This window comes from Pyrus communis, chromosome 13 (assembly GCF_041283825.1).
Source record: "Pyrus communis isolate YQ-2024b chromosome 13, ASM4128382v1, whole genome shotgun sequence".
NCBI classification, from domain to species: domain Eukaryota; kingdom Viridiplantae; phylum Streptophyta; class Magnoliopsida; order Rosales; family Rosaceae; genus Pyrus; species Pyrus communis.
In genome coordinates, this window is record NC_142577.1 from 23,824,922 (window position 1) to 24,082,858 (window position 257,937).

A 257,937-nucleotide genomic window follows, 5' to 3' on the forward strand; every position below is an offset into this window, starting at 1 on the left:
AGAATAAAATTAATTGAACCAGTCACATCCATAAAAGTTCGAAAACTTAAATCCATTCAATTAATTTTTTCGAGAAAAATTTATGAACTTCAGGTTCATAGTACCTACAAACAAACGCACATATATATATATATATATAGAGAGAGAGAGAGAGAGAGAGAAATATGTAACAAGAAAATATGCAAATAGAACTTCAGGTCTAGGATTATAATTGAATTAATTATTTGAACTTCGGGCCAAAATTAAAGTGCGGGGGAAAAATATAAAACCTATATTGTCCATAAAAATAAAAAAACAATTAAGCTCGGGGCCCAAAAACAAGGACCAAAAACCCATGAGTGGGCTTATCAAATTTGTGCCGTGGTCCAGGCCCAAAAACTGGGTTGAATAAGAAGTGGGTCGAGCCAAGGCAATAAGCCCATATGCATAGAGTTGGGCTACAGGCGCAGGCCCAAATGGCAGAGCCCTAAATATAAGGCCAATCGTGTGCATTGCTTACACTGATGCATTAGCACAGAAGCTGGGATCCAGTGTGGTGCAATGCAGGGAAACGGGTTGGTTCCGCTGCAGCATGAGACATGGGAACACCAAAGCCCATTTAAGCTAGTGTCGCGAGTGGGCCGAAAGGAGAGGGTTGCAGTGGGCTACTACATGCAAGCCTAAAAACTAAGTCTAGGTTTTTGGTTGGGCCGAGAAGAACCAAAGCCCAGAAGGGCTGGGTCTTGGACCAGAAAAACGTCTCAATCGTGTGCTCGGTGTGCTCGCTGAAGAAGAACACTGGACCCATCGCTTCTGGCGGCAATCTTTGGTTATGGTTCATCGTAGAACCTCTTCCCAAATGACGGAGAGTGGAATCTCGACGTCGACGAACCAAGAAACCTTCGTGTTCGAGTTAGGGGTTTCAAACTTCGATGAGATTACGAAAAATCTTGGCCATGATTTTGACAGAGACGATTTCAGGTCATCAAGAATGGCAGCCGTGGTGGCTGGGAATGACTGCAGGCCATACTTTTGTCAGAAAATCAGTGGTGACGCTGATGATGGCGTCGCATTCTGGGTTTAGAGTCTAAGGGGGCTCTATGGTCTCGGCTTGCTCGAGGGTTTAGGTTCGAAGAACCTAAAAAAAATAGTTAAATTCAATTCAATTGCATGTATATTCATATAATTCAATGCATGAGTAGATATATGATGCAATTCATGGCAATTTCAATTCAGATAATTCAACAATTATGGATATAATGCATACATAATTTAAGTAGAATCTAAAATTCGGAAAACGTAAAGTTGGGTCATGCATTATGGTGAATGTTCATGCTATCAGGGCTGCAAAAATATCGAGATAAAAACCATTGTTTTGAAAGAACCTGATTGTGTGATGATATTGATTAATTGGTTTGATGCAAAAAAAAATTTCTTCGATTTGGGCTTTCCATCTCCAAAGCTTGTATCACGCTCAACACAAAAAATTGAAATTGAATCAATAAAATCAAAATTTAATCAATTAAAAATAATTGAAATGTAATACTCCCCTGATTGAAGACGAATAATTTTTTACATCAGATTCCTAAGCGTAATTGTAGGAGTGTTGATAACGTGTTGTGGCCTATATTTAACTGACAGGGGATAGGGGGCCGGCAGCATAAAGAGAATATAGAGAGAGATGTGTTTGTATGGTTGTGTAGAGGATGTTGTTATTCCCCCTATGCAGTACCTTTATTTATAGTAATAAGAAAGAAAGAGAGAAGAAATCCTTCTCCTCCAAGGAATACAAGTCCTAATAGAGAAGAATAACTAGAATCAAATCTAATCCAGAATTTGCATGATCACACTTAAATAAGAAGTTTATAACACTAAAATATATATAGCTGACAACAATGCAACATTCTTCGATCGACTCCTCTTACATTTTTATGATCTTCTCCCGCTAGTAGAGTCAACTATCTAAAGAATTTTAGGTGTGATATGAAACTTGTAAATTAGGTTATGTTAGAAAAACCATTTTTTTTTAACTCATCAAAATTAAGTAGGAAGAACAACAAATGAACTCATCAAAGGGTGGGCAAGCCCAATGGACCTTTATTCGTATCCATGTCTAGTTGTAGTTTGGAGAGCCACACAATGTCACATAACCCAACATATGATCATATAAACTAAATTGGAAATTGGAGGGAGTCTCTAAGCTTAGGAACAGGTTTGAATGTTGGATTATGCGTCTAAGTTTGAGAGTTTTTGAAGCTGAAACTACTTTCGAAGTTAATTTAGGTCTAGTTACAAAGAAATTAAAATAAATGCATGATGTACGGTGAATAATGATAGGATTTTTATCATTTTTGTGAAAAGATTAAATACACCTAAAATACTTGCAAGATAAATAAGGTTATCATTGTATAGCAGCTTATGCTATGCCGTTCTCCACAAGAATTATCAAACTAATTTATATTTAAAACTTATTCTTAATTAATTATTGAAAACAAAGTTTAGAAGTAGAATTGAAAATGTGAATTTAAATAATGAAAGGAATTAAGTAAAAAGCAAGTATAAAAATCGGCAAAAGTAGAGAATAATGTAAAACCATAGTTTTGAAAAATCAAGTTTTAAAGACACTAGAGTTTTGCCGTCACCTTAATAGTCTTATGTAGTTTTACCAATTACTTATGAAGTACATATGCAACTTTGAAGGTTAGGTTTTCCTTATGCATATTATCCTCATGATATTCAAGTAAAAATGTATATCTAACATGCAACCTATCTGTGATATTCAGATCAAATATAAACATGCAAGACTCATAAAACTTTGTGAAAGCTTTTTGAAAAACAATGCAACCCTTAAGAGCGGGATTCGCCTTAAGTGAATTACAATTATCAATCACAAGAAGCCATACTTCTCTTACTATAGGACGCTTACCCAGCCAACATCTAGATCCGGCTTCACCCAAAACTTTTATGGTTCACCCCAACATTCCCCACATCTTTTACATACCCACCCAGTTCAGCAACTTTTTTTTTAAATGCATAATATCAGAAGTAATTCAATAAAGACTATATATTCATACTGAAGTTCATAATCTTGCCCTAACAACGAAAGTTAGTAACACATATTCATAATTAAACCCAAAGACATTATTATTAAGAAGAAAAAAAGGATTGAAAACACCTTGTCTCAAAAAAGCAATCTCCAAAGCCTAGCCAAGTTCTCTAAAATAGTGCGCAGATAACTCTAATACACGGCTACACTATATTTATAGTTTCTTATTCCTTGTCCTACATAAACAAAGTCGTCTAATAAATATGGAAATCTAATTAAAATAATAAATAATGATTTTTTTATTCAATGTCAAATTCGGATTGTAGAGAAAATCACACTTTTGTCTCTTTTTAAAGCTTGGCACTTCTTCTTTAAATCCTCAAACGGAACCTTCCTCAAAATATGTCATTTTGACTTTCAAAATGCTCAAAACGTCTATAAAGGTTAATCTGGAAGAACTGAACGGTTAACACTTATTTCTTCAGTCAAACAGCTTGAACTTAAAATCTGAAATTTGTATACAATCATTCTGAAAAAATCACAAATCTACTCCAGTTAGAATTACTCTAAAATTCATCAACTGCATTGCTTTATGTCCAAAACATCAAAATTCTATCAAAATAATAAGTCAATTATAATTACAAATGGAGTAAAATACATAATGTAATATCGACTCACAAATATATTTAAATGATGTGTATAAAATACAGTGAGCAGTGGAGAGGAAGTATTAGTAATTGAGGAGTGGGAAAAGATGCAAAATGGAAGAAAACAAGTGCTGGGGGACAGGAAAAGAGAAAGGGACAGATTGACAGAGATTCCATTTATGCAGAGAAACGTCTGAAACACAAAGGAAAAGATATACAGAGACGGTAAATAAAGAGTAATGCTGAATTTACTTTTGAACAAGACTTGCTGCTGAACAATTCAGCAGCCCTGTTTATATCCAATCCTGTATGGATACGTATCCAAATTTTAATTAAAAAAATAAAAAAATAAAAAATTGGACACGTATTCACATAGGATTAGGTATAAACAGGAGTGTTGAATCTTTAGCTGCACATTGAACGCCTCATTCAAATGATGCATGTCATACACTATAGAATGATAGAATTTTCAACCGAGTTAAAGGGTCCTCGTCATATTGCCTGCAGTGCTAGGAGGACAGATCTTCTCCGGATAAAAAAAAACTGTAAAGATCAAATGATCTGGGCCGTTAAAATTTGATTTAACAGCTACAATTATTATAACTTTTAGAGGGATCTCATGTTTGTAACCGTTGAATCAAATTTTAATGGTCCGAATTATTTAATTCTTAAGCTCAGCTTTTTTTTAGATTCGAAGAGAAGCGGTACTCCATTACTAGCTAGTATCAGTCGGTCCCTTTGTCTTTGATCAACTCATCACCACCAAGACGCAAATAACGATATACATACATACATACATACATACATACATACATACATACATATATATATATATATATATATATTTATAGGCCTTCTCTTTCCTCTAATATCACCTTTCATCTGCTAGCTGCATAATAATTCATCTCTTTCTTCCTATCTACAGAGTCCACAGACCAGAGTTCACTGCATTCTTTGATCGATGCATAGATTCCTTTCTGGTTTCTGGCAACCAAAACCTGCAGGAAAGGTTCCTTTGTTTTCTCCATACAAGCTAGTCCAGCTATGCCCTATATATAATTGACCCCAGCCACCCTCCAGTCTTCAGACCCCATATATGTACTATAGCTGTAGTACTGCTCCTCACTCTTGGACCATATGCATCCGTCTCACATACTTGATCTCTTTCAGTTGGAGAAGAGATCATCTCCGGATCTCATCCATTAAGGTCACCGGATCAAGTGATCCGGATCTTTGAAATTTCATCTAACGGCCCACCTATTTTGACCTCTTAAAAGCTATAATAATTTTTTGTCGTTTGATGAAATTTCATAAGTTCAAATCACTTAATCCGATGATCTTAGTAGGAGACATCCATCTTCTCTTTCAGTTGTACATTTTTTTATTAAGCATCTCTCTCTCTCTCTCTCTGAAATTCGAATCTTTTAGGACGGAGAACCTTACATCCACACACTCAACTGCTAGCTGCACCACCTTGTCACTTGTCACGGCCTCTTCCTTCTACTCCAATACACCATATATTCTACATTTTTATTCAGTTCAACTTCCAACATGCATGCACGATATCTATCGGTTTTTACATAGATAAAATCAACATAACACCCACATATATGAGTCACGTAACTAGTATTTGCTATTACTAAGATTGTGAACCATATGTAGCATATATCCATTAAATTACTTTTTAATTTTGATGGAGCGGGCGAGGTTGCTTTTCAAGACTGGTTGTTATTTTTAATAGAAATATCTTAGATACAATGGATATATTCGCCTTCAGATGTGTATATACCTATAAAGTTAACCTAATAGAGGTGAGTTATAGATTTCGTTTTCTTTGTAACCATACCCTTACCATTTCAGAATTGGTGAGTTCCCCAACAATGTTGCATGTATACGTTGCGTACTTATATATGGTTAATTTGCAATCACTATTACTGTGACATGGTAGTATGCTTGCTGAGTGAGCCTTCTGTTTAATTAGAGTCGGTAATTAACAATGGTTTCTCTCCAACCCAAAACATTAGGCCTGATAAACGATATGCTTGGGCTTAATTTCATCGTTTTGTGCTTGCCAAATTTCATGGGTCAACACAAGCGTTTTAACTTTTATGATATGATTTTTGCAATTTTTTAATATTTCTACACACATATATTTAGGTCATTTGATTTCTCTTTGATTCATATAAAATTAAGGGTTAACTACATTTTACAATTCAATGTTTGAGGTGATTTTTAAAATGAGTCATAGGTTTAAATTTTCTCACATTGCCCCTAAGGTTTTAAAAATTTGTATCAATTAACACAATTTGTATATTTGAATGTCTAATTATTCATTAAATTGATGAGCTTTCTAGTTAATATGATGTAAATGTGGCGTAAATATCAACCTAGTTAAAGGTTTCATGCTCACTTTGACTATGTAATCAATTTAACTATAATTCCAATAATTCATTAGACAAAAAGTAAAATTGCTATAATTTCAAAATTTTAGGAAGCAATGTGGGAAACTAGAAACCTCATAGCCTATTTTGAAAAACACCGAAACATGAAAAGTATAAAATTAACTAAGAGTACGCAGGTGTGCAAAGATGAAAACAGACGTACGAAAACCTCTACCTAACAAATTTGATATATTATTTCCAATCTTGTAGATAAAAATTCTATTGTAGTCTTGTAGGAATCTACATCAAGACGTAGGATAAGAAGCATCCCTCAAATCATCGACCGACACTACAATATAAAAGAAATAAAATGAAGAGTTTTTATCACAAATTGATCAATTTCATCCAGATGATTCTTGAAATTAAAAATTGATCAATGAAGTCTATAAAAATAAGTGTCACAAATTCATATGGTCATTTTGTCATAAATCTATATATGTCCTGATGTGACGTATATCAAAGTCCCACAAGTCTTATAAAATATCGTCACGTGAATTGAAAATAAAAAAATCAGTTAATTTTAAATTCTAAAATAACAACAAAGAAACAAAAATTAACAATAAACAAAGAAAGCTTCGCCATGAACAGAGAAATCAACTACACCTATAATAAAAGGAGTAGGATTTTCTCCTCTCTTTTTTTCTCTTCACTTCTCTCCCCTTCTATTAGAACAGTCACGGTTCAGCCACGTCAACATATTATATTAATTTTACATAGAAAGAGAAAGACAAAATAGAGAATGTGAGAGGAGGGAATGGAAGGAGATAGAAAGAGAAGTGGAGATAATCTTAGTTTATAATAAAAACCCAAAAATGAATTATCCATATGACTTAGGGAGTTTTAACGAAACATTTTCAGTACTGTTCATTTTAATGAAAAATAACATTTTTACTCTAAAAAGTCACTCATGATATTATTCATTTACAACACATTTTTATCATTTTGATTAAAACTTAAAGTTTTCAATATTTTTTCATTAATTTTTCTTATAACTGACTTAGAGGCAAAGTGTACCACATTTTTCTATTAAAGTATTCTCTCCGTTGATTACAGGGTGGATTAAAATTTAAAACATGATTGACAATTTGACATCATAGACTCTAAACTCGGTAATGTTGACTCATGGAGAGGTTGGGGAGAAATTTTTCATAGTTACGGGAACACGGATAATATATTACGTGTTTTTATATAAATGATGGAAAATTTTATTTTTTAAATTCTTAATTTTTTAACACATAAATCTCATTATTTATATAATAACACGTGATGTATCACCTTATGTGCCGATTACATTGAAAAACCTTTCAAAGTTGAGATCCTCGAACTAGTCACCTTTTGACACTGAAAATAAATAAAAAAGGCAAAGATTTTATCTGACGAAGAATTTTATGTCGTCAGGGTTTGTCTTGCATGCTTATTATAATCTCTTCGCACTTGTTTCTCCCTCCAACAAATACCAAATCTTAAATACATTTAAATAATTTTCGATCAATGTGAGGTTCTTCAATCTTACTAGATCTTTCATAGTAGCTTGCGTGTGTGATATTTATATATAATACATGAGTATAATAAAACAAATAATATGATGACCCATCCTTAAATTTTTTATGTAATTTTCTCTCTAAGTGTGTAAATTGACGTTTATGCCTTTTTTTAGCAAAAGTGGAACCTAACGTGGACGTAATTATTTGGCTTTTAATTTATTTTTCTCGTTATCATAATTAAATAGTACTCGTTGTTACGATCGCATGAGCGCAAGTTAGATCTGAATTGGATTTGTAACGAACAAATTACGTTTAGTTAAAGTGTGTTAACAACAGGTAAAATTGTACACGAGTGTGTAAATTATCCAGTGTTAGAAACACTATTTTTGATAAGGGGATAGATTTTGTGTAATTTGGAATTGTACAAATTCTATCCCTTTTTCTCTTTAAAATCTGTCCCGTGATCCATACCTCACCACCAATTATTTCTTTTCCCACACTTTTTCACCCAATCAAACATCTCTCCTGCCTGCTTAATCAGAAATTGTCTTCTCTTTCTCTCTTCTTATTCTTCTTCTTCTATCCTTACCCGTAACTTTCTTTTCTCTAGAACAACAAGGATCACCTTCAAAACTTCACAGATCAAGACTCAAACCACCATCATCATGCTCTTCTCATTCTCGCGAACCCAACCGTACAAACCGATCACGAAATGGACAAGTTTTGAGTGTCTAACTCGAAGCTCCGACTTGGGTAGAGTTTTCCCTGACATTTTTCTGTTCGAGTTACAAGATTTTGGGAGTTTTGGAAGCATCTAGGCAACTCCCCTAGGCCATTAGCTTAGTTTTGAAGTGTAGCCGACGAGGAAAACACACAGTTTTGAGACGACGAGTTTGGGTCCGAGGCTATCGAGTCTATTTTGATCTATTTATGTCCACCTTTTGGACTTTTAAGAGGTACAATCTTGTTCTCCTCCTCCCCAACTTCATTTCCATATAAAGTACATGGAAAATGGTTGAGAAATGAGGAAGATATGAAGATTTGAAATTTGTCTAGAAACTAGTGACTTTTTCTAGAATTCGACGAACCAAACGGTGACGCCGGCGTCGCCAGACATCGGAGGACCATCCAAGAAGAAGGAGAACATTCCGTCAAAGTTAAAGGAATATTTTGACGCCGTCAGGTAACACTATGAACTAACGCCGTTACCGTTAGCGGAATATTCTGTCAAGTCTGATGGAATATTCCCTGGGTCTGTCATCATGTGGCCTGCGCGTGGGAGCTTATGTGGTCGTGGGTTAGGCAGCGCATGAGGGCGTGTCCGGCCTTCAGCCAACGTGTACGGGTCCGTGACTTCATGTAGAACGTTTTCGTATATTTAAACCCTTCGTTTGAGCTAACTATGAGGGATTTTCCTAGCCTTTTTGTGTAGGTCCTAATTAATTAATTAGTAAAGTTATTTCACATATAGGTGAGACTTACCCCGAGGAGGTACGAGGACAAACAAGGCTAGGAGGCTACGACCCATTGACGTATCAGTGAGTAGGCATTTGTTTATATATATATATATATATATATATATATATATATATATATAAGTTTTATAGTTTCCGTATGTGCTTTTGTATTGATTTATGCTTATCATGCCATGTTTTATTTAATTTTAGAAATATTATTACATGGTTGAGATTTATATACTGTCGTGGCATGTTCATATACATTTTACCTGCTCATCATACATTGTTGCACCTGGTGTTAATGCTCACCCAGGGTCAGGGTCAGTCTTTCACGTGTATGTTCACATCTGTACCGCATGCTCACCTTGAATCCAAGTAGGTGCCAGTCCTGTTGTACAAGTTGCAATAGGCAACTCCGACTTGTATGTGACTGCGAATAACGCTAGTTTTCACGTGATTGTAGCACTATAGCATATATTATGATTACACCCGGTCTTGTTCATGCCAGAAATCCTCTGCATGAACTCGTGTGTCAACATAGATTGATGAGCACCTGATTTTACTTATACTACTGTTGAGATATTATGATTGGCGTAATTATGGATTTATTGTTGATTTGCACTTGATTTCATACTTATATGTAGTATGATTTTCTAGAAACTATACATGTTTTACGATGAGGGGTTAGTATGTTCAGAAAATAAATGTGTTTTATAAACCTTTGTTTTTGCCCACTCACCCTTTTATTTTTCGCCTCTATAGGTCCTAGCTAGCTGATTACTCTGTGGCATACGAGGAATATCCGGCGGTTCTAACATACCCTTAAATAAATGTAGGAGTTTTCCCGGTTGTGTATTAAGCACTTTAACTAGTTTTGACTGCACATTTTTATGTCATCTATGCTCTAAACACTTGTGTTTTATGGGTTCTTCCCACTACTGCGCACTCTCTACTTTAAATTAAATAAATGTTAGCTTTGGTTTTAATTTACCCATATTTTTATGCTTCACTTTCCATTTTGGTTACATCACCTTCGGGTGACGGCCAGCATGCCTGGACTCTGGTCGGGGTGTGTTAAATAATGTTAAATATAGGAACAACCTCCCTATAGCTATAAAAGTTTTTTGTCCCAATTTGGACAGATTATGTATAAGAATAAACTCCATATTATAATAAGTTACTATTATTTTAGATGTTGTATTAAGAAAATTTGTCTCCCTATAGTAATAATTGTCCATAGAATTTATACCACACCTTTGAGCTGGCCGATACGTAATACCTCGTCAACATGGATTTCTTCTTGATGAAGCTATATTGTTTCTAGCTTCGCAAACGTGTTTACATGCCATAGATTTTAAAAATTGGGTTTCTTTTTTTTTTTCATGTTACATCTTGGAATTTGACGTGTTCCACTATTAGTTTTTTTGTATACATATAATTTTCATTAAAGATACCTAAAGTTAAAAAAAAAATAATAATAATAAAAATAAAAAACAAAAGAAAAAAAAAATAGCTACACCTCTATTAAGTAATAACCTCTCTAAAGTTATAAAATGATTTGGTCCCAATATTATAACTAGGGGTGCAACTTAGGTTGGGTCAATCTGAACCCGCCCATGTCCAATTCGACTTTAAACCCGAACGAGTGGGTTTTTTTTTTTAGTTATAACCCGTCCAAACCCAATCCAATTTCAATCCGTTTATTAATTGGGTTGAGTTGGATTGATCATTTGCCGGTCCATCCCCAACCCAATCTAACCCGACTAACCAAACCCAATCTAACCAGATTGTAACCCATATCTCAATTAATATTCTTACTACACCCAAGTGAGCTAAGTCCAAAAACCAATGCCCTTTCTAACATTTTTTATTTATTTAATAAATTACCCTTTATAATTACTTAAGCTTTTAGGAAATAAGAGGCTTTGATTAATCAGCCCATATTCGTAGTCTCTAAATCCTAAAGCTTTATAGTAGATTAATTTATAAAATTAAAGTTAGCTAGCTTTGAAGTTACTTGGCTTAATTTTTTTAGGAATTCTTAGAAACTAAGTTGTCATAAAATTAAACTTGAAAAAGTTGGGCAACCCGAACCTAACCTAAGTAAACCCTAACCCAATTAAACCCGAGCCCAAATGAACCCGAATGAAACCCAACCTGAACTCGAGCCCGAATTGTAAAAGTTAGGTTAGGATTGAGTTGACCTTCCAACCCAGCCAACCCTTTTGAATTGCACCCCTAATTATAATTATATAGAGGTTTTATTATATATCACACTTGTGAGTTTAATACATTGAACTCATGTTACTCTAAAATTTTCTAGCTTACTTTAGAAGTGTAAATTTCTTATATAAGCTTAATATATTGATATCACACTTACTTTTTCCAACCTATTATAAAAGTTCTTAATGATACATGAAAGAGAGCCCACTATTACAACATTATATTGTGTTGTTCACAATATGGAACAACAATTTTGTGACTTATTTGTTATTTCATAGGTCATACCTCAGCCATCGGGACTAGACTGATTTAAATAATATTAATTTACAAAATTATTTATCAGTAAACTTTACATATATATAGACTTTACTCAAACGGTTTTTGAGGCCTACTTTACATTGAACTTCAACAATCCAAACAATTTATCTATTTTTTTTTTTGGTCAAATGAACTTTAACGATCCGAACTGTTTATCCTTGCAAAAAATTAATTCAAGTCAAAATCAAAATCAGTTACCGATTTGATTTTATTTTTTTTTGGTCAAACTATTTACCTATTTGATTGTCATGATGAAATTTTAATTTTTTTTTTTTTTAAACATAGTGTTCATCAATTTGCTTGAACTCAATTTGATGCCTCAAACAATTCTGATTTGGCTAATATTTTGTAAAAATAGTTTATAAAATGCAACGTGAAAAATAAACAATTCGAATTATTGAAGTTTGATGCGGCATCCCTACAACTAATCTTTCTTTTTATCAGATGGTTTTCTCCTATATAAAGCAGTTGACCAAACTAATCAAACACACCTCAGATCGGTATAGGCACGGCCAAGGGACGTTAATTTCTAGGCTATATGGCTGGCTAACGGTTTCCATTTATTTATTTGGACAGGACAGCCTAAGTTTTGACTTTTATTTTAATTTGTTAAATTATTGTTGACCAAAACTCGGAAAGCTTTTGGTTATGCCAATGCCATCGTTTCATCCACCTACCTGGCCACCAAGCCGAACTCACTCCGCCCCATCCGGTATTTTCACGCGTGCAAATTCAATCAACAACTTAGGAACTGTTGGCACTACATATTTATGTATGAGTTAGGATTCGATGACACATATTTTGACACAGTTTTATTTTCGTGTCTTTGACTAATTGAAAAACAAAACATTAACCAATAATTCAAACTAAAGAATTTTGAGAAAAAAAGAGGGAAAGTATTTGAACTTTTGAGTTTGGATATATGGTGTGGACATAAGTGCTTTGTAAGTTTGTGTGACAACCAGCATTCTTCGGTCTGTCGTGAAAAAAAGGGGTTATTTATTTATTTTATTTTTTAAATCTCGGTGGTATGCACGAGGAAATTTTATTAATATGAAAAAAAAAATTATATCTAGTCAGGGGATATAAATCTTACCACAGTTATCCTTTAAAAATAAGAAAACCAAAATACATGAAAAGAGGGGGATATAAACCTTACCCTTCTTGAAAAAGAAAATACAAGAAGAGAGGGGAGGATCATAAACCTTACTCCTCTTGGAAGGGGTTAAAAAGTGATAGCTTATACCAGGAAATTATTTACTAGTATACTTAAGGCTAGAGGGAATTTGGATCCTCTTCGGACCTTAATGTCCGGAGCTTAAGCACTAGGAAACCTAGACCCTTGGTTTGTGTGAAAGAGAAGTCGGATTCCTTAGTTTGTGTGAGATGACCAACAAAATGAGTTAATAGGGACTATTGAATTTAATTTGAGTGGTCCGGATTGTCTGATCGTTGGGCTCTAGATAGTGAGATACGGAGTGGATCTCTATCTGGCTAGAGCTAGCTTAATAATCTCCTCTCTTTCTTTCATTGTTTGAATTTTTTGATTGATAGCTTGCACCTCTGGGAATATAAAATCTCACTCAAGTCAAGAGCTAATTGGTATGAATTTTCATTATAAAGAAAATGATGTGAATTTTCTTATGCTTGACAATACATTTAAATCTTGCTTTATTTTTTCGAATCAATCTAGCATTTTTTTTTTTGTTATAGAAAGTTGAAAATATATATTATTGAAGAAATAATCAAATCAGTACAAGAGATGAAAATTGGAAACCTAATAAACAAAAGGAAAGATGTTGAAGAATTAGGGTAACTGAGCTACTCATTAGACTACGTCGTTGGACATACTATTTGTAGCGTCTCTCTTTATCCGCACAAGGCGGCCAGAAATAACCAGTACCTCAGCATCAGTATATAAGATGTACCAATATATATAATGATTGAATTTGCATGATTTAGTTTTTCACAATCTCAATCTAGTCGTTTAGACACCATTGTATTATAGGAAAAAACCCTTGTTTTGACTGCATAACAAGATGCTCATGACTCTGTTAGACGAAGTCAACAGTTGGTTACCACCAACGTTTCTTGAGGAGTTGTGATGTGTTTAGGAGTCTTATCTTCTTATTTGTAGGACTTCATTTTGAATTATTCCTATAACTAAAGCTGCATGTACTCTTTGTATATTTCAGTTTGTACTTTTAAATTTTGAACTTTCGCGTAAGTAGGGTTACCCTGATTGTAATCTGTAAGTGGTTATAAATACATGCATCCCACAATTGAATGGACATGCAATTGAAGTGAAAGCCTTGTGTTCTTAAGTTTTAATGGTATTGAGTCCTACTGTCTAACGACAACGATCCCTATTTTTTTTTCCTCGCTTCCAATGGCTGAAAACAACAGTGCTTCTCCTCAACCTTCCATCCCTATCCCCCCAAACAATCACACCCATCCATTTTCCTTCATGACCACCGTGGTAAACATGAAGCTAAACAGGATGAACTACCCACTGTGGTTGGCCCAGGTACTTCTTATTCTCAAGAGTCGAGATTTAATGGGGTATGTTGATGGCACTCTGGCGTGTCCTCCTAAGAACCTGCCTGGTGTGGCAACTGTCAATCCTACCTATACTTCCTGGATGCAGCAGGATCAAATGATCCTCAGTTAGATCAATGGCTCTCTTACTGCGTCGGTTTTATCTGTTGTGGCCAGCAAGAGAAGTGCTCGAGCGACCTGGGAAGCTCTCGAGTAGAAATACGCATCTTCTTCACACAATAGAATTTTGTTTCTAAGCAATGAATTGTTACAGACAAAGAATGCGATTGCTGAAAACCTTGCCCTAGCTGGGCAACCTGTGAGTGATGATGAGTTAGTGCAAATTGTGTTGAACAATCTTGGTCCAACTTTCGAGATGACAGTTAGTGCTGCTCAAGCCCGTGATGCACCCATCACGTATCTGACTCTTGAGGCGTTATTGCTAACCACTAAAAGAAGAATGATGGAGCACGTTGCTCCTGTGGTGGAATCGGCTCCTATTAACGCCTTTGTTGCTGCAAGAGGTCGAGGTGGAGAACGCACTATTGGTGTTGGGCGCGGGGCTTCTTCCTCAAATCATGGTGGTCCGTCAAATTAACAAAGCTTCAAACCTCATCCCAACAACAGTCAACGCCATGCTTCTGGAAATAAGGAACGTTGTGCTTCCACTGGTGAGCGCATTATCTGTCAGATATGTGGCAAACCTAGTCATCCAGCTCTTGATTGTTATCAACAAATGAACGCTGCTTTTGAAGGCCGCATTTTTGCCAAACACCTCTCTGCAATGGCATCGTCTTCTATCACCCTCAACAAACAATAAAATGGCAATTGGTTGTTGGACACAGAAGCTAATGCTCACATTACTCCAGATCTACAAAACTTGGTAAATCCGAAGGAGTATAACGATAATAATGGTGTTGGTGGTGTAGGTAATGATTATGGTATTTTGATTTCCCATTATGGTTCTACTAAAATTCACATTGATGCTTGCTTATTTGATCAACAAGACATTCTTCACTGCCTTAAAGGCTCAACTAGTATCATTTTGCCCATAAGTTTACATTAGACAATGACTGCTACTTACTAATCTTCCTACACTTCTTGTTAAGGACCTCAAGACCTAGATGACGCTTTTTCGAGGGAGATGTGAGAACGGCTTATACCCATTTTCTAGTGGCGGTGGACAACTTCCAAATCCAGTTACAACCTTTGTAGGGGTTCGAGTTTCTATTCAAAAATGGCATGCTCGTCTTGGTCATCCTGCCCATTCTACAATAAAGTTTTTAATTTCAAATAAATTGGTCCTGGTTCATGGTACCTCCAATGTAACCTTTTGTCAGTCATGTCCTTTAGGAAAGAGTACGAAGTTACCTTTCAAAGTGTCCGAGTCTATTTCCCATTGTCCTTTGCAACTTTTACATTATGATGTTTGGTGTTCTCCAATTATTTCCAATGAAGGTTTTCGTTACTATGTATTGTTCATTGATGATTACTCAAGATATTCCTGAATTTTTCCCATGAAAAATAAATTTCAAGTCTTTGAAATATTTATGCAGTTTAAAATCAAAGTTGAAAATATGTTCAATTTAAAAACTAAAGCCCTTCAAAGTGATGAAGGTGGTGAATACAAAAGCATTGCCTTTCAAAAGTTTTTAGCAGTTCATGGAATTTCTCAAAGATTTTCATGCCTTAAACATCCAGAACAAAATGGAATTGCGGAGCGTAAACACCGACACATTGTTGAAACCAGCATTGTGATGCTTTCTCGGTCATACATGCCTAATAAATTTTGGCTTGATGCGTGTTCTACAGCAACGCATCTTATCAATAGGTTGCCAACCCGAGTGTTGTCTAACAAATCACCTTATGAGAAAATATTCCATAAACCAGCAAACTATGATACACTAAAAATTTTTGGTTGTCAATGTTTTCAGTGGTTGATGCCATATACACAAAATAAACTTCAACAAAAATCAAAATCATGCGTGTTCTTAGGTTATTCATTGAATTATCAAGGCTATAAATGTATGGATTTGTCCACGAGACGAGTTTATTTGTCTCGCCATGTTCTATTCAATGAGGACTGTTATCATTTTCAAGGACTCACATATTCCTCCGAAAGCGTTCAAACACAAGGTAATCCTCTTTCACCAAATCTCTTATTCACTTTTCCTTTAATCACTAGTCTTTCTATGACTGAGATACCTAATCTTATACAAACTCTCACTACCACACCACCACAAATCTCATCCACACTTGCCAATGCATGCCAAACAGTGACCCAACCTAATCCTACTTCTTCACCAATTCCAACAGAAACCACAAATGTGACTTTGTAGCCTAGTTCTATTGTAGGTTCCCCTCCCGTGTATCTACATGTATTATAGCTTATTTGTTTTTAATAAAAAAAGGTGTATATCTCATCCTGTTAATCTATGTAGATGATATTCTACTGATTGGGAATAGTCCAGACAAATGGCACATTTGATCACCAAGTTACGGACCTTGTTTTCCATGAAGGATTTGGGACCTTTCCACTATTTTTTGGGTGTTGAAGTCAAATATTTTTGGAATTGCATGCATCTCAATTAGTATAAATGTGCTTTGGACCTACTCACACGTACAAAGTTCGCTGATGCTAAGCCTATATTGATTCCAGTCTCCTGTGGACAAAAACTGAGTGTGTATGATGGTGAGGTGTATGAGAATCCAGTACAATATCACAATGTTGTTGGAGCTTGCAGTATATTATTATTACTCATCCTGATTTATCCTACGCGATTAATCAAGTATGCCAGTTTATGCATGCACCAAAACATACTCACTAGAAGCAGTGAAACGTATCCTCCGTTACTTGAAAGCCACGCATACACATGGGTTTCTCTACAAACCTAGAAACACTAAGTTGATTGCGTTTTCTGATGCTGATTATGTTGGTAATCCTGATACCAGACATTCCACAGGTGGCTACTGCATTTATTTTGGTGCCAATCTTGTATCATGGAGTTCAAAGAAACAGAAGACATTTTGAGGTCTAGTGCGGAGGTTGAGTACAGACAGTTGGCTTATACTGCAACTGATTATCGTGGCTTTGATCTCTTTTTAAAGACCTACATTTGCATCTTAGTCAACCAACGATTTGGTGTGACTATTTCTTCCATTACACTTGCCTCCAATCCTGTCTTCCATTCACGCATGAAACATCTAGAGGTTCATTATCATTACGTGCGGGAAAAGGTTGTTCGTGTTGAATTATTATTCAATTACATTTGTTCTCCAGATCAACAAGCTCATTTGTTTACAAAAGGATTGTCGACATCGCGCTTCAAGTTGCTGGTATCCAACCTTCCTGTTGTTCCACAACCAGTTAGCTTACAGGGGGCTGTTAGACGAAGTCAACAGTTTGTTACCACCGTCTCTTAAGGAGTTGTGTTGTGCTTAGGAGTATTATCTCCTTGTTTGTAGGACTTCATTTTGAATTATTCTTGTAACTAAAGCTATGTGTTATCTTAATATATTTCAGTTTGTACTTTTGAATTTTGAACTTCCGGGGTTATTTCAAACCCTGAATGTAATTTGTAAGTGGTTATAAATACATGCATCCCACGATTGAATGACCATACAATTGAAGTGGAAGCTTTGTGTTCTTAAGTTTTACAGACTCATGATCCTGATCTAGTATGATAAATTGGCATATCAAATGAATCGATTAAGAAAGTAAGATTACCAAGTACAAGCGTATGACAAACAATGACATTGATTAAAACCTGTCCTCTTCGAAAAAGAAAATGCAGAGATATAATTGTAATAAAGAGAAATTCTGACCGGAATTATTGGCATGATGATTGACGAGTACTTTGATTAATAACAACGAATAATTTGGGCAGAATAAATATAGAAAAATAAGAAGATAAAAAAATAAAAATAAAAGAGAGATCATCATGGATTCATCATTATCTATCATGGAACAAAAGAGAAGGAAACCTACACGTCGCAATCATTACCAAATATTATTCCTGTTCCTCCCTCTAATAGGCTCTACCATTGACCTTGTTGTGGTGCTATGCTGGCACTGTAGGACTCCTCTCTTCCTCCACTCCCCATGGCCTCCCTCAAAATTCCAAAATAATTAACAAGGAAAAAAAAAAAATTAAAGAAAAGGAGCTAAGCAATCAACAAAATAAACTACCAAATTACTAAATACTAAAAACTAGAAACCCTTTTATGATTTGTCTATAGTTTCATAATCTTAGAGCACAAAGGGGTTTGTTCTAAGTTTGAAAAAACCAGAACATGATTAAGAACAAATTAAAATTAACTAAGAAATTAAGGAGAAAATGAATGTGAGTGAGTGGTGATCATGGGGAGCCATTTTCGGATCGATCGAAGTGGAGAAGTTGACCGGAGCATTTGGGGCAGTCCTCGAGCTGTTTCGGGACCATGAAGTACATGAGACAAGCTTTGCAGCCACCCACTACTAACACATTATTGTTGTTGTTGTGATTCTCTACCTGCTGCTGCTGCTGCTCGTATCTGCACCAAGATGGCGACGAGTCGGTCGAAGACTCTTCGTTGTCATAGGAGCTGTTTTCATCTTCTTCTGAGTAGTAGAAGTCGCCACTGTACTCTGCTCTTGTCCTCGGATCTTCTTTCACTTTCATCCCGTTCCTCCAGTTTATGTAGTAAATCTCCCCTGTCTGCAAATTATTAAATCAAGTAATAAATTAAAAACAACGCCCCGACAATTATAAATTTTATAGAAAAACACTTCAAGAGCTCAGTTATTTTCTTTGAAGGAATTAATTCAAAGATATATAAATTTTGTTAATGAAAACATTGAAAACGAATATGGATTGGTTTGGTATTGCTGTGTTTTGAGGAAAAAAAAAAGTGTTTTTGCAATGATGTGAGAATAAACTCATTTTTACAGCTTTACGTTTTCAGTTTTTTTTTCATCTAAAACTGTGAAAATAAACTGTTTTTAAGTATTTACCAAACACCTTTACTTTTCAAACAAAAAAAAGGTTTACCTTTACTCTTCAAAGAAAATGCACTAACTTACCAAGAGAGGAAAATCTGTGAGAAAACATTAAAAAGTAAAAAGTTTCCATCCTTTTATTGCCGCACCGCTAGAGGTTCAAACCCAGTAAAGCTTTTCTCTTTTTGCTTGTCTCCTAAAGTAAAAACTTGAAGAGGATTGAAAGTAAAACAATAAAATAATAAATAATAAAAAACAAATTTTTTCCCCTTTCTGTAGATTTTTGGTATGAAGTGTGTGAAAGGATTTTTGGTATGAAAAGTTCTTGATTCTGAATTTTATAACAAAAGGGCATGAAGCAGTAAATGCAACAAGAAATTAATGAAATTAATGAAATTACAGAGAGCACAATGCATTAAATACAGCAAGGAATTTTAATGAAGAAGTTGCAAGATCTGCTGTGTTTTCTGCATTTATTGAAGCTTCAAAAAATGGAAAAAAATCCTAAACAAAATAATTAATGGCTTCTGTTTTTTTTCCAGCAATCAAGAGGAAAAAGGAGATAAAATTATAAATATAATAAATAAATAAAACCAACCTTTAAATCGAGGCATTGTTCCCAATGGTATGGAAGGGAGACATGGGAGTTGAGCTCTAAAGTGGCGTCCGAGGTTGATGAGGTTGAAGACGATGACCTGCCCTGCATCCCCATGGCGGCCAATACGCCGTCAGTGACGCTCGAGCCTTGACCTTCGCCGTCGACTGTGACGTTGCCGCTGCTCCGGTTGTGGTGGTCACTCTGGTGGTTGTTTAGGGAGCAGTTTTGGAGAGACCTCTCCAGAGAAGCAGCGATTGTCGCCATGTTTGGAGCTGTCATTTGACTCAGCAAAAAAAAATCCCAGAATATGATTGCAAAATGGGCTTCAACAATCAAAACATAACCACCGGTCACAAACGAGAGAGAGAGAGAGAGAGAGAGAGAGAGAGAGACTAAAGGTATGATTTTGGAAAGGGCAATATAACAAGGGTGGGGGCGGGGTAGTCACAAACAGATATATGAGTTGGGTAGAAGGATGGTACTCAAGCCCTGTAAATGCGCGTCAGATTTTTTAGGGAGTACCAGGTGGGACCCAGCTAGAGAACTACGTTTTGCAATGGACCAAGACTATTATGAATCCAGGACTTACATAGCTGAAGCCCATCTTCATAGTGACGTTTTGTATTAATGAAATAAAGGTATAAATTTTTATCAAAGTTTTTTGTTTAATTGGCATAATGTCACGTGCTTGTTAACATGTAAGTTGTTTTCTTTTGAAACAAATTCATTGCAATCATATTTATGAAACATGAATACAATATCATGCAAAGAAACTCGTACAAATGACTTTGTATTAGTAGTCCAAAGATCACAGTTGTTAAAGGCCTTCTAAGCATTTTTTATTGCGTTTATATTAAAAATGCTTCTGAATCAGATAAGCACTTCTTGGAGAATGACAAGTAAATCTTTGAATTATTGTTTATTATTATTAGTAAAAATACTTATAAAAGAAAACACTTAGGCTTTTAACAGTAAGCTAGAAAATTTGAGTTTGATTCCTATTTTATAGAAATCAAACTCCCAACATAGGTTAAAAAGGTTGAGTTATATGAGAATGCTTCACATTCTTGACTTCAATATATTAAATTAATGGGTTTGGGATAGGGAATAACAAATATTATGATAGAAGTTGAATTAGAGTCAGAATTAGTAGACAAAACTCACCAATGTAAAACTCATATTGCAATTTTTGTTTTTGAATAAACGATATTATCTAGAGTAGGGGTGGGCTTATGCCTGGTTTGGTACTGAGGTGATTCTGAAAAAAACTGGTATAAAAAAAAGCTAGGAGTTGTTTTTGTGTTTGGTAAACATTCAACTTCAGTTTTTTTTCACAGTTTTGGGTGAAAAAAGCCAAAAACAAGAAGCTGCAAAACCCAGCTTTGAAAAACCGGCTTTTTTCACATCTGTTTTACATAAAAGTTTACCAAACACTATAATACTGCTTTTTTTTTTTTTCTTTTTCAAAAGCACTTTTACAAAAAAGTTTACCAAACACTCTGCTGCTTTATTTCACAGCTACTTATTCTCACAGCACAACAGAAGCAGCTTTTTTTTCAAGACACAGCAATACCAAATCAACCTTTAGTCTCATAATCGGTTAGCAATAATGTGGTTCAAACTCGCTTTTGACGAAAACTAAACCTATAACCTCTTACTTACAAGTAAAAAGGAATACAATAGATTGTAGTACCAAATGACCTTGTATTGCAATTGTGTTATAGCAATTAAGCTCACATAAACCAATCTAAAATACCTTGTAAAAATAAATACTTGTTCAGATAGCATTCTCTAATGAAGCGCGTGATTATAATTACTGAAAAAAGTATATAAGTAAAGCTGAAGCAATAATCTCGGGAGGCTTAAAATTAATAAAAGCAAAGAAGGCCCAGTAAAAGCGCGATCACCGAAACTGAATGCCGGAACTTTCTATAAAATTCACAGTTTGTGTATTTTGACTATTTTCTCTGCTGCAACAAAACGGAACGGGGAAAAGAAAAAGATGAAGAAGTAGGTAGTGGGGTTTTGAAATGGCGGGACGTGGGCTCTGGCAGCCGTGTCTGACCACGCGCGGACTGCCCATTAATGCAAAGTCCACATAAAACAGAATTGAGAATAGTATGTGGAACTGAACCTAACATATATATGTGTATCTATTTCTATTCTTATTCATATAGAGAAGATCCCTTTTCAACTTTTTATTCTCCAATTTTTCTAATTTTACCCTTCATTTTTTAATACACAATGTTGACATATGAAGGGTAAAATAATAAGTTTGTACATTTTGACAAAATGACAATCAAATCTCTATTTTTCCTATTTTACCTTTTTTTATACTTATTTTTCCAATTTTACCTTCATTTTTGATACACAATATTTACATAAGAAAGATAAAACAATAATTATGTAATATTAAAAAAATATGCACTTATTAAGAGAAATTGTTTACATACACACAAAATGTGTGCTCTCTACTAGTAGATATTTATATACACATGCAAGCAAGGGTTTTCGTCAATTTTTATACAAACAATAAATTATATTTACATGATTTTATTCATAACAAATTATCCACCCACTACCGAGCAACCTCATTAAAATATGTTTGTCTGACAATTTTTTATACGACATGTTAATACAATATGAATAATACAAAAATAAAATATTTCGGGTCAATCTTTTAACAAGTCATGTCATTACCAGGTCATCTATTAACGAGTTAGGTCGTTATCGGGTTAGTTATTAAAAAACTTGACAATGTATCGTTTGTGAGATCCAAACATTAATTATGACAATTTCTTGCATGATTCATTAATCCAACACGAAACGACATGACCCGTAAACAAATCAAGTCGTTATCGGGTCACTTATTAAAATAACGGATTTGACACGACAAGACCCATTAAGATAACGAATATGATACGAAGACGACAAACACAACTTGTTTACCAAGCATAATAATATGTCAGTCACAATTATGTATCAATTCACACAAATATATATATATATATATATATATATATATATATGTTTGCATATTTTTTTTCTCTCGCTTTTGTATGATTCGAAGACTAGATAACACATTCAAACAACTGATACAAGTTGGCTAATTGACCCCCAAAAAATACAAACAAGTTGATTATTAAATATATTATTCATGTACACATATATATCAGTAATGTTAGGATGAGGCCACGAATTAGACTAAATTAGTCTTTATATACACAATGTATTTATGACATATGACAGCAATTGAAGACTAATGAAGAGCAATTCGGTGGGTATGGTTACACATGAAGTTTATAAAGTTCAATGATTTTAAAAGTCAAACCATAATAATTAATATCATTATTCATGATCATTACAACCAAACCATGAAATTTTTCATTAATAAAACGGCAAAAGCACGCTTGATTAGGCTTAATTATGATATTTTTTCAACGTAATCACCTACATATCACTGTTGTACCATGTGGTAATTAATCAATAGGGGATTATAATATAAACCATATATCATGAATTCATGAGTGTAGGGCCATAGATATTATTTGAGAATTGATAGTCAAATTAATGAAAATTTCCAACTCTTACTATTAGTGTTGATTTTAATGTAGAAAAATGCTAAGGAGACTCTCTTAAAGTTGGATTCTTTAAGGATTTTCTGTCACTTCATAATTTAACGTCAATTCACGTACTAACGTTATAAAACATTGTGCAAAAAACATAAAGTAAAAAAGTATTCATTAGGCTATATGATGTTAGCTCTAGGTATGGATTCTTATCAAGCTACTTTATTTCATTTTATTACTCATGCTTATTCGAAGACATTGTTATTCTTAGGATATGGATCTATTATCCATGCAAAGGAAGCTATTGTTAGATATTCTTCAAATAAAAGCCAAAATATGGTTCTTATGGGCGGTTTAAGAAAATAGGTACCGATACAAAAATTGCTTTTTTATTAGGTACACTTTCTAAAAATTTCAATTTTGAAAGAGCACCATTGACATTTCCCTTTAATATAATATAATATTAAGAATCAAATATCAACTCTTACAAAATTTAGACCCCAAGATGGATATAAATATAATTGAAGGTTTCAATTCTTTGAACTAAGAGAGAATGTTCAGAGTTTATTATTTTACTTCAAAACATAAATTAATTGTAATAAATTCTTACGAAATCCGATGAGAAGGTGAAATAGTGGACACAAACAAAAGGACGAGTTCGCATATAAGTAAGAGATCAGAGGACAGAGCGAATGTATTGGGGGAGCTGCATGCCTGTTCCTCTACATTACTAAGCTACTATTAATAAATAAATCTAGTTAAACTGATTATGTACGTGTGTTATATGTTGAAAAATGATTTTTGCGCATTATTATTCTATGTTTATACACTAAGGTTATTTTTTATGTTTGATTTTTATTTGTTTTATTTAATTTAAAAGTTAAAAACAAACGAGACAGCGTGATAAGGAAATTAATGTGTGTGAAATTAATTTTTTTCATGATGTTGGAAGAAAGGTAGCAATGTTATTGGTGCAAGGTAGCAATTAGGGTTTTGTGTTGTATATTATTGGTGTAAGGTAGAAGCGAGTTCACGAGATGGCTCAGGCCCTCAGACTCAAGGGTTTTGGGGGGCCGTTGGGGATATTGCAAGGTAGATCTGGTCACTCACTGGTGGGAGCTTTGACACCCAATATCGCTCGGATTTTTCCTGATTGTGGAATCTATTCTCTCAACTTTACCAGTCCTCCCTCCTCCTCCTGTCTCTGACACCATCTCAGAAGCAGCAATTCACCCCCCTCTCTCTCTCTCTCTCTCTCTCTCTCGCTCTCTGTGCATTAATATTCCCTCTGCTGCTGCGACCAGCGAAGGAGTCCTTGGGATGTTCCACTGCTTTTGTTTTTGTATGCAAATTCAGAAATCCATCACGGATATCATCGCTATCCAGTTTTCAAATTCATCCTTTTTAAAATAAAACAAGTTCTACATAATTCGTTTCAAATTTCTCCAAGTAAGATGAACATGACTTCACAGTTTTTGTGACAAAACGCATATCAAACTAAAGAAAGATAAATAACCCTAAAAAATCCAACTGATCCAAGCTCGATCTGGATTGGACAAACCTATATACACACATGTACATATACATATATATATGAAGTATTATTTCAGACTCATTGCATACAACTGAGTGTCAATTATCATACTGCATCTGCATGTGGTACGTATATATACGGTCAAACATGGTTTGGTTGTGTTGACCATGTGAGTACTTTAGCAAGGCAACGGCTAAATGCGTACAACACATGCAGTCACTCTCCCTGCTGCAACATCACATGATTTTAATATGGTAAACGTAACTAGTTAATCGAGTGAAAAATGTTATTAATCAAGGTTAATTGCTTGGTTAAGTTCTTTAGGGTTTTATTTAACATTTCTAGCAACATGTATGTATGGAAGCCAAAGGGAAGATTATAAAATGATGATGGTATGTTTTATTGAGATTTCCAATTCATTCTCTGCACATATAGCGATGAGTTTTTGATCATGGGTAGTTGAGGGTGAAGGGAACATGCCCTAGTGCTACTGGCCTTGGCCCATGGGCGTGCCCCTCGCTGGTGGTGGTGGTGGTGTTGGTGGGTGCACACGCACGACACAGTTTATTTATATATATTGTGGAACAGACCTTGTTTATTGGAACGGAAGCTCCATAAAGGTTCTTGCACGGCTCCTAAACTCCTCTTCTCTATAAATATGCTTTCTTAATCAATTTATATCTGACTACATTTGTATTACTATGAATTATTTTTAGTCTTTAGGCGGGTTTTAGGAATCATGGTTGAATCCAAAGTTGAACACGACGTACAATGGTGATAAAACATCAACAAATATTGAAAGAGTCATGCTAGAGAGACGAGAGAGATATATATATATATATCTACGTCGTCTTCTTCCTCCTCCTCCCTCTCTCTTATCCCCAACACATCTTCACCCTTCTCTTTTTTGCTTAGCTCTTGTTTCATTTGTCTAGAACCTCGTATCAATAGACAAAAATACAAAAAACATGCTTGACAAGGAGAATCCTTAAGGTCAAACTCATCTCCTCCAAAACTTCCATCATGTTTGACTCTAAAACCGACATTTGCACACCATAAAAACATCAATCAATGTTTGATGGCATGTGACCTTAATTAGTGTAGTATTTCTTAGTACGCAGTACATAATCTCACATTGCTTGGGCATTTGCCATTTTCGAATATTATACATTGACTCAATGACTGAGGTTTTATGCCCGAGGCGGGGAATGCAAGATAGCCGTTCATGGCCGTTGGATTAAATCAAAGGACCAACCTAAATCTCCTCGTACATTACAATCAGGTTGCCATAACCCGTTTACTAAAACAAGGACTCTCGAATCTCGATCGACCCTTTCTTCTTTCTCCCTTCTATGCCATTCATGATGTCGGTCGGAGTTCATTGCCTAGACCAGGGCTCTCTCTCATGTTGGTGGTCGTGACTGTTGGTGGAAACCATTAGATCTGTAAACAGTAGAAAGATTTGGTGGAATTCATCATGAACAGAGATATTGATACAGTTGAGAGAATGGGGACTAGGGACGAAGAGAGTCACAAAGCGTGGAATATGAAAAGAAAAAGAACAAATAACTTGCAATTGTTATAAATAGGTAAAAGTTAGAGAAATAATCTTTGCTAGAGACAAGAGCGAAATAAGTGCAAAATATCACACTATAACTTTAGTAGCTATAACACAAAAGGATGACAGATAAAAGAGGGAGGGAGATATGTTGATGTTATTGATCTTTTCTTTTCACATGTGTTTTGATTATAAATAGGCAAAAGTTAGAGAAATAATCTTTGCTAGGGACAAGAGCGAAATGAGTGCAAAATATCACACTATAACTTTAGTAGCTATAACACAAAAGGATGATAGATAAAAGAGGGAGGGAGAGATGTTGATGTTATTGATCTTTTATTTTCACAGTGTGTTTTGATAACACACGGAGCGCTCTATTTATAGAGCAGCTCCAAACAAACATAATAATTACATCTTGAAAAGCATAGCACACTTTTTTTGAAAGTATCACACAAATACAATCATCATTCTTTTCCCAAGTCCACACTACTGTGTGGGCATTCATTCATCTACCAATATTTACAACACTCCCCCTTGGATGCCCACATATCAACATCAGTTGCCTCATTTAAACCTTGCTCGGAAAAACCAAGTGGGAAAAAACCATAGCAAAGGAAAAAGAGTACAACTTTATCTGGATTGTTGATATAGTGTTATGTATGCTTATGTTGCCTCGTTAAAACCTTGATAGGAAAAACCCAGTGGGAAAAATCCTAACCGAAGGAAAAAGAGTACAACATACATGTATCATGCTCCCCCTGATATGTATCTCCCTATTATTCCGCATTCTTCAAATTTAGCTGATTGGTAAGTCGACGTAATCTGATACTCAGCACTAACTTCTGAAATGCGTACTTTGGTAGAGATTTGGTGAATAAGTCTGCCAGATTTTCATTGGAACGGATTTGTCTGACTTCAATAACTTTAGCCTTCTGAAGCTCATGTACACTAAAAAACTTTGAAGATATATGTTTAGTCTTATCACCCTTGATGAATCGTTCTTTCATTTAGGCAACACAGGCTGCATTATCTTGGATGACAGTTGGAGTGTCTGTCTTTGAAGGTAAACCACATGAATTCTGGATATGATGGATCATTGATCTTAACCAAGAACATTCACGACTTGCTTCATATAAAGCAAGTATTTCTGAATGATTTGAAGATGTAGCAACTAATGTTTGCTTTGTTGAGCGCCATGAGATTGTTGTATCTCTATTAATGAACACGTATCCAGTTTGTGAGCGGGTTTTATGCGAATCAAAGAGAAAACCAGCATCTACATATCCAACAAGGATATGATCATTTGTGGATTTCTTTGAGTAGAAAAGACCCATATATGTTGTCCCACGAAGGTATCGCAAAACATCTTTGACTCATTTCCAATGACGAATTGTTGAAGCAGAGCTATACCTTGCTAACAAGTTAACTGAAAGAGTTATATTTGGTCTAGTACATTGTGCTAAATACAATAAAGCACCATTGCACTCAAATATGGTACTTCTGGACCAAGGACCATTTCATCATCTTCTTTTGGACAGAATGGATCTTTCTTAATGTCCAAAGAATGAATGACCATTGGCGTGCTGAGTGGATAAGCCTTATCCATGCCAAATCGCTTCAGGATTTTTTCAATGTAAGCTAATTGGTGGACCAAAATTCCACTAGAACAATGCTTGATATGTAGGCCGAGACAATATTTTGCTTTTTCAAGATCTTTCATTTCAAATTCGTTTTTCATATATTCAGCAGTTTTATTGAGCTCTTCAGGAGTTCCAACTAGGTTCATGTCATCGACAAATACTGCCATTATAGCAAATCCAAAATTGGATTTCTTAATGAACACATAAAGGCAAATAACATTGTTGGTATATCATTCTTTGATCAAATACTCACTGAGACGATTATACCATATTCGTCCAAATTGTTTCAACCCATACAATGATCGCCTTAATTTGATTGAGAGTATATCTTGTGGTTTGTTAGTTGTTTCAGGCAACTTAAGTCATTATGGGACTTTCATATATATATATATATATATATATATATATATATATATATATATCAGTATCTAATTCTCCATATAAATACGCAGTGATAACATCCATAAGTCACATGTCAAGTTTTTCTGAAACCACTAAACTTATTAAGTAATGGAACGTAATTACGTCCATTACAAGAGAGTATGTCTCCTCATAATCAATTCTAGTTCTTTGTGAAAAGCCTTGTGCAATGACTCGTGCTTTATATCTCGCAATCTCGTTTTTCTCATTACTCTTTCTTGTGAATACCCATTTGTAACCCACAGGGTTTACATCAGGCGGGGTTTGGACTACTAGTCCAAAAATATTTCGCCTTTCCAAGGAATTTAATTCTGCCTGGATTGCATCTTTTCACTTAGGCCAATACTGTCTCTGTTTGCATTCATCAACAGAGCAGGGCTCAATGTCATCGCTTAATATGATTTCAGTGACTACTGTGAATGCGAACATGTCATCAATAATTATTTCACTTCGATCCCACAATTCATTAATACAAGCATAATTTATGAAGATTTCTTTGCTTTTATATACCTTTGTCTCTTCAGGGACATGTGTTTCATCAAGGAAATTTTCTTTTTTTAAAAGTACAGAATCATGAATTGTGGATTTGTCATTCATTTTCTCTTCCTGAATGATTTCATTTGGATTCAGTTGTGCCTTCATCTTTCTCTTTCGAGGGGCTAAATCTTTTGAACCTGGGGTCTACCACACTTCAAGTGTTCAACAGATGAATCATTCGATGCCACTTTATTTTGTCCAACGAGGACATCAATTCTTGCAGGTGCATTTGCGGCTGGTATATGTGATTTTGTCACTTTCATAGCATCATTAAATGCATCTGGCATTTGATTAGCAATACTTTGAAGATGAACGATCATTTTCACTTCATTTTCACATTGAGTGCTACGTGGATCAAAATGAGACAAGGTGGGTACAACCCATGTTAGATATTGCCGTTCTTCTGGAACGGTTTTTTCTCCCTCTAATGACGGGAAGATTGTCTCATCAAAGTGACAATCAACAAAACGAGTTGTAAACATATCAACTGTCAAGGGTTCCAAATATCTAATGATAGATGGTGAATCAAAACCCACATAGATTCCCAGTCTGCACTAAAGTCCCATTTTAGTGCGTTGTGGCGGTTTAATAGGCACATAAACAGCACAACCAAAAACTCGTAAATGTGAAATGTTTGGTTGATGCCCAAACACGAGTTGTATTAATGAGTATTGATGGTTGGCTATATGTCTCAATCAAACCAATAATGCAGCATGCAAGATGGCATGTCCCCATGCAGAAATTGACAATTTTGTTTTCATAAGCAGAGTGCGAGCTATCAATTGAAGTCGCTTGATAAATGTTTCTGCTAGACCATTTTGAGTATGGACATGAGGAACAAGGTGTTTAACATCAATGCCCAATGTCATGTAATAATCATCAAAGATTTGAGACGTAAATTTACCAGTGTTATCAAGTTAGATTTACTTAATGGGGGTAATCTAGGAACTGTGCTCGCAACTTAATTATCTGAGCAAGAAGTCTCACAAAAGCTACATTTCTAGTAAACAAGAGACAAACATGTGATCGTCGGGTAAATGTATCAACCAAAACCATAAAATATCGAAATGGTCCACAAGATGGTTGAATGGGCCCACAAATATCCCTTTGAATTCTTTGCAGAAATGATGGGGATTCAGCATCAACCTTTAGTTGTGATGGTTTAATTACCAACTTCCCTTGAGAACAAGCCTTGCAAGGGTTATCATTTGAGATAGCAATGTGTCTGCTCAATAATGGATCTCCATTAGAGTTGGTAATGATCCTATGCATCATGGTGGATCCTAGATAACCCAGACGATCATGCCAAAACATGTAAATTTTTGAATCAATGAACTTCTGGTTCATGACAGTATGTGATTCAATTGTCTTTGTATATGTATAAAACAATCCACTCGACAAACCACGCAACTTCTCCAATATACGCTTCTGGGTATCATTCGAGGTAATGCATAGTTACTCTACATTTTCTGCACTTTTAGTTTCAATGTGGTATCCATTTAAACGTATGTTTTTAAAACTCAACAAATTTCGAGTAGATCGAGTAGCGTACAACGCATTCTGTAAGGACAATATTGTTCCATTTGGTAATATGATCTAGGCTTTCCATGAGCCTTCAATTACATCGGATTGGCCTGATATTGTTGTTACCTTTACTTTTGTAAGCATCAAGCTTGAGAAAAACTTTTGATCTTGAAGTATTATATGCGTGGTTACGCTGTCTGCAAGACAAATATCTCCATCATTGCTCTTGTTTTGAGAATGACAATAGTTTTTATCCATGCTTTCTAAGTAAGGAAATCTTAGTTAATTTATGTATAATAAAAGGAAATTGACATGCCACTTTTATTGATGCAAGCATTTAGACTAAAAGTTCAAAATAATAAGAGTATATTAAACAGAAATGATTCAATTGGACCGATACACTTCATTCCTTCTTTCCACAGTGAAGTCCAAGACATCTAGGTATGTTGTGTTCAACTGCCCTTATAAGTCGCACACTGGATTAGGTATATCCATTGGTTTAACCTGGTCGAGGAAATTGGTCTCGACACCCTTCTCCTTGAGGGAGGCTTGATATTGATCCACCAGATGTTTTAGGGTACGACAGGTACACGCCTAATGCCCATTGCCACCACACCTATGGCAAGCTCTTTCAGAGTTTCTAGGAGCATTGTTCATATGAGCTTTGCCTTTGTGGCGATTTAAATTTTTGAAGTTCGGGCCTGAATTATGCCTTGGAATCTGGTTGTGAAACTGAACACCATGATTCTTGCCTTTCCCGTTCTACCAACCTCGCATGTGGCCAAGTCCTCGTTTGTAATTATTGCCACGAGAAGATGTGTTGTTCATTTCAAGGGAAACAGCATTTACTTTTGGGAATGATGCAAATCTAGTAGGTCAGAACTAATGATTCTTCATCAGATGCTCATTATTTTGTTCAGCTACAGGAGCACAGATATCAGTTGGTTGTATATAGTGAAGCCTCGTTCTCTATACTGCTACTGCATGAGCACATTGGAGGCATAAAAGGTTCTGAAAGTCTTTTCTAGCATATCTTCCTTAGTGATGTTTTCCTCACAGAGTTTCATCTGGGAGCTAACTCTGAACATTACAGAATTGTACTCAGCCACTGACTTGAAATCCTGGATCCTCATGTGAGTCTACTTATAACGAGCCCTTGGAAGAATCACCGTTTTGTGGTGATTATATCTATTTCTCAGTGCCTTCTATGGGGTTAATGGATCTTCAACCGTCAGGTATTCGCTCTATAGTCCTTCATCAAGGTGGCAATGGATAAAGATCATGGCCTTCGCCCGATCTTGAGAAGATGCATTGTTCTCCTCCTTAATTGTTTCTCCAAGATTCCCTACCTCCAGATAGATCTTGGTTGTAACATCCCATATCGCCCAGGGGTGTGGATCTTATAAGCCTTATATATATATATATATATATATATATATTCCCATCTCTATCTAGCACGAGGCCTTTTGAGAGTTTACTAGCTTCGGGTTCCATTGGAACTCCGAAGTTAAGCGAGTAGCGCGTGAGGTCAATCCCATGATGGGTGACCCACTGGGAAATTCTCATGTGACTTCCTAGAAACAAAATCGTGAGGGCGTGGTTGAGGCCCAAAGCCGACAATATCGTGCTGCGGTAGAATCGAGTCCGGTATGTGGTGAGGGTCTGAGCCGAGATGTGACATTGGCATCCACTACCCAGGTAAGGTAGTTTTTCCCAGTAATGTCCAGAGCAACAAAATCAAGTTTTGCTAAGTTCGCCATTTTCTTTTCTAAAAGAAACATGAGATGTGTAAAAACTTCTAATAATATGTATGCTGGAGGGATGTAGTGTTAGAACTTCTAATTCTTACAAATTTTTTGTTTTGATCTTCAGGCCAAAATGATAAGCACTCGAAACTTCAGGCTCGAGATTTACATGATTAATGAGGAGGGCGATTGTACCACACCATTCTCATTGAAGCAAGCATAGGATGGGTGATTATTCCGCACCACTCAAACAACAGGAAAATTTAAATATACAGAGTAGGGTAGGCAACTATACCACACCACCTAAAATTGTAATAAAATTAAATCTATAGCTCAAGATAAGCGATGATACTGCACCATCTTGGATTGCAGTAAGATTAAATTTGCAATTCAATATAGGCGATTGTACCGCACCATCTTTGATTGCAGTAAAATTAACATAAATAAACACTTGGTTAGTAATAAGGAACTACACCAAACAAGAAATCAAAGATATATGTAATCGTTATATTGAGAACTAGAAGTATGCATGGTGCTAGCAGATCTTCACAAGGGTATATCAGGAAGATGAGGCAGAGGAGGAAGAAAAACAGTAAAATCCTTGGAGGAAGCATTTTTCGGTGAACGGAGATGAGAACTGGTTAGAGAGTCATGCTGATAACGTGTTATAAATAAGCAAAAGTTAGAGAAATAACCTTTGCTAGGGACAGGAGCGAAACTGGTGCAAAATATCACATTATAACTTTAGTAGCTATAACATAAAAGGATGACAGATAAAAGAGGGAGGGAGAGATGTTGATGTTATTGATCTTTTCTTTTCGCAGTGTGTTTTGATAGCACACGAAGCACTCTATTTATAGAGCAACTCTAAACAAACATAATATTACATCTTGAAAAGCATAGCACACACTTTTTGAAAGTATCACACAAATACAATCATCATTCTTTTCCCAAATCCACATTACTGTGTGGGCATTCATTCATCTACCAATATTTAAAACATCAATCATATTTTGTGGATGTTATTGCTATGTCATCCATATTTGATAGATATTGATGATATGACGTTGATGTGGTACCAATACATCAATATAACATTGTAATTATGAGATTGTTCAAAGGGAGTTTTAACGAAAAGCCTACGATACTGTTTTCTTTAACGAAAAACCACATTTTTACACTAAAAAGTCAATCCTGGTACTATTCACTTTACCCTTTATTTTGTCCTTATCATTAAAACTCAAAGTTTTCAAGCCCTTTTCATTAGTTTTCCTTTGTTCAAATAGCTCCGTATGTAACTATTTTTATTTGATGTTTGAGCTTTTTAATTTCAATTAAATAACACTTGCACAACCCGCATCTTACCTCCCCACAAAATTCACTTCTGTGAGATTATGTTTGGGCCTTCCTTTTTTCAGACTGGCATTGTCCTTCTGCAATTACTCTTGGGCTTGCATACTGTAAAGCCTGCATTCACATAAATTTCCTATATCTAAGAACGTCATCCAGAAAATAAGTTAATAAAACATAAAGATATTACGTTCCAATCTCTCATTTTCATATTACATTGATTAAAATTTTATTAAAAAATCTGACCCTAAAAATTAAACTTTGATGGAAACCTATTCGGGCCTAACATGACAACTTGGGCCGAAAGTAACAAAATGGGCCAAGACTCTTGTTCCAACGATCTTCTGGGGGTATCATGGGCCGCCTAGGTTCCAGGAGTTGTCTAGTCAGTTTTTCGATCAAGTCCTTTTACAAGAATGATTGATTCGGATAAGGGCAAAGGTTGAATCCTTGTACCACCAGGGGTGTTAAAAGCTGAAGGCATTGAAAATCAGGGAATGAATCTGGTTCATTATGGAGGTGGGTTTAAAGTCCCAATTGAATTAGGACTAGCCGAGTCTTAGTTAGATCAGGATAATGAGTCCGAGTCTGGGTATGGTTCTAACTCGGTTAGGAGCAAGTTCATTACTATAAATAGAAAAAGGATCGCACCATTCAAAGCCTTTCTAATTCAACACACAAACTGCCCTGCGCAAACTCTCGCTCTACGCAAAACCTCTCAACAACCTTGAGATTTTTATTTTCCTTTTTCGCCAACACATCTTCAGTTTGGATAAACAGCGCTGTGAAGGCAACCGATGACATCTTCAGTTTGGATAAACAGCACTGTTGCCGTAGAATCAGCCGACCACGGAGTACCTTCAGTTTGGATAAACAACATTGCATCGAGGCCGACTAATTATCTATCCAAGTCTCGATCGAAAAGGATTTTCGAATCCTTATTGGCATAGGTCATCTCATTAGCCTTCTCGGTGAAGTGAGGTGTTACAAGTTACTACATTCAGCACATTGAAAGTCGAATTTGATATTGAACTTCGCAAAACTAGCAGCCTTGTCTTCAGGCTCTAGAACCTGAAGACCGAGACGTGTTCCTTCTTCGGCCGTAGTCGCAAGATCAAGAAGTCAATATCGCACTCAACGCAACATCAACACATTTTACTCCTTGGCCGACGAGTTGGCACGCCCCACACACAACCAAAGGACGTAGTTAGCTTATTAATTACTCGACATATGCGCCACGTAGGCTTGATAGTTTTTAGGGTCAACAAAACCTAATTTCTCTATTTTATAAAATTTTAATCTAACAATTAAGTTAACTAAAGGCCGAACCAAATTGACCCTAAAAACTATATTCAAGGTTATGTGATTGGAAGGTAATTTAGATACGTCTGATAAGATTCCTAAGTGTAGACACATTAGTAAGAGCGAATTTCTTATGCAGCGACTTTGAATTTTCTTTTTGTAATTCAAATTATTTTATTAATCAATAAAGAAAAGAAGAAGACAAAAATAATAAAACTTTCATAATGTCAAGATTGTCTTCCTCTCATTCGAATTTCAAAAGAAAACGCGTGATGTCACGTAGAGGCAAGGCAATCAATGGAAAAAAACTTGGAAATTCATGTTTGGTGTCTACCTTCTAGAAGATATAAAAGTAATCCCTTTCGATAAAACAGCCCAATGGACATCCTGGTCTCGACACAGCTTTCCCTTGATTCCCTTCTCTTATAAGATCAGCCCGTTCCTATTCCAATCACCAGACCAGACCACTCACAAGATCGCGGGATTTCATCGCGCTCAAAACTCACCTGCAGAAGCAGAGATGTCGAAGGTCGAAGAACCGGCTATGGGAGTTCCAGTATACACGGTACAGAATCCGTACCAAGCCGGAATGATCCCGCCAAACGCTGTCTACGGCGACCCCAAGGGCGTCCCTATCCACCAGACCATTTACAGAGACACTCCCGCTCCCTTCAACTGCGCTTACTGCGGCGATACCGGACTAACCCATGTCAAGTAAATTACAAATTTTGATCCTTTTGGTGATTTGGGATTTTGGGATTGATGTTATTATTCTTGATTGTTTGAAGTTTGGAACTTGAGATTGGTTTGTTGAATTGACAGATCAAAGCCGAGTGTGGCAGCTGTTGTGGCTTGTATGATGCCTATGATGCTTGGATGTTGTTTTCTTCTGCCTTCCTGTGACTGCCTCTGGCATAAGTATCATTACTGCCCAAACTGCCAAGAGAAGGTAACATCACTCTCTATATTCAGGAGAATCAGAAACCGTTTTGGGAAATGCTTCTGTAGGAATCACTTTTGCTAGACGTGCTTTTATTAGATTCTGTAGGAATCACTTTTGCTAGACGTGCTTTTATTAGAAACATGTTAGAATATTTTACTCATAAGGACCTCTGCTAGGTGAGATTTTCTGGTAGAGCAGTGGCGCTTCTCCTGAAAACGCTTCTATGACCCATAAGCACTTTTACTTTTTGTACCAAACACAGTTGAAAACTCTTTTGGCCTATTTAGAAGCAGTTGTAAACAGGCCCTATGACTACTCTGTGTACACTCAATTATTTTTGTTTTCCTTATCATTGTTGCTTAGACATTTAACATGGATTTGTATTGTAGGTTGCTGATTTTGAGAAGTCGGACCTTTGTCTTGTTGTGGATCCTCCAAGCTGGACAGAGCGTAGCTATGCACTGCCTGCGTGATGATCTGTATTTCACACTTTGTATGCGGCTTCTTCTCTGTTTATTATACATTTTAAGATTTGTTAGTACATATATATTAGGTTTAAGATGTTGTGTTGAACCATATACGAGTTTGGAAAAATGGTGGCTTGGCTGCATAATAATACGGAGTGATAGTATTTTTCAGTATGTTCAAGCTTTTAATAAAATGCATTTACCAATCTCAAACGTGCATTTGATTGTATTGCAAGTACCTACGCTTTAGATGTTGCAAATGCACCTATATACACTATGTGAGAGTTGTGAGCTGTTTGAGGGGCCATGCTATACTGGGTTGATCAAATAAGGAATCAGTATTTAGTTATCTGGTTCCTAACCAAAGCATGGACACCTTTTAAAGTGTGGAATTACTTTTAACATTGGGCACCCTTTAGACGTGCATATGCTAATTTCATACGTATGTGCGATTGTACTGCAAATGTTTTTGTGGGAGTTGTGAGTTGTTTGAGGGGGCATGCTAGGTTCATCAATAAGGTTCCAAAATTTCAGTCATTAGGTTCCTAATCAAAAGTTTGGATGAAAACCCTTTTCCAGTGTGGTGCTTGTTTTGGTCTAGAACCAGGCCTCTGAGGTCTACTGTTGAGGGTCTAGTTCTCAGCAAGGTTCTGTTACACTTTTTGTTCAACCGTGTTGGCTCTCATTTTTCAAAATGGTTAGGTTCCTCTTCGTATGAACTCTTTCAAACTGTTCTCTAGATTGGACGAGAAAATTTTAGTTGGGACTTATAGAATTGTTTGAAATTAGGCATCCATGAAAAGCAATATTGTTTTTGGGATTTAGATTGCAATCATCATGAGTAGTGTCTAGTTCACGTTTGGATGCAATTTGTGATGCTGGATTATGTGAAACTTCCTGCCTCGTTCTGATGATTTGACTGCTGGATAAGCTATATTACCAAATTATGCAGCACCTTGTGCCAAAAAGATTCTCAATCATCAAAAGATATGTCTTGTTATGGCGTGAGTTCTGAATGTACATCAGTTGTGATTCAAGTGTTTATCATTTTTGCCCATGAATGTCTTGTTGAAACTTGCGTTTCATATCTTCATTGCAAACCGCCTGACAAAAGGATTGCACTTGCAGGCTTGCAGTGTAGGTGCTTAAACCCAATGAAATGTGTGGATGAACTTAGGGGCCGATAACATTTCGTTTTCAGTTAAAAAAAAAAAATGAAAATTCAAAACAAAATGGTTATCAAACGGTCCCTTAGAGTTTTAGGAAATATGACACACCTCGACCCGGGATGTCTAATAGGACTCCGAATCGAGCTGTGCTGGCCGATACTTGGAAGGTGATGAAGCCATAAAGTGTAGTGATGTGGAGAATATGAATAAATTTAATCCTAAAGTGCCTAAATACCAGAGTGCATTGTGAGTGGGAATGAGCCCAATTCACATGTGATGTCATAGCATAAGTACAGTACAGTAAAGTAGGTTAAGAATTATACTATCGATGGTAATCATCTACACCAAGATTTGCCAATAGTCCTCGTCGGTACAAAAACTCTGCTACTAGAACCTAGAGGAGCGCAAAAACAAGGGTGAGTGGGCCTGAAAATAAAGTTTTAATGAAAACCTTTTGAAAACGTTATAACCCCTCGCCGTAAAACTCGTATAGTTTCCAGAAAATAATACTATGTATATACATACGAAAACCAATGCACAAGGTCAGTAAAAACTGAAGTATGCCATGTCATACATTTCAGCACTAAAAGATGTAAGTCAGGTGAAATCAATATAAAATAATATGCCAGTCGGAGCCACCTAATATGACCTGTATGGCTGGACCTATAGCTCATCAATACATGCTAGCACACCAGTCGGAACCACCTATTGTGGTCTATACGACAGGGCTGGGTGTAAATATATATGCTCAAGTGCTACGATCATGTGAAGGTTGTACGAATAATCGCGGGTCACCAACGAGTCGGAATCACCTATTGTGGTTTGTACGACAAGGCTGGCACCAAACTTGGATCCAAGGTGAGCGTGCGGTGCGGGAGGTGAAGATCATGTGAAGGATTGTGCCCTGGCTTCGGGCAGGAGCACTAACACCAGGGTGCAGCAATGATGAGCTCTAAATGCATCCATGCATAACAATGTGCAGTGCAACCAATATCATCACAATATACTCACCTAGAGCTTACCTGAACCTTCGCAGCATCGTTCAATATAAACATAATTCCTACTAATGCAACATTTAAAGTATCACACATTTTAGACATGAAGTGCATAAATCAATTCAAGAACATTTGTGGAAGCTATCATTTATGCGCGCGCACACACACACATACTAACTATAAAAAGGAAAAAACCCACTCACCTGGAGTCCGGGCTACAACTCTCTAGCACGAATATCGAGGCGTCATAAACGATCGGCGCCTAGAACAATGATCAAATCACGTCTCAGACTTCTTATCAATAAAACACGTGACTTACATATCCTATTCGGGAAGATCCTTACATCAAATTCCTGATCCGTGAGTTTCTTATATCCTTAAATATTACGTACTATAACGTATCAAGGTTTGGTGACGATCCAACAGTCAGATCGTCGATTACTATAATAATCAAGTGGCAGACCTTAATGGAACTAGGTTCAAACGACGAAAATTCATCTATCAGACTTCACATACGGAATTGGAGAATCAAATTTAGCCTAGGAAGGTCAAGGGATGCCTCGGCCCACATGCCGCCGTACACGGCGGTCGGCCGCCCCAACTCGTCGGAAAAATCAACTATTTCTAAAAATTACCAAATTTTACAGGAATGTATCTCAATGAGGGGAGTAATTTTCATACCTGTGACTAAGGCCAATTTGGCCGGGAAAAACTCCAATTTCCCTCAAACCCGCCGGATCCCTAGAATTTGGGTGTTCTTCAATCCGTCCTCAAGTCGAACTCCGACGCCTCAACCAATGCATGGGCTTTGTTCTCGACCTCAAGTAGAATCGACCCATGATTGTGATCGACTGAATTTGATTCAGGAACAGCGGAATTGCCGTTGTATACACCGGAAACCCTACAAGCTCACTCTCAGATAAACCAAAACCAAAACCCATCAAATTTGGGTGAAGATACAAGCCGGAAGGTTACCGAGCTGTATGCAAATGATAGATGGAGGTGGTTCACCGAAAAAACACTGTGAAAGGCGTCGGAAAGGTTGCGGAAAACCGGGTCAGAGAACGAGTCTCAGTTGTGAACGGGTTAGGGTCCGGGTTAACTAAACCTTCCATCCCTCTTTTCTCTTCCTTCTCTTCCTTCTGATTGCCCAGTCTCTTCTTTCTCTTCTTCTGAATGGGCGTCCCGCCCCTCATTTCTCTCCTTTATCTCTTCTCCCCAACCGTCCATTTCTTCTTTCTTTAAATCTGGGCCACACACATGGCTTTCCAGATTAAGCTCCAAAAATCTAGAGCTTTTTAGAAAATAACCAATTTACTAAAATGCCCCCAACTTTAAATGTTAATATCTCATTCGCTATAACTTCAAAACACATTCTGTTTGCACCCACGCGTTCGTAGCGACGAGTACTACTAGGATATGCCAAGAAAACAAGTCTTACGTGACACAACACGGCAGTCAGCAAAATTCAACACTTTGCCTCAAAGGGCATTTTCGTAAATTCACTTATTAAAATTATATAAACAGTAAAATTGGGAACGGGTTGTTACAAAATATTTTACGTGGGAACTACGAAAATGTTGCAAGACCTTTGGATGTGATTGTACTGTTTATTAGGTCTCGGAACAATTTTTTTTTTATTGATTTTTAAATTTGAAAAAATAGAAAAATAATATAAATCAATAGTGTGGCCCTCAAAGATATTTGTAGGTGTTGAAAGCCTTTGGAACGTCCTCAATTAATTTTAGAAAACATGTGGTGCGACTAAAATGACTCAAATTTTGGCTTATAATGAATCTTGTAAAAGAACTCAATATCGATTGGAAAACGTGGGTTATACAGTTTTTATGAAAATTTTGAAATTTTTAGTTTTAGGAAATATTTTGTGATGGAATTAACGTAAACGTTGCAAAAGCTTTTGGATATGATTTTATCCTTTATTAGGTCCCAAAACTATTTTTCATAGATTTTTAAAGTTGAAAAATAGAAAAATAATATAAACTAATAGCGAGGCCCCTAAAGAGATTTGTAAGTGTCGAAAATCTTTGGAATGTCCTAAATTAATTTTAGAAAGCATGTGATGCAACTAGAATGACTCAAATTTTGGCTTATAATGAATATTGTATAAGTTCTCAAAATCGATTAGAAAACGTGGGTTACTCACAATTTTTGTGAAAATTTTGAAATTTTTAGTTTTAGAAAATATTTTGTTTGGGAATTAACGAAAACGCTGCAAGATCTTGGATGTGATTTTATCCTTTTTTAGGTCTCGAAACTATTTTCATTGATTTTTAAAGTTGAAAAATAGAAAAAAAATAAGGAAAACTAATAGCGGAGCCCCCAAAGAGATTTGTAGGTGTCTGAAATTTTGAGAATATCCTAAATTAATGTTAGGAAACATGTGGCGCGAATAGAATGACTCTAACTTTGACTTATACAAATGCTGTAAAGTTCTCAAAATCGATTGGAAAACTGTGGGTTTATAACTCACAACTTTTCTGAAAAATTTTGAGTTTTTAGCTTTAGGAAAAATTTTGTGTCGGAGTTAAGACAAATGTTGCAAGACCCTTGGACATGATTCTAATGTTTATTAGGTCTCGAAACTATTTTTTATTGATTTTTAAAATTGAAAAATAGAAAAAAAAATCTTTAAATTTGGGTTTTAAATCGTTGATTTCACGTATTTAAATATGAATTATAGTTGAACTCAAAAAAAAAAAAAAAAAAAGAATTATAATAGATTTTGCAGGGAAAAATATATGTTGAAGAATATGATTATGATAGTTTGTTGTTATGGTAAGAAAAATTAACAAAAAATAAAAAAAAATCGAACAGGGGTGGATCAGTATAAAGCTAGCGACTCCCCCGAGAGGATTGCTATCAAAGTATCGATCGTATAATTTTCTATTGTTTTTCCTTTTTTCTTTTTCCATTGATTTTTTTTTTCTACTTACTTTATTTAGTTTCAAATACCCTTAGATTTAGATTTATATCCTTGTTTTCGAATTTTTTGACATATATTATAATAAGGTTTTCGCCAAAAATGCATTTTGTAGAACATGAAGATGATAGTTTGGTCTGTACAGGAAAAATGAAAATTTAACAAAATAAATAAAACATAAAATTAATAAAATTAATGGTTTAAGTAGAGGGAGACGCACCCCAAACTCATGCCCTTGGGAAAGCCTTGTGGATGTGATCCTAATTTTTAGTATTAGGAAATATTTGTGGAGGAATTAAAGAAAATGTTGCAAGACATTTGAATGTGATCCTACCATTTATTAGATCTCGAAACTATTTTTTATTAATTTTAAATTTGAAAAAAATAGAAAAATAATATAAACTAATAGTGAGACCCCCAAAGAAATTTGTAGGCGTCGAAAATCTTTGGAATGTCCTTAATTCGTTTTAGAAAACATGTAGTGCGACAACAATGACTCAAATTTTGGATTATAATGAATCTTGTAAAAGTTCTCAAAATCGATTGGAAAACGTGGGTTATATAATTCATATTTTTTGTGAAAAAAAATTGAAATTTTTAGTTTTAAAAAATATTTTACGTGGGAATTAACGAAATTGTTGCAAGACCTTTGGATATGATTTTATTCTTTGTTAGGTTCCTAAACTATTTTTGTGACATCCCACATCGCCCAGGGGAGTGATCCTTAAATGTATATTCCCATCCCTACCTAGCACGAGGCCTTTTGGGAGCTCATTGGCTTCGAGTTCTGTAGGAACTCCGAAGTTAAGCGAGCAGGGGGCTAGAGCAATCCCATGATGGGTGACCCACTGGGAAGTCGCTTATGAGTTCCCAAAAACAAAACCGCGAGGGAATGGTAAGCCCAAAGCGGACAATATCGTGCTACGGTAGTGGAGTCGGGTCCGGGAAGTGGTCCCGCCTGGGCCGGGATGTGACAATTTGGTATCAGAGCCTAACCCTGACCACGTGTGTGTCGACGAGGACGTCGGGCCCCTAAGGGGGGTAGATTGTGACATCCCACATCGCCCAGGGGAGTGATCCTTAAATGTATATTCTCATCCCTACCTAGCACGAGGCCTTTTGGGAGTTCACTGGCTTTGAGTTCTGTAGGAACTCCGAAGTTAAGCGAGAAGGGGGCTAGAACAATCCCATAATGGGTAACCCACTGGGAAGTCGCTTGTGAGTTCCCAAAAACAAAACCGTGAGGAAATGGTAAGCCCAAAGTGGACAATATCGTGCTACGGTAGTAGAGCCGGGCCCGGGAAGTGGTCCCGCCCGAGACGGAATGTGACAATTTTTCATTGATTTTTAAAATTAAAAAATAGAAAAAATAATGAAAACTAATAGCGTGGCCCTTAAATAGATTTGTAGGTGTCCAAAACCTTAGGAATGTCCTAAATTAATTTTAGGAAACATGTGGTGCGAGTAGAATGGCTCTAACATTGGCTTATAATAAATGTTATAAAAGTTCTAAAAACCAATTGGAAAACTGTGGATTATAAATCACAATTTTTGTAAAAAAAAAAATAAAAATTGAATTTTTAGCTTTAGGAAAAATTTTGCATCGGAGTTCAGAAAAGTATTGTAAGACCTTTAAACGTGATTCCTAATCAAGTTACAAACTCTTTACATAAGTTCTTCGCACTCAAAGCTTATTCATTTATATTTATCTTGAACCAAGAATTTTGGAATCAAAGAGTTCTTTGACACATGACGGATGTAATTAGGCCATGGGCGTTGTTGAAGGCCGTCAACTTCTGATGATGGAGTTCCAATGGACTTTCATAAACTTCACGTGAATTCTTAATCAATTTCTTCTTGCAGGGAGAGAGGCTGGATTTGTTAGGACCTAAAATGCACTATCAAATCTTCCGAACTCACCAAACTTCATGACTTTTTAAAAGCCTCCAAAATCATGCGTTGAATACATATATGAACTTGAATCCTTTAAATTTCTGATTAAAACCTATTAACTTTTTTTTTATGTACAATAAGATATTTACACTAAGGAGTAGGATAACAAATTGGTTATGAACTTATCATCTACGAGATTCGAACTTGAGACCCCTCTCTTATAAATAAAGAGAAATATTACTGGACTGTAGTATTAAGTAATCATATAAACTTTTAATATATGATATTGAGGTTTATATTTTAGTTCATCATATAAAGAATATTCTTTTAATAAATGGACAAATGTGAAACCAGTAGTAAGACATCTAGTTTTAGCAAAAATCTAACATGGTATTTCAAAAAAACTTTAAAATGACAACCATTGAATTTAGTGGTTAAATGGTTTTGTATTAGAGTGTTTTTGCAACAATAATCTATGAAGGAAGACCTAAAAACTTGTTATTTTGAATAATTGAAATATGATGGACTTGATCCGACAAAAGTGTCCCTCAAATAAGCTTATTTACAGGAGGAGATGCTCAGTTGAAGCTTCCTCTAAGTTCGGCCTCTTAAATGAAGAAGGGGCATAGTTTAGTTTTTCCAAGGATCCATTTGGATGGAGTAATTTCCAATTGTAAGGAGCTCGATAACATTACATGGTAAATTTTTTATTTAAATCATTACAATTCATGTTTATCAAGATCTAGACTATAAGAAAAGGAAGTAAATAAATGAATTTCAAATGATCCCGAGTTTGACTACAAGATCTTAAGAAGAGTAAGCCTTCCCTCTTGTCTTCACTGACTCTGATCGGCTCTTCGCCATCTAGGGTTGTACCGTTGTAGTATGTTCCGCCGGTTGGATTGTTTGGCCATCATGACTTTTCATATACGTTGAACACAATGTTTTCAAGGTTTTTTTTAGACAATTTAATTAGACCTTTGATCAGATTCAAATCCTTTCTTTCAAATATCTCCAGTCAAAAGGAACACAGCTGAAGTAGAACAAAACTTGGATTTCTCAAAATTTAGTTTTTTGTATACCACCTCGAATCTATAATCTATGCAAAATGGACCATATATCGGATACCACATTGCTGCTGTGGGTCAAAAAACCACAAAACATTCGATAAGTCACCACACAAACAAAACAAGAATTTAAGCAATTTCTTTCTGAAAAATACTGGGAAATTAAGGTTGTGTTGCAGATTACAGTGACCCATGCTCACCATGGCTGTAGGAATGCAACGAATCTGTACGACCTGACCGAGTCTTAAACACAAAACAGTGATTAGAAACATAAATTCCTCCTACATTAGTTTTCAATAAATCAACAAAAATGTTCTCATTAATGTAAGAGTTTGAAATATTATAGAGACAAATTATTAAGAGAACTCGTTTTGAATTAAGAGGTGGTTAAAACCTCTTAGGACTCTATAATAGGAGGAGTTTGCGTGTACGATAGTTCTATTGAGAACAAGAACTGTAAGGAACTGAGAGAAGTGAAGATTGAAACAACACCTCATTCATGATGAGTTCTTCAGCAGGTACGAACTGACATTAATTAGGATTTACTTCTGATCAGACGTTCTGATAGTAATTAAAGTATAGTTTAATGGCCTTATTGATTTCGATAGTTGCTTAGTGACATCTATATATATAACGCTTTTAATAATTGTCACAAAAATATTAAGAAAAACAATCAAATATGTACCTTCTTCTTCCTGGAGAGTTCCTTAATTAAGAACCTCTTATCCTGGTGGAAAATGGCGTGAGATCCCATGGAAGAAAAGGTCCAGCGTGAGAGAAAAGAACCTGTCTCGATAGCCAAGGAGACTGCCTGTATACCACACAAGGATTCTTAATTAAACCTTAGGACGCTAGCTAGGTTGGCTAACCAAGCACCAGGATTCTTAAACCCTAGCTATCCTAGCAAGCTTGCTAGCTCTGCCTGTATATATATGTTGCATAGGCCTTTGGGAGGCTGCAGGCAAGTCATCCTTGGCTACAAAACACGGCTCTTTATCCTCATGTAGGACCTTTCTTCCCTCATCAGTCATCATATTATATAATTAAGCATATATCTATTCGTCTTGTCCAGTGCAAATGCTCCTGAGTGATGAGCCCTCTATTTATAGCCAATGAGCGTCTACTGCGGGATTCTCTTTTTTTTTTTTTTTTTTTTATTTATTATTTTTTTTTTTATAGAAACACTGCAGGATTCATACATCACTATATCTACAGGTAAAAGTAGTATTCTGCATGATCCAACCTTCAAAGTTATACTGTCGTGGAATATATTCTCGTGGGGGGAAGGGGATTTGCATGGCCCAACGTAGGCCGCCCATGATGGGTCACATATATCTCTCTATCTGTTGATGATATGCAGATAATGGGATTCATCATTATTTCATGCCTCCTAAAAATGCTCTCCCCATCAAGTTCCACTCATTATCTCCGAAATAAAAAAGCACGGCTCACATGTCACTCTGCTATTGCTGAGACTACGCACTCTGCCTGCCTCTTGGCCATTTCCAAAGGCGCATGGGAAATTGATGTCATGTAATTTTGTGTTTAGTTGTACATCTTAATTTTTTTATATAAACGATATTTTATATTGAATTTATCTAAATTATAATGAAGAAAACTTAAATTTACGTGTACAAGAGGAACGATGTACTCTAATCAACTTAACTAATTAACATGAGTCTGCCACAAATTAATTTTAGATAATTTTAACGAAAAGCTCTCGATACTGTTCATTTTAACAAAAAACTACATTTTTACACTAAAAAGTCAATCATGTTACTATTCACTTGACCATTTATTTTGTCCTTATCATTAAAACTCAAAGTTTTCAAACTATTTTCATTAATTTTCCTTTAATTTTATGCATGCATATTTAACACTTTCTTTACCTTTTTAAATCTTCATTGTTCATGGTTGGAGCTTTTGAGTGAGAATGGCTTTGACCTTACTTTGAAGGGTTGGACTTAGGAGACGGGAATTTGAGATTATGAGGAACAAAATCTCGTTTTTTGGGGTTGCCAAGTTGATTCAAGTCCTAACATAAAATGTTGTTGGACTGAGTTACTTCTTCTTCCATTCTTTTTCTCTTCCACTATTTGGTCACATTATTCCAAATTCCGACATTTAGTGTCAACCCAAAGCACGAAGCCACATGTCCACCCCATGAAAATTCAACCAGTCCATGTCTTTCCACCAAAGCAAACATGAAAGCACATCTCAATACCCTAATCTTTTGTGGGGTTGCAGCAAAGGGGCATGTGCAATGTTGTGATTGGTTTTGAGGCATGAGAAGCTTTTTGACTTGTATAGGTGTCACCGTCACATATTTGATATACGAATCCTTTTTGAAGTTCTTCGGGATTTCAACGCTTAAAGCTGGAACACAAGCTAAGTATATATATACCAAGCTTCCTCTATAAAGAAAGAACCCCATAATTCACATGATGTTCGTCTTTTAATCTTTCTGGCAGTCCTTTCCATGGAATAAAAGAAAAGTACAGTTCATGGAGCCTTGACGTGTCAAGCATATATCTTGTTGGCGTTTACAAGGCCAACTTGATTAGTTGCATTTTGGTTTTTTTTTATTTTTTTTTATTTTAATAATACTTGCATTCTCCTTAGGGAGGAATGTTTACAAATAATATATCTTTACTGCTGAAATTTCATAATCTTTATTTGAAGGTCATACTTACAAAAAAATTATTTAAAACAAAAATCGTTTAATCATCCAAATGTATCAAATAAATAGAAGGTTCATTACTAATATGTTTTTGGGTACCCACCAGTTAATTTATTTGATACATTTCACTAAGTAAATGATTTATGTTTCGAATAATCTTTCGTAAGGATGATCTTCAAACAAAGCTTAAAAAAGTGAACGGTCCATGCTATTAAATTTTTACGGTGATGAATGTTATTTACAAACGGAGAAACAGAGAAACACTTGTATGAGGCTTGACTTGCCACTGAACTTTTCTGAGTGGCATTATAATTCACTCAAAAATCATCACGTGGCAAGTCCTAAATATAATCTTTTTCTATTCTTTTATATTTAAGATTCTCATAATCATTTTCCCTAATGATTAATATACATCAATCTAATGGCTATTTTTTTGTTCGTTTCCCCTTTTCTTCCCAAATATTCCCTCTAGTAGTCCCCTTTATGTTTTGCTGGACTCTTCACTTTCTTCTCAGTAAGGCGGCTTAAAGTGTACAGATACGCACACTTTGTTCAGTTGCTAATCATATCTCAACATATCAGGCTATCTGCTGCTATTGCTTTAAAATGTGCGGGCATGCCTGCCTTCTTTAACGTGCAGAGCTCTTGATCCAACCAAGAAAGAGGGAGGTTGGGACTAATGCGTAAGAACTATAGACAATACTATTAGACTAACATAATAATCCTAATACGCCTATATACATGGGTTATTCATGTTAAGGTCACATGATTAAATCAACTACTGTATAAAAAACGAAAAACGGTTCCAGTTCTTGATTGCTTCTCATTACAAAAGTTGGAGAAAGTGATTTTGTTTAGGGTGTAGAATTTTTTTTTTTTTTGGAAGAAAAGCAGGAGAAAAAAAACATTGGAGAGAGAAAGAAGTGGGAGAGAGAAGAAAGTGAAAGAGTCCGGTGAAACAGAAACTGGAGGGAATATTTGGGAATTAAAAAGGGGGGAAATAAACAAAAAAAATAGCCATTAGATTATATTAATTAGGAGAAAAAATAATTATGAGAATTTTAAATATAACAGAATAGAAAAAGATTATATTTAAGACTTTTTACATGGTAATTTTTGAGTGGATTGTAGTGCCACTCAGCAAAATTCAGTGTCAAGTCAAGCTCGCACAATTTTTACTCGAAGAGATGAGCTTAACGTTTCATAAAAAGAATGCAAGTATTATTATTATTTTTTCTCTCCTGGATTTCCTTTTTGAGCCGAAGAATGGTGGGAGAAAAGCCATCGGTCACTATACATTTGGAATTACAAGTAAAACAATTAGCCGCTTATCAAGATCTATGGTGGGAGAAAAACCATCGTGATACTCACACTTCACTTAGAAGCTTCTTCTTTCCTTCTAAACTTTCTTTGATTGCGGCTTATCAAGATCTATTTTGTCGCCTAAATCATTTATGCCACATTTATGAAATTCGCCCAAAACTAGATTTTCTTCACTAACAAGCAAGTCTTCTCTACTTTCAAAATCTCCTGAGTACTACGACAATTGACATGATCACTAGACAAATCTCGTTAAATTTTGATTTCTTGAACCGATTTACCATAACATGTTCTTCAATCACAATTCACAATCACTTTCTCCTCCTTTGATTTTTTGTCTAAGGGCACTTGTTGCCTCATTGATTGCTAAAACAACCCAATTGACACTTGGGAGCGTTTCATGAAAAAGTACATAGCATATGTTTCTTCTCACAAAAAACTTCAAGTGCCTTTTAATTTATTAGTATTTTAACTTTTTATTATTATTAAATATTGTCAAAAGTGTTGGAAATTTTGAGTAGAAATTTCATTGTCCCACATTGGCCATTCCCAAAAGGTTTCCTCACTTTATAAGGCTTTGTCCCTTATAAATAGTGATTGGAGTCAGTGGCGAAGCCACGTAGGAGCAAGGAGGGGTGGCCGCCCCTCCGGTCGCCGAAAATCAACACTAAAATTGAGGAACCGCCCCTTTGGTTCGTCTTTGCTCGTCAGAGAATCTGGTTCTGCAGCGGCTGCACTACTCTGTGCGGGGCTGCTAGGGTTCTTTTTTTTTTTTAAGGTTTAAAATTAATTTGAAACGATGTCGTTTTACTGAATAAAAGCCTGAGACTTCGCTTCCTTCTTGGGTTGCAAACTTGGAAGCGTTTCCGTATCTTTCTATTTCTCAGACATTCCCTACCTTCTTTCCTCTCTCTCTAGGATTGTTTACTTAGTCTATGACATTCTTTCTGCATCCTAAATCAGTTGTGATCAAGCAGATCAGAATCCATTGGGGGCGGTGCAGACATTGCTTATTTTGTATTTTGTAATTTATGTTTTATTAATTTTTCCTTCAATTTGAATGAATACCAGACCCTTTCGTCTTCTTCTCTGTAATCTAGTGTAATGAGAACTATCATGGAGTTTTAATTGTTTTGTGTTTTCGCATTATACACTGTCACATAAGTAATGGATAAGGAACCTGAAAGTTGTATGGATCCTACTAATTCTTGTTCATTGTTTTGGCTAAAATGCAGTACATAATACATAATTAAAATGAAAAACATTTACTCTTTTATATTTCGCCCCTCCTCCTGGTAATTTCTGGCTTCACCACTGATTGGAGTGATGGACCATAGAGAATGAAATTGGGTAATTAATATATAATTAATTATTAAAAGATGGGCCTTGGGCTCTGAAAATTAAATTCTTTAATTATTTATTTTTAATTAATTTTGAATTTAATTAATTAATTAATTTTTTATCAACAGACTCATCTTTTCAGATGAAGTCTGTTGAGATGAAAGAACGCAAAGCAAAGCACCCCTCTGTGAAAGATGACTTCCAACAGACGTACCTCATTCTCATACCTGTTGAGAACAGGTATAAACTTATTATATATACATTCATCTGCATGGTATTTAGAACACATAAAATATCAAATTCTTCTTATACAATCCTAAACCTTCTTATTGAGAGAACCACATAGAAACTCGCCAGAAGTCAGTTTTCCAATGCTGGAATTCTAACTTAGATCGTTGAATCCTGGTGAGGCAAACATTCGTAGAACTACAAGCACTGAGTATGGACGAAATATCTGTTTCAAGAATATTGCGGTACGCAAGCCTCAATCTTTAATCTGTTTGTTCAATATTATTTCGCATTGTTAATACTCTGTTATTTATTTATTCGCATTTATTATTTATTAGCATATATAAAATTATCATTGATTGTTGATATTTATCCAACAAAAAAAACGTTCTTAATTACTTTAAAAGTACTTCTAAACAGAAGGGACGAGCTTTGGGCAAAACTTGTTGCATGCACCCCGTCAATGTAAGGTCATCTGTGTCTCTCACAAGCAATCATAGCACCAACACCTTTTTGCAGCATCGCTACTGGTTTGAGATTTCTTGATTTTGTATTTTTTCTCTAGCTTTCCAAGATAAACCCTTTCCTACGACCATCATCGACGATATTGTTACCATTTGTGTATTTCTCATCGTTGCTTGTTATTAAGCGAGGAGGAAAATCGGAACAAGCTGCGATCTTGAATACCACTTGACGCAGCACAAAGGAAAGGATTGTCAAATACAATAACATACACCACGAAAAGTGAGAAAATCTCAATTATTGTTTAATAATATGTAAATTGTCAAATACAATAACATAACTTTTGCTTATATAGCAATCAACTCCTATTCCAACCTAACGATTCTAAAACACACCAAACATTGTACCGAATTCTTACTAGGACACTACAAAAAATTTGGGCACTGCACGTAATAAATTATTTGTGCCCTTTGAGGCTAAAAGGCACCAACATATGTGCCCATAGACCAATGACAACAGTGCAACAACTATTATATTATGTGTGCCCTCTATAGGTGTGGCCTTTGACCATTGGGCACAATATGCAACAACCAGCCAAATTGAGTAAAAGAGCAAAGAATAAGTAAAAAAAACAAATAACCAGACAAGCACAAGCTAATAAATAAGTTTTTTGAAATCTAACCTGCTTATAATCAAGTAGTTTTCAGCTTTGATAATGTCTTTCGTGCTTCCACTCAGTAGGGAACTATACAACAATATGAAAAATCATTATAATTTATCAATTTATTATAAGTCAGAAGAGGAAAGGTAACTTATCAATTCTAATACAAAAAATAAAATAAAATAAAATCAAATTTGTCGTTACTCTCCAATGATTTGAATAAATTCATAATATCACCTAAACAAAAGGAATCACCAAAGGGAAATAATAATGCACTTAGTGTAGCATATACAGAAAAAATAAACTTTTATAATCCAATGCAACAGAGGAGAAAACATATGCCCTTAAAAGAATAAAATTTATCGGAAGATGAAAACCTAACCTGTTCTGGGATGGAAAAATCTGAATCTCAGCGTAGTCTCAAGGTGCACTGGCATCAATTTCCCCTCCATTTTCAATGCGCTTAAAATTGAACCCAAGTAGAGCAACCTGTATGGGAAAAGAGGGAAACAGAGTTTAGGTTAAAAAAAATTCAGCATTTGAAAATGCAGATTTACAAAAATTCAGCACCTAAACAAACTAAAAGCATGCGAATTCAATGTAGTAGATACACATACATACATACATACTTATACATATAAATATAAATATAAATTCAAAGATAAAGAAAAACCAAACAATTTACAAGAGCAAAGAAAATGAAGGGATAAAGAATGAAAGACATATCTATGTCATCTGTGGGAAGACTCATATTTGCTTTAGGGGCCTTTCCAACACCTACTTAAAGATGATTCTTATATAACAACTCCACCGTCCAAAACAACCAACAATGGAAACATACGATTAATAGGGGAAACAACAAGTACTCCTCAAAAAAAAAAATACATTTACAAGTGTTCAAGATACAAAACAAACAAAATTTCTAAGATTTTCCATAACACAATTCACACAACCAACAAGAGGGAAACTACCACATATTTCCGGTGATATTCAAGGACCAAAAAACTTAAAAATGCATTACTAGGTTGTTCAATCTCATAAGACTGCACAAGGTTACATGGCTAGTTGCTCAAGGTTCAGATTCGTTATAGATAAATATTATCATCTTCATTTTGATTCCAATATTCAAGCACACAGTGTGAAATCCCGTCCCCGAAATTTCACTATTCATTACGTATCTCATTATTTAAATTCGTATTTCATGTTTACATTTTCTTTATTAGTTAATATTAATTCCGTTAAATTTAAATTAAATCATCGGATTTGAATTTTCGTAATTAATCTTTAAAATTCGTTGACCTTTCGAGATCACAATCAATGTTTTCAATTAGATCTCGAAACCATAAGCGCATAGGCGAAAGCTGTTTGCAAGTCCGGATTATAACAGTATAGTTACAAACATTTGGAATCGTTTTACTAAACTTTTTAAATTAAATAAACTCCCACCTTGTGGGAATGAGGCCCAATCAGGTAAGAGTAATTGTGGACCAATCAGACTAAAGGCAAGGGACCAATTAGATAAAGGAAGGAGAACCAATCATGAGAGGAGAGAGAGAAGGACCCTTCCCGTCTACCTATTCCCGCGCAGCAACCCGGTTTCGACCCAGAGTGAATTCCGGCCACTTCCACCATTTTTCCAGGTGATTTTGCCCCAGCCTTCACCTGCTAACAACACCCGACCTCTATGAAACCCTTTTCCCTTCCAAAAACAGAGCATTTTGGCTCCTAAATCGTGAGGACGACGCACGGCGTCGTGGGGGTTCTCGACGGCAATTCGCCAATCCGGCGAGTTACACCACCCAAAACCACCCTTAATCAACTCTCCTTGGACCCAGGAACAAGACCCAACCAGTTGTAGGGGCGTCGGAACACCGAGGAAGGAGAATCGAAGCTCACCCATTCTAAGGTTTTCGATGGGTGCGAGCCAATTTGGGGCCTTTCCTAGGAAAATTGGACTTGGTCACAGATATAAAACTTGCTCTACTTACTGAGATCTACTTGCCTATAAAATTTGGTAATTTTTTGAAATAGTTGAATTTTCCAATGAGTTGAGATGGCCGACCGCCACCAACGGTGGCGGATGGGCCGAGACCCCACCTGCTCTTCCTAAATTAATTTGGATACCCTGATTCTATATGTGACGTCTGATTGACGAAATCTCGTCGTATGACTATAATTTTGATAACGACTGCCACTTGGTCATTTATACAAATTGACAATCCGATCGTTAGATCGACACCAAACTTTGATATGTTATAGTACGTAATTTTTGATACGCTCTAAGTTTGTAAAACCAAACGTTGACCGCCACTTCAATTTGTGATTGGCAGAGATCTGACTGTCAAATCACGATGAGATTTTAGTATGTTGTTCTATGAGCATAATGGGGACTTGGGAAGTTACGGATCCAAAATCCAATATGCGGATCTTCTGAATTGGATTAGAAGGGTTGTGGACTCGACAGTTGACTTTTGATCAATGGATCCCAAAATCCATCTAGCATGTCCTAGATGACGTGTACAAGCTACGATTACATGTTCTATTGATATAAATTCTGAGATGTGATATGATATTTGTTCTAGACGACGATCGTTCGTGACGCCTCGATATTCGAGCTAGGGATTCATAGTGCGAGCTTCAGGTGGGTGACTTTAATATATGTGATATTGATGCTTACCCTGTTTTCATAACTATTATCTTGTGTGGATATGAGTTGGTTTTATAATTATCTCTGTCAAAATCAACTAAAACTAAGATAGTTTATTCAATTAACTATAGCAAATAGATAAATAGTTTGTAATGCTTACAAAGTAATTTATAATATGAATGATTCTGACCATAAGCACAAAGTTTTATAAATTGATTACAAAATTTTAAGTTAGAATTTCTATTCATATTTGGGTAACCAGATATATTCTTATTTATTTCGCAACCCCTCGATATTTGATCTGGACGGTGAAGATTAGTCTTCGTAGAATTGGACTGGTCAGCGAGAAGGCAAAATCGTTGTTATTACGATTTGAGATGGAAAAGCACGTGACTACGTTGTGTGCAGAACGAGGGACCAGGGTCCTCTCCTAATCTAAGGATGAGGATCCTTATGACCAAGAGATGTAGACCGTTGGATAAAAATTCAACGGTTATAATTATTATAACTTTAAAGGGACCCCCCTATTTGTAGCCGTTGGATTTTTATCCAACGACCCACATCCCTTGGTCATGAGGATCCTCATCCTTAGATTAGGAGAGGATCCTAGTCCCAGAACGAGGACCCCCCCTCTTAATTTAAGATTATTTCCCCTTTAATATAGGGTGCTTTTCCTATATGAGATTTTTTTTTTTCGATAATTATTTTTTTGGAACCAATTCGATAATTATAAGTTTGATATAAACAATTTAAGAGTTAGTTTTTTTTTTTTTTTTTTAACTGTGATTTATTTTTTTGTGTGTACCCTATTTCCATTACAAAGTCACCTGAGTAACTTTTTTCTAAAATATTGGTTTTGATGTGTTTTATTTTTTGAATTACTAATACAATACAAATACTTATTAAGCTGCTCATGTAAGACATGTAAAAAGAGTTTATAACTCACTGATTAAGACAATTTCTCTTATACGTAATGTCTCGGGTTTGCATTCTCTCACCTCACTATCTCTTATAACTAGAAACTCATGTCATGCATGATGGACATTTTATGTATTGTCAGCCATATGGGATAGAAAATTATTATTAACACTCCAAAAATCTCATTTTACACTCCAAACTTTCTATATTAGAAAAGAAAATTACACATGTGAGGAGTGTAGAATGAGATTTTTAGAATGCCAATAACACTTCCCTATGGGATATGGCCATTATTTCAAACATGAAAAATGCTACTAAAACTTTCTCAAAGTGAGACTCTTCATGAACTTTCTAACATCTTACTGTTTAACGTTAATTTTCGAAACAACTTTATAAAACTTTGTGCTCAAAACATAAGATAACAGAAAGTCTATAAAAAATCGTACTTATGAAAAATCTCCTTAGCATTTCTCTTCCAAACATACACAAAATGATTATGTAATATCAACATTTTAACGTTCTTTCCAATTGTATTGCATGTAAGTTTTATATACCGATCAAATCATGATGACGATGATTGAGGATTCGAATTTGGATCCTCTCCTGAGCTAATGGAGAAGATCCTCCTCATCAATCATCGTGGGCCGTTAGATTTTTATCCAACTGCTACAAACAGGAAGGTCCTTTTAAAGTTATAATGATTGTAGCCGTTGGATAAAAATCCAACAACCCACGATAATTGATGAGGAGGATCCTCTCTACCAAATCCTTCTCTTGAGTCACTCTGCGGCGGTCATCACATCAACCCCACTGTCTTTGAGTCGCCACGTTGCAGTGCTACCTCGGAAAATTCACTTCGTTTGTAATTATCTTTGCTCCAAATATTATCACTTGCTTTTTAATTTATGAAGATAACATCGATTACATCATTTTTGGGTGACGATGTTCAACTTCACTCTTCAATTTAAGATTTGGACCCCTTTTTTTTTTTTTTTTTTTTAATATTCTTTTATATGAATTGAAAGTCCCCAAGTTTTTTTTTTCTTCTCTTGAATAGAAGTCCCGAGTATTTGTAAAAGGATAATATTTCCCCATGTGGGGATTCACATTTTTTTGGGTCTATTAGCGAATAATGTATCTTGGTCGCATAAAATTAACGATGAAAAGCATTCGATTTATTAATCTTTGTTGGAGATATATCAACAATTTATAATAAATTTATTTATGCTAATAGATAATAAATGTGAATAAATAAATTAACAGAGTATGATCAAATGAAATAATATTAAACAGACAAATTGAAGATTGAGGCTTGCATACCGCAATGTCTTTGAAACAGAAATTTCGTCCCTACTCAGTGCTTGTAATTCTACAGATGTCTGCTTCACCAGGATTCAACTACGTAAGTTAGAATTCCAGCACTTGAAAACTTTACTTCTGGCAAATTTCTTTGCGGTTATCTCAGTAAGAATGTTTGGGATTGTAGAAGAAGAATTTGATTTTTTTTGTATTCTAAATGTCATACAAATGACTATATATATATATATATATATATATATATATATATATATATAATAGGTTTATGCATGTTCGCAACAGGTATGAGAATGGGATGCGTCTATTGGGAGACATGTTCTTAGAGGGGTGCTTTGCTCTCTAGCGTTCTTTCATTACTTCAAAGATGAGTCTGTTGTTATAAAAAATAATTAATTAATTAAATTCAAAATTAATTAAAAATAATTATTAAAGAATTTAATTATTAGAGCCCGAGCCCCAAGGCTCATCTTTTGATAATTAATTATATATTAATTATCAATTAATTAGTACATCCCAAAGCCCAACCCCAAGGTTGAGCCCAATTTTATTCTCTATGGTCCATCACTCTAATCACTTTTTATGAGGGACAAAGCCTTACAAAGTGAGGGAACTTTTTGGTAATGACTAATGTGGGACAATGAAATTTCTACTCAAAATTTCCAACAATCTTCATTTGAAGATCATTCCTACAAAAAATCGTTCGAATTGAAAATCATTTAATTGTCCAAACCTATCAAATAAAGAGATGGTTAATAATAAATATGTTACTTGATACCTATGTCGTCAGTTTATTCTATACATTTGTATGCATGATGATCTCTGACTAATATGATTTTTTATGAGTGATCTTCAAGTAGAAATTAAGAAGTTAAACGCTCCTGATTATGAAATTTGTATGATCAAGATACGTTATTACTTATTTAAAGGAGAAAATGAGTTCATCCAAAAAAAAAAAATGCAAGTATTATTTTGTTTTTCGTGTTTTAAAATTGGTGAATGACACACCCCAATCTAGATCAGGGCATGCTGGCCGTCACGTGGGAGTGACATAACCATGTGCACAATGCGGAAGCTAAAAGAATAGTAATGTAAATAGTACGAATAACTAAAACTAGCATACATAAGGTAATAGAAACAAGTGCTAGCGTAAGTGAGACACAAGTTCAGAGCAATAAGCCTAAAGCAGTCCAAAAGAAAACGACGCAAAAACAGTACACCCGAAGGTGGCCCTACGCTGGTGATCGTCTGTCAGATGTGCCGGAAAAGCCCTCTGGGAAACCACCAAACCTGCTAGTCAACTAGAACTTGGAGGGGCGCAAAACAAAAGCGTGAGTGGGCAAAAACAAAGCTTTTCGAAAACCATTTAATAAATACATTCTAACCCCTCGCCGTAAAACCTGTATACTTCCCAGAAAATAGATATACGTATATATATATATATATATATATATATATATATATATATATATATATACACACACACCAATCATGCTCGAGAATATGCCATGCCAAACCTCAAAATGAAATGCAAGTGCTCAGGTATAAATCGTATCAATAACACAAAAGCTGGCAGCCGGAGTCACCTAACGTGACCTGTATAGCTGCATCTAGAGCTCAAATCTCAATCTCACTAACTAGACCTGCACACGAGTCGGAACCACCTAAAGTGGTCTGTACGACAGGCCTGGGTGTAATACATACGAACGCTCTAGTGCTACGATCACGTGAAGGCTGGGCGAGTAATCGCAGGTCACCTACGAGTCGGAACCACCTAAAGTGGTCTGTACGACAGGATTGTGCACCTAACTTGGATCCAAGCTGAGCGTGTGGTGCGGGAGGTGAACATCACGTGAAGGACTGTGCCCTACTCTGGGCGGGAGCACTAACACCGGGGGTGCAGGTTATGAGCTCTCTAAGTAACTCGAATCACTACTGAATGTAAACATAAATAACACTTACCTGGCACTTACCTGTGCGTCCACAGCACCAAATATGCATATATATATATGCATATATATATATATATATACGGCTAATAATGCAACTAACGACACATAAACAACGATAATATAATGCATGGCATAAGACAAATAAACATTTCAATCAATTTCTGGGAAAATATATGTACATAGGTATATACGGAAAACCAAAAGCCCACTCACTGGTATGTGGAAGGGTCGTAACCCCCCTGCCTCGAGTGACCACGCCCGTCCTCGGGATAGGTATCACCTATATGCGAAACAACTACAAAAACGTTAATTTTAAAGCACATAACCAACCTTTAGAAATAACTTCTCATACAATGCTCAAATGGGGTGTATGAATACACCAACGTGATCTACTCAACCTCAGGAACATCCCCATATTTTTAAAATAATTTTTCACCGCCACACGCGCCCCCACGCACCGGCCACGCGCAAGCACGTGCCTGGCACGCTGACGGCGTCAACTGACGCCGTTAGGAATATTCCGTCAGATTTAACAGATTCCGTCAACGGCGTCAGGAATATTCCGTCAGACTTGACGGAATATTCCGTCGTCTTCTCCGGCGCCGTTGCCGGCGCTGGAAAATCGAGAATTTTTCAAACTTTGATATCTTCTTCGTTTTTCATCCAAATTTCATAAAATTGGTACCAAAATGAAGCTTAGAACTAGAGGAACACAAACATACTACTTTCAAGTGCTAAAATCCACAAAATCTCACCTGAAAAATCACACCAACTCCGGCCAACTTCGAATCTAGTGATCCCGACGTCCAAAACCTTCAAATGAACCACCCCGAGCCTCCTAGGGACGTCACCAAGCTACCTACAAGCTTGAAATTCCCTAAAACGTGAGAAATCACGTGTGTATGAACAGTACCCAAAATCGGGCATCGTGGGTTCGACGTGAAAACGAAGGTGTTCTTACCTGAAATGGGTATGGTTGGACTCCTACAAGTCTCACGAGTCTGAATATATGCTTGGATTCTTCGATCTGTGAAGGTTTGATGGGTGTGTGGGTGTGTCTGTACGTTTCAAAGGAAATGGGAAGGGAATGGGGACTCGGGACAGATGCAGGGAAAGGGAGAAAACAGTGAGGGAAATGTGTGGTCCACCATTAGCCAGCAACCAACCAAAAATAACCACAAAACGTAAAGAAATCGAACTAGGGGCAATTTTGTCTTTTCACACGTACGTTGTAATATTTTTGGGACAGGCTGTCACAGTGAAGGTAACATTCACATGTGTAATTATTACAATGTTAACCTCTCGATCAATCTCTCAAACTATCCAATTTACGGAGAACAAAGGGGACATATATATATATATATATATATATATATATATATATATATATATATGTTTTTTTTTTTTTTTCTTATAAGGCCTACCACAATGGTTTATCGAAAAATTTGTTTGCCATTGGAGTGTGAGAATAATAAGGGTAAGCTTTATAATTACCCGAATCAAAGTCATGGTACTTAATTCTTATATATAAACATCAAACCACATAAATCACCGTGGAAGGCTGAAAGACCTCAATTCATGTATGCAAGCCTGCCCTCTGTATAATTACAACTCCAAATAACAAGAGCTAAGATTTTATTAGGCAAACGCACTGATATGTTTGGATAAGGAACTTCCAACTTTAAGATAGTCATTTGCAAATCCCTCTCACATGCTGTTTATAATGCTCATATGGTGCATTTTCTAATTACTCAAATCTCAATTTCTTCATCACCATTTACGTAAATCCTTTGAAATTTAGAAGTTTCTTTGCCAAACATACCTTCAGTTACACGAGTGAAGAGAAAATGAAAAAAATGTTCAGCATTATTGAGCACTCTCTATATGGTTAAGAGAAAAATTACATTAGTATATAAACAGGTGTGCCTCTGAATCTGTTGGAGTACTGAGTTTGTTTTATGTGTTTACATGTTTGGCGTTAGAAAATCTTGAATAGGTACGTATATGAGAACTCGGCAAGTGAGAATGCAGATGTTACTTAACATTAGAAGAAAAAAGCTCATCTATCACAGTGGATGCCCGTGATAAATTGCAGTCTACCACGGGCATTGTGCCCGTTAGTATTCTAGATGTGATAGAAAGTCTTTGTTTCTACTACGGACTATGCACGTTGTTAAATGCAATGTAACCACGGATTGTGCCCGTAGTAGATTGAGATCTAACACCACATGCTATGGCCATTGTGAATTACAAATTGATCACGGCTAATGCTCATTATAAAAAAAAATCCAAAAGTAAAAAAAAAAAAAATATATATATATATATAAAGATATTTATATACAAAATTACAAATTTGACTTTATTAAAATTCATATATTCAAATATTACACTAAAATTAACAACAAAATGAGTAGTTATATTAAGAAATATACCAAATCACCAAAATATGTAGAGACTTTACTTAACACTCTAAAACAAAACTCAAGTCTTAGTTCCAACCTTAGTCCTCCAATGATATTCGTCTTCTCTGCAATCGTTTCTTCAAGAAGACACACATCTCCTGCAAGCCAATCACACTTTAAATTTGTAGGTGGCTGTAAATGTAGTTGATATTTGAGTTATAAACCCTCATGAATTAGACCCACCAACCACCTATGAGACAAACAAGGAAAAATATAAAGCTTAGAAATCAAGACCACCTACACCAAATGAGGACATTTTAATTCCTTCAAATTGTTCATGTAAAAAAAACACAAAATTAAATGAGGGGATCCATACCATAAGACAACGGAAAAACAAAGGGAAAGACTCTTTGTCAATTACTGCAGATCTCCCCATTCTCCCTCGTCCTCGTTCTTCTTTATCTGTGCACAACTACATAAAAACCGTAAATTAGTGGTTCAATTTGCAATTTAAATTAGTGGATAAAATAAAAATAGAATGAGCACCTATTTATCCAAACTTGAAAGTAAATGAACCAAAAACCTAACGCAACTTTTAGGAAGGCTAGGTGGAGGGATAGTCTATAGTTTGCATGCTTTTGTACTTGCAGCGATAAGTAGCATATGAGAAAATATCGAACTTGTAGTGCCACAACTTATCATGATCAATAACTGAACTAAAAAGAATATATATGAAATTATTCTTATAAGATTACAGACTGAATAAGCAGCATATGAAATTATTATGAGCGAGAGTGACAGAAAAGCAACACGTAGGGAGAGAGGAGGGGAGGAAGAATATACCTTTTTGAGAGATATTTGTCATGTTCACGCAACACAATTTTGATTCTAAAAAGCTGTCATGATTCATAAACAAAAAATAAAATCCGAGAATAATTTCAAAAGCACATAAAATTTGTGTAAACAAATTTACTCTCTTGATGACTTTGCTTGCTTTATGTTTCTGCAGTGAACAACAATAAAAAAAATTATAAATAACTTGAGAGAAAAACCCAAATGAAAATTAAACAATACCAGCAGTACTCCCTGCATGCGTTTTCAATCCCTCTACCCTGTTCTTGGATTGCTATGTGGACCATAATTGGGAGAGATAGTAATGGGTATCATTCGCTCCTGATAATTTGAGTAAGAAAAGAACCTGAACTGATGGAAAACTTTGTAGAACGTGGAGGTAGTTTTGGATTTGAATCCCACGATCGGCGGTTATCTCTTTTCTGCAAAACTCCTTCCCTTTACACGCTTAACCCACATGGCTTTAATTCATTTTATTTAGTCTCTTTTTAAAAAATAAAAAAAAAATTTGTTTTTATTTTTTATTTTTTATGACAAAATTACCCATGAGAATTTGATTCTATTATTTTCAGCCAGTTTTGGGTTTTTTTTTTGTTTAAGGGGCTTTTTAGTCTAATTATTTTTGGTGAAGTCTTGAGACACCAAACTTGATTTCTGGCTTTCTAATATATATATATATATATAATATATATATATATATATATATATATATATATATATATTAGAGATTAGAGATACTGGTTGATTAAAAAATAAAAAAATTAAATTACATAGATAACAATTACAGTCTGTCATAAAATTAAAAAGGCATTGTTGTTAAAACTTTTTGCAACCACGGACTTTCCTCGTGTATATATTTAGCTAAATTACAACGGGCTTTAAACATGCGTTGTTATTTTAACCATTTCAACCATAGGTTTGTTTATGCCCATTGTTATAATAATTATTTACAACTAACTTCAAATGTCCGTGGTTAAATTTGACTTTTTATAACGGACTTTATACGTCCGTGATCAATTAGCCGGGGTAGATGTAGTGTTCTGGTGTAGGTATTAGGTAAACGTAAGACAAACCCGATGTGATGACAACTAACCCAATGGGGGCACATGCCCTTCACAAGTCCCCACGTAACTTCATCTTTGTCTATATACACTACGATATACTACGTTAAAGGGTGGAAAAGATAAAGCTAGGCCACATAATATGCGATTCATAATAATGAAGTATTAAATTTCTTATTCAAGTAAGTCGAACTTAAAATTTTTCATTAATAAAGAGGGGGAAGTGTTAGTGGTTAAGACTTCATAAATTTAAGAGTTTTTTTTTTTTTTGTCGTGGACTAAGAGTTCTTTTCACTAAATTTCAAAACACAAGGACCAAATTTTTATGATTCATTAAGAGCAAAATTTATGACTTGAAAGTGACTCTTCTAGTGTAATTATTGCTTTATTTCTGGTTCTTTTTCTCCTCCTTGGTCGCTCCAAATTCGTTGCAAAAATTGTATTTCTCGATTGCAGCACATGATTTTCTGTTGTTTTCATATATTTTGAGAATAGAATACTGATAGATTAGTTAATTTAGGGCTTCTCTTGTCTTCATTTGTTTAGTGTGCCGCTCCTCTTATAGGGATCCTTTCTTTTCAGCATTCAGATTTCTTAAGCATACTAGCTTACTTGCTTGTCTCCCTTTTTAATCTATATTCCCCGTCTTTTTCTCGTATTTAGAAGGAGTAGCTGGACATTTCTTTCAGTGCTTTTTGGCCCCTAAGAGGCCTTATTAATCTATTTGGTCTATCGAAGAAAATAGAAGAAACTATGGTCACAGGTAAGAAGCAGAGTTGAGAACAACGCTAAGTGAGTAACCTACCTACCACCTAGGGAAGTTGGTCCAACTAAAACAGCAGTGGCTAACAAGCGAGCAAGTAACTTCCTCATTCACTCACACTAAGATATAAACAAAATATCCTCATTTTCAAGAGGATAAGGTTTATGAAAAAAAATCACACTTTGAAAGGAATGTATCCAACCTAAACGTAAAGACGGGCCTATAGGCAGAAGCTGTTAACCTAGTAGAAAGCGTGAGGAGGAAGACTTCGATTCGGCCCACTGAATTTGACTATGTCTCCCTCTTTTTATATATTTTGTTTTTTTACTTTATGACGGTATCGTTTATGTCTCTTGACTATGTGTAAATTTTCTCACACCATCGATGTTCTTTAAAATAAAATAAAAAATTACCTAAAAAAAATACATTAAAATAATAATATACCAAACTATTCATGCGACATGTGAAACTTATGTCATTTTATTATCCGAAGCACAACGATAGTGTTCTGGGTACATAAGTTAGTTGTTTTACTAAATCACAATGGTGCAAAACTTAATTACCAAAACAGAAAGATAACAGTAATTAACATGCTAATGCAGACGTCGGCACAGCAAAAAGGTTGACGATGGTGATGCTGATCACTAGTTTAATCGAATAAGCCGCATCCCTTACGATATTTTCTCCGAGACCTTTTAATAATAATTGAGCGTGTCAGCAACTTCCCAAGATAGTAAGAAAGATTTGCTCTTACTCATACATACACTCCGCTTACCATTTACACCCCTTTCCATTTTAGCAACAAAAATAATATAAAAAGGTAAAAAAAAAAATCAGCATCGCGATCAGAAGCCAAAATTGAAAAGCACAAAACACACTCTTCCTTTTGTCATTTCTTGCTCTCATAATTTTCTGCTCCGGAACCTTCAAACTATTTTTTTTCAGATTCTCAAAAGGGTTTTGAAAATCTCTCACAAAGTTTGAAACTTTGAATTTTTCTGCAAAATTTGGAATAGTTTGATACTGGTAGGTAGGAAATTAGGGATTTTGGAAATGGTGAACCCCAAATCTGGAGGTGTAGAGGGGGTGCCCTGCGATTTCTGCAGTGACCAGCCGGCGGTTCTCTACTGCCGGGCAGACTCCGCCAAGCTCTGCTTGTTCTGCGACCAGCACGTGCACTCCGCCAACTTGCTCTCCCGGAAGCACGTGCGCTCTCAGATCTGTGATAATTGCGCTTCCGAGGCCGTCTCCGTACGCTGCTCCACCGACAACCTCGTTCTCTGCCAGGAGTGCGATTGGGACGCCCACGGCAGCTGCTCTGTCACCGCCGCGCACGATCGCACCCCTCTCGAAGGATTCTCCGGCTGCCCCTCGGCGCTCGAGCTCGCGTCTCTTTTGGGTCTGGATCTCCAGGATAAGAGTCTACTGGCTCGACCCGACCCGCAGCTCCAGAACTGGGATATGGGTTTGCCGTCCATGGATTCGTCTTGGAATGGGTTTGGGATGCAGGACTTGATGGTGCCCATCCAGAACGGCGTCGTTGACCTGACTGGTGATATGAAGAGGCAGAATAGTGGGGGCATAAGCGGGAAACAGAAGCAGGGGATACAGAAGCAGCTGTTGGACTTGCTTAAGAGGGACTTGGATGGCAGCGGTGACGGCCGCGGCGGAGGTGGTGGTGGCAGTGAGAATTTAGTGCCAGGGACGCAGACGAGGAATGGTTGGCAGGAGGAGAATGGGAATGGAAATGGGGATGTAGAAGAACTTGCTTCGATTGATGTGAGGAATGAGAAGGGTGGTGTTGGTGGGGTTGCAGCTCGTGCTGCCTCTTTGGAGACGGTGTTGCAGCAACAAACACCCTTTTCGACTCTGCTCAAGATGCCAGAAGAGAATCGTGACGGTGACATGTTGTGGGATAGCAACCCCCATGGTCAGAACACTCAGGTGCTGTCCTGAATTTGCTTTTGGTTTGTTGTCTATTTTACTTCATTACCGAATTGAACTTGGTTAAAACACATCGATAACGAATCAACATTGTTTATTTCATGACAATGGGAACAATGTTTAACCGAGATTTCACCCCTGCGTATTAATATGTGTTACGTGTTTCTCTTCCAGCTTATCACTTTCTTCCTTTTATATTGAACAACTCTCATTCTTACAAGTTCCACTAGTATAGACCACACAGTGTTCCTTATAATTCCTGCATCTATCTACTTCTAACTCGAGAACTTCGTATAGTGGGAATATGAGAGCAAAGAGCAAAGAAAGTATTTCCTTTCGTTGATAGGATTTCAGTTGTGAGCTTGTGCCACTCTGGTTCCCAGTTTGTTTTTGTTTACTTCCTCTGCAAGTTATCTTTAAGCTTTGATAGCGCTGAATTCTTTTCCAGTGTTATGGGTTTTATATGCTAGCTTGCTACTGGCTCGCAGATATGGGATTTTAATTTAGGACGGTTGAGGGATCATGAAGAGTCAGGTCCATTGGAAGTCACATATGGTTCAAACGTTTCGGGATTTATGATTAAAGATTTCAGTGAACTTATGAAAGAACCATCTTTGACTGATACTAAAATGTTAAGAGATATCTACCAGATGAACTGCCCTGTTAGACAAGATGATACAAAATTCAATGTAAGTCCTTTTTGTATTCATTTTTTGTTAAATCAGTTCTTGTTTAAGTTCTCTGAGGCATTGTGTATACATCAGTACCATTTTGTCCTTGTGTGAAACCTGTTGTCATGTTCACGTATCTTGTATGTCAATCAATCTCGACAGTAGTGGTTGTGATTGGAAAATGTTACAAAATCAACATCCTCTAGAACCCCCTGTATGCGATTTTTTGAACCTCACTTTCCGTTTTAGAGATGTATAAATTCCATATGTGGTAATTCCTCTTACTTTTCATGCATCGTAACTAGAAATTTAAAATATTAATGTATCAAGTACGAAACCAACGTTCTATTACTGTGGCACAAAACATTTGATGTTTAATGTAACAAGATGTTTGAGTCTTAACAAAACGGTCAAGATTGTAAACAAAACGCTGTTTGAGTGCTTTGCAAGTGGTTTTTTGATGATTGGAACTCACATATTTGAGACATGGATATCAAAGCATCTGTGACAAGTTTTATGCATAACTTCTCGTATGTAAACTTGGTTCTTGAACTGTGAGGGCTGCAGTTGAATATTGTGATCTTTTTAATTCAAAAATGCAGATCACCTCTAATAACCCAGCAGGCAGTCTGGGTCCAGCAACATCCGAAAGCAACAACATCCCTATTGGACAGCCTTCATCAGGGTCGGTGTTTGGCAATGACAAAGGTTCTGGTGCCTCTAATGACATCAATTTTATGGAACAATCTTTTCTTATGAGGGGTGATGGTATCAGTATGAGAACGTTAGGAACAAAAGCGGACATGGAGTTGCTTGCACAAAATAGAGGCAACGCCATGCTTCGTTACAAAGAGAAGAAGAAAACTCGAAGGTATGTTTCCTTTTTATCTTCTTTTACTTACCCCACCCCACCTTCACTGTATAACAGAACTTGTACCATTTTGTGGATAGATACGATAAGCACATAAGGTACGAGTCGAGGAAGGCAAGAGCTGATACTAGGAAGCGAGTCAAGGGTCGATTTGTGAAGGCTACTACCGAGGCTCCCGATGGTTAGATCCGCGTCGAGTTAGGCTTCTCCTAGCTCTATGTTTGTAAATATTTGTCACTTTCGTCGCAAGGCAAATTTATAATTATGCACTCCCCATGGAATCAGATATTATTGTTTGGTCTATCTGTCTGCGACGTGCATGCGTGCATATAAACAGCTCCGCTGTTCTCCCAAAACAAAAACAATAAGTGGAAAATAATCAAAGCTATCCAATAAAACAATACTTTCTGCAAGGTCAACACTTTGATTCTTGACAAGGAATCGAATGAGAAGGCCGACAATCCAAGTTGTCATGCTAAAGACAGAGACTTCCATTGAACTGGTAAACACCCTCGGAATGTTTACTGGTTTACGGTTTCTATCTGGGGGGTTGGCGGCTTCAGACTAACAAGTCGAAAACTCACGATGCATTATTTCAGAATTATTAAACATTTCTTCGTTCTAAGAATTAAATGAAACGGGGGCATGAGGTGGTGGCGTCCAAAACCTATTGTGGGTCGCCAATCGGGAAAAATTAAAAGATATGGTGACATGTTCTTTTATTTTTTGAACAAAAGATATTATCTATACGAAAAGGTGGGGAGTAGGCTAAGCCTCGCAATGGGTCAGTCATAATAATGTGGTTCAAAATTGTCTTTGTGAGAAGCGAACATAAGACCTTCACTTATAAGTGAAAAGGAATATCACTAAACCGTAGTAATAAGTGGTGACATCATATTTTGGATATCTCCACCTTAAAGTCTCGTTTCATGTGCATCTCTCCCCTTACCCTTAGACTCCAGATTGATTGTGGACTTTCCCTCCGGTCAACCTTCACTCCCGAAGCATCCCGCTGGTCATTTATATAATAATCCTAACAACATCCGGTGCTGTTAAATAATCCCCCATCATTACCATATTATCAATGTCAATGCTGGTTCATCTTCCTTATAAAATCTCAGTTCCTCTGAAAAAAAATAATGATTCAAGCTCTACTCTAACCTTATCATTTAGACTCAACTGATTTGTGCGTAATGAGTTCTCGAGTTCTGCTTGTTTTGCTTCTTGCAGTAGTAGCAATTGCATCAGTGGATTGCAACTCGGAAAGTATGCATATTGACTTTCTATATTCAGGCAAATTCAAGCAAATTTATGCTGGCTAAGGCTTAATTATTTTCAATGATTTAATTCATGAACAGGAGATGCTCTGAATGTCTGGAAACATAGCTTGGTCGACCCAAACAATGCCCTCCAGAGCTGGAATTCAACGTTGCCAAGTCCATGCACCTGGTACCACGTTACTTGCAATTCCGAAAACAGCGTTATAAGGGTGTAAGCAGTTTAAACTCAGTTCATTACTTGTTGCTCCAATTCCTTCAACTAATTAGCCCCCGCTTGGAAGTTTGGTAACTAAATAAGATTCGTCTATATGCATCTGTATATATGAAGGGACCTCGGCGATAATAACCTGTCAGGAATTCTTGTCCCTGAGCTGGGAATCTTGGCCAACCTTGAGTAGTTGTAAGACCATCTTCCCCAATTCTCAAACTACAAACTAGAGTAGTTTTTTTTAGTAGAATAAAATAAGTAGGTAAATATGTTTGTTTTAATTAAATATTTTCACTGCAGGGAGGTATATGGCAATAACCTCTTTGGATCTATTCCAGAGGAAATTGGTAACTTGAAAAAACTCGTCAGCTTGGATCTTTACCAGAATAATCTCACAGGGACAATTCCGACATCTTTGGGACAGCTCAGTTCCTTGAGGTTTATGTAAGTACATATTCCCTTTATAAACAATGTTCTCTGAGTTGTTTGAATTCCATCAAGCCATTTGAATTGAATTTTTAAATGAGCTTTTTCTATGTAAATTATGTATCACTAAACCTGTTAACAACAATTCTGGTACTGTTGGTTTTACTGATGCATGGCTGTATGTTATTTATACTGACAGGAGGTTCTACAACAATCGTCTGACCGGATCTATTTCTCCTAGTCTTGGCAATTTGACATCTTTACAGATCCTGTAAGTTTAAAAATGTCCATCTCATCCATAAGCCTGTGAAATTAAGTAGAGCTGAGTGATTAGAAGCATTTTTATCGGATAATATGTTTTCTTACTCAGTCGTCCATGCTTGATTTCATTTTTAGGGAATTAAACAGTAACTTGCTTACTGGCACTGTACCAGTAGGGGTCATTAATCTCGTTCAGTCTGGCACGTATCTGTGAGTTCACCTGGTCCTTGACTACATTTTAAAGTCTCAAAATTGTGCTTGTTTCCTCATTGATCTAACGATTAAAGATTACATGATTTATCATTTATCTGCAGCAATGTATCGGACAATATGTTGCAAGGGACTGCAGACCGTTCCAATTCAACAAGTAATCGAGCAAACTACTGTTGCGAGTTGTTATTATTTAGGATTAATTTGTTTGTTGCGCTAATATATATTAGCCTGTTTTAGTCTTACTGTAATTAGGTTCCCAGTAATTACTTGTAAAGCACTCATGTAAACCTTATATATACTCCACTTTGGAGAAGAGTAATACAATGAATAAAAAATTCTCCGTATTCAATTTAACTTAGAATCAGAGTAGTTCGCTCTTGGTGACCTGTGTGAGGTGACGTGTCGTGTCGTGCCCTAATTTGTTGAACAATACTGTTTATGCTACATTTGTGCGATTTGTGATGTACTGGACTTGTGAACAATGTTTCTGCTACAGTACACGTGAACAATGTCTCTCGTGAGTGTTCTTTATATACAATTTTGTTGTGTATTTCTTGAAATGGCACCAAGTGCGAGATTTGGTCAAGAAAAAGAAATTGTTCAAATATATTTACTAAATAGAAAAGAAGTATTCTATAACCTATACTAACCCATATTTATATTTTCATTGAAATACTAACCTATATATATAACCTAATTTGTATTCGGAAACCGATGTATATATATAACCTATATGTTGTGTTGGTTTCCGAAAACTTGACCCCAGGATCTAAAACGAACAGCCAGCATAATCGTTGAACTCTGAAGGAAAACTGGATTAAATTGCAGTACTCACAGAGTCATCACATGCATGTCTTATGATCTTAACGTATGATTTATATATGAAGGGACCTTGGCAAGCTGGACTATGGATCGGGAATTACTGTCCCTGAGCCTGGAAACTTGTATGGCCATGAAAATGCATTTGCGTTCATCTTTCTCTCTATTTCTATTTCTATTTCTGACATGAAATTGAGTACTGCTCAAAATATCACTGACCGAACCAATTCCTTCGTCTGTCGGCAAATAAAAAAAATTACAGATCATTTAAGTAGTGTGTACACCTGTTTAGGATAGGTTCTAGAATAACTAAAAGTGTTTTTTTGAGAACCAATAAACGCTTTTAACTACACTTGACACAATAGTTCAAAAACGCTTACATTATGGTTAGGTGAAGGATTTATTGACTAATCTCAATTTGAATTCTAGTGCCTTGTTTACTATACAGGTAAAAAAGAATACCTTCTACATAGTCAACATTCTGGATGAATTGAAAGAGAAGACAATCCTGCTAAGACAAAAGAAACTTCCGTTGAACTGGTAAACACCCCTCGGAGATCTTATCTTCACAATTTTTAGTCACAATTTCTCTGATTCTTTTATTGTTTATGGTCTTATGTCTAGAAGTGGAGTTGCGGCTTTCGAGTCACAAGTCAAAAATTCGTGTAAATTATTTTGGATATAAACTCAGTATAGGACATGAAGTAAAGATGTGTTGTCAGGAGAGACAGTTGAAATAAATGACAATGCATGATCGGTTTAAAATGTCAGGTGTCTCAGACCTATCACTCATTGCCAAGTGGAAAAGTGTTGAAGCACAAGGCGAATGAAATGTAACAGATTTGGGACATAACCAATTTGATATCTCTGTTTCATGTAAGTCTCTCTCCTAAACTTACAAATGATTATGAGTTTTTCCTCCGGTCAACCTTCACTGTTGAAGTATTCTTCTAGTCACGAATTTAATAATCCCAATAACACCTCGTCTTCCTAGACTTTTCCTCCATCTATATCAAAATCACTGTCAATGCTGGTTTATCTTCTCTATAAAATATCAGTTCCTCTGAAAAAAAAAAACAATGATTCGAGTTCTACTCTAACCTTGTCGTTTAGACTCTACTGATTTGTGCGTGATGGGTTCTCGAGTTTTGCTTGTTTTTTATCTTGCAGCAGTAGCTATTGCATCAGTGGAATGCAACTCGGAAGGTATGAAATTGACTTGCTATATTCAGGCAAATTCAAGCAAATTTATGTTGGCCAAGGCTTAATTATTTTCAATGCTTTACTTTATGAACAGGAGATGCTCTGAGTGTCTGGAAATCCAGCTTGGTCGACCCAAACAACGTCCTCCAGAGCTGGGATCCAACGTTAGTAAATCCATGCACCTGGTTCCACGTTACTTGCAATTCTGAAAACAGTGTTACAAGGGTGTAAGTGGTCTTTTTATTAACATTGACTCAACTCCTTGCCGCAAATTCCTTCCACTAATTACCCCGGGAAGTTTAGTATTTAAATTGGACTTATCTTTCTGCGTATGTGTATATATGAAGGGACCTCGGTGATGCTAACCTGTCAGGACTTATTGTCCCTGAGCTGGGAATCTTGGCCAACCTTCAGTACTTGTAAGATCGTCTTTCCCATCTCTCGAACTACAAGTCAGAGTAGTTTGAGTAGAATGAAATAACTAGGTAAATATGTCTGTTTTAATTAATTATTTGCACTGCAGGGAGGTATTTGCCAATAACCTCTTTGGATCTATACCAAAGGAAATCGGTAACTTGACAAAACTCGTCAGCTTGGACCTTTACCGGAATAATCTCACAGGGACAATTCCGACATCTTTGGGACACCTCCCTTCCTTGAGGTTTATGTAAGTACATATTCCCTTTATAAAACAATGTTCTTTGAGTTGTTTGAACCATCAAGAAATTTTAATTTTTCAAAGATGAGCTTTTTCTATGTAACTTGTGTGGCACTAAACCTGTTAACAACAATTCTGGTTCTGTTGGTTTTTCTGATACATGGGCTGTATATTAATCCTACTGGCAGGAGGGTCTTTAGCAATAGTCTGACTGGAGCTATTCCTCGTAGTCTCGGAAAATTGAAATCGTTACAGATCTTGTAAGTTTGTAATGTTCATCTCATGTTGTCATTAAGTACAGCTTAGTGATCATAAGCATTTGTATCAGTTAATAATTTGTTTTCTTACTCGGTCGTCCATGCTTAATTTCTTTTGTTAGGGAATTAAACAGTAACTTGCTCACTGGCACTATACCTGCAGAGCTCCTTTATCTCGTTCGATTTGGCAACTTGAATCTTTTGTGAGTTCACTTGGTCCTTGACTCCATTTTAAAGCCTTAAAAAGGTGTGTGCTTCCTTGTTGATCTAATGATTGGGATATTATGATTTATTTGCAGCAATGTATCAGACAATCTACTGCAAGGGACTGTACACCGTACCAATTCAACAGGTAATCAAGCAAATTATTATTTTATTTTTACCAATTTACTGTGAGGTTTGAACTTAGAACTTAGGAAAGGAGTCTATCATCCTTGTTTAAAATTGATTCTTAATTAAATTCTATTTGAAAATTCAGTAATCCACTGCTTAATCTTTTTTTTTTCTTTTATATTTTTGGTGTTTGCTATGTACAATTTGCAGTTACCACAATAATACAAGATCCACAAGCTCGGAAGTAAGTGAAGATGGGGAAATGAACACAGAATCCCTACATAATATATCTGTGGAGTGCCTATATGTTGTTTACTAAATAAGAATTGTGATTCCTAATTCCTACATCCCAATAAACCTAAACAGATGTTGTATATGTAAAGCTTCATAGATAATCAATAAAGCCTATATATTGTTTTTGTTGATTTCAAACTTTTAAGGCAATATTTTCTCCTCCTGTTGCTTGTGTGATACTCAGTTGTAATGCATCCCCATTTAATCAAGGGCAATTGTCTAAAATGATAAAATAAAAAATAAAAAACCATTGTTAAACTGATTAGACACCCTTGTAAATTAACCTATCATATTAACTTTCATAGACCCATCATATCACCCTTATAGATCCATGATTTTTTTTAATTTGATAATTTAGCAAACAAGTTTTAGTTTTCATTATTTTAATCAATTGCCCTTTAATTAAACTCGCTAATTGCATTGCTCGGAAGTTCGGTTTCCTTGAACAAAAAATTTGTGAGTAATGATTTTGTCTTTTTAAATCTTTTATTTTGGATGGAAGTTCTAATGATGCTCTACAAAATGACAATATTCTTTCATATTGTGACAAATTTAGAGATCAATACTTACAGATTATTAGTTCACGACTAAATCTCCAATTGGACAAAAATCTTGGAACAATGCTCAATTTTCTTTAATAAGAAAAGAAGTTTCCGAATAATCTAATCTAAAACAATTTGTTTTGTTGTTTTCCAAATACTTGACTCCAAGATCTGAAAAGAATAGGCATAGCATAACTAATCCTTCACATACTTGAGTCCAAGATCTGTTTTGGAGTCACTTGGAATCCCTATGCAGTGTTGCTAGCGAGAGTAAGTGGTTTAATTTTTCAGTGGCACTATACCAGGTGAGTGACAGAGGAGAGATCAAGCATCATAAAGTATAGAAATCAAACTTGAGTAGGGAAGGTCAAAAGCAGCGGGAAGCTGTTTGCCTTTTTCATTAGCATGTCACTCAGTCAAATAATGCATTACTATGTTTTGAGTGAGTATTATTATTTGAATCATATTTACTAGCGGGAAGCTGTTTGCCTCAAAAATCAAATCCCTACTACCAAACATGTATCTTTACTTTTGAATCGAGTTGATAAATAGCAGACTTATTTGAGTGAGTATTATTATTTGAATCATATTTACTATTGATTACATTTTATACAAGTGAGTTTCACATATATAAATGTAATTCATTTTTAGGGTTTTTATCACAACTGGTCTCTAAAATTTGTCAAGTTTAATCCAATATCCAATATCCAATTCTATCCTAATTGAGTCAAGCTTAAGATGACCGGCTCAATGGTCACCTGTTCGGTCTCTTAGAGCAATGGGAGAAAGCTTTGTGACAATTTAAGGGCTCATTTGGAAATACTTTTAAAATGACTAAAAGCGTGTTTGATGAAATTGATTTTGGGCTCCAAAGTGCTTCCTAAAAGAAGCACCATATATGTGCTTGCAAGAAGCACTTAAAGTTTTTTTTTTCAGGATTCAGTTGGATTTTTACTAATGATTTATTTTAAAAATATTTTCATCAAAAATTTAGTCATTTTAAAACAACTTTCAAACGAGGCCTAAAACTTATGTGGTGGTGATCTTATGCGCATAGAAAGCTTTTTCTGTTTGAAGAAGATTAAGTGGATGGCTTTTTCTGTTACTTTGTTCCACCTTTTTCCAATTCTATGATGGAAGTGATAAAAAAGTGGGAGAAGATTTGCGATTTTAAGTGCTTTTGGGTTGGTCAAGTCACTTCTTTCAAGGAGAATGAGGTGACCATGCATGAATCATGTCTAATGTCTATTATACAATAAGGTCTTTGCCTTGCCCCACTCCCTATATATTCTATCTGTATGTAATGAATGGAACCCTACAAAACACACATGCACATGTTGTGGATCAACCAAATGAGATGTCATGGACTCATGAAGATAGATAGAATAAGAACGAAAATTATAGTATGCTCAGAATCTATGTATAGTATCCATAGGAATCTTAAGTTGTTGAATTTTCGATTATTGAATATTTGATAAAAAAAAATAAATAAATCAACGTTTCAATTTCGATATATATGTACTATGTATACTCCAAATCATATACTAAAAATTTATAGGATAAGACTACTAAATTTAGACTAGAAGATGGACCCCTATTTATAATATTACACTAGCCAATCCATTAAAAGACTAGTCTCACATGCATGCATGCCTACTGCAATCACCACACCTTTCTAATAATTCTTAGTCGTATATAGTGGACCTGATGGTCCATATATAATTACTAACTCCAAAACAAATTACTGCCCACTGTGAATCTGTGATCACATAAATGAATCGAAAACTAATCCATGTATATATGGGGTCTTTCTCTAACAGTGGATATTGGCTCAAAACTCAATCATCAATATTGTCATTGTTAGAATAGTTAGCAAGTTGGGTTTTTTTAGGGTCGATCTATGTGTATAACCATTGTTTCAATTAGCATTTCTCTTTTTTTTCGGTCACTGACTAGAGCTTCTATAGGATCTACCGTTTTGTATAAAGCAATGTTTTTTGTGTTATGTGGACATTTGCAAGATGTAGTGTTTCATTATGTTGATGTGTTGCATGTGACTGATTGTTCCAGTTGTTTCAGTGCACCTTTGTTGGATTTCTTTTTCTTTCTTAAGTGTAATTTAGATTAGAGTTATCGTTTTTAATTGAAAGAAATTATGTTGATGTCTTGTCAATATAGTCTTCTCCTTTCATTTCATTTAATAGAATATATATATAAGAATCCCAACTCACAAATCAATTTTCATGATTCCTCTTTCTTTTAAGTTGTTTACAGTCACATTATTCTAACACCTTTTGCATACTTGAGAATCGAAACAGCTTCTACTAGAGTCGAAGATGGATCGAGGTCTTGGTGCAATTTGGTTGACTTTGGTAAAGCTAATGGAACTCAGTTCCTTTAAAAGCAGGCCTCTCAATGCCGAATCTAAGTATAAATATTATATGTTTTTATATTCATCCAAATTTGCAATATATATAGTCTCTGTATAGAGGTATTCCCGACCACCACAGCTTTCCAAGTTGCATTATTCCCAATGCTTATACATATGCTGTTTATAATTGTCCCTATCTATGCTTTAACCTCGGGGAATGAAACAAAAATCAAATCAAAATTCAAATTACAAGATTAATACTTGTTTAAACAACAGAAATTAATAATTAAAGCTGTATAGAAAATTAGAAATGTATTAAGTATCAGTTTGTAACAAGTCTCCTGGTGCGGCATTAGTAATCTTAGATTCTTATTGATATTGATGCAACATATCCTTCAATACAATTATGCACTGCACTACTGTGAACAGTGTTTGTAACTTTATGGGGACGTCCCTGCAATTTTGTTGTTTGAGTCCGTCCTACAAGTGTTAAGCCCTTTCGTTTGGCTCCGACAGAGGTTCAAAAGATATGTCTGGATCCTCCCACCATCTCTCTTTTCAAAGCTGCCATGCACGCAAACCTCTACCCTAATATTTGTCCATTTTTATCGTCAGGTTTCATCGTAAAAAAAATAAGAAACAAAATTGAAGACATTGGGAGGGAATGGTCCGAGACTCCGAATGGAACAAAATCATTTCGGGACACCTTTTTTCTTATGCCACTTTTGCTATACTACTTTCATTTATTCAATTCAAAAGTTAGAAATAAAAAAAGTGTGTAGGAAAAAAAATCTTTAAAAATCATTTTTCATAGAATTTTGTATGTGACAAACATAGATTTATAACATAGTATTATACTGTATACGTTTTTGGTTGTGTCACCACAATGGGTTGTCCATAAAAAAAGGTATCTAACTCATCATACCTTACATTTGAATGCAACTATCACTAGATCAATAGTCTTTTGTCATCTTTAGTATAAGCAATATTTTCGAAATTGCATATATCACTTTTTAGTTTGGAAAGACACTTAGAAATTATGCGACATACAACACTTGATTATAGAAAATTAGAAATAAGTGATCAATTTCGATTGCAAAATTGTGGCAAATGGGATAGGACAGAAGATTAGCTCCAAAATAAAACAAAAAAGGAAAAATGAGATGGGCAGATTTGTCTTATTGAGAAAAAGATACTAAGATACGGGTAATGGACAATACGAGCAAGAATATAAAGCATTACAGAATAAAAAAGGGAAACCCAAACACAGTCCCACGCCATTTAGCTTTGGTAATTACCGTTTTCCTGCACAAGGAGAAGGGCAACAATCTTTTTATGGGCTCTATAAATTCCCCCACCAAATTTTGATTCCTTGCTTCTTTGCTTTGGAGAAAGAAGTAAAAACTCACTCTCTCATACATCAGAACTCTCTCTCTCTCTCTCTCTCTCTCTCTCTCTCTCTCTGTGAATCTTTTTAGGTCCACTAAGCTCGGCTTTTAAGTTTCAACCCCAACTCTAAAATAATAAGCTTCTCTGTTGCAAATGGCGATCTGGGTTTTGCTGTTTCATCTTGTTACTGTTGCCCTTGTTCTACTGTCACCCACAACTGCAAACCTAGAAGGTAAACATGCAAAACAAATTTAACTGTTTAAGTTTAAGTTAATAACTTTCTTAAACACATGTTTTTAGACTATATATTCAGTATATATGTACATATATATTATGTTAACTACTAATTAATGTGTTAATACCTTTGTAATGGAATGATCAGGAGATGCTTTGTTTGCTTTGAGACAAGCAGTGAAGGATCCGAAGAGTGTTCTGCAGAGCTGGGATCCGACCTTGGTTGATCCCTGCACTTGGTTTCATGTCACCTGCGACGGCGACAATCGGGTTACTCGACTGTAATCTACTCAATTACTTTTATTTTTTTCATTTATTTGTAACATTTGGTTCAAATTTTTTAATTAATTATTTTTTTTTGCTAAGATATGTTGTGTACTTTTTCTTGTATCTGCTTGTTAGATTCTCTAAAGATTTCTTCTTGTTTTGCATTAACTGTGTTGCATTCTTTGCTTTTTCCTTTTCTATTTAAAATAATTATTATTATTATGTTGGTTTGTATTCAAATTAGCATGAACTTGTTAAGCTTAATTTCTTGGTTACTTGAAATTTTTGCTTGGTTGTTGAAACTTTTGTTAGTACTTTAATCATGTAATTACTATATAAATGAATTAGTATAAAATAATGTGTTGCAGAGACCTTGGAAATGCGAACCTGTCGGGCAGTCTCGTACCCGAGTTGGGGAAGCTCGAGCGCCTTCAGTATCTGTGAGTCTCACAATTTTATTCAGAAATTGCTTTTCTTAAATTTCTTGTTTCTTTGGAAGTGACTGAGTCTGTATGGACTCGGGAGTGTGGACCTGGTGAAGGTTGGATTGATTAATAAAAAGATGAATGCTAGCTGGACTCGCTCAAATAAAAAACTTGATATGAGGTTGCTGATCAATGTCACCAACCCCACCAGCCATACAGACAGTCCACCACCGTCGGATCGTGGACCATCATCATGCATCTAGTTTTTGTGACTCATGGAAAGTATTGGTTGGTGTGTCTCTGATGTATGTATTAATATTATAGGGAATTGTACATGAACAACTTGATGGGATCTCTACCAAAACAGCTTGGAGGATTGAAGAGCCTTGTGAGCTTGGATCTCTACCACAATAACTTCTCTGGGACCATCCCACCCTCCCTCTCCAACCTCTCCAATCTCAAATTCTTGTAAGCAATAATTCACCGAGGCAATGCCCTGGTCAGTTGCCCATGCGTGAGTGTGCGTTTAGGTTATTCCAATTGTTGATCAACGGCTGGAATATCCACTCTTAGGTGGACAACTGCCCGTATCGAAAGATACACCTTTACTTAGTAGCTCATGTCAGTAAGTTCAATGCAGGAGACTGAATGGTAACAGACTGACTGGAAGAATACCTAGAGAGCTTACCAAACTTCAAAGCCTCAAGATACTGTGAGTCATCTGTCTATACAATCGCCACATTACCCCTTGACTACTTTCCTTCTCTTCTCCCTCTAACCTCATTAGGGTTACATTAAATTAAATGACTTGTGCAGTGATGTATCCAACAACGATTTGTGTGGTACTTTCCCAACCTCAGGCTCCTTCTCCCAGTTATCTGAAGAAAGGTGATTAATTAACACATAAACTTGATTAATTAAAGTTAAAAACTCTGTTTTTCTTTGTTTGTTTGGACTTTGGAGGTTAGTGGGGTTTGTGTCTTCATTGTTTGTTTGGATGCAGTTTCAAGAATAACCCAAGATTGGAAGGACCAGAACTGATGGGATTTGTGAGATATGATAGTACCAGAGGAAGCTGCAAATGATGTGAACTACTAGTACAACCACTCTACTACTACCCAAAAGGCAACAAAAGCTTGCCATTTACCAATTAGGAAATCTCCACTTGTATTTAGATAAATCCATTTTTCTATGGAAAGGATTTTTGTGTTCCACTAATCAACGTCATTACTACAACTTAATTACTACATCAAGAGAGTCTTCACACTAATTAAGCACCAATATTCTCCGTTCTCCACTCTCCAATCTCCAAGTTTGGGTTCAATTCTTACTTGTTGAAGTGGTTCGATTTGAGCCTGATTACTTTTGTTGATGACTATTTTTACTCGTAGAAAGATGAAACCGTTTTAATCAAGTTAGTCATATTCGGAATTCTCACCCCTACGATATTCTCCATTCTCCACTCTCCGATATCCAAGTTTGGGTTTAATTTTTACTTGTAGAAGCAGTTCGATTTGAGCCTGACGACTTTTGTTTATGGCTATTTTTCACTCGTTGAAAAATGAAACCATGTTAATCAAGTTAGTCATGTTCGAAATTCTCACCCCTACTATAATCTCCATTCTCCACTCTCTGATCTCTAGTTTTGAATTTAATCCTTACTTGTTGAAGTGGTTCAGTTTGAGCCTGATACTTTTGTTGATAGTTAGTTTTTACTCGTTTAAAAATAAAACCGTGTTGATCAAGTTAGTTAGGTTCGGAATTCTCACTCCTTCTGATAATTGCGTTAGTAGTGTCTAAAATTATGACCCCTATTGCGGTCAAATACAGATCATTCTCAATCTACGATTATCTAAAAAGTGACCAGATAGGGTTTCACTCGATCTACAATTACATAAAAAATGAGTATAAGTATTAATTGCTGGGGATGAATTACAAAATTCCTCAGATGATCGAACAAGTTGGCAATTGTATTACAATTTTATGCCATGTGCCCCAATAACACAAAATAACTAGCTACTAAAACTGACAAATAAACAAATTAACGAAAATCATCAACAGAGATATATTTACATCTGTGCACCTCTACATGTGGAAGAGAACGCAATCTTTTGAACCTCCCCACAACAGTTTGTTGCCTACTTAGAAAACAGTTTGTTGCCTACTTAGAAACAAATGTCGCCCAACGGTGAACTTAATCAATCTCCGCCTGCATTCAACGAATATGCTTCTGACTTAGAAACAAGTAAATTCGATGCCACAAAAAACAGTAAAGAGAAGAACAAGTTGCAAGATAAATTGATATACATGTATATACATTTAGTCCCCAGAGGTTGCTTTTCAGTCATGGTGTCAGTCTTACTAGAACACAACCTCAGCATTCATATTTGACGATATAAAAAAGAAAGGGTATACGAACATTCAAATTACCTCTGAATTGAACAGCCAGTGTGACAATCTCAGAGCTGGGTGACAGTGGCTTCGCTGTGTTAGGTAAGGTTATTGGCGTCAAAGGAGGTGAATTGTCTGGCACTTCAGGAATGGGGGAAGCTTCCTGTGGTTCAGTTACATGGAACTCCATCGCTGTATGATCCCTTGTAGGTATAGAGTAACTACGAGCAAGGACCCGAGGAGGTTTGGGCAGAGGAGCTGCTTTCGGTGACACCACTGGTTTATTTGTCGCAGATTGCATTTTAAGTCTGGGCACCAAGGGAGCTGAATGACCAACTAGACCCGCAGGTCTTGAAGCCTTGGAGGCTACAGGTGGCCTAGGAAGCTCATGAAGTTCACTTATTTTAGGAGAGGACATAAAAGTAGGCGAAGCATTTGGAGATACTTTAGGTGAAGTTGACAGAGGTTGAGACCCTGGATTTCGCAAAATAGGTCCAGAAAACATTGGGTGATGGTCCGAGGGGACAGGTTTAGAAGCCCAAGGCTTACTTGTCAATGGACCTGAGAATGCTTGCCTTTTTATTTTTTTAAAGTCAGTAGCAACCAGTGGATCCTGCCCCGAAAACAAAACCTGACCTGTGAGAGGAGGGGGTAATCGATGTGGTGCAATATTATTGTTGCTCTCTTTGAGTACTGACTGCACATCTATAAAATTGGTTCCAGCAATTTTCTTCTCTCCCGTCTTTTGATTCCCCGGTCTCAAGGGTGACGAATGCCACAAATTCTGTGTTCGCTCACTTAAAGTTGTCTGTACAGTGTGGGGCACTGGCATACCTGATCCAGTAGAAACTGGACTCTTATCAATTGGTGTCGGTAGTACATATGAGTGGAACTTCCGTGAAAATGATGTCTGCCTATGTCTCATTTTATCGGCTCGACCTAAATTAGTTTCAGGAAACAGCGGAGCTGATTGGCTGACTCCTCTACCCTGAAATGAAAACGAATTCCTGCGGAGTCTGTCCTGGAAATAGGCAAAACGATGCGAGACATGTAAGCTACAACAAATTAGAAACGTGATGCATCTTCAAGATAAATTAATAAATAAATAGATAAAAAGTCATCCACATCGGAATTTAGCATGGTAAAATGTTAACAGGTTCTACAACTGCATGACGGGAGATGGACCGTGTTGTACATTCAGCATGTGATGGGCAGACGTGAAAACATGCAAGAACCAATCCAGTCAACAACTAAACTAGCAATAGGAGATTACTGTAGACTTAAGTTGTATAACCAAGATCCCACTGCAGGCATTTACCTTCATGCAATCAATCAAAAGGATACGACAGAGAGATTGATTCCAAGTACAGTTTTATTTTTTATTAGGCCAACTTACAAAGTGCAGACCAGAATGTGCATTACACAAACCTGCAATATTTGTGAACAGATGAATTGATAACAGAGCAGATGTTTACCTTGAGAGCTTCCACCTGCGGTAATCTGGGAAAGGTAATGTCTGCCTGATCCAACTGCATTACAGATAAGTTTCATGTCAAAATAACATAATAATCATGACAAAATGTTTCAGAAAGAAACTTGAAAGCAGAACATGACAACAAGGTCACTACGTCCACAATAATAACTGCCAAATTGGGTTGGGAGTGAGATCTTTCTAGCTTACACCAATAGAAGCATTCATCATGACAAAAGACCAAAAAGAAAATCAAACTCTGGTTATTCCTTGTACCCTTTCCTTCCATATTCATCTGGATCATACACCATTATTTGCACGAATATACTTTGTAAAACTGCCTGTGAAATGACCATTTTGCACAAAATATATAAGACCAATTTTTTGCACAAACACTTTAACAGTCCATGAGATATATAATTTTCCCTTCTTTTAGTTTCACATTAGTTTTAGTGGTTAAGAGATTCTGCACACTTTGGTGAATATGACAGAGATATATGTCTGTGTCTTGCTTTTGAGTTGTAAGCATGTACAGCTGGTTCTACCAGCTCTATTTTGTATTCTATTTTAAATGCCTTTCAAGGGAGCAAATGCGGTTTATCATAAGTAAATTCCACTGGGTAATACCTCCATTGAGTTTCTTGAAGTAGAAACATCTTGATCTTGATCCTGTTGTCCAAAGTCAAAGCTCAATTCTCCATCATCATTCACATCAATGCTATCATCATCATCATTCTCATCGTCATCATTGTCACCATCCCCTTCATCATGTAGCCCATGGAACTCGTAATCAATATGCTTCTTCTCAGTTACCAGTTTCACATGTGGCTCTACTGACTCAACAGACCTAAGTGCTTTCTTGAAGAAGGACAACTGTTTCAAGAGGAAAATAAAAGGAGTACGAACAGTTTAACGATGATGAACAACAATAAAACATGCAAGAACCAATAAAAACAAAGCCTTTTCCCACTAAGTGGGGTCAGCTGTATGAATCCTAGAATAACAATAAAACATGGAAGAAAAAAAAACCTGAGCAGCATGATGGCGAGCTGCCTGCGTGAGAAGACTACGAGATTGTCCTTGCTTCAGAGATTTCAACCGGAAAACAAATAATGTAGCCTCCTCATCATATTCATCGCGAGCCAATTGTATTTGCTGCATAGAAAAGCTCTCTCTCTTCCCACCACCTCTTGACCTCCCTTTTTCTTTGTATCTCTTTATCATAAAATCATATACATCTCTGTAGATCATGAGCCATATGAGAAGGCATTCGTCTAAAATCAGATATGCAAATGTAATCGTTCGGAAACATATAGTGTTTGGAATACCTTTTTTCATCACATTGTTGCTTCATCTCCTGCATCAACATGAAAGAACAAACATCACTTTAACATTACGCGATAATATGTGAACACAAAAGCAATAACCCGTGTAAAATTGTTAATTAAAATATAGATTGGTAACACTCGTGCAGAATTTGTGCATGAGAAATGCATACACAACACTTCCTATGAGCTTATCAAATGACCGAGTCCAAGCAAACACACCTCAACTGTTTGAAGTTCATTCAGAAGAGATTCTGATGGAACTGCAATTGTCTGGAATATATGAGAGCGCTGCAGCATGCACAACAATGAATATATTAGTAAAGCAAACTCAATGAAAGGTTTCTTAAAATTATTTACATAATAAAGCCTCACATAGCTATCAACGAGTTTATGGAGTTCATATTGCAGTTTCCCTAGCTTCAGCAGAACTGAACCTGCAAGAGAATTGACAGGTAAAAAAGGGTTAGTTACGTTTCCTCAAATTTATATAATGCCAAACAAACTTTTGATCTTACCACTTTCTTCATCATCATTTAGTGCAGTTTTCTGAAGAAGACAAGAACCCATTTCCCGCAGCGACTCCGAAAACTCTATAAACAAATTTGAAAGGTATAAGAATACTATTCTTCAAATTAGCATTATAAGAATCAAATTTAGAAACTCAATCAGAAGAACGTAGACACAATAATGATCAGCTAAAACTAATAAATGACTCAGTTTTCATAAAGAATACAAGGCATACAAATAAGTTAAACAATAACTAACAATATATCAAAACGAATAGAAAAATAAAAAATAAAATAAATTGAAATACCATAAGCGCTATTAGCCGTGGCGGCAGCGGCAGAAAGTAAGCTGTCATAGCAGTCCCTCATATCGTGCATATCCTGCAATCAAAAACCCAATTTTCAGCAACCAATTTCAGATTACGTCAACCCTCAGATCCACCACCAACTCTCAAACCCTAATTAACCAATTCTGCCCTTTTTCCAAACCATAGAATTCCAAATTCGATGAAATTTGGGGGGTTTACGCGTCGATCGTCGTCAAGTCGGAAGCTTGCTTTGGTTTTGGGTCGTCGTAAAATCTCCGAGCAAAGAAAGAGGAGGAGGACGGCGGCGTACCTGAGAAGCCTGGGCGAGCTCGTCCAATTGCGGCAGCGGGCGGAGATCTCTCCGGTCCTTGGCATCGTGCTTGTGAAGGGCGAAACCTCGCAGCCTTCTGAGAGAGGTTTTCATTTGCCCTTCCTCACCTCTCTGCGTCAATTCACGGAATTAAAATCACCCGAACCACCCAAAAAGCTTTCCAAAAGCTCTGTGCTTTTCTTGCAAGTGCTTTTTCTGCGAATTCAATTCTACAGCCGATGGGAAGAAGAAGAAGAAGAAGAAGATGAAGGCTAAAATGTTGATCTGGCAAGTTCATAAATACACTTGAGGATTGTAATTGGGTTATGATTAATTTAATTAAAAGTGAAAATTAGAATATTTTATTGGTCAATTCATGAAATTAGACCAACGGAAAGAAGGAAAAGGTCGGTCAAGTTGGTCAATTTGCAGAGAGCAATTAGAGGTGGCGGTAAATTAACTGCTAATCCGAAAATTAAGCAAGGTTGACCGTCTTTTCGTTGACTCGCCATCTTCTACAGTAGAATTAATCAAACCGGCATGGAATTTTGGCGACCAGATTGAATCCTTGGGCGTCAGCATTTGCGTTAGCTTTTGTTTTCTTCTTGTTTTTTCGTCGAGACACGATTTCAATTGATACGGCAACGTCCAATTATTAATGCACCGTGGTATTTGAACACTCACTCTTTTTACGGCCATTGAGGTTTAGCTAAGTTGATCGGAATATTTTAAATTAATATCGATGGTATGAAAAAAAAATGTATAAGTAATTGTATTAAGCTAACAGCACTATAATATAGTGGTATGTGACGTAATTTTCTTACTTTTTTAGTTTCTCACGTATTCTTTTTTATTCTGATCATGAATTTATTAAATTAGACGTGATTACACAAGGGTGTGTAGGAAAGAAAGAAGGGTGTGTCCTTATTATTTTTTAATAGTATTTATCTGCGCTTGTAGGTGATAAGTTTCATATTCAACTCACATTGATAACGAGTTCGATAAATATAATTATTATATAATGATCATTTTGACTTAACATAAATTCTCAAACCCTAGAATGGAATACAAATGTTATCTCACATAAGTATAAAACCTTCTCGATTGAAACTTAGTGTGTGTGTGTGTATATATATATTTTTTTTTGGGAGTTGCTAAGAAAAACATGAATTTATTTGTAGCATCTTTTCTTGATGAGGGTAAAATATTGTGCGTGTTTGACAGCTACCCGAATAGCGGTGTCAAAGGTGGTGGGGGTCACTCCGTATGACTCCGCTACCGAGTCGAGGACGAAAAGCCAAATGGAAAGGAATCGGTGGTCGAATTTGGAAATACAGACAAAGACCTTGTTTGGGTCAACTGTTACACATACATATATATGTGTGTGTGTGTCTATATATATATATATATATATATATATATATATATATATATATGCGCGCGTTTCGTAAGGGGCAGGTCTCAAGTCTCTCGGTGTGTGTGTGGGTGTGTGTGTGTATATATATATGTGCGCGTTTTTTAAGGGGCAGGTCTCAAGTGGATTTGCATCCTCTTCTGAGCCAATAGAGAGGATTTTCCTGACCAATCATTGTAAGTCGTTGAATTTTTATCTAACGATTATAATTATTATAACTTTAAAGGAATTTCCTGTTTGTAACTGTTAGATAAAAATCCAATGACCCACAATAGTTGATCAGGAGAATCCTCTTCATTGGCTCAAGAGAGGATCTAAATCCGTCTCAAGTCTCTCAGTGTGTGTGTCTAAATATATATATATATGTCTCAAGTCTCTCAGTGTGTGTGTCTAAATATATATATATATATATATATATATGTGCGCGCGTTTCTTATGGGGCAGGTCTCAAGTCTCTGGACCATCTCATCGTTCCATGCATGGTTTTGACGACGTGCTAAAAATTCTCCAGTCATGATGTTGATGCCATGCACCTTCATACGAAACAACAAAATCAATCATTATTTGTTGGGTTTTTGGCTATGTAGTACTAGGGAGATAATTGAATTGTGAATCACCCATATATATACGCGTCCGTGAAAATTATTTTTAAACAGCAAGTCTCAAGTTCGACTCTTATTATGAGTAACAATTTTGATATACCTAGCTAATTTTGGTGATCTAGCTCAAACTCTCACATCATTGCCAATCTATCAAAAGAGTAATGTTAGGTCGACTAACCTTTTAAACCAAATTTGTAAATCATGTAATGTGTCACTAATAAGAAATAAGCTTGTTAATGAACACTTAAATAATAATATAATTATCAATAATCACGTCATATAATTTATAAAATTTAGTTTAGACAATTAGTTTCCCTAATATTACACATTAAATTTAGCGGTTGGTGTGTACTTACTAGGCTACATCTCCGCCGCGCCGAAAAATCATCTAGGTCTGTCGCTGAGCATTGTAGTCAGATTTTCACGCAACTATTATGATTTCCACACTGTTTTGGTAGGAATTCTGGGTCCAATTGAAAATTAATCATCACATTCTTTATAGACAAACGAAAAACCAGCCTTGACGAAATTCATTTGCATGATGCAGTCTCGCAGAGCAGCTGGGAATGAAGCTATCAGGTACAGAAAGTCATCGTAGAAATTTAATAAAGCAAATTAAGACATTTCACGTAGAAATTTCACTTTTTCAAACCTATGAATCACGTAACATCTCTCCGCATGATAGATTTTCTCCCCTATTGAGAGTATTTCTCACTTTTTTGTGTGAAGTTTTCAATTTTGAGCAAATTCGGGGAATTGGACCCTAGCTTCGGTTGAGATCGGTCGTTGTTCCTGTTCCCCTTTTCTTCCCCTTTCTTCTCTTTTCCTTGCTTCTATTGTTTTTTTCCCTTGCGTAACATCCCAATCTGTTCTCTTCTTCTCACCCACTGGTATCCCTTCTCCTTATCCATCCATATTCTGATTTTCAGCCATGCATCGGTATTTCCACTAGATCAAATGATTTCACTGGCTCGGGTGTTTCCAACACCACCACCTTCTTTATGTTATCTGCTTGTACTAGCCGTGTTACTCGTGGGTTTACACGTGCTTCATCTTGATAGATGGCTTCTTTGTTTAGTTGTTGGCTATCCTTACTTTGTGGTTATGCTCAAGGAGCAAATCGGGGTTAGATGTTGCGATTGATGAGGCATTGCTCGGTTGTGGGCGTGGAATTGGACGGATCGAGAAACATTACAGTAGCAGGGGTAGCAGTAGATTTTTTTGGTTTTTGTAGTTTTGTTTTTGTTTTTTGGGCCTCAACTGTTGGTCGGCCTCTTTCAAAAACACTTAAAAGCGCTCTCTAAAAGAGTTACCAATTATATATTTTTTATAGGAAACACTTAAAATATTTTTCCACATATCTTATTAAAAGTCAAATAGATAATTTGTGAAAGAGAAAAGTCAATCAAATAGATAATTTGCGAAAGAGAAAAATCAAGTAGATTATTTGAATCCTTAAAAGAATCAAACAGAGAATAATCAAGCAGAGAATCCTCACTACAATCTATATCAGCAATGCATGCAGTAGCCAGCCTTTTTTTTTTTCTTTTTTTTTTTAACAAACGATATTATCGATATTAAGGAAGAGATGATAGGCTTAACCTCACAATGGACTAGCAATAATGTGGTTCAAATTCGTTTTTGGTGAGAATCGAATCTAAGACCTCTCACTTATAAGTAAAGAAAAATATCACTAAATCGTAGTATTAAGGAGCCAGCCATTTTGAATTCTTACATCACCCACCACCCTTTTTAATTAAGTGGGATATTGTTTTGTAAGTTAATTTGTAGCCAACACGGTACCTATATTAATTAATTAATTAATAATCAATAAATAAACAGAATTGTCTTGCATTTGGGAATTGATAGAGAGAATCTTTAGACTGCGTTTCTTTTGGATCTAACGACCAAATTCAATACATACAAATAGAAGGTCTAGTAATATTCTTCTTCACTTGTAAATGAAAAATCTTAAATTCAATTCTCGTCAAAGATAAATTTGAACTGCATTATTGCTTGTCCATCATGAGACTAAACCCACCTAATCCCCCTTCGTATAGATAATATCGTTTGTTCAAATAAAAAAAAAAATACTAACAGACCTCTTTATTTTTTACAGTGATGCATCAGTTAAAAAGCTAAAATATAGGTGTTATTGCTTAAATAGTGTGATCTTAGTTTACTCTAATCATACTAGTCCGACTACGGAACGGACGTCCTGCACAGAATTTCTGCCAATTCTATAGCCATTGGCATCGTGTTTCTACAAAAAAAATCAATCATAATAACTGACCGATTAACTTCAAAATTCAAATATTTCCTTCTCCTTTCTAATATTTTTTTTATCCAAATGATTCGTTTCGGTTCTAACAATCATAAACCTCTGCAGTGTACATCGATCACGCATAGTTAAACTGAAATTCACCAATTGGGACCAAAACCACCGGAAGGAAGGAGAAGACTGAAGCAGGTCATTGACGTTTCTGGAAATCAAGTACATGAAACCCAGAAAATGGCTTCCAAAACACAAAAGGTTTAATGCGGACAGCGAAAAATAATAAACGACAAAAGTCAAAAAAATTCTCGCCCTTGTCTATGTTCTCCCAAGTTATTTGACAAGCAGTTCTTCCCCGCACGGGATGATCTACCAGTTATTTGACAAGCAGTTCCTCCCAACACGCGATGAGGAGAGAAATAATTTACAATTTCTACAACTCCTGAAAGAAAAAATAAACAACAAACTCACACACATAAGAAACTGGCATAAACTTAGAAGTCAAAAGGTTCTATGAATCATACCATAACCTAAAACGTAAGTGAAGAACGTCGGTAAAGATATGTAGCGCAGATAAAGTACCTGTGGCATCAAATCATTCTATGAAACATAAAATAACTTATAACTAACCTCAATCCGGGGAAATTTCTGCATTGAAGTGGTAAAAATTAAGCACTTGCAGCCAATGAGGAAGATTTGTAGCACGCTCTCTTTGCTGCACGCACAATATCTTCGACCTGTAAAAACAGTTAACCAAGATGTTATTGGCATACCAACCTATAGCCGAGTTAATGGGAAGAAGCCAGCAACTGAATAACTTTTACTGACCAACTACACGGCACTTATTGACCAAACAATAAAAATCTGAAGGGAAACTCACCTGAGGAACAGCCAATCGCTCCAAATTGGCTGCATAAGGCATGGGAACATCAGCCCCAGAAATTCTCTCAACCGGTGCATCAAGATAACCAAAGCTATCCTCAACAACAGATGCGCTGTTAAGAAGTAAACAATGTTAGCATACGTGGTGTCTGAAAACCACTCAGCAGGGAACATTTAAGAGTAAAGAGACAGACCAGATTTCAGCGCCGACACCATGCTGAGGAAACCCTTCTTCAACTGTCACCAGTCTGTTGGTTTTCCTGACTGAATCATTGATGGTTTTCCTATCGAGAGGACGAATTGACCGCAAATTTATGACCTACAATATCACAAATGGTCAAACCGTCTCTATTACTAAAGTACTAACAAGATTGTGCTGTTACACAAATTTACCTCAGCACTGATTCCTTCCTTAGCGAGTATCTCAGCAGCCTGAATACCAAATAACAGAATAAATCCACTATTATAATGAAGGGAGAGAGATTCTGACTGACATCCAAAGACTATAAACAATTTTGCAAAAGTGGCTAGAGAAAATACATTTTATAACATCCCTCTTAGGACTTTTTTTTTCTTGGTCCGTGCCAAAGAAAATGTAAAAATAAAAGGAAAGTGTGGGACAAATCAAGATCCCCATTATTCATGTATTAATGGCAATATATTTAAAAAGATGAGAAATAGGCAGGCAAAAGACTAATGCAATGATGACCAAAAATAAGTAACAAACACAACCACTTGACCAATACAAAAACAAAGTTTTCACAGTTAACTCAAACAATCCAGTGACCCAGGACAATTGCACATTGATAAAGTCGCAACAACTTTGGTTGGAAAACAAGTATCCTCTATGGAAGCCCAAGCATGAGATCATTGGGCCAACTCTAAAGCTAAAGCCTTTTGGATCTATAGAAAAGGTATGGATAGTTGCAAAGAGTCAAAATCAAGGTTTATTAAGAGTATTATCAAGTATCTAGTTAATTGGGTCTTAGGAAAATGCAACGCCTTTGAGTGGTTTTTTGTACACCAATTTTTATCTTTGGACAACCTATCTTCTTCTCTCTTCTTCCAAATTCCTCTCCTCTTCCCCGTTTGACTAGAGATTACAGCAACCACAACCTGCTTTGTTCTCTAAATATCCTATTTCTTCAAATTTCTATCATTATAAGCCCACCATACGTATATCCTGATCACCCACCCCTACTTTGACTCGCATCACATAGTCACAGCAGCAGATAAGCCTTTATTCTCAAAGCCATGATCAAGTTTCCATGCAAGATCCATTTCAATTTTTTTCCATCAGTGTATCAAGTATCAATGAGCATGAATTTGTCATATGTCAATCCATCCTGGCAGCAGAGGGAGGTATAGTAAACAAACCTGTAGAGAATAGCCAACCATTTTTGAAAAAGCTGTAATAGTGACATCCTTTCCTTCTCTCTCAATCTGTGTTATATTATATAATAATTAGAAGGCAATCATCAATGATGGATAACATAAAAAGTTGGAAATCTGAGTGGAATTAACAATCATTTTCCTATAGAATTCCATTAGCTGATGATCACCTTAGCTTTTCCAATTGGGAGGCAAAAACTGGAATCAAGAACTTCAGCTGAAACAGGAAATGACTCGCCATATCTGAAACAGAAAATTACATCAAGACATTAACGTTTTACTTGATAACAAACATAAGCATCACAATATCCTTGCAGTGGATTACTTACAACAACTCATTTTCAAGGAAAACAACAGGATCAGGGTCCCTAATGGCAGCTTTTAAGAGTCCACGAGCATCTTCAGATGAATAAGGAGTCAAAACTTTCAACCCAGGGCAGGCTGCATACCATGCTGCATAACACTAGACCAACAAGCATATCATAAAATTGTAAAAATTCATTCGCTACTCACATAGAAACGAAGGCTAAATATGCTGTGGATGTGGGTAAATGGTAGATCAGGAATAAACAAAAGGTAACATATGAAAGATTGCAATGCAACTAAGTAGTAAAGAGACTTAAAAGAAGGGGCGTGGGGAACAGTACTTGAGAATGCTGGGCACCAACACCAGCAGCCGCACCATTTGGTCCTCTGAAAACAATGGGCACATTTATTTGGCCAGCAGACATATAATTTGATTTTGCAGCAGAATTGATGATGTGGTCAATTGCCTGCAATAAACACCAGAACAGAATCCTTTAATGAAAAATAAATTGGACCAACTGATCTAGAAGGATGATAAGAATCTTTCAGTTAGCATTTAGATAGCAATAGCTTCAGAGAATCGGAAAGAATATTGAGTGTCAAGACATCAACTATTAGTTATAACATTAAGACTCCAGTATAAAAGTCAATAACAGAAAAAAAAAATAAAAAAATAAAAAAATCCTCCAAACCTGCATTGAGAAGTTAAAGGTCATGAACTCTATAACAGGTCTCAAACCATAGTAAGCAGCACCAACTCCAATCCCAGTAAACCCAGCCTGCAAAAAAAATTTCCAAATAAATAAGGTCAGCCAGCTACTATCACTAATGTATATAAACGAATTGGCCCACATAGCCTCAAATTTAGGAGACAGGGAGAAAAAAGGGAAGAACGTTAACGATGTTACTGAAATGCGGAAGTAAACAAAAGAGAAGTAGCACGGCACGTCAAGTAATAGGACTAACCTCTGTGATTGGGGTATCAAGAACCCTGTCAGGACCATACTTGTCCAGAAGTCCTTTTGTTATCTATATACAATGGAGAACAAAGGGCAACTGTTAAAGACGTCAATGTTCACATGGGTTCTTGATAAAACGAAAAAAATGAAGTTTCAGTAAATAATTCTAACCTTGTAAGCACCTTGATATTCCCCAACCTGCATAACAGAAAGAGCAACGATCAATGTTACGGAAATAAATTCTGTTGGTTTCTCAAATCACAAAAAATACAACCTACCCATGCATCCTCACCTCTTCACCCATCAAAAACACTTTTGGGTCCGCGGACATTTCTTCATCGAGCGCAGAGTTTAGAGCATCCCTCACTGTCATCTGTGGGCATAATTTCATTGTCAAAAAATATTACGTGCCTCTGGAATTCACAATATTCCACTGAGAACAGATACGAATATGAAAATAGCATGAATGCAACAAACATGTAGAGAAAACCAATCCCCAAAAACTGGGAGTCTAATAATACAGGTTTTTTTTGAAGCATATGAACAATACGAACAAGTGGAAATCCAGAACCAACATTACCTCTTTCGCAGAAGATGCGAAACCCCTCAATGCCGAAGCGGCGGGGCAGATCCTCTGCCCCAAAATCTGAATCATCACAAATATTAGCCAATAACTCACATAAAAAATAAATTAATCAATTGTTTTACATAACTCAAATCGTAAATTGCAGAAGTATTAGGGTGTACCATAGCTGACGAGCTTCCAGCTCCCACTTTCTGCCTTAAAATCCCCAACATCTTCGTTTCTTGCCCAAAATATCACACTGAACGCCGATTTCAGTGAAGGGACTGAGAAAGATGAGGAGGAAGAACAAACGATTTACTGGAAATATAGAAATAAAAAAATCAGATCAAAATTCATAAGGAAATAAATCGTAGGGATTTGGGAGGAGGGCGAACCTGTTTGGCGGATTGGAGCGTGGATCGGATCGGCGATGCGATGTGTAAACAAATGAGCGTTGAGGGAGCAGCAGCAGCAGCAACCACTTTCTTTCAATTACCTAATATTCTCTATTTTTTCAGCTTTTTATTTCTCTGATTTTTCTGTTTTTCATTATTCGGCAATTCAACCAAGTACTGCGGGTTATAATATTAAGAGGACAAGGATTGTCAACTCTCTTATTTTCGGTGTTCTTTCGTGCTTTTCTGTTTTGTATGTTCACGGTTATATATTATTTTTTTATAAAGATAATAAAATAAAAAATAATATAAAATATTAACATAACTTAACATCACACAAACAAATGATACGAAAGGGTACTGGAATCCTTGTCCATATTAAGAGGGATAGTGCAATTTATTTGATTTTCCTTGCTGGCACCAAAATTAATTTTAAAAGGGTAAAGGCGTAATTGTGTAGGAATGCAGGATCATACACGGAAGATAATTCAGGGTTGGCGGGCAGTTTTGGAACCCGACGCTTGGAGGCGCGGACGGCCGTGAAAAGCACATGGACACTTACAAATGATTTGTTATGTCGAGGCACATTGTACGTATCATATTAATTAATAAGTTAATTTAGTTGAATGTTGATTATATGTGTTAATTGTCACATTACATGGTACATGAATGTAATCAGAAAGTAATTTTTCTAGCATCAATTTTCTTTTATAAATTAAATAAATGAATAACAACCAAATTAATCGAACAATGTTACTTATACAACATGCGGTCACAACTTTGCTTATCACCTTTCTCATACATTGGAATTTATATACGAGATTTGTTTTGTATTAAATATGGAATCAGCAATATAATTAATAAAAATGATTCAAATTATGGCAGCACTCAAATAAATATAACGCACATAACTAGTTAACATAGCGGAACTCTTTTTACTTAATTAGAGGAGTTCTAAGTCTCATATTAGTTTTAAAAGATTGTTTGAAGAATATGCTACTTTTCTCTTTAAAAAAAGGGACAAATTAAATTGCAATGTAGGGTAGGTTGAGCTCATTTGCTAAAGGAAAATGAAGGTAGGTAGGGCGTGGATTCAACTACCAAAGGAAGCAAAGTGTTTGGTAATAAAAAAAATCAAAAGGGTTTATTTTTTTCCTTTCCTTTTTCTTGTTTTGAAACACGGGGCTAAAAACAAATAGCTCAACCAAATTTATTCAATAATAAATTTAGACCAAGACATATTAAGTCGATCTTCACGAATAAAATTAATTGAACAAGAAGGAGAAGTATCAGAATTAAAATTACCTAAATCTAAATTAAGACTACAGATAACTAAACTGTCCATCATAAAAAAAAAAAAATTATCAACAAACATGTTGATTTCCCCTTTACCAACCTCTTAAAAGCAATTATCGATATGCCAAAATAAGAGGACCTAAAGAATCTTTTTGTGGAGCGAATCGATTGGGAATTCAACATCACCTAGTTGTCGTTTGTTTGGCTCTAACGATTAGTACGGTGCAATAGAAGTCCAAATTTGACTTGCAAAAGTGGGGCCCTTTGTATTTCTCAACCAAGGGCGTGCAAAGAACGTCATTTTCATGTATATTAATATTTGAAGTGACAAATTGACCCTTTTGCTAAGATGAGGAAGTCAATTTTATGTTCCTCAAAATCGGTACGCAATTTGCATTTTATCACAACGTTTGGGTCTAAAAACTAAATAAAAACAATTTGTGTCTTAAAATCATTTCAATTAATCGATCGACTTACACCACAAATATCCATTGCAGAAGGACAATAATAACTCTTGAAGAAATGATTACTAAACTCCAAATTTGGACTAAATATGTTTTTCATTTTGATACATCATATCCACTAGATCGTGATGTTAAAGCAAAATATTAACAAATATAGGTTTAGGAACCGCACAATATCTCTTCTTGCACATACCGACCCACGCCACAAGAATGGCTCTCAAAGATGTCACAACCAATTTCCAAGCTTGAATCTAGCATGAGTACAGTGATTTATGTATAAATTTGCAAAATCGACAAAAAAACCGTGAGTGTTAATCCACGTTTTTGTAAAAAAAATGCACATTTTTTATTTTCTCGAAACATTTTCCATGAGCATTAAGAAAATCTTTAAAATGTTTTTCGAAGCGGATTTGCGATTTATTGACCAACAAGTGTATATTTAGTAGAATATTTAAGCCCAAAAGTAATTAATGAAATAGGTGAAAAATATAGAGATGTTAAAATGTATATTTAGTGTATATTTTTTTTAATTAGAGATGTTAAAATCACCTGTAGGTGAGGCTTCAACAAAGAAACTGTTTTTAGTAGAATATCCAAGCTTGAACCTATTTTTCGTGAGAAACGCATCATTCGAAGAAAGAAACTGTTTGATGAGAGTGCTGGTGATGCGGTAAAACAATTAGCTATTGAAACTTCTAAAGTTGATTACTTTCTTTATATAATTGATCAAGCTCGTACTTCACTTGATAACAGATTTGAACAATTTCAGAAAAATGAAGAAACTTTTGGGCTTTTGTTTAACTTGAAGAAGTTAAAAGCTGCAGAGAATGATAGCTTGAGGAGTTTTTGTATCAATCTTGAAGAATTTTTGAAACATGGTAAGCATTCTGATATTGATGGAAAAACTTATTTCTAGAGCTAAGAATCTTGAGAGAGACTTTACCGAATGATAGTCAGGCAATGGAAGTGTTGGACTATTTGAGACAAATGGATGGTTGTTTCCTGAATGCATGGGTTGCTTATAGAATTTTGTTAACCATACCAGTTACAGTTGCGTATGCTGAAAGAAGTTTTTCAAAATTAAAGTTGATCAAATCTTATCTTCGATCAACTATGTCACAAGAACGGTTAAACAACTTAGCTATTTTATCAATTGAAAAAAAATTGGTTGAAAAATTAGATTATGTAAACTTAATTGGTGCATTTGCGTCTAAAAACGCGAGACGTGTAATATTTAAGTAATGTTTGTATTTCTTCTTTTGATATTAATTTCTAATGGTATTTGATGTTGAAATATATATATATATATATATATATATATATTGTGTATTTAGCAAATTTCTTTTTTTTATATATCAATGTACAAAAAGTCATGGGTTAGAAACCTTAAGGCCTTATCTTGAAAGCTCGCCTAGGGGCCTTAAATTCTCAGGGCCGACTATGCGTCTTGTATGCTTTTGTTTGCCTCGTTCTGCATGTATAGTGTTTGCATCGTTTTGCATGCCAGAAGCCTGCCCCTTTTTTTAGTCCTCGAAGCCCGCACCATTTTGGCGTGCACTGAACCAGTCTTGTTTTCTGTGCCCACCACGATTTATGCACCTTATAGCACCTCATTTTTCATGCACAGAGCTCGTGCTCGTTTTGTATGCTAGAAGCCTGCCCCGTTTTCTGTGTGCGGAGCCCTCCTTATTTTTCGTGTCATGGTTCTCCTTGTTCTACGCAAGCTTAGTTGGCATCATTTTGTGTGTGGCGAGCCCGCCTAACACCCACGTTTTTTTGACAAAAATTCAAATTTTTTATTATCTCAAAATATTTTTCCTAAGCATTAAGTTAAACATTTTAAGGAATTTAGAAGCAGTTTTACGGTGTATTGAGCAACAAATATATATTTAGTAGAATATTGAAGTAGGAAACTAAAAAAATTATTGAAAAATATAGTAGTAAGGCCCAGAACATTGTCAAATGGGGTTCTACACTCAAGGATCTCAACGGAAAGTCTCACCTCAATTTTTTAAACTTCACAGTAAGGCAAAGGTTAAAACAAAAAGATTGAACCATGATTTTTGTACGAATTTGCAAAACCGACTGAAAACCATAAGTGTTAATTCACGTTTATTGAAAAAAATGCACATTTTTTTATTTTCCCGAAATTTTTTCCGTAAGCATTAAGAAAATCTTTATAATGTTTTTGGAAGTGGATTTAAGATTTATTGACCACCAAGTGTACATTTAGTAGAATATTTAAGCCCAAAAATAATGAAATAAGTGAAAAATATAAAGATGTTAAAATGTACATTGACACATCCCGACCCAGAAAGTCTACTTGGATCCTGAATCGAGCTGTGCTGGCCGACACCTGGAAGGTGACAAAGCCATAAAATGTGATAGTGCATAAAAAGTGAATAAATTTGAATCTAAAAGTGTCTAAGTACCAGAGTGCGCTATGAGTGGGAGCAAACCCATTTCACACGCGATGTCAGAGCATAAGTAAGGTACAGTAGTGTGGGTAAGAATCATACCCTTAAAAGTAGCCACCAATACTAAGATTAGCTATATATCCTCGTCGATACGAACCCAGCAGTTAAAACCTGAAGGGGTACAAAACAGAAAGTGTGAGTAAGCAGTAAAACCAATCTTCCCAAAACTATTACCTTTCTAACAATAATAACCCTTCACTGTAATTCCCTTATCGTTTTCTATAGGACAGTACAACATATATACATATATCCAAACCATACTTAGAAATGACCAAAACCACGGTTTGCCATCAACTCTATCATACATTAATAAGTAAGCCAAATGAATTTAATCAATACAAAGTGATATATCAATCAGAGTCATCTAAAATGACATGTACAACTTATCCATATATCATCAATCATGGCTAGCATATAAGTCGGAGTCACCTATAGTGACCTGTACGACTGATCCATATCTCATCAATCCTGGCTAGCATATAAGTCGGAGTCACCTATAGTGACCTGTACGACTTATCCAGATCTCATCAATCCTGGCTAGCAAATAGCTCAATAAGTATACCTGCACAAGAGTCGGAACCACCTAAAGTGGTCTGTACGACAAGACTGGGTGTAAATAAATACACTCTCAAGTGCTACGATCACGTGAAGATTGAGCGAATAATCGCGGGTCACCTACGAGTCAGAACCACCTAAAGTGGTATGTACGACAGGACTGTGCACCTACCTTGGATCCAAGGTGAGCGTAAGGTGCGGGAGGTGAACATCACGTGAAGGATTGTGCCCTAGCCACGGGCGGGAGCACTAACACCGGGGCGCAGGTTTATGAGCTCTCAATGCATCTCAATATAACATGTGGAACTCATGGCAACCAGTACGACAACATCGAAGTTGCCTAACACATAACTGTAGTCATGCTATAACTCAATCGATTCAACTAATACCATAAACTCACCTGAACTTACCTGGGTGTCCTGAGTTCACCTTTGCACTTGAAAGCATTCCCAATAATTATATGCAAGTAATATACATATGGATATACCATGATGCAATCTAATACTCAACCATGTCATAGCATTTTCAATTATAAACAATACGGTGAGATGTGTACAATCAATAACGCCCTACTCCCAAACTACTTATTTTCAGGGATAATTATCCATGACAACCCAATTAACACTAATTTAGCTAACTAATTCATAAAACTAAAACTTGCCTTTACCAATTTCCTTCGCATTACTCAATTTCCCAAGCAAGGCTTTTGTCTCAAATATTTTATGGATGCATCTAACGTCTCGTTAGACTGCCTACGTACCCTAAACAGGGATCAAGCCATTCGTAGTTCATATAGTACTTCAAGCATTCACAATAATTATATATGAAAGTAATATGCCTAATCAATTTAAAAGTGTCGATAGAACTCTCAATAATATGAACGATAAAAAGGAAAATACGCACTCACCTGGAGTCCACGCTATGATTCTCTAGCGCACGCATCGAGGCGTCCTGAATGATTGGTCCCTGTGACCAATTATCAAATCACATCTCAGAACTCTTATCCGTAGAATATGTAATTCACATAAAACACAACCTCAACGACATTCTAAAATAGTTTGAGACCCATTGACCACAAGTCAACAGTCGATCAAAGATCGACGGTAGGGTTTACAACCCTGTATAACTTGACCCGGAAGATCCACATATCAGATTTCCAATCCGCAACTCCCAACGATCCACAATATGTTTCTAGAATAACATATTAAAATTTCATTACGATCCAACGGTTGGATCTCCGCCATTTGCCCAAAACCAAGTGGACGTGAACATTTATTTTACTAACTTACAAATTCAATTCGGGAAGATCCGTACATCGGATTCCCGATCCATAAATTCCTATGATCTTTAAATATTACGTATTATAATGTACCCAAGTTTGGTGACGATCCAACGGTCGGATCGTCGATTCACATTTTCATCAAGCAATGTATCGTAACGAATTTAGGTTCCAACGATTAACCTATGTCATTCAAATAACAAAACTGAATTCAAGACATTCGATATAGCCTAAAAGTAGCATTGGCGGCCCACTGGCCACGCGACGCCGCAGGTAGCGGTCGGCCGCCCCGACTCGCCGGAAAATCCAACTATTTCCAAAAATTCTCAAACTTCACAGAAATGAAGATCTCAGTGAGTGGAGCAACTTTCATACCTGCCACGAAGTCCAAAAGTGGACGGAAGATGGTCAATTTTGCCCACAAAGTCGACCGGTGCCTAAAACTTCCCGACGTCGATTCGTCGTCTACGGTGGTCCAACGGGGTCAAGGTTGGTTGGGTTTTGCTCCTGTGATGATGGGGTACAAAGCCCAAGTGGTGGCATCGGCCATCGCTTTGCCGATTTGCCGGAAAATCGAAAAGGGTGGCTGGAGCACCATTGATTTTCGTCAACTTTCGTGGCCTCAAACCGCCACATACCATGGTTAATCAAGGTGGTTCTTAGGTGGGTTTTGTAGAGGGGAATGAGAGCTTCAAGATGGTGGTGGTGGCATCGAAAAACTTCACCGGAGTTGGTCGGAATCGGCCTTGAAAAATGGGAACTCGTGGTGGGTGCGATGGACGGGAAGCCACTTTCTTTTTTTTTTTTTTCCTTTTCTTTTCCTCCATTTCTGATTGGGCTTCACCTTAAATAACCAATTTCTGATTGGGGATTTAATTTAATTAACACTAAACCTTGAATAACCAATTTCGAACGTCCGTAACTATACCGTTATAATCCGGACTCACAAACGGCTTCCGCCTATGCGTTCACATACACGAGTATTAATAGAATATGTTAAAAGAATAAGTCATACGTCTCTCTAGACGATGGTCAACAGAAGTCAAAGTCCTTGCCTCTAGGGCAATTTCGTAAATTCACGCTTTTAAAATAAAATAAAAACGTAAAATTTGGAACGGGTTGTCACATACATTTAGTGTATATTTTTTGAATTAGATATGTTAAAATCACATGTAGGTGAGGTTTCAACAAAAAATAGCAAAATTTTGTTTTGTTAAATAGGTTTTCACCCTCTTTTGGTTGACAAAGAGGGTTCTATTAATATGTAGTTCATATTTAGATAAAAGAAAAATTAACAAAAAGACAAAATGTCCAAATCTCTATAAATTTAGGTTTTAAATCGTTGATAACAAGTGTTTAAATATGAATTATAATAGATTTTGGCGTAAAAATATATTTTGAAGAATATGAATACAATAGTTTGTTGTAATGGTAAAAGAAATAAAAGAAAAAGTAACAAAAATGATTCAAATTCTTAGGGTGCGGTAAAAGAAAAATTAACAAAATTGATTCAAATTCTTATGGCACCCTAAGAATTTGAATCATTTTTGTTAATTTTTCTTTTATTTCTTTTACCATTACAACAAACTATTGTATTCATATTCTACAAAATATATTTTTTCGTGCGTGGAGCCATACTCGTTTCCCGAGCACCCAAGAGCTTGCCTTGTTCTGCGTGCACGGAGCCTGTCTCGTCTTGTGTGCCTTGTTTCACCTTGTTCTGCATGTGTGGTGTATGCATCGTTTTGCATGCTGGAAGCCCGCCTTTTTTTTTAGTCCACGGAGCCTGCGTAATTTTTGCGTGCACAGAACCAACCTTGTTTTCCTTGTGCACCTCGATTTATGCGCCTTATCCCGCCTCATTTTTCATGCACGAAGCTCACGCTCGTTTTGTATGCCAGAAGGCCGCCTCGTTTTCTGTGAGTCGAGCTCGCCTTATTAGTCGTGCCATGATTCGCCTGCGCGAGCTGAGTTTGAATCGTTTTGCATGCAGTGAGCCCGCCTAACACCCATGTTTTTGGACAAAAATTCAAATTTTTTATTTTCGCAAAATATTTTTCCTAAGCGTTAAGTTAAACTTTTTAAGGAATTTGGAAGCAGATTTACTGTTTATTGAGAAACAAGTATATATTTAGTTGAATATTTAAGCCGGAAACTAAAAAAAAAAGTGAAAAATATAGTAGTGAGGCTCAGAACATTGTCCAATGGGGTTCTACACTCAAGGATCTCAACGGAAAATCTCACCTTAATTTTTAAAACTTCACAGGGAGGCAAAGGTGAAAATAAAAAGATTAAATCGTGATTTCTGTATGAATTTGCAAAACTAACTGAAAACCGTGAGTTAACACGTTCACGTTTTTTGTAAAAAAATACACATTTTTTTATTTTCTCGAAATATTTTCTGAGAGCATTAAGGAAATATTTATAATGTTTTTGGAAGTGGATTTACGATTTAATGACCGACAAGGGTATATTTAGTAAAATATTTAAGCCCAACAGTAATGTAATAAGTGAAAATTATAGAGATGTTAAAATGTATATATATATTTTTTTTAAATTAGAGATGTTAAAATCACCTGTAGATGAGAATTTAAAAAAAAATAGCAAAATTTTGTTTTGTTAAATAATCTTTCACCATCTTTTGGTTGACAAAGAGGGTTCTATTAATATGTAGTTCATATTTATATAAAAGAAAAAAGGTCCAAATCTCTATAAATTTAGGTTTTAAATTGTTGATAACAAGTGTTTAAATACGAATTACAATAGTTTTGGGCGGAAAAATATATTTTGAAGAATATGAATATGATAATTTGTTGTAGTGGTAAGAAAAATAAAAGAAAAATTAACAAAAATGATTCAAATTCTTGAGGGTGCTAGAAAGTTTTCAAAATATATGTTTTTGTGCGTGGAGCCCGACTCGTTTTCCAAGCACCCAAGAGTTTGCCGTGTTCTTCATGCGAGAAGCCCGCCTCGTCTTGTGTGCCTTGGTTCGACTTGTTCTACATATGTGGTGTCCGCATCGTTTTGCGTGTCAAAAGCCCGCCCATTTTTTAGGTCCATGGAGCCCGTGTCGTTTTGGTATGCACGGAGCAAGCCTTGTTTTCTGGGTGCACCTCAATTTATGCGCCTTATCCCGCCTAATTTTTTGTGCGCGAAGCTCGCGCTCGTTTTGTGTGCCAGAAGCCCGTCCCATTATCTGTAGGTGAGGCTTCAACAAAAAAATAGCAAATTTTTGTTTTGTTAAATAGTCTTTCACCCTCTTTTGGTTGACAAAGAGGGTTCTACTAATATGTAGTTCATATTTAGATAAAAGAAAAATTAACAAAAAGAAAAAATGTCCAAATCTCTACAAATCTAGGTTTTAAATTGTTGATAACAAGTGGTCAAATACGAATTATAATAGATTTTGAAGAACATGAATACGATAATTTGTTGTAGTGGTAAGAGAAATAAAAGAAAAATTAATAAAAATGATTCAAATTCTTGAGGGTGCCAGAAAGTCTGACACTCTGGGAATTTGAACTATTTTTGTTAATTTTTCTTTTATTTCTCTTACCACTACAACAAAACTATCGTATTCATGTTCTTCAAAATATATTTTTTGTGCGTGAAGCCTAACTTGTTTTCTGAACACTTGGGAGTTCGCCTTGTTTTACGTGCGCAGAGCTTGCCTTGTCTTGTGTGCTTGGGTTCGCCTCATTTTGCATGTGAGATGTTTGCATCATTTTGCGTGCCAGAAGCCTGCCATTGTTTTGCGTCCACAGAGCCCACATAGTTTTGGCGTGCACAGAGACATCCTCGTTTTCTGTGTGCAAAAGTAATAAAATAAGTGAAAAATAAAGAGATGTTAAAATTTATATTTAGTGTATATTTTTTTTTTATTAATTAGAAATGTTAAAATCACTTGTAGTTGAGGCTTAAACAAAAAAATAGCAAAATTTTGTTTTGTTAAATAGTCTTTCATCCTCTTTTGATTGACAAAGAATGTTCTATTAATATGTACATCCCAACCTTATCGGTGGAGACACACCCTTATTGGAGTGGTTGTAGTTCACCCTGTGGATTATCTTAACTCCGCCCTTGATTGTAACTTATACATTACATTTTGCAAATATATAAATAATTATTAAACATGAAAAAACCTTAGAGGAAGGAAAAATTACATGTATAAGGACATTTTTTAATAATTATTTCGTTTTTTGTTTTAATATTATGTAATGATATAGAACAAAAGTATGTGAGAAAATTGGAGAAGGGTGAAGGATATATGGTGAAATAAATGAAAAATAAATGTTAATAGAATGACACGCAAAATGAAATTTTAAAACCCTAAACCCTTTATCATATATTTTTCGTCTATATAAAACATCAACTATAAAAATTAAATACTAAAAACGAAATGTTTACCGACTAAACCCGAATTAAACCTAGCAATAATAAGCGATGTGGGCTCATACGTGCAATTGATGAGTAGTTTCAAACTCGTGTCACAAAAGCCCATCACCCCAGAGCCCAACGAGTCAACTTAAAATCCGTTAACAATTTTCAAACAAATTATTAAAACTTATAAAATAATTAGGTGAATTATTTCAAGAGACGGTTTGGCCGAGTGGTCTAAGGCGCCAGATTTAGGCTCTGGTCCGAAAGGGCGTGGGTTCAAATCCCACAGCCGTCAAATTAAAATTTTTTAAACCATGGACTTTTTTAACTAAAGAAAACAATCACCACCCAACTTTTAGCACAAGTAAGTTTTGGATGGAATAAATTTTTTTAAACCATGGACTTTTTTAACTAAAGAAAACAATCACCACCCAACTTTTAGCACAAGTAAGTTTTGGATGGAATGATGAAGTGGTAATTTGAAGTCCAAATTATACCTTTAATAAAAATTGACGCTCATACACCTCGTTGCATCTAATTAAGAAAGAGTAATTTGTAGTTAAACGACATAAGCAAAATTTTTTTTTTTTTTTTTTTTTTCTTTGACACAAAAAATATATATTTCGAATTAAATTGGTTGAAGTGATATTTTCAATTAAATGGGCTAAAGTGATATTTCATTAGTGATCCTGCTAGAGTCGTTGCTTCTCACATGAATCAGAATTTTATCCTTTGGTGGAAAACTAATTTTTGCACACCATTTTTTCATCCCATACAAAAAACCCAACCTAAATGGGCCAGTTGAACAAATTGGGCCCAAAATCGAAAGAGTAAATAAGCCCTGTAAAAACCCACCGAATCCAATAGGAGATCCAAACAGAGAACAAAAGGGGCGAGAGAGAGAGAGAGAGAGAGAGAGAGAGAGAGATGGCGGGTGCGTTTTGGGGGACGCGAGTGCTGGAGATAGTGAAGAAGCACGACTCCGGCGGTCTCGTTTGGAAGAGAATAAAGCTGACCACCACCCGTAAAGCCAACGCCAAGAAGCGTCTCCTTCGCGTTTGGCAGGTTCTCTTCTCCCCCCTTTTACTGTTTCATATCATTTCTGATTTCCCACTCTCTGATGAGGGTTTTAGGGTTAGGGTTTTACTGAATTGTCGAAATTTCGTAGTTATTAGTTGCTCGAAATCGGATTATTCCACGTTAAATGTGATTTGGTGTGTACATAGAAGCCAGGCAGTAGTGCATTGCTTCACTTGAAAGTCGAACTGTGCGTAAACCTCAGCATATGTGAAGGGATGTTGAGTCTTTTGGCAAATGAAAACTGAGAAATTCCCATTTGGGTTTGCTCAATCATTGTTTCAAGAGATAATTAACATGAAGAATGATTAATTTTGGTCACTTTGGTATCGGAAAATGGCGAAACAGCATTGTGTTGGATTGATTAGAAAAGGGTATCTTTCCGTCTTATTCATGTGATCATAATTTGTGGTCAATTAACCAGGTCTATTAGTTGAAATGCCTTATGAAGGAAACTACACGATGTATTTACAAAAGCTTGTTTCTGTGGTTGTCATTGGGCTTAAACATGATTACCATCTAATGTGGTCCCAATTCGGAAATAAATACCAGACTGATTGTTTTTCATTTGAATTCTATTTTCTTCAATCATGGTTTAGACCCTAATTATCAATGATGGAATCAGTCTAATTATATTGTGGTGTGCTTGGAGGGAATTTCAAGTACCAAAGACTTATGCTACGTTAGTAACAAATGCACTGCAAAACATTTGATAGAGGGAATCGAAATGACTAGATGCAGGATTTATGTGTGACTACTTGAAAGCACCACTGTTATATTGATATTGCAATGTACTTATGGAGTGTATGTTATACTTGCACACTCAAAACTGTGTGTTGGGATTTATTTTGTGTCGCAAAATTTGGTGATCTTCTGTTAAACTGATGTTGAACTCCTGGAATGCCACTTTCCTTGCAGAATGAAGCTGTCCTGAGGGCATGTGCAGAAACACCTTCACAGTCATTGGGTGCTGCCACTGATGGATTTTCTGAGAAAGATAACGCAAGTAGCCAATAATGAGTAAGAATGACTTAGATGCATTAGTTCAGGATAGCAATGCTATAAATGTCAACTGTTTGTTATAAACTTCAACTGAATGCCGTCCTGAACTTCCATTTTGATCTTTCTATTTCTTGAGTTGAGCGTTTTAAGTCCTGGACCAAAAACGATCATAATCTTGTGTAACGTGGATTATTCTGATGGCCAATAAGACTTTTAAGAATTGCTTGCTGTCGATGTGTATCTTGAATATGAAGCTTATTGGTTTTATAGTACCTGTATTGCCCTTTAGGATTGTGTTTGTGAGCTGAGCAGGCCGTAAGAGATTGGCTGTTGGATTTCAGGACATCTTAAGTTATGTTACTTTTAAAACTCATCAGATGACCATTCTTTATGGTGGAAATATCTCTAGGCCTATTGTAATATTTACTTCTAAATATTGTTTGAAGAATTAAGAGTTTTATAGTCGAAAGGGGTCGTTTAATGAAATTCCATCAGCAAGTTATCATTGCTCATGAAAAGTCTCGTCTTGGTTTGAAGGGCTGCTGGAATTAGATTTTCTTTTAAATAGGGAATCTTTGCACTCGCAAACATAGGATAATACTGAGTTTTGTCATAGAATCTTGTGTGGTCCATGTGTAGTTTATAAGATTATTGATCTATTTTCTTATCAAATGTGAACACAAAAACCGCCGAAAGACGGGTTGAAAACTTCCTTCTCCTTCCCAACCCCTTCTAGAGGATCTAATACTGATTTTGACACCGGAAAACTTAAATAAATTAGTCTATTTTTCATTGCCTGCATATGTCGCTATTAACTCATAGAATATGAAGAGAGATGCTTGAGGCCATTCATTGACGATGAGTTTATGGTGTTACACGCAACCTTATGTGATTTATGCAAGATTTTATGCTCCTCCATGGAAAATCTTGTGAGTGTTCAACCTCATATGTACGTCTTTGTCTTATATTTATATAAGATTTATGTGGCAGGGAAATTTAATATTTTTGACAAGTTATTGCATCTGTGATGTTGAAATGTCTCACTTTGTACTGCAAAAAAGATGGAAAATTAATCATCTTTTAGCACAGGGAAAAAAAGGTAGGAAACTAGTCAGCCATCATGGAGGTTGTTGCCGTCCCTTATTGCTTGTCAATGAGCTCATCATCTCTAAATCCTTCAATGCTTTAGGAAAGAGAAATAATTTTCGCCCGTCCTGGTTTTTTTGCACACCCATGTTTATTTCTTCTTCTAATAGGAGCGCAGGGGAGGGGTGTGGAGAAGTTACTTCCCGTTGGAAAATCTTTTGGGGAGAAGAACTTTAGTAGGGGTGCTTTTTTCTGCATGTATTTTTCAGAAGGCCTAAAGTGTATGATCGACCCCCATTTAATTGAATTAGGCAACATAATTTTACATCTTGTGCAACGGTTGGAAGGGTGAGCTGTGGGAAATAGCTGCCGTGTGGGGAGGTGTTTCCTTATGCCATAGGGCACCTAACCACTTATTAAATGCATTAAATATAGCAAAAAAAAAAAAAAAAAAAAAAAAAAAATCCAACCCACCCTCGTGAGATTCTCAAGCATTGGATTCCCTTTTAGCTTAGGGCTGAAATTTTCTGAACCGAATACTGAAACCGAACCAAAATTTATCGAACTGAAATTGAAAGTTCCGAAAGCAAAAATTACCGAACTTGGACTCACATGAATGTTAGGATACTATACATTGTGAGGGTTTAATTACACATGATTTTTGTAGTTTACTCGGTTTTTCACTTATGCCTCTATAATATATGATACAGGTATAGTTTTGTTGCGGGTGAATTATCTCGTCGCATGTGATAAAAATACCTTGAGCTTTACCCTTCCCGCCATCCTAATTATGTAAGTTAAGTTGAGGTTTACAATAATTAAGATTTAACTTTACATAATCATCTTGCTCACTTGGCATGGAGTTGTTGAGAACCTCCATTTAAATTTCACAAACGGCATTAATTTAATGTGGGAGATTAATATTTGATTAGTGTTTGATTTGACCATGTCATTAGAAGTGGTATAAAAATTGGAGATGTCTTTGTTGCATAGATCCTAAGCAACCCCCTTAAATAAAACTTTAATTTTCTCCTTAAACATGAAAAATAATATAAAAGTGGATGGTTCTGGAACCGGTCAACAAACGTTAAATACATTCCCCGTCTGCTTGGTAATGTTCTTCAAAATGTCAGAATTGCCCTTCCTCATCCCCTCAATTCATGTATGTCTTCCGGACGTGAGATCAACTTTCATATCACGGTATATCGTTACCGTATCATTTCGTGCCATTGTATGGTGCAATACTATTTATATAAATTGTTTTCAACAAGGCGTATTATTCACGAAATATTATAGAGTAGATGAACCCGTTCCATGACAAGCTAATCGGTTTGTGGCTATAGTGTGTACTGTGTAGTCTACCATGACGGCCTGCCCCCGTGATTGACAATTTGAGAACCCAAGTCAGCATTTCACAATCCAATCCCTTCCCCCCTCTCTCTTTCTCTTACATACACACACAAATTTTATTTTAATTTATTTTATTTTTTGTGTGATGAAAACGAAAGAAATATATAGAAAAAGTGACGTGAAGAACTCCAAAAGCAAAATAGGTGATTCAAAACCAGTGTCACAATAAACTTTGGTCGGCATATATTTATTTCTTTATTTTCCTAAAATTGGCAAATTACTCTCTTAATTATGCATTAATCAGAGTGTTAATCAAAGGTTTAATCTCATTATTTATGCCGTCCTTAGTCCACCTGGTGTCCACTTGGCACTCTCTCATGGGTTCGTGGCCCATCCTCTTCAAACCTATCCAACCTATTGTAATTTGTATCATCATCATCCATGCCTCAATGTTTGTATAGGACAACAACCTTCCTTGTAGGTTTTGTTCCTTCATTTTTTAACAATTTTTGTCTCTTAATCTTAGCATTAATCATGTTTATAAATTGACCTTTCAACTTCAATGAAAGAAGCAAAATTCAGAGAATTAAAGCTCGTTTTAGCTCCCTCTTTGCACTTCCGAATAGAAAATTAGATGCGTGAGGGATTTATACTTCTAGATGATTACTAAGTTAGCAGTTTTTAGTAACTTAGGTCAGATATTGTATCTACACTCCATTTTTTTCTTTTTAGTACAACATGCCAATAACAAAGAGTATTAAACGTGACGATAAATAAGACACTGTCGAAGAAAATAATTAATGATCATAGAATTATATGTAATTATCATTAACTATGAATAGTTGTCTGTACTTACATTCACAATATTTTACGGATGATTTTTATGGTTAGTAATACTTTACGAGTATTGCTACACTTATCATCTATTTGTACTATCGTTTATATCATATCTGTAATAGAGGTAGGGTTCACTAACGCATGTGAGTCTTATCTGTATTAAAAATATGATACAAAAAGATGATAAGAGTAGCATGTTTGAGTCAATTATATCAGGCTCGTGGCCCTTGCATGTGCTACACGTGTGCAAAACATGCAGTCAATATAATTTGTAATTAAAAGAGAAATAATTGGGAGCTAATTAATGATAAAACTATCAAAACTTAATGCGGGTCAATGTTGCAGAGTGGTTGGAAGATTGCATTAGTGGGACAAACCTTGCCTCTAATCTGGGTTAATTTGTTGTCTAGCAAAAACTCATATCAGAGTTATAACACTGTCTGGATTAAGAAAAAGAGGTATCGTTTACGTAAACTCGCAGGAATAAATGTGCAAGAAATCATATGCTTTTAGGAAATTTAAGGTGATGGGTCGATGGATCAGTTTTCAAAACTCGGGGCCCTCCCAGACCCTCCCTACTGGCCGAATCCCATTTTTTCTTTTCAATTTGCAGCTGGTCCCTGCCAAGCAAATATTCCACTGTATTTATAGTCCCCTTCCCTACTTTCACCAACTGGTCCTTTAGATTCAATATTTAGTTAACCCTGTTTCCCTACATCACCAAACTCACTTTCGTACGTGAGAAACTTCAGTAAGACTGTTTGATTAGAGAAATTTTGGTAGGGTTGCTTTACCATGACAGCTCTCGCAACGGGCGAGATTAGCAGAGCATGCTAGAACCACCGAAATAGAGAGGCTATGTTTTGTGAAAGTGATTAGAAAGAGATAGTATCTGACTGCTCTATACAAGTTTTTCTTGGGGCTCCGGTTTCTTGTAAGACACTACAAATAGTACAAAATGGCAATATAGGTCAGAATGTCTGTTTTTTGGGAATAAGATTCTGGGATTTAATCTTGCACGATGCAGATTGGAGTGCATTTGAAGATTTGAGAGAGAGAGAGAGAGAGAGAGAGAGAGCCGATTTGGGATGAATTCGATCCATTTGAAAACAATGTTTCGGAATTGGGTTCCTTTTGAGTGTGAGTTTTTAACTTTCCACAAAGGGAGAAATGGAACCTCGTGCGAAGGTGACGATCCTTGCAAAGACAACAATTATTCCCCTAGGAAAATCTCACGTTACATTTTTTTACACTTTCACTTTGCTTTTTACTCCTCTTTAGGTCACTTTTCAACACCTATTCCCTTGGAAATACCATGCCTTTCTATAAAGAAATTCTGCTGCATGATATGGAGTAGAACATGTTCAGATTATGAGCATTTTTTTACGATATCTCAGAGTATCTCATACTGCGAAGCGTTTTAGAATTTTAGAATTATAAATTGTAAAAGAAAATTCATATTCAAATGTGGTTACTCCAAATCGTTCTAACAACTGGAACAAACAGGGAAAATAGAGAGTGGTAAATATGCGAGCATGTCGCTGTTAGAGCTAAAATAAGGTCCAAACAAATGGAAATAAAGTGTAAAGACATCAGATATTAGAAAATTTGGGATTTGATTACATAAGGGCACACCATCCATTGCTCTCGAAATTACCGACTACAAGTAACTGCCGATTTTCTTCCTAAACTTGGATTTTTCTCAGATGATTATTCTGATAAAGCAACCAGAAGAGCCCAATTACTGGAACATAAGCGAACTAATTTAAGGGGATTATAAATTAATTAACTAAAACCGCTACTGTTTTCTTCTAATTAAACCTAAACTATTGCAACTACTGCTTTCTCCGTGATCATTGTCTACTTGCTCACTAGAAACCACATCTGTGATTCCACTCGATCCTGAGGAGGAAGAACAAGGCGCGAGGCTCAAATTTTCCCGGTCTTTTGTCATGAAATCGTAGAAAACAGGCCTCAAATTCTTCGGTTTTCGAACATTGAAGGAGGGCTGTTGAACTTGCTCCTCCTCATTTTTGCCTCCCCTTTTCTTCAAAAATATGCGGCAGAGAACCCAATTGTCCATTGGCACCACAGGGCTCTGCAACAGCAAAATAAAAAAAATCAAAATGTGTTCTTTGTGGTTTGTCGAGCATAATTGAAGAAATTCTCACATGGGTTGAATTCTTTTCCGGTGGGGCAATGGAGGCCGGAGTTTCGGGCAAAACAAGGCGGTATTCGTGCATAATCCAATCGGTCCTAGTGCCATGGGGAGGCTTTCCCCTATAAAACACCAGAGTTTTCTTCATCCCCACGACTTGGCCACCCCTGCAAGTCACAATCTGCTTGTCCAATCCGGTCGCCTTCCAGTAACCGGAGCAGGTCGCTCTGTTCGATCTGTTCCCATTGGGGTACTTGGCCTCCCTAGTGCTGAAGAAGTACCTCTCTTGCTCACAATCACCTAAACCAAAACAAAACAAACCAATTGAGTCTTTCAATTCTCCATCTAATTTCTTCATAGCGGCGATTTCGCGCTCCATTTCAAGCCATCTGCGCTCCAAACTGAATACTTTACAATTTCCGCACTCACAGAACGAGTGCAGAAGCCGGGAAATGGGAGATTCGAGACCATTTCCGTCTAAAATACGATTTGGGTTTTGGTTGGTAGGCATTTGGCATTGTAGTTTGGCCAAACCAAACCAAAGAAAGAAAAAAAATCACTTCAATTGAAGAAGTGAATTGTACGGAAATGTGAAAAACGAACCTGGCAAATCCCAAGGGTCGGCCTTGCAGACATCGACCTCCGGGATGATGGAGGCAGGCAAAGGGCAGGAGTAAGCCTTGCGCCGCAAGTACTGCAGAACAAGCTCCTCGTCGGTCGGGTGGAATCGAAAACCGGGAGGCAGTCTCAGCACACCATTCTTCACAAAACTAATCCTCTCCATGTCCGAGAAAATCCCAATGGACTGAAAAGCTAGAGTCTTTCAGTCCAATCCGAACTGAGAAATCTAATCCTAAGCAAACACAGTCGTGACAAGGTCTTATAGTCCGTTGGGGATTGGATAATACAAACAAAGTAGGAGATTAGACAAGAACGGGAGGGAACAAGAACAAGAAGGAAAGAAGAGTCCCAATGGAAACAAAAGCGTGGAGAGGTGGATGGTGGGGGGGGTTTCAAGGAGAGAGTGTGGCTTCTTTTATAGTAATGGGTGTTTGAGACAATGCGAGGAGAGAGAGAGACGAGGACGACCCATTTGTTGGCGTAAACAAGACTCAATCTCCTTTTCCTTTGACACAATTTTTACAAAACGTCGAGGGCTCTGCGAAAAGGTTAAAGTTTTTGACAATTAAACGAAACCCAAATTCGTAGAGAGAGAGAGAGAGAGAGAGAGAGAGATCTTTCTGGTTCTGTTCGACCTTTGTGTGTGGAAATAACCGAATCTCAAATTTCAATTGGATTATGGTCTTGCTTTGTCCTTTACCTAAATTGCCATTTTAAACCTTGCCCTCCAAGTTGGAAACTCGCATATGTTTTGGACGGTGGGGAGATGCATTGTGGTCTTCTCATAAAACAATCACATTGTGTATGTTAACCACCGATTCGCTCCTTACTTGCAATGGGTTATTTTAGAATCACGAAAAACAAAAACTGTTTTCGCATGGTCAATTTGTGATTGATTTGCAAGTGTTTTATGCAGATGATATTGTTGTTGTACTCCAAAGCAATCGCATATTGATATGTAGGAAATCTTAAATGCAAGTCAATGGTTGATAGATTTGAGACACCGCGACATTAGCAATATCATTTTAACTAGGTTTCTTCCATAGCATTTAGGAATCGAACAATGTTTGGCTTCTTACTTGCAATGAGATGCATGAAGGTTAATATCTACTTCCTGACTTGCACCATCTACCATACCGCTGCACAAAAGATGGATGAGCTATTCCATTCGCTTCCTCTGGAAACAAGTAAACTCACTTTATGACTACCCAAGAATTATGTTTTCATTCATTTATTTTTCACATCCGAAAGTTGAAATGAGGCATAAAAACAACATATATCATCTCCAAATCATAATCTAATATGCAGGGTTGGTCTAGAGATTTTTGAGGCTCAGAGCGATGTTAAAAAATGTCCCCTCACTTTATATAAGAAAATTATTTGTTTTCACATGTAAGACATCAATAAAATTATACTTTGAAAAACACTTCAAATTTAATAATTTAGAAACACGAAAAAACTAATTTATTTTGTATTGTGGGAAGGAAACAAAAAAACTCCGGGTTTACAAGTAGATAGATTTGAGTTTTGTTTTCCATCTGAACTTTTAAAGTGTTTTTGTATAAATCGGGGTGTTTTTTCTTATTTACTAACCTTGTCAATATGGGACTAAAAAAATAATGATGTTTTTGAGTCTTTAATTGATATGTATAAGTAATAAATGGGTACTAAATTAAACTTTTGATGACACGTCATATGCTTTGCAAATTTGGTCTAAAAATTTGGTCACGCATTACTCTTTTTTGAAGATTAGACTTGAATTGGAACAAATGTTTAAAAATAACAACCCGCATAGCTACTAGTTACTAATTAAAAATAAATTAACCAAACAAAAATTCGTAATAATTGAAAAGAATAAACATGCACTTAGCATTTCGAACTTAGGACCTCTCGTTAATTTTACACAACAAAAACCATTGGTTCTAATTAAACTTTTTAATCATTTAGCCAAATTTTATATATTTATACTTTTATGATAAGAAATTTGTAAAAATTGATAATTAAAGAAACACATATGGTGTTTTGAACCCAAGACCTCCTCAGTAATTTCAAACAACAAAACCACCAGTTTTAGCTAAATTTCTTTGTCGTTGAATCAAACTTTATAAATTTATACTCTTATGAAAACATATATAAATATATCATCCTAATAATTTTGGTGCCCCTAATTATTTTGGGTCCCGGATGATCGCTCTGCCCGCACTGGACCTAGACCGGCCCTGCTAATATGTGCATTTTTTTTCTTATATGATACTGTAGCATACATGCCGTCATGTGCGAAGTTTAAAATAAATATCAGCATACGATCGATTTAGAATAACACCTAAGTAACCCCCTAGAAGGGAATACTCGAAGGGTATTATGGTCCTTCTACCGGATTTTGATGAGCAAAGGCTGCAAAGACCAAGTACGAAAGGCATAAGGTAGTAGTTGCAGCGAAGGGTTTACGGCCTCGTAGGAATGAAGTCACGTTATGTCATGCTGACAGCTGCACTTGACTAAAAGCATTTAAAATTTGAAGTCAGTGGGGGTGAAATTACGGTTGTAGCCTCTTCTCAGCAAGTGAAAAAAGTACGGACAAACGGAATATATTTGGAAGAACCAAAAGTGCCTAAACTTGTTGAGAAATGAGAATTTTGGACTTTTATTTTGTAGTTTTTTTTCAAGGCAGTTTTGTTACTTGTGTGTTACACAATTAAATATATTTTGTTTTTATAAATTATAATTAGGCATTTCAAATGTTTAGTATGTATGATGGCAATGGAGACCTTAAAATTAGGTGATTTGACACCTCAAGAGTCAAGATTCCTTATTAATATGTCTTGCTTAATGTTAGATATTACCAACTTCATGTCAAAACACTATTTAACTAAATTCACACGCTAGTGTCTCATTGACAAAAAAAATCCTAAATTTGTAATAATCATTTTTAACAACAACAATTACAACTCGTCTTTGCTCAATGGATACAAAATACCCATGCTTTAGCACCCAATGTAACGGCCCTTGGTTGAGTCATTCTTCACTCCTGTTACAAGGTAGACCTCTCTTTGCATACCAACCCTCTAGTGAGTTCCACTTCTAGGGATAAGCTGAGAACTTGATGCGTTCATTTTGAACAACAAGGGGCGATTAATTAAGTTAGACAACGAGTTTTTCAGCAAGGAATTTTTTATTTTTTTTAACCCGAGTCAATAACATAATAGGACATCTTCCCATTGTTTCATAGAGATTCGTGATAAAGAGATTCTCTCAAAAGTGAGGCTCTCCATGGATTATCCGCCACCTAATGTTTTTGGCATAATTCTCGTGTCAACATTATAACATGTTGTGCCAAAAATGTGACGTTGCAGAGAATCCATGTAGAGTTCCACTTTAAGAGAATCTCCTTAACATTTATCTTTAGTTTTTTAGGTTAACCAATACTTTAATGAGCACTTAGAAGTGTTATTCTTTTGTTTCAAACAATCTCTATTGTTACATTTTTTTAGGTGATACAGTAGCGTTTCATTGATAAGGGAACTCTCTCAAAAGTGAGACTTTCTATAGATTTTATGTGACCTCATGATTTTTGCACAATATTTTATAATGTTGATACGGACATTAACGTTTCTACTTTTTGGGAGAGTCCACTTAGCATTTCTTAAATTTGCATTACTAATATCAAAGCTAGTAATCTTTTGAATTTTGATATCTTAACTAAAATAGATGGATTAAAAGAATGTTCCAAATATTTGATTGATGAGCTAACTAAGTTACTTGCAAAAATAGATCAAACCACGAATAATTGACTTATAAAAATTAAAAAAAAAAATAGAATCATATTATGCATGGAATATTTGGAAATTGATTTTCCTTATTATTCCCCTTTTCAAAAATTGAGTCAAAGATATATTTGTTATATGGGATTGTACATTGTAGGGTGCACGCATAGGGAATTAGGGATGCGTGTAAAGCTAACTTGAATATTTCGTATAACACATGAAAAAAGATGCTCCTTGCGGTTGGATGGATGGATAATGCTTATTGGGCCCTAGCCCATGGGCCCATGTTGCCCCACTACCTTTGGAATTTATTTTAGTTTAGGATAAAAAGGAAAATTAAGGGTTGAATTTTAGAAGGGTATTATGGTAATTGGGATGATGATATGGCTCGCGGCCCGTTGGGGTGGGTGAGAGTTCAGGGACCTACTTGCCACCAAAACGACGGCCAACCACGTCGGATTTATGGTAACTGACAAAAATGCCACCTTCAATCAAAGACCCATTTCAAGATTTCCTCAATCTTCTTGTCTCACTATTTTCGATCAGATGAAGATTTGATAGAAATCATAACAATCTCTTTTCTGGAAAAGACACTCCTCTCCTTCTACCCATAGATTTTTTATTTTTTGATAATCTGGAGCGAACACCTCCAAAAAGTTAAAACACTATAATATTTGAGAAGTACAAACTGAACGGTTCCTAACAATTCTTAAAATATCATCATATAAAAGATCACCGATCCAAACAAGAAGTTCTTCGAGACAAAAACCCAAATCAAGGTCGCAGCTCCAATTGACTAAGTGGTTTCTACCCATAGAGTTACTCTATAACCCTTTAGTTAGAGGTTGTAGTTGACAATGGCAGAATCGTAGTAAACAGGACTCTCCAGAGGTAGTTTTGGAATAATAAAAACTGGAGTGTGGGTAACGTGGGCGGGTTGAACCGGAGCCTCAAAGATTGACAAATGAAAGAGAGGCCCGACTCCGTAGGGAGAACGGAAGCCTCTTATCACAAAATTTAAACAATTTGTGGGCAGAATTATAAAATAAAATAAAAAAAGGGCGCTTTTTGTAATAAGAAAAACCATATCCAGTTAATCAGAAAAATATAAAAGTAAAGAGAATATCACAAGCAAATGAAGCAAAATGCGATTCTCAGCCCACTTGTAAAAATAAATTATAAAAAATTATTGGAAGGAATAGTTTGAGTTGGGTTTCGTAAGACAAATTGCGGCTGTGTTTTTTTTTCTTCTATTTAATTCTTTATCTTTTTAATTAATTAATTAGTTTATTTAGGTATTGTTTTTGTTTAGGGTGAGGGTCAAAGGAGGTTGCGTGTGGGTGTTAAAGAGAGTTACAAGGAGAAAAGAGAGAAACGTCAAAGCCTGCAATTATTGTTTTTTTAAGTAAAATATGTTGTCCAGTGGAAAATGCCTTTCTCTACTTCCACCTCTTTCTATAATCCAATCATGTTTCCAATTACTCTAATAATTTTATTTATTTATAAAAGAGATCCGTTGATAATTTTATCATGTCAGTCCACATTTTTAAGAGTCAGAAAAACTTATAAAGATATTTTAGTCTTTTTTTCGTTACTATCGTGTGATTCATTAGTGCAATAAATTAAACCTAGAACATGTCACGTAGAATACGGACTTGAAATTCGTCGTCAACTACTACTAATCTTTCAAGCAAATACTTTTTTATTTTTGGATGTTGGGGGGTTGGCTTGGTTTTTCTTCCCTTCCTCACTCCTTTTACTTTTAATGGGAACTCATCTTTTCAGGGTTGCCCCCATCACAAGCATCCTAATGGCTAATACACACTACTTCATCCGCAACATGACACGAAAAAAAAAAATAGGCATATAAACCATCTTTTGAAATTTGAGTTGGAGTAACCAATAAATAGGGCTACTCAGATGGAAAAACTAACTCCTCCTACATGTGAATTCAGAGAATATTTGCACAGATTCACTGTCATATGATATTACTATATTAATTTTACTATTATTATATACATAGATGGTAAATTTGAAATATGTTATGAACCAAAGATATAGTGCTAATGATTTGTTATACTTTATAATATGAATGGATTAGTACGAGTACTTATGGAACGATGACATTGACCCGTCTTATGAAGTGTTCATCTTTGCAATAAAATAGTGGCACAGTAGCTTTCTAAAGGCCTGCACTCTAATCTAATTAATAGTATAATCAATGAATAATTGACAACGAAACAAACAGTATTAGCAACACATTATATTAATTAGGGTTTAATTATTAGCTGGAAAGAGAGATCGCCACCAAGTAGAAGGGCAGTTTGACGTGGAAGAATAAAATAGTGCCCACTCTCCTTTTATGTCAATGATTTAAGTATTGTTTGTGCTCTTTTTCTTTGAAGGGCATCATTTCGCATTTTCTTAGTGTCGTCTAATTATTCATTACAACAACAGACTTCACTTGTATATGTGTCACAAGTTTATTTAACATTTTAGGGTTTCGTGAGGTTCAAATTCATTGAGCTTGATAATTAATATATAGTTTTGTCCCTGAAGAAAAATGGATGAGTGATATCATATCATGCTATTTAAAATATTTGCAAGCAATCTCTTGTTACATATACATTTAACATATATAAATATAGTGAGTTTGACGGATTTTTTAAATAAGTTTACGTTACACTGTCTAATTTTTGGTATGAACAATCTATATTGTTTGGATCATTGAACAAAGTTAATGGATGAAATCCATATAGAAGATGTGTGTGCGTGCGTGCACACACACACACACACACACACACACACACACACACACTCAAACATGGCTACAAGTAAATGTATGTCTTTGTTCATGGATGAAATCCATATAGAAGATGTGTGTGCGTGCGTGCACACACACACACACACACACACACACACACACACACACACACTCAAACATGGCTACAAGTAAATACATGTATGTATGTATGTATATACACACACACACACATGCATTTACTTGTAGCCATGTTTGAGTGTGTGTGTGTGTGTGTGTGTGTGTGTGTGTGACACACCAGCAAGTAAACAAAAAATATCCACTGGGAGTGGAATATCTAGAACAAATTAAGGGTTAGTGATAGAATTTTTACCACCTGTAAAGGTACAGATAAAAACACTTAAAAATACTTGCAAGAGAACAAGGTTGTCGTAGTATAACGGCTCAAGTAAGGTCGTTTTCCACAGTGATTGAATGAATAATTTGTGTTTAAAACCAACTCTTAATTAATTATTTAAAACAAAGTTTGGAAAATGTTGATTTTAGAATTTAATATAATAAAAACGAATTTTAAAATAAAACAATTAAAGAAATTAACTAGAGTTCAATTTAAAGAAAATCAATTTGTAAAGGCCTAGGGTTCCTGTCACATCCCAACCCGGGGGGGACCACTTCCCGGGCCCGCTCCACCACTGTAGCACGATATTGTCCGCTTTGGGCCCCGACCACGCCCTCACGGTTTTGTTTCTGGGAACTCACACGAGAACTTCCCAGTGGGTCACCCATCCTGGGAGTGCTCTTGCACGCTACTCGCTTAACTTCGGAGTTCCGATGGAACCCGAAGCCAGTGAGTTCCCAAAAGACCTCGTGCTAGGTAGGGATGGGAATATACATATAAGGATCACTCCCCTGGGTGATGTAGGATCTTACAGTTCTGCCGTCCCCTTAACAATCCTATGCAATTTTACCAATTACTTATGAATTTCTACATACATGCGTTGAAAGTTAGGTTTTTCTAATACATATTTTCCTCGTGATGTTCAAGCGAAAACGTATATCTAACGTGCAACCCGTCTGTGATGTTCAGATCAAATATAAACATGCAAGACTTATTTAGCTTTGTGAAAACTCTTTGAAAAACCATGCAACCCTTAAGAGCGTGATGTTCGCCTTAAGTGAACTTACAATTACTAATCACTAGAAGCCCTCTTCAATTTTAGGGTGATGTTCCAACATAAATTGCATCAAATTACTTGTCTAAAAACCCTAATGGTCGCGAATCACTAAGACAATTAGATAGTTTAATCGCAGTGATTAATAATTCAAAGCAAGCATGCATCCATTCATAAGATAACTAGGAAATAAAAGGTTTCCTATTTGAATTAAAATTCAGACTTCTCAGAAAATTAGTTTTTACCAACCAAATCAACTCCGATTTGATCCAAAAATGTCTCTTTTGAAAGCTTGAGACGTCCCCTACAAATCTTCAGAAGGAATCTTCCTCAAAATATGACATCTTGACCTCCAAAATACCCAAAACGTCCATAAACGTCAATCTGGGAAAGCTGTGCGCTGGGTCTTTATTTCATCACCACAGTCAAATGGCTTGGTAGAAAAATCTGAAACTTTGATACAATCATCTTTAAAGGGGCACGAACATCCTTCAATTAGAATCATTCCAAAATTCATCCGTTTGATCAGGTTTTGCTCCAGAGGAAGTTGAATGTCTTACATTGAAAATGTATAACAAAGTATCAAAATTATACCAAAATAACCAATAAACTATAACTAAGAATATGGTAAAATATAGGGAACTTTAACGAAAAGCTCTCGGTATTGTTCACTTTAACGAAAAACCACATTTTTACACTAAAAAGTCAATCTTGGTACTATTCACTTTACCATTTATTTTGTCCTTATCGTTAAAATTTAAAGTTTTCAAATCCTTTTTCATTAGTTTTTCTTAAAATATATGGTATAATATAGACTCATCAGTTAGGGACAAAGAAATTAAAAAATTGCCATTGATTCAAAGTTGACCAAGCTATTGTTTATGCTGGTGATGTAGATACCTTCCAGAGGTTATTACCTGTTACACATGCATTGCGTACACAGCGATCGATTCAGCTCGTTTTCTTCATTGTCAAGCTAAAATATATTTTGTCAACCAGCCTGAAGCAAGCTATCAGATTAATGTCTGCAAAGACATAGATGTAAGCATCAAATTAATGGAAAAAGAACACTACCTGATAGAATTAATAGCTGTCTTTCTTCACTTATAGGCAAACACGACCTTACCAACAACATGCATTCTTTGTATACAAGTAGCCGTCAGTCGAATTGATGTCTTGAACACATAAATATAACTTAATAGGATAATCATGAGCCGATCTTAGATTTTATGTGTGACTAAAATCACACGAAGAGAAAGACAAACAGAAAAATAAGCAGTGTGAAAAATTGAGCTATTGAAAATTTAAGACGGAACTTCAACTTCTTTCACATCGTGCTCGTGACGTTGAAGTTTGAAAACCGAAGCCTTGTAAACATGCATGGGGTTTCGTTTCAACCATAGAGTATACGTGGGCTGCATGCAAATCCACCGCAGGTCACAAAGTACAAGTTCTATTTTGCTTTTGTTGGGTTGATTTTTAGCTTACTTGTGAATATCACCAATTGATTTATACGGTAGATAAACTAGTAGACTAGTAATACTAAAATATATACTAATGATTACATAGTATACGAATACGATAAAATTATAGAAAAGTTGAACGAAGTTTTTGAGATGATCATGATTAGATGATAATGATATAGCAATGATAATCCCTCACCTGCTATTTCAGAGTCGTGATTACCTAATTAGACATATTACATTTTGGGTATTATTCACATAATACAGGCTTGTATTTCACATAATACATTTTGGGTTCGAATCATGACATTGGTGAATCATACAGTGGTGGCGTGAATAAAGCTAAAATGCATCTGTGAGTCTTCCTCACCCTAATTAGACATATTACATTGTTGCACTGACTTGTCTACTTGCTTTTGATGCTTGTACATATAAAATAGGAAACTTTAACGAAAAGCTCTTGGTATTATTCACTTTAACGAAAAACCATATTTTTACACTAAAAATTCGATCTTGGTATTATTCATTTTACTCTTTATTTTATTCTTATTGTTAAGACTCAAAATTTTCAAACTCTTTTCATTAGTTATTTTTATTTATTTTTTTATTTTTTTTATAAAATAACGTACAATAACCATACTTTTCTTGCTTTTGTAGAAGTACTTTTAAGTGCCTACTTTCGAATCAATGCTTTACAGTGCACGCTTGAGAGAAACTTCCTCTCCTACCCAAAAGGCCCATCAAATGCTAACAAAAAGATGGGTATCTTTGGGCATGTGGGCAAATTGGCCCTCTTTGATGATATGTGTGTATATCACCTTCATTGTAAAGTCGCATTTTTTTTTTTGACCTCATTCCATGAAATTTACAAGGTATTTATATTCTTGTTTAGGAGCAAATTACATCGTCACTTTTAACTTTGTTCTGATCTTTTGGGGCTTCTAGGATAAGTAGGTTTCAACTGTAATATTTGAAGGAACAAAGAGGCTAAAACTTTGAGGCATATTGGTAAATGAGACATTTCATAACAATTTCGTTTTTAGTTTTTTGAATGAATGAAACTAAAAACTAAAAACTTGAAATGAGCCTTGATTATGTCATTTTGGTCTGAATACATAGTTAATCAGTAGACCAAATAGAACATATTGTTATTTACATTTCAAAAGAATCATCCTACATTTAGAACTCGTTTGGAAATGCTTCTAAAATGATTGGAAGTGCTTTTAAAATGCTTTTAGCATATAACTAGTGCTTCTTGCATGAAGCACTTCAAACGCTTTTGAAATCCAAAAACATTTAAAAAAAAAAAACTTTTAGCTATTTTAAAAACACTTCCAAATGATTTCAACTAAACCCTATATACGAAGAAACAAAAACCTTCTCGGTACCCTCTTCTTCTTCTTTAAAAAAGCACTTCCAAACAATTTCTTGTATGGTTCACCCTAAATTACTTTTTTGGGATAGGTAGTCAGGCAAATAAGCAACATGGACCTCTCCCAATAGTATCTGGTTGACAGACTTGTTGAAGCTGTGTGTCTCGATCTAGTTGACTACTTTCTACATTAAATAGTATTCTCATAGTTGTTTATTTATTTTAGGGAGTTTTAACGAAAATGGCTTGAGCTAACTTTTATTTAATGGAAAAACCACCCTAAACTATGATTTAATAAAAATGTTTTAATCATAAGGACACAACACTTTTATCTCAGGCCCTACAAAAACTAAAACACACGAGCTCAACAAAAACCCCAAACCCCAAACCGCATAACAATTAATATTCCAAAATTGCCCCTAACGGAGCCTAACCCAGGCCTGTTAGCCAAAGTTGCAGTTACTAAAATTCATCATTCCTCCAACGCCATTAATGTTCACCAACCCCTTCGCACCGTACCAAAAAATCGAAACCTCCATTGCTCGAAACGTCAAAATCTCAAGGCATTTTCAAGTTCGATTCAAGTTTTCAAACAATAATCTACACATCAAATCTGGAATTTCTCAACCCAAAAACTCCATTTGAAGATGAAAAATTGAAAACATTTGAACTGTATATTTGCCGAGTCGAAATCGGACAAACACACGTATAAACCTATAAATTCTGATATTCTTGATGATTTCTTACTTTAATTTACTAAATGTGTACATTTGCTTGTTTGAGATTCTAAAAAATGAATTATGTTTATAGTTCAGAGTATTCTGATTTGCATCTAAACGAAAACAGACAAAAAAAAAAAGGGAAATAAAAGCAACAAAGAAGAAATAGAGCTACATACCACAAAATTTCTGATATTCTTGGTGATTTTACAGTAATATGTAAGTTTGCATGTTTCGAATTCATTGAATGAGCAATGTTTATGCAAAATGGTATATTTTTACTTCACTTTGATAACTGCTCGTTTTCTTATAACCTTTAAATAGTATGTTCTTGCCCTCATATGTTGGTTGCTTTGCTTAAATAACTTAAATATAATCAACATTCTATTACGGTGGGATTTTAGTTTTTAATAAACAGTGTTTACGAAATAATTCACAATTTTAAGTTTAATAAACAATATTTACGAAATAGTTTACAATTTGCTTCGTTTGTAAAATAGAATTGAAATGTACGGAAATAGTAAAATCTGAGATGCATTCACAAACAAGTATAAACATATATATGCTATTACACAAACTGGTGTGATTCTCTGTTAATAATTTGTACATTCAACAAACAGTATAGTTTGATAAATAGTGTAGTTTTTTTGTTTCTGTTTGATAAACAGTATGGATCCATAATCAATAAGGTGTTTTAGTTCATTTTCCTAAATAGCGTGCCCTATTCCGATGTAAATCCATCAATACTTCAGTATTTTAAGTTAAGTTTTGTGAGTACTTTGAGTTATTTTGATTGATAAATTGGCCATGTTATCCAGAATCAGTGTGGTTTTCTAGTTGTGGTCTATTCAGATATAGATCAATAAATAGTTCAGTTTTCTAGTAAAAAAAAGTATGGTTTTCTAGTTCACTTTGATAAATAATTCACTTGTATAACAACTTTACATGAAACCTTGTTATGTCCCAAGCATCCACACCTGCTACAGGTGACAGTCTTCTCACTCCCACTGATTTCCCCAGTAAATTTAATCCTAGTTTTCTTTGGTCTTCCAAATGGAATCTTTGTAATTGGAGGCCTCACCATTTATGATAGCATCAACATTCGGCTTTTCCAAATCTGAAAATGGATGCATGACAAATTGATATCTTTTTTTATAAAAGCTTGTTTTCCAGTAATCATCAACGTAATAAAAAACATCATGATTATCATGTTGCAACACCTGCAAAGCATGAGAACATGGAAAACAATTATACTGCCATTGCACACAAGAACATGTCCTATCATCCAGACAAACAAAAAACCGATTCCACTCCGTCCTAACTTCAAAAACATCTGCATCAGAACGACTAATCCTCCAATGCATGCCCTCCTTCAACATCAACTTCATCTCATTTTCTTTCTTTGGACACAAAATCGTATGAATATTCTGACCAAATATTCTCTTCTCAGCCATATTACCCATCAATCGAACTCTAATGTCTTTAAGAAGATCCATAAGTGGCATACAACGACTATTCGACATCATGGCGTTAAAAGATTCTGAAAGTGCATTGCTCATCGATCCTCATCTTTTACCAGGAAAATGGGCAATAGCATTGTTCTCTTTTGGCAAATCACACAAAAATTTCTTCACATGCCCTTACCCATTATCCTTGAATTCCGTCATGCAATCATCAAAATCAAATGGAGTACATGCGTACGCATAATTTGCCAACAAATTCATCATTTTCTTCTTTAGTCATTCACCAGCAGCATTTGGAAATAAAGTACTCACATTCTGTTTCAAATGAACAATATAAAATGAATGTGGACACTTAGGAAAGAATTCTCGAATGCTCTTCAAAATATCATCATATCTATCCAACATAAATGTGATCACCATCCCTTGAGACCTCAATATACCAGATAATATTGCCAATAACCCTCTCCAATTTGCTATTGTTTCTAAATCAACAATAGCATAAGCAATCTCAAAAATCTTTGCACAACATAAGTGAAAATGCATTGTCAAATGTCAACTACTTCTGAAACTGTAATTGAACTATTTATTAAAATATGTTTGAACTACTTCTGCAACATTTTTCCTTTATTTGAACATAAAATCAAAACCAATGCACAACAAAAAGAAACAAATACAGTCAAGTATCACCTATTTATGAGACTGATTGAACTATTTCTTAAACAGTTCTTCAACTAGTTACGGATATATTTTCTTTGCACAGTAAGAAAACAGAAACAAATAATATCCAATATAAAAGTTTGAAATTATTAACTCACTATCGTTGTCCTTTTTTGCACAACAAAATTGAAGTGTTCTCTTGTATTTGCTCTTGATATCATCAATGAATAACATCGGGTGACAAAATATGAAACATTTTATCCATGCATCATAAGTAATAAACAAATGAAGAAATCTATTGCTCTCCGGTACAACTTCAAGCTCAAAAATAGATTCAGGATTGCTTGAATGAGCAGATTTAACATATCACGGCAAGAACTTGTAAGCATCAACATCATCACCATTTAACTCAAAAACTGTCATATGTTTGCCAAAGTATGCAGTAGAATAATCAATATCTAATCCATAAAATTGTTTTAAGTTTGAAATGATTTCATTCGGTTTAATAAGAGGATTTGACTGAACCTTATCCTTGATGAGAAAAACAACAAACTGTCGTCCAACAACTTTGTTTTTCTTCTTTTGAATCATACCCTTGCATGTATGCAGATTATGCAAATTTCGAATATATCACACTTGGATGCATACACACGTTAAAGACAACCATCAGATTCCTTCCTAGAACACTCCGCATTAATGCGATTTTTATCATTCTTCAAATACTTCAAATCAAAACCACATTCAATAGAAAACTTCTTCAACTTATCTTGGAAATCAACACAGCCTCCCCTAAAGACTTGCCCCTCAGATTCTATGTAACTATTCCATTCACATGACATATAATTATACACACCATGAGAACCATACTTCCCTAAATGATCATTTTCACTAGCAACAATTATAGAGTCTGATGTACAATAAGAAGAAGATGTGTTTTCCGTAGGTAACTGAACCATGGAACCATCACATTTATCCATAACTAATATTTCTACAATGGATTTCTCAACAACATAAAAAATCATCAACATGTTTAGAACATCGGCATCACAATCTAACACACAATTAGGATCTTCATTCAAACCATATCGCAACTCAAACCAACCAACTCTCAAACCCTTAAACCTAGAACACAGATCAATGCAAATCTGATTGAAGGTAGAAGTTGATGAAATATAACTAACAACGCATAAACCACCATAAGTAAATCGAGCTAGTTTACAATTCTCCATAACTATTGAATAAAAACAAAAAAACAAAACAATTCAAATCAATACACAATCTTTTATGCACATAACAATAAACAACAACAAAATGTAAAAACAACAACAACCGTTTATTAATCTGTTGCAAGTCTAAATTCCAATTTTTGTAAAACAAATCAATACCTATTAGTTAAACAATATGCATATAAAGGGAACAAAAATAACACTATTTATACAACACAACAATCACAAAAACAAAAAGTAGATTGAAATATCCACTGTTTCGTAAAAAAAGAACACTATTTCTGAAAAATGTTAAAAACATCAAATGTGATGAACACCTATTAGTTAAACAATATACATATAAAGTGAACAAAAATAACACTATTTATAAAACACAACAATCACAAAAACAAAAAGTAAACTGAAATATCCATTATTTCATAAAAAAATAAAAAATAAAAAAAACACTATTTCTAAAAAATGTTAACAACATCAAATGTGATGAACACAAATTAATTCATAATAAATTTCTGAAAAATGAAAACAAAATCAAAATGAACAACATGCAATATAAACAAAACAAATCAAAACTTACCTGAGATTATTCGAAATAAGAAACTCCTAACTGAAAATTTCACAAACCGGAATCAATCTGCTAATATGAAAACAAATCAACAACAATATATAAGTCAAATAAAAAGTTAAGCATATTACATGCAAAAACGAATTTAAAATCAAATTCGAATTCAAAAAGAAAAATCGAATTCAAAATCGAATTCAAAACTACAAAAACAATGTCGATTACCTCCAAACGAAAATCTAACCAAATGTGAAAGACGATCACTCTAGTGAAAATATTCAAGCACAACGAACAACACCAATGACAACAATTCGATAGAATCTCAAAATATGCAACCACTGCGAATCTGTTTTGGAACAAAGGTTTATTTCGGAAAAATAGTCCTAACAGTGACAAAGAACAACGGTGATCACGATGCGCTCTCAACATTCGTTAGCAAGCATTACTCAAACCACTCAACCAAATTCAGAAAAAATTGAAGAACTCTTAGAAATTGTTCTGCAAAAATTAAAATTCAATTGGCTTGTTCGGCTAACTCCAAACTAACTAATCTAACAGAATAGTTAAGTTAGGTTAACCAAATTCATTAGGGGTAAAATTGACAAATCATCATGTTATTTTGTTTGGGCTGATATAAAAATGGGCTTTGGACGAACCATTAAGTAAATACTTCTAATGTGGTTTTTGATTAAAAATTAAAGTTTTCAAACCCTTTTAGTTAGTTTTCTTTTTATTTTATTCGTTTTGGTGTGAACCAAGCCGCAAAAAGTGTTGATCTTGTTTCTGTACACAAAATACTATATTGACGATTGAAGACAATATATTCCTTAAAATCATTGTTCATAATATTTTCAACTCCAAATTCATCTTCCATTTGAGAAACCATTTGGATACTACTAAAAAAAAAGGAAACTAAGGTTCGGTACACAACATTTTGCATCTGGTTCTGGCCACGTTGATCGGCCCTCGACGTCGTATCTACTCTGGCATAAGCTCTACTACGAAAGAAAGTTCCAAGTTCCTGCTTCTTTGACAAGAATTCGGGAGTTGGAAACCGCTTCTGTGATCTCTCGAACAAGGTCAACAATCACTCCCTCAACACCCATTAGAAGTTGCATGTAAATAGCGTCTGGCACATTGCTGCAAGTCCACAAACCATATGATCATATTATTAGTCGGATAAGTGTTTCTGATCTCAAAAGTGCTTTTAGGAAACAAAAATGATAGCTTACTTTAATTGTCCATAGGTTATAATGCAGAGTTTGGCCTGTTTAATCTTAGTCACTGCCCCTGGATTTCTCAAGATAGCTTTTACTTCTGATACAATTCCTTGCAAACCACCTCCCGAACACAACTTCATGGCCTCTTCTAGCGAATTCCTTCGAATGTCGGTGTAAATTTTAGACCCTCCGTTTGTGAGGAAATAAACCTGGTTTGCATACATTGCAGCATCAGAAACCAAGTCATTGAAATTTGTTCAACACGGCTTCGACAAAAGGTTTAGAATGTGATCTTACAGGATATGTCGTCTGCATTTTTCTCATCAGCAATGCAGCATCAGGCTGAAAGCTCGAAAACAGGATCGGCCTGTCCTTGGCATACTTAATTACCACCTGTTTAAAAAACTCTTAGTACATATTATGTGCCTAAAACAACATTGATCACAATGTTCTATAGAACATGCTAAACAAATTAGGCATCCTTACCTGCAAAATTACTTGAAGAACATGTTCGAGCTTTTCTTCTTTGTAGACAATCTGATCATCGAACTTCAACTCAATGTTAAAACCCTTGGAACGCTCAACTTTCTCGAACACCTCCTGCAATGTGCATAGGGAGTCATCCTGTTCTACCTTCCAGTCGAAAATTCTCCCGTCTTGTATTTTTCTGACCAAAGGCCTCCCCACCTACATTTGAGCGAATGAAAAAAAATAGACTTGTTAACAAAACATCCACATACATTTTAATGATTTGGAATCGGATAAAATCACCATTTTTGATACCTTTCCGGCCTCTTTTTGGGGTCCGTAGGAGAGAAATTCTAACAGAGTAATGTCTGTAACCCTTTCCTCCTTGAAAACACCCTGAAACAAAATTACATTTAACATCAATATTCAGCAGGAAAATAAAAACCAAGGAATTCAAGGGTCCGTTTGATAACAATTCTGAACTAACCTTGTCCTCGGCGCCAATAAAGTTGTCATGAAAAATGACCGGACAGTCGTCTTTGGTCACCTACAAAAATAGCTTTTGCTTACAATTTTCCCTAATTGTAAAACCAAGAAATGGAAACGAAAAGAAAGAAAGAAAGACAAGAAGCAGAACAATTAGTACCCTCAAATCAGAATGTAATATAAAACTTTGCACAACAAGATTCTATTTTTCTTAACAAAGATTGTGACTTCAATCAAATGTTTTCTTCTTGGTCCCTATAAAATCACAAAGATGATGCTCACCTGAACGTCGAACTCGACGAAATCGATCGGGAACTGAGTGGCGGCATTGAAGGAGAGAATGGAGTTCTCTTTGATGGATTTAAGCTTTGCATCAGAAGACTGCAACATGTTCATCCCGCTGCCTCTGTGTCCCATCACGACGAACTTTGGCCATTTGTATCCCCATTTCGTTTCCCCATTTTCATCTTTCACACCTATTCACAAAAACCCAATTCTAAAAATCAAATTCCATTTTGTTTTTGTTTCTTGGATTCCAAGTAATTTGATCGAAACGCCCACCTTGAGCCAACCACGGCGAATATACAGCCAATGCGACGGCACTTTCTGTGACTTGGTCGAGGTTCGGAACGTCGGAGGCATGAACGGCCTTGAGAGCCATTGATTTTTTCTTGCAAATTTGCAGACTTGCAAAAATGCAAGCTTTGGGAATTCAAGAAAAATGAGGACACTAAGAAAAATTGACACTCGATTTTAGAGAACACAGAAGCTCGGGACACGTTTGGACAGTGATGGCGGTATTTAAGAAGGTTCAAAAACTAAAAAAAACAGACAAATCTCAATTGACAACTAATTTTGTTTTGAGATATTTCATTGTGTTCATTGAAAAAACGTGAAATTCGCAAAATTTCTAAATTATTCATATTCTAAAAGAATATGCTAATTCATATTTCGTTTGTCGTGTTCATCTTACGTGTTTCTAAGATATCTTTATTTGTGAGGACAATTTGAACTTTTCAAACAACAAATTGACTTAACTTCATTTAGTATTTTCTATTTTGGCCTGACAAGGGAATTGCGTTTTACAGTGGTCATGCAAATCCAAAATATTCCCAAATCGGCAAATTTAATTAGCATTTCTTTGCTGACGAGGCAATGCTGACCATATTCCTGGGTTTTGTCTATGTTTAGGGTTCAAGGTTTGACTGTGTTCTAAGGCGTTTGTAGCATTAAACTTACGTTAAGAGTGTTTATTTATACATTCGAGGTATGTATTCAAATGTAAATAAACGACAAAGAGCGTACTACCAAAGGGCCTATCTAGTATAAGGGACAGACTAGTTGGGTCTCGAAACCTTACAGAGGATTAGAAAGTGACTTGTAAGGTTCTCTAGGGACCTTAGCTATAACAGTCTAATATGAAACCAAATAATGATCGAAAAATGTTTGATGAAGTGCTTACTCAAAAAATATCGGTACATAGAGCTTAGCGGATGTTGACAAACCTTGACAACATTGCTCCCAAATGTCAACATGCGCCCCCAAGTGCTCAATGAAGTGCCACACTTACAAATGTTTTGAACTCTTCCCCTAAAACCCCATGCCATAAGCACATACCGTTTATTTTGCATGCATGCATGGTTGGTTTGGGGGACTCCTGATTTCCCAACAAATTATTCTATCTTATATTTAAAAAGAACAAATATGAGTTCTATTTTAATGGGATGTAAATTTTAAAATTGCACTTATTTTTTTCTTTTTAAATGGCGGGTCGCGTCTTAAAGATTAAAACATGATGTGTATTTAATTATTTACATTTTTCAGTCTATTTGTATGATAGGATATATCCTGTCAATTGAAAAGCTTTCCAACCAACAAAAAAAAAAAAAAAAGAATATCCACTCCTTTACATTTTCCATCTTCATAACTAATATTAATTGACATACTCTTCCCGAGTTTTGACAGACTCGTTTAGAAATTCTAGATCTTAAAATCAAAGGTCACAATTAAAAGTGAGATGTAACTGCTAGGTTTTTTTTTTTTTTTTTTTTTTTTTTTTAATTTTTTTTATTTAAGTAAACGATAGTTGATTCATTGATAACAAAAGTTATACACATGCCAAAGCAAGCTTACAGAAATGCAATCCTCGACAAGAAGGTCTAACGACAGACAAATTAATGAAAGGATCCACAATTTAAAGCAAATCTCCTTCAATCAAAATATCTCGAAAACCCTTGCCGCCATCCAAGCCGCACCTTCTCTTGCTGCCAATGCCTCTGCTTGCAAAGAACGTCACCGCTAGGTTAGCCATGCATCATCAAGCAACCAAGTTGTTTGGGCGAGTGGAGCACTAACACTTGCTCAATATTTTTTCCAACTTTTTCAACATGATTTTTTAATCTGTTTCTTTTTTCGTTTACTTTATTCTCCAATTATTTTCACAATCATTACTTGCACAAATTTCACGTGAAACATACTGGACAATCAATATGTCTATGTGGGAGTTCATGAATAATTTAATACCCGAAATCAATACAAAACTCATCAAATTTTACTAGTAGAAGAAATTCAACTTAACAAGGAACTGCCAATGCGTAGTTTACTTCTTTTTTCAAATGCATATTTTTGTACATTATCGATGTTTGAATTGAATATATATATATATATATATATATATATATATATATATATATATAAATACATGAAAACTAAAAAACAAAAATAAACAAAAGCTTACAAAAGAAAAAAAAAACGTGCAGAGATTATTTCTGAGAATTAATGAAAACATTTTTTATGAAAAAAAATGCAAAGCATACTCTCTTAAAAGTGGGACGTTCGGGAATATTTTTACTTACCACCATAACTATGGTGTAGGTTTGCCATACACCTAATCAAATGACACATGTTTTTCATCTAACTCTAGTTAACTTTCACTTTAAATCTTACTTTTTCAATTTTGAAATTAACCAAGGTTAAATGAGCGGACATGTGTCAATTGATTAGGTGTATGGTGAGCATACATTATAGTTTATGGTGGTGAGGAAAAATGCACCATGGACTCTTTGTCACATCATGTTTTTGACACAATATTTTATATTGTTGTCATGAGAATTGACGTAAAAATGTAAGTAGTTGGCAAATAGTTCATAAGGAGTTCCACTTTAAGTGAGTCTCTTTAGCATTTCTCTTTATTTATTTTTTTGATCAAACAAGATTACTTCAATTAAAAATTAGTAAAAAGCCCAAAAAGAATCAACTAAACAACAACATATAAAGTAAAAGGTTTAAGTGAAACGAGAGAGCTGTAATTCAAGATATAAAGAAAGATCCACACAATTAGGCCAAAGGCTGCCAAAAAAAAAAAGAAGGTAAAAACAATCACTTTTATCATTTCTTGAAATGGGTGCACAAAATGCATGTGAAGAAAAAGTACGAGCTTCTTACCTCATTTGGAATAATGAAGACGTACATCCAATCCAAACCGAATTGGGCCAATATGGTCTTTGACCCAATTAATGCCATGGAACTGCCCATTTCTTGGTCAGGTTGATGTGGACTAACAAACACATAAACAACCATATAGAGATAATCCAATTGCAAACAAATAGGGACTCTTTTGGAATTAATCAATCTATATGGATATTATCCCTGATTTATCTTAAGAATTTGATTAGAATTGATAACTAATTAAATTAAAGCAAGTGACCCTTTACCATATTGGTGGAAAGGTGTTGAGTCTTTGAATAACGTCGTGGGTTTGAACCCCATTGACGGTTAATCTATCAAAATCTATCGTTTGACAAAAAAAAAAAAAAAGATAATTAATTAAATTAAAAAAAAATAGATACAAACTTCCAAATATTGTGTAAGTTTAAGGTAAAACTAGGGAAGATGAGTGCGTTCTCGCCGTAAAGACATAAAAGAAATATAATTCTGTAGAGATAAGATTACTTTTTGTAGAGATTAAAAGAAATAACTCGCTACTGATTCATCTTCTACTGTAACTAGATACTAATCTATCTTTTACCTTCTATTTTTGATAATAACGTATGGATAGATGCAATTATCAAAGTGAGGGCAGAATTATTAAGAAAAATAAATAATGTGGACCGAGAGAATGAAGCTTGGTGGTATGGATGAAATAAGTTCTTGATGGTTGTGTGAGAATGTGACATGAATTCAGTCCCTTTTGATAGGAATCAATGTAGTCTAGGTTCAGGTAATTTCTTGCACGATTTGTTAATCTGATACGAAATAATACCTAATTAATAGGTCTTGAGTCAATAATATTAACAAGTTGGACCATTATCGTATCATGTCATTATCAAATCACATATTAAGAACCTGATAAGATAACGTGTATGACAGAAAAACGACACGAACACGACTAGACATTAAATATGACAATTTCTTGCATGACCCATTAACTCGACATGAATCAACATAACCTATTAACAAATCGAGTTATTATCGGGTCACTTATTAAGAATCTATTAAAATAATAATTTGATACCACACAACCCGTTATGATAATGAATATGATACAAAAACGATTGGAACACGACAAACACAATTCGTTTTCCGGAGAAATACTTTAACAAATACTTCATGAATCCCAAGTATAGAAAAATCTGTTGTTTATCAACGTCGAGCGCAATGGCGTAGCCACACTAAAGGCTACGGTGGGCTGTAGCCCAGGGAGGATTTGTAGCAATATGTATATATACTTTAGTGTGTAGATATAATAGACAAAAAAAATGTGCAAGAATAATTATTTTTAATGAAACTAGCCCAGTGAGTATTTAGCACAACTAAAAATATAAAAATTACCACAAAAATTGTGATGTCATTTTGTTCAAGATTATTCTGCTTTGATATAGTGGGGTTTATATTAGTTTCAACCAAGTTTTTCATATTGTCTTTACTTCTACTTTCAGTGTATTGCTTTGATCTAGTTGTGTGATTGTAATTGAGATATCAAGTTTTCTATCTTCTTTTTGTGTTTAAATCTAATTATATGTGAAATTTGATGATTCATTGTAATTTTGTTAGTTTGCAATTGCAAAGCTTATTGAGTTCCTGCCAGACAAATTTTAAGTATATAAATACAAAAGTTAAACTTAAATTTTTACATAAAATACGTATGTAGCAAAAACCCAAAAATTTTTTAGGGTAATTTTTTTAACTAGCCCACCCATAAAATATTTTCTGGTTCCGCCATTGGTCGAGCATGATCATAATCGAGTGCAATAACAAGGTGCAGGGTACACCTTTTTATTTTATCTCATAAAGGGTGTGCTTTTATCACAAGTGCTTTTCACTGTGAGAGTATGGAACAGCAAATTAAAAAGACAACAGCATCAAGGAAATTGCAACTGAAGTTGCTGCAATTAGAGCTTGGCAAAGATGGGCTTTCTTTTCTGGGCAGATGCTGAGACAGCCTCCGTTAAATCATCAGATAACAGCATTGCCGAATTCCATGTTGCAACATAATCCAATCCTTGCTCCACATTCAGCTCCCTACTTCTTTGCAATACCGCTTTCGTCCCGGTCACAGCCAGTGGAGATTTCAATCCAATTCCTGAATGTCATATCCCAAAAATATTACTACTACGGGTTTATGATTTACTTCTAAAATGGCTAAAAGCGTGTTTTGTCAACTAAAAGCGCTTCTGACTCCATATTAAAAAAAGCAAGGTGCTTTTGGCTTGTAAAAGCGCATTCTTTACGCTTCCAAAGTCCACACCCTTGTCAGCATAAGTGTAATGACAAACTAATTTAATTGATTAATCACAAATTATTTGTTTTTGGAAATGACCAACTTACCCTCAGCGATGAGGCGTACACCGTTTTCCAACTCGTCCCTGGAGTCGAACACTCCAGAAACCAGGCCCAGCTGCTTAGCCTCCGGACCCGAGAACCTCCGACCCGTAAGCGCCAGTTCAATCGCGTTTCCGTACCCGACAATTCCCGGCAGCCTCTGAAGCGTCCCGAGGTCCGCCGTGATCGCCAAGTCGACCTCTTTGACCGAAAAGAACGCGTCCTTGCTGCAATACCTTATGTCGCAGGCGGTCACGATATCGATACCACCGCCGATACACGCTCCGTGGATGGACGCAATCACCGGCTTCCGGCACCGCTCAATCGCCGTGATCGCGTCCTGCAACCACTTGATCTCCCGCCGAAACTGCTCCCCGACGCGGCCTCGGTCTACGGAGACGAACTTTTCGGAGATCGATGTAAGCGTTTTCAGGTCGATTCCGGCGCAGAAGTGGTCACCGGTGCCGCTGAGGACGATGACGTTGACGTTAGGGTTTTGGTCGAGGGAAGAGAGGGCCTCAGGGAATTCGGTGAAAAAGTCGCGCGAGAGGGCGTTGCGGTGGCTGGGGCGGTTGAGGTGGAGGTAGAAGACGGAGGATTTGGGGTTTTTCTGAAAGATTTCTAGGGATTTGTAGATCGCCATTTTTGTCTGTCACTGGCTGAAGATTGTGAGAAAGGGAAGGGTAATAAAGACAGAAGCGAAATGATATTACCAAATTACCGCAACCCCCAAACGACAGCGTATAAAGATTAAAAAAATAAAAAATGTTACAAAAAAGAGGTCCTACCGGGAGTCGAACCCAGGTCGCTGGATTCAAAGTCCAGAGTGCTAACCACTACACCATAGAACCTTGTTGTTTAAGTTTGTCTTTTTATTTAATTTCCCCATTGTTCCATAGCAGAGTTGAATGCTGTGATATTATTGAAGAAGAAGTGCCAAAATTTACACATGATATGCATGTAATTATTAAAAATTGAAAATAAAATTTACAACGAGAAAAAAAAATATAAAATGGTTGCTAAAATTAGTTTGTGAGGACTTTCAAATGATTTTTCATAGCTGAAGAGACTGGTCATAACTATTTCATCTCTGAAGTTTTTTTTTTCTTTTTTTATTTTCAGGAGAAAAACGTAGAAGAGAAAATGAGGGCAACTGATATGGTTGCCTGGCCGTGAAACTTAAAAATAAAAAAAATAAAAAAAACCCGTTTGTATTTAAATTGCCCATAATTTTTAGTATTAGGTACCTAAAACCCTCAACCTTTTAGTGTCATTTAATGACTAGATAATATCGCGAGATGAAACCCAAAAATACTTGAAAAATGATGAAAAATCTCAATCTTTCGCATAGAGGGGATTCGAACCCCTCCCATTTTACTCCTTCAACACCTTGACCACCATATCACTTATGTTTTTGTGAAAATATGCTAAAATATTTATATATATGGTTTTGGGGATTTATCATTTGATGACTACTCTTCACAATACACTTACTCTACACATAGAGATGATGAAGATAGTGAAATTTTTGAACCTCATAGGAACTCTATGTGGTACTAAGTCACTCATGTATCTTACCATGCAATTTATAAAGTGTAAATTATTGTACTAATTCATTACATATAAATGATTATGGTGTGTTTAAACTTCTTTCATTAATTACTACATATTTTCTACACTCACAATGTTTGCTAGCTTGCTATATAATCAACTTCAATAAGTTAAATCCATCATGCAATGCATTTGCGTCCAATTTTTTGTGATAAACTAATAAATAATTGACTAAATAAACATCCTGCAAAGTTTCAATAAAAATTTCCAAGTTTTTCTTACAATTTCCGTGGTTTTTATTCAATTTTTATCGATATCGATAATATCCCAATATTTCCATCGAAATTTCCGTGTTTTTGGACTACTGATATTTCCGATATCATCGATATTTTAAACCTTGGTGTCATTCCAAATTGGTCTCAACATTTTTAAAAATTCCAACCTATTGAAAATGTCACGTCCATTAAACCCCAGTTAATTTTTCTGTTAAATGCACATGTGGCAACAATGGATCCAACATTTTAGCTTACATGGACACTAATAATAAAAATAACTTTAAAAAAGACAAGAATAAAAATGAAGATTGGGAATTATCATGCCCCCGCCACCACCGAAACCCCGTTCCAACCTTTATATTCAAAACCCACCAACTAGGTATAATGGAACCCAATGATCAACAAGTGTTGAATTGAATTGAAAATAGACTCAAATGAAACTACATCAGGCATGCAATCTCCTCACATAGAAGAGAGTTAAGAATTCATATAGGGTTTCAAAAAGCTTGTTTCTGATCATGTGATTTTCTCATTGGTAAATTCTCAGTGTGTAGCTTCCAATTCTTCTTTGTGAGCAGTGAAGATGGTGATGGGCACATTATGACAGTCAATACCATTTCAGTAACTTCCATGACCTTCTTCTCGATGTTGGCAGCTTGAGTTGTAGGTGAAATTGGTGGTTGTTCATTAAGTTTGGAGGTGATGGCGTGGTGACCATTAGTTGGTCGAGGCTATGCTTCCATGACTTTTTATTGAATTTGGAGACAAAATAAGTCATAGTTAATTTAACATAAATTTAATTGAGGCTTAACGAATGCAATATTTTCAATAAGTTGGGTACTTGTTTGAAATATTTAAAAATGTTGAGACCAATATGGAATAGCACTAAAATGTTGAAGATTTTTAAGTACTTAATCCTAAATTTTAGTTATTTTTCTTTAGTTTTGCTGCAGGATTAATTTAGTATTTTCACTTTTGATAAAGAAAATTCTATTAATGAATATCTAATGCTGCCACTTTTCTAGCTAGGGTTTCTACCTAGCCAGAATCAAATTTCCAAAGAGAGTAATATGGTCCCACGACGTAATGCCAGGATTAAGGAATCATAATTTTACATGAATTAGGGCACAATTAAGAAGCTTCTGCTTGCACTGCACGTAATCAAACGATTACTTTTTTGCATCAACGTTTTTAATATTAGATGATTACGATACAAGATAGGATCTTGTGATTTGAACCAATTTTGTTGTTGTGATGAATTTGACTCCAACATGATCAAAAGATGAAGCTGCATTTCAAATTAAGCTTCCTGTTCTTGAAGATAACTCTGTTCGTCGTCCTCTACCTTTTGCCTTTATATCTTGTTTTTGTTATGTGACATGGTGATCTGACTCCCACCAATGGTAGAAAAGGAGCCTGGAGCCCAATGCCATCTTACCACCAATCTTAATTAAGATATCTCTGACTGATCATCAGAAATGAAATGTCGTAAACATCCAGTGATCATGATAAGATCCCATATAGTGCATTCTCATCACCAAATTAATTAGTAATCTTGGCATTGGCAATTAGGATTAGTTTTCTTCAATTGGTAAACTCATGTTATTTGCCACCATTAGCGCATCTTTAGACAATAATTTAAATTTAGCAATTTGGTTCACTTTTATATTAAGATACTTTTTGAGTATTTAAGATTTTTTAGTGGGATAAGAATTTAAATTACTCTTCTATGTTTACTAGGTGTACCATTGTGTTCTTGTTTGTTAGGAATTGGGTCTGCAGGCGGGGATTAAATTTGGCAAGGTGTAATCAATCTTTTCGGATTATGAATCACGTCGTCCATTATGTAGTATTCTTCGTAATTTTAGTGAATAAAAATTTAGAGTTTGCAATTCATTTTTCACTTTTTTTTGGTTTCTGGTCTTCTAATTTGTTAACAATATACAAACCAACATTATATATCTTTGATACATTTGATTGGTATTTCTAATAAGTAATAAGTAATATTACATTTATAATCCATCAATGATAAAGGGTAATGTTAGTGAGACAAAATTTGTAGACAAAATTTCGGAAACTAAAGGACATGGAAGTTGATGATTGGTTTATTACTTAAGCGTTGATAAACGTATTCATTCCTATTGTTGACACATTATTTAGTTTGCAAATTTTATCTTCAAATTTAGTCTTCCTAGCATAATTACCCGATGATAAATGACCTACTTAACTTAGTGGTTAGATTATTGCTTTCATACGGCGGGAGTCATTGGTTCAAATCCAATAGTATACTCAATGCTAGATGCAAAAACACATAATAGATCAATATGAACATCATGATTAGTCCCGTAACAAAATTGATTGATGACGATACTTTATTCTTGGTTCATTCTTCTCCTTCTTCCATAACCCATGCTCAGAGATCGGAAGAGATAAGAGAACCCTATGAAGAATGTGGTCATAAATCCATAATATCGTCTGGCCACACCGACCGAATTGATTATCTTCATGCATAAGGATACTAGATTAATGTAATAACTAAGTTTCTTCCCTTCTGAAAGTGAAATTAATCAACCCCAAATGAGTTTGGCTCATATGTAATATAAGAATATCAATTATGGGAGGTATCGAGCTCTCTCTTAATTCAATTCCAATCATTTGAGGGTTTACGTACCTACCTAAGCTAGTCACCTTAATTTCAATAATTAAAAGTCAAATCCTTAATTATTTAAGCATAGATTATTAGCTAGGGTTTTGGGGTGTACGTAATCATATTTTTAGTTCTATATTTTCTTTTATCGATAGAATGTTTAGTGTTTGACTTCATTTCAGGCACAATACACCAGGATGAAAAATCATGGCAATATCCTTCATGTGCATGTAAGAGCAAGTCCACTGGGAGTGGATTGCCCAGCACCCAAAACAGGCTGGCCCCCAACCAAATCACTTCACCCCAGCCTAATAGGCTGGCACCCAGCCCAAGTCAGGCAAGAGACCGGTCTAGATTTGACAAACCCACATGCCAGGCCATCCATGTTATCGATGCCGATGCCAGCTCTTCCCACAACCTTCAACCTTTCGTCGGAGGACTCGAATACCTCGCGGGTGACCTTGGTCTTGCTACGCACGATCAACGCGTCACAGAGCGAGATCTTGGTGCAGAGCTCCTAGGGGCTGAGGTTGATTCTGGGTTCTCCGAGCTTCGACGAGGATGGTGGGCTTGGCGTTGAGGTTCACAGCAAATAGCACCACGACCAGCCTCGGAGGAGCTCGGTGGCGTAAGGCAGGAGTTACTGAGAAAGCAGAGAGGGAGGGCTTGGAGGTGAAAGAGAGGGTGGGGTTTCGGAAAAATGAGGAGCGGATTTGGGACGGCGACAATGGTGTTTTTGTATGTATAGGTGTGTGTGGGTGTAATTTATAATAATATTTTATAAAAATATCAAAAATTAATAATATTTTTTTATAAAGTCAGAAATTAAAAATAAAATTATTATTATTTTATAATAAAAAATAATAATATTTTAATAAAATTGACTAGGCTATTTTTTGTTAGGGATGGATATGCATTTGACCTATTATTGTTCATTGAAATCTATCACTGTTTATTGAGTAGATTAAATAGGTTAGATGCTGACACATTTTTTTAAGGATGGACTTGCTCTATTCACCTGTGCCTTTTGAAAAATTGGCAGCTTTAATTTCGATGAGATCGATATATAACAAATAGCAAGCAATCATGGATGATGAATCATACCATATGTAACCCTTTGTATTTTTATTTTTTTAAGTTTCTTTTTTCTATTTTTGTGTGTGGTTCTTCTGGCTATACATGAACGATAGGGCAATTTCAGTGTTAGGTGTTCACTAAGCTGGCCACCGATAAATGCCAACTATATAATGCAAATGCAAGATTAGATTGCCATCGCTTTATATATATCGTACAAGGAATGAGAGGTAGCTCAACGTCGTAATATTTGGTTGAATAATATCAACGGTATAGTATTGGTGGCACTCAATGAACATGTCGATATCACTGCATTATTGATCTCTGAATACTCATGAGATAAGGACAAGGATTCTTTTCGGATCCTCTTTAAATTTGTGGGGATTCGGGAATCAATCAATCGTGTACGTTCATCGTACATCGTGCGACCAATTTTCTTTAAGTACTATTTATATTCAATTTTAAATTAAAATTTTAAAATGATTTTTAACCGCATGATATATGATGAACGGACACGATTGATTGATCCTCTGGATCCCCACAAAGAGGATCTGGAGAGGATCCTATTCCATGAGATAAAAAGCTCAAATCATTTCAGGAGGCAAGGACTAGCTATTACGTCATAAAGTCAGGAATTGGATCCCATCCGGATCTACTTTGTGGGGATCCTCATATTTTAGTCATTTATTGTGTATCGTGTGGTCAGAAATCATTTGACTTTTTTTATTTAAAATTACACACAAATAGTATCTGACAAAAACTGATCGCACGATATACGATGAACGGTTAGGACGTGGGGATCCTAGATCCCCACAAAGTGGATCCGAAGAGGATCCCTTTCCATAAAATCAGCACACTGACCTACATTTCTGGTTTTTGGGGTGAGAAAAAGAAACTTATTTTTCTCAAACTTGTCAAAATATCAACCTACCTAGCTTAGATTACTAATCAAGCACTTGGTTGAATATACTGCTCAAATTAAAAGTCTGAAAAACGCACGTATCAATTAGCTCTTAGTTTAGCTGTATTTATCTTTCCATATTAGAAAATGTCTCAAGTTCGTATTTCTTGTTATTTCCTCATTAATCAATGACTAGTTGTTAGTCTAGTTATGAAACTTGTTTAAATTTTATCATGCTTACGTCGCGCGTTCTCATTGATCAATAACGAGTTGTTACTCTAATATTATTAAAGTAACATAACTTATAAAGGATCTAAACTCCAGAAAAATAAAAGAATATCGCAACCAAATCACACAAATTAATGAACGTCGATGGAAATAGCCATGTACATATCTAGCAATCTGTCCAAAGGCTCCCATGGTGTCCACCTAGCATTCTCGAATCCCAGCCAAATGATAGAGACAAGAACGAGTAACAACATCATGATTGTCTTGTGGCTCATCTTTAATTAAATTCTTTTGTCATAACTTAAAGCCTCCCTCCCTCCGTCCCCATCTCATAACCGCAAAAAATATGAAAAAAGCTGGCCAGGCTGCTTGGATTGTGGAATTTTATTACTTGAAGAAGAAAAAAGTCAGTCAAATGAACCCCCGATGCACACGAAACCCTCTAAATATTGCATGAACATTGAAGCACTACCAAACAAACATTCAACGGCCTAGAACAAAAGCTTTGTGAACAATATTGTAAATCTTTGAGTGTGTGACTTGGAAAGATTGTTTGTTGTAATTGAAATATTGTCAGGTTGTGTTATTGAATTCAATTTATAATAAGTATATTTATTTTTGAGGCCCTACAAGTTGAACATATCAAATTTGTTGTCTATATTCTTAAGAAATTATTTTTGTCATTTCAAAAATTTAATTGTGCAATCCAAACTTTTTATATTTAAAAAGATTTATGAGAAGTGCATAATTAATTTTTTAGAATGCTAATAATAATAATTTTTTATTATTATAACACGTCGTGGCAAGTGTTCCGAGAGTATATATATACAACTATATTGTCTGCGTGTGACTTGTGAGAATTTACAAGTGACAACTAGGGCTGAAGCCTGACGCGCCAAGGCGTGTTTCGTTTAGGGTTTTAGAAGATGGAGAGAAACGGTCCAAACAATGGCCATACAGTATGCACTAGTGCTTGGAATTAGAGATATAGAAGTCACGTGAATCGGGCTCTACTCAGGACAGCTTTGCGGTCTTAGAAGAGATGAGTAACGTAAAAAATCATATTCTTATTTTAGTTGGAAGAAGCCACTTGTTTTTTTTTTTTTCAAAGAGCGTGGAATTCATGTTTGATTAGAAAAAACTCATAAAAAATTAGTAAATTAGTGTCGATTAACCAAAACTATAACTATATAACTCTTCCTAATTCGCAGTTATGGTGAAATTAATTATTTGAATAATTATGGTGATGATTTGGGGGCCTACCCTAATTCCTATCCAAAGTAGTGTCAAGAAGTGTGGTGAATAATGCTCTGCTTTTTTTTTTTTTTTTTTTTTTTTGTGGCCGTTGGATGGAGGTTACGCACACGTGATAGAGGGGCACGTGGAACTTGGATTTGTGGTTCATTGAATGAGTTCGTTGAGTAGTTTTTTATTGTACGGGAACATGACTTGGTACACCAAATGTCATAATACTAGTGATTTGATATTAAATTTTTTTTTCCCAACCACTTGCATTATGACACTTGATGTATTAGACAGTGTTCTCGGCACATTGAAAAAATTCTCGAGAGCATGGTACACCACCTACTAATCCTCCATCTGTCATGCAGCCACAATGAGTTCAATACGCACACCCTATTTCTTTTTCTTTCACTTTTTGTGTGTATATAAACAAGCTGCGTAAACCCATCGACCATCCTCAGCTAATAGTCCTCTAATTTTCTCTGCATGAGAATTTGAGAGGGAGGGAGAGAGAGAGAGCTCTAGGGTTTCTCAACACCAACTGAGTCCTCCTCCTCCTTAGCTTCTTCAACATATCATTCTCTTCATTTTCATTGAGAAAGAGAGAGAGTTCATCAGTCTGAGTTTTCTTAGCTAACTAGGGTTTTCAGATCTAGAGAGATCATGGCTACAGTAGCAGACAGTCACCATCCTTTGGCATTTACATTTGGAGTTCTAGGTAAACAAAATTCCATATGTACATTATTCATTGAAATTTCTTTTTTTCCAAATTTTTTTGTTACATTAGAGAGTGTCGACCTCTGTACTTAGCATATCCCTCCCGATCACCCTACTCATGCATCCTCACCACTGAACTAACGCGAATGGCTCATTACGTACTAGTTGTTTCCAAGAAATTTTAGGTGAGTTATTGTGATGGGAACTAGCCAGCTACTAGCAAGCTAGCTGGGTGTACCAATGAAGGAGCTCAACAAACACGATACATAAAATGTCATTTCTGGGGCTCGATCGATCATATGTATTTGTTTGAGTGCCATATACTATTGTTTGTTATTGTCATATTCTTCTCTAGTTATGACGCCCTTAAAACCTAGTTGGCCCGCATTTGTTATCTAATCTTTGTCATCAACTTGGCCATATTCTTTTTCCGTTAGTGAACCGTCTGAAATTCATCAGTGACTACTTTTTCTTTGCAGAAAAGCCTAGCTAAATAAATTTATATAAAAACAACCAAATATACATCAATAAAATTTCTTTGTATGTACACTATTCAAAGATTAGTTGTCCAATTTTTTGCTTCTTGTTAATTTATAGGTAACTTTTTATATTAAGTAACACTGTACATCATTGTGATCCTTGATGATCAACCTTCCTCACCACTACCCACTAATATATAGATAATGAAAAGTGTGATTTATTTTAATTAATTGTAATGTTTTGATAGTCAAGAAATTCTATTTGAATGACCACTATTGTATTAATTATTTCTTTGATGATGCCAGGAAATCTAGTCTCAACCATGGTTTACTTAGCCCCAGTGTAAGTGATGCATACTTTTTTTTCTTTTTTCTTTTTTAAATGTAAGGAATAATATGTATATAAGTCTATAAAGAGACATATGATTAACCTTTTTTTTTTTTAAATGCAGGCCGACATTTTATCGAATTTACAGGAAAAAATCGACAGAAGGATTCCACTCGGTGCCATATCTGGTAGCAATGTTCAGTTCCATGCTTTGGTTCTATTATGCGTCGCTAAAAAAGAATGCTATGCTGCTCATCACCATTAACTCATTCGGAAGTTTTGCAGAGATGACCTACATCGTCATCTTCGTTGTGTATGCACCAAGGGATGCTAGGGTACGTACGTATGTTTCATCTTTAATTGTTATTTTTCTTGTATATATCAATATAATTTCAATTTCCCTGTATTTTATATGTGTGTGTGTGTGTGTGTGTGTGTGTGTGTGTGTGTGTGTGTATATTCTCTAATAACTCTATATATTTACGGAATGCAGAAGCTTACAGTGAAATTATTTGGTATTATGAACGTGGGACTTTTCACCTTGATCCTTGTCGTGTCTCACTTTCTAGTGAGTCGTGCGTACCGGGTCCCAGTTCTTGGATGGATTAATGTTGCCATTTCTACCAGTGTTTTTGCTGCGCCCTTAAGCATTGTGGTAATTGACTCAATCGTACAAACATATGACCATATTATTTGTTGGTGCTTTTTTCAATTACGTAAATGTTATTCACACTCTGATATTGTCTTCTTATATTTTATTTTTTAAGTGTTTTAAAATATAAAAATGTTAAATTTGGAGCTTTAAATGAACTCTTAACGCTATTTAATTACCTTTACTTATATTCTGAGCACACATAATGTGTGTAATATATAACATATTCATTCAGTTTATTGATTTGTATTGCAGGCACAAGTTATCCGAACAAGAAGTGTCGAATTCATGCCATTTAGGTTATCATTTTTCCTCACTCTGAGTGCCGTTATGTGGTTTGCATATGGATTGTTCCTCAAGGACATATGTATTGCAGTAAGTATACTTACACTAAATTAAATCTATTTTCAAATCAATTATCCCTGCATAATTGATTAATCACTTGTTGCAGATTCCAAACGTTCTGGGTTTTGTGTTGGGACTGCTTCAGATGCTGCTGTATGCGATGTACCGAAACCGAAAGCAGGAGATAATAGAAGATCATGAGAAAAAGCTACCGGCTGCTACACCAGATCACGTGAAAAACATTGTGATCATAGCCACATTAGCAGCTTCCGAGGTTCATCCGGTGGATGCTCAACCGAACAATCGCAATGATGATGGTGACGTTAATAATAACGCGGCCGTTACAGAGGCAAAGGAGCATGAACAAACGGATGATCATCGTCATGTGGAAAATGCTTCCGTCGAGCTTCAACCTAATGAAACACCATCAGCAGTGTGATGCTGGCAAAGTCCTATGTCGTACTTCTCGGAAAGAAAAAAAACTACGATCAGTCGAACCTCGTTTGATGTGTAACAGCAGCAGCCGCTTGATCACGCCAAGATGTGGTCTGATCTTGTTATATTATATGTTTCGTTAATTGTCTCTTATTTATTTATTAAATTCCCAGTTCCAAGCGTGGGGACTGTGGCTGTGCTCATCGATGCACAAGTATATGTGAATTGGAAAGCTACAGCTATCCACGCTTGGCTTTGAATACTACTACTCAATATTAATATCAATGGACGTATGCTTAATTTATGTCCTCCGTTTCCTTGAGCAATATTTTTGTTTAAACGGCCCGGAAAACAGCTATGTGGTGTTCAAGGAAATAAAGAGTCCCACATCGGAACATTCACAAATAAATTACAACGTATATTGAATAGTTCTACTTCTAATACACAAAGATTTTTTATGATAAAATTCACCAACTCGACCACAAATGCTCATGCATGACAGCGTTCCCAAAACACACAATTTCTCATATTTTCTCCACAAATTTATACATTAATTTCGTATTTTTCATATTAATTGATTAAGCCGTAATCGATAGACATAATTAAGCACGAAGTTTAGATATGAGAGTGCCAGTTTATAGTAGGAGAAGCCAATGGTGGAGTTTGCGTGAAGAGCTTTAACACAATTGCAGTTGACATATGAGAGTGCTAGTTTATAGTAGGAGAAGCCAATGGTGGAGTTTGCGTAAAGAGCTTTAACACAATTATCTCACGGGTTGTGAGGTTGCATATTTCCGCATATCCTGCACATTGGCACGAAATTTTCTTGCTTACACATTAAGATTGATATCAAGTTTGAAATTTAGTGCATTCATCGATAGAGTAGTGAGGACGTCAAACATCATAGGACAACATAAACCATGCTCTAGGGTTCACATTTTTAGTACACTACTGTACCAAATTACGCAATAGATGATGCATCAATTTCCAACTCGTCACACAATAATTGATGTCATAAGCAAGTAGGCTACACCTACGATATTGGTTATGGTAACATTCGCTACACCAAAATCTTGTTTTAATATGCGGATTACACTTACCTTGATGAATGTGAGAGAGATGTGAACGTGATTGTCTTATAACTTAAATTAGAAGAATTTAAATAAGGAGCTAGAAAGTGAAATTTTACTTCTAACATGATAATTCATAATATAGTAAATCGATGTGAACCTTATTAAGTAATAGGGAATTTTCAAATTGCCACATCAACTTTTTATTGCGTGGAATTTCCTAATAAGAGCTTGTTATCATGGATTATGATGACAATGCACCAAAATCAACCGTAAATAAGGTAAATCAACAAACAAGCAAAATTAACCACAACAATAACATAAAAATATACGGTACATCCAATCCGGTGATCCCCTTAAGAAACTTCACTAGAGAATAGTAATAACCCCCTAACCCTTATCAAACCATGGATCTTAAATCTCTCTCACCCTTTGGCTCAAACACTTTGATGCCCTTATGGAACCCTTGTAATGATTATAGTTCAATAATGAAGAATCGCTATCGTTTCTTGTCAAAACTTCCGTCATAATCAAGGCCAATCAAGAGAAATAATTTATTGTGGATGAAAAAGACACCCCATATTTGTAGCAGGAAAAAAGGAACACCGCAAGTTAATCGCGCATCCTTGGTAATGAAAGAGAGAGTAATTGAACATGTACGAACACATTACCAAAGAAACATGTAAAACGCTCGATAATACTAAGGTTAACAAAGACAGGAGTAGCGACAAGAGATTTTGTTTTGTTTTGTTTTGTTCCAAAAACACAAAAATTACAGAAGGCAGAAGAATCGTTCAGCATTTAACCAGACGTTTTTACTCTCAAAATTTTTAAATACGTCCTCTTTCTTCTGTTCTTCCTTCAGTCTTCTAGAAGATAATGTACAAATTCCATTTACGGATTATTCTTCTTCTTCATGTTCGGAGAAGAGGAAAAGAACAGAAAAAGGGTTAAATCAGGACGCATGTTGGTCTGCACCAACGCTCCATTACATTGAACACCCCAAACTAACCAATCTGCGAAAAAGCGAGGGTAGGAGCTGAGGTTGAAGAAGACGAAGCATTGTACACTACGGCGCTACAAGTTGGTGCCATCAAAACTGCCTTGTGCACTCAATCGTCTTTTTTCTCGCCAATTCTCTCCCCACATCTTGGCCTCAGCAACTGCTCGTTCCCTATCCAACATCCTTGCGGTTTCCTTTGGGGAATCGTCCTTCTCGGAACCATCTAAATCCCATCTTCGTCCGGATCCTCCTTCCTCATTCTTCAATATTCTACCACCATCCCTGTGCCTTTTCTCATCCTTTTCTCCTGAACCTCTGTGGCCATGTCCTGAAGCCAGGTTAGGGTCATAAGACTGGTTGGCTAGGTACGACAGAGCAGTAACCACATCCCCAATGAGAGGCCGTGTGGCAGCTTGTTCCTGGATGCACATGGATGCCACGGCTAGAGCTTGGTAGAGACCCCGCATTGGATACCGACCCTGAAGTCTTGGGTCTGCCAATTTCGCAAACTTCCTTCTATCATTGAACAATGGACGTGCCTGCAGACATAAAACCACTGCCATTTAATTATTGCACAAACACAGAACCCATGCTTGCCAGACCCACAAAGCCTGCACAACAAGAAGATAAGTTTCTTCAGGAAATTCTACTACAAGAAACAAAGTGAGAATTACCCAAGTGATAAGGTTCTGTTCTCCATGGGGCCGGTCACTATCTATGGCCTTGCGTCCAGTAATCAGCTCCAGAAACACTACCCCAAAACTGTAGACATCTGACTTTACTGTCAACTGACCAGTCATTGCATATTCAGGAGCACAATAACCGTAAGTGCCCATAACCCTTGTGGACACATGGGACTTGTCTCCAGTGGGACCAAGCTTCGCAAGCCCAAAATCTGAAAGCTTTGGGTGAAATCCTTCTTCCAGCAATATGTTGGATGATTTGAAGTCCCTGTAAATAACCGGAGGGTTTGCCTTGTCGTGCAGATATTCCAATCCATTGGCTGCACCAGAAGCTATTTTCATTCGTGTGTTCCAATCCAATGGTTCCTTATCAGGTGGAAGATCTGCAGAGGGATCAACAACCCATTATAGGTGACTCATTAATTATCACTTGGATTAACTGTCAGGGAAAACGAATAGTCCAATAACACAGGAAAACAGAAGTTTGGTGCACTGTGTTTATTGAGGTTGCCAAACTTTTTGGAGACGATGCCCCACAAAAGGAAATGTTTCTTTTTTCCTTTTCTCCATTTTACCAACGTGTGTGTGTGTGTGTGTGTGTATAAGCAAATACTTCTATTTTCCCATATGCCAAACTTCAAAATTCACCATACATTCCCATATGCCAAACTTCAAAATTCACCATGCATCAAATGTATTTGTCATATTTGCATAACAGAAGTATTCATATATAACATAACTGAACGCTTCAAGGTGATTCCATGATCATTATCCAATAGTTGACATTAAACAGACAATAAGCCAAAAGAAGGAAAGGAAACTTACCATGAAGGTGATCTTCCAATGATCCTAAGGGCATAAATTCATAAACAAGAAGCCGTTGATCTCCATCAGCACAGTACCCAATCAGATTCACTAGATTAGGGTGATGCAGAAGACTGAGCATGAGAACCTCAACAAGAAATTCTCTGTTGCCCTGGAGTCCATTCCTATCCAATTGTTTAACAGCAACCACCTGTGAATGTCAGAACAAAGTCAAATAATCAAAATCACCTCAACCAGGCCTGAAGTTAATTCTGTGAAATCTTGCAGCACACCAGTGACCTTCGGGATGTATAACTAACAATGGATACCATAAGCATTCTATAACGTTGGCATCATACTTAGGAGGAGAGATGGAGTGGAAAGTATGATATGGAATTCAGAATTATCGCATTCCAAATACGGTATGAAAGTTTAACAACCATCGTTATGAGTTATGACACTGATACATAAGTCTACGGCCTTGCTCACATTATAACCTTGCCATTTGTTATTCAATTCTCGTTATTGTTGACATGACAATACAACATAGCATTCTTGATTAATACTTCATATAGCTATAGAGTTGCAACATCTTATATCATTGCTACAGTAATTAAAAAAAAAAAATCCTTATCAATGTTTAGTATCTGACTTATGTTTCTTCTACCTATTGCCTTCATTTGCTTCTTTTCAATTGAACTCATCCTGTAATTCCTGTTCTGTGTATAAATAATAGATCATGCAACAGCAAAGGAATTACCTGACCAGTGCTCTCAAGTCGCCCCTTGTATACGCGTCCAAATCCCCCTTCCCCAATGAAGGACTCTGGCCTGAAATTCTTTGTTGCAGTTGCAAGCTCACGGAAAGTGAAAGTTTGAGCAGCAATTTGGCCCCCAGGTACAACATCCTTAGGATCAGGCAATTTGGGCTGCTCCCTTCTGGACCCTCCATTGCTTCTTGATCTCAGTCTGTCTACTCCTGCACATACGACCATAACAAATTAGTGCAGATCCCTAAGTATCATCAAACCTGTCAGTCTCGACTACACAAGAAGATAGGACCATGAGTTAAGCTAAACACCCAAAACCGAAAATCAATTGGATTTCTAATAAACCATAACCCCAATACGAAAAACGTACCACACTATTCAAATTTGACATCTTATAAACCACATAAAGCAAATTTTACTAAATTCAGTTGTACTGTATTCGGTTTGATCAAATTATGAATATCTATCTTAGTTCTTCACTTACGTATGAAATCATCCACAACTTTGGACACCACTGATTACCAATCAAATTGATCCTGGGCAATCAAACTTATCGTGAGATCCAATTTTTACAAAAGAAAGACACTCTTTTATGAACTATGTCAGAAATTTGTGGGGTCTACCTAAAACCTCTCAAATTTAGAGCTCGAACACTCAATGAGGTCATCAATCGTGGACTAACACACAAACCCAAATAACTAATCCATACAATTATATTTAAATCAGGAAAAAAAAAACCCAGATCAGATCGAGCAGTAACACATTCAAATTACTAAATAATAAGCATTGATAAGCAAAAGCAATCAAGAACTGACCAGAAGGCAATCTGGAAATGTTATTAGAGACCGTTGGTTGACCCTGCTTTCTGTCATCAATTTCTGCCGCTGGATTGTTCAGCTTCTCCTCCTCCTTCGAATCGAAACAAGGAAAACAACCCATTTCCCCAAATCCAATTAAAACCTTATTTTAACTGTTTCCCAATACAAAAGATTGAAACTTTATTAAAATCCCGGATGAATCCAAAGCTCAATCAGAGGAGAGGAGGCTGCTCTTCCAATCTTCCAATCCCAGTTTTTACGACAACCTCATCATCTGAGGGCCAAGGGCCATCCAAATATCTGGGCAACTCTCTCTCTCTCTCTCTCTCTCTCTCTCTCTCTCTTGGTGTTTCTTGATGCGATCAGGGCAGGCAGATGCTGACGATATAACTAAAGGGGACAAAAGCAAAACGAATCCAAGTCCACAAACACCAGAAACGATAACAAAGAGGAAGCGAAAAGAAAAATCCTTTTTGAGTGCCCAAAAAGAATCTGTGATTAAATGGGGCAGTGAAACAGAGCAGCTAAAACAAAAGTGAGCCGGCTCTCTCCCCTCCACCCCCCGCCCCCCTCTCTCTTTCTCTCTCTTTCTCTCTCTAAACTTCTGAAAGACTTTGACCAAAAATAAAAATGGCAACTCTGTACCACTCTAGATTTTCGCAAGAAGTTTGATTTTAACTGAGTGAGGTAAATCCAACGTTTTTGTTTTGGAGACAAATGGGAAGGCAGAGAGATAGAGAGAGAGGGAGGGGATTGTGGGAAAGTCGAAAGATTTGATTGGACCGGCCGAAGAACAAGTGGTGTGTGATAATGGGATTGAACCGGTAAGCACAAAAACGTGTCAAATGGCGGGATTGGCGGACTACACTAAGTTGGGGGAGGATCTGTGGGCCAATTGGATTGGCCCACCCTACGCGGCGCTATGCGTGTCCTCCGTGGATGCATATAATGCTGAGCAGCAAAGCACTACCAAGTACCAACTTGAGGTTTTCATCCAATGCCAATTAAGCAATTAAAACATGATGAACATTATTCAATTTTGTACCAACTTTTTACTTTTGGGACATGTTGTTTAGATGATCAACTTGAGGTTTTTTAATCTTGTTCTGAGTTTGTGGTGTTTGTTCTGAGTTTTAACTAAACATATTGGACTTGTAATGGCATCGATGATATTTTGTGTCTGTGGATGGAGAAAGATCTTGTATTATATTTTGTCATTGATTTACTCCTTAAGATTTTATAATGGGTATACAATTGATGGTAATGGTGGATCAAATTGGATGAGATTGGGTTCATGTAATATATGGTTTTAACAAAGGGTAATGCTAGGGTGACCAAATTTTGTAAACCAAATGATGTGGTTATTGATGATTGGATGATCATTTAAGTATTGATTAATGTGCTTATTTTCTATTGGTAACACATCCCTTAGTTTACAAATTTGATTTAAGAATTTGGTATTCCTAGCATTATTTTTAAACAAATTATTGCATGAATTGTTAAAAGAGGTTTTTAGCATTTTGGGATTTGGTGACGTGGCAATTCAAAATATTTACTAAGTATGGTCATCATCGACACTAATACACGTTGTACATTTTCAATTGAGCAATGTTCTTAGCACTGCAACATAGTCAATTTGTATTCTCTGATTCATTGAAGAAGTGTATAAGATATTATTTCAAAGTGCATCTAACAATTTCCTTTCGATTTTTTATTAAAGCTTTGGGAACTTGATTTCACTAGTCACTACTTCTATCGTCATTTTATCAATCTCAAGTCTTCGCTAATGTCACTGCATATCAATAATTAAATACCTTAATTCAGCATATCAACAATATAAAATCTTAGTCTCCACTTGTAGATGTGTGAATGGAAATGGTGAATCTTCCATGCATATGTACGTGGAGATGGAGAGTGATTTTTCTTCAATCTCTCAAATGCCAAGGTTTGAATGATTGGAAATAATCTAGAAATAGCAGGGCATTAGCACCAACAATATTCCAAATGCATGCTTTGCAGACAAAAAAGAAAAGAAATGGGATTGGAGATTGGGTAATGGAGTAGAATGGAGGGTCATGATTGATTGTTGTAGACAGAGGCAGGCAGGCTCTATCTAACTAGATGGTTCCCTTCTGATGTCAATTCATCGGTATGGAATTTTACTTTTCAGATTCATATCATACACAAAAGCAGTTTTCTTTCGGGACCAACATTAGGGCCAAAGTTTTGCTATACTTTGATGTATAGCATGTACTGAATTAGTGAAATGTAAGATGTGCATCAAAGGATTAAACAATTAAGGATTTGACGACTACAAATATTAGTGTACTCAGAGCTTAACAATTGTCAGCATGCTAGAAAATTCCTCATTAAGCGGCTACAGTAAAATTATAAAAGTAAGACTTAACAATACAAGTAGGTTTTATCTCTATTATAAATTGTTATAGAGGTTCTTACCATTTTGGGATTTGGCAATTCATAATATTTACTAAGTATAGTCATCATCGACACTAATATACCTAGTACATTTTCAACCGAGCAATGTTCTTAGCACTCCAACATAATCAGTTTGTATTCTCTTATTCATTAAAGAAGTGTATGAGATATTATTTCAAAGTGCGTCTAACAATTCCCTTTCGATTTTTTATTAATACTTTAAGAATTTAGTTTCACTAGTCACTACTCATATCTTTATTTTATAAATCTCAAGTCTTTGCTAATATCACTGCATACCAATAATTAAATACCTTAATTTAGCATATCAACAATATAAAATCTCAGTCTCCACTTATATACGTGTGAATGAAAATGGGGAATCTTCCATGCATATGTATGTGGAGATGGAGAGTGATTTTTCTTCGATCTTTCAAATGCCAAGGTTTGAATGATTGGAAATAATCTAGAAATATCCAGGCATTAGCACCGACAGTATTCCAAATGCATGCTTTGCATACAAAAAAGAAAAGAAATGGGATGGGAGATTGGATATTGGAGGAGATTGGAGGGTCATGATTCATTTTTATAGGCTGCGGCAGGCGTGCTCTATCTAACTAGATTCTAAAACTTTGATATTCCAATTTTTGTCTTGCCTGTCAGAGTCTACACTGAAGGTCCCTTTCTGAGGATGTCAATTCATCGGTTCGGAATTTTACTTTTCAGATTCATATCATACAAAAATGCATTTTTCTTTCGGGCCAACATTAGGGCCAAAGTTTTGCTATACTTCGATGTATATCATGTACCGAATTAATGAAATGTGAGATTTGCATCCAAGGATTTAACAATTAAGGACTCGACGATTACAAATAGTAATGTACTCAGACCTTAACAATTGTCAGCATACTAGAAAATTCTTTATTAAGCGGCTACAATAAATTGTATAATGTGATGTAAATGATATGATTTTCTTAGAATTATCATTTTCTTTCGTGTTTTTAACTTCATTTCAAAGATGAGATACATTTATGAATATGACCACCACCACATCGCCTGTTGAGTTGACGTGTTTGATGATTTTCCAACTTAATATATAAAAAATATAAATAAACGTATTGTAACATGAATAAATTTGTAACGCCACGTGATATGATTGACTAGCAAATACGAGCCTATTAGGCTTAGCCCATATATAGGTAATCTTCCTTTTGTTTTACTTTTCCTAATTTGTCCAAAACATTTGTGGGAGGCCTGTCAATTTTATCGTCTTCTAGTAAAGTTCGTGCCGTGTAAAATTAATCTAAATTCTTTAAGCTATCAACGCGTCTTATCCCTCATTTTAACTTTATTTCTAAAGTAGCATTATATATATATAAAAAAAAAATATCAAAGTAACATCAAGTTTAATGTAAATAAATTGAATTGTAGTACCAAAGCTTAGTAAATTTGTGTATTATATGCGTATCATACACGTATTTATGTGTTTGTAAAAGATATATTTATTTTCGTACACATTTTAATGATTTGTTAAATTGCAAATTTTTTAAAACTCCAACGAATCATATGTAAGGATCCAAGTGAAGAGAAGATCAAGGGTCAAACTAAATGAAACTTGTCAATAGATTAATGAATGAGTTGTTATAGGTTGTTACAAGTTAGTTGAGATAAGGAGGAGAGTTAGTTTTTAGCTAAATATCAGCTAAGTAAGGAAGAGATATATAACAACCATTGTAATCATAGCTTGCTTATCAAGAAATCAATATACATTTTCACTTTCTTTCTCCTCTCTTTCGCTCTTTCGAGTTATCTCCCTCTTTATTCTTTTGCATTCTGTGAACCTCTCAAGAACAAATTCATCAATATTAACATGGTATCATCGCGGGGGACTGCATTGGCGCTTCCGCACCTCCATTAAAAGCATTGTTTTCTTTCTCTAATCCTCTGTTTTGCAAACTACTGTGATTCTACAAATTTGGGGTCTTCTCTTATCTCCGAGTTCTTCATGATTTTGTTCTTCTTTGATTGCCTTCTACGTGTTTGATCAAATGTCTCAGTGAAAGTTTCTTCTCAAAGGTTCAACAATGGTGACTGTAGATCAATTGAGAATTGTTCAATCTCTGATCACAAACCTCATTTCCACAGTTTCTACTTCGGTTACAGTGAAGTTGGATGACTCTAACTATCTTACTTGGAGTTTCCAAATCAAGTTGCTTCTTGAAAGCCATGGCATAATGGGGTTTGTTGATGGATCAAGAAAATGTCCTCTAAGATTTGATGATGATTCTGAAATTGAAGGAGTTGAAAAAGATGATTACTTTGTATGTAAAATGCACGATTGTGCATTTATGCAACTGTTGATTGCAACAATCTCTACTATAACAATGTAATCCATAATTAGCAGTCAAAGCTCTCATAAGATGTGGGTGAATCTCACTGAAAGATTCTCTACAGTCACCAAAGCTATAATCTTTCAAATGAAAACTGAGCTTCATAACATAAAAAAAGGTCTGAATCTGTGTCTGATTATCTCCAAAAGATCAAGGATGCAAGAGATCATCTTGCAGCTGCAGGAGTAATGTTTGAAGATGATGATGTGATAATTTTGCGCTGAAGGGGCTTCCTGCAGAGTTCAACACTTTTAGATGTGTTATAAGAGGAAGGGAAAATGATATATCTCTCAAAGATTTTAGATCCCAATTACTTGCAGAAGAAGCTATCATCGGTTAGTCATTTGAATCTTCTTCTGCTTTACCATTTGTAACTATAATGGTTGCTGACGCTCAAACAAACAAGGGAAAAACATTAGTTCTTGGTCAAGAAACATCACAGTATACTAATATAGGGTCTAGTTCTGGATCATCTAGTTAAGGCTTTAACAATCATGCTGGTGGATCAAATACCACAGGAAACAACTTTGGGAATTGTTCCTTTAACAACTACAACAATTCATATCAAAGGTATTATAACTATGGGAGATACAAGGGGAACAATTTTCGAGAAAAAAGAATAGGCAGATCGTATAACTATGGTCCAAGATCTTATAATCCTCCACCAAATGGAAGCCTTGGTATTCTTGGTGCCCCAAAACCCTATCAATTAAGCTATGCAGAACATCTTTCTGAGATCCCTATTTGTCATATTTGCAACAAAAAAGGTCATGTTGCTGCTGATTGTTTTCAAAGGCATAATTCTTCACATTATAGTGCTAACATGCCAATTCAATGTCAAATTTGCTGGAAATTTGGACATTCAACTCTGCAATGCTATCACATAGGCAACTTTGCATATCAAGGGAAACCACCTGCACCAACTCACTACTATGCATGCTCAGCATTAGCCTTCTACACCTGAGCAACAATTTTGGATCGTAGACACTGGAGCTACTTCTCATATGACATCTGAGTTAGCAAATTTGGATATGCCTACTCCATACCAAAGGAATGATACTATAACCACAACAAGTGGTGCAGGTTTACATATTTCTCATATTGGCACATCAACATTATCTATTTCTAGTAACACACTTGCCTTGAAAAATGTTCTACATGTTCCAAAGATCTCACAACACTTGTTATCCATTTATCAATTATGTAAAGATAATAGATGTCGATTCATTTGTGATGACACTTTCTTATGGGTTCAGGACAAATCCACAGGGACAATCATAATTAAGGGGTTGTGTAAAGAGGGCTTTTATCTTATTCCTTTCAACACACCAAATAAGCTGTCACCTGCACTACCTCATAAGCATATATGTTGTTTAGCAAAACCTGTTAATACAAGCTTGTGGCATAAAAGACTAGGACATACATCAAATGCTATTACTTCTGCAATTCTACATCAAAATAATATCCCTACATCACTTGATACATGTCAATTAATATGTACACCTTGTCTGGAAGGAAAGTTTACTAAGCTGCAATTTAATTTTCCTGTAACCAAGTTTGTACAACCTCTAGAGGTCTTGCATAGTGATGTATGGGGACCAGCCCCCTTGTTATCTCATGAAGGATTTAGGTATTATGTAACCTTCATAAATGAATGCACTCGATATACATGGGTTTTCCCTTTACATAATAAATCAGAAGTTTTTGAAACATTTGTGCACTTTTATGCCTATTTAAGTACTCAATTTTCTGCACAACCAAAAATTTTAAGGAAAACTAATGAAAAAAGGCTTGAAAACTTTGAGTTTTAATGATAAGGACAAAATAAAAGGTAAAGTGAATAGTACCAGGATTGACTTTTTAGTGTAAAAATATGGTTTTTCGTTAAAGTAAACAGTACCGTGGGCTTTTCGTTAAAACTCCCAAAATTTTACAAAGTGATGGTGGGGGTGAATATGTAGGATCCAAGTTTCAACATTTCCTGTCACAAAAAGGCATGTTACACCAAAGATCTTATCCCCACACCCCATAACAAAATGGGTTGGCAGAAAGGAAATATAGACATGTTGTAGAAACTACAATCACATTGCTTCAAAATGTAAGTTTACCTGCTAAATTCTGGTTCCATACTTATGTTGCAGCTACATATTTAATCAATGGAATGCCATGTGCTACTTTACAAATGAAATAACCTCACCAATTGTTGTTTCAACAGGTTCCAGACATTAATCATTTGAATTTTTTTTGTTATGCATGATTTCCACTACTTAAACCATACAACAGCTCTAAACTACAACAAAAAACCAAAACCTGTGTTTTTCTTGGTAATGTAGGTCATTATAAAGGTTTTCTATGTCTAGATATTACAACTCAAAAAATTTGGGTTAAAACTTATTTTTAGGCCAAATAAATGAGTCAATGTTAGTGACTGTAACCTAGTTGCTAACGTTGTTAGTTATTTGCAAACAGACCAAAAATTATGTTTTTTTATCAGATCCCCATGTGGTTGGACCGTTGATTGAAACAACAGTCCATATTCAATTTGAAACAACCAACGGTCCCGATTCATTTAAAAAAAAAAATCAAATTGTGAATATTATCTCGGTTAGTGAAAGAGTTAATAGAAATAATGTATGGAAATTGGGCCATCCCCCAACAAGAAGAAAGTTGAATTGCTTATTTGCCCCTTTCGCACCCGTCTCCGACCAAACACCCTAACAATCCGTGATCGCACCAGTCCAACCCGCTTTCACACTGTTGCTATTACTGTTTGAATTCATTGTCCAGAAGTATTTGATGTTCTGTGAGATTGGCTCACAAAAGCTGTGTCGTGGTTGCACATCCATGGACCTCGTCGAAAATTGGCTCAGAGTTCCTGAGAGTGAGACGGTCTTGCTGATGGTGGTGGCACATGTTGGCTTTCCACCGTTCATATGAAAATTGGCTCATGCAAATCTGAAAAACTTGCCGAAAATTACAGAGGGTGGTTTTTTTTTCTCGAAATTCCCGACTTTCTACGCAAATATCCCAACTTTGCATGCGACTGGATCGGGGAACAACCGGTCACTTGTTTGGTTTGGTTGTTCCATATTTGGTTCAAATTTCCTTTTCGTAGTTAAAATAAATTTAATATAAGTTGTTCTATTATTTGTTAAAAAACAAAATTACAGCGCTTAATGATTAATTAATTTAATCGAGATTTGAGAACTAAATCGAACTAACCCGCACCGCTCCTTCGAATTCAAAGCCCACCATGTGACGAACATGTTTTTTTTTTCCGCCTTATCCAGGAAACACTTGACAAACATTGAAAATTAGAAAACTACACAACGTGACCACTCCTGCCAAGTCACAAGCTGATTTAGCGCCAAATTGATGCACGATTGGATTCCTCTAATCGTATAGTAGTGTTGCAGAAAGAGTGGATTAGTCGTGGGAAGCACAAACGACAGGTCAACGGTGCAAAGACCACCTTCCCCCCGCCCCAAAAAAAGATTAACGTCCCAACCCACAAAACAAATCAAAATCCATTCCTATCCGTACGTCCCCCTTCATTTTCCCATCCCCTCCGAATACTTCTCCTTCTCTCGTTCCCTTTCCCTGCCGTTGTGGATCCCTCATTCTTCCACTTTCTCCCATTTCACAAAACTCCCCCATTTTCTTCTCCACAGATTTGAATAACTTTTTTCTTTTGTTTTGCTTGAAATTTGATTAGAGGCTAATCAAATTGATTAAGGGCTAATCAAAATTGATTACCGGGTGGAACGAAACGGACTTGATGGAGAAAAATGCAGCGGCGCCTGAAAAGTCCGTCAGTTTTCCAAGACATTCCAGCAAGAAGAATCTCTTTTTGAGTCCCGCCACCCCGAGACAGCGATACGAGACCATCGATGAGGAGGCCCCACCAGAATCCGACGCCCAGAATCGTCCCAATGACCTCAACAATTCCTCCAATCCTACGCCCGAACTGACCCTTCAGGAAATTCTGGACGACGTCGACCGCTTCCTGGAAACCTTTTCCGAATCTAAAGAAACATGGACTCCGCCGGAGGTGGTCCCCGCGTCAGTGGAGTCGCTATCCAAAGCGGTCGACTCCATGATAACAAAATACGGCAGAGGCCTGGCCCGGTTTGGTGAGAACGAGGAGGACGACGAGCCGTTTGTTGAATCCGTGACGCGCGTTTCCAAAGTGGCGACGGTGTTGGAGCAATTCCCTTCCAATTCCACGACCGCCATGGCGTTGAATCGGACCGGCACCGTCTTGCAGCGTGCCATGGCCTTATTGGACGAGGAGTTCCGTAACCTTCTCATCTTCGATCAGCACGAGCCGAGCACTGCCAAGTCGGATAATAACCAGGACCACAGCTTTTCGAGTCGGATCACCTCCAAGCTCTCCTCCTTCAACAGCTACAGCAGCAGCTCCGCTCACGATTCGTGTCGGTCCATTCAAACACAACCACCCGAATCCGAACCTGACAAATTAGACGAGTTTCCTTCGCTTTCGGAGGAGAGCATCACCACCATGAACAAAATCGCCTCCACCATGATCGCCGCTGGCTACGAGAACGAGTGCTGCTTGGTCTACAGCATCTTGCGGCGGAACGCGTTCAAATCGGCGCTCAACAATCTCGGATACGAGAACATTTCCATCGACGAGGTCCAGAGAATGCAGTGGGAGTCCTTGGAAGGGGAGATCGCCACGTGGATCAGTGTCGTTAAACTCTGCTCCTCCGTCCTCTTGTCTGGCGAGCGGAAGCTCTGCGACGCCGTGTTCGCCAGCCACAAGTCGTTGTCCGAGTCCCTGTTCTGCAACCTCATCCGCGCCGTCGCGATCCAGCTCTTCAACTTCGCCGACGCCGTGGTCTTGACGAAGCGGTCACCGGAGAAGCTGTTCAAGATGCTTGACATGTACGAGACGCTTCGGGACCTGGTCCCGGCTATCCGGAACTCGTACCCAGAGGAGATCGGAAAAGAGTTGGTGACGGAGGCCGAGGCAGCGAGGAACCGCCTCGGCGAGGCCGCCGTCAGCATCTTCTGCGATCTCGAAAACTCCATCAAAAGCGACAATGGAAAAACCCCGGTCCCCAGTGGCGCAGTGCACCCCTTGACGCGCTACGTCATGAATTATCTAAAATACGCCTGCGAGTACAAGGACTCGTTGGAGCAAGTGTTCGTGGAGTACGAAAAAGAGCACGGCACGCCCGGAACGACGTCGTCGCCGTTCCAAATGCAGTTACAGACCGTTATGGACATGTTGGACGCCAACCTGGACATGAAGTCCAAACTGTACCGGGACCCCTCATTGCGGTACATCTTCTTGATGAACAACGGGCGTTACATTATGCAGAAAGTGAAGGGGTCCACGGAGATACACCATTTGATGGGTGACACGTGGTGCAGGAAGCGGTCGACGGACTTGAGGGGATACCATAAGAACTATCAGCGGGAGACGTGGGGTAGGGTTTTGCATTGTCTCAACCACGAGGGTTTGCAGGTGAAAGGGAAGGTGTCGAAGACGGTGATCAAGGAGCGGTTTAAGTGCTTCAACGCGTTGTTCGACGAGATACACAAGACGCAGAGCACGTGGGTGGTGAGCGACGAGCAGCTTCAGTCGGAGCTTAGGGTCTCAGTGTCGTCGGTGATGATTCCGGCCTACCGGTCGTTTTGGAGTAGGTTCAAGCAGTACTTGGAGGGAGGGAGGCAGTTGGAGAAGTATATAAAGTACCAACCGGAGGATATTGAGAATTTGATTGATGATTTGTTTGATGGGAACCCTACTTCTATGTTAAAGAGGAGGACATAATGAATAATATGTATTTGATGGAGCTACGTGATAATTCATGCATGGTGGGAAATACTTCAATTGCTCGATTCTGATGACAAAGATCAAATATTTTTCTGTTGTTTTTGTATTCTTCTCTTCAGTTTTGCAGATGAACTATATGTCTTGTAAACTATATTTTGGATTTATTTGATTATGATCGTAGAAAATCTTTTAACAGAAGGTTAATCTGTTTTGTGTGTGTATATATAATATTATATAGAGAGTTTTAACCAAACACTTCCAATACTGTTTACTTTTAACGAAAAATCACATTTTTACCTTTATACTAAAGCACCACAATGTTGTTCATTTTTTCTAACAAACAATATTAAACGATATTATATATATTAAGGGGGAGGTGAGTTTAGCCTCACAATGAGCTAGCAATAATATGGTTCAAATTCGTTTTTGGAGAGAATCAAACCTAAGACCTCTCACTTACAAGTGAAAAGAAATACTACTAAACCGTAGTACTAAGTAGCCACAATGTTGTTCATTTTGGTTCCTTATAAATTGTAATATGTCAATCTGTCTATTGCCTAATATGAATGACCGACTAAACAATGTTCAAACTCTTTTTCTTTTTTTTTTCTTTTTTTTTATTTTAATAAATTGACATTCGAAAGGCATCCAATTATGTAATTTATGCGATTGAAATACATTAATCGTAAGCGGATCGATGGTCAATTAATGTGGTGATACAAGGATGGTAAAAAAAATGTGTGCTTGCTCATTGTATCATGTCCTATACTTTTCATTAGGATTTTTATCAAAATAGTCCCTAAGATTGATCAAACTCATCATTTTGGTCTCTCACTTTCAAAATCAATCATTGTTGTCCCTAACATTCACTACCGCACATCAATTTGGTTTAAGATTCCATCAACTATTCTATTAGTTTGTATGTGGAACCCACAAATCCAATGAAATGGTGACAAGTGGATTATACAAAATAAGGGTTTTTATTGCAAATAGTTCCTGACATTGATCCAACTCCTTATTTTGGTCCCTGAGTTTCAAAAATCGATAAATTTGGTCCCTGACTTTCAATACCGCACGTCAATTTAATCATTCCATTAAAGTTTCGTCAATATTTTTTGTCCCACTAGTCCAATCATATGGCATCACATGGATTAACTATAAGAAACCTTTTTTTTTTTTTTTTAAGATTTAAAACTAAGAGTAAAATAAGAAACTAAAAACCAAAACTAAAATAAATAAAAAAAGTCATCGTCGTCTTCATCAGGGTATGCTCAAAAGGAAAAGGAAGGCACCATGACACCACTAAAGTACTTGGCCTCCTGAACTCACTCCTCATTCTTTCTAGTGGGTTATAATCCTAAGTCCTATCAAATTTGAATTGAATTTGGATTTGATTTTATCGAATTTAGATTGAATTTTTTTTCCAATTGGGGTTGTGGGATACGAGAAAAATGTCAACATGAAATACTCTTCTTTTGGTTCACTCTTAAAAAAATTAATTTATTATAGTTAATCCACGTTGAGCCATATAATTGGATTAGTGGGACCACATTAACAGAGGGAATAAATTGATGCGCGGTAGTGAAAGTCAATGACCAAATTTATCGATTTTTGAAACTTAGGGACCAAAATGAGGAGTTGGATAAATATCAGGGACCATTTGCGATAAAAACCCTTATGTAATCCACGTGTCACCATTTTGATTGGATTTGTGAGTCTCGCATACAAACTAACAGAACAGTTGATGGAATCTTAATGGAAGGACCAAATTGATGTGAGGTAGTGAATGTCAGGGACGACATTGATTGATTTTGAAAGTGAATGACCAAAATGATGAGTTTGGTCAATCTCAGAGACCATTTGTGATAAAAACTCTTTTAATTATTGTAATTCAAACTACCTTAATATTTTGATTACAAAGAAAGTAAGGGGTTGTTTGGTACCATAATTGAATCTAATTTTTTTTATTTTTAAAACTAATGAGTATTACGTAATTTAGCTACCTTCACTGTTTTTCAGTGAAATTTAGAATTAGTCCTTGAACAAAAAAATCAGTTAATTTTTGGTCATGAAATACCATTTCAAGAAGGATACTAAACATGCTTTCAGTTATTCACAACAAATTTGAAGCCTGTTCCCTAGATTTATTGTTAGTATACGTGTTTTCATGAATTAACAAAAATATGAATAATCTCTTGAAGTTACTGAGGGTGAGGAGTGACTGAACTTTAAAATGTAATACTTATACGTGCGTAGTATATACGCGTACACATAAAATATTGAATTTGTAATTATACAAAGTTTTGAGTTTTGGAGTTGGCTCCTCGACTTAACTGCGGCTCAACGGCTGGACTAACCAGATTCTGTTGTTAAAACCAGTCCAGTTTCAACACCTGAGAGAAGAGAGAATCACAGAGATGGTACTTGTCCTGAAAAAGCAAGAAACAAAAGTATGTCTGTGGTCGGACCTATACACCGAACCCTCAACTAAATCAAACCCAGATGTGCATAAATGGAGAAACGATCCCCCAGATCCTGCTGCGGCATGCGAACTGTGCCCGCCGCCCGACTTCATCTGTATTGCAGACCACGCCTTCCTTTTTCTTCTTTCTCTATAATCGTTCCAACATCCAAGTCAACCGTTTGTTTACTTTGTCATTGCTTTTGCTCCTACACGCTACTAAATTCCAGACTTTTTTGTTGTTGTTTCTGTTGTTTTTATACATATATCATATATATTTGAATCCCAGATCAACCCAAATCTAATTTTTCCGTGTATATATAATCGACCAAATAAAAGATGAAAAGATAGATATATAAGACAAACGTTACATGTGCACTACTAATTTAGATAAGGGGTAATGTGTATAATTAAGCTAGGTGAAAACTATATAACATGAAGGACATATGGTCCAAGCCATACTCAGGAGAAAATCTAATTTGTCGGGTGGGGTATATATGTCTATGACATTCATAGATAAGAGATGTAGACATCAGGAAATATACTTTGATTGTAGGAGAAAATTTATTTGTCGCCAATTGTATTTAATTATATGTGTGGGAGTAGAGTATGCGAAATTGAGCAATGAATCTTAGAAGAATTTAATTTTGAACGGCATGACTTTTTTATATTTTTAGGCCAGTATTTGAGTTGTCTCCCCTCCTCTTTCAGTTGGCACACTCCAAACAAATAGCTCTTGTCTCTTTCATGTTCTCATCTCACAATCAGTCCTGTGGCAAAAGAAATAGAAATATATATAATTGTACACAATTGGTACTATATATATGCATAAGAACTATAGAAACTAAAAGATAACCCTACTGTAAGAGAAAATTTACCTATCACTTATTATATCATGTGTCTTTATTTAATTCATTGCTAGTTGCGTAATTGAAAAATAAACATATAGTTGTATACGATCATTAAAACTTAGCAATTTGCCTAATTATATATATATACATATATATATATAGGACAACTGCTCAACAAACATATCAAGTGGACATACTAATGTTAGTGGTAGAAATTAATAGTCAATTACAATACATACACACTACTCTCAAAAACTAGCGCACGAGGGTTTTAGTGTTTGGGGTTGCATGCGTTAGCAGAACCTCATGAGCACTAAAGTAAACTAAATTAGGCTTATTTATAATGGTAATTAACTTTGAAAAAGCAAAAAAGTAGTAAATTAAGCAGGAAGTCACAGCTCCACAGACATCAAAAACATGAAAATAATTCAAACACTAGCATGCATGCAGGGCATGCTGCTAGATGTCGCAGTTCTACTTTTTCATGGGATGGGAGTTGTTTGGGGGTCAAATTGCAGAACCCAAGAAAGAAGAACCGTTGATCATCACGATCACGTTCTTTGTTCTCTTCAAGCTTTGGGCAATGGCCATGCCAATACCGTATCTGTTGAGAGAATCCAAAATCCAAAAACACCAGAATAATTAAAGGAAAAAAAGAAGAGAGACATGCGCGTAAGGGTCACGTCAGGATTGCAAAAAGAAGTTTTGGTCTTATATAATAGCGCTCTCGACAAGGAGGACCAGCGCAGCCGTCTAATCCTTCTGCCTCTCCTTTTATTAAAGCCTGCTTCAATTCCAACATAATCTGAATAAAGCCCTTAATTTAAGCTTAAAATAGAGCTGACACAGTACCCCTCCCTACTCCCGACCGTAGACAAAAATACCCCACTCACCGCCTTCCACCTCCTGACACCGCCGCTTCCGCCAGTGACCGCCACAAAATACGAGTATGTATTTTGTCCACGTACGTCTACGCTCCTCTCCCCTCGTTGTACATTGTAGTACAGACAACAATCCTTTTAAAGCAAAAACCACGACACCCTCTTCGCACGCCCTGCGACAGCAAACAGACAAAAAAACTCGATATAACCCACTTAACCCCTCCCAACCCTTCATTATTACAATTTTACCGCTCCCAAACATGACTATAAAATCCGCACCTCACTGTCCAACTTCTTTCAATTTCAGTTTTCAAACCCTAAACAACTTCTCTTATCTTCTCTCAGGTGTAACTTGTAATCTTCGACTTTTTACTTGGTTAGTTTAGTGTTTTGTTCATCTTTGGGTCCAAATAATCAATAATTATATAAGTGGAGAGATTAGGATTATATTAGTACATTGTTAATCATGATGCAGTACCAGGCAGCTGCTGAGTCATGGGGGTACTACGTGCCGGTGAGGATGAGCATGGGGGACCCACTGGAGCGGGTGGCGAGGCTGGCGTCGAAGAGCGCGGTGGTGATATTCAGCGTGAGCAGCTGCTGCATGTGCCACGCCGTCAAGAGGCTCTTCTGCGGAATGGGGGTGAACCCGACGGTGTACGAGCTGGACCAGGACCCCAGAGGGAAGGAGATCGAGAGGGCTCTCATGAGGTTGCTCGGAACCTCGTCGGCGGTTCCGGTGGTGTTTATTGGTGGCAAGCTTATTGGCGCCATGGATAGAGTCATGGCTTCCCATATCAATGGGTCCCTGGTCCCACTTCTTAAGGAGGCTGGGGCCCTCTGGCTCTGATCGTCATCATCGAATTTATCACATGCAGGTCAAGGAAAAAAAAATGGAATAGAAAAGAGTGAGAGTGTTCATGATGATGTTCAGTTTTAACTACATTTGGATATATTTATCTTAATTTCACTTTCATTTTCTACTCCAATCTCGCAGATATATATATATATATATATATATGTGTGTGTGTGTGTGTGTGTGTGTTTGTGTGTGAAAGGAGAGACCTGAAAAACTTGAAAGAGCCTATTTTTGTAACATTCTACGATTGCAGAAAACTAGAAACAAAAATTGAACAATCTTACAAGAGAAGGACACTAAAATAATAGAGAGCAAAACTCTGAATCTTTCATTCATCAAAAAACGTCTAATGACTCTAATTTGATCCATTGTGCTTTACAAATACATGAATTCAGAGATGCTTAAACCCCTACAATTATGACTCATACATGTACATTACAATGATATACTATAAAAAACCAGAATAATTCCTTTTAATATTCAGCCACTAAAATATAATTATAGCATAAAATTAATTGTTGTATTCTTCTATGTATAATTATCATTAATTCTTCGTGTTATTCACCTCTAGCTAATTAATCACGCATAATTACAGTACTGACCAATATAAAAACTGAGCATAAACAATGGCATTGACATCACTAAGTTATTTACCGAAAGAGTTCACCATTGACTGGGGATGTAGCTCAAATGGTAGAGCGCCCGCTTTGCATGCGGGAGGTACAGGGTTCGATCCCCTGCATCTCCATTTGTTTTTTTTTTCATTTTTGTAAATTTCCAACTAAATGAAGAAATATTGTGTATTTACTTGGTATAATTAATTAATTGTACCCAATCCATATGTGTAAGGTAATTGTATAACTAAAGTTCCATATATGAGTTTATTATAAATGCATTTGTCTTAAACATAAACTTGTTCGCTAAAAGTTGATAATACATTGTAATTGTGTTTTTTTTGTCTTAAGGCACTTAAGCCTTACTTGGTCTTGAGTCTTTTAACATGGGAAAAACTTCAATAGAGCACTTAAGCCTTACTTGGTCTCACCTTACTCCCTCTCAGGTGCATATTCCTCCATATTTAGTTCATTTGTTCCCGTATTGGTTCCACTTTCACTCGTGTGAGAATATAACAGTTTATTAGTTAGGTGGTCGCACAAATCTAACTACGTGGGGTCTCGATTTAGTATTCTCTCCAAATACTGTTGTGAAATCTTGTGATTAGTCCTTACTTCCTCAATGGTAAATCTGCAGTTCCATAAATTCAGTAAGTTCAATCCTTTTAACTGGATACTATTGCAAATTCATTAGATGTAAGAAATCAAGAAAAATAAAACTTTCAAAAGAAATGTTACTCCTCCAGTTTCAACTTGTCTTTACTTTTGGGCTTTGGAACGACACGTCTACAGGCCCAGGCTAGCCCTGTTCTAAATTCATGACCAAAGTCGGATCAATTAAGGAGTCAATCTGGGCTCAATTATATACTAGTAACTGTGTTATACATAGAATAAATTGAAGCAATGGTCCCTCAAGTAGGAATGGTCACAATTGAAGATAAGATGAGAGAAAATCAGTTAAGGTAGTTTAAACATGTGAAACAAAGACCTACAAATACTCCGATTAGAAAAGGCGAATATGAAATAGCGGCTCGTGGTAAAATGGGAAGAGGAACTGAGGAAGACCTAAGAAAACTTGGAAAGAGACAAAAGATATGGAATGTTTGAAGCTAACGGAAGACTTGGCCAAAATCGAGAGCAATGATGTTCTAAAATTCATACTAATGTTACTGCACAACTCTTCATATATATAAGAATAAATTGTAGAAATGATCCCTCTACTTTAATCAAATTAGAGCAATGGTCCCTCAACTAAAAATTCATTACCATTGGTCTCTCAACTCATCAAAATGTGTAGCTATGATCCTTTTTGTCAACTTCGTTAGAATTTTGTTAAAATAAGTTATATTGGAAGGACCATTGCTATAATTGGGGTCCATCAACTCATCAAAACGTATAGCTATGGTCTTTTCATGAAATTCGTCAGAATTTTGTCAAAATGAGTTATGTTGGAAGGATCATTGTTACAATTGGATTAAAGTTGAGGGACCATTTCTCCAGTTGGATTAAAGTTGAAGGACCAATGGATCCTTAGATGAGGAACTATAGTTGCACATTTTGATGAGTTGAGAGACCAATAGTAATGGATTTTTAGTTGAGGGATCATTACTCTAATTGAGTTAAAGTTAAAAAATCATTTCTACAATTACTCTTATATATATGAAAAGTTGTGCAGTAATATTAGTAGGAATTTTAGAACATCATTGCTATCGGTTTTGGACCAAATCTTCCGTTAGCTTCAAGCATTCCATATCTTTTCTTAAAGTCTCTTTCCAAATTTTCTTAGTTTTTCCTCAGTTCCTCTACCCATTTTATCGTGAGCTGCTATTTCATGTTCACCTTTTCTAATCGGAGTACCTATAGGTCTTCATTTCACATGTTTAAATCACCTTAATTAATTTTCTCTCATATTATCTTGATTGCGGCCACTTCTACTTGACTTCGGATATCCTCATTATTAATCACGTCCTTTCTCATAATCTTCAAACAGAAATTTCCTTCAAATTGTTAATCATCTAGTGGTCTTCAAGCAATGTGGGGGAGGAGACCAACAGAAAATGACCCCCAAGCCCCACATGCAAAATGTCAAAAATAAAAAGGAAGAAAAGCCCCATATCCATTTACAACTTGTTCCATCCAGAAATCATAACAGAAATTAAATCCCCATCATCCCATGTCTAGTTACAACCGAGGTAAACTTACAAGCAACAAGAATTCTCAGTATTTCAAAACTAATTACACAATGTTATAAGTGCAGCTGTACACGTTATAACATACAGTAAAACTTGATGTGTTCAGAATACCATCACTTTAGCATTTGGATGTAATTTCTCTGATCTACCCCTCTTACCTGACAATCATGCCAAAAAGGGTTCTTCACATGTCTTTGTTTTGTTCTGAATATATAAAGCATTTCATGTCTCTGGTTACAGTTGGTCCTAACACCAAATACTCACGGGCTCCATTAAACATAGAGAGCTTGAATCTCCAGCTATATAACACAGACTAGCTAGCAAATAGTCTATAAGCTTTGTTATATGCTGCTTAATTTAAATCAGTAGAAGCTTCTTCCATGGATCCCATCATTTCGTTTGTTCTTCTTCTTGCATCTCTTGCCATCCACCCACCTGCTCTGGCCGCTCGATCCACACCCCCAACCGCTCGGATCACCGTTGTGGGAGCAGTTTACTGTGATACCTGTTTAAGCAACAGTTTCTCGAGAAGCAGCTACTTTCTCCCAGGTAAATAATCTCCAAAGTGCAGTATGGTTTCATTTAGAATCCATAAATAAGCACTTATGCTCATAAGCACTTATGTTAAAAGCACAACAAAATGTTTACTAATGGTACGTTTTGGAATGCGCTGCAAAATAAATTCTATGAAATTTCAAAAATTACCTTTCAAGATGTTATCAAAAAGTATGGGAGAGATTTGTAGTGTTTGAGTAGTTCAATGATTACATTCTCGTATTGCATTTTTAACAATTTAGTCTAAAATTCATTGATACTTTAAAAGTCGCTAGTTCAAACATAACAAAAAAGTTCAAGTACACTTTCTAATTTCTAAGTTTTTCCGTCGAACGCCGTAAAAGCGCAACTTTTAGTTTTTTTTGATGATTTTTTAGTCATTCTATTAGTTTTGTTAACTGATCAGGTGTGGACGTCCTCATAAAATGCAAATTCGGAGCAAAATCCCACAAAACAGCATCACAGATGAACTTCCAGGTCAACAAAACCACAGACAAGTACGGAGTCTACAAACTGGAAATCCCCTCTGTCGATGGAGTCAACTGCATCAGTGGCTTTGCCATGAAGTCAATGTGCCAGGCAACCTTGATAGGCAGCTCCTCCTCCGCCTGCAATGTCCCCGCCTTAACAACCACCGCAGACGAAATCTCAGTCAAATCGAAACAAGACAATCTCTGCATCTACAGCATGAACGCCTTGAGTTTCCGACCACGTAAGAAAAATCTCACGCTCTGCGGAAACAGGAAGGTGGAGGGTGGATTGGCAACTTCCTTCAATTCCTCCAAGTTCTTCCTCCCTTACTTCCCACCATACGGGTTCTTCCCATGGCCTCAGCCGCCGCCATTTTCTTCCCTGCCCTTTCCTCCTCTGCCTCCATTGCCATTTTTGCCGCCATTCCCGTTCCCGTTCCGGGGCCCGCCATCTTTGCCTTTCCCATTCCCGCAGTTACCTCCGGCACCAAATCCTTTTGCCCCAAATGCTCCGCCGGCGTTTAATTTGGGGGATCCGAGGACTTGGATTCCTTATATTCCTTCAGTTTTTTCTCCTCCGCCGCCGCCTGCGTTCAGCCTGGGAGATCCCAGAACCTGGATACCATATGTTCCTCCTCCGTTCCCTCAGACTACCCAACAAAACCAGAATCCATAGTTTTTCAGACGGGAATTATTATTATCGTCTCTAAAAATCTCATTTTGCATTTTATTTTTTATAATTAAAAAGTAATATATATTTATAAGGAGTATAGAATGAAGTTTTTAGAATGCTAATAACAGTTTCCTTTCAGATACCTAAAATAATTGTGTTTCATATATATGATTATGTATCATGGTCAGAAAAGCTTATTTGTCATGGTAGGGAAAAGAGATTATGTTTATGTTTGCGATGGAAAACATTTGGATATAACAATTCACACATATTCCACATCAATCCCGTCTCTGTCAGCCTGTGACTAGTGATTTGTTTAGGGTAAGGACAAAGTGGCTAAAGGTTTTTTAGATCAGAAATGGTCTTTAAAATGGACTAAACCCCTTAAGCTTGAAAATCGATCAATATTTATTTGAAATTCAGTATCTTAAATCAATATGATCATTTCATAAACATCCATCAAAACTTCTAACAAAAACAAAAATAATGACCAAACTGGTAAGAGATTTGATATCCGTACTCCCATTTTCACCTTTAGCATATATTAGTTGATTCTCCTATGAATTATCAACCTAATTGCTAAGAAAATACGTAGTGCTGGAGATGAAACGAGGAATGTAGAAATAGTTCTCTGTTGATAAAAACAATGAAACTACATAGACCAAAAGTGATTTCGAGCCAAAATGGTAACCGTACTTTTGACATAATTATTTTTGTTTTCAAATGAAGAAAGATTAGGCGAGACTAATTCTTTGACAATAGTCGCGTGCGAGGCACCTATCCTCTTCTGAAGAGGTGAGGACCATTACACCAAGAAACTACAGACTAGCTACCACCAGAAACTAAAGACAGACAATTTAAAATATATTTCTGTGCAATTATTACTTACAACAACAATGAACTAAACATTGGAAATTAGTTAAGCCGAAAAGAAATTCTTATGAAAATGTACATACTGACTCCCAAACCAAAAAGCCCTTCCAATCATACTTCAACCTTGCTACTTGCTCTTCCTAATCTGCAATGTTAATGCTATCAAAATTACGCAATTACCACATTGCCTTAACATTTAGCAGACAATGTGTATACAGGTTTTTCAGGTGAACTACACAAATCCTGATATGTAATATTCAGGTCAACTACACTCTAGCCTTCCTTCTAGAACACGGAATTCATTGGTTCTGAGAATATATGTACGGCAAGATACATGTAAATCAAAGCATGGGCACTCGCGCTTTTTGTGCCTTACTCATGCTCAACTTTAGGGTTCTATAGCTTCCTTCCTTCTAGCTCTTTCACCTTCTCAAGCAACTTGCCGATCGTGTTAGAAGCATCCTGCATCCAGGGAAAAAAAGATTTCTTAGAGAATGGACAAGTGAAGATGCAGAGAGCGGCTTGTGATATATCCCCACCGTTAGGCTTTTCCTTAATCTTTCCTCTTCTTGTTCTCGCTCGGCCTTTTCTTGCACTATTATTTCTAGGAAAGCCGATTGCTCTTTCTCCAACTCTTCTATTTTTCCTTTTGCCTGCTCAAGCTGATTAAAATGAAAAATGAAAAGCATGAGCATCGAAATTTAATTGACATGATAATGTACAGTTTAAGATAACTATTTAAAAATAGCACACTTACTTCAGTCCCAAGAGATTTGCACCTTTCACAACTGCGCTCGTTTAGCAATTTAGCCATTGCTGGACTGACAATTTCCTTCAAACTGCAAAGAGGAAGGACAACAATGAAATGGTAAGTTTTGAATAAAAAGACTATTTGCACAAGCACACAACGTAAGCGAGCTGAATTTTGCAGAACCTTTCTGTCGCTTCATGGGATTCCTTTTTCGACTTGGTTGAACACTCAGCATTGCAATCTGTAGAAACTTGTCCCACTCTGTTTGTAGCGACCGTCTGCTAACGGGAGCAAATACAAGCAATGAGCAAACTTGTGGTAGTGGGTAGCAAAATTTAGCGTACACAACAATCTATTAACTGTCTAATTCTCGACAGTTAACCATAAGGTCCACACTAATCTATTAACTCTTTTGTATTTGCTGCTACCACAATGTGCACAAGTGATCATATGATCTGAAGCAGAAATAAACACGAGTGAGAAGTAAAGGTAAAATAAAATGCCTTTGACTGTGAACGCGTAAGCATTTGAGGGACTCTTTCATCTGAAGCAGGATCTTGCTGAGGTTCAATACAAGAACGTGATGCCTCATAACAGCTCCCATTTTCACTTGAAACATTTACGGCTAATGATCCTTTTTCAAGTTTGTTACTGGACTTAAGTCGTCCACTACTAGAACCATGGCAATTCTGAATTACGCGACAGGATTTCCTTCTACCAGACACTGAAGGTTCTCTTTCTGGAAAATCAGTAGTACGTCTTACTGGAGCATACCCAACAGTCTGGCAATTTGCATACCTAGAAAAAATGGATCACAGTAAGTGAGATACAATCATACAAACAACCTCAAGTACTTAAGCAGCATTGAGGAAAAGAACAAACCAGTAATCCTTCTGAATTTTAACCAATTTATTCTCTAGTCTTGAAAGCACAGCTGTCCGCTCAAAGCCCTGTTTGTCGTGAGTTGGTTCAACAAAATCAGCTTCCAAAACACCTGTCACGGAGAGAGATGACAAGAGTGGGGTAACAAAATTAATCCATATCACAATTAGTCAATGCAACTCCGAGAAAAACACAATAACTAATCTGTTTGAGAAGTATTACAAAATACCTATAATGCCACGACCATGACTTGCGGCAGGATTCCACAGCCTCCAAAACGGCTGATAATGAAGTTTTTTCAGGCAAAATATGAGAAGAAAACAGAATACACTGTACAAGATTGCAAGTATTGTGCCTTATTATCAACAACAATTTAAATGAGACACTAACCTTAATCAGTCGATTTTTATGATAAACGCTGAACCCTTGGACATCAATATGATATTTTGCATCCTTTACAAAACCAAGTGTCACATTTGCAGTCATCTGTAAAAATAAGGGAATAATCAGTAATACTGTAAAATAAAATCATAAAAAGTAATGCTATTTCAAGATTAGTTATGGAGGTATTACATTTGCAACTTTTGGCGACAGTCCTTCCGGAAGTTGCAGAGGTCTGTATGTTACCTCCTTCGTTAACATCATATCATTAACTATATTATGATGTTCAACATCTTTCCCACGAAGAATAATTCTGAAGTTGTATGGAAGCCTGAGATAAAGAATTGATGCATAACTCTGGGAAAAAAAAAAAAAAAAAAAAAAGAATAAAGATGTTATGGTTATGATTGCTGATGTAAGATCGTATGTGAAACTGTCTTCTTCGAGAATTACAGTTTCTGTCACAGTGAATGTTGACATTCATTGAAGTTGAATGAGTTCTTCAAACATACCCTTAATGAATGCCGATAGGTTAAGAAGTGTCTACAGTTGGGATACCGTTTTGCCATCTGAATGTTCTTCTCATCCCTATTGACTCCTCTAATTTGAATATCCTGTCATTTCATGCACAAAAGATAAGAACCCAAATCTGAAAGTGCAGCGAAGGTACCCTACAATTTACAAGACTTAAGATAAAAAACAACGATCAATTGAAAAAGAGTCAAAATCTCACATGGGGATCAGTGTCGAAATCAAGTTCCAGTTTTCCTTCATCATCCTCCCAAAGGTTGTATATTATTATACGTGTACCATGCTCTTTAAAGAGATTAAACTACAGTGACAAAGGACAACAAGTGCATTATCATATTTAGGAGCTAAGTAACAATTTGTTTTGACATAATATTAAAGACAAACAATGGTGCCCTGAAACATAGCTATGAAATGTCAACGTGGTTATCAATACAAGTAGTGACAATTGTGCAAAACATTTGGTGTTTCACTGGAAACTTGAAGAATGCATTACAATGTACATTCCTGCACTCATATCTAAAGAAGTCTATATTTTCCTTTCTCAAAAATAAGTATTATTCAGAGCAATTTTGAGCAAAAGAGGATGAGTCATCAACCCAAGCCTCAAAAAGATATAAATAATAGAAAATTTGAGACAACAATAATGGTTACAAACCAAACCTTAAGAGTAGAATATTGTGCATTAATAAGAAGCAAAAACACAGTAAGTTGGATATCTCTCTCTCTCTCTCTCTCTCTCTCATAGTCAGATTATGCTACAAACTTGAAAAGGCAAAAGGGAAGTAGACCAAATGGGAAATGCCAAGTTCAAAAACAGAAGTTGAAAAGAAAAATTAAGAATTACCTGCTGAAGAAGATCTTCTTCGCTTAAATAAGGAGACCACTGCACTATGGTTGCTAAGTTCTTATGCCAGTCATCTGGAGAACCCCGCATCATCTTGTTCCAATCTTGGCCTCTTTTCTCATAATCAACCTTACAGTAAAAATAAATCATAATTAATGGAATAATGGAGAGAAATTAATGCGAGACTGATAATTAAGATCATTTCTCCAATTTTCCCAGTGATAAGCTTCTCTTACAAAATGCATCACTAATTTATTAAAAATGGTCCTTAACTAAACTTCCTGGAAAAAATAACATCACAACTTGTGGTAACAAGCACATCATTATAAAAAATTTAAAGCTACCTTTCGTCTGAATTATTTTTATTTCATCTTTTAATAAGTCTTAAACTTTAAGACATGCATTAGTAATAACATACTGACTTGATCAGAGCAATACGGTTCAAAAATCACAATACAAGGAAAGGATTAAGTAGCGTATGGTGATAATTAGGAAAGTTACAGTACAAAACTATAAACCCAAAAGCCTGGCTACAAAATCAGGGATGGTCAAAATGTTGTCATTATTTTACCACCAAAAAAGAAAAAAAAGAAACTCTGCTTACCATGGGAACCACAATATCTTCCTTTCCAGTACCCCTCAAAAAGGTGTAGGATAGCACTCCAATGGTCTGTGTCGGTCTAAGAGAAAAGAGTATGAGTCGGTTACTTTTCAATTTGACAAAATAAAAACATGAGGCAGATGACAAAATAAAAAGTAACAAAAGACTGCCGTTTCTGCAAGTCCTTATACTACAACCATGTAAAACTTCAGACTTCTAAGACCAAATGAATCAAGTTTCCAAGCTAGGGTTTAACAGAGACAGATTAAAAACAAACCTTCTCCCATCCTCCCCCTCACAACGAGAAAACACTATTACGTCTGCTCCAAGCCTCATAGTACTAGTCTTAAACCCATTGCCATCTGAAAAAGAAAATATTAAAAGAAAGAGAAAATTATTAGTGAAACAATCTTCTCTGTTATAGCAGTTATTCTCTACCCATTTACACAGGAAACTCTATAGTATAATGCTAGTAATATAGAAGCTCACATTGACCAATAGTATTTGCCAATTTGCTTTTTGCAGAATACCCAAGAGACATGCATTGTCGCATTTTTTCAGGCGTCATCCCACCACCGTCATCTGTAGTAAAAACAAGGTTAATAAAATGTAAAAATCAACTATTATCATTTGTACAAAGAGTTGAGATGTTTCAAGTCAAAGCGAAAAAAAAAAAAAAATAGGGAAGGGAAAAGCAATTGTGATCTTAAAAACTCAAGCTGAGCACATATGTCTTAGAACACAGATGGAACTGCGAACACCACTTTGTGATACCTACAGCTACCCTGGTCCCCGGATACCAATATAACTAATATCGAAACAGTATATGCAAATAAAGGCCACTACTAAATCAGTCAACTAAGAACCAATTAGAAATCATAAATGGTAATGCCTGCACCCTATCGATACAAATAGTTCACCATGCGCGAGAAGAAATATGACAAAACTATGGAGAAGCATACCTTCAACCATCAACATCTCATTACCATCTTTTTTGTTTCTCACCATGTCAACACAAACATGGTTGGCCCCATTGCAGACCTACGCCAACATAAATAGTCAAGACGCACTTCCATATTCCTTAAATTTTTGAAGAAAAGAAAAGGAAAAAGAAAATATATGTTCAATAACCTCATCTAAAGCATTGTCTAGGAGCTCCGCAAAAGCTGCAAACAGAAGATCACAGTCAGCCAAATTCCAGTATTGCATAACCAAATTCTTTTCACTCGGGGAAATGAAAAAACAAGTAATCCATCGTTCACAACTTCAGTGACAATGTACCTCCCAGAGCCCACTTATGGCTGGTTGCATTTGAATGGAGAAACTTGGGATGAACCCTAACATGGTCCATGCCAGCTGCAAAATCCAAAAACATCCGAAAACGATTAGCAAATTACCATCAGACTCTCCTAAAACACTCCAACAAAGACATGTATAGCAAGATTCCAATGAAAAAAGACTTGCAGAGGAAGAAAACAAATTGTCAAACACTTGGTAAACAAAAACAAAGAGCCAGAAGCATTAACTTACCAGACGAAAACCCAGAAATGGCAATGCCTCCACTGTCACCCTCATAATCCCCTGCTTTCCAAAACTGCTTGCATCCCCTTATAACCGGGCCCACCTGGTTATTACAACCGGACCCACTCGGCAAGCACATTGTCGAGGCGGGCAAAACCAGAGCCAGAGGCAACTCCTTGGACAATTCCAACGGCGGGAGAGGACGCAGAAACCCTACCGGCAACACGAACCCCCTTTCACCGTCGCGTTTCGCCTTCTTCGCCGCCGGAGCATCATCCCCTCCATCCGCCAAATCGCGATCGTCGCCGTTCAACTTGCTCGTCACGGAATCGAACAAGGAATTGGTCTGAAGGTCTTCGATGTCGGAAGAATTGACGGAACTGGCGCTACTGCTACTGCTACTATCGCTGCTTAATGGGATTGGCAGAAGGTTGGGGATTTGGTAGGGTTTCTCGGAGGGTTCTTGCTTGACGTTAACGGCGCTGGAGGCCATGGTTTGAAGGGCAATGCGGGAAATTTACAGCGACGGATTGTGGGTTTTTTTGGGTTAGGGTTTGTCTGGGGACTGGGAAAACGCGAGAAAATTTCAGAGGATTTTGAAATTGGAAGGAGAAATCGAAACGACGACGGAGAGGGAAGAAGAAGACGGACGGTTACGTCACTCTCGGAAGTTCGGGAACAAAAGTGGCGCGACTCTGTAACAGAAGCAGAGATAAAATTAGGATGGAAGTTTTGCACGCGAGAGGCACGTGGATAATAACGGGCATTCACGCGGCGTGTTTCACCGTTGGTGGTGCGCGGCCCTGGCGGTTACTCACTCAATTGGCGCTGCAGTTCGGAGCTAATTCCAGAATGGCAAAAAAAAAGCAAAGCAGAAAAGCACTAGGAAAACATGCTCGGAGTTGCTTTTGGAATGATTGGAAGTCTAAAATAATTGTTGGTAGTTCGAGTGAGTTGACTCGATACAAGCCAAGAAGGATGTGAAGAGTAGTCTCACATCAGAGAAGCACAACAATTATCTATCAAATTCACTCTTAATTGCACTGATATTCGTTTTGATAATATACTCATGAATTAACAGCTTCGATATCTACATTTCAATACAAATTTCTTGTGTTTTATTGCATTGATAAATAAGTACGCATTTTCTTAAAATTAGAGCTCATTAGTCTTGTTAAGGATAAATCTAGCAAGACAAAATTTACAAACTAATGATGTGTCATTAATAAGAAACGAGCACGTTTATTAACACTTAAGCAATAACTCAATTGTTAACTTCCATCTCATTTAATTTACAAATTTTGTCTACAATTTTATTCTCTTTAACATTACCCGTCCTGTTAATACTAGTCGGGGCAATTTTGAGATTAATGAAAATTTAACCAAACACATATACTAAATTGTCGTTTAATTTTTGTTTGTACTTTTATTGAAATTGATTAAAAAAAAAATGAAAACTACCTTTATTGTTTTCAAAATTTGACTTTTAGTTTTTTTAGTTTTTATTTTTTTTAACTGAAAATATTCCCAAAGTAGTTTTTTCATAAAATAATTAGATACTAACAATTAAAAATAAAATATTTATCAAACGACCTCTAAATAAATTTTGAATCAGATCTGCCGAACCTTGCTCTGCCAGATCTATCATAGTTTGTCTCTATCTGGAGCTCAATATGAGTCTTTTCTTTGTGCCAGACCTATAAACCTTGCTCAGGAATATTTGAGCTCTACATCAGGACCTCCAATTGTGATTTCTCTTGGCAAGGATTTTGCAATAAGATATATATTAATTGAGCACTAGCATATGGGCCCAATCAAACCCCCATGTTAATTTCACCATTTGTATTCTTGAAAAGATTGTAAAACCAGGCACTGACCGTATACCACCCAGGCTGGTTGGGCTGAGGTGTTTTTGCCACCGCTTTGCCCAAAACATGCCAAGGCTTATCCTAAAACTAGTTTTTAAAAAAAATTAATAATGGCAAAGCTAGAATTTCATCGCAATAAAAGAAAAATAAAAAAATTCTCAAATTTGTATAAATACTATGATTCACAAAGTTTTGCCAATTATATAGCACTTGTAGATTTATGTTTTATATCAAAATTAGTCTTCCATTTATAAATGCAAGGCCAATGTATTCCCAAGCATGTGTAAATCTCAATAAATAAGATCCATAAACAACACCAGATATGAACCTGTAAATCTGTAATGATCAATACGCAGTAATCAAGCTCTTCCTCACTATTACAAATGGTGACTGCATAATCGTGGTGCGGCTGCTAATGAGAGGACCTCGCTTATATAGGTGTGTGTGTGTGTTATGTTAGGTTTCAAACCTATTATCGAAAGAAAAAAATCTAATTCAGCCCAAGCCCAAATTGTTCGGTTGTCAGACATATTATTGAGATTAATTTCATTCAAATAATTAAATACGTTACGAAAAATAATAAATAAATATATAACATTGTTGTAGCCTATTTTATTTGACAGGAGAAGGGGGCCGGCGGCACATAGAGAGAAAATAGAGAGATGTGTTTGTAGTGTAGAGCAATGTGTGTGTTATTCCCTCTACGCAGTGCCTTTATTTATAGTAATAAGAGAGAGAAGAAATCCTTATCCTCCAAGCAATACAAGTCCATATAGGAAAGAATAACTATAATCAAATCTAATCTAGGATTTACACAATCACACTTAAACTAGAAGTTTATAACACTCCCCCTTGAGTGTGTAAATGCTCAAGTAGATTCAGCATCATGTAGAGATTAAAGAAGTTGACTCGTCGGCACTTATTCTGGGAACATGTTATTCTAAATAAGGTAGGAACTTGCATAAGGAAGTAAGTCTCATAGAAAACCATATGACTATGGTAAAAACTTGAGTAGGGACAAAACCCATAGTCTAAGGAAAACTGCGTGAGAAATGCAAAGTCAAATGAAACGTCTACGAGACGTCATCGGGGATATGATCAACCCAATGTGGGTGCCTCGTTAAAACCTAGTGGGAAAAATGCTCCTAACTGTAGGGAAAAATAGTATACTAAGATCAAGCAAGTATACTTCAGGATACTCCCCTTGAGTTTGACATAATTCCAAAGAGAACTAGCAATGTTACAACTCAGAAAGTTTATGCATACCAATTCCTTGAACAAGCTTCTGAAACATCGCCTTAGGTAGTGATTTGGTGAAGAGGTAGGCCAGATTGTCTTGTGAATGGATTTGCGTGACTTCAATCTTTTGATTATCTTGTTGTTGATGTGAGAAGAAGAACATCGGCACAATATGCTTGGTGTTGTCTCATTTGATGTAACTTTTCTTAAATTGTTCGATGCATGCTTCGTTGTCTTCATAGATCGTCCTCGGGACATCAACAACGGGGTAAAGATTGCAAGATCATATAAGTATTATGCGTCGGTATAACCAACAAGGCAAGAATCGACTCGAGATAAGGGGGTGCGGTATCACTCGAGGATCCGTAGGGATAGAACAAGCTCAGATCCGTAGTACCTTTAAGGTAGCGGAAAATGTCTTTAACACCAGTCCAGTGTCTGCATGTTGGTACATTACTGTATCTTATCAAAAGATTAACAATGAAGGAGATGTCGAGTCTAGTGCATTGAGCTAAGTACAATAAAGCGCCTATCGCACTTAAATAAGGAACTTCAGGCTTCAAAATCTCTTTATCATCCTCTTTTGGATGGAAGGGATCCCATTTTGCATCTAGCAATCGAAAAACCATATGAGTACTCGAAGACTTCACTTTATCTTCATTAAAGCGGCACAACACATTCTGGGTGTAGTTCATTTGATGTATTAAGATTCCATCTGAACGGTGCTCTATCTCGAGACCGAGACAGTATTGAGTTTTTCCTAAATCTTTCATCTCAAATTCCAACTTTAAGTGTATGGCAATTCTCGCGAGTTCTTCAGGAGTTTCGATATGGTTCATGTCATCGACATATACTGTAACTATAGTAAAACTTGAATGTGACTTCTTAATGAACACACAAGGGCATAGTTCGTTGTTCATATATCCTTGGCTAGTCAAATACTCACTCATACGGTTATACCAGATTCTTCTATATTGCTTCAAACCGTAGAGTAAACGTCTCAGCTGAATTAAGAGTGTGTTCCAGGGTTTGGAAATATTTGATTCAGTCAATGTAAGTCATTCGGGAATTTTCATATAAATTTTTGTATCAATATCTTCATAGAGATATGCAGTTACTATATCCATCAGCTGCATACTTAGTTTTTCAGAAACTACCAAACTGATAAGGTAGCAAAAAGTAATCACATCCATAATGGGTGAATAAGTTTCGTCATAATCAATCCTGGGGCCTTGTGAGAAGCCTTGCGTAACAAGATGAGCTTTGTAATGCATAATTTCGTTCTTCTCATTACGCTTTCCAACGAAAACCTACTTGTAACCAACGAGCTTCATATGTGGAAGAGTAGGAGTTACAGGTCCAAACACCTTACGTTTCGCAAGTGAATAGAGTTTAACTTGGATTGTTTGTTTCCAGTTTGACCAATCGGTTCTATATCGATATTCATCAACGAAACGGGGTTCAATGTCATTGCTCAACATGATCTTAGTAGCTACTGCATATGTTAATGCATCGTCGACGATCATCTCATTTCTACACCAAACATTATTGAAGCTAGCATAATAGACCGAAATCTCACGAATCTCGAGAGGTGGATTCGTCTCTTTAAGGACGCTTCCGTAATCTAGAATTTTCTCATGAGTTGGATATAATGAGTAATTGACAGTCAAATTCACAATGGGCTCTTCAGGTGCCTGTGTTATGGGTTTCCTCTTCCGAGAGTGTGAATTTTTTGAACCAAGAGATCTGCCACGGTTTTGTGTAGGGGCAAATGATTGGCTAGCCATTAATGTACGTGGATCACCAAAGTTAGCGTCCCGGGCCTCCAGGAAGGAAGTCTATCGTACATTTGGTACATCCATCTTTGCAGACACATTCACAGTTGGAATATGTGATATTGTCATTCACGCTATATCAGTGAAAGCATCAACATGTTCTGAGCTATGCTCTGGAGATCTAATATACGTTGCATTACCATCTCAGACTGAGCGGTGCAGGGATCTAAATGAGACAAAGTGGAAGTCATCCACGATAATTCGCTTAGTTCTTCAGGAATGTTGACGTTCTTATCTCCCCTTAACAACGGAAAGACTATCTCATAGAAGTGACAATCCGTGAAACGAGCGGTAAATAGTGCTTGTCAAAGGTTCTAAGTAACGAACGATCGAAAGAGAATCATATCCGAGGTAGATTCTCATCCTTCGCTGATGGCCTATTTTTGCACGTAAGGGCAGCGAAATTAGCACATAGACTACACAACCAAAAACGCGCAGATGCGATATGTCGAATTAGTATCTGGTAACCAACTGAAGGGCGTTAGATGGTTAGGTCGCAAAGGCCTCAGGCGGACCTACATGGTTGCGTGCAATATTGCATGGCCCCAAGCAGCGATCAGGATCTTAGTATTATGACCAATGATCGAGCAATCATTTGTAAGCGCTTAATGAATGCATTTGCCAAGCTATTATGGGTGTGAACATAGGGTACAAGATGTTCAACTTCAACCGTAACCGACATGCAATAGTCATCAAAAATTTTAGATGTGAATTCTCCAACATATCCAATCGAATAGATTTGATCGAATAATCAGGGTGGTGAGCCCTGAGCTTGATAACCTGAGCCAACATTTTGGAAAGTGCAGTTTTCCTTGTGGACAACAAGCACATGTGTGACCAATGTGTGGAAACGTTAACCAAAACCATAAAATATCTAAATGGTTCGCATAGAGGGTGAATCGGTCCACAAATGTCCCTCTGAATCCTTTGTGGAAAAATAGGAGGATTAGAATGAATCTTGTCATAAGAAGGCTTAAAATAAGCTTTCCCATGGAGCAAGTTTGACATGCAATTCCTTGAATCGAACCTAAATTTCGGGTTAGTGGATGCATGTGTGATGATTTGAGGATACGGCGCATCGCTGTTTGTCCAAGGGATCCCAAAAGATCATACCAAAGTGTAATTTCGTGCGCAGTCCTAGAGGTAGGGCCGGCCACATAGTGGCTTTCTATAGGGCGTATAGTCGTAGTATACAGATTACTTGGGATACGCTCCATCTTCTCTAGAATACGATTCTGGCCATATTCGTAGGAAGTTATGCACATAAATTCAACTATGTTTTCTACATAGGCTTCAATGTGGTAATTATTATCTCTAATTTCCTTGAAACTCAACGTCGTTCTTTCGGAACGTGGAGAATAAAGTGCCTCATCAATGGTAAAAATTGTACCATTGGACAACATTATATGTGCCTTACTATATCATTCAATCAGGTTGGATGACCCTGAGAGGATTGTCAGAGGTGCATTCTTCGGTATGAAGTTAGTGAAATAAATGCGTTCACGCAAAACGATGTGCGTGGTTGCACTATCTGCTAGACAACTAACTTCCCCACTAGTCATACCTTGAATGAAAATTAATTTGAATCGGTCACATACATAAAAGTTCTCAAAACAAATATTCATTCAAAATAATTTTAAGTTATCAAATATTTTAAGTATTTGGATCTAAACTAATATAACCTTGTGACTAATATGCATTTGATTCTCACATGTCCTCAAAACGAGTCTATAGACCTGTTAACTTTATTAAATAATAATTTTACAGTGGAGGCATAAAAATCCAAAGACATGCATGCATCATACTATTAAAATAGTACCTCTAATTAACAAGCACGAATGTAACGTATTACCAAACTTATTCCCCCAAATTTAGGCCCTGCAATCTGTCTCTCAAATTATTTGTTTACTTAATGATAAATCATTTTGAATATGTCTGACTTAGCTAAAATTGAAGACGTAATATACTAGAAGATGTGGCAAGTATTTAATCATCTAACTCAATATGTGGCACTTTATCGTAAATTTATAAACGCGATAATGTTTGATACATTAGTTGTTATGATCACTTCAACAATCGTAATTAATTTGCTATTAAGTTGTCAAATCAATTTTTAAAGACAACAATTTGGCAATTCAGTTTTCAGACCGACAAATATATTTACGTACAAATTAATTTTAAGCTCTTGGTGATGTCGCATGGTAGAAGGATTTTCGACTTATTTTCTTTGGGAATATATTATAGGTACTTGAATCCTCACGATTTTTAAAGTCGACGGATTGACTTCTACTTGTGTTTGGAATTAAAAACCCGTAAGCTAATGGGTGATCCAGTTTGGAACATATTTATTGGTTATATTGGTCGTTTCATTTCTAATTCTTTTTGTTTTGGTGAAAATTCCTTTCTAATTCTAATACAGGTGAGTCTGCCTCTTTGCACGGTTGCCCTTCATGGTAGCTGAAGTAGACGGCCTAAGGCCTCCTTTAGAATATATATATATATATATATATATATATATATATATATATATATATATATTAATAGTATATTAATATTTCAAACCTTGTATCCGTTCAAATAAGAAGTCTAATACCTTTTTTTTTTTGAACAAATGAAGTCTAATACCTTAAGCCTTTGTCTAAATACAACGGCCAATTGGGTTGAGCAGCTGAATCCAACATTTATAAGATTTAATTGTTTATTCTAATTAATTTAAATAAATAAATAAAAACATGTTTTGTACGTGAAAGGTGAAGTTTTAAGCGACTCAAACATGTTCTTATTGACTTGAAAAACAAACATGTGAATTTACTTCTTATGTCACACTCTCCAAACTACTAGACATACCAAACTCTAAACGGCAGAACACTTTGGCATTTTCCGCATATTCTGATTGGTTCCTTTCTCAATAGACAAAACACCAAAACTCTCAAGCACCTTTGTATATCTTTCTTATTTTGATATTATTTTTAATGATATCTGATGTCGAAATATAATTTTTCATGTATTTAGTGAAATTTTTTTTATATGTATCAATTTACAAAGAGTCGAAGTCAGAGATAAAAAAACTCTAGAATCCCACTTTGAAAACTCTCCTAAGGCTTCCAAATTCTCAAGGTTGGCCTTGCCTCTTTATCAGGGAGTTCATAGCAAAGTGTGATCACTAAATATGTACAAAATACAGTATTATTTTAAATAAATTTAACGAGTTAAAGCGATCACATGAAACTTGTCCCAATTATCTATAGCACGAGGAATAAACTAATATAATACTTGGTTCCTTATTAGTAAAAACATCATATATTTAACGAAATGACACTTATGATAATTAGATTAGGTATCGAAATTGTAATCTATAAAAGTCAAATTTGAGACTTATAAGTAGAGTTTGTAAAAATATATATCACTAATGTATAATACTAGTGACCACAAGTGTCCAACTATTTTTCGGTAACGATAGCAGAGAGCACACACTTTGTGTGTGTGAACAATTTCTCTTAATAAATGCATATTACTGTTTTGTCCTTCTTATGTAAATATTGTGTATCAAAAGTGAGGGTAAAATTGGAAAAACAAGTATATAATTGTCATTTTCTGGAAAAAAAAAAAAGATGGTAAAATAGAAAAAATAGGGATATGATTGTTATTTTGTCAAAAGGTACAAAATTACTATTTTGCCCTCATTTTGTCAATAGTGTGAATCAAAAGTGAGGGCAAAATAGGAAAAAGCTGGAAAAAAAAAGTTGGCAATGAAGGTTCACTTAATAATAGTATAGATAAGGGGTACATCACCCCAAAACGAACTTAATAAATTATTACAAACTATTCGAATTCTAGCTTCAGCCTCCAATCATATCATCAAATAAATGAGTTTCAATTCATTTAGGTGAATTCTCAAAATAATAACACTCAAGATTCACATTATATAAGTAAAAAAAAAAACAAAAGATTCACATTGTAATTCCAATTAACAAGTATCCAATTTTTAGTAGACTGAATGATATATAACTTCTGTTGGGTAACCAATTAGAAGGCACTGCATACGTATATAGTTCAGCTAAGGCGAGGCTAGGTTTGTATATTTATTTTTCACGTGATATATAGGATGGATTAGGTTCATCGAATGGAGGTATATATCTTCTGCTCGAGCAAAGTTTATTCAGAGCCGTCATTATATATAGATTTACTAACTCAACTGCTAGCTTTCTTAAGTCAAATGATTATCTGCCATATATGAACACTAGTGTTTATTTATTTTCAATACTGAATAGGTCAACCCAATAAGTTCATTGAGAATTAGATATTTAAAATGCAAGAAAAAGTCGACAAACAAACAAATTATTACTATTGTGGAATAGATTTTTCTTTGTGCCTGAAAACACAGACATATACCATATCTCATTACACAAGTAATGGGATACTTGGAAAAAAAATAGAGTATGGTTCTCTTCCCTCCTATTCCCATCATATTCCCTCCCTTCCTCTCACACATTGTCTTTTATCTTATTGCCTTTATAAAAAAAATCAATATAAGATGTTGACGTGGCTTAACCATAATTATTCAAGTAGGAGGGGAGGGAAGGGGAGAAAGATTAGGAGGGGAGAGAATTATCTTCCAAAAAAATTCCTCCACTTGTATAATAACTTATGACATACCGCTTTGTGTTTCGGTCACACTGAAAAATCTCTTTTGCTGCTAGCCAGTAATGGTATAAACTGTAACTAGCTCACACCCACACAATTTCAAGCGTATTTTGATGTAGACCACCATTAAGTATCGAACAATGGAAGAAAGTCAAGAAAGTTGATGTTTTAACTTAACCAATTGGCAATATGATGTATAAACTCATGGTCCTTCCTCTTATCAATGTGGGATTCATTCTAAATATGCCTCCTCACGTGTAGCGAATTTTCATGTCTAACACGTGGACAATACAACTCCGATGACATGAAGCGCGTGTGACCATTGGGCTTCACACATGGGACAACCTGCTCTAATACCATAAAGAAAATTGATGTTCCACCATAAAACCAATTGGCAATATAAGAGTAACCCAACTTACTTATAAGCCCATGCAAAGTTTTTCCTCTCATCAACATGTGACTCGTTCTCAAAATCTTAAATTCAAACTAGCCCATTGATATACGGTTACTTCTTTTAAAACAAATATATGTTTGCAACTACTCAAGATTTGCGATCACTTCTACAACTTGAACAATTCTTGTTAATAGTTAGAGATCTAATCTACGTGACAAATTATTATGTGTAACGACAATAATAATACTTTGAGTAAACTAGTATCTCTACATCTGGATATCACGGGAATGAACTTCAACTTATAATGTCAACAAAGTACATCACGCTATTGGCCCAAGATAGTAAATAAGTCTCCCTTTCCAACGTGTAATGATAAAATAATAGTTTTTATGGGCATTATCCTATTTATATACCACCTCCTCCATGCCAAGATTGCCCCATCAGAGACGCAAAGTGCAACCAGAGAGCTTATCTCGTCAGGCTTTTCTCTGCTTCCTATCCCCTTTATATCCTCACTCACCTCCTGGCATTCCTGAAAACCCTTCTCCCTCTCTCTCTCTCTCTCTCTCTCGATCTGATGCCCAACACAACCACCACTACTTGAATCCTTGATTCTTTTCCGAGCCCTCTATCCATATTTTGCATGATCCTTCACTCGTTTGTTCATTGAGAAAGTATGAGTAACACGATGATTCCACGAGTGAAAGTCATGGTTTATTTGGTCTACGACAGGGGTTAATTCCACACACATCTGATCCAATCCTTTCACAAATTTTTCGTGCCCTCTGTTTATCTTGTTCTAATTCTCCTTCAAACTAAATTGATGGAAGGTGGTGTTGTGTTTTGTTTTTAAAACCCAACATCCACAAATAAATCCTTTTTTTCTATCCGTTGTTTAGTTTCAGTAAGTCTTGTACACGAAAAGATAAGATGGGTTTGATAACCAAAACATGGAAGCGGTGCAAATCAATAGGCCGGGGTCGTCCTACTAATTTGCATGGAATGGTGCCTGCTCTGACCACCAAGAGCAAGTCATGCCCACATATCAAACTCGGGATGCTTGAGGAAAAGCGTGCGAGCAAGCGCCAAGTGGCTCCTGAAGGTTGCTTTACAGTCTATGTCGGACCCCAAAAGCAAAGGTTCGTGGTCAAAACGGAACACGCAAACCATCCTCTCTTCAAGATGCTGCTTGAAGAAGCCGAGTCTGAATTTGGGTATGACAGTCGAGGTCCTCTTGTGCTTCCTTGTAACGTTGAGATATTCTACAAGGTTTTGGTGGAAATGGATGATTGTGGCGAACAAAAGGTTCCTCGAGGGTGGGGCTTGGCTAAGCGTTATGGTTCTTACAGTGTTCTTAGCCCGTCTCGGATGGTTGCTATCAATCAGTTCTAGTTATCATGCATGTGTAAAATTGATATAGCTTGCTTGGTTGATGATGATACATATGGGTTGATGTATAATTTCTGGGATTTAACAATAGCCTTGTTAAATATTAGGATCGGAGAGGATGAGGATGAAAGAAATTCAAGCTATGTTTGTAATACATAATTAGTTCTCATATATATAAATCTTGTTATGTTTTGTAATTTGGGTATCCATCTGTTAAATCATCTCTTGTCGTTCAACTGCTTAATTAGTTGCTTTATCTTAGCTCTTAATCAGCATGTAATCTCTTTGGTATGCTAAAATCTACAAACAACTAGTTTTACAAGTTGTTATCATGGAACTGGTGTAATAAGATCACTAAAAGTACAAACCATGCATCATTGGTGCGTAATATATCTGGTAAATTAATATTAACTAAGAATACTATAATTAGGGTTATAATCCAATGTATCTTGATAATATTGGTAGCAACTTGCAAACAAATTAAGCTGCGAATATGCTATAAAAGAACGTCATCATACACTGTGTGTGTGTGTGTGTGTGTGTGTGTGTGTGTGTATGGATGATCTGAAAGGATAAGATGAGAACAACGAATTGAGGGGACCTAGCTACCTGAGTTGAACATCAGAATACTCGATGAACAAACAGAATATACAACTATGAATAGAACTTTATTAATCGAAAGTAAAGAAACACTACAGAATTGCTAACAAGGCTACAAAATTCGAAGAAACTACGTAACTAACTTATTACTCTATGAGTTGCAAAGCTTCTATTTATAGAATTAAACGAAAGCAAACACTAATCTCTAACGGGTAAGAAATTATAAACTTAACAGGTAAAGAATCATAATCCCACGAGAAAACTGAAAAAAAAAAAAAAAAAAAAAAAAAACTAATTTTCCAACATGCAAGTGGCCTACAGTGGTGGAAATGAGTTGAACTTTTGCATGACGGCGTGAGTTTGACCCCACCGGTGACTAATCTAGTATTTAATCTAACAAAATCTATCGTTTGAAAAAAAGATAAAAAATAAAAAATAAAAAAATTAATTTTCCAACATGGAGAGAGATTAACCCTACGTCTTTCACACCTTATTACCATCCAAATGATCAATTAATCAAATTCTAACTATGTAATACGAAAACAAAAGGCTGTTTTTAAATTTGATTAGCAACCTAAGTAGACCGTGAGCACAGCGGTTTAATCTCCATAGATATATATGGGTGGCTTGGCTGACAGTAACATTTCTTTATCTTCTTTGGCTAATAGTCATGATACTATACACATATGTGTACGCTTTTGATTACGTAATTAAGTAACAAAACATAATATATATATATATATATATGTACGTAATTAATACTAAACTATGTTTTAAAGCATCGAAATACAAAACCGCATATGTAGTTAAGTAGTGCGTGACTCTTTCTATAGTGGAATCTCAACTTTCTTCGTGAAATTAAAGTCACATGTGAAATCTAACGGCCATACATACGTACTTTACGTTACTCAATTAGTATTAGAGCAGGTCATCCGCGTCAAAATATTAAACCATTTTTTATTAGTTTGTGAAGCAGCAGCTGGGAGAGCACTGAAAGGAAGGAACTGGGTATAGATAGGTAAATCATGTTCTGGTGTGGATGGGAGAAAAAAAAAAAATGGCCGCTATAAGACCACATAAGCCGCCGCTTTTACTGACCGCACACCACCTTGTTTGGTTTTGGTACGTGAAACGAATGACAAATGCATGCGGGGATGGCACAAATGGAGTATACATGACTTTGTCCTAGAATTTGACTCAACTCTCTTTTTTTATTTATTACGGAACTCTTCACCACGCCACAATAGTTTACCCTTTCATGGTTGAGCGATCTCCCGTTGGCCACATGTGCGTTTACTACAATTCAGAATCATTAGCCACCAGCCCATAACCCATTTTCATCAAAGTTGACATTGGAGTCCTTTTTTCTATTTCCTTCTTCTCATTTTATTAATTCGTCAATGACTTGTTAAACTCGTTTATTATAATGCATTTGAATTAATTTACAGAACGAGATCCTCTCCGAATCTTTTCTTCCAAAACTAAGGGATCAAGTGATACATGCTTTTAAATTTGATCAAACGGTTAAAAATAAAGAAGTTAGTAAAAACTTTTAAAAGTTATAATAAATTTTTGCCGTTAGATCAAATTTTAAAGGCACGGATCACTTGATCCCTAGGCTTTGGAGGGAAATACCTGGAGAGGATCTCTTTCCTTTATTTACTAACTTTGTCAGCCCAAGAAAATAGACAACTGGTTTTGTTCATAAATTCCTTCGCTTGTTGAGCAATGACATGTTGAATTTTTTCTCACTAACACAATCTCAGCTCGTCTAGTTCATGTCTTACCAAATAACTCATCTATAAAATAAAAGGGTGAGGGGTGAGCAACAATCACTGTCGTCCAGTACCAAGAAGAATATGCAATATGTTAGTTAAGCGATGACGTTTTACACACTCTAAAAAATAGGATATTTGTATAAAATTATATATATCACATAGTTTCATATCACATCATCGTTCCCTTTATGTTCATTATATCTTTCACCAAATTTAACTCACCACATGACCCATAATATCCTTTCTACCCTAGCTAATATCCCCGTGTGAAGTCCCTCAAAATAATGTATTACGTAAATCACTCACCTCAATACCTAGATCTTCACCAAGACACACTGTCTATTAATCTCCACACATCAAACTCCACAAACCCCAAAACTCTTCTTTCTTTCTTTTTTTTTTCACTCAGTTTCTCTTGTTCTGTACGTGAGCACTATCCTATTTTTCATGCTGCAAAACCAACGGAGCAAACTCCTATTTATAGTGAAATACGGAGGGTTTGATTTTTCTTTTAAAAAAAAAACAAACGATATTATCTACATTAAAGGGAGTTGTTAGGCTTAACTTCACAATGAGCTAACAATAATGTGGTTCAAATTTATCTTTACAGAGAATCGAACCTAAAACATCTCATTTACTGATGAAGAATACTGCTATAATAGTAATCATATATACAAATACTTAAACCTCTTATCAGTATTTATCCCTTTTGAAACGTGTCAACACAATACCAAGACCAATGGATAAATAATGCAACTTTCTACTATTTTGCTGGAATTACAGACACTGAAACGTTTAAGCCACCTCCCACTATTTGTTTTCTTATTCATCTCTCTATAGCCCACGTACTCTTCCCATTCTAGAATACTCCAATTCAAACTTATCTTCCTAACTCTAATTCAAACTTATCTTCCTAACTAATACGTACAACTTGATAAAATGCTTATTAAGCATCAATGATTCATCCAAGTAAAAATAATATAATGTACAACTTTCCATGATTGACTATATTTATACTGAAGTGGCATTTTCAAATACTCAAACCCCCAGAGTTTCATGTGTGCTAACACTTTTATATAATTTTCATGAATCTAATCTTCAATTGATAAAGCTACTTTTATAAGGGTTTAGTTACATTTGATTATTTTGCACTTTTAAATTGAAAAATCAAAATGAAATAGTGTAACAGAAGAAAAATCTGATAATCATTCTCAAAAGCTTTCGCAAGAGTGATAACTTTAAGACTTTTTTTTTTTTTTTTTAAGAGTGATTCTTTCTATATTTTTTCAGCTATACATAGTGAGGGGCGTGTTTGTCCATCTATGAACATATTATTCAAGACATGAATGTAATGTTTCTTTTAATCATCGGAGATGGCTTTACCCACGTTCATCGACATGCCAACGGTGTTGCACATCTCCTTCCTCGAATTGCACTTCACATAAGACTATAAAACATGATTTGAAGAGCCTCGACCTTTTATTTATAATATATTGTTTGTGTGGATTGTAATTCACGAGGACGACGTGGCGTTGAGTCTAATAGTGTCCAATTGTGCCAAACTACTTTTTGATATAATAAAATAGTATCACTTTTTTTTTTTTTTTTTTTTGGAAACCAAAACCATATCATAAATAGGCCTACGGAGAGGCAAACATAATAACAATACCAAGCAGTGTCAAGGGATAAACCACAACGACCCCTCCACCAAGTAGAGGCGTCACCCCCATCACCACCCTAACCCATTAATGAGGGCAAGGTAATCCGTCATTGTTCAATACATAGACCAACGAAGATGGGGGCCTAACGACCCAAACAACATCACTCATCTCCGAAAAACCAATCGATGCAATCTTGTGAGCCACGCCATTAGCAGACCGTGGCACCCAAGACCATCGGCAATCAAAGAAATCCCCCCCCAACTGTTTAACCCGAGCCAGTACCGGGTATGCCTCCCAACTACCCATAGACAGCGAGCTAGAAAGACATTTAATCGCATCCAAGGAGTCCGATTCCAGAATTACATACCTTACACCCAGCTCTGCACCGAGCCTGCACCCGTGCAACAACGCAGAAGCCTCCGCTGCTGCAGCAGAAGGAGCAGTAATAGGATGCCGCGCAGCAGCCACAAACTTACTCTCCATGTCCCTCACAATCAATCCAACAAAACCCTTTTTTGATGCTTTGGACCAGCTAGCATCCACATTTATCTTCACAAAAGGGCAGGCCGGAGCGCACCATCTCGTAACTTGGATGTTCCTCCTTCCGTCACCTCCTCTTCTATCCCCATCCTTTGCCTTTGCACTAAAAAACGAGCTCACCTCCGCAGAGACAGCAGCCAGGACCTTTAACGGGTTAATGGGCACCCCTTTAAAAACAAAATCACAGCGAGCCTTCCAAATGCACCAACAGGTAAAAACAATATAAGATTGTCTCCACATTATATCTCCAGAGTTGCATAAATTTGGAGAGAAAACCCCCTGAATCCAGTCCGACCAAGAAGGGAGAGAAAGACGATCCATTTTATAACCCAATGCCCCTCCAAACCAAATTGGCTCAACCCAAGAGCAGGAAAGGAAAATGTGCTCAATGGTTTCATCATGGCAGCAGCAAATAGGACAAGAAGAGGTTTGAGAGGACCTTCGTCGGAACAGTGCCTCCCGAGTAGGAAGACAATTATGAACAGTAAGCCACAAGAAATGCCGTAACTTGGGGGGCACCTCCAGCTTCCAGATCACCTTCCAAAACGCTTTGGGAACCCCACGAACAGAAGGCCGACGCAAATCCCTTCTCGTCAGCGATCTTCCTTGCAGCCATCTGTATCCTGACTTGACCGAATAAGAGCCGTTCTTACTCGTATCCCATATAAGTCTATCTTTACGACTTAAATCTCCAAGAGGCGTCTCCTCAATCGCCTGCATAGCCTCCCCCGATATGAAAGGCTGTAAAAAGTTAATATTCCACCTCCCCGACTCCGAACAGATAAGTGCACTGACCCTTAAACTGGGAGTAACCGCAACCTGGCCAACCGGCTCCGGGTGTCCAAGGGGCAAGGATGGAAGCCACCTATCCTGCCACACCCGCACCTCCTGACCACCCAAGATCTGCCAATGTGAGCCCTCCCTAATCAGGTCCCTGCCACAGATGAGGCTGCTCCACGCCCAAGAGGCCCGCCCCCCCTTCTTTGCATCCCAGATCGAGCTATGTGGAAAATACCGAGCCTTAATCACCTTAGCCCATAGCGAATCCGGTTCCGTGATTAAACGCCAGCACTGTTTAGCAAGCAGAGCATCATTAAATTCCTGAAAATTTCTGAAGCCTAAACCACCCATGTCTTTTGGCAAACCCAAAACCTCCTTTGAAACCCAGTGAATCTTGTGGGCTCCTTCCTTGCATCCCCACCAAAACCCAGCCACCAACGCATCCAATTCCTTACAAACAACGGCTGGGAATTTGAAAATGCACATTGGGTATGCCGGGATAGCTTGGATAACAGCCTTAATTAAAACCTCTTTACCGGCACGGGAAAGAGTATTTTGTTTCCACCCTTGTAGCTTTTCCATTACTCTACCTTTAACATAAGCAAGACCACGCTTTTTCGACCGACCCCATATGGTAGGGACCCCCAAATATGTTCCCGGATTGATTACTACCTTCATATCAAGGGCGTTCCCCATCTGCTCAGCATTCACCTTCGGAACGTTAGCCCCAAAAAATACACTGGATTTCTCCAAATTTACCTTCTGCCCCGACGCCACACAAAAATTGTCCAGCAGATCTCTTAAATTCCTGCAGTTTTTCATATCAGCCCGCAAAAACAGAAGGGTATCATCCGCAAAGAAAAGGTGAGAAATCACGGGTCCGGATCCACCTATCTTGACACCCTCCAACCTCCTTTGGTCAACCGCACCCTGAATCAGCTTGGAAAGAACTTCCCCCACCAAAATAAATAAATAAGGAGAAAGAGGATCCCCCTGACGGAGACCCCGCGAGGGAGCAAAGGATTTTCCAGCCTGCCCATTTAGGAGAACAGCGAACTTCACAGACGAAACACAACCACTAATTAACGATCTCCATCTACTGCAAAAACCCATTCTTTCCATTACCGCATCCAAAAAATCCCATTCAACCCTATCATACGCCTTCTGCATATCAAGTTTAATCCCCATTTCAAATCTATTCCGAGCTTTCCTTCCCTTCAGATAATGAAACATCTCATGGGCTATGCCAATACAATCCTGAATTTGTCTACTCGTCACAAAAGCATTCTGAGAATGAGAGATTATTTTAGGTAATAATACCTTCAACCGGTTAGCAAGAATCTTTGACAGAATTTTGTACGAGTAGTTGCACAGGCTAATCGGTCTGAATTGCGACACAACTTCCGGATTCGGGACTTTGGGAATCAGCACCACATGAGTCTGATTTATCAAACTCGAACCCGCAGCATCCTGAATCAAATCTCTAACCAAAGCAGAAACACCCTCCCGCACAATCTCCCAGTATGTCTGATAAAATATCCCTTGGAAACCATCGGGGCCAGGAGCCTTCAGCCCTCCCATATTCCCAGCCGCCGCCTTTATCTCCTCCTCCGTGACTAGTGCAATTAGCGCCTCATTCATTTCTGGCGAGACCGATGGATTAATGCAATCTAGGAGCGACCCCCAGTTACGATCCCCTGCCGAGCTAAAAACTGAAGTGAAGTGATTATCCACCAATTGACGCACCTGAGCCGGACTCTCCACCCAGTTCCCATTCTCATCCCTAAGCTTCACAATCTTATTTCTCCTCCGCCTCTGCAGGGTTGAAGAGTGAAAAAACTGAGTGTTAGCATCCCCCTCCCTCAACCATTTTACCCTCGATCGCTGGCACCAATAACTCTCCTCTTGGAGTCTTAACTCATCAATCCGCCGAGATATTTCCCTTATCTCATCATAGTTTGGACCCCAGTCCCGCTGGAGCAAATCTAACTGGGAAAGAAGATCATGGATCCTGCTACCTCGCCCCATAAACTTAGTGTGATTCCACCTGCTTAAACGATAGCGGCAATCGTTTAAAGATCTCACCCACCTGTACACAGGTCTGCCATTATGCCGCCGATCCCAGCACTTTTCCACCAAATTCTTACACTCTTCCTCCGAGACCCAATACGCCTCAAATCTGAACATCTTCCTTCCTTTCTGCCCTTCAATATTGGAAATAAGAATAACTGGGCAGTGGTCCGATGATAAAACCGTTTCATGCATAACTTGGGAGTTCGGCCAGAGTTGCTGCCACTTCTCATTCGCCATGACCCTGTCTAACCTCTCCTCCACCCAATCCCCTTTTCTCATCCCTCTCCACGTAAAGGCCGGCCCATTGAAACCCAAGTCCATCAACTGAGAGGAAGACAGAAACTCTTCTAAGAACCTAGGCCTGTTGTACAAAACCTCAACTCCACCAGACTTCTCATGATCCCACAGGAATTCGTTGAAGTCCCCGCCACAAATCCAAGGAATGTCCGTGGGGGTAAAGTGGTTAACCATCCATTCCCAAAACAGATTTTTCTCACCTCTATACGGCGTTCCATACACACCCGTAATCCTACTCCAATGCGTTTGCCCTTTAATTCTCATCACAACATCAATAATATGCTTGGACGAAAAGATAATATTAACCTCCAGGTTGTCCTCCCACCACAAGCTCAATCCTCCAGAACTTCCAACTGGCGAAACATCAAAGCCATGAACATAACCCAATCTCCTCCTCACCCCTAGAATTCTATGATCTTTCATCTTAGTCTCCGATAAAAAGATCATAGAGGGTCTCTTTTTGCGAATAAGCCCATGAAGAGCCCTGACTGTCGTGTTCGACCCTAACCCACGACAGTTCCAGAAGATATAACTCATGGCTGGCCTGCGGCTGTTGAAGGCCAGCCGCCACCGCCCCGAGCCCACTTGCCCGCCTTCCGTGTCACCATCCTACCTTTATCAAAATCCGACCCCCCTTCCATTACATCCTGTCTTCCAGTATTCTCACTGATTTCTTCCTTTTTTTCCTCCGCCGTACGGTTTGCTCTTTCCATCGTTAGCCCTCCATCCTTGCTGTTTAACCTCCTTCCTATCTCTGCCTCCCTATCTTGGCAGTTCTCCTCCGTAACCGGGCCCTTGAGTTTCTTCTGTGGAGCTTGAGTGAGCACCAAATCCTGTGCTTCCCCACTTCTTTTACTGCCCCAGATTGGGTCCTCACCCTGGGCGGACAGAGTGTCATTGTCCCCCTGGACATCGCCCGATTGTCCTTCACCCACTGTTTTGATGCTTTCCATTTCAGAGCAGGAAGACGAATCCTCTCCCTCCCCCCGCATTCTTCTACGCCATTTTTTTGACCTGTGCCACGACTCTGAGATGCTCCCCCAGTCTCAGTGGTTTGATTACTCTCCATTCTTTGTGAGTTTGACATCCGTAATCTACCTTGATTCTGTGCAGACATGAAACCCAGTCCGCGCACCGCCCCAGCCTGCCGGCGTTCCCCCCTGCCCACACACTCCACTCTCGTTGGTATCACCACTTCTCTTATCGGCAGCGCCTTAATCCACTCTCCATACGCTACCTCCCCTTCTCCAGGCATCTCAGCGGAGTATTCTGTATTGATATGCCCAATCCGTCCACACTTGTAGCAGAAATCTTGAAGCCGTTCATACCGAAATTCCACCCAGGTTTCCTTATTTGACTCCCTTCGAATCCAACAACCTTTGAATAATGGCTTCTCCGTATCAACTAAGATTCTTACTCGTACAAATCCACGAGCGTGTCCGGGATCCTCCATGACTATAAATTTCCCAGCCTCTTTGATTACACGCTGAACATTCTCAACAGAGGCTAAGCCCAGCGGGATTCCCCTTATTTGAGTCCAAAATGGAACAGCATTCAAATCCAACTCCTCTAAGGCGAGCTCCGGAGGCCATTTCACGACCAAGAACACCTTCTTCATCACTGCCCAGGGGACCTGCTCAATGATCTTTGAAGCCACATTTTCATCTTTGACCGCAATAATAAATACATTCTCCCTTACCCATTTTATTTCCACCTCACCCAATTCTTTCCAAGCCGCTCTAAGAATATTCCTGACTCCCCATTTGTTCACTGGTTTCTGCGTAAATACTTTCCCAACCAATTTAACTCCCTGCTCCATAGTTGATAACTCCAGTGTTTGGTTCAGTTGAACCACCAGTTCATCCACCCCACTAGTCGTCATCACACTGTAACACCTCTGCCCCCCTCGCCCAGCCTGAGACGTAGAAGAAACTTTTACTTTCTGTAACAACCTCAAACCACACTTATAAGCCACCCAGTATACCAGCTAATCCCTTTCTTCAACTCGGCTAAAAAAATCAACACAATTATGGTATCCACAGCAATGCAACCAATCGACCAACCTTACTGGTGGTACACCACTCATCTCAATCGCTGCAGCCCCCACTCCCCAACCAAAGTGGATCGGAGTTATCACCCCTGCAAAAATCAAAGGTCGCAGCAGATCGATGGCATCAAAAGTCTCAAAGGCAGTGTATGACCTTTCTACCGAAACTACTCATCCATCGGCCTCATTTTTCTCTCTGAGGCTTAGACCTCATTCATACGCCCGAGAGACCAGTCCTCTTTTTAGACTCCCAAAATCAGAAACCACCCACTCATACACACACACACACACACACACCCTCAAGATGAATCACCCATTCCATTCCTCTCTCGGATCACCCCAGCAATTCCATCACCCTCGATGCTGAAATTGTCAAGATCTGAAACGCCACCCCTGTCCACCTGCAGACCCAGCCCCCACAACCCAGACTGACATACTTTATGATTCCCACTCCAATCACAGCTCCCACCCCAGTACCCCCAAAGAGTCACCCTAAATTGATTAAACCCCAACCCACCCCAGTCCCCCTCGAAGAGAGAATCACCCTAAAATTGAGACGCCGCACCCCCTTACCGTCACCATACACCCTTACAGCATCCCCCCTACTTCCTACCAGTATGATAGCAGCCCACCGCCCAGGTAATACTCACTACATCTGCAGCCCCAAAACGCACAGACCACAAATCCAAATTACATAATCAAATCCCCCACTCAGATCAGCTCAACATCCCCTGCAGCCCTCGCGGGGTAGATCGACCTAGGTTGAAGAATCCCAATCCCGATCCGTCACCCTAGGCCTTCTCTCCACCAACCTCCCTGCTTCCAGAGACTCAGGTGCCCACCACCCAGTAGATCAAAGCCCAAAAGCTTGACCGGAGAAGGCGGAACTCACACAGATCGAAACACACAGATCGAAACACACAGCCCAAAACCTTGAACACACACAGATCGAAACACTAACCTGTAATCAGACGCACAAGGGCGGAACTCACGAAGAAGCAAGCACAAGGTTGCTCGATCAGACTCTCACCAAGAAGAGAAATACGCTCACAGAGGAGGGCTCTCACGGCGGAGAGAAAGCTCTCACGGTGGAGAGAAAGCTCTCACAGAGGAGAGAGAAGCGGCTCCAAAACCAAACACGTTTGAATACCTGATCACTAAAATAGTATCACTTTGAGTAAAAAAATAAGAACATAGAATCATTATCAAGTGGAAGCATTTTACGTTCAAAGCTCTGAAAATGCTCGATTTCATGAATAATAATGGCGTGACGGTGACATCGTCCAACCGAAATAAGGGCCGAACAACCGGGATTTGGATTGTTTGCCCTCCTCATTCCATATCCTTTTCATCCCCTCTTATATTTTGTAATTATAATTAAGATACGTCAATATTTTATATTTTTATTGATTTTTGTTTTATTATTTTTATAAAAATAAATAAATATAAAATGTTGAAATGTTTTAATCGTAACCACATAAATAAAAAAAATATAAGAATGGTATGGGATGGGGAATACAGACAATTCAAATCTGATCAGAAGAGTAGCCCAACTAAAAACCCTGACTAACAATGACGTGACAGTGACATCATCCAACTGAAAACCCCGCCAACCAGCAACAAGTTAACAGCTGTGACATCGAATTCATTAAAAAAATAAATCAATTAAAAAACGTGCTTTTCAGAGAAAAAGAAAATAATGTAATCTTTATCCAATCCGTTTCGGTTTTCAGCAATCGGAAAGAAATGGTGCAAATTTTCAGATTACTGATCCGATTCAACGAATTCAAAAGCGACGGCGGAGAAGATTGAGAAACACCGATGCCGGCTCCGACGAGCTCACAGTCAGCAGCAATGACTATACTTCACAATGCCACCATCGTCACCATGGATACCGACCGCCGCGTCTTCCGCAACCGGGGGGATCGTCATCGAGCGAGATGCAATCAGAGCCGTCGGTCAGTCTTCGCAACTTCTCCCTCGCCGGTCGGGTTTTCGATCTCAACGGCCAAATCGTCCTCCCTGGGCTGGTAGGCCGGTCCACTAATGACATAACTTGCGTTCTAAGTTACATTTAAGGGCAGAGTCTCAGCTTTACAAGGCACCATAACACGGGGGACGGGCGCATCAGAGTTTGGCTAGGAATTAGGCAGATTATGAAAACAACTGATGATTTGCTGCTTGCAACAAAGAGACACTGCCATGGAACTTAAAACTGGAATCCACATTGTTTAATACTTGAACCATATGTGGGTCTGCACATTGGAACAATGATGGTTGGACCTGGAAATTCATGGATAGTTTACTTCCTTGCAGTTGATGAGATGTGCCTGGCTTCTCTGATTAACAAAGGACGGGATACAAATGGAACTACTGACCTACTGCTCTTCTTGCTGAAACAGTTCTCGAGTTGGCGACTATAAATGGTGCAAAATCAGTACTTTGGGATGATGGCATAGGATCCATTGAGGTCGGGAAAAAGGTTGAACTTTTGGCTAGCTCGATTAGTTTCTCTTGTCCTTCTGCTTCATCTCTCATATAACGTTCTCTTTAATTAAGGCCATAACCACACACATATGTGCATATACCAGCAGATTTTAAACACGAGGCTGATTAGCTTCCTTCTTCCATGTTTTGGCGGGCTGACTTGGTTGTTATCAATCCTTCCTCTTGGACTATGGTTCCTCTCCATGACAGGGAAGGACCATCCCCAAAGTAATCATCTGCAGTAATTTTATTTCTACCCAACACCCTTAAACTTTACAGATGAATAAGGATCAACTAGATGTGTATCCATGCCACATTTTGTTATGAAAAAGGCATGCTCATGTTCTTTTACAGACTTTGACAGTTTCCATTAGCAATGGCATAGATATTGATTTATAAATGTATGGCCATCTGTCGGAACTATGATTTTCTAAGTAAGTTTTTGGCTTTTCGGCGGATCTGGTTCCAATCTAATCTGTATAAAAAAATCCACGTCTTGTTTGCCTGCAACACAACCCTTTGTTCAGGTAGATTAATGAAAATGTAGCTTCTGTAATGTGTAATGGCCTATGGATTATGAAGGATAAGAAGATTTGGAACGTGGATGAGGTATTCTGTCATACTTTTTGCTTATTGGACATACAAATAAAGATTAATGGCAGATAGCCAGGCCCCAAATTTCATTGTTTACTTACGGGTTCCAATTATAACCGGACAGGAAGAAGTTCTTGCAAAGGCAAAGCAAGCTTCCACAGAACTTTCGAAGAGGGCAGGGATCAAAATAGCAATTGCCAAGCAGAATGAATTTTCTTTAGGCTGAAGAAACGCCACACGTGACTCATGAGGCAATGGATGAAGGGATCGCTTCGTGACAGTATGCTACTATGCTTGAAGTAGCAGATGTCGGTTTATTGAACATAGGAGGGAAGAGAGACGAGAGACACGAATGCCATAAACGATATCAGATTGTCCCTCAGTGAAAGAGGTTTGAAACTTTAAAAGGGTTGTGAAGATGTGCCTGTTGATAGAATGGATACTTTAGGATGTAGTGCCCATAGCTCATGAAAATATATAGGATAAATTACACAAAACTACCTCAATTATTGTTCTCACGACACTATCATACCTCATATTTTAAAATTGACAACGTCATACCTCATCTTTAGAATTTGGTCCAATGTTATACCTTCCGTTAGCTTGGCCATGAATTTCTCAGTTAAATGCTGACATGGCTTGATTCGGGCCCCATTTTCTATTAAAAAATAATAATTTACCCTTAAAAAAATAATAAATAAATAACCAAACCCAAACACCCATATTCCCCGACCCCTTCCCCTTCCCCCATTTCTCTCACTTAAATCAAGTTCTCACTCCCTTCTTCTATCACTTTGAATATGATTTCTTCTTCCTCCTCCTTAACCCCCCACCCTTCTCTCCCCTTCTTCCCCACCACCACCGGCGCCACCGTTACGCCTACCACCGTTGAAAACCCACCTCAAAAATGGGCAAGGGTGGCTCCCTGAGCGAGAGTGTGATAAAAAAGATCTTCCTCTCCTACACCTATGTCGCCATATGGATCTTCCTTTCCTTTAGTGTCATTATCTACAACAAATACATCCTCGACAAGAAGATGTACAATTGGCCCTTCCTCATCTCCCTCACCATGATCCACATGTCCTTCTGCGCCTCCCTCGCCTTCCTCCTCGTCGACGTCTTCCACCTCATCAAGTCGTCACCATGTCCTGCGACCTTTACCTCTCCTCCGTCGTCCCCATTGACGCCCTTTACTCCCTCTCCCTCTGGCTCTCCAACTCCGCCTTTCGAATGCTCAAGGCCTTTATGCCCGTCGCTGTCTACTCCATCGGCGTCTCCTTAAAAAAAGAGTCATTCAAAACCGACACCATGGTCAACATGATCTTCATCTCCATCAGTGTTGCCATCGCCTCCTACGGTGAGGCCCGATTCGACACCTGGGGCGTCATCCTCCAGCTGATGCCGTCACATTCGAGGCCACCCGCCTTGTCTTGATCCAGATCCTCCTCACATCCAAAGGCATTACCCTTACCCCATCACATCTCTCTACTATGTTACGCCTTGCTGCTTGGCTTTCTTTTTCGCCCCCTGGATCTTTGTCGAGTATCGAGTTCTGCGCGATTCGTTGAGCTTCCGTTTCGATTTCTTGATTTTTGGGACCAATTCTATCTGCGCATTTGCTCTGAATCTCGCTGTGTTCTTGCTCGTCGAAAAGACCTCGGCATGGGTGGGGAAGGGGTCTGGGGTTGCAGGAAAGGGGAAGGAATCTGGGTTGTAGGGAAGGGGAAGATAGGCGTTTGGGTTTTTTTTTTTTTTAAGAATAAATTATTATTTTTTAATATTTTATTAATTTTTTAATAGAAAGTGAGCTCCGAATCAAGCCACTTCAGCACTTAACTGAGAGATTCAAGGTCAAGCTAACGGAAGGTATAATATTAGACCAAATTTTAGATGAGGTATAACATTGTCAATTTTAAAATATAAGCTATGATAATATCGTGAGACCAATAGTTAAAGTAGTTTTGTGTAATTTACCCAAATATATAATTGGCACTTGAAAGGAGAAACATGGATTTGTAATACGAGAAGCGATTTATGGACACTCTTTTTATCTTCTGTATATCCTTAATTTTACTCCTCACATCCAAAGGCATTACCTTTACCCTATCACATCTCTCTACTTTGTTGCGCCTTGCTACTTGGCTTTCCTCTTCGTCCCCTGGATCTTTGTCGAGTATCCAGTTCTGCGCGATTCGTCGAGCTTCCATTTCGATTTCTTGATTTTTGGGACCAATTCTATCTACGCATTTGCTCTGAATCTTGTCGTGTTATTGCTCGTCGGAAAGACCTCGGCATGGGTGGGGAAGGGGTCGGGGGTTGCAGGGAAGGGGAAGATAAGCGTTTGGGGTTTTTTTTTTTTTTTTTTTTTTTTTTTTTTTTTTTTTTTTTTTTTTTTTTTTTTTTTAAGGATAAATGATTATTTTTTAATATTTTATTAATTTTTTAATAGAAATTGGGTTTCGAATCAAGTCATGTCAGCACTTAACTGAGAGATTCAAGGCCAAGCTAACGGAAGGTATAACATTAAACCAAATTCCAAAGATGAGGTATAACATTGTCAATTTTAAAAGATGAGGTATGACAAAGTCGTGAGACTAATAGTTGAAGTAGTTTTGTGTAATTTACCCAAATATATAATTGGCACTTGAAAGGAGAAACATGGATTTGTAATATGAGAAGCGATTTATGGACTGCTTTTTATCTTCTGTATATCCTTAATTTTAGCCCTAGACTCTAGAAAAAAGGGGAGGGGATGCTGCAAGTGAAACATAGTGTCAAAAATCATATATGCCATCTGTTTTATGTTTGTAATTGCTGCTATCAAACCAGGATAGTTTATCCATTTTTTTACACCTAAGTTTAATTAGAGTTTTTTCATTTTAATACAAGCGATATATTTACACTTAAAGAATGACATATTAAACTGTCACACAATAGGTTGAACATTGGCATTTGGTTACAAACTCGGCATTAACAGATGTCGACTTAAGATGAATATTACTAAATCGTAATGCTAAGTGACAAGCTCAATTAGAATTACATTAATACTTTCATAAGTTCGATTAGGATTAAAATAACACGTTTACTTGTCAGGAATGAATATACATTTTTCTTATTCCTAACTTCTCCAACTCCTACTACGTAAACATGCCCTAATTGAAATTTGATTAGGATTGGGAATCCACGTGGGATTAGGATCGGCTGGACTACTAATCAAAGTGGCGCTGATAGCCTAATCTCATGCTTTATAGGCTAAACGGCAGCGTTTCCGTCTCTGTTAACAGAGATACGTCAGCATCTACAAGTTTATATACTTGAAACTTCTGGAACTTTCGCGCTCTTCCTCGACGCCGATCAAATTTCCCCTTTTCAGTATAAATATCCCAAACCCTTCGTTTCTCAACCAACAAATTAGAAAAATTTCCTGAGAAAAAAAAATCTTCGTCTTAGTCTAAGCTCTCAAATCGTCGTCGTTTTGATTCAAGGTTTTCCAGATTCTCGTCACCAATGGATCCATTCTTCAGAAGGCATTGGCACAATTTCGCCCCACAACATCAGTACCAGCAGACCAATTTCACGCCACAACATCAGTACCCGCAGAAGGCGAGGCAAGTCCCGGTTCAGCGCCGAGCGGACCCGTCGCCGAAGGTGGTCTCGATCCCGGTTCAGTACGTCGGGTTGGAGCGCAGGCGGTCCGATTCGGCGCTGAAAATCCAGAAGGCGTTCAGAGGGTTCCTGGTGAGGAAAAGCGTGAGGAAGATCGCCGCGATCAGAGTCGAGGTCGGCGAGATCGAGAAGCGGATTTCTAAGCGTGAGGCGGTGGAATTGATGAGGAGGGACGCCAAGGAGCGGCTGAAGGTGAACGAGACGCTGATGAACTTGCTGTTGAAGTTGGATTCGGTGAAGGGCGTCGATTCCGGGGTTAGGGATGTCAGGAGGGCCGTGATAAAAAAGGCGATTGCTTTGCAGGAGAAGGTGGACAGCTCTGTTGCTGAAAATCCCCAAATCGACCAAACCCTAGAATTGCAATCCGAATCCCCTGTAAATTCGGATGAGACTCAGAATTCGCAGTCTCTGGAATTGGAATCGGCAGCCGAGCCCCAAATCGAAACTGTCCCACACGGCAATGCGTGGGGGTGCAGAGAGGAAGAAGACTCTGTGAGTGATAGCGAGTCCTCTGGATCGTCTTGTGAGGATTCGCCGAACCCGATGGAGGATGGGGTGGAGGATGTTAAGGTGGTGGAACGAGAGGAGGCGGCGGAGGAGGAGGGAGCTGGGGAGATTGTGAAGGATGATGAGAACAAAAGGAGCAGTAGCAGAGAGCTGCTGGAGAGGGTGGCGGAGGACAACGCGAAGATGATGGGAATGATGGAGGAGCTGTTTGAGAAGAACCAGATGCAGACGCGGATGCTGAGCTCGCTGTCGCAGAGGGTGGAGCAGCTGGAGAGGGCGCTTGTGTGTGAGAGGTTGAGGAGAAGGAAGAGGAGGCATGCTGCTGCAACTGCAGATTTCGTGTCCAAGTAACAAGTTATTTCATTTTGCTAATTACATTTTGGCAAGGATTTCGCGTTCTAGAATTCATATAACTGATCTTATTATTGGGAAAAAGTTTTGTTGTTATTTGTTGTAAAGGATTTGAAACGTGAATTGTATGATTGATGAAATTTGATGCTTTTGGTGTATTAGCTACTTGCGGACTCGATGTGAATACCTAGGAAAACGTCCTCTTGTAATTGTGGCACATTTGGCCCGATTGATGAGATGACATGTGGAGGGTGCATATAAAATTTAATTTGGTCAATTAGGGTGCATAGTGCATATAAAATCTGCAGATGTTCGTATTTGCACTAGGAAAGTTGTATCATCAATGATTGTGTCATTGTGTGTAGTTGACATTGGTTATCTTAAACCCACAAGACGTGTTGTAGAATCAGGAAAGATGTCATCTCTTAATCTCTTCTACTTAGTCCACACAGTCAAGTGATTCAGACTTTTGAAATTTTATTTAACGGTTAAAAACAAAGTCTTTTTAAAAGTTATTATAATTTTAGCTGTTGGATCAAATTTTAAAGGTCCGGATCACTTAATTAGATGATTTGAATCCAATTTCAAATGTTCGGATTACTTAGTAGATGATCTATTTTTGTAGAATCACTATGGGTGGTCTAATAGTCGAGACCAATTTTAGGTTGTACTCTACATGGCACGTCCTAATTTTGATTCTTGACGTTGCTAATTCGTACAATGGTGGATAAGAAGAGGTTGAAAAATCTTCCTGACTCTCGAAAAGATAAATTATCATGATGAAACTACTATCTGGTCTCATTTAAAAAAAAAAAAAAACAAAAAAAAAAAAAAAAAAAAACAAACAAAAAAAAACAAACAAACAAACGCGTTGTAGAGACTGCTTTATTGGTGGGTCATACAATCCAGCGAATCCACTTAAAATATCTGCCTGGGATTTGAGAAGCTAAAAATGTTGAAACGGACTGTCCAGACCCAACAATAACAGGGTTGTTGTCTACTTTTATTGTTGCACACTTTTGAACTTTTGATTAGTTAGCTGGTGAAAATTATTGGCTTTGAGTTTTGTCGTTTCTTTTTTCTTCCAACATTAAAAACTGAAAAGTCGTCACAAGCTTTAAAAAATGCTTTTAATTTTTGTGTATTGAAAACAAAATTTAACTGTGATCAGAAATGGACTAAAATGATTTTAGTCATTTCGAGTCTCGCAAATTTTTGGGGTGCGAAATACCTCAAGCTTTGACCAAAAAAAAAAAAAAAAGTTGTTGGCTTTAAATTTGGCTTGCAATTTGTAGAGAGGTCCATCGATTCTATTTTATTTTGGGAGAGGGAATCCTAATTTGAGGAATCTACTAGCATAAAGAAGAGAAATATTACTGAAGTGAAAAAATAATTAAAATTGTGAGAGATTTGTTGTTTAAATAATTAGATTTATTTTTCTTTAGAATTGTGAATAACATTATGTGATAAAACGATATTTTTTTATTCAAATCGGCCAAAGTTAAAAGGAAAATATAAGTTACATTTTCCAATTCACATGTATGCAGTATGTAATACACTCGCACTTAAACACATTAATATTTTGAAAACACAAGTTCTCTCTTTCCAAATTTACTGTACTACAATTTATAATGAAACACAATTTCAAAAGCGAGAGTTAATGTTTCAATATAATTGATTTAGAGCGGCCTTTTTCTTGGTTGCTTTTTTGGTCGTCACCTAATCAAGAGAATGTTTTTGGTGTTAGACCCTTTTTTTTTTTCCTTCGTCTAAGTTGAAATATCCGACAAAATTTTTATTGAACCCGTTTATATGCACCTTATACTTTATTAATGAATATCGTATATTTCCTAAAAAATTTACTTGTAACTGGGTCACATGTGACACAACATGAACAATGAATTAGAGTTCATGGGCCCCATAGGGCTGGTTTTGGGTTTGGATAAGTACGCAAGACTCGAACCACCCCCGATGGACTTAACGACATTGCGTTCAATCCAGTTTGACGGCCATTGCTCAAAAACAAAAACAATAAATAAAAAACAAAAAATATCGGGAGGTTTTTTGTCACGAAACCTTTTTCCCGGAAGCTGAAAAACAAAAAAACAAAAAAAAAAAAAAGGTTCAATATTATTAAATTCAAAACTTTTGGTTAATTTCAAATTAACTTTTATTTATTCAACTAATCAAGCAACCTGAAATCCTTACTTCTGACCACAACCCAAATCCTCACCCTTTTCTTCTCCCACCTCTCTCTCTCTCTCTCTCTCTACTCTCAGTGTCGTTGTACAAAACTCTTCTGCGAAACCCTAGATTCTCTGAAATTCAAAATTCAGTCCTGACCTCGCCATCTCCCTCTCTCTCTATTGGAGCTCCAATCCACTGCGCGCTTCTTCTCCCTCTCTCCTTCTCCCCTCCCTCCGACTCCCTCACTTTTCGATGGCGGAAGGCAAGCTCGATCTTCCCGACGATCTCCTCTCCTCTAAGCCGTCCGATCAGTCCTGGACCTCCAAAGGTACTTCGCCGTTTCATTTTTTTATTTTTGCTATTTTATTTCTTTAGCAGTTCATTTTCTTTAGATTTGTGTATTCATTGGGTTTGGTCGATGTGAAGCTAATGTAAGGTGGATGGCTACTGATCTGTAGCGTTTAAGTATGTATTGGACCAGTTCATTTTTTATTTTTTTCGGCTTCCTGCATCTTGTGCTAGTCGGATTTTTATGTTTTGATTGAATGTTTCCGTCTTTCGGATTTTGCTCCGATCGGTTTTTCTCTTCTCTCAATTTTTATTTGTAATTTTTGCATTCGAACTCGGTCTTTAACACTAATGTATTGTAATTGTAATCCTTCCGTTGTTTTACTATCGGCATGTTGGATGATACTACTGTTATTGAGCTATCACGGTTTTGATTGTTTTGTTGGAATTCACTAACAGCTGCTATTATTAGTTTTTTCCTCACCCGAAACGCTATTTGAGTTGCAGTTCCAGTGTTAAATCTTTATTTGTAGTTAACAAATATGTACAGTTCCTTCGTCTAGTGTTTACGGGGTCAGCGACTTTAGTACCGGGTTAGTGTGGGGGCATTGAGAGGACGTTGTAATGAGAGGATAAACATAGATTTGTGTTTTAATTTGTGTTCATGTTTTGGCAGTTGAAGCCTCTGGAGGAAATGATGGAAAAAAGGTGCTTATCGGGTCATCTGATGACTCAAAAGGTGAGCTTTGTTGTTCAAGTTTTTAGCATTAATTTCATGAACTGTAGAATCATTAAGTAATTTATATTCTGTTCGTCTCACGCTCATCTGATTTTGTATTGCTAATTTACAAATTTTGCAGATCCAGCTGCCTCAGAGAGCAGCATACCTTTGTCCCCCCAGTGGCTTTATGCCAAACCCAGTGAGTCTAAGTTGGTATGTGCTCTATGGATTGGATTTCTTTTAGTATTAATCAACTTTTTATTTGGTATATGTGCTTCTGTTATCTCCCTGAATCAGGATTAGTTGTAGTTAATTCAATCATCAAAACCTATTAAAAGACTTTGTACCTGGAATTGTTCAGATGCTTTTTTTCATACTGGATTTTATCCGCTTATAGTGAAAACTCAACTCACTACATAATTAATCTACAGCTATTTAACCCTGGATTACTTGGAAATTTACAACTTAGTTGACTAGTCATAAATTGGCTGTATATTACAGGAAATGCGTGGGCCAATTTCCCTTGGAAACTCCACTGATAGCAACCAGAAGGAAGGTTGGCGTTTGGAAGGATCTGATGATAAAAAAGATTGGAGGCGGCCTGCCACTGAAAGTGAAAATAGCCGCCGTTGGCGCGAAGAGGAAAGAGAAACTAGCTTGCTTGGTGGTAGAAGAGACCGAAGGAAACCAGAACGCCGTGTCGACAGTGTTCCAGTGAGAGACACAACTGACAATAGGGCACTGCCTGCATCTGAAAGGTGGCATGATGGCCGTACCTCTGCACATGAAGCACGACGTGATAGCAAATGGTCATCGAGGTGGGGTCCTGAAGACAAAGAAAAGGAGTCTCGAACTGAAAAGAAAACAGATGTGGAGAAGGAAGATAATCACATTAACAGTGACAACCAATCCCTTGGAGGTAATAACCGTTCAGCTTCTGAGCGCGAGTCAGATACTCGGGATAAATGGAGGCCACGCCATAGGGATGTTCACACTGGTGGGTCAAATTCTTACCGTGCTGCACCTGGATTTGGAACTGAAAAAGGAAGGGTAGAGGGTTCAAATTTGGGATTTACCCTTGGAAGAGGGAAGGCATCTGGCGTTGGGAGATCATCTGCAGGTGTTATTGGCTCTGCTCCTTCTGGAAAGATTGGAAGTATCCCTGGGAAACCTAGGCACTCAGCTGATAGTTTTTGTTACCCAAGGGGAAAGCTTCTTGACATTTATCGTCAGCGAAAGCTTGATCTATCATTTGCTACCATGCCAGATGAGATGGAAGAATCACCCCCTACAACTGAAGTAGGCTATATGGAACCATTAGCTTTTCTTGCCCCTGATGGCGAAGAGGAGGTAAGAAATAGGAATGTGGATTATATTTCTTTTATGTACTGATTCTTTTATGCTTTCTAACTGGTTCATGTATTGCTAATAGGCCATCCTTAGTGATATATGGAAGGGAAAGATTACAAGTAGCGGGGTAGCATACAATTCATTTAGAAAGGGAAGATCAACTGAAAACAGCACTGGTATTTTCAACTCAATAGTTCCCAATTTGTGTCCTTTTTGGGAACTGGGATGTCTAATTACTAAAACACTCATTCTTTAGGTGGGGGAGACTTGGAAGCTGTTGATGGAGTTCTGGGTATTTTACCCAATATCTTGCAGGAGGCTGCAAATGCTGATGATTATGGGTCTTCACAGAATTCTGGTGCACAAAGGAATGTGCTAGATGGTGAGTTTCAGTTTGTTTCTAATTCTGCATGTTGTCTATTATATTGAACTATATGCAGGTATTGTTGACTGGAACATCTGAACAATCTACTTATTTTATTGCAGACAAAGATGCCAATCATAAAGAATGGGAAACAAAATCTAGTCCAGGAAAGGACCGTGATGGATTGTCTTTAACATTTCAGAAAACTAATGGCATCTGCAGTGATGTTGAGACTGAAGGTGGCAGTAGGCAAATTGCAGATTCTTCTTTTTCCGTCCATTCTTTGTCTAATGACATTGAGTTTGGCACTTCTGACATAATATCAAAACTTCCTGATGATTCAAATACTCTATATGCTTTTGGCTCATCTGAGCAGAATCTGAATAACAACTGTCAGGTGAAAGAGTTAGAAAGGGATGTCCCTCCTGAGGATTTATGTTTGTATTACCTTGATCCTCAAGGGGTGGTTCAGGGACCATATTTGGGGGTAGACATTATTTCATGGTTTGAACAAGGGTTTTTTGGGACAAACTTGCTTGTTCGCTTGGCAGATACTCCTGAAGGAACACCTTTCAAAGAATTGGGGGAGGTCATGCCACATCTGAAAGCTTGGGATGGGCATAGGAGTATTGTAAATCCAACTTCTAATATAGAAGAATCAAGTAGCTCCTTAGGGAACTTAGAGTCTAGCTTACCTTCTTCCGCTCCAGTTTCAGAAATGACTACTACATTTGTAGGGAATGACTTACGGCGGCCGTTGCCTGAACTAAACAGCCTTTCAGCTCAGCATATTCAACTTAGAAATTCTGAGCCTGAAGCTCCAAAACAACTGCCACATTCCAGGGGTCAAGGCTTTAATGATTTTGATGCAGAAGATGAAGGTTTGTCTTTAACAATAAATTCTTTTTGGTCTGTTTATTGTGCTGACAGATGGTTTTTCTCTCATCTCATCCTATTGCATTTTTAATTTTCCAGATATTGTGTTTCCAGGAATACCTGGAACCACCGGCTATTCTACTGCAAGATCTTTTGGAACCATTCATGATTCTATTGCAAATTCTAGTAGCCACCTTCATCCAACTGAGTTGACGGAATCCGGTGTGCCTATTCAGAATGATAACAAGTTGCACCCCCTTGGCTTGCTTTGGTCTGAGCTAGAAGGCAGTCAAACGAAACATGTCAAGCCAGCCAATACGCCTTCTAGCATGGGGAGGGCTGTTCCATTTGGTGCAATTTCTGATCCAGCGGTTCTTGCTGATGCATGGTCTGATGTTCATAGAAAAAATTCAGCCTCTGATACAGACCTCTATCAGGACATGGTAGCTCCTCGCCAATTGGCACAGATGAAACAGGAACCCAATCATTTTGATTTAGCTGAGCTGCTTACGCCACAGCAAAATCGACAACAGCAACTCCAACAGCGAAATATTTTGTCTAGTTTTGGACACTTGAATGATGCAGTATTAGAGCATTTGCCAGGTCAGAATCTCATCCACCAACAGTTAGCCAACCATTCTTCAGCAGATCTGGATCACCTTTGGGCACTTCAGATGCAACAGCACCGGGAGGCTCAGCTCCAGCAACATCACCAACTGCAACAGCAGCAGTTTCATCAACAGCAGAAGCTTTTACAGGAGCAACAGTCCAAAGTACAACAGGTGCTACTGGAACAATTACTGCGTGGTCAAATGCATGATCCTGCGCTTAGGCAGCCACACGTTGATCCTGTCAGAGCAAACAACGTTCTTGAACAGGTTCTATTAGAGCAGCGCCGTCTGCATGAACTCCAACAACGGTCTCACCATATTCCAAGGCATGTTGATCCATCTTTGGAGCAGCTTATCCAAGCGAAGTTTGGTCAGTCGCCACCACAAGGACATCAAGCAGATTTTCTTGATCTACTGTCTCGTGCGCAGCATGAACAAATTCAATCATTGGAAGATCAGATGCAAGCCAGGCAGTTACCAGTGGGAATGAGGCAGAGGGTGGAAGAAGAGAGACACGGTGGTTCCGTCTGGCCAGCAGATGAATCAAATCAGTTTCTGAGGACCCATGGTGGTGCTCAGCGAGCTCACTCTTCCGGATTTAGTCCTTTAGATTTTTATCAGAGGCAACAGCGGCCATCCCATGAGGAGCAGCTTAGTCAAATTGACCGTAATCTTTCATTGCAGGATCGACTTCAGCAAGGGTTTTATGAGCCTGGCTCTCATCCATTTGAGCGGTCTATGTCACTGCCTGCTGGGGCTCAAGGGATGAATTTGGATGCTGTAAATGCTATGGCTCGTGCTCAGGGTTTGGATATGCATGATTCCCTTGGACGAATGCCATCAGGTGGTCAATTGGGAACATTTTCATCCGGCATCCATTCTCATAATCCTCATCACCCTCTTCCTAACCAATTTCATGCTTCACAGTTGGATGCAATTGAGGGTCACTGGACCGAGAAGAATGAACAGCTAGAAAATGATTGGATGGACTCTCGGTTTCAGCAGTTGCATATTAATGCTGAGCGGCAGAAAAGGGAGTCAGAAATCAAAATTCCTTCTCAAGATCGAGCTTTATGGATGTCAGATGGATTGAATGAAGAGCATTCAAAGAGACTATTGATGGAGTTACTCCATAAAAAATCAGGCCATCAACCTGCCGAGTCATTGAATGTCAATAATGGCATGTTCTCTGATAAAAGGCCATCATCTGGCATGTACTCTGGTTCAAGCTCTTCTAATCATCCATTTAGCCTTCACGCAGACCATGAAGCAGGTCTAAATAATTCATTTCGAGTAGGATCCTATGGTTCAGATCATATGGAAATTCCACAGGAAGAGCGGGCCAGCATTGTGGAAAGCAATGAAAAGCTGATGCACAGATCTGATTCTGGAGCATTGGTTGAGAGAGAGTCATTCTTGGATGGCATTAATGCTACGAGTCAGCCAATTTACACAAATTCTAACATGATTATTAAGTCATCCATCAATAAAGAGGTTTTGGAGTTGGACGGGTGGAAGCGTGGAACGAAGAGTGAGGGGATCATTAGGGGCCAAGCGTTTGGTATTCAAGAACGAATGGTCGAACAAGCAGGGTTGGGTGCTCCAGATTATGAGGAGAGGTCAGCAATTGCCCTTAACATGCTTTCGTCATCTGGTGTTTCAGGTATTTCTTGTTGCTTCTTTTCAAAATTGATTCACTGCATAGTGCTCAAAATTGTTCATGTAAGAGTCGTGGTTTTCTAAATTTGCTTGTCCCCAGGTGGTAATGTAGGCTTTCATAGCGACAAGATTGGCCGAAGTAATTCCTTTGCAGAAGAAACGACCAGGGAACGGTACATATATGACCTTGCTCTTATCGGTCCCTTGTTTTTATCATCCAAATTCTTGTGTAAATTCCTCAGAGCATGTATAGAAGTAATTCCTTTTCTTTCTTTTTCCGGTACAATGCCAGGGTTCCAGCCCCATCCAAAAGTCAAGATAATATTCTGCTGAGGCGACCTCCTGTCTCGAGTGCTTCAGCATCCCAAGAAGGATTGTCAGAACTGCTCCCTAATCCAGTCTTCCGTGGAAAAAGTGCAAGTGCTGCTCCAGATGGTATGTACATCTAACTCTCTAGTAGTTTCTTATCTTGGTAAGACCATTTTGTCGGTCCACTCGCTTGTTTCAAAGGTTTAACAACTTTATAGCTACACCTACTTCCTGCCAACCTTTTGTGGTAATGTGGGGGGGGATTCTGAATTTACATTCAGATTGACAAATACTTGTTTTATGAAATATTCAGGGGGGAGGCAAGATCCAGTAAACCACGGTTCTGATGCCTTGCCGCCATCTTCAAAGAAAGAAATGCATTTTCACCGTACTTCATCCACCAGCGATGCTGATGTGTCAGAGGCATCGTTTATGGATATGCTTAAGAGTAATACCAAGAAGATAGCTCCGATGGATGCCCATGCGGCAGCAGGAGAAGATGCAATGCAAGGGAACCGAAGTGGCAAAAAGAAGGGGAAGAAAGGGAGGCAAATTGATCCCGCTCTCCTCGGTTTTAAAGTTACCAGCAATCGGATAATGAGAGGCGAAATCCAACGCATGGATGATTAGCCCCACTTGTTGTGTAAGTTCCTTGTAAATCTCGATTTCATGATAGTTAGTCTCGCATAGGTTTAGAACACTCGATGTAAAGCATCTGCGGGTGAAAATTCTTTTATTCTTTTCTCCCCTTCTAGATCTTAGGTGGTTTTGGTAAAGATTGCTTGATCAGCGACCTGAGTGTGCAGCAACGGCGAATGGGATTGAAATTTTGTACCGGACTAACAGGGTTTTCAAGGATAGTGATCCGATGATATATTTGTATATATTTTCAGAAACGTATTCCTTGTGCTGTTTTATACTCACTTTTTTCAAACCCAATCCTGTAATTTCTCTCTAATGGAGTACATATTTGATGAGTTTAGAGAGAAAAAAAGTGTTGGAGCTTTTTAAGGAAAAAAAAAGGAAAAGGATCCGCCGGGGATCCTTTTTCTGGGGATCCGGAGATCTCGTGATTATGTTCTTTCATCATCGTACATTATGCGATCAGAAATTATTTGAAATTTAAATATAAGTAGTATTTAACAAAAATTGATCGTACGATGTACGATGAACAGTTATAATTGCAGGATCCTTGCTTGATCCTTTTCAGGAAGAAAAAAAAAAAAAAAAAAAAAAAAAAAGAAAAGAGGCCACATCATCACATGTTTCGCCGCAAGAAAATGTACGTTAGGATCAAATAACAGGTTTCAATACCTATTCGAATATCCAAGTAATTGACAAAAATAACCCTTAAAAGAGATCCTAACGAAGAGCACGGTTTCCAAATTGCAACACAAAGCTTGAGTGAATGTTGTAGTTGTCATGTGCCAGTAAGAGTTGACTCAATTGGTAAGGTTTTTGTTTTGTGTGTCGCTCTATCAATGTTCCAGTCCTGTTGCCAGCTGTCCTCATGAATACATTATTTATAAATTCTTACGTAAATCTATATCAATAATAGTTAAGTGTCACGCATAAATTCTTTTGGCTCAAGGTTGTGTATGTGATGACGCTAGTGGTGACAGTAACCAATATCTTTCTAAAGTTTTTGTTTAAGAAATAAAATATATATATATATATATATATATATATATATATATATATATATATATATTTAGTTGTCAAGTTATTGCTCAAACAAAAATTGAAAATTTTGAAGCTATGCAAATGTCAAAAGGATGCAATTGGTATTTCGGAAAAGTTGGCATTACATTGGTAATTTCACGGGCATTGGATTGGTGTTGGTTGTGGGTTGGTGTACACACTCGAATTCATCGCTTCTTTGCAAGGAAGAAGGGAATATGCGATTATCCATAAAATTAGACCAACAACCGCACTGAGCCTTATCACCACACTGCACAGAAAAGCTTCCGCAGCGTCAGCAGCAAGGTAGCTTCAATGGCGGCTCCGTTGACCACCCTGGTACAAACCCATCTTCTCTCTTCCTCTGTTTGCTTCCTGAGAAAACCCGAAGGGAAAATTAAGTAAAAAGTTTCTCTGTTTTGCGCTTTTTCTTTCGCAGTCAAATGTTGGTTCGCTTCCGGCTTCTCGCAGCGTGTCTCAGATCAGAGTTCTGACCCCTACCTGTTCTTCCATCACATTCCCATCGTCATCTAACAAAACGGCGTCGTTGTCCTGCGGCTTCTTCTCCAGGTCGTCGCGTTTGTCCCCTCTGACATTCTCTTCGAACCCTAGTTCCGGGAAAAGGACCCGTCTTGCTAGCTCAGTCCGCGCCAGTGCTGAGGTTAGCATCGGAAAAGTCCGACTTTACCTTTTTAATTTAGTAAAAATTCAAATTTACCGCGTTCAGTGAGCTTATAACTTAATTTTGAGTTTCTTTTGGTGATTTGTAGGAAGCAACTTTACAATCAAAAGTGACCCATAAGGTGTATTTTGATATTAGCATTGGGAACCCAGTTGGGAAGCTTGCTGGAAGGATTGTGATTGGATTGTATGGCGATGATGTGCCCCAAACCGTGGAGAATTTCCGTGCTCTTTGCACAGGTTTTACGATTTTTCTGGGTTTTGTTTATGGCTTTATCGAGTGTCATTAATATAATTGACATCATGATTGAATGTGTTTTGAATTCATATGTATTGTGTGTGTTTATTAGGTGATAAAGGCTTTGGATTCAAGGGTTCCGCGTTCCATCGTGTGATCAAGGATTTCATGATTCAAGGAGGGGACTTTGACAAAGGCAATGTGGGTGTTCTTTCCAGTCTTTTAGGCTCATAGTTTCTAGTTAATTGTTGAGTTGCAGCCTTGGTTGACTATACACTTGACATTGATATTTGCTATAGTTATTCTAGTTCATGATTCATTTGACATCAAGGTTTGATAGATTATTTTAAGCAAACAATGTTTGGAAGGTCAAATATATGAAAGCAGAAAAACAATCGGCATTTGTTAAAATTCTAATGATAGTGTGAGTAGGTCTATTCTACCCCAAACTTTTCAGTTTACATAAAAACTTACGAGTCTAAAAGTTTGCAGTGGACATTTCTACTGAATCATAAAAACAGCTGTGAAATCGCCTCCCACATATGTTGTTGGTTGACCATATGAATTATCCAGTATTAGTTATAGCAAATTCTTCCTGTATATATTTATTCTCGTTCTCAAAGGTACATAGGTTAGATAAATGCTGGTAATGAAGGTTACTTTCTCCCTGCTAGTAAAAAAGAGCTTGAATTATTGACAATTGGACGCAGTTGACTAATCTACGGAAGTGGCTAGACAGGGGTTGTTTGAAGTACCCAGTTTGGCCTTTCATTAGTATCTAATAGCCTCACTTTCATTTCCAAAGACTTGCCCTGCACTTTTTATTGGCCATTTCATTTCTTTTTAACTGTGTACTTGTAACATTTTCTCATGCTTTTCTTTTTAATTATTTGGAAGGTTTTCATAGTTTGTTTTTCTTTGAGGTTATCCCTTTGGTTGGACATGACAGTGAATTTACAATCTGGAATATATTGCAGGGCACCGGAGGTAAAAGCATTTACGGACGTACTTTCAAGGATGAGAACTTCAAGTGTAAGTTATTCTTGACTTCTCATGCCTCATAGTAGGTTATTAATGGTCATTGATGTATTTCTCGAACTTTTGCATCAAGGAACACTCCAGCATTCTAAGAACTGCCTTTTATTGACATGAGATTTTGTTTCTGATGTAATATTACATATTGAATATGGTAGCGACCACTTCTGACATTATAGATTATATATATTTTTAAATGTCATTGCAATCATAATTCTTGAATGCGTGATTTTGCAGTGTCTCATACTGGCCCTGGAGTTGTTAGCATGGCCAATGCAGGGCCCAATACCAATGGTAGCCAGTTCTTCATATGCACGGTCAAGGTACGAGTCATTCATTCTCTATATCATAGAATCGATTTGTCTGAGAAAGCTATGGCATGATTGTTTGAAGCCTCATAACATTACGGTCCAAAGCAAAAACGTCTAAACTTTAATTTTCCCTTGCTTGGAAAGTTGGATGTCTTAGTTTCTTCTCAGAAGGTGGTTAAAGGCTTAGAAGAGGGGGCATTTTGTCAATTGATTATGTTTATATGTAATTTTTGTTTGTTTGTTTCAGACACCATGGCTCGACAACAGGCATGTCGTTTTTGGGCAAGTGGTGGAAGGCCTGGATGTTGTTAAACTAATCGAGTCTCAAGAGACAGACAGAGGTGATCGCCCTACAAAGAAGGTGGTCATCGCCGACTGTGGAGAGCTGCCAGTGGCCTAATGCGGATTTTTATCGGTTTTAGTTACTAGTGTTTCCCTTGAATCCCTTCTCCGTTTTGGAAATGTGGCCTTTAGTATTATGTACCCCATTCAGAGGCTTTTAGTTTGTTTGGCGGATTAGTCCTGCAGCACGAAACGTTATCATTTTTTCATGTATCTCTGTACTCGTTAACAGTAGAGTTTGATTACCGGGAACGATGGCCAATTGGAGCAATAATATTTTCTTATTGAATGTCTGAACTATGAAGGATTGATCTGCTCTTTACTCTAACAATATTAGGATTGGCGTTCAAACTCCGATGGATGTATTTCTTGGGCTCACCATCTTTGTTTTTACGTACCGTTTGACTCAGGAGGTCAAAAGTTTACTGCTATCCCATGGGGTAGGTGTCATCCAAGCCTGCCTTGAATTTTTTTTTTCCCAATGTTGTAGGTATGATTCAAGTTTAGTTTCGTATACAAAAATTGCATAATTCACAAACTAGTTTGCTTCCGCCGATATTTTCTTGCTTTTTGATATGTTTCAGTATTTTGATCTACATTATACATAATATCTTAAATAAAGAAGAATAATATATTTGATTTTGGCAGGCATCCCGACAAAAAAGCATGTAACTGTCGTTAAAGATTTCATAAATTTTAGATAAAAAGAAGCCTAAAGCTAACACGGGGCTAGATGCGCAGGCATGCCTACAAGCTAGCTAGCTATGGTGGCTGGTGAGTGATTGAGGCCTACGTGTTGTTGGCATTTGTTTCGGGAGAGATTTTTCAGTATTCTGTTAACACGGAACAAAATACCACATGTCATAATACAATTAGAAGAACATTTCATAAAATTCTTTTAATTATATAATAACATACGATATTTCGTTTTGTATTTTGGCACGTTGAAAAATCTATCTCGTTTCGGAATTGAACACGTGGAAGGGGAGACCAAGGTAGCTTTATTCTTTAAAGCAAATTCCCATTGCAACGATGATTGATGTATGGTAGGCTGATACTGATTGCTAAAAAATGAAAAATAAAAAAACTTCTGTTCATGATAACTTGTTGCCTTCTGAATTCTACTGATTGTTTCACTTTGGGCCTCAATTTTTGCTTTCACGTAAACTTCTTAAGAATGTATGAAATAAGGACTAAGTAACGTCAGTTATAAAAGTTGATAACGTTGGTGATGAGTGTAGTTAAGTTTGATTGATTTTTTAGTAGTACAAACCAAAGTGTTGACTACGTCAACAAAAAAAACATTTCAGATTGGCACCAAAAATGTCACAACTTTTGTAGACTGTGAAAATGGATGAGAGAGAGAGAGAGAGACAGCTCGAAATAGTGTGCGCATAACGAGGGAGAGAAAAAGAATGGACTAATGTTCTATGTTATTAAGGTGTTTTGAAAACTTTTAAAACGCTTAAGTAAGATATATTTAAATGTACACCCATGTATTAAGGGCATTTTGGTTAAAGTAGATGTGTTATCGAAATGTCTTTAAAAAGCAATCACGTGTTATTCAATTAATTTTGCAAACAAAACCGCTTTAGACATTTATTAAGCACACTCTTTTTTCTATTACGATAGTACCATGAACATACCCTAATATTAACCCGTTATCCAACGCTCTCTCACACTTTCAAAACACCAACTTAAAGACCAGAAAACGTTGAAGGTCCAAAGTAGAAAAACCAAAAACATCTGGGGGTAACAAAGAAATTAACCATAATTCATAAACAAATAATATTAATAAAAGGCATCTCACTATGCAAAAATGATCGTAGAACCTTTTTTAATGGGCCGAAAAGAAGAAGATGTATGTCATAATAACGAATCTTGTTAAGTATTTTTTTTATTCATCTAATAGTCAATACCTTGTCGCACGCGCGTCGAGGTGGATTCGATACGATCCGGACCACGTGACCCTTTGTGGTGGATCATCTCCGTCCATCAACTCCCAAAAAATCTCTCCTCCCAAACTCAGTTTCGATTCAGGTCCCACTCCCTGCATGCATGGCAGCCCCGGCCAGTGGTCCACTGCCATCAAATGCAGCAACGGGGTCCCACATGTACTGGCGGCTGTGTGTCGGCCAGGATCGCGCCACGTCGCGGGTAGAGTCCGAAACCATCACCAGCAAAAACAGCTATAAAAAGAGCCTAAAAAACAACAGTAAAATCGGAAAGCGACGGATCATGTGGGCGTGGAGATTCGTGACGCCTCCCCACTCTGCTCCGTTGAGATCCTGTCGGAGTTGGACTTTTGATTCATTGAATTAAACTCATGTCGTTTTTAACTCCCATGACAGAATCATCGTGCTGATCTTAATCATTATCCACATCAATCAGTCACTCTTAATTGCGTGTTAATTACCATAACGATGTTTGATTTCCCTCATCATTTGCTTGTCCCTCTTTTCATAAATATTCACAATTTCCTTTTCAATGACATTTATTCCCCAATTTTCTTCTTTAAACATTATTGTGAAGCATATTATAATTGCATAATGGTACAAACTATATAAAGTAAAGTGGGATTTAGCTACTTGAATAATAAACTCCAACCAGGGTTCAAGAAAACGGAATCACATTGCATCAACGGCTGCTCATTCATCTACAGTTAAAGTTCAAACGAGAGAAACTTCAATAAAGTTGTATGATATGACGATTTTCACAACAAATGATGCAATCGAAAATCCCAATCCAATTTTTATTTTTATTTTTTAGGTGGGATAGTAATTAGTAGTGATTGATGCCCTTGAGGCCAGATATTGGTTGATTCTTGAAAAGGTTAATGTTCCCATAGTGACCTTACCGACTCAAAACACTATGTGGCACACCCAGGACTTCCAAGCACACCTGCCACGGCAGCAATTAACTAAAAATCCCCTGTTCGTTCAAGCTGAATTACCAACCATGTCCAAATGTGCAGTGTCACAAAAAGCACTTCTTGCAGTGTCAAAAAAGCACTTCTTTAATCATATTTGCAACAGCAGGTCAATCTTGGCGCTTACTCAAACCCTCAAAAAGAAAATTGATTTTACAGTTTTGCTTTTACTTTCAGTCATTCCAGATTACCCAACATACCAGGTTTGAGATTCTGTAGCAGTAGAATATATGTATTTACCAAACCTTTAGAAGGCAAAGGATGTAGAGCAGGGGAAATGTATGTACAGTTATACACTAAACCGTACACGTCGGAATTCTGATTTACAAGTTCCAGGCCGGACTCGAGATCAACGAAGGGATTGACCGGAAGCTTTGCATTGCATTGCAGTTTCAGAGAGCACGATGAACAACTAACCGAAAAGCATCCTAACATACGTAGACATTAGACAGAGACAACGGACCTAGTTTACCTAATGACACGCTCAAGAACATGACTTTATCAAACCCAGGTTGTAAAGGAACTTCTCCGACCTAGTGCGAAAGAGATTGCCCAAAGAGAATCTCCCACTCTCCTGCGGTGGAGATTTTGAACAGAAGTCGTCTTGCAGACTCAGTAATGCCAAGCCAATCTCTTGCCGAACCGCTTCAATTGTCTCGCTCTTGACTTGATTTCCAGATGCATCGGTCACATAGAATACATTCACAGCTTGGGAGCCCCTGGTTGTAACCTCAGCTCGGGTGACTGAAAGACCGTTTTCTCTAAATATGCGTGTCACATCAGAAAGAAGGCCGGCTCTGTCATCACCACAAAGCTCTAGTCTTATACCCTGCATTAGAAATGATGCATTAACTTCAAAATGCTATGTGAAACTGGGAAAAGTATATTTCGAAATAGAAATTCCAGCGTGCCCATACCTCAGAAGTCCGTCTTCTAATAGCAGCTTCCAAGCAATGGATAACCCTCTGCCTTTCTCCTTCAGAACTAATAGGGCAGCCGTCGGTATGTCTTATATAGTATTCCTATCACACAAATTTACAACGTTAAAAGCATTAGATGTGTTGATTCCAATAATCAAATTAACCTAACTAAACCAACCACAACTTGAGGGAAATAAGGCAAACCTGATAAGCCTCTGGACCTTCCGCAATCACAGTTGCATGATATACCACATACTCCATATCTGTTAAAGTGCACACCGTGTCAAAGAGCAACTTAGGACGGTCTGGACACCTCAAGTTCACAACAGTATATCCTTTATCGACACAATTTTCAACGGTTACAAGTGGTTTGCTACGATCACTGGCTCCACGGTCCGCAGCATCCATGTCATAATCACGATCAGCGTACATCATCTGGTGAAGCCTCCTCTCCTTATGTGTGGAACCAACAGAAACAGCGGTGTTGGCACTGCGCTTATCTCTGTCCCCCTTGAGCACATAAAGGAGAAGCTGTTTGATCTTGTTAAGATGTTCAGGATCATCAATGGGCCTCCCAGTTTCCTCGTCGGTGATGTACACAACTGATGCCATTCTTGAATTGTGAGTCCAGACTTCTCCGGCAACCACATTGCATTTGAGGTTCGAAAGAACAGCAAAAACTTCAGAAAGCAAGCCTGGCCTGTCCCTTCCAGTCAATTCAATAGTAGTGTGTTCTGCGGCGGCTTGGACACCCACAGACCTTCTCAAGGATCGGAAGCTTCGTGCTCTTGGTCCCAGTGACTGCAAAATTTGAGTTCAATAATCAAAATGACTTAGAACTTACATGGATTCACAGATAATTTTGCAAATTATTTCAAGCACAAACCCAAAAACCAAGCACTTTTCTTCTTTGTCATCCGCCAACAAAGAAAATGCGAACATATGCAAATGGATACTAATACTTAGTTAATAAATGCAACAAGACTGGGGCAAATTCTACCATGATAAAGCTAGAAGACGCAGCGATTAATCAAGTTTGCTGTAAATTCCACCTATTAAATATCAGTCTAAACCCCATTCTCAATTTCGCCATTACACCGGAATTCCATATTTGGTAAACTAGAAGAAACAGAGCTATTAGTTTCTGGGATCTACCTGTTGAATGCGTTCCGCGATTCCGTCATCAGAGAGCTTATTCCCCTGTTGGTCAGTGACGTGAAAAACTGCAAAAAATTCATTAAAAACAAGAAATTCAATCATAAATATTACGAATTTGGGATAACACAGTACCTGAAAAACTCAAATTATAAAAAATTAAAAAATAAAAAGCTCACCATCCATGAACCATTCGCCATCAGAAGAAATATAAGCCCTTCTTATAATGAGATTCAAATCATTCAGAATCTGAACCACCTCCAGCAAACTCCCACGCTTATTCGCACTGTCTACCTACAAATTTATCAAAAACAAACAAAAAACCATTGTTTAAAATTATATAAAATTAAAAAAAAAAAATTAAGAAAATAGTGACCCTTTTGGATTCCTTGCAGAATACAATTCAAGAAATTCAGTCAGATACCTTAATCAGAGTGGCTTTACTGCTTGATGCATTATCAACTGTAACCCTACAATTCCCATATCAGCAAGAAAACAAATCAGAAAACAGTGCAAAATGGAGAATTTCAGCTCAAGAAACATTGATATTTCAAGAAAACAAGCAAAACCCAATTTTTTACAGCAGACAATTCGACCCCGAAAAATCCCAGAAACGAATAGGAGAGTGAATTTACATCGGGGGGTTGATTCTCATGGCGAGCTTCTCGAACTCCTCGTCGACGGCGAGAGAAGGGGACCAACAATCCATTGGGGAGAAGGAAATGAGAGAGGTAATTCAGTTACTGGGATTCCAAAACAGTAAAAAATGATCGGAAAAAAGAGAAAAGGTTGGAGCTTTTGTTCTTTCTTCTCTCAGTTTCTGGGTAGCTTCATAAAAAATGTAAGGGGAGGGGAGGGGGAGGCGGTGGTTTTATCTGTGGCTGTGTGTTAAGTGTTGGTTGGGTGGTGGTGGCTCTTGAGCTGGACCAAGAGTTTTGGAGGGACAAAACAACAAAATATAATTAACAAAAATATTATAATAATTTATATTAGCCATAGCACAGATACTATGTCTGATTATCAACATTGTAAAAACAAAATTTACATTGAGAGAGAATATAAAATGGTCGTTAAGATTTTCATGATATTCAAACGATTTTTTGTCATTGAAGCGGTGGTAAAAAAGTTTTTGAATAACTATTTTGTTTTTAAAAGTGTGTGTTATTTGGGAAAAAAATGTGAAAGAGAAGATGCGGGCAACTGATATAGTTCTTTTTTTATATATATATTTTTTTAGCTTTGTTGATAGGGTTAATTTGTTATTCTCATCTTCTTTTAGTTGACAAATTTTTTTTTGTTAATAAGTGATCTAAAATGCTATTTTTACCATCTATTTGTACCACCCCTAATAAAAATAGAACTCATATATATTGGTGACTTACTGCTGTTAGAAAAAATGAACAAATAGATGATAAGTATGGCCGTATTCTAGGTGATTTAGATATGATTCATTGAAATTATTATAAAATTGAAAAATATCGAAATGGAAACAAAATATTAAAAAATAAAAAATTAGAGGCGCATGCAAGTATCAAGTGAGTCAGTGCCAAGTGGGGCCAATCTCACCCTCATAAACTTGGTCTTTCCCTGTTATTCTCCCTCGTTCATTCTCAAGAAAAGAAGGCGGCTAAAATTTCTCTTTCTTATTTTGATTTTTACTATTTCTTGACGTTATATGATTCTCTAATATAAGGGAAGACGGATTCAAACTTGGATTGTCAACGAGAAGGAGATTGAGAATCGAAATTAAGCACAAAGTGAGAAAAATAGTGTAATGTCAATCAATCTAATTCGTATCACCTCTTCTATTTTTTTAAATTGATCTTTTTAGCCGCCAATAAACTAGTCGTACAAATTAGACTAGTACTAATGACGTGTTTTAAATGATTCGGGTTAGGCTCGTTTGGTTTTAGTGTATGGATTAGATTAATCTACTATTATATCCTTTTGTCTTTATTTTTTGGGGTCAAACCTTATCCTTTTGTGTTTTGTCTATGCACACACTCTCTCTCTAATAAGATGGAAATCTAGTAGGATTATGCTGTGCTTTTCAGCTTTAGGGGATCCGTCGTCCCTCCGAGTTAGGGAACCCTACCCTTATTTCTTAATTATTCGAAATCTAGGAGGATTTTTTGTTGGGATTTTTTGGATTTATTTTTCATTTTTCCAATCTAGAAGAATTTTGTTGGCCTTTATTTATTTTAAGGAAACCTCAGCACGTCTCATCTCTCTCATTCATTGTATTATTGTCCCAAAATCCTGAGGGGAAGTTAAAAAAAATAAAATAAATAAAGAGCCTTTTGCTTCTAGTAGGGGGGCTGTCCCAAGCTGGATGGATCCCCTTTTGTACCTCAATTTGCCCTTTTCGGATTTGATTTGCTTGCCTGCCCATCTCACAACCCAATTTGACCTTTAGTATAAGAAAGAACATAGGTTTAATATGTCATTGTATTGGAAAACGTTTGTCATGTGATAGATTGAGTGATAGGTATTGTCGAGTTAAAATGTCTAGTGTACTTTACAGTTCTTGATATAAACAAAAATTACAACACATCATGACTTTTTTAGTTTCTTACCACTATGTTCCTTTATGAATTTCTGAAATATCTTAAAATGCTTCTTTGATTTAATTTCTTTCTTAATTTTGTAACGGACAAATCACCGACAACGTTGGCATTGAATAAAGCCAACACCAGTGCAAGAGTCGAGCCAACAAGCACCCAGGTGTGAGCAAACGCGCAAGTGATAGTCAAGGTGGCATGAAGGTCAACGTCAGCTGTTGGTATCCAAAATCTTAATGTAGTCATAGTTCTTCACAGTTTAAGTGATTAACAGACAAGTACAGTAATCAAATATCTTTTCTGCAAATGGGGACTGAAACTCAAGAAATAGAATAGTACACCAAAATAGCACGAGACTTAGCAACCTTAACTAATAGCTCATTTGACACTTTTTGTTGAAATGACCTGAAACGCTTCCAACAACATTTGAAGAAAAAACAATATAAGTACTTTAATATTCAAGATGATTTTATTGTAGGTAACAAAATCGCTTTTAGAAAACTTTGGTATAAGAAATGTATTTCTTTTAATATTACCCGAACTTATGGGCATCCTTCCCCACCCCCACAACTTTGGCATATTGTACATCAAGTCTATAATTCGACAACATGTTTACTGGAAAATACTTGCCAAGTCGGATCAAATTCCACCCCGGACCCCTTGACGGCTAGGAACTTCGGCTGCCTACGAGGAGTAGAGGGCCCCATCCTTAATTTAATGGCGATAGAATAAAATATGGATTATTTGAACCAACCCACCATATCTATGATTCTATATAGTTGCATTGCAAGTGCATGATATTAGGCTCGTTCGTAAATGATTTTAAAATGATAAATAATATTTTTTATAATATTGATATTGGATTTCAAAAGCACTTAAGTGTTTTCGCAAGAAACACTAAATATGTGCTTCTTTTGATGTTTTTTGCAAGAAGCACTTAAAGTGTTTTTTTTTTCTTCTTCAGAATCTACTTGAATTTTTACTAAGAATTGGTTTAAAAAAAAAAAAAATTCACCAAAAGCTCTTTCAACTATTTTAAAAGCACCTCAAAACAAATCCATTAATTTTTTGGTCACCTATTTTTACTTTTCACACTCTTATTATTTTTTAACCATTAATTATCTTCAATTCATTCGATCAAAGAACAAAAAACTAAATAAGTGCGTGAATATCATTGCGAATTATTTTGGGTTGGCAAAGACATTAAACTAGTCAAACAAATGAAAATCACATGGACGCACTAAAAGGGCGAGCAGGGCCATACAGAAACATACCACTTCCCATAACCACTATTCTGCAGGACCTGCACATGATACACGCATGGAAAAAGCACAACCAGAGGAGGCACTTAAATAAACCAAGTGGGCCTAAACCCTCTTTACTTGTGCAATTTTCCACACAAGAAACTTTTGAGTGTAACGATCACACTGTGTTGTATATGAGTGTCACCAAAATTATCGTTAAAGTTTGTGGTGTGCTTTTCCTATTAGAAAGGTAATCAGGTTGTTAATGTTTTAGCTTCCAGCGGTGTAGCTGCTAGTGCTTATTACTTGTGATTCACACCCTGCTTGTAAAAGAGTTGATAGAGAGGCAGCTGCGGTGGCAGTATCGGCAGGGGATCGGCCATTTTTCCAAGACATGAGCAAGATTTAAAGAAGCATGGCATTGCCAATTTTGTATGCAATTAAATTAAGCAAATAGATTAGCTGCGAATAAGTTAGTACTGATTTGATACTGAAGCGCTTTTATAAAAAAAATGGGTATAAAAAAAAGTTAAGTTCAAAAAGGTGTTTGGTAAATACTTTAAAACAACTTATTTTCATAGTTTTGGGCAAAAAAAAACTGAAAACGTGAAGCAGCAAAAATGAGCTTATTCTCATAGTACACCAGAAACAGTTTTTTTTTCTTTCAAAGCACGCCAATACTAAATCAGCCCTTAATCATACCATTCGTAGCATTGATTTCACCACGGCATGACACATCATGTGGGGGATCTTCGTATGCGACATGGGGCACCCGCCGCACCAAATATTATTAGATAATTACCTCCCAATAAAATACAACAATCAAGCAAACTCCATTTTAAATGCAAAACATTCTTTAAAATGTTAATCATACTTAATAAAAAAACAATCATCATCTATTGAATTGAGTGCAACTTTTTCTTTCTTTATGTTTTTAGAGTTTGGAGCATTAAGTGGCGTTTGGTTTTGGATTTTTTATTTTTATTTCTTCTTTGAGGAAATTGATATTTTTACATTAAAGGGATGGTGAGTTCAACTAAACCGTCTAATGAGCAGTCTAATTTGGTATCGAATTCGTTATTTACGATATTTGAACATAATATCTTTCATTTCTAAGCGAAAGAGGAATATCATCAGACTGTAGTTTTGCTTCCGAATTAAGTTTTGTTGGAATGAAATTCTTGTCTATTTATAAAGCAAGTATACTTATTTCACTTAATAGAAGTCAGAAAGAGAATGATACCTGACTATTCGTATATGAGATAAGCAACTTTTTTGGTGATCCCGTATCTAGTTGTTTTGGTAAGACTATCTCTAACCAAGAGTGAAATTCTAAAATATAGCTTCGTGTTTTTTACTCTTCATATATACATATAAGGTTAGCCTTTTTTTTTCCTCCAAGGGCAATGACCTATATTACCCGTCCCAACGTGTTATAATTTGTTAAACTTCTGTATTTCTTTAATTTTTTATGTCTGCTAACGATTTTGGAATTAGGTTTTGTATCATCTATCTTGTTTTATTTTACGAATATTTTGATGTAAAAAAAATTCAAATTGCAGAATTTTTTTTATTTTTTATTTATAATCTTTATGGATTATGCACCAATGGAGGGGTATTTATAGAGTTTCGGTGTCGGCTCTAATTTGGATTAATTAATAATATTATTTTGACCGTTAGATTTAAAGTTGTAGGATTTTTTTATTACCGTTAAAATTAATTAAATTGGATTTGAGCCGTTAGACTTTAAAAAGTCAAGAGGAGCGACAACCGATGGATGCGGTTATAAAATCACATTTGCACATTTTCATCCATCATTCGTGTCAATAAAACTGACGCACGAGCTCCGTTGTCCCTCTATTTCATATGGGTTCACTGCCACAATGATTCCCAGTTCCATCCAAAATCTTATCCACTCTGGATGGATACAAGACCCAAATACCCACCCCAATTCCAAAATTTGTTTTCCTCACCCTCAAAATACACCCCTCGGAGAAGAAGTAGACCCAAATTCTGAGAAATTTTTTTTCCCACCCAGAGTTGGAGACAGTCTAGCATGCTTAATTTTAACCTGGGACTGAACTACTTTTTCATTCATTGAGTGTTAGTAAATTTAGGACTTAATATTCCCTAAATCCTACATAATGACCTACTCTATTAAAATCAAAATATAAATGTGAGAATGTGAGGACAAAGTCCCATCACATTGGTAAGAGACCAAACCATTGAATGACTTATGAGAGGTTGTGTTACTCCCTATATTGTTAATTGGTTTATGGTGAAACCTCAACTTCTTCATGGTATTAAAGCAAGTTGAGCCATGTGTAAAGTCCAATGGCCACATGTGCTCCACATCAAATAGATAATGTCCCCTGGACTGATTGGGTTGTAATTGTTGCATATATGTTAACAATATGTGATAAATTTAAATATGCTAATAAATAATAAATGTGAACAACTAATTAACAATGTATGAACAATGAAATAATATTAAACAGAAATATTGAAGATCGAGGTTTGAGTACCACAATGTCCTTGAAACAGAAATTTCATCCCTACTCAGTGCTTGTAGTTCTACGGACGTCTGCTTCACCAGGATTCAACGATCAAGTTAGAATTCCAGCACCATAAAACTTACTTCTGGCGAATTTATGTGTGGTTCTCTCAGTAAAAAGGTTTAGGAATGTAGAAGAAGAATTTGATATTTTTTCTGTGAATTTCCAACAATACCCCACAGTAATCATATGGCTTTTCAAGTGAATTTAGCAAATGGTTGATGATACCATATTCAAGTGAATTATTAGTACTGGTATCATCCATACATTTACACGGCATAAACACGTACATGCATCACGAAGACAAAAGCTCATCCAACCGCGCGCAGTGGCCCTGGCCGGGTTGTGCACGCCCACTCAGCAGACTAGTTAAACCCTAATTCCTGTCGGTCCTCTCTCATGTCTCAGTGCTCCACTTGCATTGCATGCATCTTCCACAAGTCCGAGACTCCGGGCGGGTGCTTACCAACAACAAAACAATTTCGCAGAAAAGCGAATGATGATGCTACTCATAACATTGACTTATGCTTAATTATATTTTATAGTTACACCCTTTTTCTTTAGTATATAACAAACAAAAATTTATATGATGGGACTACATTAATTACTTAATAATTTTAAGGATCTGTTTGGTAGGCTGGTCGGGACAATACGTGTCACATCCCGGCCCGGGGCGGATCACTTCCCGGCCCCGCTCCACCACCGTATCACGATATTGTCCGCTTTGGGCTTACCATTCCCTCACGGTTTTGTTTTTGGGAACTCACGAGCAACTTCCCAGTGGGTCACCCATCATGGGATTGCTCTAGCTCTCTTCTCGCTTAACTTCGGAGTTCCTACGGAACCCGAAGACAATGAGCTCCTAAAAGGCCTCGCGCTAGGTAGGGATGAGAATATACATTTAAGGATCACACCCCTGGGTGATGTGGGATGTCACAATCCACCCCCCTTAGGGGCCTAACGTCCTCGTCGGCACACCACGATCAGGGTTAGGCTCTGATACCAAATTTGTCACATCCCAGCCCGGGGCGGATCACTTCCCGAGCCCGCTCCACCACCGTAGCACGATATTGTCTGCTTTGGGCTTACCATTCCCTCACAGTTTTGTTTTTGGGAACTCACGAGCAACTTCCCAATGGGTCACCCATCATGGGATTGCTCTAGCTCTCTTCTCGCTTAACTTCGGAGTTCCTACGGAATCCGAAGCCAGTGAGCTCCCAAAAGGCCTCGCGCTAGGTAGGGATGAGAATATACATTTAAGGATCACACCCCTGTGTGATGTGGGATGTCACAATACGAGAAATCAATGACTAATACTTAAAAATTACTTAATAATTTTTAGTATGTAGCATTGAATAATACGAGAAATCAATGACTAAGAGCAAAAATATAAAATCTCAACAATTGTAAAAATCAAATCCAATTACTAAAACACTCATAACATTGAGTGATACGTAACATTTAAGTCACATATTTTTTATTTCAGCCAAAGAAATTATAGAAAAGGTGAATGTGGGTATGGCGAGCATCTATTTATTGAGAAATGCTAAGGAAACTCTCAAAATATGACTCTCTATTGACTCTCCGCCATCTCATATTTTTGGTACAATGTTTTATAATGTTGGCGTGAGAATTGTGTCAAAAACAAAATGTGGCAAAAAGTCCATAAAAATTATGACAAGCATCTAGTTATTGAGAAATGCTAAGAAGACTCTCTCAAAATGAGACTCTTAGTTGACTTTCTATCACTTCATATTTTTGGCATAATATTTTATAATGTTGGATTGTGTCAAAAACATAAGGCGACAAAGAATTCATAAAATTTTTCATTTTTAAAAAAATCTCCTTAACATTTTTTATATTTATTTCGTTTTATGGATTGTGAATGGATTACTTTTATAGTCCGTACAGTTTTACATGGCTCCCAAATTTGGTTGGAGGCTTTTTGAGCATTGGCTGCAGCTGGAACCACACCCAATATTTGATTTGGATACTGGGGTGGTCCAATAAGTCACTTGGAGTGGACCATCTAAACTTTGTCTATTAAATTAATTAAGCTCACTGCCACAATTGCAACGTATCGTCCGTACTTGTGAAACTTTTACACGTCAATGTGTGCTGTAAAACATTAGTAGCTAAGAGTGTCCGATCACGTTCCTCGAATACGTTTCACAAAAATATGACTCTCCGTATTTTAGTTTCATCCGTCCTTACTCGGCGTGAAAACTGTCCTAAATAAGCAACTATACCAAAATTTCTCCATTTGAGCATGAGAAACAGCCTCATGCTGCCAAGGAGGGGTTTTTTTTTTTTTTTTGGCAACGTTACGCTCAATGTCTGAAATGGGTTTGGGTCCGTTGAGCATCTTATGCTTCACTCTTTGGGCTGAAAGGAGAAATCGGGACCCTAACTTGGGTTGACGGCCCTGCTGCTGTTTGTTTCAAAATGTAGTTAGAAAATTTGCGTGTTAAACATATATGTACATAATTTTTTAAAAATATTTATATTTTTCGTAGATGTCTTATCGATTTGTAAATTACATGTTTTTAAAACTCCAACATACCATACACGAATGTACTTGATCGATATCCTTGCGTTACGAAAAATTGTGTTTGAAAAATAACATTTAACCTAAACACTACAATGTTTAGGGAGATCTGTTAACAATGGTTTGATTATCCTGTGACTAATTTCCAAACTAATGCTGATTACTGACTTCACTTCGGCTATCAACAAATCCAAGACTAACACCTATTATGTAACAATAAAAAAAGACACCAAAACTTCCAAGCAAGTGTAAAACCATTGCCAAGTTTACAGATTAGGGTTTAAGCTATGCTGGCTACAACAATGTGCTCCACCGTCTACACTGAAGTTCGAAATTTCACCCCGTAAATTTAAATGAATTCAGTGTAATTACTCTATCATTTGTCAAGAAGAAAAAACACCATTGCCAAGTTTGCAGTAAAATAACTCTTTTAACTTGCAAAATGAAATTGCAAAAAGCTGCAGCGAGGTATTCAGAAACTCATCCAGACGCAGAAAGAAAAAAGGACGACCCAAGCCAATAAGGCTCTCCGCTTTGAGAGAGTCGAGGGAGAACGTCTAGAGTAAAAAAACTCTCTTCAGTGTAATTACTCTATCATTTGTCAAGAAGAAAAAACATCATTGCCAAGTTTGCAGTAAAATAACTCTTTTAACTTACAAAATGAAATTGCAAAAAGCTGCAACGTGGTATTCAGAAACTCATCCAGACGCAGAAAGAAAAAAGGACAACCCAAGCCAATAAAGCTCTCCGTTTTGAGAGAGTAGAGGGAGAACGTCTAGAGTAAAAAAGCTCCCTATTTAGTAGATAATGCTCAGCATGGGATATTATATGGGACACATATAGAAAAAGCTCTCTATAAATACAAAATACAAAATCCAGATCATGATATCTAATTGAAATTGCATACCTGCACGAAATCCATTTACTATATAATTGCTCAGCATTCTACAACTTTTTGTTGTTTGATGCAAGCCAGCAGCACACATAATTCTAAACAAATCAACAAGAAATAGAAAGCAAACCCAATCTCCAAGCCATTTTCTTCTCCATAGTTATCCTGCATGTCACAAAATTAAACATTCAAACCTAAATTCGAACAAAGAACTCGAGGAAGACTCGAGGCCACGCTTGGTATCTAAGATTAGATTTTAAGTCGAAGTACGTTGAATGAATGCTCGATTTCCGAATTTTATTCAAGTTGAAGAGATAAAATGGATTAGTCATGGACGAAGCTTATCCTTCCAGTATGCATAAAATGGTAAAGATAGCAGAACCATATAACTAATCCGTCTTATTCGTTCAACCTGGACAAAATTTGGAAGCAGACTTTCATTTCTCGCTTCAACGTACCTTGAAACTAGCGAATTAGCTAATCGTGTTAGATCCTACATGCTAAATGTAGCCTGGAAGAACGAGATAAGTACAGTACCTGATAAAATGAAGAATGTTGAAAGAAGGGTAACCCTGCAAAGCCAGTATCTTAGCTATTTTGAACTTCTCTACTGTCTCCGTTCCTCGAAAATCATTCGTTCGTATTCGATTGTTGTTGCTGCTGCTGCTGATTGAAGGAACCAACACCCCTAGGCCTCTGCACCTTGTTCTGAAGAAATTGGGTCAAACTCAAAGCTTGAGAATTCACCAACCCAATGTGACCATCCTGAGAAAGTCCAAGCTCCAGACCTGGAGCTTGCTGATTGCTTCCACTCAGAGTTGTGGGAAAACTCATTGATCCCAAATTACTAGGAGCATCAAATCCTTGGAAACCAAACTTATGCATGAAATTCAAGTTCTCACCCCCAAAATTCAACGTTTGCTGACCAGAATTGTGATCAAAACTTGACCTAATCCCACTGACGAAAGGCCAAATCCCAGTTGCTGCATTAGATCTCCCCAGATGGCCAAAGCTCATTAATCCAGAGGAAACAGAGTTCCCCTGTTCAGAAACAGAGGACTCTGCAGCCGCTGCCAGAGCTGACGCCGGCATGGTCCCGGAGCCAGTAGCAGCAACAATTGACGGTTCTGCTTGCTGTAAAAGCCACTGGATTGTCTCACCGTCGGACTTGTGACCCAATTCTCTGGTGAGCTGAAAAACCCTCGCAGCGCAGAGCGCCGGCATCCTTATTCTTCTCCCCCTGCCATCCACTTTCTTGTGCCTGTCCTTGGTGGAGCTCCTCTTTGGTGCTAATTGCTTCTTGCTTTCATCCTTCTCTTTGTTTGCAATCATAATCTGTAGGTCTTTGATTTGTGCTGGAGGCTTGTTGTTCTCTGCCATGTCTGCTTTTGTGGGATCAGTGCTGAGGACCCGAAAATGGTGGGCACCTCTTCGTGGACGGTGATGTAATGATAAGCCCTAAGCTCTTAGGGTTTAGTGGAAACTTTGGGGGTGATTGAGTTTTGGGTTTTGAAGGTGGGGTTGTATTTTTATTGGCACGCCTAGATTTGTCAATGGAAATATTTTCAACTTCAATTATTGAAGCCATAAAGTTCCCAAGTAAAGTTCATGCTACTTGTAATGCCACATCTCACAATGTCGTAATTTGCAGCTGTAGATCAACGACTAGATTCTGGTGATTTGTAAGTCTTATAGTCCATTGTCACACCGTCTTCTAGTTGAATTTTTGGCAACGATAAGAGGTTGTCTAGAAAAGTTTTTGAGTGTGACAGTTATACTATCAAGTTACATGTTACGATTGGAATACATGACATAGTGAGATATATCAGACCTAATTTATGGCGAGTGCACTTGCCGTGATCGTTTACACATTAATTGAGTATGTGAATTCAAAAATATTTATCGCAAGATCAACTTTGTTGTTAATGAGCTGGCCAACTTGAGTTTAACAGGTAATCTTGATCCAATTTATTTTGATCATGCTTCTTATGTAAGCATCTCTTATCTTTGTAATGAAACTTTACGTATTATAACATGAATAAATTAATAAAAACACGTACCAGCGGCGATCAGACCAAAAAATCACTCCGTCTGTTGTGCCTGAAAACTAGTAACTGATTGGCTTGGCATGCTAGTAAATGCAAATGTACGGTCAGTCGCTCGGTCTACATGAATGAAACATCAGAGTACCGACTATTCCAGACTGACAATACCTAACTCAACACAATGGTTCCAGAATGGTCAAAGTGTTCGGTGCAAATAATAATTAAGTAGGCCATGCCTTCTTCAATGAGGCATTATTGTCCCTATTTTCTTTTACTAATCGACAACTCAATCTTCAAAAAATGGGAGATACAGCCAAGGCCAAAGCTCCATTGATCTAAATGGGTGCATTTTTGCTCAAAACTCTAATTAGGGGCGGATACATATATGGACCCGAGTTGTCTCGGGCCCACCCAAAAGTTCGAAGAAGCACAAGTGAGGACCTCTGAAGACCATTTAACGGTTTGAGCAGATGGTGGAAGAGAGAAGACCATCATGGTTGTGCAAATGCTCTGCAATAGAAGCTTTGAACCAAGAAGAAATATTTACTTTCAAACGAAGAGGAACACAGAGACGACCACTATGACTTTGATGTTCTTGAACCTTGGTTCCAACTAAGAAGAAAGACTCTCTCTCCGTTTTCCACGTGACCAATTTCCTATTTTTCTTAATGATTGTCCAATCAAGTTATGCCACCTAGCATTTTAATTAATAAAAAAAATAGTGTATTACTTAACCAGCACTTTTTGTACTATATGTTTGACACCGTTATTTTTATAAATTTACTATAAATTCATACAATCTCTAGAAAATATTTTGAAAGTACTTGAACTCGTAATCACTTGAGTATTCATCTCATACCATAAAATTCACTAAAATACTAGGTGCATAGGGGCTAGGTCCTAGGTCCTAACTCGCCGCTCGACTAGCGCTTATCGTACCATAATTAGACCACCCGATGTTAGAATTATGTATCCGCTACTGGTGGTAATGCTCATTATTCTATTTATCATTATTAGATGAGTTTAAATATTGAGATTTATGTTTATCCACTACACAAGTCTTAAAATTTAAACTCATATAATAGTGATAAATAAAATGATAATCATCGTCATCACTTGATAATAGTGAACAAAAATATTTCCGATAATGAGTAGATGACGTGACTTTATAATCATAGCAGATAGTGTGAAAATTTGCTTGGTGTTCAATTGCAAATAATTGAAACCCCAAAATTTTATTGTTATAATACTATAGTAAATTTCATTACTTTATCATTGCTGCCAAAAAGTTTAAATTGTGCTAAAATATAATTTAGGAATTTTTACAATATATCGTTGCATTCCGGTGCATTTGAACATATCTTATACTTCATCACCTCCATCTATGTAATTTATATTTCAAACGCATTTAAATCACAATAAATTACAAACGCATTTAAATCACAACATATATATATATATATATATATATATATATATAAATGTAGTATGCTTTTGCAATTTTTGTTTAGCCGTATATAACAGTAAGTGGTACAGAGAATAAACATTTAAAACTGAAAATAAAAGATTAACAAATGTGCAAATCAAACCTAACTGCTAAAACATCCGTACCACTCTATAACACTAAGTACTATGTAACAATAAAGCCCCATCCTATGTTTGACGAAAATTAATAATTTCTAGCGTAAGTAAAGCACATGAGCTCCGCAAAATGATTTTAGTTTAATGAAATGAATGGGTAGGTTGTACAAGAAATGTGTCCGATTCTTGTGTTGTTTTCTCGTGTGTTGGCCATGGAGGAGACAAAAGCGATCTTTGATAATATCGGCATTGACAAATCACCCAAAAAAGTCACACAAATTCTAAAGTTGATGGTAATCTTCTTACGCTTTAGATATGAGTAGGTTTAAAGATAAATCCGTCGTCATTGTCCCACTAATTTTCTTTTTAAAAGCATTAATTATCCAATCAATTTCTTCCATTTGAAGTTAAGAGAGCTTTTTTACGTAGGAGGATACTCGCTGGATCATCTTTGTAAGAATCTTAGGGATTCTCCAATCACATCTGTTCATCGTACATCGTGCGGTCAGAAATCATTGTAAATTTTTATATTTAAAATTGAATATAAACAATGCCTAACAAAAACTGGTCGTACGATGTATGATGAACATATGTAATTGGAGGATCTCCGAAATCCTCACAAAAAGAATCCAGCGATAATCCTCTCTCCTTTTCACACCAATGTTCACACCTGTGGATCATGTTTACATCTCTTTTTAAATAAAATCTAGTGCATGACTTGCGGACAAACACCCAGACACATGGATCGTTTTGTATTTTTGTATGACGAGGGCTAATCCATGATTGAAAACGAGAAAACAACTTATATGAGACAAGTACATTGTTACTACGGGTTTACTGTGTCTTTAACTACTACGACAAAACAATGCATACAATTTTATTCACATGGTTTGTTTTTAGTAGCTCAAAAAGTCAAAATTTTGATCCCTGACATTGAAAATCGATAGAAGTGATTTTTGAGTTTGTCCACCGTAAATCATTTTGCTCATTTCGTGATAAATCTGTCAATATTCTTGTTAAATTGTCACGTGAACGATCACGTGACAACATTTTTAAGGGTATTTTTGTCAAACCAACATCTTTACTTAACGAGAATATTAACAAAATCACGGAGTGACTGAAATGATTTAAATGGACAAATTCAGAGACCACTTCTATTGATTTTCATTAACAAAGACCAAAATATGAAATTATGTCAAGACCAGTCTGACTAAAAAGGTGCAATTAAATGAAGTGAACATGCAATTGAGAATCTTAACAAATTCAACTATACTATTTTTTTCTCTGTGTGGCATAATAAATGTGTTGCCTTTTTCAGCCATCGAGCATCCTACTGCTGTTCTCAACACTTTGGATTCAAGACTTTCTTACAAACTCATGTGCCATTTAAGAGCCAACACCGAACATGCTTGGGTTGGTTCCTGAAACATTTCATCTCTCACCAGGAGAGCAATTTAAATGGGAAGCCACCACTCCGTTGCATTTCATGTCAATTATACAACGTTAAGTGTTACTCTCTCTGTCCCTAACACGTATTTTTTGCAGGACTTTGCCGTTGATATACAATTCTTGCTTCCCTCCAAGTGACGAAATTCTGGAATGGTTCGGGCAGCACGGCACTGGTCACTCAGCAACAATGCCGCTGCCACTACGCCGCTGCCACTACATCTGTTTAATGGCGGTTCTCATTGGCTGGGATTGCCCTACTTGTGTGCGTACTTGGAGGAAGAGAATTTGGCTATTCCAGCTGGAATTTCGCACCACCGTCCGCCACCACCTTATATGTCATTTCTGGAACGTCCTGCCCATGCGTAATAAGGAACTGGAGTGGTTGTATGAGCTGGGAGGATTCATTTGGCTGTCCAACACACTGCGAGGGTGGTTTCAACTGGAATCCGATCAGTTGTTTAACGAGCGTAGCGTTCTGGAGGATTCAACTGGAAGTGATCGCCCAAGCTTGAGGGTACAAAAGTGTGGACTTCATCTCGTGTATCTGCGCGACGAGGAAGAGTTTAAACAGACCATAATGCTTTGGATGACATCTTTGCGTGAGGCAGGATCAACTACTGGCACAGCTATAACTGAGAGAATCGAAAGACCGAATGACACCAAAGGTATACGGCTACTAGTTCGATTAATCTGTCTGTCCTCCTATGTTTGAGCCAGATTTTGTTACTCTGCCAATCCCTCCTTGTGAATTTGTATTCAGGTATGTATGACGGTCCCGACAACGCTAGCAATTGTCTGTCAACTTCGTTAAACTTTGTAAACAGTGGTCTATTCTCGATCGACAAATTTGGACGTCGAGTTTTTGATTCAGACATCCCGTTTGTGTAGTGCAATAATTAAATGAACATGTAAACTTTGTGTACCGATTCTAGGCGACTCGACTGGAGTTAAAAGGGGTGAGCAAAATCGAACTCGATTCGTCAATGAAAATACCTTCAATTTCAATAACTGAAGTCAAGTTTCCAGTTAACTCTTCACAATTTCAGAATCCGAGTATATCCTATTAATTTGTAGGTTTGTAAGTTCACCGTCTTCTAGTCCGAACTTGCGACATTGTCGCTCAATGTTGCTAATTTTGGCGGACAAAATGAATGTCGTGCCAAAGACTTGGAATTTATTATTAATAAAGTGCTACACTTGATAACATGGTTGTATTGATGTCAACGTGTGGCAGTGTGAAAATAACAACGAAAAACTACTCCATCTATTGTCTCAAATGAAGAAATCTGAAGTGAAATTGCTTCAAATTTCTTTACGTTGACAACGAGAGGAATTCGCAAAAACTCCAGGATAATTCAATCCTACTTCTAATTTCTTGTTGACTGGAAACAACACAACCCTAATCTACGGTGAACAAATTACAAAACAAAAACCTTACCCTGTTTGGCTATGATAACAATGGCAATGAGGCCGGCCTCCTCAAATTCACACCTCCACACCAACATCACCCCACCGGACTTTGTATCTTGCTGCAAGATAGTGTGCCCCGACAGGACCTCTGCTTCCATAAGGATAGTATTCGGGAATAACCTTCTTCTCTTCAATCTCTTTCAATAAGGGTGTGAAGAGTGCCCAAGCTGCATCAAGTTCATCACTCCGAATAAACAGCCTCCTTTCCCCTTCAATAGCATCCAGCAGAAGCCTCTCATAAGCATCCGGAATCTCATTTGAATATCTACAAATAACAAAAAACAAACGAATTTGGTTAGGTATTTCATCATTTTTTTGAAGGGTACAAAAGAAGATAACACACTGGTGCATGTTATATTACTAATTACACTTACGATTATTCATTGACACATTAAATTCTTTCGTGCAATTTATACATAAACTTTCAACTTTTTAAACCTAACCTGGCTGCGTAGTGGAGATTTAGATTGCTCCTGTCCAACCTCATTCCAAGACCAGGGACTTTGTTATTGATCTTCAGGACAATAGCTTCATCAGGCTGTACTCGGATAACAAGCTCATTTGTCGTGCGATCAAGATCCGTTCCAATATTTCGATACAAGTTTCCAGGCACATGTCGAAACTGTACCCTTATCTCAGCCCTGGAAAAAAAAAAAAAAGAAGCAAATATGAATTAGTATATCTGAAACCATGACTGGTAAACAAGAACGAGAATCTTATCTCTAATTGAACAAACCTCTTATTATGTAATGCTTTCCCGGCCTTCATCAAGAAAGGCACCCCATCCCATCTTGCATTGTCTATGAAGAGAGCAGCTGCCGCAAATGTTGGAGTCAAGCTGTCTTTGGGTACCGTCTTGTCATCAGTGTATGCCGGGTAAGTAATACCACCTCTAACATGACTCTTGTATTGCCCTGTGACCACATTTTCAAGTTGTAGTGGCCTCATAGAGCGTAAAACTTTAACCTGGCAACAAGTAAGCACTATAAATATCAGAATAAAGAGGAAAGCAATACAAAGTACGAAGGCAGCCCCATTTCAGGTATTCGTAAAACCTTCTCGTTTCTGATGTCTTCTGCATCCAAACTGACAGGGGTTTCCATTGCAAAGAGAGCCAGTATCTGAAGCAAGTGATTCTGCATTATATCTCTTATTATCCCATAGTTGTCAAAGTACCCTCCACGTCCTTCGGTGCCAAAATCTTCAGAGAATATTAACTGTACATTTCTTATATACTGCCTTGACCACAAGGGCTCAAAAATAAGGTTGGAGAAGCGGAGAACTGATAGGTTTTCCACAAGCTCCTTGCCCAGATAGTGGTCTATCCTGAAAATTTGATCCTCTTCTAGGTACTGTTTGAGGGCACTGGTCAAAGTAGCAGATGATTCTGAATCTCGGCCAAAGGGTTTCTCAACAATAACCCTAGTCCAGCCATTACAAGATGAAGCCGACGAGCTAGCACAGCGAACAGCATCGATGAATATGTTTGGAGGAACAGACAGATAAAACAGGCGATTAGGAACTCTTCCTGCCTACACATGTAGTTGCTTGTCAATCTAAATGGAAGCAGAATCAAGACCCAGAAAATAGCTTACTTGAACATCATTCAAACGGGCAATGTCCAAAAGTACAGAGAGTGCTTAAAGTTCCCACAGACAACAGCACCAAGAAAACTTGAACAGAAGGCAAAGTATAAAATCGTATTCAACACTCTATCACTAAGGTTAGAGTATACACTCAAGTTATTACCTCATGTTCCTTTAGCTTCTTGTCCAGCTCTGCGAAATGATCCTGCGAATCATACTGACCAGAATGATAGAAACATCTTTGAAGAAATTGGTCCATTTTCTCACTGCAATTCTCCCTGAAGTTCCAACAAAACAATTCGTCACACATTAATCAACTTCAAACTTTATACACCCAGCAATAACTTTTCCATCTTTTCAAACAATGTTGAAAGATCAACACCTGCGCAAAGTTGGTGCATGAATTCTGCTACAAAACTCTGGCAAAGTATAGCAGCAAGCTTAGAAGGCAGTGCCTTCTAGAGACCGCATTTTGGTCAGGTGCAAAGGAACCAGATTTTTCTAGTTCAAACATGCATGAGATTTAAGTGACCAGTGCATGCATATTAACTATGCTAGACAATTCTCTCGCAAGATTATGGTGGTTTCTTAGGTCGGTGGTAGTGCATGATCAATGCACTAGCTAGAAAATTCTAGCAATGATTAAGTCGGATTAGCAAGCCTATAAATAGGAGAAAGAATGTATCATGTATTATGTATCTCCTTTCTTCAAGAGTTTCTATGTTGTAATATTTTGTGAGTGTAATATAGTAATTTGTTTACTTGTTTTGTCTCTCCAACACTTAGATATTATAGTTATGTATTCTAATTTTCTCAGCAAACAATACATAATATGCAAAGCAACCACATTTCACAACAAAGGCCAAAGCTTTTGGCTCACCTCTTGTCGATTCGGCAAGTAAGCGTCTTGCTAACCATGTCTCTGAGCTCGGTATCGGTCATCTTACTCCGAGCATAACCATAAATAGTGAAGTGCTGCAACAATATATTTACATACTCATTTTTCGCCAATCAATCGAAATCTAAGAATCAAGTAATCAAACGAAAGATAAAGAACAAATAGTCCACACCTTCGGGAGGCAATCCTCGTAGAAAAGTGCGAAAAGTGCGGGGAAAATCTTCTTCTTGGCAAGGTCCCCGGAGGCTCCAACCACCGTGATACTGACAGTAGATTCACTTTCATTAACATTAAACACGGCCGTGTCTTTAGATTCCTTCGAAGACGGAGCTGAAAGCAACCCATCTTTCAGTTTCTCGAAAGGAGCTTCGTTCTCAATTGGGTTGACCGCCGGCGCCGGCGGGCCTACATTGATGGAAAAACCCAAATTAAAAGACTGTGAATTTACAACTAAATTAAACAAAGGACAGAACAAAAATAAAAAATCTGATTTCTGATGACATCCAAATCAATGAAATTAAGATTAGAAGGCTGAAGGAGCTTACCGTCTTGCAAGCCGACAGCATTCTGCTGAGAAACCTTAGCTGAAACAAAACGTCTCGGAATCGAAGAAATTGAAACGCGTTGTAGGCGTCCGTGTACAGATGAATAAACAGGTAAATACGAAACAGATGACGACGATGATGACGGTGGCAGCGGCGGCGAGTAGGTGTGGCAGAAATGGGTGGAAGGAGGAGTCGCCATCTCTCTCTCTCTCTGCTTTTTAGTTTGTTGGTCGGGATCGGAATTCAGTGGAGAAATGGGGTGCTGGGTTTTGGGGTGAGGAGGTCGGAGAGAGTTAACAAGGAAGAAACATGGGAAGTATCGAAAGGGTCGGGGTAATGGAGGACCCTTGAGATCTCCGAAAGGCTGTTTTGTCTTTTGGTGTGCCAGCAATCCAACGATTGCAAGGAGCGGAATACCGTACAGCTTACCAAGACAAACTATAGACAAGTTTTGCTTGCCCTTTGATTCCTTGTTCTAATTAGGTTTTAACTTTGTAATTAAATGATTAATTAATAAGTTTTGTAGTTTTGTAGTTTTGCAGGGAAGTGCAAAATGCAAAGTTGATGGCTGAAGCGATGTAGGCCCGAGTCTCAAATGGCAAACTCTTTTGTTGGCCCAAAAATAGTAGTGGGCCGAGCTTCTGTCTTTTTCCTATGGACAAATTCCTTTTCAAGAGAAATTTCAACCCAGTGGTGTTAGAAAGGAAGAGGTTTTCTTCATTTCACGTTAACAGTGCACATTTAAGTTGTAAATCATAACAAGATTTTTGCTAAATTATACAACATGATTTATCGGCTTTTGTTTTATTATATAACCTCGATGTGCGACTTTGATGTGCATTGAAGAAAACTCACAAAAAGCAAAGAATGAGGAATTAAAATTAGGAACCAACGTGACTAAAACAAAATCCGGTGGAAAATCACAAGATTGTTGTGAACTTTTCTAGTTTAAGTGTGATTGTGTAAATCCTAGGTTAGATTTGATTCTAGTTATTTTTTCCTATATGGACTTTTATTCCTTGGGGATGAAGGATTTATTCTCTCCTTTTACTACCACAAATAAAGGCACTATGTGGGGGGATAACACATCCTTAATACACAATTCCCCTACGATTCTACAAACACATCTCTCCTCTCTCTCTCCCCCTTGTCGTCGGCCCTCTCCTTCTTGTTAGATGAAATAGACTACAACACATTATCAACACGCTCATGCCGTTGTGCTTAAAACGTTGAAGTTTTTTTTTTTTTTTTTTCTGCTTCAAACCAGTTCATCTGTATTGTTACGCAATCAGGTTCTTCCAAAACAACGGTTTTTATCTTGATATTTTTGCAGTCCTGATAGCATGAACATTCACCATAATGTATGACCCAACTCTACGTTTTTCGAATTTTAGATTCTATATAAATTGTGTATGCATTATATTCATAATTATTAAATTATGTAATTTGATATTACCATGAATTGCATCAAATATATGTACATACATTAAAATATTAAATTAAATTGCATATGCATCAAATTGAATTGCATTGTGAAAAAAAAAAAAAAGGGAAACAAAACCAATCGGTGTGGCTAGGGTTCTTCGAACCCACGACCTCGAATCGCCCAGACCCGCAACTTGTGTGGCTGAGAGCCACCAGCTGAGTGCTAGCAGCTCTCCCTCTCCATGAAAACCAACATGACATCGTTCATGGCGTCGTCCCCAGAAAACCTTCACTCGCCCGTAACCAAGTCATGGCAACAATGCCTACCTCTGTGGCAAACCACAACCTAAAGTTGTGCTTTTTTGGACAAATTCATCGTCTCCGACAATGTTTATTGAAATTCCCGTTGAATTTCATTAGGTTTTCAAGGATTTTGATTTGAAATCCCTATGATTTTTCACACCCAAACGTCGAGAAATTGAATTTTCTCTGTTCAATATAAGATTCCAGATCGAACTCGTGCTTCTCCCGACCAAAATCAACCCAGAACATGGCCACTAACAGTGGTGGCACTCCAGCGACCTTACCCAGCAAACACTGGGATGTTTTGGTTATGACCCAAACCTACTTGGCTGCACTTGGTCTTAACACCAGCCTTTTGGGCTTTGGTGTTCTGTTTGAAGCCCATTGGAGAGACATAACAATCTGGGCTCCTAGATTGCAGCCTATACATTGAAACTCGGCCCAAGCGTGACAGCAGCCCGAGGGCTACGGTGTCCCATACACTGCGATGCACAGGATCGCACCTCCCCCCAGTTTCACTGTTTGCGCCGCACATGATTAAACCATTTTCATGGGCTCCTCTAGACCTGACATTCGTGTCGTGCTTCTCGTGTTCGTGTCATACCAAATAGCTTAACGGGTCGTGTCGTGTAATACCCGTTAAAGTAAACGGGTAATATGACCCAATCCGAAATAAACCTGTTAATATTATCTGGTAATATGACTCGACCCGTTCTCCATTAAGAAAAATATATTTTAAATCAATAAAAATGAAAATGAAAAACATAATTTGATCCAAAAAAATGTAAAACATAATACTAAATTAGTATATACATACTAAATTTCGGAGTTGACCCCTTCATGAAAGTTGTAAAGTTTTTCATTACGAGTATTACATTTTTCACACTTCCACAATAATTTTTATTAATTTTATTAATTTTGCACTCAAATAAAAAACATTGTTCATGAGATTTGGAGGGTTTTAAAAATATAAAAGACCATGTAACCATCGTCTAAGTGTTGAGGATGCAATTATAAACGTTTATTATGCTTTCACATCTTTCAGACTTATACATTAATGATTATGAATTTTGTTTATTTTGAACTCCCTTAAAAATAATATTCATGAGAGTTTGTATGGTTTTAAAAATTCAAACGATCATATACCCATCCTTAAAGCATAGAGGATGCGACTACAAGCATTTGCATATATTTTTATATTTTTCGTACATGTAAATTAATTATTATAATTTTTTTAATGTGTTTCGTATTTTCAAATTACTTGATGTTTTTATTTTTAATGTGTTTTATGATTTTTAATCTCAATCCTTGCCTTTAATATACTATAAAAATAAATAAATTAATAAAACTTAAATTTTAAAATTTATATAGAATAATAATTAATAAACAATATATACATATTCATTATATCTATTTTATTTTATAGTAAGTTTTTTTTAGTATTTTAAAAAATTAAAATCATCAAAATAACTTTTTTCTTATTGTGTCGAAACAGGTTACTTGTGACATCCCACATCGCCCAGGGGAGTGATCCTTAAATGTATATTCCCATCCCTACCTAGCACGAGGCCTTTTGGGAGCTCACTGGCTTCGGGTTCCGTAGGAACTCCGAAGTTAAGCGAAAAGGAGGCTAGAGCAATCCCATGATGGGTGACCCACTGGGAAGTTGCTCGTGAGTTCCCAAAAACAAAACCGTGAGGGAATGGTAAGCCCAAAGCGAACAATATCGTGTTATGGTAGTGGAGTCGGGCCAGGGATGTGGTTCCCCCCGGGCCGGGATGTGACATTTGGTATCAGAGCCTAACCCTGGTCGCGTGTGTGCCGACGAGGACGTCGAGCCCCTAAGGGGGGTGGATTGTGACATCCCACATCGCCCAGGGGAGTGATCCTTAAATGTATATTCTCATCCCTACCTAGCACGAGGCCTTTTGGGAGCTCACTGGCTTCGGGTTCCGTAGGAACTCCGAAGTTAAGCGAGAAGGGGGCTAGAGCAATCCCATGATGGGTGACCCACTAGGAAGTTGCTCGTGAGTTCCCAAAAACAAAACCGTGAGGGAATGGTAAGCCCAAAGCGGACAATATCGTGCTATGGTAGTGGAGTCGGGCCAAGGATGGGGTTCCGCCTGGGCCGGGATGTAACATTACCAGCGTGTCACTCTCGTGTAAACCTATTAAGGACCCATTATTAACAAGTTATTATCGTGTGACCCGATAATGACCCGATTATTTATCGTGTTGACCCGAAACCCGTTATTTTCGTGTCGTGTTAACAGGTCGTGTAAGAAATTGTCAGGTTTAGGCTCCTCTCTTGATCTGGCCCGTTTTGTTCCTCTTCCACTGTGGGCTTGCAGTCCCACCCGAGACACCCGCATTCCAATTTTTGGGCCTGGGCTACACGGTCCGACATTTTGAGCCCCGAGTTTTCCATGCCTAATTATTTTGGGCTCAATGGGTTTTATATTTTTTGCCTACACTTTAAATTTGCCCTGAAGTCAAAATAATTAATTCAAATATAATTTTAGACCCGAAGTTCTATTTGCATATTTTCTTGCTGCATATTTCTGTGTATATATTTGCGTATATTTATGTTTACCTGGGGGAACATATGAACCTCAAGTTCATAATTATTTTGAAAAAAACATGCTATGTTTGAAAACCTAAAGTTTTTCATTAAAAAAATCACCCATGAAAATCCAAAGTTGTTTTTTTTTTCCATGCGAATATTAACCAATACATGTCTATTAGAACATGAATGTTCTACTCTTATGTGAATGGATTGATTTTTTTTTCTCCGTTGCACTAATCGCATCTTGTCTAAATTACACTTTCATACTCAGGTTTGGATTCTATTTCAATTCCTTACAACATCTTCAAAACATTTCACTTTCATACCTTAAGTACTATTTTATTTCAAAATAATACATTCATTACATTTTCCATCCATGGATCATTTAAATGCTGACGTGTCTGCCACATATATGCCATGTGGCAACTAAAATAATTTTTTAATTTTTTTAAAAAACCTGAAATTTTTTTTTTCTTCTTCTTCTTCCTCCTCCTTCTTCCTTCCTTCCTTCCTCTTCTTCTTCTAGGTTGCAGAGGGTTTTTTTTTATTTTTTTTATCCTTCTTCTTCTTCTTCTTCTTCTTCTTCTTCTTATTCTTCTTCTTCCTTCTTCCTTCTTCTTCTTCTTCTTTTGGGTTGCAAGGGGTTTGAGTTCCATTTTTTTTTTCTTTTTCTAGGTTGTAGGGGGTTCGGGTTCCTTTTTTTTTTTTTTTTTTTTTGTGTTCTTCTTCTTTTTCCTCCTCCTACTCCTTCTTTTTCCTTCTTTTTCTTTTTCTTCTTGTTCTAGTTTGCAGGGGGTTCAGGTCCCCTTTTTATTTATTTTTTCTTCTTCTTGCAAGTTTTTGCGTTCTTCAGGGATGTGGGTCGCGAGGGGAAGAAGAAGGAGGAAGAAGAAGAAGAGAAGAAGAAGGAGGAGGAGAAAGAGGAAGAAGAAGAAGAAGAAGAAGAAGAAAAAAAGAAAAGAAGAAGGAACCCGAACCCCTTGCAACCCAGAAGAAGAAGAAGGAAGAAGAACAAGAACAAGAACAAGAACAAGAAAGATGAGGAGAATGAGGAAGAAGAAGAAGAAGAAGAAGAAGAAGAAGAGAAAAAAAAAAAAAAAAAAAGAAGGAACCCTCTGCAATAGGGGTGGGCATGGGCCGGGCCGAGCCGGATTTTACTATTTTAAAACTAAGAACCGGACCTAATTCGGCCCATATAAAACGGGCCGGTTCCTATGAGTACCCTGTTTTTTTTTCTTTTCTTCTTCTAATTTCCAGCGTTCCAGAACCCAGATTCCCAACCGAATTCGAGTTCGAAATCGAATCAGGACGGGAAGAGGGCGTCGTCGTAGATCAAATCAAACTCTTTCCTTAGGTGCTGCAAGAAAATCCTGCAAGCGTCCATCCTCAGATCAACAACTGCAACCAATTAATTTTTTTTTTGTCCAACACATAAGGTGAGGGATGACCTCGTTGAGGTCGTCTTCCTCAGCATATAAGAGAATCTACGGTTGAGAACAAGTCGTGGAAGACCAATTTGATGCCCGAGTGTTGGACGAAATGTGTGACTGCATGCCTGAGCAAGTTGTAGGCTATTTTGAGGTAGGGGGCTTTGTTGATTGGCAGCTCGAAGGTGGACTCGACGGATTCAGGTAAGCCGTCAATGGCGGAGAGAGGAAGCTCAATGAAATCGATCGAGTTAATAGAGCCACATAATCTGGCGAGTCGAACCAGATTGAGTGGTTAACTCCGATCTGTTCACCTTCATCTTCTCTGATCTGTTTGAGCGCCACAAAATCGGCCCAGTTATTCACCTTCGTCTTCTTTGATCTGCTTGAGCCCACCGTCTTCTCCAATTTGAAGCCTTGCAACGTTCGTCTTCTCTGATCTAATTGAGCCCGCTGTCTTTCGTTGTTCGCCCCCTCGAGTTCAACAGAGAGAGATACTGAGTTTGTCATTTTTCCTTTCGAGTTCAATAGAAAGAGACCGAAAATCGACAGGGATGAAAGTTATTCTGGACTCTGGAAGAGAAAGATCGAGAGGAAGGAAATCTAGATACAAGAGGGATGATAGAGAGAAGAGATTCAGTCTGAGTTTGGGAGTCTTCAAGAAAGTGAACTGAGAGGAGATTTAGTTCATTAGATACGGTCCGGGCCGGGGGCCCGTGTCTTTAGAAAATTGGAACCGCCCCGCCCGCCCCGTTTTGTATGTAACATAATATGGACCCGCCCCAACCCATCCCGAACCGCTAGTACCCGCCTTTACCCGTGGGCCCCGGGCCCGTTTGCCCACCCCTACCCTGTAACCCAGAAGAAGAAGAAGAAGAAGAAGAAAATTCAAGTTTAAAAAAAAAAAAAATTAAAAAAATATTTTACTTGCAACGTGGCAGACATTTGGCAGCCACGTGGTATATATGTGGCAGCCACATCAGCATTTAACGGATTCGTGAATGGAAAATGAAATGGATGTATTATTTTAAAATAAAATAGTACTTAAGGTATGAAAGTGAAATGTTTTGAAGATGTTGTAAGGAGTTGAAATATGCCCTAAACCTGAGGTATGAAAATGTAATTTACCCTTTATTTTGTGATAGAAACATGTCGAATTTGAACAAACTTGACTTCAAGGCTTTGGAGGTATCTGGAAGAAATTGCCTCAAGTAGATCCAAGATGTGAAGCTCCACCTTACTGCAAAGAATTTGCGTCTTGCCATTGAAGATGAGACGGACAACCCTATTGGCAAAGCTGAGAAAGCCACCGCTATGATCTTCATCCGAAGACATAGCCATAATACCCTGCAAACTAAATATCTTGCTGAAGAGGATCCATGTGCACTATGGTTTGCTTTGGTTGATCGCTTTGATCACCAAAATGACATATTCTTGCTTGAATCAAGACACGACTGGCAGCATTTGTGCTTCTAAGACTTTAATTCTATGAATGAATATAATTTTGAAGTTTGTCGAATCTGAACACTTCTCAAGTTTTGTAATGAAACTTTGACTGAAGAGAATCTCCTGCGAATACTTATTCGACCTTCTTTGCTATTAATATTTTCCTGCAACAACAATATAGAGCTCAGAAGTTCACTAAATTCTCGAATTTGATCTCTATTTTATTTCTCGCTGAAAATAGGGCTGGGTTCGGTTCAAAATGGTTCGGTTTTTTGTCAAAACTAAAATCGAATTGAAATTTCAGTTTGCTTCGGTTCAGTTCATGTTTTTTCGATTTTGATTTTTTTTTAATTTTTTTTAAACTTTTGTCAGTTCACATAGTAAGGAGAATGTCTCTAAACCTGTAACCAAACAACGAATCTCCCCTACATTCCACTCATCCGTCCTTCTCTTATCCTCAACCATGACACAGATCTCAAATCCAACCTAAATTTCTCCCAAACATGCCCACTCATATCCAAACCTCTTGTCAGCCATGGCAACACCTATGCATCTGCTCATTCACTAGTCGCAACTTGGCGCAACTTCTTCTCCTTGCTGCCATGGTTGCACCGAGAATAAAGATGGTGGATTGGGGGCAGCTTTCTCTCCTTGCTACCAAATTGGAAGATTATAATATGTAGAACTCAGTGTATCAAATTTCTTATAAATATGAAAAATCGAAGACTACATAAACGAAGTGTCTGCAACTTTCTTTAAAAATTTCCCAAATAGATACAAATTATAATACAAAATTTAATCTTTTTCTCTCAATGTTCACACAAATATTAGACAAAATCAATTCCATATAAAAGCTTCTACATTGAATCAATTCGAAGTAAAAGACTATACATTGAATCAAAAGCAAGTTTACCTTGATCGGAATCTTGAAGGACAAAAGCCCCAAACTTCCATCTCCTTCCGTATCAGTATCAAAGGGAAATACCCAATTGGCCAAATCTTCAAGCAAGTAGAACACGTCGTGGAGGACCTCAAGCCTATCGATCACGAACATGGCGTTCACGTACGATGATGCTCTGGCCCTTATGTGCCCTTCATCGGATCTCCCAAACCCTAGCTCCCTCATGCAGTACCCCACTGTAACAGAGAGGAGATAGTGAATGATTTTGAGGAAAAAAATGAATGAGAGAGAGATTAAGGAAGTAGAGAGGAAGAAAGCAGCGGAGAGGAGATAGAGAGTGTGTGTGTTTGAGAAAATCAAAAGAAAACTGAAATGGGAGTGACGACTAGGGTTTGTAAACCTTAGAAATTTTATAAAGCATTAAAGATTAGAATACCTATAAATAACTTACTCGTACAATTATACCAACACAAAGCCTACAGTCAAGTTGGCTTGAAGCATCTATCCCCAACCTAGAAGGAAAGGGTTCGAATCTTCATGCCACTAAGTTTTGGGTATTTATATATGACTTACATATATCGGTTCGGTTCGGTTTTTGAACCTTAGAAACTAAAATCGAACCAACCAAATTCAGTTCGATTTTTTTTTTTGGTTGGTTTTTTTTTGTCTCGGTTGGGTTTTCGGTCTAGTTTTTTTTTTTTTTTTTTTTTTTTTTTTCAACCCACCTCTAGCTGAAAAGTAGAACTAGTTGTTGATGAAGAATCATCAAGCTCGACCTACTGGGGCAACTGCTGAGCCTGAAGCACACTATAACACAAACCAACGCCCAAAATGCCAAAAGAGGCGTGGTAGGGGCAGCCAGAAGCCACATCGCCAAGGTCAAGAGAGTCAAGGCCCATTTAAGGGAGGGAACAAAGCCCAGAAGAGCCCTAACCTCGCTCCCAAGGCCCCAAACTTCAAGAATAATGGCAAAACACCTAAAACCATGAATGCAGATATGTGTTATTGCTATGGTTCAAAGAACCATTGGTCCCGTATTTGCCGAGCTCCCCCAGAAGGTTGTAACTAAATATCATTCTCGTCGTAAGAAGTTTGAATTAAACTTTGTGCAAGTGGACGATCTGGAGAGTATAAAGATGAAGGTTTCTGACTTTCAAGAGGCTATCACACATATGGAAGATTAGAATCTTCTACATAGACTTATTTTTTTAGTTGAAATAAGACAATGGGGCCGAATTCCACCTAGTGGCCGAACCCTTCCTTGTTTTTTGGTTAAATTTGAACAACTTACGTTTATGTTTAGATTATTTGTTGGTGATTTGTTTTTGGATATTAAGTTTTTAAATTAATTTCCGTCCTTGAATACTTAAAATTATTTTGAATGGATATTTGTTTCTAGAACTTTTATACATGTGACCAATTCAAATTAATTATCATTCTAGGTATGACTAGTGGGGAAGTTAGTTGTTTGGCAAATAGTGCAACTTAGTTGTCTGGCAAATAGTGCAACCACGCACACCGTTTTACGTGAACGCACCTATTTCACTAACTTCATACCTAATAATGCACCTTTGACAACCCTTTCAGGCTCATCCAACTTGATCAAAGGATACAATAAGACACGTATAATCAGTGTTCTAAAAATTGGCCTAGGCGGCCACCTAGGCGATGGATGGCGACCGCCCCCTTCAATTAATTGTTAATTGGTCGTAAACTTAGAAAATGTATTAGGCGGATGCCTAGGTGGGATTAGACGGGTCTAGGCGAAGCTATATGGGTCTGGGCAGAAGCTAGGCGGGTGTATGAAAAGATGCCGGGATTTGAAAATATTTCTGGAAAAATGATGTAGCAGGTCGCGAGGAAGAAGATGAACGGGTGGGGACCATCATATTAACTTTCAATTTAAAGTTTAAACAGACGGGTGAGGTGAATTCTTTATGGTCCCACCATGTCCTCTCTTTTGATTGCACGGGTCTTGGTCCTAATAACTTTTTTTACCAATTTTTTTTATTCTTTTATTTCTTTTAAGACGATTTACACAAACTAGTAAAGATCATTTACATTAGTATGTATTTAAACCCTAACATAACATATATTATTTATATATTATATAGTAAATTTAATTAATTTATCATTCTTTTATTATCTTATCCATGGATTTCATACAAGTATAATTTTTTGTAAGTTAAAATATACACAATAAATTTACCTAAATCCACCTAGACCGCTGCCTACAGCCCGACTAGTGCCTAGCATTTTTTAGAACATTGCGTACAATGTTGTCCAATAGTACAATCTTGACCATCAATGAGGCTCTTTATTCTCTATGTTTCAGAAGAACGTTGCTGAGCTATAAGGACATTAGAGATAATAATTACCAAACTGAAACCCACGTAGAAAATGAAGTTAAATTTCTGTGCATAACTTCATATGAATATGGCCAGAAGCGTATTCTAGAAAAGATAGAGCGTATCTCGAGTGGTCTGTATACTACGACCATATGCCCCATAGAATGCCACTATGTGGCCGGCCCTACCTCTAGGACCGCGCACAAAATTACACTTTGGCATGACCGTTTGGGACATCTTGGACGAATAGCGATGCTCCGTATCCTCAAATCATCACACGAGCATCCATTAACCCGATTCAAGGAATCGCATGTCAAACATGTTCTATAGGAAAACTTATTACTAAGCCTTCTTATGACAAGATTCGTTCGAATCCTCCCATTTTTCTACAACGGATTTAGAAGGACATTTATGGATTGATTCACCATCTATGCAGACCATTTAGATATTTTATGGTTTAGGTTGACGCTTCCACAAGGTGGTCACACATGTGCTTGTTGTTTACAAGGAACGCAGCATTCTCCAAAATGTAGGCTCAGGTTATCAAGCTCAAGGCTTATTACCCTGATTATCCAATCAAATTTATTCGATTGGATAATGCTGGAAAATTCACATCTAAAACTTTTGATGACTATTGCATGTCGGTTGAGGTTGAATTTGAACATCCAGTACCCCATGTTCACACCCAGAATGGCCTAGTAGAGGCATTCATTAAGCACTTACAAATGATTGCATATCTAAAACTTTTAATGACTATTGCATGTCGGTTAGGGTTGAAGTTGAACACTCAGTACCCCATGCAATATTGCACGCAGCTATGTTAGTCTACCTGAGGCCTGTTGTGACCCAACCATATAACGTCATTCAATTGGTTATCGGATACGAACTTGACATATCACTTCTACGCGTTTTTGGTTGTGCGGTCTATGTGCCAATTTCACCGCCCTTGCGTACAAAAATAGGGCCTCAGCGAAGGATGAGAATCTATGTCGGATATGATTCTCCTTCGATTATTCGTTACTTAGAACCTTTGACAGGTGATTTGTTTACAGCTCGTTTCGCGGATTGTCACTTCTATGAGACAATCTTCCTGTCGTTAGGGGGAGATAAGAACGTCACCGTTCCTAAAGAACGGCGCGAATCATCATAGACGACTCTCACTTTTTCTTACTTAGATCCCCGCACCGCTCATTTTGAAACTAAAGTGCAGCACATATTAGATCTTTAGAGCATAACTTAGAGCATGCCAGATGCTTTCACCAATCTAATGCCCGTGACAAGATCTCATATTGAGGCCCGAGACACCAATCTTGGTGATCCACATACATTAGCGGTTAGCCAAACATCTGCCTCTAAACGAAAACGTTGCAGACTTCTTTGTTCAAAGGATTCACACCCTCAGAAAAGGAAACCCATGACACAGGCACCTGAAGAGCCTACCGTGAATCCAACTGTCGCTTACTCATTCTATCTAACTCATGAGGAAATTCTACATTATGGAAGCGTCCTTGAAGAGACGAATCCTCATCCCGAGAATCGTGAGATTTCGGTCTATTATGCTAGCTTAGATGACATGTGGTGTAGAAATGAGATGATCGTTGATGATGTATTAACATATGCAGTAACTAATGTGATCATGTTGAGCGATGACATTGAACCTCGTTTCGTTGATGAATGTCGACATAGAACTGATTGGTCAAACTGGAAACAAGCAATCCAAGTCAAACTCGATTCGCTTGCGAAACGTAAAGTGTTTAGACCTGTAACTCATACTCCTCCACAAGTGAAGCCTGTTGGCTATAAGTGGGTTTTTGTTCGGAAGCGTAATGAAAAGAACAAAATTGTGTGTTACAAAGCTTGTCTTGTTGCACAAGGCTTCTCACAACGCCCCGTGATTGATTATGATGAAACTTATTCACCCGTTATGGATGTGTTTTCATTACCTTATCAGTTTGGTAGTTTCCGAAAAACTGAGTATGCAGTTAATGGACGTAGTAACTGCATATCTCTATGGGGATCTTGATACGAAAATTTATATGAAAGTTCTCGAATGACTTACATTGATTGGATCAAATATTTCCAAACCCCAGAACACGCTCTCAATTCAGGTGTGGCGTTCACTTTACTATTTAAAGCAATCCGGAAAAATGTGGTATAACCGTCTGAGTGAGTATTTAACTAGGCAGGGATATGTGAACAACAAATTATGCCCTTGTGTGCTTATTAAGAAGTCACATTCCAGATTTGAGATAGTTGCAGTATATGTCGATGACATGAACCTTATCGGAACTCTTGAAGAGCTCGCAAGAACTGCCGCGCACTTGAAGTAGGAATTTGAGATGCAAGATCTAGGAAAAACTCGATACTATCTCGGTCTTGAGTAGAGCACCGTTCAAATGGAATCTTAGTACATCAAACGAACTATAGCCAGAAGGTGTTGTGCCACTTTAACGAGGATAAAACAAAGCCTTAGAGTACTCTTATGGTCGTTCGATAGCTAGATGCAAAACGAGATCCCTTCCGTCCGAATGATGATGGTGAAGAGATTTTGGAACCTGAAGTTCCTTATCTAAGTGCGATAGGCGTTTTATTGTATTTAGCTCAATGCACTAGACCTGACATCTCATTCGTTGTTAATCTTTTAGCAAGGTACAATAATGCACCAACATGCAGACACTGGAATGGCGTGAAAGACATCTTTTGTTACCTTAAGGGTACTACAGATTTAGGCTTGTTCTATACCTATGGATCCTCGAGTGATGCCGCACCCTTTGCTTCTTGAGTCAATTCTCGCTTTGTTGGTTATGCTGACACATGAAACTTATCTGATCCGCACAATGAGCATTTCAAACAGATTATGTCTTTACCTTTAGAGGCATCGCAATCTCTTAAAGGTCAACTAAATAGACCTTAGTTGCCACTTCATTTAATCATGTTGAAATTCTCGCCTTACATGAAGCAACTCGGGAATGCTTTTGATTGAGAGCAATTATGAGCCATATTTGAAGCTCATGCGATCTCTACCCCGTTGTAGACGTCTCGACGACGATTTTTGAAGACAACGCAGCATGCATTGAACATCTTAAGAAAGGTTACATCAAATGAGACAACACCAAACACATTGCGCCGAAGTTCTTATTCTCACATCAACAACAAAAACATCAGAAGATTGAAGTCACACAAATCCGTTCACAAGATAATCTGGCCGACGTCTTCACCAAATCACTACCAAAGAAGCTAATCTCTTTGGAATTATGTCAAACTCAGGGGGAGTATCCTGAAGATACTTGCTTGATCTTAATGTACTCTTTTTCCCTACGATTAGGAGCATTTTTCCTACTGGGTTTTTGCTGCCTAATTAGGTTTTAACGAGGCACGCACCTTGGGCTAGTCATATCCTTGATGACGTCCCATAGACGTTTCTTTTGACTTTTGCATTTCTCACGCATTTTTCCTTAGACTATGGATTTTGTCCATACTTGGGTTTTTGCCATAGCCTTAGGGTTTTTTATGAGACTTACTTCTTTATGCAAGTTCTTACCTTATTGAGAATAAGCGTTGTTCCCAGAATCAGTGCCTACGAGTCGACTTCCTCAACTTTTACATGATGTTGAATCTACCTTGAGTATTTACACACTCAAGGGGAAGTGTTGTGAACTTTTCTAGTTTAAGTGTGATTGTGTAAATCCTAGATTAGATTTGATTCTAGTTATTCTTTCCTATATGGACTTGTATTCCTTGGGGATGAAGGATTTCTTCTCTCCTTTTACTACTATAAATAAAGGCACTATGTAGGGGGATAACACATCCTCAATACACTTACCCTACGATTCTACAAACACATCTCTCCTCTCTCTGCCCTTGCCGCCGGCGCTCTCCTTCTTGTTAGATAAAATAGACTACTACAAATATATCAAATATCTCAGAGTCTCAGAAAAAGGGACTCTGCACATGAATGACGTTTTCATTTCTTAACTTTAGTTTCTTAATTTTATTACTAAAGTTTCTTTGTTTTAGTGCGGGGGGATTATACTTCCCACCTTCTCCTCTCCCTCTCCCTTTCACTCTCTAACTTTGGACTATATATAGTTATTAAGTTCTGATGCCTTTCGCCTGAATGATCAGTCGGGCTTCGCAATTAGAACTTTAAGGTTTAAATTCATGCATTATTTCCACGAGCACATGAATTATATGATGCTTAATTATATGTTGATTAGGTATTTGACTATGTCACAGCGAGTAAATTATTATATATTAACAAAGAAGGTAGGTTTGGTTAAAAAAAAGTAAGAAGGTAGGCAGACTTTCAGCTTCTCACAACTTGGTTTTCTTCATTTTTTTTTTCCATCTCTTCGGAGCTAAGGAAGGAATTTCAGCCCTGGACATGAGCGTCAACATCAAACCCATGCATATAATGCTGAGTGCTGAGTGCTGAGTGCTGTGGTAGTTAGGGTACTTGCTACTTTCTACTTGACACCCTAAAGCCTGCAAAATTCCCTAATCTAATACAGTACTGTTTTTTCCTCCAAATTAGAATGAGCACACAGGAAGTATGACTTGTCTGAGTGTTTCTCCTCCTTTTTTTTGGGTTCGGGTAATGGAACAAGTATTTAAACATTAATTTCAAGAAATTTAAGAATCTCAACAACAAAATTATTAATAAGCATGTCGTTATTGAGGGGAAA

At 37.0% G+C, this 257,937-nt stretch overlaps 24 protein-coding genes, 1 long non-coding RNA gene, 3 other non-coding genes and 6 pseudogenes across 31 annotated transcripts; 20 read left to right on the top strand and 14 right to left on the bottom strand.

Annotated features, from left to right (window-relative positions):
- Positions 1-8,087: 8,087 nt before the first annotated feature.
- LOC148691977 (uncharacterized) lies at positions 8,088-10,050 on the top strand. The gene is made up of 2 exons (XR_015954729.1): positions 8,088-9,135; positions 9,817-10,050. It is a non-coding gene; the product is annotated as an uncharacterized LOC148691977 (long non-coding RNA).
- Positions 10,051-18,052: 8,002 nt separating this feature from the next.
- Positions 18,053-20,137, bottom strand: LOC137738276 (protein CURLY FLAG LEAF 1-like). The gene is made up of 2 exons (XM_068477904.2): positions 19,710-20,137; positions 18,053-18,830 (listed from the first exon to the last, which is right to left on the bottom strand). Exons 1-2 carry the CDS (start codon positions 19,986-19,988, stop codon positions 18,492-18,494), a joined length of 618 nt encoding a protein of 205 aa, XP_068334005.1. The 5' UTR covers positions 19,989-20,137; the 3' UTR covers positions 18,053-18,491.
- A 15,112-nt stretch (positions 20,138-35,249) lies between these two features.
- Positions 35,250-36,472, top strand: LOC137737855 (GSH-induced LITAF domain protein). Its single transcript, XM_068477422.2, has 3 exons — positions 35,250-35,602; positions 35,711-35,837; positions 36,221-36,472. Exons 1-3 carry the CDS (start codon positions 35,409-35,411, stop codon positions 36,302-36,304), a joined length of 405 nt encoding a protein of 134 aa, XP_068333523.2. The 5' UTR covers positions 35,250-35,408; the 3' UTR covers positions 36,305-36,472.
- A 27,199-nt stretch (positions 36,473-63,671) lies between these two features.
- On the top strand, positions 63,672-66,753 carry LOC137737106 (zinc finger protein CONSTANS-LIKE 14). Of its 2 annotated transcripts, XM_068476482.2 has the most exons (4): positions 63,672-64,908; positions 65,397-65,597; positions 66,182-66,450; positions 66,531-66,753. In XM_068476482.2, exons 1-4 carry the CDS (start codon positions 64,018-64,020, stop codon positions 66,634-66,636), a joined length of 1,467 nt encoding a protein of 488 aa, XP_068332583.2. In that variant the 5' UTR covers positions 63,672-64,017; the 3' UTR covers positions 66,637-66,753. The 2 variants fall into 2 exon arrangements, with proteins under 2 accessions (XP_068332583.2, XP_088538385.1); XM_088682259.1 differs by lacking the exon at positions 65,397-65,597 and having other exon boundaries at positions 63,806-64,908.
- Positions 66,754-67,643: 890 nt separating this feature from the next.
- LOC137736252 (uncharacterized) lies at positions 67,644-69,192 on the top strand (annotated as a pseudogene). Its single transcript, XR_015955264.1, has 7 exons — positions 67,644-67,716; positions 67,809-67,941; positions 68,059-68,130; positions 68,239-68,382; positions 68,564-68,635; positions 68,761-68,835; positions 68,940-69,192. The product of XR_015955264.1 is annotated as an uncharacterized LOC137736252 (transcript).
- Positions 69,193-70,688: 1,496 nt separating this feature from the next.
- Positions 70,689-72,533, top strand: LOC137738350 (leucine-rich repeat protein 1). Its single transcript, XM_068477987.2, has 8 exons — positions 70,689-70,863; positions 70,955-71,087; positions 71,208-71,279; positions 71,384-71,527; positions 71,707-71,778; positions 71,898-71,978; positions 72,075-72,127; positions 72,319-72,533. The coding sequence occupies exons 1-8, from the start codon at positions 70,791-70,793 to the stop codon at positions 72,354-72,356; spliced, it is 666 nt and encodes a 221-aa protein (XP_068334088.2). The 5' UTR covers positions 70,689-70,790; the 3' UTR covers positions 72,357-72,533.
- Positions 72,534-76,577: 4,044 nt separating this feature from the next.
- LOC137737004 (leucine-rich repeat protein 1) lies at positions 76,578-78,877 on the top strand. The gene is made up of 7 exons (XM_068476345.2): positions 76,578-76,936; positions 77,087-77,219; positions 77,574-77,645; positions 77,955-78,098; positions 78,271-78,342; positions 78,447-78,518; positions 78,634-78,877. The coding sequence occupies exons 1-7, from the start codon at positions 76,858-76,860 to the stop codon at positions 78,713-78,715; spliced, it is 654 nt and encodes a 217-aa protein (XP_068332446.2). The 5' UTR covers positions 76,578-76,857; the 3' UTR covers positions 78,716-78,877.
- A 643-nt stretch (positions 78,878-79,520) lies between these two features.
- Positions 79,521-84,414, bottom strand: LOC137737003 (uncharacterized protein At2g33490). The gene is made up of 11 exons (XM_068476343.2): positions 83,945-84,414; positions 83,635-83,707; positions 83,336-83,410; positions 83,193-83,254; positions 83,040-83,108; positions 82,821-82,849; positions 82,522-82,732; positions 82,120-82,365; positions 81,497-81,550; positions 80,061-81,042; positions 79,521-79,839 (listed from the first exon to the last, which is right to left on the bottom strand). The coding sequence occupies exons 1-11, from the start codon at positions 84,056-84,058 to the stop codon at positions 79,829-79,831; spliced, it is 1,926 nt and encodes a 641-aa protein (XP_068332444.2). The 5' UTR covers positions 84,059-84,414; the 3' UTR covers positions 79,521-79,828.
- A 3,842-nt stretch (positions 84,415-88,256) lies between these two features.
- LOC137737393 (pyruvate dehydrogenase E1 component subunit beta-1, mitochondrial) lies at positions 88,257-92,928 on the bottom strand. 2 transcript variants are annotated; one of them, XM_088682493.1, is made up of 16 exons: positions 92,735-92,928; positions 92,522-92,623; positions 92,355-92,420; positions 92,067-92,147; positions 91,946-91,972; positions 91,782-91,844; positions 91,508-91,594; positions 91,157-91,282; positions 90,839-90,972; positions 90,680-90,752; positions 90,495-90,560; positions 89,511-89,549; positions 89,312-89,436; positions 89,116-89,230; positions 88,866-88,972; positions 88,257-88,677 (listed from the first exon to the last, which is right to left on the bottom strand). In XM_088682493.1, exons 2-15 carry the CDS (start codon positions 92,570-92,572, stop codon positions 88,904-88,906), a joined length of 1,122 nt encoding a protein of 373 aa, XP_088538619.1. In that variant the 5' UTR covers positions 92,573-92,623; positions 92,735-92,928; the 3' UTR covers positions 88,257-88,677; positions 88,866-88,903. The 2 variants fall into 2 exon arrangements, with proteins under 2 accessions (XP_088538619.1, XP_068332953.1); XM_068476852.2 differs by having other exon boundaries at positions 92,522-92,657; positions 92,735-92,925.
- A 1,958-nt stretch (positions 92,929-94,886) lies between these two features.
- LOC137736253 (uncharacterized) lies at positions 94,887-95,736 on the top strand (annotated as a pseudogene).
- A 7,664-nt stretch (positions 95,737-103,400) lies between these two features.
- Positions 103,401-103,480, top strand: TRNAL-UAG (transfer RNA leucine (anticodon UAG)). Its single transcript has one exon. It is a non-coding gene; the product is annotated as a tRNA-Leu (tRNA).
- A 581-nt stretch (positions 103,481-104,061) lies between these two features.
- On the top strand, positions 104,062-105,496 carry LOC137737992 (uncharacterized). Its single transcript, XM_068477585.2, has 2 exons — positions 104,062-104,250; positions 105,181-105,496. Exons 1-2 carry the CDS (start codon positions 104,113-104,115, stop codon positions 105,277-105,279), a joined length of 237 nt encoding a protein of 78 aa, XP_068333686.1. The 5' UTR covers positions 104,062-104,112; the 3' UTR covers positions 105,280-105,496.
- A 4,618-nt stretch (positions 105,497-110,114) lies between these two features.
- LOC137737386 (NAC domain-containing protein 83) lies at positions 110,115-111,978 on the bottom strand. Its single transcript, XM_068476841.2, has 3 exons — positions 111,299-111,978; positions 110,709-110,995; positions 110,115-110,635 (listed from the first exon to the last, which is right to left on the bottom strand). The coding sequence occupies exons 1-3, from the start codon at positions 111,477-111,479 to the stop codon at positions 110,336-110,338; spliced, it is 768 nt and encodes a 255-aa protein (XP_068332942.1). The 5' UTR covers positions 111,480-111,978; the 3' UTR covers positions 110,115-110,335.
- An 11,487-nt stretch (positions 111,979-123,465) lies between these two features.
- Positions 123,466-124,573, bottom strand: LOC148691978 (uncharacterized; annotated as a pseudogene).
- A 192-nt stretch (positions 124,574-124,765) lies between these two features.
- Positions 124,766-125,916, bottom strand: LOC148691979 (uncharacterized; annotated as a pseudogene).
- Positions 125,917-127,295: 1,379 nt separating this feature from the next.
- LOC137738453 (glycerophosphodiester phosphodiesterase GDPD2-like) lies at positions 127,296-129,610 on the bottom strand. Its single transcript, XM_068478084.2, has 8 exons — positions 129,208-129,610; positions 128,929-129,122; positions 128,648-128,707; positions 128,476-128,556; positions 128,179-128,379; positions 127,990-128,085; positions 127,705-127,901; positions 127,296-127,612 (listed from the first exon to the last, which is right to left on the bottom strand). Exons 1-8 carry the CDS (start codon positions 129,305-129,307, stop codon positions 127,471-127,473), a joined length of 1,071 nt encoding a protein of 356 aa, XP_068334185.2. The 5' UTR covers positions 129,308-129,610; the 3' UTR covers positions 127,296-127,470.
- A 4,281-nt stretch (positions 129,611-133,891) lies between these two features.
- On the bottom strand, positions 133,892-135,199 carry LOC137737559 (delta(3,5)-Delta(2,4)-dienoyl-CoA isomerase, peroxisomal). The gene is made up of 2 exons (XM_068477080.2): positions 134,473-135,199; positions 133,892-134,227 (listed from the first exon to the last, which is right to left on the bottom strand). Exons 1-2 carry the CDS (start codon positions 135,107-135,109, stop codon positions 134,037-134,039), a joined length of 828 nt encoding a protein of 275 aa, XP_068333181.1. The 5' UTR covers positions 135,110-135,199; the 3' UTR covers positions 133,892-134,036.
- A 46-nt stretch (positions 135,200-135,245) lies between these two features.
- On the bottom strand, positions 135,246-135,317 carry TRNAQ-UUG (transfer RNA glutamine (anticodon UUG)). The gene has a single exon. It is a non-coding gene; the product is annotated as a tRNA-Gln (tRNA).
- A 7,520-nt stretch (positions 135,318-142,837) lies between these two features.
- Positions 142,838-145,644, top strand: LOC137738221 (bidirectional sugar transporter N3-like). Its single transcript, XM_068477854.2, has 6 exons — positions 142,838-143,102; positions 143,887-143,923; positions 144,033-144,243; positions 144,402-144,563; positions 144,816-144,935; positions 145,012-145,644. The coding sequence occupies exons 1-6, from the start codon at positions 143,048-143,050 to the stop codon at positions 145,342-145,344; spliced, it is 918 nt and encodes a 305-aa protein (XP_068333955.1). The 5' UTR covers positions 142,838-143,047; the 3' UTR covers positions 145,345-145,644.
- A 1,433-nt stretch (positions 145,645-147,077) lies between these two features.
- Positions 147,078-151,403, bottom strand: LOC137736963 (serine/threonine-protein kinase PBS1). Its single transcript, XM_068476291.2, has 5 exons — positions 150,485-151,403; positions 149,661-149,878; positions 148,922-149,111; positions 148,088-148,479; positions 147,078-147,952 (listed from the first exon to the last, which is right to left on the bottom strand). Exons 1-5 carry the CDS (start codon positions 150,606-150,608, stop codon positions 147,488-147,490), a joined length of 1,389 nt encoding a protein of 462 aa, XP_068332392.1. The 5' UTR covers positions 150,609-151,403; the 3' UTR covers positions 147,078-147,487.
- Positions 151,404-158,690: 7,287 nt separating this feature from the next.
- On the top strand, positions 158,691-161,317 carry LOC137736516 (exocyst complex component EXO70C1-like). Its single transcript, XM_068475776.2, has one exon. It carries the CDS (start codon positions 159,089-159,091, stop codon positions 161,111-161,113), a length of 2,025 nt encoding a protein of 674 aa, XP_068331877.2. The 5' UTR covers positions 158,691-159,088; the 3' UTR covers positions 161,114-161,317.
- Positions 161,318-165,621: 4,304 nt separating this feature from the next.
- On the top strand, positions 165,622-166,292 carry LOC137738417 (glutaredoxin-C1). The gene has a single exon (XM_068478053.2). The coding sequence runs from the start codon at positions 165,776-165,778 to the stop codon at positions 166,157-166,159; it is 384 nt and encodes a 127-aa protein (XP_068334154.1). The 5' UTR covers positions 165,622-165,775; the 3' UTR covers positions 166,160-166,292.
- Positions 166,293-166,843: 551 nt separating this feature from the next.
- Positions 166,844-166,916, top strand: TRNAA-UGC (transfer RNA alanine (anticodon UGC)). Its single transcript has one exon. It is a non-coding gene; the product is annotated as a tRNA-Ala (tRNA).
- A 2,300-nt stretch (positions 166,917-169,216) lies between these two features.
- Positions 169,217-170,905, top strand: LOC137736469 (uncharacterized). Its single transcript, XM_068475732.2, has 2 exons — positions 169,217-169,523; positions 169,936-170,905. The coding sequence occupies exons 1-2, from the start codon at positions 169,355-169,357 to the stop codon at positions 170,673-170,675; spliced, it is 909 nt and encodes a 302-aa protein (XP_068331833.2). The 5' UTR covers positions 169,217-169,354; the 3' UTR covers positions 170,676-170,905.
- Positions 170,906-171,515: 610 nt separating this feature from the next.
- Positions 171,516-178,045, bottom strand: LOC137737696 (protein MICRORCHIDIA 7). The gene is made up of 19 exons (XM_068477240.2): positions 177,066-178,045; positions 176,817-176,891; positions 176,667-176,701; positions 176,498-176,576; positions 176,025-176,117; positions 175,813-175,897; positions 175,539-175,614; positions 174,935-175,063; positions 174,293-174,391; positions 174,072-174,173; positions 173,752-173,916; positions 173,569-173,664; positions 173,408-173,459; positions 173,179-173,290; positions 172,800-173,094; positions 172,480-172,574; positions 172,303-172,384; positions 172,085-172,207; positions 171,516-172,007 (listed from the first exon to the last, which is right to left on the bottom strand). Exons 1-19 carry the CDS (start codon positions 177,547-177,549, stop codon positions 171,942-171,944), a joined length of 2,343 nt encoding a protein of 780 aa, XP_068333341.2. The 5' UTR covers positions 177,550-178,045; the 3' UTR covers positions 171,516-171,941.
- Positions 178,046-187,477: 9,432 nt separating this feature from the next.
- LOC137738393 (indole-3-acetic acid-induced protein ARG7 pseudogene) lies at positions 187,478-188,622 on the top strand (annotated as a pseudogene).
- Positions 188,623-202,107: 13,485 nt separating this feature from the next.
- Positions 202,108-204,047, top strand: LOC137736254 (putative sugar phosphate/phosphate translocator At5g25400; annotated as a pseudogene).
- A 303-nt stretch (positions 204,048-204,350) lies between these two features.
- LOC137738364 (uncharacterized) lies at positions 204,351-205,946 on the top strand. The gene has a single exon (XM_068478000.2). It carries the CDS (start codon positions 204,790-204,792, stop codon positions 205,804-205,806), a length of 1,017 nt encoding a protein of 338 aa, XP_068334101.1. The 5' UTR covers positions 204,351-204,789; the 3' UTR covers positions 205,807-205,946.
- A 2,076-nt stretch (positions 205,947-208,022) lies between these two features.
- Positions 208,023-215,071, top strand: LOC137737241 (uncharacterized). The gene is made up of 11 exons (XM_068476668.2): positions 208,023-208,321; positions 208,958-209,020; positions 209,142-209,215; positions 209,504-210,352; positions 210,435-210,528; positions 210,609-210,734; positions 210,839-211,597; positions 211,692-213,866; positions 213,963-214,035; positions 214,155-214,297; positions 214,485-215,071. Exons 1-11 carry the CDS (start codon positions 208,246-208,248, stop codon positions 214,799-214,801), a joined length of 4,749 nt encoding a protein of 1,582 aa, XP_068332769.2. The 5' UTR covers positions 208,023-208,245; the 3' UTR covers positions 214,802-215,071.
- Positions 215,072-216,005: 934 nt separating this feature from the next.
- LOC137736723 (photosynthetic NDH subunit of lumenal location 5, chloroplastic) lies at positions 216,006-218,755 on the top strand. Its single transcript, XM_068475961.2, has 7 exons — positions 216,006-216,190; positions 216,291-216,512; positions 216,622-216,772; positions 216,883-216,971; positions 217,748-217,802; positions 218,043-218,128; positions 218,364-218,755. Exons 1-7 carry the CDS (start codon positions 216,167-216,169, stop codon positions 218,514-218,516), a joined length of 780 nt encoding a protein of 259 aa, XP_068332062.1. The 5' UTR covers positions 216,006-216,166; the 3' UTR covers positions 218,517-218,755.
- A 2,836-nt stretch (positions 218,756-221,591) lies between these two features.
- LOC137737021 (ACT domain-containing protein ACR4) lies at positions 221,592-224,660 on the bottom strand. Its single transcript, XM_068476365.2, has 7 exons — positions 224,098-224,660; positions 223,887-223,932; positions 223,642-223,756; positions 223,463-223,530; positions 222,512-223,108; positions 222,305-222,409; positions 221,592-222,216 (listed from the first exon to the last, which is right to left on the bottom strand). Exons 1-7 carry the CDS (start codon positions 224,169-224,171, stop codon positions 221,872-221,874), a joined length of 1,350 nt encoding a protein of 449 aa, XP_068332466.2. The 5' UTR covers positions 224,172-224,660; the 3' UTR covers positions 221,592-221,871.
- An 8,548-nt stretch (positions 224,661-233,208) lies between these two features.
- Positions 233,209-234,781, bottom strand: LOC137738049 (transcription factor TCP20). The gene is made up of 2 exons (XM_068477653.2): positions 233,800-234,781; positions 233,209-233,427 (listed from the first exon to the last, which is right to left on the bottom strand). The coding sequence occupies exon 1, from the start codon at positions 234,640-234,642 to the stop codon at positions 233,893-233,895; it is 750 nt and encodes a 249-aa protein (XP_068333754.2). The 5' UTR covers positions 234,643-234,781; the 3' UTR covers positions 233,209-233,427; positions 233,800-233,892.
- A 3,594-nt stretch (positions 234,782-238,375) lies between these two features.
- LOC148691980 (uncharacterized) lies at positions 238,376-239,345 on the top strand. Its single transcript, XM_088683032.1, has 2 exons — positions 238,376-239,002; positions 239,098-239,345. Exons 1-2 carry the CDS (start codon positions 238,525-238,527, stop codon positions 239,223-239,225), a joined length of 606 nt encoding a protein of 201 aa, XP_088539158.1. The 5' UTR covers positions 238,376-238,524; the 3' UTR covers positions 239,226-239,345.
- Positions 239,346-239,463: 118 nt separating this feature from the next.
- On the bottom strand, positions 239,464-243,336 carry LOC137737413 (glucose-6-phosphate 1-dehydrogenase, chloroplastic). Its single transcript, XM_068476872.2, has 8 exons — positions 242,837-243,336; positions 242,464-242,696; positions 242,274-242,368; positions 241,557-241,671; positions 240,863-241,339; positions 240,544-240,773; positions 240,251-240,448; positions 239,464-240,072 (listed from the first exon to the last, which is right to left on the bottom strand). Exons 1-8 carry the CDS (start codon positions 243,033-243,035, stop codon positions 239,823-239,825), a joined length of 1,797 nt encoding a protein of 598 aa, XP_068332973.2. The 5' UTR covers positions 243,036-243,336; the 3' UTR covers positions 239,464-239,822.
- Between the last annotated feature and the right edge of the window lie 14,601 nt (positions 243,337-257,937).

Coding starts and splice junctions, on each gene's coding strand:
- LOC137737386 (XM_068476841.2), bottom strand. CDS start 111,479: ATGGAGAGGATTAGTTTTGTGAAGAATGGTGTGCTGAGACTGCCTCCC. Junction 110,996..111,298: donor CGACCCTTGGGATTTGCCAG/GTTCGTTTTTCA, acceptor GTTTTGGTTTAG/GTGATTGTGAGCAAGAGAGG. Junction 110,636..110,708: donor CGGAAAAGAATTCAACCCAT/GTGAGAATTTCT, acceptor TTGCTGTTGCAG/AGCCCTGTGGTGCCAATGGA.
- LOC137738276 (XM_068477904.2), bottom strand. CDS start 19,988: ATGACAGCTCCAAACATGGCGACAATCGCTGCTTCTCTGGAGAGGTCT. Junction 18,831..19,709: donor AACAATGCCTCGATTTAAAG/GTTGGTTTTATT, acceptor AATAATTTGCAG/ACAGGGGAGATTTACTACAT.
- LOC137737393 (XM_088682493.1), bottom strand. CDS start 92,572: ATGTTGGGGATTTTAAGGCAGAAAGTGGGAGCTGGAAGCTCGTCAGCT. Junction 90,753..90,838: donor TTCCTTGAAAATGAGTTGTT/GTAAGTAATCCA, acceptor TTTCTGTTTCAG/ATATGGCGAGTCATTTCCTG. Junction 88,973..89,115: donor AGCGATTGGCTGTTCCTCAG/GTGAGTTTCCCT, acceptor CTGTTTTTACAG/GTCGAAGATATTGTGCGTGC.
- LOC137736516 (XM_068475776.2), top strand. CDS start 159,089: ATGGAGAAAAATGCAGCGGCGCCTGAAAAGTCCGTCAGTTTTCCAAGA.
- LOC137737696 (XM_068477240.2), bottom strand. CDS start 177,549: ATGGCCTCCAGCGCCGTTAACGTCAAGCAAGAACCCTCCGAGAAACCC. Junction 176,702..176,816: donor CCATAAGTGGGCTCTGGGAG/GTACATTGTCAC, acceptor TTCTGTTTGCAG/CTTTTGCGGAGCTCCTAGAC. Junction 172,208..172,302: donor GCAAATCTCTTGGGACTGAA/GTAAGTGTGCTA, acceptor CATTTTAATCAG/CTTGAGCAGGCAAAAGGAAA.
- LOC137737241 (XM_068476668.2), top strand. CDS start 208,246: ATGGCGGAAGGCAAGCTCGATCTTCCCGACGATCTCCTCTCCTCTAAG. Junction 209,216..209,503: donor AACCCAGTGAGTCTAAGTTG/GTATGTGCTCTA, acceptor TGTATATTACAG/GAAATGCGTGGGCCAATTTC. Junction 214,298..214,484: donor TGCAAGTGCTGCTCCAGATG/GTATGTACATCT, acceptor TGAAATATTCAG/GGGGGAGGCAAGATCCAGTA.
- LOC137738417 (XM_068478053.2), top strand. CDS start 165,776: ATGATGCAGTACCAGGCAGCTGCTGAGTCATGGGGGTACTACGTGCCG.
- LOC137738221 (XM_068477854.2), top strand. CDS start 143,048: ATGGCTACAGTAGCAGACAGTCACCATCCTTTGGCATTTACATTTGGA. Junction 144,244..144,401: donor ATGCACCAAGGGATGCTAGG/GTACGTACGTAT, acceptor TACGGAATGCAG/AAGCTTACAGTGAAATTATT. Junction 144,936..145,011: donor TCAAGGACATATGTATTGCA/GTAAGTATACTT, acceptor CACTTGTTGCAG/ATTCCAAACGTTCTGGGTTT.
- LOC137737992 (XM_068477585.2), top strand. CDS start 104,113: ATGGCGGGTGCGTTTTGGGGGACGCGAGTGCTGGAGATAGTGAAGAAG. Junction 104,251..105,180: donor GTCTCCTTCGCGTTTGGCAG/GTTCTCTTCTCC, acceptor CTTTCCTTGCAG/AATGAAGCTGTCCTGAGGGC.
- LOC137736963 (XM_068476291.2), bottom strand. CDS start 150,608: ATGGGTTGTTTTCCTTGTTTCGATTCGAAGGAGGAGGAGAAGCTGAAC. Junction 148,480..148,921: donor ATTGGAAGATCACCTTCATG/GTAAGTTTCCTT, acceptor ATCCCTCTGCAG/ATCTTCCACCTGATAAGGAA. Junction 147,953..148,087: donor AACAGAACCTTATCACTTGG/GTAATTCTCACT, acceptor TTATGTCTGCAG/GCACGTCCATTGTTCAATGA.
- LOC137737021 (XM_068476365.2), bottom strand. CDS start 224,171: ATGGATTGTTGGTCCCCTTCTCTCGCCGTCGACGAGGAGTTCGAGAAG. Junction 223,933..224,097: donor ATGAGAATCAACCCCCCGAT/GTAAATTCACTC, acceptor TGGGAATTGTAG/GGTTACAGTTGATAATGCAT. Junction 222,217..222,304: donor TTAGAAGACGGACTTCTGAG/GTATGGGCACGC, acceptor TTTCTAATGCAG/GGTATAAGACTAGAGCTTTG.
- LOC137738350 (XM_068477987.2), top strand. CDS start 70,791: ATGGGTTCTCGAGTTTTGCTTGTTTTTTATCTTGCAGCAGTAGCTATT. Junction 71,088..71,207: donor GAAAACAGTGTTACAAGGGT/GTAAGTGGTCTT, acceptor GTATATATGAAG/GGACCTCGGTGATGCTAACC. Junction 71,528..71,706: donor CTCCCTTCCTTGAGGTTTAT/GTAAGTACATAT, acceptor TCCTACTGGCAG/GAGGGTCTTTAGCAATAGTC.
- LOC137738453 (XM_068478084.2), bottom strand. CDS start 129,307: ATGGCTCTCAAGGCCGTTCATGCCTCCGACGTTCCGAACCTCGACCAA. Junction 128,708..128,928: donor TCGTCGAGTTCGACGTTCAG/GTGAGCATCATC, acceptor CTATTTTTGTAG/GTGACCAAAGACGACTGTCC. Junction 128,557..128,647: donor TTATTGGCGCCGAGGACAAG/GTTAGTTCAGAA, acceptor ATTTTGTTTCAG/GGTGTTTTCAAGGAGGAAAG.
- LOC137737003 (XM_068476343.2), bottom strand. CDS start 84,058: ATGAAAACCTCTCTCAGAAGGCTGCGAGGTTTCGCCCTTCACAAGCAC. Junction 83,109..83,192: donor ATAAACTCGTTGATAGCTAT/GTGAGGCTTTAT, acceptor TGCATGCTGCAG/CGCTCTCATATATTCCAGAC. Junction 81,043..81,496: donor CGCAGGTGGAAGCTCTCAAG/GTAAACATCTGC, acceptor GCCTATTTCCAG/GACAGACTCCGCAGGAATTC.
- LOC137738364 (XM_068478000.2), top strand. CDS start 204,790: ATGGATCCATTCTTCAGAAGGCATTGGCACAATTTCGCCCCACAACAT.
- LOC137737413 (XM_068476872.2), bottom strand. CDS start 243,035: ATGGCGACTCCTCCTTCCACCCATTTCTGCCACACCTACTCGCCGCCG. Junction 240,774..240,862: donor AAGACATCAGAAACGAGAAG/GTTTTACGAATA, acceptor ACTTGTTGCCAG/GTTAAAGTTTTACGCTCTAT. Junction 240,073..240,250: donor AATCTCCACTACGCAGCCAG/GTTAGGTTTAAA, acceptor TGTTATTTGTAG/ATATTCAAATGAGATTCCGG.
- LOC137737559 (XM_068477080.2), bottom strand. CDS start 135,109: ATGGCGATCTACAAATCCCTAGAAATCTTTCAGAAAAACCCCAAATCC. Junction 134,228..134,472: donor TGTACGCCTCATCGCTGAGG/GTAAGTTGGTCA, acceptor TATGACATTCAG/GAATTGGATTGAAATCTCCA.
- LOC137737855 (XM_068477422.2), top strand. CDS start 35,409: ATGTCGAAGGTCGAAGAACCGGCTATGGGAGTTCCAGTATACACGGTA. Junction 35,603..35,710: donor ACCGGACTAACCCATGTCAA/GTAAATTACAAA, acceptor TTGAATTGACAG/ATCAAAGCCGAGTGTGGCAG. Junction 35,838..36,220: donor GCCCAAACTGCCAAGAGAAG/GTAACATCACTC, acceptor TTTGTATTGTAG/GTTGCTGATTTTGAGAAGTC.
- LOC137736723 (XM_068475961.2), top strand. CDS start 216,167: ATGGCGGCTCCGTTGACCACCCTG. Junction 216,191..216,290: donor CGGCTCCGTTGACCACCCTG/GTACAAACCCAT, acceptor TTTCTTTCGCAG/TCAAATGTTGGTTCGCTTCC. Junction 216,773..216,882: donor TTTCCGTGCTCTTTGCACAG/GTTTTACGATTT, acceptor TGTGTTTATTAG/GTGATAAAGGCTTTGGATTC.
- LOC137737004 (XM_068476345.2), top strand. CDS start 76,858: ATGGCGATCTGGGTTTTGCTGTTTCATCTTGTTACTGTTGCCCTTGTT. Junction 77,646..77,954: donor CTCGAGCGCCTTCAGTATCT/GTGAGTCTCACA, acceptor TTAATATTATAG/GGAATTGTACATGAACAACT. Junction 78,519..78,633: donor TCCCAGTTATCTGAAGAAAG/GTGATTAATTAA, acceptor GTTTGGATGCAG/TTTCAAGAATAACCCAAGAT.
- LOC137738049 (XM_068477653.2), bottom strand. CDS start 234,642: ATGGCAGAGAACAACAAGCCTCCAGCACAAATCAAAGACCTACAGATT.
- LOC148691980 (XM_088683032.1), top strand. CDS start 238,525: ATGCCGCTGCCACTACGCCGCTGCCACTACATCTGTTTAATGGCGGTT. Junction 239,003..239,097: donor AAGACCGAATGACACCAAAG/GTATACGGCTAC, acceptor ATTTGTATTCAG/GTATGTATGACGGTCCCGAC.
- LOC137737106 (XM_068476482.2), top strand. CDS start 64,018: ATGGTGAACCCCAAATCTGGAGGTGTAGAGGGGGTGCCCTGCGATTTC. Junction 64,909..65,396: donor CCCATGGTCAGAACACTCAG/GTGCTGTCCTGA, acceptor ACTGGCTCGCAG/ATATGGGATTTTAATTTAGG. Junction 66,451..66,530: donor GAGAAGAAGAAAACTCGAAG/GTATGTTTCCTT, acceptor TTTTGTGGATAG/ATACGATAAGCACATAAGGT.
- LOC137736469 (XM_068475732.2), top strand. CDS start 169,355: ATGGATCCCATCATTTCGTTTGTTCTTCTTCTTGCATCTCTTGCCATC. Junction 169,524..169,935: donor AAGCAGCTACTTTCTCCCAG/GTAAATAATCTC, acceptor TTAACTGATCAG/GTGTGGACGTCCTCATAAAA.